The sequence below is a fragment of the Ranitomeya imitator genome, chromosome 5 (genome assembly GCF_032444005.1).
Source record: "Ranitomeya imitator isolate aRanImi1 chromosome 5, aRanImi1.pri, whole genome shotgun sequence".
Taxonomy (NCBI): Eukaryota; Metazoa; Chordata; class Amphibia; order Anura; family Dendrobatidae; genus Ranitomeya; species Ranitomeya imitator.
Genome location: NC_091286.1, coordinates 502,992,981 through 503,263,886, shown reverse-complemented (window position 1 = coordinate 503,263,886; position 270,906 = coordinate 502,992,981). Strand labels below are relative to the sequence as shown.

Here is a 270,906-nt window from a genome sequence, read left to right as displayed (position 1 = left end):
CTAGGCTATCCCCATTTTTTCAAGTGGGTTGAGGTGTAGAGCGCCGGTGATATTGTTTTGTATGTAATATTTGGCCATAGAAAAAAAAGGCCAAACCAAGATGCATCACAGAAATACATATAACAGCCTTAGCACAATGAATCAAATATAGAATAATTAGTAGACAACATTTAACATATGCATTATCAATATAACCATAATTAGATGGTGGTTACTGTATTCCAAACATCAAGGTAAGATATATGATGCTCCAGATATAATGTAGTCCAATATCAAGGGATATTTAATCATTGAATTCTTTGTATGACTGATGATTGATAAATTTATCCGGTAAAGGTAAATGTCCGTGATGGCCACAATGCAATGGAGTCCATTTTCAAAAAGTGATAGTCGATAGTAGCTAATAAAAATCTAAAAATATAAAATCAAGGCGTTAAAACATATAAGAAACATAAGAACAATAAAAGAAAATAAAAAAGATGAAAGTGTGCAGGAGGACCAAAAAGGAGGAACACAAAGGAACATAAAAAAGAGGCAAAGGATAGATGTTCATTTAATCCGTTAGGGGAGACAGTATCAAGTGTCCAAATCCACTTAGTTTCCAACATGGCCAAACGTGAACTAATTTTTCCACCCTGTTCGCTTGGTTTAATCACATCAATCCCAGTTACGGACGCATCACAGTTATGAACATTTTTAAAATGTTTGGGTAAAGTTTTTAAAATAGTGATATCATCAACTTCCCTGGCGGCTTGTATGCCCAGAACGTGTTCGCGGATGCGAACTTTCAAATGCCTTGTTGTCATCCCTACATAAATTAAGGCACAAGGACAGGTGGCATAGTAAATAACTGCCTTAGTTTTGCAAGTTATTGTATTTTTGATGTCATACATCCTAGTCCCTTTTGAGTTTGAAAAGGTCTGAGCTCTTATGACATTGGGACACGCCACACATCCCGTGCATGGTCTATGATAAAATGGTGGGGACCGTGGGGTCGTGGTTGTAGTGACTCTTAACAAGGTAATTATCCAAGTTTCTCACTCTTTTGTACATAATGTTGGGGGCATGTCATGTCGGACGCTGTTCACACTAGGGCGTCCGACAGACAGCGGTAATTCCACATTTGTCCACTATACACTCGGTGGCGCCGGCTAGATTTTATCCAGGTTATCCAGGGTTAATCTGGCTGGTAATCTGGTTGGAGGCTGGGTCATGCCCATGGCCTTTAAATAGTTATTCTGGACTTTGGGCGTCGCCGATTATAGCTTGTGTCTTGTGCCTGGTGATCTCGGTCTGGAGTGGTGGTCTAGGAGTTGAAGTATCATATCTGGTGGTGTATTATCCTTTGTCATATTTCTCCTTCCTATATTTGTGTTTATTTTTGCCCTGTGCACATTATAGTGTTTTCCTGTGTGTCTGCGGCGTGGTGCGTTTTTAGTTTTCCCTGTCTGTACTTTCTGTGTAGGTTGGTGTGTGGTCTTATCACTGGGTGACGGGTAGAGGTTTCAGCATAGGGCTGAAACAGGAGTCAGGGCCAGGCCTGGCAGCCCAGACAAGCACACCATCAGTGTAAATTCTGGGAGAGGGACAGACAGGGTTTTCCCTAGTCTGAGGGATATCGCAGGGGCCCGGGTAATCAGCTTTAGTCTACCCAATACCCCCGTGACATTATAATCGGCCCAAATAAATTTTGGATGCCATGGATCCCATGACTTCCATAACCTACCAGTTGGAGGCGCTGTCCTTACAGGTCACTGAGTTGAAGGGGGCAGTTCAGCACACAAGGTCTTGTAGTATCTAATGTGCAAGCTGAAACTGCAGGTAGAGTCGCAGAGCCAAAGATCCTTTATCTGAGAGGTTTGCTGGGGAACGCAGTAAATTTGTTGTTTTTCGTGAAGCTTGCAAATTATATTTTCATATGCGCCCGGTTTCCTCAGGTAATGAGGCTCAGTGTGTGGGCCTGGTATTGTCATTACTGAACGGAGACCCCCAAGCATGGGCGTTTTCATTACCATCTGATTCAGCTGCATTTTACTCAGTGGAGATTTTTTTTCTGCTCTTGGACCCATATATGATGATCCTGACAGACTGGCTCTAGCAGAGTCTAAAATACGCGCTCTCCGCCAGGGGGAGCGAATGGCGGAGGATTACTGTTCTGAATTTCGCCGCTGGGCGGTGGACACACAATGGAATGACCCTGCGCTGCGGAGTCAATTTGTACATGGGGTTTCGAGAAGGGTTAAACAAGCCCTCCTTATGTATGAGACTCCTGTTTCTCTAGAGTCTGCCATGAGTCTTGTTATTCGCATTGATCGCCGTTTGCGTCAGGGGCGCAAGAGACTCTGCCTATGGGGGAGGGCATAGGTGCACGTGTGGTTGATGCAGGTGAGCCCACGGAGCCTATGCAAATCTCAGGGGTGTCACATCATCTTGCCTCCTCACTCAGGAAGCAGGGAGCCTGTTTTTGCTGTGGTAAAAAAGGCATTATGTAAATGCTTGTCCTCTGTTTTCTAAGAAAAGCGCAACAGCGGAAAACTTCTAAGCTCAGAGGGTGTGGAGGAAGCCAATCTGAGCTTATGCATATCCTCCATGGGGGTCTCTCAATGTATGCTCCCTGCCAGAGTTACGGTCGCTGGCAGAGAGCTGCCAATCACTGTTTTTGTGGATAGTGGGTCGGCCAATAATCTCATTGATGAGGAGTTTGCGCACACGGCCGGGTTCACGGTCGATAAACTGCCTCATCCTATCCGGGTGGTCACCATCAATGCTACTCCACTCCCACAGGGGGAGATTACTGAGTTTGTGGCTGAGGTTAAACTCCACATTGGGGTCCTACATTCTGAGCAGGTTACATGTAGGGTGCTCAGTAATCTTCCTGCACAAATGGTTCTGGGTTTTCCATGGTTGTCCATGCACAACCCGGTGATTGACTGGAAAACTCAGGATATAATTCAGTGGAGCGGATTTTGCCAGGAGAATTGCCTGGCGACATGTGTGTCTGCTGTGACTTCCAGTATTCCTGAGTCACTGCTGGACTTCGCAGATGTGTTCTCTGAGAAGGGTTGCTCTGAATTACCACCACATCGACCCTACGACTGTACTATTAGGTTTAAACCAGGGGCCAAGTTGCCGAAAGCTAGGATGTTTAACATCTCTGGTCCTGAGAGGCAAGCCCTAAAGGACTACATTGCTGAGAGTCTGAGCAAATGGCACATCAAGCCTTTGTCCTCGCCGGTGGCAGCGGGGTTCTTCTTCGTTAAGAAGAAAGATGGCGGACTACGCCCATGTCTGGATTTAGGGAGTTAAACCAGATTACGGTTCGTGATCCATACCCTATGCCACTGATACCTGATTTGTTCAACCAGGTGGCTGGTGCTAAGTGGTTTTCCAAGCTTGACCTCAAGGGGGCATACAACCTCATAAGAGTCTATCAAGGTGATGAGTGGAAGACAACTTTTAATACTCCTGAGGGTCATTTTGAAAATTTGGTGATGCCATTTGGGTTGACAAACGCGCCTGCTGTATTCCAACATTTCATAAATGATGTGTTCTCGCATGTACTGGGGAAATTCGTCATTGTGTACCTAGATGACATTCTCATTTATTCATGCGACTGTGATACTCATTTAGAGCATGTGAGGCAGGTGTTACAGCTACTCAGAGAAAATAAGCTCTATGCAAAACTTGAGAAATGTGTTTTTTCGGTTCAGGAGTTGCCTTTCTTGGGCTATATTGTGTCTGCTTCAGGGTTTAAAATGGACGCCGCTAAGGTGTAAGCAGTGCTGCATCTCAAAGATGTTGCACTTTGTGTCCTTACCTTCGTTGCCTAACGCAAAGACTCTGGCTGAGGTTTTTGTGCAGGAGGTGGTCAGACTTCACGGGGTCCCATCTGACATAGTGTCTGATAGGGGTACTCAGTTTGTGGCAAAGTTTTGGAAAGCTTTTTGCTCACAGCTGGAGATCAAGTTGTCGCATTCTTCGGCGTTTCATCCTCAGTCAAATGGTCAGACCGAGCGTATGAACCAGAATTTGGAGCAGTACTTACGCTGCTTTGTTTCTGACAACCAGGAGGAATGGTCGACGTTCCTTCCTTTGGCTGAGTTTGCAATTAACAATCACCGCCAGGAATCGTCTGGGGAGTCCCCGTTCTTTTGTGTTTACAGGTACCATCCTCAATTTTGTACTCTGCGTCAGGGTGGCTCTGCTGGCGTTCCTGAGGAGGACGAGCTAGGAGCACAACTGTCATCTGTTTGGAGGAGAGTGAAACAGCGCTTGCTGAGCGTGGGTACTAGGTACAAACGAGTGGCTGACAGTAGACGTGTGCCAGGTCCGGACCTGAGTGTGGTTGATTCGGTGTGGTTGTCCACAAAAAACATAAAGCTCAAAATACCATCCCTGAAATTGGGTCCAAAGTTTATTGGTTCATTTAGGGTCGCCGCCATCATTAACCCGGTAGCCTACCGATTGGAGCTTCCTGCGGTATATAAAATACACAACGTGTTTCACAGATCTCTGTTAAACAAGGTGGTGGGTTCCATGGACGCGGCGCCGATGCCACCTCTAGTCTTGGTGGATGGCAATTTGGAGTTTGAAGTCTCCAAGGTGGTTGACTCTCGTATAGTGCGCTGCACATTACAGTACCTGGTACACTGGTGTGGTTATGGGCCAGAGGAGAGGACTTGGGTACCAGCTTTGGACATCAATACGGACCGGCTGGTCAGTATGTTTCACCACCGCCATCCGGACAAGCCGGGTCCTATAAGTCGTGAGGGCCCTGGGGTCCCTCGTAGAAGGTGGGGTACTGTCATGTCGGACGCTGTTCACACTAGGGTGTCCGACAGACAGCGGTAATTCCACATTTGTCCACTATACTCTCAGTTGCGCCGGCTAGATTTTATCCAGGTTATCCAGGGTTAATCTGGCTGGTAATCTGGTTGGAGGCTGGGTCACACCCGTGGCCTTTAAATAGTCATTCTGGACTTTGGGCGTTGCCAATTATAGCTTGTGTCTTGTGCCTGGTGATCTCGGTCTGGAGTGGTGGTCTAGGAGTTGAAGTATCGTATCTGGTGGTGTATTATACTTTGTCATATTTTTCCTTCCTATATTTGTGTTTATTTTTGCCCTGTGCACATTATAGTGTTTTCCTGTGTGTCTGCGGCGTGGTGCGTTTTAGTTTTCCCTGTCTGTACTTTCTGTGTAGGTTGGTGTGTGGTCTTATCACTGGGTGGCGGGTGGAGGTTTCAGCATAGGGCTGAAACAGGAGTCAGGGCCAAGCCTGGCGGCCCAGACAAGCACACCATCAGTGTAAGTTCTGGGAGAGGGACAGACAGGGTTTTCCCTAGTCTGAGGGATATCGCAGGGGCCCGGGTAATCAGCTTTAGTCTACCCAATACCCCCGTGACAGGGCATTGCCAATGTACTGCGATAAAACTGGATCAGCCTGAAGGATTGACCATGATTTGGAGAGATAATGTCTCATCAAATTGGTCTGGCCATGGAACTGAGTAATGTATCTCACTACATTATTTGGCGAGATGGATTTAGAACAATAAAGAGCTTGATGCCTAGATGTGTATTTAGCACAATGATAAGCCCTTTCAATAGAGCGCTGGCTATACACACGTTCTTGAAATCTAGTTTTAAGTTCCATTGCCTGCTTCACAAAGTCACTGTCATCGGAACACAGTCTGCACATGGGGGAGACCATGACCTTAGAATAGGGTAAAGTATTTGGTCTTACTGGTTCATTAGTATCCCCAGTGGCAGTCTCTCTATCCTTATGCCTCATTTTGCCTTTTGCCTCATTTTGCCTTTTGCCTTTTTTTGCAATTTTTATGGACCATTATACCCATATGGGTCTAAATTATTATCTTGTAATTGTGATAAAGGTATTATGTTGCTCATGTGTCAGCGGTTTACACATTACTTGTTAGCTTCATTAATTTAAATCTATGCTTAATGAGGTCCTTGCAGCTGACTGGTTTCATACAACCCTCTCACAAGAGGATGGTTTGAATATCTAAAATTTACTATATGATAGCAGCAGGTATATTTTGTATATATTTCGTGACTGCTGCCAGCCTGCATTTATTTATTCTTATCTGCAAATCTTTGCATCAGGCTACTATTTAGAGGTTTGTTAATTATCAAATATTATGGCATGTAGGGCTCTGGTGTATTGTACACATTATTTGTATGACCCATACTCTTTTGATTGTAATCGGAGTTATGTATTTTTTAAATGTTTTTAATGGTTTTTGTATGTGGTGGTTTTCAATAAAAAGCATTCTTATATAACACTTCATAAAAACATTCTCTTGGTGATCCCCTTCTTTTTTATGCATACACTTTTTCTTTGATTTGCACATGAGAAAAGGGGTTACGTACAGAGTTATAGATATCGTTTACAGTAAACAAATTTACAATGACAGACTGGTACAGAGGGGAGAGGACCCTGTCCTTGCAGACTTACATCCATGACACTTAGCTTGCTGTCACACTTTCCAGGGAGGCACGGGACATCACTTCTGAAGCCACACCAGTGCAAACAGTTGGTCATTTGGATAGCAGATAATGCCTTTAACATGATTGCCAGCACCATCCAGTCTTCCACAGGGTCCACTCTCCCCAGCCAAAAGTCTGAATCACTTAATCTTCACCCTGATCCTCCATCCTCCCACTATGATGAGTCTCAGTCAGGAAACCAGTGATCTCACACTAGGACTCTCTGAGGAGCTGTTTACAACATAATTTCTTGATTGTTGCCATTTACCCTGCATGTTTCAAGAGAGACAGGAGGAGATTCTGTGTAGTGATGCAGAAAACTTAGAGCAGCTATGGTCAGCAGAAGATGATGGTGGGGATTGGCAAATTGTGTCTAAAGAGGTAGATGATAATAAGGCACAGTTGCCGATAAATCAGGTTGTTCAGTCACCAAGTCAGGAGGACCAGGGTGCTGCAGCGGAAGACAAGGTGGTGGATGACAAAGTCACTGACTCAATTAAGGAATCTGGCATGCAGAGCGAGGCCAGCAGTGCTAAGGGGGGGATATTGGTAGCACTGAAACCAGCAGGAAGAGGAAATGGGGTGACCAGAGGGAGAAGACTAGCAACTGTTGTGCAGTGCACCGACGCTTGTGTATTTCTTCATCAAAGAGGAAAGATATATATCTTGGTACTGTGTCAGCCAGTAGATAGAAAAATATTTATGTGATAGAAAAATATTTATGTGATTCTTCAGAATTTCTTTTAGTCTTTGCCTGATGAAGAGACCTGTGTAGTCTCGAAAGCTTGCAATTTGTTACCATCTTTTCAGTTAGCCATTAAAAGGTATCAACCACTGAGGACTCTCAATTCTAAATATTTTTCATCAAAGAGTTAAGTGTTCACTTAACTCTTTTGTCTGTGACTTTTTCAAAGAGAGTTCAGAGACAAAAAATGGTAATTTGCAACCTATGCTATGGCACTTACCACCAGCATGATCAGGCACATAATAATAATCTTTATATAGCGCCAACATATTCCGCAGCGCTTTGCAGTTTAACAGTTTCAAACAAAACAGTCATAAATAACAACATTAACAATACAATAATTAAAGCAAAATAAGACGACCCTGCTTGTGAGAGCTTACAATCTACAATGAGGTGGGGAAGATACAAAGTACAGGTGTGTATTTACAATGATGCATTTACAATGATGGTCTAGCCATCTACAGGGGGTGGGGGATAGATGGAAGTAGTGAATGGGCTACACACACACCCACACAAACATAAAATGACTGATTAGTGAACGTGATAGGCTGCTCTGAACAAATGTGTTTTGAGGGAGGGCCTAAAACTATGCAAATTGTGGATGGTCCTAATATCTTGGGGTAGAGCATTCCAGAGGATTGGCGCAGCACGGGAGAAGTCTTGGAGTCGGGAGTGGGAGGTACGGATTAGTGCAGAGGTTAGTCGAAAGTCGTTTGCAGAGCTCAGCGGTCGGTTAGGCCGATAGATCGAAATGGGGGAGGAGATGTAAGGGGGTGCCGCACTGTGGAGAGCTTTGTGGTTGAGAGCAAGTACTTTGAATTGGATTCTATAATAATGGGCAGCCAGTGTAATGACTGGTGAAGAGCAGACACGTCTGAATACCGATTAGTTGGATGGACAACCCTGGCTGCTGCATTAAGGATACTCGAGAGGGGAATGTTGAGTAAGGGGGAGGCCAATTAATAGAACATTACAGTAATCCAGGCGGAAGTGGATCAAGGCGACAGTGAGAGTTTTTTTGTTTCCATGGTGAGAAAGGGGCGAATTATAGAGATGTTCTTTAGGTGTAAGTGGCACGAGCGGGAAAGAGATTGTATATGGGATGTGAAGGAGAGATCGGCGTCAAACATAACACCCAGACAGCGCGCCTGCTGCCGGGGTGTTATTATGGTACCACCCACGGAGAGGGAAATGTCAGATTTAGGGAGGTTAGTAGATGGTTGGAGCAGAAGAAGTTCAGTTTTGGAGAGGTTGAGTTTCAGATAGAGAGTGGACATGATGTTGGAGACTGCAGACAGTGTTATGATCCGGTGACCTTGGAGCAGCATGAAAACTTTCACTGGAGTAGGTGGTAACTATACTGACCGCAAATCCTGATCTTAACAACGCAACTAGAAGTAGCCGTGGGGTGTACCTAACAAGCCCTAGACACCTCGTCACAGCTGGAGGACTAAATACCCCTAAAGATGGAAATAGGAATACTATCTTGCCTCAGAGCAGAACCCCAAAGGATAGGCAGCCCCCCACAAATATTGGCTGTGAGTAGGAGAGGAAAAACACACAGTCAGAAAACAGGATTTAGCACAAGAGGCCGCTCTAGCTAAAATAGGAAAGGATAGGACAGAGTTCTGTGCGGTCAGTATTAAAACCCTTCCAAAAATATCCACAGCAGATTATACAAAAATTCCTCCATCTAACTAAAGACGTGGAACGTATATCTGCAACTCCAGAGACTACTAAACTCAGAGCAGGAATACAATCAAAAACAAGCACACAGCTTGTGTGCCATAGAAAAAGAAACAGACACTTATCTTTGCTGAATTGGCAGCTAAGCAGGAGAAGCCAGACAGAGATCCAATACTTCACAAGAAACATTGACAACTGGCAAGGATTAATGAGTCCTGCAAACCTAAATACTCCAGTCAGAACTGCAATCAGCAGATTCACCTGTCCAGGACTGCAGCCCAGAGACAACTGCATTATCACCTACAACTACCGGAGGGAGCCCAAAAGCAGAATTCACAACAGTACCCCCCCTTGAGGAGGGGTCACCGAACCCTCACCAGAGCCCCCAGGCCGATCAGAATGAGCCAGATGAAAGGCACAAACCAAATCAGCAGCATGGACATCAGATGCAAAAACCCAAGAATTATCCTCCTGGCCATAGCCCTTCCATTTGACAAGGTACTGAAGCTTCTGCCTCGAAAAACGGGAATCCAAAATCTTCTCAACAACATATTCCAACTCCCCATCAACCAACACAGGGGCCGGAGGATCAACAGAGGGAACAACGGGCTCCACATATTTCCGCAATAAAGATGTATGGAAGACATTATGGATAGCAAAAGAGGCCGGAAGCACCAGACACCGGATTAATAATCTCAGAAATCCTATAAGGACCAATAAACCGAGGCTTAAACTTAGGAGAAGAAACCTTCATAGGAACATGACGGGAAGACAACCAGACCAGATCCCCAACCCGAAGCTGGGAACCAACACACCGACGACGGTTAGCAAAACGTTGAGCCTCCTCCTGAGACAATACCAAATTGTCCACCACATGAGCGCAAATCTGCTGCAACCTGTCAACCACAGAATTCACACCAGGACAGTCAGAAGGCACAACCTGCCCAGAAGAAAAACGAGGATGAAAACCAAAATTACAAAAGAAAGGCGAAACCAAAATAGCCGAACTAGCCCGATTATTAAGGGCAAACTCGGCCAATGGCAAGAAAGCCACCCAATCATCCTGATCAGCAGACACAAAGCATCTCAAGTCTCCAAAGTCTGATTAGTTCGCTCGGTATGACCATTTGTTTGAGGATGAAACGCAGAAGAAAAAGACAAATCAATGCCCAGCCTAGCCTATTGTGTCGGACACAATATTCTCCGGAATACCATGCAAACAGACCACATGCTGAAAAAACAACGGAACCAAATCCGAAGAGGAAGGCAATTTAGGCAAAGGCACCAAATGAACCATCTTAGAGAACCGGTCACAAACAACCCAGATAACCGACATCCTCTGGGAAACCGGAAGATCGGAAATAAAATCCATAGAAATATGCGTCCAGGGCCTCTCAGGGACCGGCAATGGCAAAAGCAACCCACTAGCACGGGAACAACAAGGCTTGGCCGGCGCACAAATCCCACAGGACTGCACAAAAGAACGCACATAACGCGACAAAGAAGGCCACCAAAAGGACCTACCAACCAAGTCTCTGGTACCAAAAATGCCAGGATGACCAGCCAACACGGAACAGTGAACCTCAGAAATCACTCTACTTGTCCATCTGTCAGGAACAAACAGTTTCCCCACAGGACAGCAGTCAGGTTTGTCAGCCTGAAATTCCTGAAGAACCCGTCGTAAATCAGGGGAAATGGCAGAAAGGACCACCCCCTCTTTCAGAATACTGACCGGTTCTAAGACCTCAGGAGAATCAGGCGAAAAACTCCTAGAGAGGGCATCAGCCTTAATGTTCTTAGAACCCGGAAGGTACGAGACCACAAAATCAAAACGGGAAAAAAACAAGGACCATCGAGCCTGTCTAGGATTCAGCCGTTTGGCAGACTCGAGGTAAATCAAATTCTTATGATCGGTCAAGACCACAATACGATGCTTAGCTCCCTCAAGCCAATGTCACCACTCCTCAAACGCCCACTTCATAGCCAACAACTCCCGATTGCCGACATCATAATTGCGTTCAGCAGGCGAAAACTTACGGGAAAAGAAGGCACACGGTTTCATTAAGGAACCAACAGGATCCCTCTGAGACAAAACGGCTCCTGCCCCAATCTCAGAAGCGTCAACCTCAACCTGAAGCGGAAGAGAAACATCCGGTTGGCGCAACACCAGAGCAGAAGTAAAACGACGTTTAAGCTCCTGAAAGGCAGAGACAGCCACAGAGGACCAATTCGCCACATCAGCGCCTTTCTTCGTCAAATCGGTCAAGGGTTTAACCACGCTCCAGTCAGAACTGCCATCAGCAGATACACCTGTCCAGGACTGCAGCCCAGAGACAACTGCATTACCACCTACAACCACCGGAGGGCGCCCAAAAGCAGAATTCACAACATGACAGACAGTCAGTGGCGTTCTGTAGTACAGTTGGGGTAAGGTCAGGGGATGACGTGTATAGTTGTGTGTCATCAGCGTAAAGATGGTACCGAAAGCCAAATCTGCTCATGGTCTGTCCAATTGGGACCGTGTAGAGGGAGAAGAGAAGGGGGCCAAGGACTGAGCCCTGAGGTACCCTGACAGTGAGAGGAAGAGGAGATGAAGTGGAGCCAGAGAACAGAACACTGACAGAGCATTCAGAAAGATAGGAAGAGAACCAGAAGAGAGCAGTGTCCTTAGTGCCTAGTGATTGGAGCCTAGAGAGTAGGAGAGAGTGGTCAACAGTGTCGAAAGTGGCAGAAAAGTCGAACAATGAGCAGAGAGTAATCACTGTTACATTTTGCTGTCAGAAGGTTGTTGGTCACCTTGATGAGTGCAGTTTCTGTTGAATGTATGGGGCGGAAACCGGACTCTGAAGGGTCTAGGAGGGAATGAGTGGCGGGATAACAGGTAAGGTGGGAATAGATCAGGCGCTTCAAGAGTTTAGAAATGAAGGGAAGATTGGAGACTTTTCTGTAGTTATTTGTGCAGGATGGGTCGAGGGCGGGTTTCTTTAGTAATGGAGTAATGATAGTGTTTGAAGGAGGAGGGGAAAATGCCAGAGGAGAGGGAGAGATTAAAGATTGTAGTTAGGTGAGTTGTGACGACTGGAGAGAGAGACTGGAGGAGATGAGAGGGAATCTGGTCGGTAGTGCATGTAGTCGGACAAGAAGAAGAGAGGAGGTTGGAGACTTCTTCTTCTGTGATGGGATCAAATGTGGAGAATGAGCCAGGGGAACTGCAGGGAGGTATGGGAGTCACTGCACTTGGTGGCTGGAAGTGGATTTCCTGACGGATATTATCTATCTCTATAAAGTGGGAGGCCAGGTCATCAGCACAAATGTCTGTGATAGGGGCTTGTGCTTTTGGCTTGAGGAGAGCGTGAAAGGTGTCAAAAAGTTTCTTGGGGTTGTTGGCTGGTGAGGAGATCAGGGTGGTGAAGTAGACCTGTTTGGCGAGATGAAGGGCAGAATTATAGGTTCTTAACATAAATTTGAAGTGTATGAAATCTTCTGATGAGCGAGTTTTCCTCCATAAGCGGTCAGCACACCTAAAGCATAGCTGGAGAAATCGGGTTTGCGATGTGAGCCAGGGCTGTTTTACTATGTGTTTAGAGGTTCTGAGGGTGAGGGGGGCTACTTGGTCAAATGTGCTTCTAAGAGTGTCATTGTAGTGATGTACAGCCAGATCAGGACTGGAAAAAGAGGAGATTGGGGACAATGATGAGTGTAGGGTGTCTGAAAGTGTATGAGAGTTAAAAGCATGTAGATTTCTGAATGTGTGGTAGGCAGGAGTGTGCTGGGATGGCTGAGAAATTGTGAGCTGGAAAAAGACCAGGTCAAGGGTGTTACCGTCTTTGTGTGTTTCAGAGGTTGAGAGCTGTGAGAGGCCTAGAGAAGTGGTTAGTGATAGAATCTGAGATGCAGATGTGGAAGTGGGGCTGTTAACTGGGACATGTCATCTAAGCACCCGACTTGTTGGACCGAACACCTGAGTCTACGATTGGTGCCAGCAGGTGACACCACTGCCTCTTTCCCTGTGAAAGGTGCTTCTTAATCCCCTGTCCATGACACTGGTGCAGATTCCCTGCACCTGGCCTTGCACATTCTAAGACACCATCATCAGGCATTAACATCACAGCTTTCAGCTGTAGTTACTCCATGCCTTGGAATAAAAAAGTTCCCAGCAACCCACCCTCAGGCCCAAACGCTAAACGGACACATTGTCAGGTTGCTTGCCATAAAAATATTGTTGTTTAGTCTTGTAGATATTACATAGGATTTCCACCGACTCATGGCAGCAGCCGCCCCTTGAAACTCAGTCCCCAGCCACCATTATTTCTCCCAGTGTGGCATTCCTCCCTTGTACCAGCACGTGTCCAGGGACATCACCTGTGCCCTTACCAAAGCAGTTGCTTCGATTATCCAGTTATCAACTGACAAGTGAACAAGCACTTGTGGCCAGGGATGCTACATTTCCCTGATGCATATTGGTGAACATTGTGAAGGCTGGGCTGAGTCCCACCCTGGCACAACACATGCTACTGACACCGAGGATTGCTGGCCCTACTTCTATCCGTGTTTCCTTCACCTCTTACACCAGTTCCTGCACCCCCTCCTGCTCCTCCTCATTCTCCATCTCCAATTTGGTTTCTCAGAGCACGTCATCCACATCAGCTGGAAACTGGAAACTCTGCAGCATTGTCTCACTGAAGCAGCAACAGGCTCTGCTGAAGCTAATTTGTCTAGGAGACAAAGGAATATCAGACCAGAAAGATCTGTGACTCTCGCTGATGAACCTCCAACCAGGCATGGCCGAGTGTGATAATGGCTGTAACCTGGTGGCGGCTGTGAAGTTTGGCCAGCTCACACACGTACCATGCTTGGCCCACATGCTAAACTTTATGGTTCAGTGGTTTCTGAAAACCTATCGAGATTTGTCAGAGCTTCTGGTCAAAGTACTCTTCGTCAGCTCCCATTTCCGCCAGTCTGCTACAGCTGCTGTTGCTCTGGCAGTGCTGCAGCAGAGCATGCAAGTGCCAGCTCAACAACTGATGTGCGATGTCACCACGATCTGGAATGCTGGCAAAGCTTTGTGAGCAGCAGAGGCCAATTGTCAAATATCAGCTCCCACACACCTTGCATTTCTCCTTGCTGAGGTGGAAAGGTCTACTAAAATAGTGCTACAGCAGAAGTGCATTGTGGAAAATATGTTGAAAAAATTCCTATCAGACAACACTAGTGGCAGGGGGCAAGCTTCATTGTCCAACCAAGGAGGAGAGGCGAGGGAGACACACACTAGGTACAGCATGGGCAGTGATACACTGTCAAAGGCCTGGACCAATTTCATGACACACTCCCAGCGTACATGCCCTGATGACCGGGTATTTTTTACAAGGAGGAAAAAGTTTTTAAAGATGATCAAGCAATACCTGGCTGACAAAGTCAGCATACTCTTTAATTCCTCTGCAACCTTCAAGTATTGGGTCTCAAAGCTGGAAATCTGGCATGAGCTGTCCCTCTATGCCTTGGATGTGTTGGAAGTGTTGTGCTGCCCTGCCACTAGTGTCTTGTCTGAGCAGGTTTTTAGTGCCACCAGGGGGGGGTGGGGAGGGGGTTATAACAGACAGGTGCTTTCAACTGTCAATAGAAAATGCTGACAGACTCACTCTGATAAAAATGAACAAAGCCTGGATTAGCACCGACTTTTTCACACCACCAGATGAAAGCAGCACATGAATTGTTTTTAATCTTCAATATTTGAATAAGCCTGTCAGTTGTTGCCTACAAGGGTCTATGGATGACTGGGTGACCCTATTTATAATTAATTTTTTGCCTGGAATGCCACTTTGTGCAAAGCCTTTCTGAGTGTAGGGGTACATCAACTACACTTTTCAAAATATTTGAATGAGGTCTGCCAGTTGTTGCTTTTAAGGGTCTATGAATGACTGGATGACTCTACTTATATTTTTTTCCCGTGCTTGCATTTTGCGCAAAGCTAACATAGAAAAGACTCAGAAAAAATACATACTGTGAGATACAGCCTTCCCAAAAAAACCCTGTCTGATGACAAATGCACACTTAGCAGGATACAGCAGGCCTCCACTGATAAAGGTAAGGGGCGGCACAAGTGCAAACTACTTGATAAAAACAGCCACCCCCACACCAGCCAGACATTGCAGGGGTTGGTGGCCTAGTAGAAAAAATGCACATTGATATAACTCACATAGGACGCCAGTAACACAGGTAAGTGTGATGCACAGTGTCTGGCATGCAGCCTATTAATGACGCCCCTTGTATTGACAGGCGGGCTGCCCAGCACCATAGCATGCAGCACACTGTGACAGAAGCCCCAAAAACTCTAGCCAACAAAAAGAGGCCTGGCCACATCTTGCAAAAAAAGATATGATATAGTGCAAAAAATTAATGCATATGATAAACACATACATTATATGAGGTATTGGTTTAATATTTTGGCCAAAAAAAGTAAGCTCGCAACCCAACGTCAAGGATCCTCATAATCTTGTGAGTCCTACCACTAATATAAAAAAACAGCTAACATAGAAAAAACTCAGAAAAAATACATACCGTGAGATACAGCCTTCCCAAAACCCTGTCTGATGACAAATGCACACTTAGTAGGATAAAATGAAAAAGAGAAAACCCGATCAAAAAGTCCAAAGTAGTTAATATAAAATCATGAAAATGTTTATTAAATAATGGTACATCAGATTTATCACATGAAATAGAACACATGCAATGAAAAACATACAGTATATATATATATATATATATATATATATATATATATATATATATATATTATATAAAAATATATAAAGGGCGCACCTAACCGGGATAAAAGATTCTATATTTATTAATTGACACACATGAAGCGCAAAGGACGTGGTAAAAAACAAAAAATGAAAATAAGTGAAATAAATAATTAAAAGATAAATTGTTAAATGCATGCAAAAGTGATAACCACAATTGGGCACCGTTTGAGATGGTAATCTCATCCGGAGAAATATTAGTGTGCAAACAATGTGCAAGCCAAAGTGCATATATAGGAAAATTTTAATAAGGATGTAGACTGGAGTATACAAAAATACCACTAGGTGTCACTTTTAGTAACAGCAAGTATTAGCGCACGGGAAAACAGACTGGTAGTGATAAAGATATAATGCGGTCATGATAGACAAATACTTACTATACTCTTAACCCCTTCACCCCAAAGCCTGTTTTCACCTAAGTGACAGGGCCAATTTTTACAATTCTGACCACTGTCACTTTATGAGGTCATAACTCTGAAACGCTTCAACGGATCTTGGTGATTCTGACATTGTTTTCTCATGACATATTGTACGTCATGAAAGTGGTAAAACTTCTTCGATATGACTTGCATTTATTTGTGAAAAAAACAAAAATTTGTCAGAAATTATGAAATATTAGCAATTTTCAAACTTTTAGTTTTTATGCCCTTAAATTAGAGAGTTATATCCCACAATATAGTTAATAAACAACATTTCCCACATGCCTGCTGTACATCAGCACAACTTTGGAAACATAATTTTTTTTTGTTAGGGAGTTATAAGGGTTAAAAGTTGACCAGCGATTTCTCATTTTTGCAACAAAATTTGCAAAACCATTTTTTTACGGACCACCTCACACTTGAAGTGACTTTGAGGGGTCTATATGACAGAAAATGCCCAAGAGTGACACCATTCTAAAAACTGCACCCCTCAAGGTACTCAAAACCACATTCAAAAAGTTTATTAACCCTTCAGGTGCTTCACAGGAATTTTTTGAATGTTTAAAAAAAATTTAATACTTAACTTTTTTTTCACAAAATTTTTACTTCAGGTCCAATTTGTTTCATTTTACCAAGGGTAACAGGAGAAATTGGACCACAAAAGTCGTTGTACAATTTGTCCTGAGTACGCCGATACCCCATATGTGGGGGTAAACCACTGTTTAGGCACATGGCAGAGCTCGGAAGGGAAGGAGTGCCATTTGACTTTCCAATGCAAGATTTGCTGGAATTGAGATCGGAGCCCATGTCACGATTGGAGAGCCCCTGACGTGTCTAAACAGTGGAAACCCCCACAAGTGACACCATTTTGGAAAGTAGACCCTCTAAGGAACTAATCTAGATGTGTGGTGAGCACTTTGAACCTCCACGTGCTTCACAGAAGTTTATAATGTAGAGCCGTAAAAAAAAAATTCTTATTAATTTTCACAAAAAATGATCTTTTTGCCCCCATTTTTTTCCCCAAGGGTAACAGGATAAATTGGACCCCAAAAGTTGTTGTGCAATTTGTCCTGAGTACGCCGATACTTCATATGTGGGGATAAACCACTGTTTGAGCGCATGGCAGAGCTCGGAAGGGAAGGAGCGCCATTTGACTTTTCAATGCAAAATTGGCTGGAATTGAGATCGGAACCCATGTCGCATTTGGAGAGCCCCTGACGTGCCTTAACAGTGGAAACCCCCCACAAGTGACCCCATTTTGTAAAGAAGACCCCCTAAGGAACTTATCTAGATGTGTGGTGAGCACTTTTAACCCCCAATTGTTTCACTAAAGTTTAGAATGTAGCGGTGTGAAAAATAAAAAATAATTTTTTCTTTCCACAAAATGATGTTTTAGCCCGCAATTTTTTTTTCCGCCAAGGGTAACAGGAGAAATTGGACCACAAAAGTTATTGTCCAATTTGTCCTGAGTACGCTGATACCCCATATGTTGGGGGGAACCACCGTTTGAGTGCATGGCAGAGCTCGGAAGGGAAGGAGCGCCGTTTGAAATGCAGACTTAGATGGATTGGTCTGCAGGTGTCATGTTGCATTTGCAGAGCCCCTGATGTACCTAAACAGTAGAAACCCCCACAAGTGACCCCATATTGGAAACTAGACCCCCCAAGGAACTTATCTAGATGTGTTGTGAGAACTTTGAACCAACAAGTGTTTCACTACAGTTTATAACGCAGAGCCGTGAAAATAAAAAATATATTTTTTTTCCACAAAAATGATATTTTAGCCCCCAAGTTTTTTTTTTCCCAAGAGTAACATATTGGGGGGAACCACTGTTTGGGCGCACAGGAGAACTCGGAAGGGAAGGAGCAGTGTTTTAGTTTTACAAAGCAGAATTGGCTGGAATTGAGATCGGACGCCATGTCGCGTTTGGAGAGCCCCTGATGTGCCGAAACAGTGGAAACCCTCCAATTCTAACTGAAACCCTAATCCAAACACACCCCTAACCCTAATCCCAATGGTAACCCAAGCCCCAACCCCAACCCCAACCCTAACCCTAGCCCTAACCCTAGTCCTAACCCTAGCCCTAACCCTAATGGGAAAATGGAAATAAATACATTTTTTTTTACATTTTATTATTTTTCCCTAACTAAGGTGGTGATGACGGGGGGTTTGATTTACTTTTATAGCGTTTTTTTTGGCGGATTTTTAGGGTTGGCAGCTGTCACACACTAAAAGACGCTTTTTATTGCAAAAAATAGTTTTTGCATCACCACATTTTGAGAGCTATAATTTATCCATATTTTGGCCCACAGAGGCATGTGAGATCTTGTTTTTTGCGGGACGAGTTGACGTTTTTATTGGTAACATTTTCGGGCAGATGACATTTTTTGATCGCTTTTTATTCCGATTTTTATGAGGCGGAATGAACAAAAACCAGCAATTCCTGAAATTCTTTTAGGGGGGGGCGTTTATACCGTTCCACGTGTGGTAAAATTGATAAAGAAGCTTTATTCTTAAGGTCAGTACGATTACAGCGATACCTCATTTATATCATTTTATTATGTTTTGTCGCTTTTACACAATAAAAACTATTTTATATAAAAAAATAATTGTTTTTGCATCGCTTTATTCTGAGAGCTATAACTTTTTTATTTTTCTGCTGATGATGCTGTATGTCAGCTTTTTTTTTGCGGGACAAGATGACGTTTTCAGCGGTACCATGTATATTTATATCCGTCGTTTTGATCGCATGTTATTCCACTTTTTGTTCGCTTGTATGATAATAAAGCAATGTTTTTTGCCTTGTTTTTTTTTTTTTTTGCGGTGTTCACTGAAGGGGTTAACTAGTGGGATAGTTTTATAGAGCGGGTCGTTACGGACGCGGCGATACCAAATATGTGTACTTTTATTGTTTTTTTTTAATTTACATAAATAAATGGATTTACTTGGAATTTTTTTTTTCTTTATTTGGCGATTTTTTTATTTTTTTTTTATACATTCTATTTTTTTTTTTTTTTACTTTCTACCATTGTCCCAGGGTGGGACATCACTGTGTTAGATCAGATCGTTGATCTGGCAGTGTGCATAGCACTCTGTCAGATCAACGATCTGACAGACAAGCTTAGGTGGCTTTCCGGTGCCTGCTCTCAGCAACTCTCAGCAGGCGCCGGCTAGCCATGTCATTTCATGACCCGGAAGGAGTCCGGCGGCCATCTTGGATCCGGGGACTCCTTCCGGGTCACCGGAGCAACGCGATCTCATCGCGTTTCTCCGGTGGGAGAGCGCAGGGAGCCCCCGTCCCTGCGCGATCCCCCTCTATGCCGCTGTCACTACTGACAGCGGCATCAGAGGGGTTAAATGCCCACGATCGGCGATAGCGCCGATCGTGGGCATTGCTGCGGGGTGTCAGCTGTCATATACAGCTGACACCTGCACCCGATCACCGCGGCGCTCAGCGCGAGACCGCGGTGATCGGTGCGCCGTACTAGTACTGCTGCTGGCACAAATGCAGTGCCGGCAGCGCAGTACTAGTACGGCGCATGTCGCGAAGGGGTTAAAGTCCCGGTTTCCTGGATATTATTTATTTCATTTTTATTTTCATTTTATATTTTTATATTAACTACTTTGGACTTTTTGATCGGGTTTTTTCTTTTTGTTTTTGTTCTTGTTTGGCTAATTTTCCCGATTGTCCTTTACTATTAGTCTTGCCCCCTTAAGTTACTACCATACTACACAGCGCTGCTACCAGTATTATTATTATTATTATTACGATCATCATCACTATTACTTTACGCAGCGTATTTGTAGTTTTATTTGGTGGTTTTATATGAAAAAATTCTCTATCTATTTAGGGTGGCACCCTTGTACTGGTATTTTACACTTGGTAGGATGCAGCAGGCCTCCACTTATAAAGGCAAGGGGCGGCACAGGTGCAAACTACTTGATAAAAACAGCCACCCCCACACCAGCCAGCTCGTTGGGTTGCGAGCTTACTTTATTTTGGCCAAAATATTAAACCAATACCTCATATAATGTATGTGTTTATCATATGCATTAATTTTTTGCACTATATCATATCTTTTTTTGCAGGATGTGGCCAGGCCTCTTTTTGTTGGTTAGGTTTTTTGGTTCCTCTGTCACAGTGTGCTGCATGCTATGGTGCTGGGCAGCCTGCCTGTTAATACAAGGGGCGTCATTAATAAGCTGCATACCAGACACTGTGCATCACGCTTACCTGTGTGACTGGCGTCCTATGTGAGTTATATCAATATGCATTTTTTCTACTAGGCAACCAACCCCTGCAATGTCTGGCTGGTGTGGAGGTGGCTGTTTTTATCAAGTAGTTTGCACCTGTGCCGCCCCTAGCCTTTACTAGTGGAGGACTGCTGCATCCTGCTAAGTGTGCATTTGTCATCAGACAGGGTTTTTGGAAGGCTGTACCTCATGGTATGCATTTTGCGCAAAGCCTTTATGAGTGTAGACGTTCCATAACTATACTTTCTTAATTTTTTTTATGAGGCACTCCAGTTGGTGTCTTCAAGGTTGTAAGATGACCTGCTTTATAATTTTTTTCTGTCTTTGCTCTGTGTACAGAGCCTTTATGAATGTAGTAGTACCACAATTACACTTTCTTGTAGACCTTTTATGTGTATGGAAATGCCACAACTACACTTCAAAGGTGTATGAATGACTCTGCTTGTTTTTGGTAGGCTTTGCACTGTCCGCAGACCTTTTATGAGTGAGAGTACCACGACTACACTTTATTCACAATATTTGAAATATTTCAATGAGATACCACAGTTGGTTCCTTCAAGCGTGTGTGGGTGACCCTCCTTGTAATTTTTGGCATGCTTTGCACTTAGAGCAAACCTTCTATGAGTATGGGAGTACCACAACTACCCTGTGTTCACAATATTTGAATGAGATATTAGAGTTGGGGTGTATGGAAGACCCTACTTGTAATTTTTGACAGGCTTTGCACTGTGTGAAGAGATTTTATAAGTCTGGAAGTACCATAACTGTACTTTGTTCACAATATTTGAAAGAGGTATTAGTTAGTGCCTTGAAGGGTATATGGATTACCCTGCTTGTAATTCCTGGCAGGCTTTGTACTGTGTTCAGACCTTTTATAAGTGCAGGAGTACCACAACTATATGTTCACAGTATTTGAATGAGATTCTACAGTTAATGCCTTGAAGGGTGTATGGATGAGCCTGCTTGGAGTTTTTGACAGGCTTTGCACTGTATACAGAGCTTGTCTGAGTGTGGGAGTTCCACAGCTACACTTTGTTCACATTATTTGAATGATATACTAGTTTGTGCCTTCAAGGGTGTATGGATAACCCTGCTTGTAATTGTTGGTATGCTTTCCACTGGCTGCAGACGTGTGGGAGTACCAAAACTACACTTTATTTACAATATTTGCAATATTTGAATGAGATGTTACAGTTGGTGCCTTCAAGGGTGTATGGATAATCCTGCTTGTAATTTTTTGGCATATCACTTAATGCAGACCTTCTATGAGTATGGGAGTACCACAACTACACTGTGTTCACAATATTTGAATGAGATACTACAGTTGGTGCCTTGAAAGGTGTATGGAAGACCCTACTTGCAATTTTTGACAGGCTTTGCATTGTGTGAAAAGCTTTTATTAGTGTGGGAGTACCACAACTACACCTTGTTCACAATATTTGAGTGAGATACTACAGCTTGTGCCTTCAAGGGTGTATGGATGACCCTGCTTCTAATTTTTGGTAGGCTTTGCATTGTCTGCAGAGCTTTTATGAGTGTGGGAGTACCATACTTCACTTTGTTCACAATATTTGAATGAGGTATTACATTTAGGGTCTTGAAGGGTATATGGATGACCCTGCTTGTAATTCTTGGCAAGCTCTGCACTGTGTGCAGACCATTTGAGTGTTGGAGTACCTCAAGTACAGTTTCCAGGACCTCCATGGACAAGCATCATGTCAGCTTCACAATACCCTCTGCCTGAGGACCAGCATATAAGATAAGTTAACCCCACAAGAACTGTCCCTACTGTTTTTCCTGTTCTTTAACCCAACCCACAATTTCACCATTGAACTGTTGTATTCCTTGTTTAACCCTTTACTTCCCTGCGTGAGGTATCCCACTGTTGATTAAAACCCAGTTAACCCCTGCTCTGTTTCATGCCTGTCACTGCAACCTGCTCACATATTGCAATACAATAATCGTCTGTTTTGCAGCCAACTGACTGTGCCCTTAATATGCAAAATCGAAATCGGACTGATAGGTTTTCTTTAATAGCTGGCACTTTATCAATAAGTTTTCTTTGCCAAAGGTATGTCATTATAAATTGAATATTTAGAGGTTTGTTATTTGTACATTGTAATTTACAATTATATTATGTAATGTACAGTATGTATATAAAGCAATAGAGTGCATATAAAGCAGACACGTTTATTAAATAAGCATTATACAATTACTGTATTTACTCTATGAACGCCCACTACTGGTACTGATTTGTTCTGCACACTTAGGCTGCCGTCACACTAGCAGTATTTGGTCAGTATTTTACATCAGTATTTGTAAGCCAAACCCAGGAGTGGGTGATAAATGCAGAAGTTGTGCATATATTTCTATTATACTTTTCCTCTATTTGTTCCACTCCTGGTTTTGGCTTACAAATACTGATGTAAAATACTGACCAAATACTGCTAGTGTGACGGCAGCCTTAGGTTTACAAATACTGATGTAAAATACTGACCAAATACTGCTAGTGTGACGGCAGCCTTAGGCCGGCTTCACACTCAGCGTATGAAAATACGGTCCGTATATTACGGCCGTAATACGCTGAAATGTCCCGAAAATAGTCGTCCGTAGCTCCTCCGTAGGCAGGGTGTGTCAGCGTTTTTTGCGCATGGCATCCTCCGTATGTAATCCGTATGGCATCCGTACTGAGTGGTTTTCTCGCAGGCTTGCAAAACCAACATACCGCTATAGAAATGATCCATGTGTCCCAAAAAGAAAAAAATATATATATATACTGTCTATATATATATATATATATATATATATATATATATATATATATATATATATATATATATATATATGTCATTAGACACATATATGTATATATATTAATATTTATTCCAGCGCTATACAGCTTGAAAGCCGGTAATTCAATTACCGGCTTTTTCTTTCTCCTTCCTAAAACCCGACATGATTTGAGACATGGTTTACATACAGTAAACCATGTCTTCTCTCCATTTTTTTTGCAGATTCCACACTACTAATGTCAGTAGTGTGTATCTGCAAAATTTGGCCGTTCTAGCTCTTAAAATAAAGGGTTAAATGGTGGAAAAAATTGGCGTGGGCTCCCGCGCAATTTTCTCCGCCAGAGTAGTAAAGCCAGTGACTGAGGGCAGATATTAATAGCCTGGAGAGGGTCCATGGTTATTGGCCCCCCCCTGGCTACAAATATCTGCCCCCAGCCACCCCAGAAAAGGCACATCTGGAAGATGCGCCTATTCTGGCACTTGGCCACTCTCTTCCCATTCCCGTGTAGCAGTGGGATATGGGGTAATGAAGGGTTAATGCCACCTTGCTATTGTAAGGTGACATTAAGCCTAATTAATAATGGAGAGGCGTCAATTATGACACCTATCCATTATTAATCCAATTGAATGAAAGGGTTAAATAAAACACAAACACATTATTTAAAATTATTTTAATGAAATAAAAACAATGGTTGTTGGAGTATTTTATTCTACGCCCAATCCAATCACTGAAGACCCTCGTTCTGTGAAAGAAAAAACATAATAAACCAACAATATACTTATCCTCCGCAGATCTGTAACGTCCAACGATGTAAATCCTTCTGAAGGGGTTAAAACATTTTGCAGCAAGGAGCTTTGCTAATGCAGACTGCTCCTCGCTGCAAAACCCCGGGGAATGAGTCTAAATATAGATCAATGAGCTATATTTAGCTTCATTTGCGGTGAGGCGCCCTCTGCTGGCTGTTTATAGATCGTGGGAACTTGCCTAGAAAGCCTGGGAGCTTTCTAGGAAATTTCCCACGATCTATGAACAGCCAGCAGAGGGCGCCTCACCGCAAATGAAGCTAAATATAGCTCATTGATCTATATTTAGACTCATTCCCCGGGGTTTTGCAGCGAGGAGCAGCCTGCATTAGCAAAGCTCCTTGCTGCAAAATGTTTTAACCCCTTCAGAAGGATTTACATCGTTGGACGTTACAGATCTGCGGAGGGTAAGTATATTGTTGGTTTATTATGTTTTTTCTTTCACAGAACGAGGGTCTTCAGTGATTGGATTGGGCGTAGAATAAAATACTCCAACAACCATTGTTTTTATTTCATTAAAATAATTTTAAATAACGTGTTTGTGTTTTATTTAACCCTTTCATTCAATTGGATTAATAATGGATAGGTGTCATAATTGACGCCTCTCCATTATTAATTAGGCTTAATGTCACCTTACAATAGCAAGGTGGCATTAACCCTTCATTACCCCATATCCCACCGCTACACGGGAATGGGAAGAGAGTGGCCAAGTGCCAGAATAGGCGCATCTTCCAGATGTGCCTTTTCTGGGGTGGCTGGGGGCAGATATTTGTAGCCAGGGGGGGGCCAATAACCATGGACCCTCTCCAGGCTATTAATATCTGCCCTCAGTCACTGGCTTTACTACTCTGGCGGAGAAAATTGCGCAGGAGCCCACGCCAATTTTTTCCGCCATTTAACCCTTTATTTTAAGAGCTAGAACGGCCAAATTTTGCAGATACACACTACTGACATTAGTAGTGTGGAATCTGCAAAAAAATGGAGAGAAGACATGGTTTACTGTATGTAAACCATGTCTCAAATCATGTCGGGTTTTAGGAAGGAGAAAGAAAAAGCCGGTAATTGAATTACCGGCTTTCAAGCTGTATAGCGCTGGAATAAATAGTAATATATATACATATATGTGTCTCACTGACATATATATATATATATATACCTATTCTATGTGTACACATTTATTCTACCTATTGGACTGTAAGCTGTCAGTGTGATTTTACTGTACACCGCACTGAATTACCGGCTTTTCTCTCTAACAGCGCTGCGTATTTCTCGCAAGTCACACTGCTTGTCCGTGTGAAATCCGTATTTTTCACGCTTCCATAGACTTTCATTGGCGTATTTCTTGCGCAGTACGGTGACAAACGCAGCATGCTGCGATTTTGTACGGCCGTAGAAAGCCGTATAATACTGATCAGTAAAATACGGCAGATAGGAGCAGGGGCATAGAGAATAATTGTGCCGTATTTTTTGCGAGTTTTACGGACGTAGTTTCTGCGCTCTTACGTCCGTAAAACTCGCAAGTGTGAAGCCGGCCTTAGGTTTACAAATACTGATGTAAAATACTGACCAAATACTGCTAGTGTGACGGCAGCCATAAAATGAGACTGAAAACTAGGTGCAGGCAGAACATGCCAAAGTGTGAATAACCAGGAAATGTATGCCTGTCATGGACGAATGAACACAGCCTGTAGAGATCACACCTTACAAATATAAATATAATGCATTTGTTAATTGTTTAAATGGGAGTTTCATTCAAAACGGACACAGGTATTAGCCAATTTGATAATTAGATTCTCTTGAAAAATTGTTCAGACATATTGGTACAATTACATTAGTACAATCACATTGGTTGGCACTTTTGAGTTAGCTTCTCAGCACTGATGATAAAGCTGTTTGCAAAATATTTATGATTTCCCGCTTGTGTGCTGCATACTACAGAGATCCAATTGCTAAAAGTCTGGGTTTATTGCAATATGGAAAGAAGAATAAGCTCCGGATATGTCCACTAAATGTTTTCCCCAGAAGAAGCACCAGTAAACCGTAGAGCTGCTAAATTGCCTGATTATTAGAAATAATGAATAGTATTTGAGTCGTATTCTATGAAATTTCCAGGTCCTGGCTTATTCGTACATATTGACACTATTTTAAGTGGATCGGCTCAATTTTACTCAATGCAAAATATTCTATAAGCCACAGAAGGCCGATGTGACCTCAGGCGCAATCACGCAGGCTACTGCATAATGCCTTGCTGGTATGAGATCACATGGTATAGCACACCCAATCAGAAGGGACTATAATTACTCGTATAACAGCTAAAACAATGAATGCATGCGTGATTTTAGAGTGATTTTAGGATAGTCAGAGGACATCAGAGCTCAGCAATAGTGATAGGAAAAGAAACCCTAAAACATTGAATAAATACTACTCAAGACAGTAATGTGTTGTACCACTGTAGCAGTGCAGAGGATGAGTGTAGTAGCCTGCAACAAAGTGCTGTAAGGCTACTTTCACAATAGCGTCGGACGTACCGACGCTAGCAGTGAATGCGCCGCACAATGGGGGCAGTGGATGGATTTTTCCAGCGCATCCGCTGCCCCATTGTGAGGTGCGGGGAGGTGGGGGCGGAGTTCCGGCCGTGCATGCGCGTACATGTAACGTTTTTTGCTCTCGGCGGTCCGCCACAACACAGCGCAACCGTCGCACGACGGTTGCGACGTGTGTCAATGCGTCGCAATGCGTCGCTAATGTTAGTCTATAGGGCAAAAACGCATCCAGAAGACAACTTTGCAGGATGCGTTTTTTCCCATAAACAACGCATTGCGATGTATTAAAAAAACGCTAGTGTGAAAGTAGCCTTAGGCAGCGGCTTTCGTGTCTGTGCCGCAATGAGGCAGTGACCCAAGAAAGTTCAACTTAAACAACTTTATTTTCCAACTTACAAACAAATCGAGAACTTTATCCTCAAGTTCGCAGCCGGAATGTCCGAGTCAGTCCATATCCGTCCGTTGCCATTGACGACTGAACCACCAGATAATCCGTTGGTGTGGGTGCAGTAATTGTTTGCTCAAGTCTTCAAAAGAGACTGCGATTTATACTGTTTACTGTAATATTGTGATATTGCAGTATTTAGTATAAATAATCAAATGATCACAGATTAAAGTTACATAGGAGGACTAAAAAATAAGGTAAACAGTAAATAAACAAGTTTAAAAAGAATTAAAAATGAAGAAAAAAATATTAAAGTTGAAATCACCCCCTTTTTCCCTGTGATAAAATAAAAATAATAATGATAATAATTATTATTATAAACATAATAAGTATGTCTGCCTCCATAAAAGCCTGGTCCATTAAAATATTACGGTAAATTATTTAAAACATACGTTGAATGTCGAAAAAAATACAAACCCCCCCCCCCCCCCCCACCAGATTTGGAATCTTTCAGTCCATGGAATTCCCTAAAAATGCAATAAAAAGTGATAAATATGTCATATGTACTTCAGAATGGTATCAAAGAAGACACACAACATATATATATATATTTTTTTACAAATTCCTATTTTTTTAATTACTTTTAAAATATAAAACAAAGATATAAGTTTGGTATCATCCTTCCTGTTCGAATGTATCCGAGAATTCATATTGCCAGGTTAATTTTTACTGCACAATAACTTCCGTGAAAATGAAACCCGAAAAATAATTGCGAAATTGGAGTTTTTTTCACAATTTCCCTTCACTTGGAATTTTTTTCATATTTTCCAGCAAATGATATGGTAAAATAAATAGTAACATAGTAACATAGTTAGTAAAGCCGAAAGAAGACATTTGTCCATCCAGTTCAGCCTATATTCCATCATAATAAATCCCCAGATCTACGTCCTTCTACAGAACCTAATAATTGTATGATACAATATTGTTCTGCTCCAGGAAGACATCCAGGCCTCTCTTGAACCCCTCGACTGAGTTCGCCATCACCACCTCCTCAGGCAAGCAATTCCAGATTCTCACTGCCCTAACAGTAAAGAATCCTCTTCTATGTTGGTGGAAAAACCTTCTCTCCTCCAGACGCAAAGAATGCCCCCTTGTGCCCGTCACCTTCTTTGGTATAAACAGATCCTCAGCGAGATATTTGTATTGTCCCCTTATATACTTATACATGGTTATTAGATCGCCCCTCAGTCGTCTTTTTTCTAGACTAAATAATCCTAATTTCGCTAATCTATCTGGGTATTGTAGTTCTCCCATCCCCTTTATTAATTTTGTTGCCCTCCTTTGTACTCTCTCTAGTTCCATTATATCCTTCCTGAGCACCGGTGCCCAAAACTGGACACAGTACTCCATGTGCGGTCTAACTAGGGATTTGTACAGAGGCAGTATAATGCTCTCATTATGTGTATCCAGACCTCTTTTAATGCACCCCATGATCCTGTTTGCCTTGGCAGCTGCTGCCTGGCACTGGCTGCTCCAGGTAAGTTTATCATTAACTAGGATCCCCAAGTCCTTCTCCCTGTCAGATTTACCCAGTGGTTTCCCGTTCAGTGTGTAATGGTGATATTGATTCCCTCTTCCCATGTGTATAACCTTACATTTATCATTGTTAAACCTCATCTGCCACCTTTCAGCCCAAGTTTCCAACTTATCCAGATCCATCTGTAGCAGAATACTATCTTCTCTTGTATTAACTGCTTTACATAGTTTTGTATCATCTGCAAATATCGATATTTTACTGTGTAAACCTTCTACCAGATCATTAATGAATATGTTGAAGAGAACAGGTCCCAATACTGACCCCTGCGGTACCCCACTGGTCACAGCGACCCAGTTAGAGACTATACCATTTATAACCACCCTCTGCTTTCTATCACTAAGCCAGTTACTAACCCATTTACACACATTTTCCCCCAGACCAAGCATTCTCATTTTGTGTACCAACCTCTTGTGCGGCACGGTATCAAACGCTTTGGAAAAATCGAGATATACCACGTCCAATGACTCACCGTGGTCCAGTCTATAGCTTACCTCTTCATAAAAACTGATTAGATTGGTTTGACAGGAGCGATTTCTCATAAACCCATGCTGATATGGAGTTAAACAGTTATTCTCATTGAGATAATCCAGAATAACATCCCTCAGAAACCCTTCAAATATTTTACCAACAATAGAGGTTAGACTTACTGGCCTATAATTTCCAGGTTCACTTTTAGAGCCCTTTTTGAATATTGGCACCACATTTGCTATGCGCCAGTCCTGCGGAACAGACCCTGTCGCTATAGAGTCACTAAAAATAAGAAATAATGGTTTATCTATTACATTACTTAGTTCTCTTAGTACTCGTGGGTGTATGCCATCCGGACCCGGAGATTTATCTATTTTAATCTTATTTAGCCGGTTTCACACCTCTTCTTGGGTTAGATTGGTGACCCTTAATATAGGGTTTTCATTGTTTCTTGGGATTTCACCTAGCATTTCATTTTCCACCGTGAATACCGTGGAGAAGAAGGTGTTTAATATGTTAGCTTTTTCCTCGTCATCTACAACCATTCTTTCCTCACTATTTTTTAAGGGGCCTACATTTTCAGTTTTTATTCTTTTACTATTGATATAGTTGAAGAACAGTTTGGGATTAGTTTTACTCTCCTTAGCAATGTGCTTCTCTGTTTCCTTTTTGGCAGCTTTAATTAGTTTTTTAGATAAAGTATTTTTCTCCCTATAGTTTTTTAGAGCTTCAATGGTGCCATCCTGCTTTAGTAGTGCAAATGCTTTCTTTTTACTGTTAATTGCCTGTCTTACTTCTTTGTTTAGCCACATTGGGTTTTTCCTATTTCTAGTCCTTTTATTCCCACAAGGTATAAACCGCTTACACTGCCTATTTAGGATGTTCTTAAACATTTCCCATTTATTATCTGTATTCTCATTTCTGAGGATATTGTCCCAGTCTACCAGATTAAGGGCATCTCTAAGCTGTTCAAACTTTGCCTTCCTAAAGTTCAATGTTTTTGTGACTCCCTGACAAGTCCCCCTAGTGAAAGACAGGTGAAACTGCACAATATTGTGGTCGCTATTTCCTAAATGCCCAACCACCTGCAGATTTGTTATTCTGTCAGGTCTATTAGATAGTATTAGGTCTAAAAGTGCTGCTCCTCTGGTTGGATTCTGCACCAATTGTGAAAGATAATTTTTCTTGGTTATTAGCAGAAACCTGTTGCCTTTATGGGTTTCACAGGTTTCTGTTTCCCAGTTAATATCCGGGTAGTTAAAGTCCCCCATAACCAGGACCTCATTATGGGTTGCAGCTTCATCTATCTGCTTTAGAAGTAGACTTTCCATGCTTTCTGTTATATTTGGGGGTTTGTAACAGACCCCAATGAGAATTTTGTTACCATTTTTCCCTCCATGAATTTCAACCCATATGGACTCGACATCCTCATTCCCTTCGCTAATATCCTCCCTTAAAGTGGACTTTAGACAAGACTTTACATAGAGACAAACCCCTCCTCCTCTCCGATTTTTACGATCCTTTCTAAACAGACTGTAACCCTGTAAGTTAACTGCCCAGTCATAGCTTTCATCTAACCATGTCTCGGTTATTCCCACTATGTCAAAGTTACCTGTAGATATTTCTGCTTCTAGTTCTTCCATCTTGTTTGTCAGGCTTCTGGCGTTTGCGAGCATGCAGTTTAGAGGATTTTGTTTTGTTCCAATCTCCTCACTGTGGATTGTTTTAGAAATGTTCTTACCTCCCTTCTGAGTATGTTTTCCTGGGTCGTCTTTGTTCGAGTCTAATGTTTTTCTTCCCGTCCCCTCTTCTTCTAGTTTAACGCCCTCCTGATGAGTGTAGCGAGTCTTCTGGCGAACGTGTGTTTCCCAGGTTTGTTGAGGTGTAGTCCGTCTCTGGCGAGGAGTCCATCATACCAGTAATTCACACCGTGGTCCAGGAATCCAAATCCTTGTTGTCTGCACCATCGTCTTAGCCAGTTGTTTGCATCAAGGATCCTGTTCCATCTCCTGGTGCCATGCCCATCTACTGGAAGGATAGAAGAAAAAACTACCTGTGCATCCAGTTCCTTTACTTTCTTCCCCAACTCTTCAAAGTCCTTGCAGATTGTCGGTAGGTCCTTCCTTGCCGTGTCATTGGTGCCAACATGTATCAGAAGAAATGGGTGGACGTCCTTGGAGCTGAAGAGCTTTGGTATCCTATCGGTCACATCCTTGATCATCGCACCTGGAAGGCAGCATACTTCTCTTGCAGTTATGTCCGGTCTGCAGATGGCTGCTTCTGTGCCTCTCAGTAGTGAGTCTCCCACCACCACCACTCTTCGTTGCTTCTTGGCTGTACTTTTTGCTGTCACTTGTTGCTGTGTGCCCTTTTCTTTTTTGCTTGCTGGTATTGCTTCATTCTTAGGTGTGCCATCTTCATCCTCTACAAAGATTTGATATCGGTTCTTCAGTTGTGTGGTTGGTGATTTCTCCATGGTCTTCTTGCTTCTTTTGGTCACATGCTTCCACTCATCTGCTTTTGGAGGTTCTCTGACACTTTTTGCACCTTCTGTGACCAGTAGAGATGCTTCTGTTCTGTCTAGAAAGTCTTCATTCTCTTTGATGAGTTTCAAAGTTGCTATTCTTTCTTCCAGACCCCGCACCTTTTCTTCTAAAAGGGCCACTAGTCTACACTTCTGACAGGTGAAATTGGATTCTTCTTCTGGTCGATCTGTGAACATGTAGCACATGCTGCAGCTCACCATGTAGGTTGTCACATCTGCCATGTTGCTCCTAGATCCTGCTGACTTGCTGTGTGTTTTCCTTCTTGTGTAATCTACTCAGCCAAGCTCTCTTGCAATAATGTCCTACAGGCGCGCGGTTTGGTGATGCTTTCGAAGCAGCTGGTCCCGGCTGTACCCAACGATCTTCTAGCTTAGGGAGACTTCGCTTCTCCCAGAAGGCACCTGGAATATGCAAATTAGCCTCCTGAAGCTTGAATCCCTGGTTTGGTGATGCTTTCGAAGCAGCTGGTCCCGGCTGTACCCAACGATCTTCTAGCTTAGGGAGACTTCGCTTCTCCCAGAAGGCACCTGGAATATGCAAATTAGCCTCCTGAAGCTTGAATCCCTGGTTTGGTGATGCTTTCGAAGCAGCTGGTCCCGGCTGTACCCAACGATCTTCTAGCTTAGGGAGACTTCGCTTCTCCCAGAAGGCACCTGGAATATGCAAATTAGCCTCCTGAAGCTTGAATCCCTGGTTTGGTGATGCTTTCGAAGCAGCTGGTCCCGGCTGTACCCAACGATCTTCTAGCTTAGGGAGACTTCGCTTCTCCCAGAAGGCACCTGGAATATGCAAATTAGCCTCCTGAAGCTTGAAACCCTGGTTTGGTGATGCTTTCGAAGCAGCTGGTCCCGGCTGTACCCAACGATCTTCTAGCTTAGGGAGACTTCGCTTCTCCCAGAAGGCACCTGGAATATGCAAATTAGCCTCCTGAAGCTTGAATCCCTGGTTTGGTGATGCTTTCGAAGCAGCTGGTCCCGGCTGTACCCAACGATCTTCTAGCTTAGGGAGACTTCGCTTCTCCCAGAAGGCACCTGGAATATGCAAATTAGCCTCCTGAAGCTTGAATCCCTGGTTTGGTGATGCTTTCGAAGCAGCTGGTCCCGGCTGTACCCAACGATCTTCTAGCTTAGGGAGACTTCGCTTCTCCCAGAAGGCACCTGGAATATGCAAATTAGCCTCCTGAAGCTTGAATCCCTGGTTTGGTGATGCTTTCGAAGCAGCTGGTCCCGGCTGTACCCAACGATCTTCTAGCTTAGGGAGACTTCGCTTCTCCCAGAAGGCACCTGGAATATGCAAATTAGCCTCCTGAAGCTTGAATCCCTGGTTTGGTGATGCTTTCGAAGCAGCTGGTCCCGGCTGTACCCAACGATCTTCTAGCTTAGGGAGACTTCGCTTCTCCCAGAAGGCACCTGGAATATGCAAATTAGCCTCCTGAAGCTTGAATCCCTGGTTTGGTGATGCTTTCGAAGCAGCTGGTCCCGGCTGTACCCAACGATCTTCTAGCTTAGGGAGACTTCGCTTCTCCCAGAAGGCACCTGGAATATGCAAATTAGCCTCCTGAAGCTTGAATCCCTGGTTTGGTGATGCTTTCGAAGCAGCTGGTCCCGGCTGTACCCAACGATCTTCTAGCTTAGGGAGACTTCGCTTCTCCCAGAAGGCACCTGGAATATGCAAATTAGCCTCCTGAAGCTTGAATCCCTGGTTTGGTGATGCTTTCGAAGCAGCTGGTCCCGGCTGTACCCAACGATCTTCTAGCTTAGGGAGACTTCGCTTCTCCCAGAAGGCACCTGGAATATGCAAATTAGCCTCCTGAAGCTTGAATCCCTGGTTTGGTGATGCTTTCGAAGCAGCTGGTCCCGGCTGTACCCAACGATCTTCTAGCTTAGGGAGACTTCGCTTCTCCCAGAAGGCACCTGGAATATGCAAATTAGCCTCCTGAAGCTTGAATCCCTGGTTTGGTGATGCTTTCGAAGCAGCTGGTCCCGGCTGTACCCAACGATCTTCTAGCTTAGGGAGACTTCGCTTCTCCCAGAAGGCACCTGGAATATGCAAATTAGCCTCCTGAAGCTTGAATCCCTGGTTTGGTGATGCTTTCGAAGCAGCTGGTCCCGGCTGTACCCAACGATCTTCTAGCTTAGGGAGACTTCGCTTCTCCCAGAAGGCACCTGGAATATGCAAATTAGCCTCCTGAAGCTTGAATCCCTGGTTTGGTGATGCTTTCGAAGCAGCTGGTCCCGGCTGTACCCAACGATCTTCTAGCTTAGGGAGACTTCGCTTCTCCCAGAAGGCACCTGGAATATGCAAATTAGCCTCCTGAAGCTTGAATCCCTGGTTTGGTGATGCTTTCGAAGCAGCTGGTCCCGGCTGTACCCAACGATCTTCTAGCTTAGGGAGACTTCGCTTCTCCCAGAAGGCACCTGGAATATGCAAATTAGCCTCCTGAAGCTTGAATCCCTGGTTTGGTGATGCTTTCGAAGCAGCTGGTCCCGGCTGTACCCAACGATCTTCTAGCTTAGGGAGACTTCGCTTCTCCCAGAAGGCACCTGGAATATGCAAATTAGCCTCCTGAAGCTTGAATCCCTGGTTTGGTGATGCTTTCGAAGCAGCTGGTCCCGGCTGTACCCAACGATCTTCTAGCTTAGGGAGACTTCGCTTCTCCCAGAAGGCACCTGGAATATGCAAATTAGCCTCCTGAAGCTTGAATCCCTGGTTTGGTGATGCTTTCGAAGCAGCTGGTCCCGGCTGTACCCAACGATCTTCTAGCTTAGGGAGACTTCGCTTCTCCCAGAAGGCACCTGGAATATGCAAATTAGCCTCCTGAAGCTTGAATCCCTGGTTTGGTGATGCTTTCGAAGCAGCTGGTCCCGGCTGTACCCAACGATCTTCTAGCTTAGGGAGACTTCGCTTCTCCCAGAAGGCACCTGGAATATGCAAATTAGCCTCCTGAAGCTTGAATCCCTGGTTTGGTGATGCTTTCGAAGCAGCTGGTCCCGGCTGTACCCAACGATCTTCTAGCTTAGGGAGACTTCGCTTCTCCCAGAAGGCACCTGGAATATGCAAATTAGCCTCCTGAAGCTTGAATCCCTGGTTTGGTGATGCTTTCGAAGCAGCTGGTCCCGGCTGTACCCAACGATCTTCTAGCTTAGGGAGACTTCGCTTCTCCCAGAAGGCACCTGGAATATGCAAATTAGCCTCCTGAAGCTTGAATCCCTGGTTTGGTGATGCTTTCGAAGCAGCTGGTCCCGGCTGTACCCAACGATCTTCTAGCTTAGGGAGACTTCGCTTCTCCCAGAAGGCACCTGGAATATGCAAATTAGCCTCCTGAAGCTTGAATCCCTGGTTTGGTGATGCTTTCGAAGCAGCTGGTCCCGGCTGTACCCAACGATCTTCTAGCTTAGGGAGACTTCGCTTCTCCCAGAAGGCACCTGGAATATGCAAATTAGCCTCCTGAAGCTTGAATCCCTGGTTTGGTGATGCTTTCGAAGCAGCTGGTCCCGGCTGTACCCAACGATCTTCTAGCTTAGGGAGACTTCGCTTCTCCCAGAAGGCACCTGGAATATGCAAATTAGCCTCCTGAAGCTTGAATCCCTGGTTTGGTGATGCTTTCGAAGCAGCTGGTCCCGGCTGTACCCAACGATCTTCTAGCTTAGGGAGACTTCGCTTCTCCCAGAAGGCACCTGGAATATGCAAATTAGCCTCCTGAAGCTTGAATCCCTGGTTTGTGTCATTAAAAATCCGACAAAAACAAGTAAAAAAGTTATGGAAGCTCTTGGAAGAAGGTGATGAAATACTAAAGTGCAAAAAACAAAAAAAAAATGTCTGGTCTGGAAAAGTTTTTAAAAAATCCCCAAAGATCCATACATTTAATTGCGACTGTCTACCTCACAAAGTGTGCATGCGGCAATTTAAAAAATTTTTTTTTTTGCATGTCTGTTTTACAAGTCAAATTTTTACATCTATACTCCCAACACCGATATAGCGCATCTTAACCACATGGGTCCACTGCATCCTGATAGTGCATTTGTTTAGAGGCCTAGGCAGGTAAGCACCTCTGCCTTGTTTTGCTGTTTTTTTCTATTTTTTGGAGGATCTCTGAATCCTCTTCTTGTGCTCTTGCTGTTTAGAATTAGGACTCGTAAGCGTGGGGACCCTTGACGCAGGTTACGAGCTTGCGTATTTTAGCCAAAGTATAAACTAATACCTCACAAAAAAAATTTTCTTATTTTTTTTGTGTTTTTTGCATTTTTTTCGGGGTGCAGTTGGGCCCATTTTTGTCTTGTAAACTGTGGTGTCTGTTCACATGGGGTGCATTTGGTTAGCGCTGGGCAGGCCCGCCTGATCTAATAGAAGGGTGTCACTACTAGGCTTGCCTGGATGCTGTGCATCTCCATTGTGTGAACAGCGCCACATACAAGTCTTTTATGTGCAGCAATGTGCCAAGCAGCCACCCCCTCCATTAGTTTGGTAGGTTGAGAGTGGCTGCCTCATCGGTTATGCTGCACCTGTGTTGTCTTCATCTTAACCACATGGGTTCACTGCATCCTGATAGTACATTTGTTTAGAGGCCTAGGCAGGTAAGAAGCTCTGCCTTGTTTTGCTATTTTTTTCTATTTTTTGGAGGATCTCTGAATCTTCTTCTTGTGCTCTTGCTGTTTAAAATAAATAGTGTCATTAAAAATCCAACAAAAACAAGTAAAAAAGTTATGGAAGCTCTTGGAAGAAGGTGATGAAATACTAAAGTGCAAAAAACAAAAAAAAATGTCTGGTCTTAAAAAGTTTTTAAAAAATCCCCAAAGATCCATACATTTAATTGCGACTGTCTACCTCACAAAGTGTGCATGCGGCAATTTAAAAAATTTTTTTTTTTGCATGTCTGTTTTACAAGTCAAATTTTTACATCTATACTCCCAACACCGATATAGCGCACTGATGCTGATGCTGGCTTTTTGGTTGTGTCCCTACTAAGCATTTCTTAGTTATCACTTTCATGAAGATGGTTGAATTATGTTGAAAAAATAGGAAAAAAAATAGACATTTTACTGTGCATGCCTGCTTTTGCACAGTTGTTTTGCTAGCACAATTTGACAACTGTACACACCAAAACTATACCACAGCCTGCTACCATATTTTGCTTTTATGTTTACCTACCAACCTAGCATTTCCTATTACATCCTTTTTGGCAATGGTTGAAAAGATTATCAAAAGTTAATTATACTGTTATCTGTGTACATAGGTAAAGTCCTGTCAATCATTTCTAGCAGCGCTGGGAAGAGCCGGCCAAAGGGACTAGTTTTCTCTCCCTATGGTCTCTACCGGATCTTCAAATTATATTTTTTGTAAAATGCCACAGCTGCAATCGTGCAGGCAGGCTGCGATTCATGATGCCTGTGGTTTCGGCAGACTTGTTCCCTTTAGGTATCTCCCCCGCATTGCAGGTAAAGTGACAGCTGCTCTTTTGAGGATTTCTTGGCATTTACAATCTCTCTGCTCTTGAGCCCAAATAAAAAAAATCATCCTCCAAACATATGGCCCTGCTGTTTTTATAGGTAATGGGGGACAGTTTAATGTCACCATACAAGTGACATTTTCATGATTTTAGAAGCTGTTTACCAGTATGAATGGATTACAGGATTTCTATGGAAACCATTTACTGTGCATGTTAGAGTTACTGCATCATATCCAGCATGTTCTGTGTTAATAACAGGAACATATAATTTATCCGCTATTATCTCCGTCCCCTGACAAACAAAACATTAGCATCTCTGGCAGGTTCAGGTGTTTTGTATTGCTGGAAGGGAAAGAAACAAGTAATAACAAGTATGCCTTATAGTATAGCATGAAGGAGCCTAAGGTAGTAAAATGTCACACTGAACATTTTCAGGTAATACCTTTAGCTAAGAGATTTATAGAGGCAAAGCTACGAGACACATAAATCAGTGAGGAACATAAAAAAATGTATACAAGAGTAGGAAAGTCAGCTCACCCACTGAAATGTCTGAAGTTATTGGAAACGTAGTTCAACGAGGAGCAAATAGGAAGAATCCGGGCCGGTTCAAGGCAAAGTGGGGCCCTGGGCAAAAGTTTAAAGTGGGGCCCCAAATGCTAACATATTCTACCATATTCCACCATCACACAAACATTTCGGTTGCATTTACATGCTTTGAGTTCAGGTCAATAAACGACAATATTGAAGTCGTTCGAGGCTTGATTCCTGGCCTCATTACACCGGCTGAGGAAGAATGATGGATACTGTTGAGCGATACCTTCTGATATACCGAAGTACCGGTATCGGATTGGATCGGCCGATATCCAAAAAATATCGGTTATCGCCGATACCTGATACCAATGCAAGTCAATGGGACACAAATATCGGAACGTAAATAAGCCCTTTCTGTCCTTCTACATCCTGTTCCGGAGGGGGGAAGAGTGTGGGAGGTGCGTGGGCGGACACTGTGCGTGTCTGTGTGTGTGGGCGGGGTCTGTGCGGGCCTGCTGGGGATCTGTGCGTGCCTGCCGGGTCTCTGTGCATGCCTACCGGGGCTCTATGCGGCCTGCCGGGGCTGTATGTGGACTGCCGGGGTTCTATGTGGGCCTGCCGGGGCTGTATGCGGCGTGCCGGGGCTCTGTGCGGAGTGCCGGGTCTCTGTGCGGCGTGCATCCTCATTCTGGTATCTGCTACCCCAATTCTGCGCCCCTATCCTGTCATGTGGTGCTCCCATCCTGCACCTCCATGCTGTCATGTGCTGCTCCCATCCTGCACCCCCATTCTGGTATGTGCTACTCCAATTCTACGTCCCCATCCTGTCATGTGGTGCTCCCATCCTGCGTCCCCATACTGTCATGTGCTCTCATCTTGCGTCCCATCCTGTCATGTGGTGCTCTCATCTTGCGTCCCATCCTGTCATGTGGTGCTCCCATCCTGGGCCCCCAACCTGTCATGTGCTGCTCCCATCCTGCTCCCCCATTCTGGTATGTGCTGCCTCCATCCTGGTATGTGCTACTCCAATTCTATGCCCCCATCCTGTCATGTGGTGCTCTCATCCTGCATCCCCATCCTGTCATGTGCTGCTCCCATCCTGCACCCCCATTCTGTCATGTGCTGCTCCCATCCTGTGCCCCCATTCTGTCATGTGCAGCCCCCATCCTGCACCTTAATCCTATCATGTGCAGCCCCCATCCTGCACCTTCATTCTGTTTTGTGCGCCTTCATCTTGTCATGTGCTACTCTCTTCCTGTGCCCTCATCCTGTCATGTGCTCCCATCCTGCACCCCAATCCTGTCATGTGCTCCCATCCTGTGCCCCAATCCTGTCATGTGGTGCTCCCATCCTGCACCGCCATCCTGTCATGTGGTGCTCCCATCCTCCACCCCCATTCTGTCATGTGCTGTTCCCATCCTGCGCTTCATCCTGTTATATGCTGCTCCCATCCTGCGCCCCCTTCCTGTCATGTGCAGCCCCCATCCTGCGCCCTCATCCTGTTTTGTGCACCTCCATTTTGTCCTGTGCTACTCTCTTCTTGTGCCCTCACCCTGTCATGTGCTCCCATCCTGCGCCCCAATCCTGTCTTGTGCTACCATCCTGTGCCCCAATCCTGTCATGTGGTGCTCCCATCCTGCACCTCCATGCTGTCATGTGCTGCTGCCATCCTGCGTCCCCATTCTGGTATGTGCTGCCCCATCCTGGTATGTGCTACTCCAATTCTATGCCCCCATCCTGTCATGTGGTGCTTTCATCCTGCATCCCCATCCTGTCATGTGCTGCTCCCATCCTGCGCCCCCATTCTGTCATGTGCTGCTTGGGTCATATAATATATCTTATGAGTTATTATATGTAATATAACGTACGGATCACATATAATATAATGTACTGGTCATATATAGCATAATGAACAGGATGTATATAGCAGTGGATGGAGCTGCACACATGAAGGAGCAGGCGTCTTCCTGATGGAGCTGCCGTCCGCATTCACCTGGAATTCTATGTTCACAGGTGAGTTATGTTGTGATGTCAGTGGGCGTGGCTTGCTAGGTGTCATGTGACTCAGATCAGGTGTGTTCCAGGTGAGAGGATACATGGCGGCCGGCAGGAGTGAGGGGCAGCCGTGTGGCTTCAGTGACTACAGCTGTAATTATAGAATCCCTTCAGTAACAGACAGAGTTTATAACAGCCCTGAGGATGGTGAGGGTTATACTGCAGAACTAAGGCTACGTTCACATTTGCGTTCTGCCGGGCTGCGTCGGGCGCAGCCGCGGCGACGCATGCGCCCCTATATTTAACATGGGGGCGCATGGACATGCGTTTGCATGCGTTTTGCGATGCATGCGTCTTTTTTGCCGCAAGCGTTAGGGCGCAGAGGACGCAGCAAGATGCATTTTTTTTGCGTCCAAAATCCGGCAAAAAAAGGACGCATGCGTCGCTAAACTATGCGTTTTGCATGCGTTCTTGTTTGCGTTGTGCGTTGCGTCGCCGACGCAGCCCTGCACAACGCAAATGTGAACGTAGCCTTAGAGAGGCAATGGGGCAATGAGAGCATGTTATAAAGGGGGATGCCAGAGGATGTAATGACAGGAGGAGGGGGGAGTGGAGGGCGCCAGAGGATGCGATAACGGAAGGGGAAAGTGGGGGATGCCGGAGGATGCGATAACGGAAGGGGAAAGTGGGGGATGCTGGAGGATGCGAAAACGGAAGGAGGGAGTGGGGGAAGTCAGAGGATGCGATAACGGAAGGGGGGGAGTGGGGGACACCGGAGGAAGCGATAGCGGGAGTGGGGGACGCCAGAGATCACGGTATGCATTCAGAGCTTTCGCATACTGCAATCTACTGAGCCACAATCCTCATCCCCGGATGCGTAACTCTGTGGGGTCCAGACTGCGCAGGCGCGTCGCTCTTGCGCAGTCTATAAAGACTTTGGACACTCCCTCCACTCTCTTCATAATTTGCTGTCCCCCTCCCCCCACTCTTCATCGTTCACAGTCCCCCTCCCCAACTTACTTAATCATTTGCAGTCTCCCCCTTACTTCATATTTTGCCATCCCCCTCACTTCATCATTTGCTGTCCCCTTCCCTCCTCACTTCATCATTTGCAGTCCCCCTCCATCTCCCCCTCACCCATTTAATCATTTTATAAAGAAAAAAAAAACTATTTCATACTTACCTCACTGATGGTCCCTTGGAGGCGCAGCACTGCTTCTGGTGACCTCGTACATGATGGTGCATACGCGATTATGTCATTGTGTATGCTCTATCACATGACCAGAAGTCTAGAGAAGGTGGAGGGAGCTGGAGCTGTGCAGACTTTCAGGTTAGACGTCCGTGCAACTTCGGGAAGCTCCCAGTGCCGACGTGTGTGCCATGCACAGCACTTTATTGCACGATGGGAGCAGAAGCAAAAGAGGCGGTTCCCGGACTTGGTCCGGACCCCACGTCTGATCTTCTGCTCACCGGGTCCCATTAAGCAGTAAGGGAAGTAATGCCCTGATGGTGACCCTGGTCTATGCACAGGAGAGGTCATTAATAAGAGACTGATGTGTATCCAACAATCAGCATAAGATCATCTAATTCAAGTAAGTAGATCAAATATAGTGCTCATCACCGACCACTAAACAATATTAGGGCCTCTGTTCTCTGCCTTGTACATTGCTTATAGCCAACAACACAGAAATGGGATCGGTTGGGGTCCAGCGATCTGATTCTCAGCGATTGTGATGACGGATAACTTCCAAATTTGAGAATATTCCTTTAAGCTTTTGCCAGAAATTTGCCCATAAAATTTGGTGCATTTAATGCATTAGTGACTCACATAAGCAGCAAATATAGCAATTTATAAGTTTGTTAAAATTGTGAGAAGGTCATTTGTAAAATACAGGAGGAGAGATATGTGTCACTCAGGATGTTAGCCTCAGTAATATGAACCTGGAAAACTGCTCCAGCATACTAAGTGCTGAGAGGGGTTAATCGACCATGTTAAGGGCAAGTTTTTTGTGAACAGCTGAAGAGTGGGTGGGAAGCTGTTCACCATATCTCCATATCTGTTCACCATATATGTGGCCCAGAAGGTAAATATAAAGCCTTTGGATTAATTCAGTGTGTCTGGAGATGAGAGCTCCAGAGCTGTGCTCATTTTAAAGCGAACTGAACCTTATTTTTGTTTCCCTGAGTGGGCTGATCCCTGCAGCCACACAGACTGTACGCTATTTTGTTTTTGCTGTTATGCCAGAAGGGCTGTGTTTGTGTACATAATTATGATCTGGTTTATGCAGTTTGGTTTTAATAAACCAGTTGAAAACTTAAAAGGAAAATATTCCTGATGCTACCTCTTTAAGTAGCCTAGTTAATCTACCACAAAATATAAAAGTTTTTAACTATCCCAGGTGAAATGCAAGTCTGATAAAAATTAAAATAAATTAATGATAACTATTAATAAAATAGAAGAAATATTTAGGTTATTAATAATTTTATATTTCATATGTTATTTAATATCTTGGTCTTTAAAAAATTAAGACAAAATAATTATTCTAAAGTTAAACATTTCTGAAGCTTTCTGAAATAATTATATACTGTATGTGTATAAAATGAAGTGAGGGGAGGAGGAATGCAAATGATGAAGTGAGGGGGATGGCAAATCATGAAATGAGGGGGGATTGCAAATTATGAAGTGAGTGGGGAGGGAGGACTGTAAGTGATGAAGTGAGGAGGAGGGGGACTGCAAATGATGAAGTAAGTGGGGAAGGGGCACTGCAAATGATGAAGCGAGTGGGGGAGGGGCTTCAAATGATGAAGTGGGGGGAACTGCAAAGGACGAAGTGAGGGGGAACTTCAAATGATGAAGTGAGGGGGTGGGGAGACAGGACAACCAACATTGCAATGCAGGGGCTCATGTTGCTTGATTAGTACACAAGCATCGACTGAATTAATGAATAAGGGACATAGATATCAGTGTCTCTTGCTGCATAAGACATCTAGACAAAGGAATACTCTCTCATTTGACACCTCCATACACTGGAAATATTGGCTTAACCGAGTGTTCCTACAAATGATAAAATGAGTGTAGGGAACTGCCAATGATGAATTTGAGGGTGGGGGACAGGGGACTACAAATGGAGAATTGAGGGTGGGGGAGTAAATGATGATGTATTGAGACTGGGGGATGGGGACATTAAATGATGATGAATTGAGGGTGGAGGACAACAAATGAATTGGGGTGGGGCAGCAAATAATGATAAATTGAGTGAGGGGGAGAGTAAATGATGTATTGAATGTGGGGAAGAGCAGTTGATAATGAACTGAGGGAGGGGGTAGGAGAGAGAGAAGATATGACAATGAATTGGGGTGGAAGGGGCATGTAAATATAATGAATCGGGGAGCGGGAGGTATATAGTGGGGTCATTGAGGATGCAGTGACTGGTATTGAATTGAGGAAAGAGTACAGGTGCTAATTAATTTATATATGTATTAATGTGGAAAGTGGCTATTTATAGTTGGTAGGGGCACAGTAGTAGATTACAATTTATATTTGGAATGGTGGGTTGTAGAATAACTATCTAATTATATATTAATAGTGGGTGCATGTCTGGATTCAACTGCGTAGTGAAGAAGAAAGGGAAAAAGTGGGGAATGTGCTCTGGAAGCGATGCTCTAGGTAACTGTGTTATTTTATGCAGAGACGAGTTTAGGCTGGAAAAAGTGATGTCGGTCTGTGCTGGATGAAGAAGAAAAGTGAAGATGAGGGACTTCAACTACAGATGTCATCGGTGAGTCAGTGTGTTACTTGTACACTAGAAAGGTGATAGTGAGGTGCCTGGGTAGATTCCAATATCATAAATTGTAGTAAAAAAACCCAGCACTCTAACTTAGCTTTTAGTCAGTGGTTTAATTGTGTCCACGTTAAACAACAGAAACGTTTCGGTCCTAATATTCGGACCTTCCTCAGTCACAGTAATAAGATATGGTTGACACCAGGCAGACCCCAGGATTGTGAGATCTCAGTAGATTCATGGGGGATGGTGGATACTGACAGTGTCTCAGGGCTTGTATAAGTATCCGGAAGGTGCCCTTAAGGAGAATCTGGAGCCTGTGTGTGTGGTCTGAAGGGACGCGGCCTCCACCGTAAGTCCATGCGACCATCGCAGGATGGGGTGCAAAAATGGAGTCTTTCCAAGAGTGGGCAATGGGCAGGGTCGGACAGGCCCACCAGAGAACCTTAGGATTCTCCGGTGGGCCCAGGCACTGACACCTGCTGGCATACTGGCCAGCAGTTGCCTAGGGCCCCCACTGCTCCAAAGGCCCCCAGCCAGTGGCGTGTCGCTAATAGTGGCACACCCATCAGCTATGGGGCCCCTGAGTCAAGGGTGCCAGCAGAGCAGCAGCTGGAAACAGGAGCCTGTCCCCGCTGCTAAAGAGAAATGAATATTCACGCTTCCCCATGCCTCCATGGGCATGGAGAGGCGTGAACATTCATTTCACTTTAATAGCAGGCACTGTTAGCTGCAGGTTGAGGCTAACACTGCCTGCATTTATAGCTGATGCAGCTACATCAGGCCCCAGAGGTGGGCCCCTGCAGGGCAGCTAACCCTGAGGGCAATCGGCGGGCACGGAGCGATCGCTGCAGCTTGGCAGCGGATCAGAGCCCAGTGTTTCCTGTCTGACACAGCACGACTGGATGACATCATTCAGCATGTGGCTGTTTCAGACAGAAAGCTGCTGGCGACGAAGATACTGCCGGGATGTGCTGCGGGGAACGTTCTGAGAGGTGAGTGGTGCTGTGTGTCTGTCTGCGTGTGTATGTGGTGCAGTGCTTTGTGTGTGTGACAGAGTGGTGCGGTGCTGTGTGTGTGTATTAGAGATGTGTATTGGAGATTGGCAATGATGTGAGTGATGGAGAGAGCAGTGATATTGGTGGTGGGGGAGAAGGCAATGTTTATGGTGGTGTAAAGAATGATGGGGTGGTGGGGGAAGCAATAATGGAGGTGTTGAAATGAGCAATGATGGGGTGCTACGGGAGAAAGCAATGATGGTTGTGGTTGAAAGGACAACGATGGGGTGGTGGGGGTAGGCAATGATGGAGGTGTTTTAATGGGCAATGATGGAGTGGTGGAATGGGCAATGATGGGGTGGTAGGGGAGAAGGCAATCATGGTTGTGGGGGAGGCAATGATGGAGGTGCTGAATTGGGCAATGGTGGGGGAGAAAGCAATGATGGTTGCGGTGGAAAGGACAATGATCGGGTGGAGGGGGAGAACAATGATGGAGGTGGAGGGGGGCTGCATTATCCTTTGAGGGGGCTACATTATATTCTGTGTGGGGCTGCATTATTCTCTCAGGGGACTACATTATATTCTGGGGGGTTACATCATACTATATGAGGGGGGCAGCATTACGCCCTATGGGGAGCTGCATTATACCTTATGAGGGGGTTGCATTATACTCTGAGGGGGCTACATTTTATTCTGTGGAGGGGTTACATTATACTATATGAAAAACACCACAGAAAAACAGGCCCAAGTGCTTACCTGTCTAGGCCTCAAATCAAATGCACTATCATGGTGCAGTGGACCCAAGTAAAGATGACAACTACAGAGGTGCGGTAATACCAACTGAGACAGCCAGCCTATAATCAGGGATTGGCTGCTTGGCACACCAGTGCAAATAAATAATCTTTTGAAATAGTTTGATATGTTCTTATGCACTTTTTTTTTACTTTTACTTTTTGAGGTGCAGTTGGGCCCTGATGGCTTTGTAAGTTGTGGCCTCTGTTCACACGGGACGCTTTAGGCTTCTTTCACACTAGCATCGGAATCTCCCCGTCGCAATGCGTCGGGGAGAGATTCCGACGCTAGCGTTTAACGCTTTGCACAATGGGTGCAGCGGATGCATTTTTCCGGCGCATCCGCTGCCCCATTGTAAGGTGCGGGGAGGTGGGGGCGGAGTTCCGGCCGCGCATGCGCGGTCGGAAAAAGCGGTCCGTCGGGAGAAAAAAACGTTACATGTAGGTTTCTTTTTTCCCGACGGTCCGCCAAAGCACGACGCATCCGTCGCAAGACGGATGCGAAGTGTGCAAATCCGTCGCAAATGCGTCGCCAATAGAAGTCTATGGGGAAAAAACGCATCCTGCAAGCACTTTTGCAGGATGCGTTTTTTCTGCAAAACGACGCATTGTGACGGATTTACAAAAAACGCTAGTGTGAAAGTACCCTTATAGTTAGCACTGGGCAGCCGCCACAGGGCGTAACTAATAGGCTATGATCCAGATGCTGTGCATACTCTGTGTAAACACTGCTGCAGATTATTTGCACTGGTGTGCCAAGCGGCCAATCCCTGAATGTAGGCTGGCTGTCTCATTTGGTATTACTGCACCTGTGTAGTCGCCATCTTTACTTGGGCCCACTGCACCATGATAGTGCATTTGATTTGAGGCCTAGACACGTAAGCACCTTTGACTGTTTTTCTGTGGTGTTTTTTCCAGAATAGTGGAGCATTTTTCCTCCTTTTTTTTCCCTCCTGTTGTGATTATACTGTATGAGGAGGGCTGCATTATACCCTATGAGGGTCCTACATTATATTCTATTGGGGGGGCTGCATTATACCTTATGAGGGGTTGCATTGTATTTTGTAGGGGTGCTGCACTATGCCCTATGAGGGGGGCTGCATTATATTCTATGAGGGTGGCTACATTATATTCTATGAGGGAGGCTACATTATATTCTATGAAGGAGTCTACTGTATATTCTATGAGGGGCTACTTTATTTTCTACGAGGGGGCTACCCCAACCCCTGCTACATAATTAAGATGTGTACTACCTTATATTATACTCTGATATTAGCACGTTTTAACGCACAATTATTGGTCTTGTATTTATTTCTATGTAGCTACTTAGTGGGCCCCAAGAATGATTTTCTCTGGTGGGCCCAAGGTGCTCCAGTTCGACACTGGCAGAGGGACTGTGGAAAGTTCGAGGGGTGGCGGCACAGTTGGGGTAGAGCCTGGGCGCAGTATCAAGGGGGCCCAAAAATGTTGTTATTATGTAGCCCTGAAATTCCTAGTGACAGCCTGGCATAGACCATCAGTTGTTGAGTCCCAGACAATATTTTTAGGAAAATATTAACTCTACTAAAGTATGTCAGATTATTGCAGTGTACTGTATAATGTTTCATTTCCAATGAAGATCGCTGCTCATATACAACCAGATCTATAAGTCAGCTAGAAGTCCAGATGCTGAGTCCCCTGGTTATCAGCTACTTGTGTTAACCCTTCCATGAGGGGAGTGTGAAGTTCACATATAAATTCACTGAATATTATATTAGGAAAGTGCATTATGAGCAATCTGCAAATGTAATAATATTATTGAAATGTTGAACTTTACAAGCCTGACTGTGTGACTCCAACAATAGCAATATCTTCAGTAGCTGCAAGGGTTGATATAACATATGTTTAGGTGACATCTGATATTTTAAACCTTTCATTCATGACTTATGTTTCTAGCCAGTCAAGAAAGCAGAGGGATCCCTCAGGAATACCTGTAGGTGTATTTAACATAATGAACAGCGAAGCATCGGGATCACTACCTGCTGACAGCTGTTTCTCTCCTGACTGACAAATGTGCCATGATCTGCGTGAGGAAGCATCAGGCCTTCTTATCCCAGGCACACCCTGTTATACCTTTACAGGTCACCAACTGTAAAAGTGTCATTATTGCAAAGCTCGGATACTAACTGAGAGCCTCAGATATTGATCAAAACGGTGTTTTCTTATCATCATCCTCATCATCATGACGACCAAGCTAAGGAGCCACAAGATGTTCCATATATTGGTGGCTTTGGTCATATGTCTACAGAACCAGAATTTGGTGCATGGCCAAGAGTGCAGGCTGATAGGAAAATTTGACCTCCATGGATTTGTACAATCTAAGAACCATGAACTTATCATTGGCGGCATGTTTCCCTTCCACTTCCGGACCATCTTGACTAATGACACCGACATGGAAGAACCCAAATCCCCGAAATGTGAAGGGTAAGTCTAAACTGTTATCACTTCTTAGCAGAGGCTGCAAAGAATATATCATAGATATGATATAGAGAAGACGACCAGGTAGTAGCCCTTCTTTATATTCTTATCTAATATATATATATTCATTTAAATGTAGTAATGTTTTACTAGTTATTCACTAAAGTGCAGAAACATTGGAGGGATTCAATAAGGCTAGGTTCACATTGCGTTAGCGCAATCCGTTAGCGTATCCAACGCAATGTCCAAAAAGGGATTGCGTTTGGCAATCCCACTAGCGCAGCTGCCCGATCTGCGCTAGCGAGGAACGGACCCTGAGCGCTGCAAGCAGCGTTCGAGGTCTGTCAGAAACTAACGGCACATCGCAGACGCATGCCAAAAATGGCATACGTTTGCGATGCGTTAGGGATCCGTTAGCACATTGCAGTCAATGGGTGCGCTAATGAATCCGTTACATAGCGTTAATTGCGACAATTGCGCCATGTAACGGAGTCCGTTAGCGGACACCCACTAACGCAATGTGAACCTAGCCTAAATGTGAAATAACTTTAATGAATTGATAATGATTTAGAACTTGAATCTTACATTTTACTCTTTGCTGACTTGTAGAGTTTGTGAGATTTGGTCAGTCAGGGATGCAACTGGTAAATAGCAGCATCTTCAGGGAGGTCATAGCTGACGTTCGCATCTGCTATCTAAGGCTAAGTTCTTACAAGGAGAATTGTGCATTTTTGATGCTGCAGGTTTTCTGGAGCATTTCAGCACCAATTAGCTAATAAAGGTTATTTGCATTTTTTTATTGTGTTCTTTTAAATAGGCGTTTTTCAGCTGTGGGTTTTGTCTCTTTGGCATTTCATGTTTTAACCCCTTCACTCCAGAGCCTGTTTTCACCTTCCTGACCAATGTATCCCACTGATTCTGAGATTGTTTTTCACGACACATTCTTCTTCATGTTAGTGGTAAATTTAGGTAGTTTTTTTGCATTTATTTGTGAAATTATCGGAATTTTGGCAAACATTTTAATTTTTATGCCCTAAAACCAGATATTTCTATCACACAAAATATGTAATAAATAACATTTGCCACGTGTCTACTTTACATCAGCATCATTTTTCAAACATAATCTTTTTTATTAGGAAGTTAGAACAGTTAAAAGTTTATCAGCAACTTAGGGACCACATCACATTTGAAGTGACTTATGAGGAGCCCATGTAACAGGAAATACCCAAATTGACACCATTTCAAAATTGCACCCCTCAAAGTGCTCAAAACCACATTCAACAAGTTAATTTACCCTTCAGATGCTTAACAGGAATTAAAGCAATGTGGAAGGAAAAAAATGAAATTTTTACTTTTTCCCACAAAAATGTAGATCTAACCTCAAATTTTTCATTTTCACAAGGGTAACAGGAGAAAATTCAGTGTATAATGTGTTATGCAATTCCTCCTAAGTAAACAGATACCCCATATGTGGTGGGAAACTACTGTTTGGGCACATGGTTGGGCTCGGAAAGGAAAGAGCACTATTTGATTTTTGAAGTGCAAAATTGGCTGAAATAGATTGCAGATGCCATGTCGCGATTGCAGATGCCATGTCGCGATTGCAGATGCCATGTCGTGATTGCAGATGCCATGTCGCGATTGCAGATGCCATGTCGCGTTTGCAGAACCCATGATGCACCCAAACAGTGGAAAAACCTCACAAATGACCCCATTTTGGAAACTACAAGGAATTTCTCTAGACGTGTGGTGAGTACCTTAAACCCACAGGTGCTTCACAGAATTTTATAACGTTGACCGTGAAAATGAAAAGATACATTTTTCCCTCAAAAATGTTAGTTTTTCCCCAAATGTTTACAAAGGTAAAAGGAGAAAATGGACTGTACAATTTCTTGTGCAATTTCACCTTAGTACAGCAATATTCCATATGTGGTGGAAAACTAACTGTTTAGGCACATGAAAGGGCTCCGATGGGAAGGAGCGCCAACTGAATTCTGGAGCTCAATTTTGGCTGGAATAGATTGCATATGCCATGTCACATTTGAAGAGCCCCTGACATGGCAAAACATCAGAAAACTTCACAAGTGACCCCATTTTGTAAACTACACCTTGCTAGGAATTCATCTATAGGTGTAGTGAGCATTTTTAACCTGCAGGCCATTCACAGAATTGTATAGCTTTAATAAATGGCAATTAACCATCTTTCCCCTAAAATGTTGCTTTCACCCCAAGTTTTTAATTTTCAAAAGAGATAATAGGGGAAAATAAATGGTACAATTTGTTGCGCAATTTATCCTAAGTATGCCAATACCCCATATGTGGTCAAAAACTACTTTTGAGGCACAGTGCAAAGCTCAGAAGAGAAGAAGTGCCATATTGAAGTTCAGAGCCCCTGATGTGCCAGAGCAGCAGGACCTCTCATAATTGATCCCATTTTACAAACTACACCCCCATTTCATACATCTAGGGGTGTAATGAGCATGTGAACACCATGATAATGTGATGCAGATGAAACCCTAATAGGCCCATTCATTGTAATGAGGCAGCAGAGTTACTTTGGACTCCATCTGGCCTCTGTTTAGCTGTGTCCATCTTTTCAGAGTTACATAAAACTGTGGCTGATCACGCTTTTATGCTCTCTGTGCCTCATTATGGGGTACTTTTCATGTGGGGTTCCATCTGAATCACATATTTCAGAGATTTACACAGACCTCCAGATGTTAGCGCTTAGCGCAGAGTGCAGGATGCATGTGATACGAGATTTACTGGGAAGCAGAATGAACAAATCAGCAGCAGGTCGAGAATTGCTTTATTTATTTTTCCGCCATTCCTGGTGCGGTATATGTGATTAGACAAATTTATTATTCGGGTCGGTGCGATTAAAGATATACCACATTTATATACTTCTTTCATATTTGGCTGCTATCACACACTAAAAGGTACTTTTTTGTAAAATAAAGTTTTTGCATTGGCATTTTCTGAGAGCTATAATTTTTCTATAGTTCTGCCAATGGAGTCATGTGAGGGCATGTTTTTTGCAGGATGAGTTGACATTTGTTTTTATTATTGCCATTTTCGGGCACAAGACTTTTTTTTATCGCTTTCTATTCCAATTTTTGGGATACAGAATAAACAAGAACCAGCAATTCAGGAATTGCTTTTTTTCTTTTTCTTTTATGCTGTTCACCATATGGTAAACATGATAAGACAGCTTTATTCTTTTGGTCAGTACGATTACATCAATACCACATTTATATAACTTTTTTTCATGTCTTACTGGTTTTAAAGAACAAAAACTATTTTATAGAAAAAAGAATAGTTTGTGCATCACTGTATTCTGAGAGCTATAACTTTTTTTATTTCTTTGCTTACAGAGCTATGTTGTGGCTTGCTTTTGTAGAACAAGATGATGTTTTCAGTGATACCATATTTATTTACACTTGACTTTTTGGTCATGTTTTATTCCACTTTTTTGGAATTATGATGAAAAAGCATTTTTTTTGCTACGTTTTTTATTTAAAAAAAGTTACGTGTTCACTGAAGGCGTTAACTAATGTGACAGTTTTATAGGGCATTCTGTACATGGTAATACAAAATATCTGTACCGTATATACTCGAGTATAAGCCAACCCGAGTATAAGCCGACCCCCCCTAATTTTGCCACAAAAAACTGGGAAAACTTAATGACTCGAGTATAAGCCTAGGGTGGGAAATGCAGCAGCTACCGGTAAATGTCAAAAATAAAAAGATACCAATAAAAGTAAAATTAATTGAGACATCAGTAGTTTAAGTGTTTTTGAAAATCCATATTGAATCAGGAGCCCCATATAATGCTCCATACAGTTCATGATGGGCCCCATATAATACTCCATACAGAATACGCCTCATATAATGCTCCATACAGTTTATAATGGGCCCCATAAGATCCCCATATAATGCTGCACAAATGCTGATTATGGCCCCATAAGATGCTCCATAGAGATATGTGCCCCATATAACGCTGCACATGGCCCCATAAGATGCACCATAGATATATTTGCCCCCATATAATGCTGCACATGGCCCCATAAGATGCTCCATAGAAATATTTGCCCCATATAATACTGCACATGGCCCAATAAGATGCTCCATAGAGATTTTTGCCCAATATGCTGTTGCTGCGATAAAAAAAGTCACATACTCACCTCTCGTCGCTCAGGCCCCCAGCATTTGCTATACTCACCTTTCCCGTTCCACCGCTGGGCGCCGCTGTATCTTCCCGTCCTCTGCACTGACTGTTCAGGCAGAGGGCGACGCACACTAATCGTGTCATTGCGCTCTCTGACCTAAGCGTCACTGCAGAGGGCAGAGGACGCAGAAGATGGAGCGGCGCAGATGGTGGAATGCGGGACAGGTGAATATGCCCCTGTTATACTCACATGCTCCTGGCGCAGTCCCTGCACGTCCCTGGTTCTCCGAGCGCTGACAGCTTCTTCCTGTATTGAGCGGTCACATGGTACCGCTCATTACAGTAATGAATATGCCGCTCCACCCTTATGGGAGTGGAGTCGGGTCCATATTCATTACTGTAATGAGTGGTACCATGTGACCGCCCAATACAGGAAGAAGCTGTCAGCACCCGGAGAACCAGGGACCTGCAGGGACTGCGCCAGGAGCAGGTGAGTATTATTAGACAGCTGCCGCTCCACCTCCCCTGCCGACCCTTGGGAGTGACTCGAGTATAAGCTGAGAGGGGCAATTTCAGCCTAAAAAATGGGCTGAAATTCTCGGCTTAAACTCGAGTATATACGGTATTTGTTTTATTTAGTTTTTTTTTTTTTACCTAGTTATTGTTTTAATATTTTTTTCATTTTTATTTATTTATTCAATTTTTTTATTTTTAATATTTTTACACATTTTTAATACTTTTTTTTAACTTTTTTTACTTAGTTCATCTATGGAACTTTAACTTTTATCACTTTGATCGCTGTTATAAAGCATTGTATTGCATTATACCTGTCAGTGCTGCCCTGATAAAAGCCTCTTAGACCTTGCTCTCAGCATGGCCATGGCAACGATTGAGCCCTCATGATAACGTCGTGGGGGTGCCGATCTGAAATGACAGGGAGTCCCCTCCCTCTTCCAACTTTCTAAATGCTGCTATCACTAACGATCGCTGCAAATAGGGGTTAAGTGGTGTGGGTGGTGCTCCTAGCAGGGACAGCCGGATCTCGGCTATAGCTTATGCTGAACTCCCAGCGGCAATGGTGCTGGTGCAGCTCCTCCTGTGCCCGCATGAGTGCCATGACGCAAATTTACGTCGTTTTGCGGGAACACCTTCCCAATCATGATGTAAACCTACATTAAATGTAAACTTTGTTTTAAAAACTTCCTTTTTGCTGAATTACTTAGTTTTGATAAAACTTTATTAAGTCATGTGTAAATTGTGCTATCATTGCAGAAAAGAACTAAAGACACTTGTGTTTTTTATCTGCGTTTTTTCCGCTAAGTGGACATGAGATTTATGTAAATCTCATTCATTCTTCAGGAACTGTAATTTGTTGTGTCTTTTGTGCACAAAAATACACATCAGAACAAAACATCAAATACTCGTCTTGGGAACTTAGCCTAATAGATCCATATGGTCCTTCAAGTATTGTTTTTAACTATATAAAGATAGAGGCTATTAATTTCCCTTCTCCTCTAGAAATTAAAGGAGGAAGATAGTATGTACTGTGCGTGCGTGCGTGTGTGAAGACTTGATGACACATTAAATTGATTACTGTGGAATTATTAGTGCCAACTCACAACCGATCTATCATTATCATATTTTAAAGGGCCCTCTTAGCATAAAATATTGTGTTTTTTTTATTTGGCTTTACTGTGTTTAACATAGGGCAGATAATGGTTCAGCTTCTGTGCAGCTCTGTATTCTTGTCCACATTGTGAACTGGTGCTGATGCTGTCTTCACATTGAAAGCATTATTGTGGTCCGTAAAACGGGCCAAAGTAGTGCATGCTACTACAGGTTATAATGGGTCCATGTGCTCTCTGTGTGCGATCCATGGCGCCCATGGGCAGCACATGGAACGATTATAGACTCGCCTAAATGAGCCCTAAATAAATATAAAAGTCCCTGCCAGAGTAGCTAGAGGCTGGGAGACATATGTGATATTTAGAAAACCTAAATAATGTGGACAAAGGTTTATAAATCACAGAAAACCAAAAAGAAAAGAACCCTTAAAAATAACTTTTATTTGCATTAGTTAAAAATAAAGTGAAAAAAATATATAATGCCTATCAGGACAAAAAATGGGTCATAAAAAGTATATATCGCCAGGTCAGTATGTTCAACACAATTAATTAAATACAGGAAATTACCAAAGGGAAGTATCTTACCCTTAGTTACCCATACTGGCAGAGGAGGTTGGCACCCTAACAGTTCGATTTGGCTCCCCCGCTCAGTGTAGGATGTCGCTATTTGACCCTCAGTACACCTCCCTAAAATGCTTCCACCAACACCCAAATAAAGTGCTTAAGTGCTATAACAAATTTTTGTATATACTGTGCTTGGCTGAATAGTAGGATTGGATTAATAAATCTTAAGAACATATATACAGACACCAAATGCTGTTAAATAAGGTGCCCAGTACATATATCTCCCGAATATGCATCTACATAGGTGCTGAATACAGATCAAATATATGTACATACATCATGTCAGATGAATATTAGATCGAGTAAGTGATTTGAATCTTTTTTTTATATATACAGCTCTGGCAAAAATTAAGAGACCACCACATCAAAACCCTGTCATGTACAACCCAATCTCCAGACCTGAACCCCATTGAAAATCTCTGGAATGTAATCAAGAGGATGATGGATAGTCACAAGCCATCAAACAAAGAAGAACTGCTTATTTTTTTGACGCAGAAGCAGTGTGAAAGACTGGAAAGCATGCCAAGACGTATGAAAGCTGTGATTAAAAATCATGGTTATTCCACAAAATATTGATTCCTGAACTCTGAACTGAGTTAAAACATTAGTATTGTTGTTTCTAAATGATTATGAATTTGTTTTCTTTGCATTATTTGAGATCTGAAAGCACTGTTTTGTTTTGTTTTAATTTTGACCATTTCTCCTTTTCAGAAAAAAATGCAAAATTTATTGCTTAGAAATTTGGAGACATGTTGTCAGAAGTTTATAGAATAAATGAACACTTTACATTTTACTCAAAAATATACCCATAAAGAGAAAAATCAGACAAACTGAACATTTAGCAGTGGTCTCTTAATTTTTGCCCGAGCTGTAAATGCAAAGTTGTTATCCATAAACGCAAGCGCTTCAAAGGTCAGTGCTTGTCACAATATCATCAATTAGCAATGCCAGACTTTAACATAAACCATCAGCATGTCCACATTAGAATTAGTACACAGTAAGTACAGGAAAGCAGGCCAATTGTCTATAATAGTAAATTTAGATGATAGACTTATGTTAGAGGACCCCATCCTGACCTAATTCTCCCCTCACATGTAGGATAAGGGGTTCATCAGAGGATAGATTCAGGGTGGACAGCAATGCTGTAATGGAAATCTTGCCATCCAGACCGCATGTGTTATATAGGATTGCAGTGTTACATTATGTTAGGTTTACACTTGATTTTTAATGCATACAAACAAAAGCAACTTTTTAAGTTTTTTTTTTCATTTTTGGTTGTCTATATGTGGTATGTACGAAGGTTTATGAACCAGTTTTCTGGTGTCAAAAATTATGAATTTTTGCAAATTTTATGCTAGTGGAAAAACTGAGGTAAATTAGGGACCAAGGGACATACAAAAATGTCAGAAAAATTTTTCAATAAAAATGCTTTAGGAAAATCACTATTTTCCTGAAGCATCTTCTGCGTCAAAAACTTAGTGGGTACGCTGCCGTCTAAAGGACATCATGTGCACACACACTTACCCTGCTTTCTCCTTTTTGTCTGATGTCATGACCACGCCTGCGTGGTTGTAATGCTGACAGCATGTCCGACACATGAGACATACAACTGGACTAATGAGGAGTAATTTGGAAACGCTCACTGGTAATGAGAGTTGTCGAACCACTGTCATCACTTTTTTCATCAGTGACCAAATTTTGGAACCTCACTATGTTTTTTAATTTGTTTGAAATAAAAGATTGTGAGTTTTATTGAGCTCTTCTGGACTCATTTTTCTCTTGTTGGAAATGTATTATGGCATAGCCCAGCTAAATACTTGAACATGCTAATCTGGTACTATTTAAAGATACCTTTACAGATGTTGCCTTGGGGCTTGATAAGGGGTTTATGTTTCCAATTCTGTCACATTTCGTGTCTATATTATCACTGTACAACTTGATGTGTGTCATCTCAACTGCACTTAGATTGCCATACAGTTCTGTGGTGATGTAAGTTTGGGTTCAGAACTTCACCACAATACAGATTCTAGATTACTGGCATATTCCAGCAGGACATACAATGGATCAGGAGGATATGTTCACACACCTCTATAGGCTCTTACTCGATTGGCAGCCAAATCTGCCTTTTTGGCTTCTATTCTCCTCAGAGATTTTAAATGGGGTCATAAATATCCTATTGAGCTTGTCTTCAGACTCTGAGGAGACCAGCACCTGACTGAGCGCTTCTGCCCTTTGGTTTTACTATTGTCTTTGCACATTTACCCCTTCCTTTACAGTTTTGACAAGTCATTATGACATATCAAAGAAGTGCAGTTTATCGCCACTGCAAATCTGTATTTCTGTGCATCATATTCATACACTATAGGATTACAACATTGACAAACACAGACATAACAGAGCCCCTGTGCAAGAACAATATATAGACCCGCTGCAGTCGAATAGCTCATCCCAATGAACAATTTCACCTTCTTTGAATGTAGTAGAGGTCCCCTTACCTCTTGGTCCCCTGTGCAACTGCACAGGCTGCAGCAATAATATGTCTGCCTCTGGATTGCAGCATATACATTTTACACATTGAGTTTTTTTTAAAGTATTGTAATGCTGTGGTAGCACCTTAGCAGTGAAGAGGCAGTGACCCACAAAGGTCAAGCACAAAAGTCTCTTTAATGTGTTACTTCACACATAAAGGTGCATAGCATTTTATAGTACACGTTCAATACACACAGTTGCTGCATCTCGTCACAGTACCCGTTTCATAGCCACTACACATCATATGGCTTTAGATTGCAGTCCCTAAACAGGCCGGGCTTCCCTTTGTCCAGATTCCCTGGGCGACCACACGCCATATTAAAGTCCCCAAACAGGGCATACATGTTGCAGACACTACACACGCAAGTCCTCCTCTGACTAGTTCCTGTGGGTTACCTGCATTGCTGTATCACAGTCTCTTTACTCAGACAGCCGTACACAGCCCAGGATATCCTCCGGATAGCAGCCGGGCACCATATCCACCTGTTTGCAATCGTTACACATGCCAGTCCTCTTTCGGTCACAGGACATCTGCCTCCAGTACACCTCGGGCACAGGACTGTCCACATCCGAGACCAGTTACCATGGACAACTTGCAACGCTGTGTATGCTGCGGGTACCAGGCTATTCTGCTGCCATAGCTGCTGGCTCCGGTGGCCTGTGCTGCTTCACACAGACAGACAGTACTCTGCAGGCCTCTGCTCTGCACAACAGCACACACCAGACTGACACTGACGTTACACCTGACACACCGATACTCCTTACTGCAGGGACTGCAGGGTTTTTAACAAACAAACCTGTGGCTTTCAGCCACATGGAAAACCCAGACCGGAAATCCATGACTGCCATGCACACCTATGAACTTCATCCATCTCCATGCACAACCTGGGGAGAACACACAGTGACCCTTACCTGTGACACAAGTCACTGCCTCACAGTATATTGCTATGTCTGCAGGGACAACATTATGGGGTAATTTTTGTGAAACATCAAATTTCAATGCACTTCATTTTTATATTATTTTTTGCAAACTCGGCACCCATTATTAACCTTGGTATGCAAACACTGTTAAATATTTTACCATGACATTTACAACCATCTTGTGCAACTGCACAGGCTGCAGCAATAATATGTCTGCCTCTGGATTGCAGCATATACATTTTACACATTGAGTTTTTTTTAAAGTATTGTAATGCTGCGGTAGCACCTTAGCAGTGAAGAGGCAGTGACCCACAAAGGTCAAACACAAAAGTCTCTTTAATGTGTTACTTCACACATAAAGATGCATTTCATTTTATAGTACACATTCAATACACACAGTTGCATCTAATCTCAGTGCCCATTTCATAGCACTACACATCATATGGCTTTAGATTGCAGTCTCTAAACAGGCCAGACTTCCCTTTGTCCAGTTTCCCAGTTTTCCAGCTTTACATGTTGCAGACACTACACATGCCAGTTCTCCTCTCACTAGTTCCGGTGGGTGTCCTGCATCGCTGTATCACAGTCTCTTTACTCACACAGCCGTACACAGCCCAGGATATCCTCCGGATAGCAGCCGGGCACCATATCCACCTGTTTGCAATCGTTACACATGCCTGTTCTCTTTCGTTCACAGGACATCCACCTCCGGTACACCTCTGGGCACAGGACTGTCCACATCCGACTCTTTCGGGCACAGGACTTCCACCTCCAGCACCTCCGGGCACAGGAGTGTCCACATCCGATACCAGTTACCATGGACGACTTGCATCGCTATGTACGTTGCGGGTGCCAGGCTATTCAGCTGCCATAGCTGCTGGCTCCACTGGCCTGTGCTGCTTCACACAGACAGCCAGTGATCTGCAGGCCTCTGCTCTGCACAGCAGCACACACCAGACTGTCACTGGCGTTGCACCTGGCACCTGACTCACCCATACCCCTTACTGCAGGAATTTTAACAAACAAACCTGTGGCTTTCAGCCACATGGAAAACCCAGACCGGAAATCCGTGACTGCCATGCACACCTATGGACTTCATCCATCTCCTTGCACAACCTGGGGGGAACACACAGCGACCCCTACCTGTGACACAAGTCACTGCCTCACATATCCTCCCCCCTGTTCATATCTGTGGTGTTGAACACTTGTTACCACGTATGGACGTGAGACAGGGCATCCGTATGACTCTGTGACATCCCCGCCCAAAACAATGTTTTCAGTCTCTCCTGCCAATACCTCTAGGGGGAGCCTATTGGGATTACACTCTGACCCTAATTTGGTGACTGTCCACATCCGAGACCAGTTACCATGGACAACTTGCATCGCTGTGTATGCTGCGGGTACCAGGCTATTCTGCTGCCATAGCTGCTGGCTCCGGTGGCCTGTGCTGCTTCACACAGACAGACAGTGATCTGCAGGCCTCTGCTCTGCACAACAGCACACACCAGACTGACACTGACGTTACACCTGACACACCCATAATCCTTACTGCAGGGACTGCAGGGTTTTTAACAAACAAACCTGTGGCTTTCAGCCACATGGAAAACCCAGACCGGAAATCCGTGACTGCCATGCACACCTATGAACTTCATCCATCTCCATGCACAACCTGGGGAGAACACACAGTGACCCTTACCTGTGACACAAGTCACTGCCTCACAGTATATTGCTATGTCTGCAGGGACAACATTATGGGGTAATTTTTGTGAAACATCAAATTTCAATGCACTTCATTTTTATATTATTTTTTGCAAACTAGGCACCCATTATTAACCTTGGTATGCAAACACTGTTAAATATTTTACCATGACATTTACAACCATCATTGATAATTTCAGATCTACTCTCAGTAGTGCTATGAACCTGGTATTCTTAATACAGCATAACAGTAGGGTGTGAAAAATTTCAGGAGCCATGAGTAGGTGCCTATTACTGCAATGCAATATAGCCATATTTTGGTAGTTTCATCTTTCTTACCATAGATTGAAGCTTATAATTAATGTTCGATTTGCATGAGAGAAAAGTAAATTGGACCAGATGGTTAAATATGTTAAGTGTTATTGACAGGTAGAGTAACGGCAGCAACAGCTGTGATATTCAGGTGAGATTCTATCCTAATAACCTCAGTGCGGCACCCCAGGGTCCTGGTCGTCGCAGTGGTATTGCTTTCCTCTCAGGGAGAGTGATGCTACGTTTGGAGGCAAAGAAGGATAACTGCATCAAGGTATCACAAACATGCAACACATTCACACTCCAGGCCACCAGGGGGAGCTTCTGCTCCTATTTATAATGTCACTCCCCATATATATATATATAACTGGTAGTCTGTAGGGAAAGTTAGTTAGTTCTAGACCAGAGTCTGAGGAGGACAGGTCAACGGAGCTGTGCATGCCCTCAGAGCTGCAGCTCCTAGAAAGAGACATTGAAAGGCAGAATTGTATTGCAGTGAGTGTGAAGGAAGTCGAAGCAAAGGAGAGGATACCAGAAGGGGACCAGCCCCGCTCAGGCTGCCTCCTTCTGAGTCGCAGAATCCCGGTAGCCGGAACACGAAGGGAGTAAGGACCTCTAAGTCTTATTTCAGAGACCGACAGGACAGCTAATTGCAGGTTACCTGACCCACGGACCGGGTCAGCCACGTGACATCCCCCTGTGAACTGCAGGACCCGGTACCGAGTACCCCACAGCCCTGACTGGGCGCTCCATCAGCTCTATAATCAGAAAGGATAACCCTCAAATAAAAAGGTGGGATAAGGCACTTCCACCATTCTTGTCTATAAAAAGTCTACCATATCCTTCATCCCTGAATGAAGTTCAGGAGAGCCGATTTTGGATGAGCCATATGTTGTGATATCTGTTATAAAGTCACTATTTCATCATTTAATGGGGTTTTCCCACAAATGATATTTATCTTCTAAACAGAGAATAGGTAAAAAAGTCAGATTGCCGGGATTCCCACTAATCACTAAAATGACCCCTGCATGATCACAGTGAGAATTTTGCCTGGTGCAGTAATCAGATGTCCACCATGCTGATACATTGAATGTCTATAGTGCTAATGAAATCAGCTAATGGCAATCAAATGTTTAACAGCTATCATGCGGGAAGTTGATATGTGTCCATTGTGGCACATCCCCTTTAATGTTTAAAGCTCATTACAATATACTCACAAGTACAGGCTCCTACCACAGTGGAAATGATAGGTTTTATAATAAAATGATTGGGATTTATAAAAACAGAAAAACATAGAGAGACATCTACTTCAGACTCATTCAGAGGTCCGTGCAAATTGGCTCAAGCACGGACCGTAATTGAAGGACTGGCTGAAGGTCTCCCAATCCGAGTGTGGCAACTTCATAAATATCTCTGAGGCTGTGACACTCGGGATATCTCATGTTCATAAATCGGTTAAAATTACAAAGTACTTGTAAAAACAAATTTGCATTGACTTACTATTAAAAATCGTCTCCGTTCTCAAGAATGGATGGATTTTTAATTCTATAGTCTATCAGAAGTAGCCAGTTTCCTAGACACATGTCAAATCTGTACTCCCATGCTGCAATAGGAAAGACTGTGTCTGCTTGCGGCATCAGAATAGACAAAGGTCAGACCAGCAGTGTGATGATTCCGCTGGTATGAAAAATCAATCTTCAGGAGAAGATTCGGGAGAAGATTGGAGAAAGGAGATGAGGACCCAACTTTAAGACAGACCAAAAAGTACTGTAGGGTTCACCTACTCACACTCAACTCACATGCTGCAATGGAAAACCACTAATAAGCACTGTCTATTACTGTAGCATAATTCAGCCAATTATACAGTGAATAGCCAGGGAAGGTGCAATATCCCCAAAGGTTCCCAGGATATTAATAACAGCTTACAGCTGTTTGCTTAGCCTTTACTGGTTAGTTTACGGGAACCCCAGGAAAAAATGATGTGCCCCTATAAATTCTATAAATTATAACCAGCAAAGGCTAAACAGAGAACTGTGGACTGATATTAATAGCCTGGAAAGGGGCCAGTGATATTGGCTCCCCTCCCACGCTAATAACATCAGTTCTCAGTGGCCCCAGAAATGGTGCAATAAGATCTTATGAATGCGTAATTTCTGGGGCGGCTAAGGGTTGATGTTGGTATCCTGGGAGGGGGCACAATATCCCTGGCCCCTTTCCAGGCTTTTAATATCAATCCACAGTCTGTTTAGTCTTTACTGGTTAGAATCTATAGGGGGACCCTACATCATTTATTTTCTGAGGTTCCCGTAAACTAACCAGTAAAGGCTAAGCAAACAGCTGTAAGCTGTTAATAATATCCTGGGAATCTTTGGGGATATTGTCCCCTTTCCCAGATAAGTAAAATCATCCCCCAGTTGTGGGCTTTCCATCTGCTGGTTATTAAAATTACGTGGAAGCCCAGTCCAGTTTTATTACTTAAAACATTTTTTTTTAATCTGCATTGTGTCTTTGGGAGTACTGTGAGTAAAAACAAATTTTTCTAATCTGTATCAGTGTCTGTGGGAATACTGTGAGTAAAAACAAACGTCTCTACTCTGCAACCTTGTCTGTGGGAGTAGTGTGCCTATAAACAAATTGTTCTACTCTGCACCTGTGTCTGTAGGAGTGCTGTTTGTAAAAACACATTTTTCTACTCTGCACTTGTGTTTGTGGGAGTACTGTGCATAAAAACTAATTGTTCTTGTGGCACCCCTAGGGGTATTTGCCACAAAAATAGTCACTGACAGTAAATACGAATACTAAAATAGCAAGACTGCACTACCACCTCCGGCCAGAAGGGGGAGCTCCAGAGACTCCCCTTGATCCATTCTGGTCTGAGAGAAGAACTGGCAGATGGGCTAAGGAGCTGAAAGTGAGAGGTCATACAGCTGAATTTCCAACAGTCCTGTGACTGTTTCCAGGCCCAAATCACCGGCCTGAGGAGAAGAGGGACAGAGAAAAAGGACATTGTGAGAACCGGGTAGCATTAATCACTACCCAGAACAGGCGCAAAGATGGATACCGGATCCGTGGCTGTATTCATTATATATAATACAGCAACCGGAAAAACGTGAGGTGATATCAGCTTCACTAGGGCCGGACGCAGCAACAGACACAGAGTTCAGCGGTACTCCCGGAGGGGGTAAGCTGATAAAAGGACTCGGGTTGCCCGTCGAACCAGGACCCGGAGGGGACAGATTGGGCCGGCAGCCAGTTCACATACAGCAGCAGGGCCACACAGAAATTGCGTACAATAAGAGGCGAAGACCCCGGCAGGGTCAAAGTAACTCAGAGTTCCCATACAGACTCCGGTGACAGGACTGGTTGTAAACCCCTTTATGTTAAAGTAAACTGGTTAAACGTTTCAGTGCCTCAGTCTTTCATTTGGACAATAGCCATCTATCCAGGATCAGGATCATCACCGCTGGGAGAACCTGCTGCTGATCAAGTAAGTACCTGCTCCCTCACGATAACCCTTACACTGTGCATTGCCTGAGGCCACAGCACCGGATCAAGCCACCCGTGACATCCCCCTTAAGAGACAGACCCCATTGGTCCGGTGCTTGGTATCCCGGTCTCCTGGGCGTCACATTCTGTTTTGCACCTGTGTCTGTGGGAGTAGTGTGCATAACGACAAATTATTCTGCTCTGCACCCAAGTCTGTGGGAGTACTGTGCGTAAATACAAATTTTTTTGCTTTGCACTCATGTCTATGGGAGTACTGTGCTTTATACCAAATTTTTCTAATATGAACCTGTGTCTGTGGGAGTACTGTGCATTAAAACATTTTTTTAAATCTGCATCTGTGTCTGATGGTACTTTAGTACCTTGGGTACAATGTACATATCTTTTTTAGAGGCGCTACAAACATTGACAACTCCCCCTATTTATCTGTGTCTGTGGGATTATTGTGCTTAAAAACAAATTGTTCTACTCTGCACTCGTGTGTGTAAGAGTACGGTGCATAAAAACCACTAAAAATGAGGAGAGCATCAAATAGGGGGCAAGTTTGTGGCTTGGGTGCTGCTGGAGAGGGCGTGGTCGTTCTGTGCCTGCTGTGTGCTCACTTGAAATACCCTCCTCTGGTGCATGCAGGCAACAGGACCTTCTGTGCCATTTCATAGGGCTGAGTACCGTACACGAGTGGTGAGGCTAGAACATGGTGAGGCAGTGTTAGAGTGGAAGTCTGACCGTGCCTCCAGGTCCTTCACATTATCTTCCACCCGGTCCCCTGCAGAGTTGGAACCGAAGGACCATGGTCATCTGCCTTCCACTTCACCCCCTTGCAAATCAGCCAAGCGGTCTGAGCCCCAGCAGAAAGCCTCTAGCCAAAATGTCATCTGCTATTGCCCATCGTGCTTAGAAAATGACTAAACCAATGCCAGCACAAAGAAACTTCCTGGCATGGCATTTCTTAAGCCAATGTGTTGACGACAAGAAATGCGTGGTTTGCATGCTAAATGTTCTCAACATGCAAAAAACAAACAAAAAACAAAAACACTCAGTAACAGTTCCCTAAAAAAAACAGTACACATAAACAGTGTTGGATACCTCCTCCCCTGCCTCTTCCACCTACACCCGCATGTCCATCTCCACCTGCTCCTCCAGTTGAAATTCCATCTCCTGGTTTTAGGTTGTTATGTTTTTTTTTTTTTTAAATTCTGTTCTTTTAAGTCAGTTCCCTAAAAAACAACAGCCCCCCCAAAACCCTCAAAAACAGTGTTGGCTACCTCCTCCCCTTCTTTTTCCATCTACATCACTACATCCACCTCTACCCCCTCTACCTACTCCACTTTGACCTCCATCTCCTGGTTCTAGATTGTTATTTTTTATATTTTTTTATTCTATGTTATTTTAAGTCATTTTCCTATGTTTTTTTAAATCAGTTTCCTAACCACACCAACAAAAAACAATAAAAACAAACAATAAAACATAAAACAACATAAAAACAGTGTTGAACACCTCCTCCCCTGCCCTTCCACATACACCGCCACGTCCACCTCCACCACCACCACCTCCTCTTTGACTTGGACCTCTACCTGCTGATTCAAGATTATTATTTATTTTATTATTTTTTATTCTGCTAATTTAAGTCATTTTTCTATCTACAAATGTATGCAGGGCAATTGTCCTTCTCTAAACCCCATTTTGCTTCCTTTTACAGCCCCTTAGCCCTTACTATGACCATTTTACAACCATTTCAACCCGTTAATGACCGCCGATACGTCTTTTAACTGACCTGAGATATAAGAGAATAGACTCCCCATACAGGTGACAATCCAGCAGTTGTCAGCTGTATACTATAGCTGACAACTTGCTTCATCAGCCATGAGCAGTGTTTGCACCATCCAAATCTGTTTAACCCCTTAGATGCTGCTGTCAATAGTGACTACTTCATATAAATGGTTAACAGAGTGTGGGGGCTTACTCTTTATCCCAAATGGTGTCCTCAGATCATGATTGTGTGGTCCTGATGTTTGCGATGGCAATTCATGACCGAATAGCAGCTTTAGAGTCTGGCGGCTATAGTAATCTGATCAGAAGTTAAAGGCATTTAGTTGGTAAAAATACACTTTTTCATTTCTATCATGCCACTTTGCATTAATTCCTGAAAATCACCTGAAGGGTTAATAAACGACCTGACAGCAGTTTTCAATATGTCAGGGGGTGCTGTTTTTAAAATGGTATAACTTTTGGGGGTTTCCCAATATATGGGACCCCTAAAGGCACTTCAAATATGGATAGGTCCCTAAAAAATAAAATTTTGTAAATTTCCTTGAAAAAATGAAAAATTGCTGCTACATTTTTAAACCTCCTAAAATGCTAACAAAATAAAAGAACATTTTACAAATGGTGCTGATGTAAAGCATACATAATGCAAATGTTATTTATTAGTGTTTTTCTGCGGTATGACTATCTGGATTAAAGGGATAATCATTCAAAGTTAGAAAATTGCTAATTTTTTAACATTTTTCACATATTTCTAATATTTTTTATAAATAAACACAAAATATATCGACCTAAATTTACCATTATAATAAAGTATAATGTGTGACGATAAAAACAATCTCAAAATGACTGGGATATGTTGAAGTGTTCCAGAATTATTATCACATAAAGTGATGCTGGTCAGATGTGCACACGATGCGGATTTTGCTGCGGATCTGCAGCGTTTCCGCAGCTGCGGATCCGCAGCAGTTTCCCCTGCGTTTACAGTTCAATGTAAACGTATGGTAAAAAAAAAATGCTGTGCACATGCTGCAGAAAAAAACGCGCGGAAACGCAGCGGTTTACAATCCGCAGCATGTCACTTCTTTCCTGCGGATTTGCAACTGCCCTTATAGAAAATCGCAGTTGTAAATCCGCAGTGGAAACCACAGGAAAACCGCGGTAAATCCGCGATAAATCCGCAAAGGTTTTCCACTGTGGATTTATCAATTCTGCTGGAATCCGCTGCGGAAAAATCCGCAGTGGACCCAGACTACGTGTGCACATAGCCTTAAGCACCGAAGTTCAAGTCTCCATTAACATCTATTGGGTTCGGGGTCAAGTTCACATACCAAACTTTGAAATACAGTTTATTCGAACTTAACGAACCCGGACATCCATGAGTCTGCTCATCCCTATCCAAGCTCTGTTAATTAAAATGTTTCTGGGACAACCCATTTACGTTTATCAAACTCATTATAACCCAGAAAAAGTAATTACTAATGTCCACCTTGGAGGTAGGCCTATATATACTGTACTGGACTGTGCAGTGGCGTAACTAGAGTCCTATGGACCCCAGTGCAAGATTTGAACTGGGAGCCCCCAATCCTGGTATGTATATATATCCTCCATTCTGGTATATATGTCCCTTATCCTGGGCCCCAACCTGGTATACATATCTTATTTCCTGGTTTATATGTCCTTATCCTGGGCCATATCCTGGTTTATACAGTGGGGAAAATAAGTATTTGATACACTGCTGATTTTGTAAGTTATCCCACCTAAAAAGAATGGAGAGGTCGTCTGTAATTTTTATCATAGGTAAACTTCAACTGTGAGAGACATAATCTTAAAAAAAATTTCTATTCGGTTCAGTCTGGAGACTGACTAGGCCACTACAGGACCTTGAAATTCCCCTTAGTTGCCATGGCTGTGTGTGTTTTGGGTAATTGTCATGCGGTAAGACCCAGCCACATCTCATCTTCAATAGTGTTACTGAGGGAAGGAAGGTGTGTTAGATGTCGAGTTGCCACCGGTGCACAGGGGGAATCTCGAACCATGTCCGCTGTGGCCTACCATTTTCCTCAAACCACAGTGGAACCTGCTCAGCAGAGACATCAGTCCCAGCGTCTGGCTCAAGCTGATACTGTGCAAATAGTTACTGCTGCCTTTCCAGGCTTTGCTTTTGTAGCCAGCACTGATCAGCAGCGAGCAGGCCTTTCTGGGACTAAGTCCTGTTTTTCCCATACTGAGCATGCCCCCGGCATGACCTCCCATTAGAGGTCGGAGGTCACATGCTCAGGTCCTGTTGCAGCTCCTATTGGACCATCAGGAAGGTCCCGGAGCGCTACTGCTATAAAAGGTTTGCATGGCCGCTCGGCCATGCGCTAGTGTAAACTTGCTAATGTGTGTGTGGATGTATGCCTGTTGATGGATGAAAGCTCCAAATCATTCCCATCCCTAGCGTTGTTGCCTGCTCGCGAATGGTGGAAGCTACCTAGAGCCAGACAGTGCTACTCTGCACATCCAGCACACAATGCAGCGTCTCTCAGCAGCGATCGCCAGTGCGGCGCCATGCGCTTAATGCGCTTTCCTGGCCTTTGTTAGGGTGGTTAGTGGCATCCGCCAGATTAGTGCTGTACGCACTCTTGTGCAATTAATTATTAGTTCAGTTCTATCCCTGATACCACAGTAGCGGTGTCGAGCATACGAGGCCTAGAGGAACTCTTTCCCCGTGTCTTGGGACAGAGTTCTGAGACTCTTTATTTGCGCTCTCTGTGGGGTATTGTGGCCCTGTGATGCAACAGGGTTCGCTTACTTCATACCGGGTGAAGCTAATCCGTGTGTGTATTCTCATTATACCGCCATCTAGTCGGCCATTACCGAGCAGCAGGTGTCCTTTCTGCACGGTGGACCCCGGACTGCGAACGCACCTCATATCCTCTCTAATTATTATTTGGTGCGTTCCGCAGCGACCTCCAGTGCGGCGCCATGCGCTAGTGCGCATTCCTGGCCTTTGTTAGGGTGGATAGTGGCGTCCGCCAGAGCGGTGCTGTACGCACTCTTGTGCGATTAATTATTAATTAGTTCTATCCCTGACACCACAGTAGTGGTGTCGAGCGTACGAGGTCTAGACGAACTCTTTCTCTGTGTCTTGGGACAGAGTTCTAAATAAAGAAAAAAAGAAAAAAAGAGCAGCATCCATACCAAGTGAATCGTATCCAAAAACGGTCTTTATTCAGCCATATAAAAGATTATTTAGAACTCTGTCCCAAGACACAGAGAAAGAGTTCGTCTAGACCTCGTACGCTCGACACCACTACTGTGGTGTCAGGGATAGAACTAATTAATAATTAATCGCACAAGAGTGCGTACAGCACCGCTCTGGCGGACGCCACTATCCACCCTAACAAAGGCCAGGAATGCGCACTAGCGCATGGCGCCGCACTGGAGGTCGCTGCGGAACGCACCAAATAATAATTAGAGAGGATATGAGGTGCGTTCGCAGTCCGGGGTCCACCGTGCAGAAAGGACACCTGCTGCTCGGTAATGGCCGACTAGATGGCGGTATAATGATTCACCTGGTATGGATGCTTGACAAAGGCCATTGTGGCCGAAACGTTGCATCTTTTATATGGCTGAATAAAGACCGTTTTTGGATACGATTCACCTGGTATGGATGCTGCTCTTTTTTTCTTTATTTGTGATTTTGGGCCCGATTGGATCCTGGGACTCTGGAGCGTGCATCCTATATCCGAGTGCTGGTGGTTGACTTTTTCTATGTGGTTGGGACAGAGTTCTGTGACTCTTTACTTGCACTTTCTGTGTGGTATCGCAGCCCTGTGACTCAACAGGGTTCACTTCCTTCATACCGGGTGAAGCTAACCCGTGTGTGTATTCTCATTATACCGCCATCTAGTCCGCCATTACCGAGCATCAGGTGTCCTTTCTGCATGGTGGACCCCGGGCTGCGAACGCACCTCATATCCTCTCTAATTATTATTTGGTGCGTTCCGCCAGTCCTAACAGGGTGTTAGCCAAAATCTTCCAATACATGACCTCATCCATCCCCCCTTCAATACAGTTCAGTCATCCTGTCCGCTTTGCAGAAAAGCACGTCCAAAGTATAATGTTTCCAGCACCATGTTCGATGGTTGGGATGGTGTTCTTAGGGTTGTATTAATCCTTGTTCTTCCTCCAAACACGGCGAGTGGAGTTAATACCAAAAAATTATATTTTGGCCTCATCTGACTACATGACATTCTTCCATGCCTCTTCTGTATCATTAGAACAAGGAGTACAACAGGAGTCTGTAGGTACTATAAAAGGTAATATTTTATTATATGATAATTACAAGCTATTAAAGTGCATGCAAAGTACAAAAGATAAATAGATACAAAAGGTGCATAAGGACGGAAATTGTGGATATCCACCGGTGCGAGCTGCCCAAGTGAGGTATGTACCTTAGTAGAGTACCAAGCTGCCAGAAAGCCACATAATAGTTAGGCTCGTGGGTAAAGCATATCCCACAGCATTGAGTAAATGAAGGATAGTAGCGCTTACCAAAACAGGACAGCACAATTGGGCACAATAGATTAATATGCGTATATAATCTCGACAAAGCAGAAATAAAAAAGTAGTTACAGTTCACAAATGACAGATGTGTGGAGAAGCCACAGCCAATTGCAATACATCATATATGGGCAAAATCACAGTGTGCTCCAAATAATGTTGAACCAATGAATAGGGTTGAGCGTCCGTGACCTTTTTAGAGTCGAGCCGTGTTTCGCGAAACCCGACTATCTTAGAAGTCGAGTCGAGTGGAATCGGCCGATTATCGCGAAAAGTCGGGTATCGCCCGAAACACGAAACCCAATGCAAGTCAATGGGGGAGCATAGTCGGCAGTGAGTGGAGGCCAGGAAAACACCTACACTGCCCATTTTAATGGCAAAAACATCCATTCTTGTTACAGAAGCTTGTCAATCGAAATTTACCTTATAATAATTGGAAGGCATTTGAAATTGGGGGTCATTTGGCTAAAGTTGTGGGGGGTAGGGCTGGTTCAAGTAATTAGTGGGCCCATGAAATCTGGAACACGTCACGGCAGTGGAGCAGGGAGAGGTAAGTATTTAAACTTTGCAAGTGCTGTGATCCTGAGCAAGCAGGGGGGGCCCACTAGTTGGCATTGGCACTGGCACAGGGCCCCTCAAAGTACAGTGGTGTGTTTGCACGGCGGGGGCGCCTCCCACCGGCAGCAACACTTTTGCGTACTATGAGAGGCCCTGTGCCAGTGACGTCGCCAACTAGTATTCCTCCCCCCACCTGATTAAGGAACCTGTACTTTCATCTGCACCTTCCTCTTTGTCCCCGTGTAAGGTGGTATGGTATGCGGGAAGAGGAACCTGACTTTCAGCAGGGTCACAATCTTGCTGTGTAGCGTGAATGGGGAATTTTGCGTTATGGGTCAATGTACCAGCAGACTCATCTATCACTGGCTGGGCAATGGGCAGGATGAGGAGGAAACACAGATATAGGCCCAAAGAATAAAGTTGGCTAAATGCAGTTCAAAATTGGCAACCGTAGTAAAAAGGCGGCACAGCTTTGTTCAGTGGAGGAGAACAGCAAGGAGTGGCAGACACCGATAGTAGGCCCCAACCCAAGTAGTAGGCCAAATGCAGTCTAACATTAACAACTACTTAACGAGAGCCTGAAAATGGAATTTCAGGACAGGAAACCAGGAGAACAGCAAGGAGCGGCAGACACTGTTAGTAGGCCCCAAACCAACTAGTACGCCAAATGCAGTTGTTCCATTTAACCACTATTTAACAAGAGCCTGAAGATAGAAGCTCAGGAAAGGCAACCTGGAGAACACCTTGTAGTGGAACACACCGTCTCTATACCCCAAACCCAATTTGTAGGCCTAATGCAGTGTAGTTTCCAACAACTACTAAACGAGAGCCTGAAGATCGAAGCTCAGAAAAGGCAACCTGGAGAACACCTTGGAGTGGAACACACCGTCTCTACACCCCATACCCAATTTGTAGGCCTAATGCAGTGTAGTTTCCAACAACTACAAAACGAGAGCATTAAGATCGAAGCAATGGCGAGGAAACCTGGGGAACACCTTGGAGTGGAACACACCATCTCTACACCCCATACCCAATTTGTAGGCCTAATGCAGTGTAGTTTCCAACAACTACTAAACGAGAGCATTAAGATTGAAGCAATGGAGAGGAAACCTGGGGAACACCTTGGAGTGGAAGACACCGTCTCTACCCCCCATACCCAATTTGTAGGCCTAATGCAGTGTAGTTTTCACCAACTACTAAACGAGAGTAGGAAGATCGAAGCAATGTGAACGAAACCTGGGGCACACCTTGGGGCGGCAGACACCGTTAGTAGGCCCTACCAAAGTTGCACCCCCAATGCAGTTTTAAAATTCCTAGAGGCTGAAAACAAGACTATTGACTCTCAGCTTTTTTAAAAGGAACACAGCTGAATTGAGTGGCGCAGACAGACACAGGTAGTAGGCCTTAAACCAAAAATGTGGCTCACTGCAGCTTAAAAAAGGTTACAGGGGTACACAGGCAGCATTGCTCTGGGCAGTGGAGGACAATTTCAATAGTGGACCGCAGACAGACTTTGTACGCCTACTATTAAAAAAAGGATGCTTTATGCAATAAAAAATAGGTTCCAGGGGTACTTGGGCAGCAGTGGTCTGGTCAGTGTAGGAGTAGTAGAAAGAACGGGCCGCAGACAGGCTTCGAAGGCCTAACATAAAAAAATATTGGACTGTAGGCACTTTAACATTGGTTCCAGGGGTACACGGGCAGCAGTAGACTGGTCAGTGTAGAAGTAGTAGAAAGAACGGGCCGCAGACAGGCTTCGAAGGCCTAACATAAAAAAATATTGGACTGTAGGCACTTTAACATTGGTTCCAGGGGTACACGGGCAGCAGTAGACTGGTCAGTGTAGGAGTAGTAGAATGAACGGGCGGCAGACAGGCTTCGAAGGCCTAACATAAAAAAATATTGGGCTGTAGGCACTTTATAATTGGTTCCAGGAGTACATGGGCAGCAGTAGACAGGTCAGTGTAGTAGTAGTTGAAAGAACGGGCCGCAGACAGGCTTCGAAGGCCTAACATAATAAAATGGGCTGGCTGTAGGCAATTTAAAATTGGTTCTAGGGGTACACGGGCAGCAGTAGACAGGTCAGTGGAGGCCTAGTGGAAGGAGGGACCGCAGACAGGCTTCAAAGGCCTAACATAATAAAATTGGACAGGCTGTAGGCACTTTATAATTGGTTCCAGGAGTACACGGGCAGCAGTAGACAGGTCAGTGGAGGCCTAGTGGAAGGAGGGACCGCAGACAGGCTTCGAAGGCCTAACATAATAAAATTGGACAGGCTGTAGGCACTTTATAATTGGTTCCAGGGGTACACGGGCAGCAGTGGTCTGGTCAGTGGAGGCCTAGTGGAAGGAGGGACAGCAGACAAGCTTCGAAGGCCTAACATAATAAAATGGGCTGGCTGTAGGCAATTTAAAATTGGTTCTAGGGGTACACGGGCAGCAGTAGACAGGTCAGTGAAGGCCTAGTGGAAGGAGGGACCGCAGACAGGCTTCGAAGGCCTAACATAATAAAATTGGACAGGCTGTAGGCACTTTATAATTGGTTCCAGGAGTACACGGGCAGCAGTAGACAGGTCAGTGTAGTAGTAGTTGAAAGAACGGGCCGCAGACAGGCTTCGAAGGCCTAACATAATAAAATGGGCTGGCTGTAGGCAATTTATGATTGTTTCCAGGGGTACACGGGCAGCAGTAGATAGGTCAGTGGAGGCCTAGTGGAAGGAGGGACCGCAGACAGGCTTCGAAGGCCTAACATAATAAAATGGGCTGGCTGTAGGCAATTTAAAATTGGTTCCAGGGGTACACGGGCAGCAGTGGTCTGGTCAGTGGAGGCCTAGTGGAAGGAGGGACAGCAGACAGGCTTCGAAGGCCTAACATAATAAAATTGGACAGGCTGTAGGCACTTTATAATTGGTTCCAGGAGTACACGGGCAGCAGTAGACAGGTCAGTGTAGTAGTAGTTGAAAGAACGGGCCGCAGACAGGCTTTGAAGGCCTAACATAATAAAATGGGCTGGCTGTAGGCAATTTATGATTGTTTCCAGGGGTACACGGGCAGCAGTGGTCTGGTCAGTGGAGGCCTAGTGGAAGGAGGGACCGCAGACAGGCTTCGAAGGCCTAACATAATAAAATTGGACAGGCTGTAGGCACTTTATAATTGGTTCCAGGGGTACACGGGCAGCAGGAGACAGGTCAGTGGAGGCCTAGTGGAAGGAGGGACCGCAGACAGGCTTCGAAGGCCTAACATAATAAAATGGGCTGGCTGTAGACAATTTAAATTTGGTTCCAGGGGTACACGGGCAGCAGTGGTCTGGTCAGCGGAGGCCGATTGTAATGAGTGTCTGCCAGTTAGTAGTCCAAAACAATAAATAAATGTGAATGTCTCGCATTAAAACAAAACGAAAACACTAAAGGGTGCAATCATTAGGTTCAGGGGTGGGATCCTCTGCGTAGTTTCAGACCTACTAATTTAGCGCAAAGTATTTACTGTGGTAAATAGAGGACACTGCCCCTGACTATGTTAAGTACCATCATACATGTCAACACAATGGTATTGTCAGTGGCAGGAATGGAAGGATGTCAGCGCATAGACTAAACATTGGTGCAAGTGTGAGAGATAACTGTGGAAGTGGTAGAGCAATGTTTGACCTGGGGGTGGGTGAACTCTCTTGTGGCCAGCGGTACAGCCCCAGGGCCCCTCATGTTACAACAGTGTGTCTGACGTTGGGTGCGCACCACCACCGCCAGAGACACTTTATTGTACTATGAGGGACCCAGTGGCAATGCCGTCGACCAAAAGCGGGCACACCCACCTCTTCAGACAAACAGCACTCTCACGGGTGCTTGCGCCAAGTTGCGATACCACGGCCCCGTGTGGGGAGTTTGGCCATTTAGTGAGGTGTAAACATGTCGTATGCTGGACAATCAGCTGCAGCAAATTAGACATTACAAAAGTAATTCACAGTAGTCCACAGGCAAGAGCTTTTCATAGGAAAGCTAGGTGTCTGCCGGGCAAGGTGGGGCTAAAAAATTCGAAATCCAGTTGTGGTTCATTTTAATGAATGTTAGATCATCAACATTTTGGGTAGCCAGACGAGTCCTTTTTTCGGTTAATATTGAACCTGCAGCACTGAATACTCTTTCTGATAGGACACTAGCTGCCGGGCAAGCAAGCTCCTGCAATGCATATTCTGCCAATTCTGGCCAGGTGTCTAATTTGGATGCCCAGTAATCAAATGGGAATGACGGTTGAGGGAGAACATCGATAAGGGATGAAAAATAGTTAGTAACCATACTGGACAAATGTTGTCTCCTGTCACTTTCAATTGATGCAGCAGTACCTGTCCTGTCTGCGGTCATAGCAAAATCACTCCACAACCTGGTCAGAAAACCCCTCTGTCCAACGCCACTTCTGATGTGTGCACCCCTAACACTCCTGGTCTGCTGCCCCCTGGAGCTCGTGTGAGAACGATCATGTGCGCTGTGTGCTGGGAATGCCTGAAGCAAACGGTCAACAAGAGTTGATTGTTTGGTTGCTAATATTGGCTCCAAGTTCTCATGTGGCATAATATTTTGCAATTTGCCTTTATAGCGTGGATCAAGGAGGCAGGCCAACCAGTAATCGTCATCGTTCATCATTTTAGTAATGCGTGTGTCCCTTTTGAGGATGCGTAAGGCATAATCCACCATGTGGGCCAAAGTTCCAGTTGTCAAATCTGCGGTTGTGATTGGTTGAGGGGCAGTTTCAGGCAAATCTACGTCACTTGTGTCCCTCAAAAAACCAGAACCCAGCCTTGCCACGCAACCAATTTCCAGTGCCCCCGGGAAAGCTTCCTCATTAAAAATATACTCATCCCCATCATCCTCCTCGTCCTCCACCTCTTCTTCGCCCGCTACCTCGTCCTGTACACTGCCCTGACCAGACAATGGCTGACTGTCATCAAGGCTTTCCTCTTCCTCTGGTGCAGACGCCTGATCCTTTATGTGCGTCAAACTTTGCATCAGCAGACACATTAGGGGGATGCTCATGCTTATTATGGCGTTTTCTGCACTAACCAGCCGTGTGCATTCCTCAAAACACTGAAGGACTTGACACATGTCTTGTATTTTTGACCACTGCACACCTGACAACTCCATGTCTGCGATCCTACTGCCTGCCCGTGTATGTGTATCCTCCCACAAAAACATAACAGCCCGCCATTGTTGGCACAGGCTCTGAAGCATGTGCAGTGTTGAGTTCCACCTTGTTGCAACGTCTATGATTAGGCGATGCTGGGGAAGGTTCAAAGACCGCTGATAGGTCTGCATACAGCTGGAGTGTACAGGCGAACGTCGGATATGTGAGCAAAGTCCACGCACTTTGAGGAGCAGGTCGGAGAACCCAGGATAAGTTTTCAATAAGCACTGCACCACCAGGTTTAAGGTGTGAGCCAGGCAAGGAATGTGTTTCAGTTGGGAAAGGGAGATGGCAGCCATGAAATTCCTTCCGTTATCACTCACTACCTTGCCTGCCTCAAGATCTACTGTGCCCAGCCACGACTGCGTTTCTTGTTGCAAGAACTCGGACAGAACTTCCGCAGTGTGTCTGTTGTCGCCCAAACACTTCATAGCCAATACAGCCTGCTGACGCTTGCCAGTAGCTGGCCCATAATGGGACAACTGGTGTGCAACAGTGTCAGCTGCCGATGGAGTGGTTGGCCGACTGCGGTCTGTGGAAGAGCTATCGCTTCTGCAGGAGGACGAGGAGGAGGAGGAGGGGGTGCGAACGCATACAGCCAAGTGTTTCCTAGACCGTGGGCTAGGCACAACTGTCCCGAAATTGATGTCCCCTGTGGACCCTGCATCCACCACATTCACCCAGTGTGCCGTGATGGACACGTAACGTCCCTGGCCATGCCTACTGGTCCATGCATCTGTAGTCAGGTGCACCTTTGTACTCACAGATTGCCTGAGTGCATGGACGATGCGCTGTTTAACATGCTGGTGCAGGGCTGGGATGGCTTTTCTGGAAAAAAGTGTCGACTGGGTAGCTCGTAGCGTGGTTCAGCGTTCTCCATCAGGGCTTTGAAAGCTTCGCTTTCAACTAACCGGTAGGGCATCATCTCTAACGAGATTAGTCTAGCTATGTGGGCGTTAAAACCCTGTGTACGCGGATGCGAGGATAAGTACTTCCTTTTTCTAACCAGAGTCTCATGTAGGGTGAGCTGGACTGGACAGCTGGAGATCGTGGAACTTGCGGGTGTGCCGGTGGACATGGCAGACTGAGAGACGGTTGGAGACGGTATTGTTTCCGCCGGTGCCCTAGATGCAATATTTCCTCCTACAAAACTGGTGATTCCCTGACCCTGACTGCTTTTGGCTGGCAAAGAAACCTGCACAGATACTGCCGGTGGTGCGGAAAATGGTGGCCTTACAGTGACGGAAGGGATGTTGCGTTGCTGACTAGCTTCATTGGCCGAGGGTGCTACAACCTTAAGGGACGTTTGGTAGTTAGTCCAGGCTTGCAAATGCATGGTGGTTAAATGTCTATGCATGCAACTTGTATTGAGACTTTTCAGATTCTGACCTCTGCTTAAGCTAGTTGAACATTTTTGACAGATGACTTTGCACTGATCAATTGGATGTTGTTTAAAAAAATGCCAGACTGCACTCTTCCTAGCATCGGATCCCTTTTCAGGGATTGCAGACTGAGCTTTAACCGGATGGCCACGCTGTCCTCCAACAGGTTTTGGCTTTGACACGCGTTTTGGGACAGATACGGGCCCGGCAGATGGAACCTGTTGCGATGTTGATGCCTGCTGCGGCCCCTCCTCCACCTCCGCTTCTGAACTACTGCCGCCTGCACCCTGTTCCCCCAATGGCTGCCAATCGGGGTCAACAACTGGGTCATCTATTACCTCCTCTTCTAGCTCGTGTGCAACTTCGTCTTTGTCACCGTGTCGGTCGGTGGTATAGCGTTCGTGACGGGGCAACATAGTCTCATCAGGGTCTGATTGTGGATCAGTACCCTGAGAGGGCAATGTTGTGGTCTGAGTCAAAGGACCAGCATAGTAGTCTGGCTGTGGCTGTGCATCAGTGCACTCCATGTCAGAATCTACTTGTAATGGGCATGGCCTGTTAAGTGTTTCACTTTCTAAGCCAGGGACGGTATGTGTAAAGAGCTCCATGGAGTAACCCGTTGTGTCGCCTGCTGCATCCTTCTCTCTTGTTGTTGTTTTTGCTGAAGAGGACAAGGAAGCGACTTGTCCCTGACCGTGAACATCCACAAGCGACGCGCTGCTTTTACATTTACCAGTTTCAGAAGAGGAGGCAAAAGAGCTAGAGGCTGAGTCTGCAAGGTAAGCCAAAACTTGCTGTTGCTGCTCCGGCTTTAAAAGCGGTTTTCCTACTCCCAGAAAAGAGAGCGTTCGAGGCCTTGTGTAGCCAGACGACGAACCTGGCTCCACAGCTCCAGACTTAGGTGGAATATTTTTTTTCCCACGACCACCTGATGCTCCACTACCACTACCATCATTATCAGCTGACAATGAACGCCCGCCCACGGCCACGACCTCTTGCACCAGACTTCCTCATTGTTAATAATCTTTATTTTTTATATAGCGCTAACATATTCCACAGCGCTTTACAGGTTGCACACATTATCATCACTGTCCCCATTGGGGCTCACAATCTAAATTCCCTATCAGTATGTCTTTGGAATGTTGGAGGAAACCGGAGTACCAGGAGGAAACCCACGCAAACACGGGGAGAACATACAAACTCTTTGCAGATGTTGTCCTTGGTGGGATTTGAACCCAGGACTCCAGCGCTGCAAGGCTGCTGTGCTAACCACTGCGCCACCGTGCTGCCCCACGGTTAAAAACTTAACCAAAGTAACTTTATTTGTTGCTGTCAAACAACTTACACGGTGAGCTATAACTTCAGTATGATTTCAATATCCCTTTACAGGTTGGTGAGACCACAAGGAAAATCAGGCACAATGTTACACACTCTGTTTTCTGTGGCATCAAATCACAGAGATGCCACACACGCAGGACTGTCACTCAAGCACAAATGTCAATATTAATCTCCCACCTATTTTTTTTTTTTTCAGGGAGACTTTAGAAACAAAATAAAATAAAATGATTTTTTCAGGAAGAATTTAGAAACCAAATAAAATAAAATGATTTTTTCAGGGACAATTTAGAAACCAAATAATAAAAAAAAAGGCTTTCTATGCCCCACTGAGTGAGAGATGGCACACAAAGGAGTCAGGAGTGGCACACAAGCCCAGAGACCAATATTTTTCTCCCACTGATTGATGTACTGATTTTTTCAGGTAGATTTTGGAACCCAAATCAAGCAAAAAAATAAATAGGCTTTCTATGGCCCACAATTTGAGAGAGAGAGAGAGAGAGAGATGGCACACCCAGGAGTCAAGACTGGCACACAAGCAGAAAGGGCAATATTAATCTCCCACTGTTTTTTTTTTTTCAGGGAGACTTTAGAAACAAAATAAAATAAAATGATTTTTTTCAGGAAGAATTTAGAAACTAAATAAAATAAAATTATGTTTTCAGGGACAATTTAGAAACCAAATAATAAAAAAAAGGCTTTCTATGCCCCACTGAGTGAGAGATGGCACACACAGGAGTCAGGAGTGGCACACAAGCCCAGAGGCCAATATTTTTCTCCCACTGATTGATGTACTGATTTTTTCAGGTAGATTTTGGAACCCAAATCAAGCAAAAAAATAAATAGGCTTTCTATGGCCCACAATTTGAGAGAGAGAGAGAGATGGCACACCCAGGAGTCAAGACTGGCACACAAGCAGAAAGGGCAATATTAATCTCCCACTGTTTGGTTTTTTTTTTTTTTTCAGGGAGACTTTAAAAACAAAATAAAATAAAATTATTTTTTCAGGAAGAATTTAGAAACCAAATAAAATAAAATGATTTTTTCAGGGACAATTTAGAAACCAAATAATAATAATAAAAAAAGGCTTTCTATGGCCCACTGAGTGAGAGATGGCACACACAGGAGTCAGGAGTGGCACACAAGCCCAGAGGCCAATATTTTTCTCCCACTGATTGATGTACTGATTTCTTCAGATAGATTTTAGAACCCAAATCAAGCAAAAAAATAAATAGGCTTTCTATGGCCCACAATTTGAGAGAGAGAGAGAGATGGCACACCCAGGAGTCAAGACTGGCACACAAGCAGAAAGGGCAATATTAATCTCCCACTGTTTTTTTTTTTTTCAGGGAGACTTTAGAAACAAAATAAAATAAAATGATTTTTTCAGGAAGAATTTAGAAACTAAATAAAATAAAATGATTTTTTCAGGGACAATTTAGAAACCAAATAAAAAAAAAAAAAAGGCTTTCTATGGCCCACTGAGTGAGAGATGGCACACACAGGAGTCAGGAGTGGCACACAAGCCCAGAGGCCAATATTTTTCTCCCACTGATTGATTTATTGATTTTTTCAGGTAGGATTTAGAACCCAAATCAAGCAAAAAAATAAATAGGCTTTCTATGGCCCACTGAGTGAGAGATGGCACACACAGGAGTCAGGAGTGGCACACAAGCCCAGAGGCCAATATTTTTCTCCCACTGATTGATGCAGTGATTTTTTCAAGTAGATTTTAGAACCCAAATCAAGCAAAAAAATAAATAGGCATTCTATGGCCCACTGAGTGAGAGATGGCAAACACAGGATTCAGGAGTGGCACACAAGCCCAGAGGCCAATATTTTTCTCCCACTGATTGATTTATTGATTTTTTCAGGTCGGATTTAGAACCCAAATCAAGCAAAAAAATAAATTGGCTTTCTATGGCCCACTGAGTGAGAGATGGCACACACAGGAGTCAGGAGTGGCACACAAGCCCTGAGGCCAATATTTTTCTCCCACTGATTGATGTAGTGATTTTTTCAGGTAGATTTTGGAACCCAAATCAAGCAAAAAAATAAATAGGCTTTCTACGGCCCACAATTTGAGAGAGAGAGAGAGAGATGGCACACCCAGGAGTCAAGACTGGCACACAAGCAGAAAGGGCAATATTAATCTCCCACTGTTTTATTTATTTATTTTTTTTCTGGGAGACTTTAGAAACAAAATAAAAAAAAATGATTTTTTCAGGAAGAATTTAGAAACTAAATAAAATTAAATGATTTTTTCAGGGATAATTTAGAAACCAAATAAAAAAAAAAAAGGCTTTCTATGGCCCACTGAGTGAGAGATGGTACACACAGGAGTCAGGAGTGGCACACAAGCCCAGAGGCCAATATTTTTCTCCCACTGATTGATTTATTGATTTTTTCAGGTAGGATTTAGAACCCAAATCAAGCAAAAAAATAAATGGGCTTTCTATGGCCCACTGAGTGAGAGATGGCACACACAGGAGTCAGGAGTGGCACACAAGCCCAGAGGCCAATATTTTTCTCCCACTGATTGATGTAGTGATTTTTTCAGGTAGATTTTGGAACCCAAATCAAGCAAAAAAATAAATAGGCTTTCTATGGCCCACTGAGTGAGAGATGGCACACACAGGAGTCAGGAGTGGCACACAAGCCCAGGGGCCAATATTTTTCTCCCACTGATTAATGTAGTGATTTTTTCAGGTAGATTTTGGAACCCAAATCAAGCTAAAAAATAAATAGGCTTTCTATGGCCCACTGAGTGAGAGATGGCACACACAGGAGTCAGGAGTGGCACACAAGCCCAGAGGCCAATATTTTTCTCCCACTGATTGATGTAGTGATTTTTTCAGGTAGATTTTAGAACCCAAATCAAGCAAAAAAAATAAATAGGCTTTCTATGGCCCACTGAGTGAGAAATGGCACACACAGGAGTCAGGAGTGGCACACAATCCCTGAGGCCAATATTTTTCTCCCACTGATTGATGTAGTGATTTTTTCAGGTAGATATTAGAACCCAAATCAAGCAAAAAAATAAATAGGCTTTCTATGGCCCACTGAGTGAGAGATGGCACACACAGGAGTCAGGAGTGGCACACAATCCCTGAGGCCAATATTTTTCTCCCACTGATTGATGTAGTAATTTTTTCAGGTAGATTTTGGAACCCAAATCAAGCAAAAAAATAAATAGGCTTTCTATGGCCCACAATTTGAGAGAGAGAGAGAGAGATGGCACACCCAGGAGTCAAGACTGGCACACAAGCAGAAAGGGCAATATTAATCTCCCACTGTTTTATTTATTTTTTTTTTTCAGGGAGACTTTAGAAACAAAATAAAATAAAATGATTTTTTCAGGAAGAATTTAGAAACTAAATAAAATAAAATGATTTTTTCAGGGACAATTTAGAAACCAAATAAAAAAAAGGCTTTCTATGGCCCACTGAGTGAGAGATGGCACACACAGGACTCAGGAGTGGCACACAAGCCCAGAGGCCAATATTTTTCTCCCACTGATTGATTTATTGATTTTTTCAGGTAGGATTTAGAACCCAAATCAAGCAAAAAAATAAATAGGCTTTCTATGGCCCACTGAGTGAGAGATGGCACACACAGGAGTCAGGAGTGGCACACAAGCCCAGAGGCCAATATTTTTCTCCCACTGATTGATGTAGTGATTTTTTCAGGTAGATTTTAGAACCCAAATCAAGCAAAAAAATAAATAGGCTTTCTATGGCCCACTGAGTGAGAGATGGCACACACAGGAGTCAGGAGTGGCACACAAGCCCAGAGGCCAATATTTTTCTCCCACTGATTGCTGTAGTGATTTTTTCAGGTAGATTTTAGAACCCAAATCAAGCAAAAAAAATAAATAGGCTTTCTATGGCCCACTGAGTGAGAGATGGCACACACAGGAGTCAGGAGTGGCACACAAGCCCAGAGGCCAATATTTTTCTCCCACTGATTGATGTAGTGATTTTTTCAGGTAGATTTTAGAACCCAAATCAAGCAAAAAAATAAATAGGCTTTCTATGGCCCACTGAGTGAGAGATGGCACACACAGGAGTCAGGAGTGGCACACAAGCCCAGAGGCCAATATTTTTCTCCCACTGATTGATGTAGTGATTTTTTTCAGGTAGATTTTAGAACCCAAATCAAGCAAAAAAATAAATAGGCTTTCTATGGCCCACTGAGTGAGAGATGGCACACACAGGAGTCAGGAGTGGCACACAAGCCCTGAGGCCAATAATTTTCTCACACTGATTGATGTAGTGATTTTTTCAGGTAGATTTTGGAACCCAAATCAAGCAAAAAAATAAATAGGCTTTCTATGGCCCACAATTTGAGAGAGAGAGAGAGATGGCACACCCAGGAGTCAAGACTGGCACGCAAGCAGAAAGGGCAATATTAATCTCCCACTGTTTTATTTTATTTATTTTTTTCAGGGAGACTTTAGAAACAAAATAAAATAAAATGATTTTTTCAGGAAGAATTTAGAAACGAAATAAAATAAAATGATTTTTTCAGGGACAATTTAGAAACCAAATAATAAAAAAAAGGCTTTCTATGGCCCACTGAGTGAGAGATGGCACACACAGGAGTCAGGAGTGGCACACAAGCCCAGAGGCCAATATTTTTCTCCCACTGATTGATTTATTGATTTTTTCAGGTAGGATTTAGAACCCAAATCAAGCAAAAAAATAAATAGGCTTTCTATGGCCCACTGAGTGAGAGATGGCACACACAGGAGTCAGGAGTGGCACACAAGCCCAGAGGCCAATATTTTTCTCCCACTGATTGATGTAGTGATTTTTTCAGGTAGATTTTAGAACACAAATCAAGCAAAAAAATAAATAGGCTTTCTATGGCCCACTGAGTGAGAGATGGCACACACAGGAGTCAGGAGTGGCACACAAGCCCAGAGGCCAATATTTTTCTCCCACTGATTGATGTAGTGATTTTTTCAGGTAGATTTTAGAACCCAAATCAAGCAAAAAAATAAATAGGCTTTCTATGGCCCACTGAGTGAGAGATGGCACACACAGGAGTCAGGAGTGGCACACAAACCCAGAGGCCAATATTTTTCTCCCACTGATTGATGTAGTGATTTTTTCAGGTAGATATTAGAACCCAAATCAAGCAAAAAAATAAATAGGCTTTCTATGGCCCACAATTTGAGAGAGAGAGAGAGAGATGGCACACCCAGGAGTCAAGACTGGCACACAAGCAGAAAGGGCAATATTAATCTCCCACTGTTTTATTTATTTATTTTTTTCAGGGAGACTTTAGAAACAAAATAAAATAAAATGATTTTTTCAGGAAGAATTTAGAAACTAAATAAAATAAAATGATTTTTTCAGGGACAATTTAGAAACCAAATAAAAAAAAAAGGCTTTCTATGGCCCACTGAGTGAGAGATGGCACACACAGGAGTCAGGAGTGGCACACAAGCCCAGAGGCCAATATTTTTCTCCCACTGATTGATGTAGTGATTTTTTCATGTAGATTTTAGAACCCAAATCAAGCAAAAAAATAAATAGGCTTTCTATGGCCCACTGAGTGAGAGATGGCACACACAGGAGTCAGGAGTGGCACACAAGCCCAGAGGCCAATATTTTTCTCCCACTGATTGATGTAGTGATTTTTTCAGGTAGGATTTAGAACCCAAATCAAGCAAAAAAATAAATAGGCTTTCTATGGCCCACTGAGTGAGAGATGGCACACACAGGAGTCAGGAGTGGCACACAAGCCCAGAGGCCAATATTTTTCTCCCACTGATTGATGTAGTGATTTTTTCAGGTAGATTTTAGAACCCAAATCAAGCAAAAAAATAAATAGGCTTTCTATGGCCCACTGAGTGAGAGATGGCACACACAGGAGTCAGGAGTGGCACACAAGCCCAGAGGCCAATATTTTTCTCCTACTGATTGATGTAGTGATTTTTCTCTAGTCACCTTCCACGACGGCATATGGAGGTTGTCTCTTTGCCCTAATGGGGAACAGGAATCACAGAGAGGTTTAAAAGGACCTCCCACCTCCCACCTGCCAGTGTCTTTCCTGTTCCCCATGGGACAGGGAGAGGTCTCCAGGTGCTGTTGTGGCCGGCGACTGCGGTACCTTTGTGCAGGCTCTGCCTGTTATAGCCGGTCAGCTGATGGTCGCGCTCCGCCTCCTCCCCTGCTGCTCCCGTCGTCCTGCTATGCAGGTGCCTCAGGGACCCCCTCCCGGCCTTCCCGCGCCCCCACGAGGGCAAAGCAGGCCTGGGATCCCTCGCCGGGCTCCTCCATGAGCTGCTCGGCGTTCTCCCCCTCCATTGCCGGCTCGGCGTTCCGGATGTGACGTCGGCGGTCGCGCGCGTCACTTCCGGTCCTTCGTTCTCCTGGAGGCCGCTTCTTCCGGGTTCGCCGGCCAGCGTGTCGGACTGATGGCGTCCCCTCACATGGATCCCGGAGGGGGAGGGGGAACTGTTGATTGCTGGAGGCAGGTGCGGACAGCGTTCTTAAACCCTGCTGAACCACCACTGAGGTAAGACTATTTTTCCCAGTATGGATGGTTCCTTGTGCCCTGCATCTGCGGAGCCCAGCGCTACCCCTGCTACAGTAAGTGTTTTGCAGGGATAGGATCCGGGAGGTAGTACCTATAGGGGGTTTAATGTCCTCACTCCCCTCTCCCTTGTCATTTCAGGGAGAGAAGTCTGCCCCTAAAGCCGCTATTAAAAAGAAGTGCCCAGTCTGTTCTACTAAATTCCCTCTTAACTGGGACAAAAGACTCTGCCAGCCATGTACTGACAAGATTGTAAAAGCTGAGCAACCATCTCTGCTGGATGAAATTCGCTCCTTAGTAAAACAGGAGGTGCAATCTTCGTTAGCAGCTTTTACTACTCCTCCACCTCCGCCACCACATTCCCTAGCTAAAAAGAGAAAAATTCAGGTGGTCGAATCGGACTCTGATTCAGACCTCTCCCATACTTCATCTGTGGGCTGGGAAGATCCTGTATCACCTAAAGCTGAGGTCAGGAAATACCTCTTTTCCTCAGATTATATTGAGGATTTAGTATCTGCTGTCCGTAATACTATGGGCCTAGAAGAGGAATATGAACCACAGTCCGTACAGGATCAGATGTTTGGTGGACTCAGATCGGAGAAGAGAGTGGGGTTCCCGGTGCACGCTAACATCGTTAGTATGATTAATCAGGAATGGGAACAGCCTGAGAAACGCCTCACTACCCCTGCAGAAATGAAGCATAGATTTCCTCTAGAGGGTGAAGTAATCAAATTGGACATTCCAAAGGTTGATGTGCAGGTGGCTAGAGTCGCCAAAAGAACAGCACTCCCTTTTGAGGATTCTTCACAATTAAAGGATCCTATGGACAGAAAGATTGAAAGTCTCCTAAAGAAATCTTGGGAAACTTCTACGTCTATCCTTAAGGCCAATGTCGCTTCCACTTGTGTTGCCAGGGCCCTCTCCTGCTGGTTGGAGAAATTAGAGTCTCATATATCTCAGGGTACCCCGAGAGGTGAGTTATTAGATTCACTTCCCATCCTGCATAGAGCCTCTGGGTTTCTGGCTGACGCTTCTCTAGAATCTGTTAGAGTGGCTGCCAGATCTCTCGTACTCTCCAACTCTGCTGGAAGAGCCCTCTGGCTTAAAATATGGAGCGGTGATATCACCTCAAAGGCCAAGTTGTATGCTATACCCTTTAAGGGAGATTATGTTTTCGGTCCGGCCTTAGACGATATTCTTGACAAGGCTACTGACAAGAAAAAGGCACTCCCGGAGCAAAAACAACCGAGAAAACGGTTTTTTCGTGCCCCACAGTCTCAGCCCCCTCAAAGAGGGAAAGGCAAAACCGGCAGGTGGAGTTACGCAAAAGGTAGAGGGAAAAATATTTTTGTCCCCCAGCAGCAGCAGCAACAGTCCCAACAGGACAAGCAATGACTCCGACCCGGTAGGGGGGAGACTCTCGAAATATGTGGGTCAGTGGGAAAATATCACCAGTTCCCACTGGGTCCTCAATGTCATCAAGGAGGGCCTATTAATAGAGTTAATTTCTTCCCCCCCTCAGGGTCTAAAAATTACTACCCTGCCGACTTCAAGAGATCATAGTTTATTGACTTTAGGTCTCAGGGATCTTATGAAATCAAATGTGATCTCCCCAGTTCCACTTTTGGAACAGGGAAAAGGACATTATTCCCGGCTGTTCTTAGTACCCAAACCCTCAGGGGATGTAAGAATAATTATAAACTTAAAGGGTCTAAACCAACATGTGAAATATCGCAAGTTCAAGATGGAGTCTGTAAGATCTGCAATTCCTCTGATAGGACATCACTCCTTTATGGCAACCATCGACCTAAAGGATGCATATTTTCACATCCCTATCCACCCGAGACACAGAAAATACCTCAGGTTTGCGATACAGGGGAGTCATCGTGTGGAGCACTATCAGTTTGGAGTCCTTCCCTTCGGCATTTCCTCAGCACCAAGAGTATTCTCCAAAATCATGGCAGAAGCAGTGTCATTTATCCGGAGTCAAGGTGTCTGCATAGTGCCCTACCTGGACGATCTCCTGATAGTAGCCCCCACCGAGATGACCCTGATGTCCCATGTGTCAACCACTTTGGAGATATTGAAGTCTCTGGGTTGGATTCCAAATATGAAGAAATCACAGCTTCAACCCTCAAAAAACAGAAAGTTCTTGGGTGTGGTTCTGGACTCAGCAAAACAGATGTCCTTTCTCCCAGACGATCACAGGCTACCATTAGTAGCAAAAGTCAGAAGATTCAAGGAGACGAGATTTCCTACTCTTCGGGAGGGAATGTCTCTCTTAGGCTCCATGACAGCCTGCATACAATCAGTGGCTTGGGCTCAAGCTCACTCGAGAATTCTTCAAACCCACATTCTAGACAGATGGGATGGTCGTCCTGGCACTCTAATAAAAAGGATTCACACACCCGGTCGAGTGAAAGCATCCTTAACATGGTGGATGAATTCCACAAACCTCCTGAAAGGTGTAAGTTGGATTCAGCTTCCGCTAGTCACAATCAAGACAGATGCCAGCAGGAGGGGCTGGGGAGCCATAATAAATCATGTTCCTTACCAAGGTCTTTGGAACCAGTCAATCAGCAACAAATCGTCAAATTTCAGAGAACTCAAAGCTGTGGAAGAGGCCCTGTTGGCAGCAAGCCGTCAGATTTCTGGTCAACATGTCCAGATCTATTCAGACAATATGACCACGGTGGCTCATATCAAGCACCAGGGCAGTACAAAAATCCTCAGTCTGAAAAAGATCTCCGCTCGAATTTTTTATTGGGCCGAAAAACACTTGCTGTCCCTGATGGCAATTCACCTAAAAGGGACTGCAAATATTCAAGCAGATTACCTGAGTCGCCAGGACATTCATCCTGGCGAATGGAGCCTGGATCTTCAGACGTTCAATATGCTAGTTCAAAAGTGGGGTCTTCCAGAGGTCGACCTCTTTGCCTCTTACCAGAACGCAAAAGTCAAAACCTTCTTTTCCTTGAACCCAAGAGGCAATCCCAGAGGTCTGGATGCCCTAGTCCAAGATTGGCACTTCCAGCTTGCCTACGCAAATCCCAATCCTGGCAAAGGTTCTAAGGAAGATACGATCAGAAGGGACTCCGACTATCTTGATAGCTCCTTTTTGGCCCAAGAGAAGTTGGTTCAACTTGGTCATCCAACTACAAGTGGATGGACCGGTAATATTACCTCAAAAGAACAATCTCCTCTCTCAGGGTCCTATTCTCCACGCAGACCCTCAGAAATGGAACTTAGCAGCGTGGTTACTGAAGCCCACGTGTTGAAAGCAAAAGGTCTATCGGACCCCATCATAGCTACTCTCCAAAAGTCGAGAAAGCCAGTAACCAACGCCATATACAACAAAATATGGAAAAAGTTTTCGTCTTTTTGTTTACCTAACCTTCCAGACCCTCTCAAGCCTAATATACCTAACATCTTAGATTTTTTACAAAAAGGCTTAGAAATGGGTCTTAGGCCCAGTACTCTCAAAGTCCAGGTCTCGGCACTTAGCTCCTTTTTTGATCAAGATCTAGCAGGTCATCGCTGGATCAAAAGATTCTTAAAATCAGCAACTAGGATGAATCCTAGAAAACAGATAATAGTTCCCCCATGGGATCTTAATGTGGTGCTTCAAGGTCTTACAGGCCCGCCTTTTGAACCTTTGTCCTCCTGCTCTCTTCAAAATCTTGCCTATAAAACTGTGTTTTTGGTAGCCATAACTTCGGCTAGAAGAGTGGGTGAACTACAAGCCTTATCTATAAGAGAGCCGTATCTTCTAGTGAGAGATGACTCAACAGTACTTCGTCTAGATCCTTCTTTTCTTCCGAAGGTAGTCTCTGATTTTCATCGTTCCCAAGAGATTGTTCTACCAACCTTTTGCCATAATCCTGCAAATTCGGAAGAAAGAAGATTCAACACTCTGGACGTCCGACGGATTGTGCTGCAATACTTAGATCAGACCCGTGCTTTCAGAATCGATCATAACCTCTTTGTCCATCCCTCTGGGCAAAATAAGGGTAAAAAAGTAGCTAAAAGTACCATTGCTACATGGATCAAAAAGGCTATAACGGAAGCCTACCTTGCTCAAAACAAAATACCTCCAGTAGGGATCAAGGCCCATTCAACAAGATCTACGTCAGTCTCCTGGGCAGAAAGAGCAGGTGCATCCCCAGAGCAGATCTGCAGGGCAGCAACGTGGTTTTCACTTCATACTTTCTCTAAACATTACAGATTAGATGTATTGTCCAATAAGGACTTAGTCTTCGGCCGTAAAGTTCTGCAGGCCGTTGTCCCTCCCTAGTGCCAAATTAGTTGGTATTCCTCCATATGCCGTCGTGGAAGGTGACTAGAGAAAATAGAATTATTCTTACCGTTAATTCGGTTTCTAGGAACCTTCCACGACGGCACTAATTTCCCACCCGATACATATTCCTGGACTAGTTCTGGGATTCAGAAGGTAAACCGGTGCTATGGTTTCAGTTGTAAGTCACTGGCAGGTGGGAGGTGGGAGGTCCTTTTAAACCTCTCTGTGTTTCCTGTTCCCCATTAGGGCAAAGAGACAACCTCCATATGCCGTCGTGGAAGGTTCCTAGAAACCGAATTAACGGTAAGAATAATTCTATTTTTCAGGTAGATTTTAGAACCCAAATCAAGCAAAAAATTAAATAGGCTTTCTATGGCCCACTGAGTGAGAGATGGCACACACAGGAGTCAGGAGTGGCACACAAGCCCAGAGGCCAATATTTTTCTCCCACTGATTGATGTAGTGATTTTTTCAGGTAGATTTTAGAACCCAAATCAAGCAAAAAAATAAATAGGCTTTCTATGGCCCACTGAGTGAGAGATGGCACACACAGGAGTCAGGAGTGGCACACAAGCCCTGAGGCCAATATTTTTCTCCCACTGATTGATGTAGTGATTTTTTCAGGTAGATTTTGGAACCCAAATCAAGCAAAAAAATAAATAGGCTTTCTATGGCCCACTGAGTGAGAGATGGCACACACAGGAGTCAGGAGTGGCACACAAGCACTGAGGCCAATATTTTTCTCCCACTGATTGATGTAGTGATTTTTTCAGGTAGATTTTAGAACCCAAATCAAGCAAAAAAATAAATAGGCTTTCTATGGCCCACTGAGTGAGAGATGGCACACACAGGGATGGCACTCTAGCAGAAATGCCAATCTTAATCTCCCACAAAAAAAAAAAAACAGGGACTGTCTTACAATTACTATCTCCCTGCAGTAATCTCAGCCAGGTATGGCAGGCAGCAATAAGGAGTGGACTGCTGCACAAATTAAATAAAAAGTGTAGACAAACAAACAAGATAGCTGTGCAGAAAGGAAGGAACAACAGGATTTGTGCTTTGAAAAAAGCAGTTGGTTTGCACAGCGGCGTACACACAGCAATGCAGCTATCAGGGAGCCTTCTAGGGTAGCCCAATGAGCTACAGCGCTGAGAAAAAAAAAATGTAGCTTCCACTTTTCCTGCACACCGAAGGTGGTGTTGGACAGTGGAAATCGCTACAGCACAAGCGGTTTTGTGGTTAATGGACCCTGCCTAACGCTATCCCTGCTTCTGACGAAGCGGCAGCAACCTCTCCCTAAGCTCAGATCAGCAGCAGTAAGATGGCGGTCGGCGGGAATGCCCCTTTATAGCCCCTGTGACGCCGCAGACAGCAAGCCAATCACTGCAATGCCCTTCTCTAAGATGGTGGGGACCAGGACCTATGTCATCACGTTGCCCACACTCTGCGTTCACCTTCATTGGCTGAGAAATGGCGCTTTTCGAGTCATTGAAACGCAACTTTGGCGCGAAAGTCGCGTACCGCATGGCCGACCCCGCACAGGGGTCGGATCGGGTTTCATGAAACCCGACTTTGCCAAAAGTCGGCGACTTTTGAAAATGAACGACCCGTTTCGCTCAACCCTACCAATGAACACATCGTCATCAGCCTAGTGTATCGCAGAGTCCATTCCAGATGTTACAAGGTACCACGAGTCACAGCAACTCGAGAACAGATGTAGTTAGAACTGAAACAATATATGAATAAAGAAGAAAAAACATTAAAAAAGAAAAATATTAAAAAGGATAAAACACAAGATCCATAAAGAACATCCACAGGGGGGCAAGATTAGGATGGGACTGGAGGGCAGGAGAACACACAGGACAACCTCCATAAAAAAACAAACCCCATAAACCTAAAGGACAAAGGTAAAATTACACTGCAAATGGCAAACCACAACTGGCTGGGGAATATCACAGGAATGAGGAGAAGCTTAAGGACTCATTTAGCCCTTTAGGTGTAATTGTGTCTAAACGCACAATCCAACCTGCTTCCCATTGTGCCAAAACTTTTTTATAGTTGCCATCCCTCACCCCCAGATGTATACTCTCAATGCCTCTAACCCGGAAAGTCCCCACGTCACAATCATGGTGTTGTTTAAAGTGACGGGGGATTGTCTTGAGGTCAGAGGCATCGGTCACTGCCTTGGCGGCATAAATGTCCCTAACGTGCTCGCGAACATGTACCCTCAGTTCTCTAGACGTTAATCCAATATAAATCAGGGGGTATCCACATGTGGCATAATAGATAACATTTGAGGTGCTGTTATGATCCGGTGACCTTGGAGTAGCATGAAAACTTTCACTGGAGTAGGTGGTAAGTTGTAACTATACTGACCGCAAATCCTGATCTTAACACCGCAACTAGAAGTAGCCGTGGGGTGTACCTAACAAACCCTAGACACCTCGTCACAGCCGGAGGACTAAATACCCCTATAGATGGAAATAGGAATTCTACCTTGCCTCAGAGCAGAACCCCAAAGGATAGGCAGCCCCCCACAAATATTGGCTGTGAGTAGGAGAGGAAAGACACACACAGGCAGAAAACAGGATTTAGCACAAGAGGCCACTCTAGCTGAAATAGGAAAGGATAGGACAGAGTACTGTGCGGTCAGTATTAAAACCCTTCCAAAAATATCCACAGCAGATTATACAAAAAATTCCTCCATCTATCTAAAGACGTGGAACGTATATCTGCAACTCCAGAGACTCCTACACTCAGAGCAGGAATACAATCAAAAAAACAAGCACACAGCTTGTGTGCCATAGAAAAAGAAATAGACACTTATCTTTGCTGAATTGGCAGCTAAGCAGGATAAGCCAGACAGAGGTCCAACACTTCCCAAGAAACATTGACAACTGGCAAGGACTAATGAGTCCTGCAAACCTAAATACCCCAGTCAGAATTGCAATCAGCAGATACACCTGTCCAGGACTGCAGCCCAGGGACAACTGTATTACCACCTACAACCACCGGAGGGAGCCCAAAAGCAGAATTCACAACAGTACCCCCCCTTGATGAGGGGTCACCGAACCCTCACCAGAGCCCCCAGGCCGATCAGGATGAGCCAGATAAAAGGCACGAACCAAATCAGCGGCATGGACATCAGAGGCAAAAAACTCCTAGAGAGGGCATCAGCCTTAATGTTCTTAGAACCCGGAAGGTACGAGACCACGAAATCAAAACGGGAAAAAAACAAGGACCATCGAGCCTGTCTAGGATTCAGCCGTTTGGCAGACTCGAGGTAAATCAAATTCTTATGATCTGTCAAGACCACAATACGGTGCTTAGCTCCCTCAAACCAATGTCGCCACTCCTCAAACGCCCACTTCATAGCCAACAACTCCCGATTGCCGACATCATAATTGCGTTCAGCAGGCGAAAACTTACGGGAAAAGAAGGCACATGGTTTCATTAAGGAACCAACAGGATCCCTCTGAGACAAAACAGCCCCTGCCCCAATCTCAGAAGCGTCAACCTCAACCTGAAACGGAAGAGAAACATTCGGTTGGCGCAACACTGGAGCAGAAGCAAATCGACGTTTAAGCTCCTGAAAGGCAGAGACAGCCGCAGAGGACCAATTCGCCACATCAGCGCCTTTCTTCGTCAAATCGGTCAAGGGTTTAACCACGCTGGAAAAATTAGCAATGAAACGGCGATAAAAATTTGCAAAACCCAAAAATTTCTGAAGGCTCTTCAAGGATGTGGGCTGAATCCAATCATGAATGGCCTGAACCTTAACCGGATCCATCTCTATAGACGAGGGAGAAAAAATAAAGCCCAAAAAAGAAACCTTCTGCACCCCAAAGAGACACTTAGACCCTTTCACAAACAGGGCATTGTCACGAAGGATCTGAAATACCATCCTGACCTGTTCCACATGAGACTCCCAATCATCGGAAAAAATCAAAATATCGTCCAAATATACAATCAAGAACTTATCAATATAAGTCCGGAAAATATCATGCATGAAGGACTGAGAAACAGATGGAGCATTAGTGAGCCCGAATGGCATCACAAGGTATTCAAAATGGCCTTCGGGCGTGTTAAACGCAGTTTTCCATTCATCACCCTGCTTAATACGAACAAGATTATATGCCCCCCGAAGGTCAATCTTCGTAAACAAACTAGCTCCCTTAATCCTAGCAAACAAATCAGTAAGCAAAGGTAAAGGGTATAGAAACTTGACCGTGATTTTATTCAAGAGGCGGTAATCAATACAGGGTCTCAAGGAACCATCTTTTTTAGCAACAAAAAAGAACCCCACTCCCAACGGTGAAGAAGATGGCCGAATATGCCCTTTCTCCAAAGACTCCTTAATATAGCTCCGCATGGCGGTATGTTCAGGCACAGACAGGTTGAAAAGTCGACCCTTAGGAAACTTACAGCCTGGAATCAAGTCAATAGCACAATCGCAGTCCCTGTGCGGTGGAAGGAAACTGGACTTGGGCTCATCGAATACATCCTGAAAATCAGACAAAAACTCTGGAATTTCAGAAGAGGAAGAAGAGGAGATTGACATCAAAGGAACATCATTATGAACCCCCTGACAACCCCAACTAGTCACAGACATGGACTTCCAATCCAACACAGGATTATGTACCTGCAACCACTGAAAACCCAGCACGATAGCATCATGCAAATTATGCAACACCAGAAATCGACAATCTTCCTGATGGGCTGGCGCCATGCGCATGGTCACCTGTGTCCAAAACTGGGGCTTATTTTTAGCCAAGGGTGTAGCATCAATGCCACTTAAAGGAATAGGGTTCTGCAAAGGCTGCAAGGGAAAACCACAACGCCTGGCAAACTCAAAGTCCATTAAGTTCAAGGCGGCGCCTGAATCCACAAACGCCATGACAGAAAATGATGACAATGAGCAGATCAAGGACACAGATAACAGAAATTTAGGTTGCACAGTACTGATGGTAAATGAACTAGCGATCCTCTTTGTCCACTTAGGGCAGACTGAAATGACATGAGAAGTGTCGCCACAATAATAACACAACCTATTCTGATGTCTGAATCCTTGTCGTTCCATTCTAGACAGAATCCTATCACACTGCATTGGCTCAGGAATCTGCTCTGAGGACAACGCCACAGCGCGCACAGTTCTGCGCTCCCGCAAGCGCCGGTCAATCTGAATGGCCAGAGACATAGAATCACTCAGACCGGAAGGCAAGGGAAACCCCACCATAACATCTTTAACGGATTCAGAAAGACCCTTTCTGAAAATTGCCGCCAAAGCATCATTATTCCATTTAGTCAACACAGACCATTTTCTGAATTTCTGACAATACAATTCTGCCGCCTCTTGACCCTGACACAGGGCTAACAAGGTCTTCTCAGCTTGATCCACAGAATTAGGTTCATCATATAATAATCCTAAAGCCTGAAAAAAGGAGTCTACATTAAGCAAAGCCGGATTCCCAGATTCCAGGGAAAACGCCCAATCCTGCGGGTCGCCACGCAGCAGGGAGATGACGATTTTAACCTGCTGAATGGAATCACCGGAGGATCGAGGTCTCAAAGCAAAAAACAGTTTACAGTTGTTTTTAAAACTCAAAAATTTGGACCTGTCACCAAAAAACAAATCAGGAGTAGGAATCTTCTGTTCTAAAACAGGAGTCTGAACAATATAATCAGAAATACCGTGTACCCTAGCAGCAAGCTGGTCTACACGAGAAGCTAATTCCTGAACATTCATGCTAGCACAAGGCTCCTCAGCCACCCAGAGATAAAGAGGGAAGAGAAGATAAAGCAGACTGAAGAAAAAAAAATGGCTCAACACCTTTCTTCCCTTCTTCTGAGATGCATTTAACTCATTATGGGCCAGTTGTACTGTTATGATCCGGTGACCTTGGAGTAGCATGAAAACTTTCACTGGAGTAGGTGGTAACTATACTGACCGCAAATCCTGATCTTAACACCGCAACTAGAAGTAGCCGTGGGGTGTACCTAACAAACCCTAGACACCTTGTCACAGCCGGAGGACTAAATACCCCTATAGATGGAAATAGGAATTCTACCTTGCCTCAGAGCAGAACCCCAAAGGATAGGCAGCCCCCCACAAATATTGGCTGTGAGTAGGAGAGGAAAGACACTCACAGGCAGAAAACAGGATTTAGCACAAGAGGCCACTCTAGCTAAAATAGGAAAGGATAGGACAGAGTACTGTGCGGTCAGTATTAAAACCCTTCCAAAAATATCCACAGCAGATTATACAAAAAATTCCTCCATCTATCTAAAGACGTGGAACGTATATCTGCAACTCCAGAGACTCCTACACTCAGAACAGGAATACAATCAAAAAAACAAGCACACAGCTTGTGTGCCATAGAAAAAGAAACAGACACTTATCTTTGCTGAATTGGCAGCTAAGCAGGAGAAGCCAGACAGAGGTCCAACACTTCCCAAGAAACATTGACAACTGGCAAGGACTAATGAGTCCTGCAAACCTAAATACCCCAGTCAGAATTGCAATCAGCTTATACACCTGTCCAGGACTGCAGCCCAGGGACAACTGTATTACCACCTACAACCACCGGAGGGAGCCCAAAAGCAGAATTCACAACAAGGTGCCACATGTGATATGCTGTCTGATATTAAACTCCCTAGATCCATTGGATGACTTAAAGACTGAGGTTCACAAAATATTAGCACAGGTCAGGCAGTGACCACACTGAAATGACCCCAACACAGGACCTCAAGTACTGAAAGGATTCATTATTGGTGGAACATAATGGCTGTGAACCAACAGATTACCCAAATTCGGGGATCTTCTTGCTGTCATTGATGGAAAATCACCCAGGACCGTGGCTAAGGAGGGCTCCGTCTTTAATACCGGCCAGTGCCTGGCCAAGATCTCTCTCATAATAAACCACTCGTGATTGTATGTGGTGATGAACCTGACTCTCTCTCCCTGTGCCTTTGTCTGTCCCCTATTTCGAGCTGGGTAAAGGAGATCCCTTTGGGGTGTCCTTCTTGCTCTGTCAAAACCCCACCGGATACACCTGCGGCTGTAGCCGTGGGCCTCAAAACGCAACCCAAGATTGGTGAATTGTGAATAGAATTTCTCATCGGTAGAGCAAATCCGCCTCATCCTTAGGAACTGTCCGACCGGGACGGCCCTGATGGTAGTAGGATTATGTGCAGAGTCAGCATGTAATAATGCATTCACTGCAGTTGACTTCCTGAAGACGTCAGTCTGGACACAACGAGTGTCATCAATCTCCAGCTTGACATCCAGGAAGTCAATACATTTTGAATCAGATTGATACATTAACTTGATGTTAAACAAGTTCTCATTAAGCTGACTCATGAATTTATCGAGCTGCCGCGCTGTCCCTCCCCACAAAAAGAGGACGTCATCTATGTATCTCATCCTCGAGCGTGAGAAAATATTCAAAAAAATTCCCACGCTCGAGTTCATCTGAGGTTATGCCAGCAGGGGGCACAGCACCGCAAGTCTAGGTAGCTACGTTCCCCTGCTTCCCATTCATTCCCCAGTTTTTACTGACAGGGGCGGCTGCATTAGCAGGCTCCTGCTTGTAAAATTATTTAACCCCTTCTGATGGATTTACAGTGTGGGACATGACTGAACGACGGAAGGTATGGGATATTGTTGTTTTTTTATTTTAACTTTGTTTCAGGTGACAAGGGTCTTCCATTGGATTGAGAGTATAATAAACTATTACAACACCCTGTGTCTTTATTTCATTAAAATATTTTTTTCCTAATTTGTGTGTGTAGTATTAACCCTTTATTACTATAGGATTAATAATGTTTAGGTGTCTTATTGACACCTCTCCATTATTAACCTGGCTTAATATCACCTTACAATAGCAAGGTGACATTAACCCTTTATTACCCCATATCCCACCGCTACAGGGGAGTGGTAAGAGAGAGGCCAAGTGCCAGAATAGGCGCATCTTACAGATGTGCCTTTTCTGGGGTGGCTGGGGCAGATGTTTTTAGCCATGGGGGGTCCTATAACCATGGTCCCTCTCTAGGCTATTAATGTCTGCCCTCAGTCACTAGCTTTACCACTCTGGTGGAGAAAATTGCGTGGGAGCCCACGTCAGTTTTTTTCCGCAATTTAACCCTTTATTTTAACAGCTAGAGCCCCCAAATTTTGCACACAGACACTTCTAACATTACTAGTGAGGGATATGTAAAACATAAGGGATATGAAATGGTTTACTGTATGTAAACCGTCTCACATCCTGTCGGGTTTGGGAAGGAGATAGCAAAAGCCGGCATTTGAATTACCGGCTTTTCTGCTATCTAGCGCTGTATGAAATATAAATAAATATATATGTGTCTCACTGACATATATATATATATACCTATACTATGTGTAGACATCAATTTTATCTGTTCTATTCTAACCTGTCAGTGTGATTTTACTGTACACTGCACTGAATTGCTGGCTTTTCTATAGAACACCGATGCGTATTTCTCGCAAGTCACACTGATGGTCCGTGTGTAATCCGATTTTTTTCTCGCACCCATAGACTTTCATTGGTGATTCTCGGCCGAGATACGCTGACAATTGCAGCATGCTGCGATTTCACTCGGATCCTGAATACGGCCGAGAAAACAACACATAATAGGAGCTGCCCCATAGATTAACATTGAGCCGAGTGCTATGTGATTTTTTTATCACATTGCACTCGGCCGTATTACGGTCTAGTGTGACCCCGGCCTAACGGTAATGTTTGAGACTGTTGTCTCAGCTTTCTTCAGGTCATTGACCAGGTCCTCCCATGTAGTTCTGGTATGATTCCTGTCCTTTCTCAGAATCATCCTTACCTCACGAGGCGAGATCCTGCATGATGCCCAGGACCGAGGAAGATTAACAGGTGTCTTGTGTTTCTTCAATTTTCTAATAATTGTGCCAACAGTTGTTACCTTCTCACCAAGCTGCTTGTCTATCGTCCTCTAGCACATCCCAGCCTTGTGCAGGTCTACAATTTTGTCCCTGGTGTCGTTAGACCGATCTTTGGTCTTGACCATGGTGAAGAGGTTAGAGTGTGATTGATTAAGCGTGTGGACAGATATCTTTCATACAGGTAACGAGTTCAAACAGGTGCAATTAATGCAGGTAATGAGTGCAGAGGTAGAGGGCTTTTTAAAGAAAAACTAACAGGTCTGTGAGAGCCAGAATTCTTGCTTATTGGTAGGTGATCAAATGCTTATTTCATGCAATAAAATACATTTTCATTATTTAAAAATCATGCAATGTGATTTTCTGGTTTTTATTTTTAGATTCTATCTCTCACAGTTGATGTGTACCTACAATAAAAATTACAGACCTTTCCATTCTTTGTAGGTGGGAAAACTTGCAAAATCGGCAGTGTATCAAATATGTATTTTTCCCACTATATGTCCACAATCCCAGTATATTCAGTGGCTTGTGAAAGTATTTGCCCCCCTTGGCTTTTTACCTATTTTGTTACATTACAACCTGTGTTTAAAGATTTTTGTAATGTGATTTGTTTTTGATGCATCATCACTAAACAGTCTAAGTTGGTAAAGTAAGGTGAGAAAAATATAGGCATAAATTAAATTTATGGGATCAAACAACTAAAAATTGGCATGTGCACATGTATTCACCCCTTTTGCGACGAAGCCCCTAAAATTTCTAGTGCAAGCAATTACCTTCATAAATCACATTCTTAGTGACATGAAGTTCACATTTATGCACTCTAATGTCACAAGGTCTGTCAGTATATGCACACCTTTTCTGAAAGGCCACAGAGGCTGCAACACCATTAAGCAAGAGGCACCACTAACAAAAAAATACCATGAATACCAAGGAGAGCTCCAACCAACTCCGGAAAAAAGTTGTTTGAGAAGTACAAGTCAGGGGTGGGTTATAAAAAATGTAAAAAAAAATCCCAATCTCTGATGATCCCCTGGAGATTCATCACATCCATTATCATCAAATGGAAAGAACATGGTACCACAACAAACGTGACAAGTGAGGGCTGCCCACCAAAACTCTCAGCCCGGACAGGAGGGCATTAATCAGAGAGGCAGCACAGATATCAAATCTAATCTTGAAGGAGCTGCAGAGTTGCCAAGTAGAGACTGCAGTATCTGTCCATACAACCACAATAAGCCGTACACTCCATAGAGGTGGCCTTTACTGAAGAGTTGACAGAAAATAAGCCTTTACTTACACACAAAAAATTGTATGGCTGATTTTAAGTTAGCAAAAAACAAATATGGGAGACTCCCCAAATGTATGGAGGAAGGTGCTGTGGTCAGATGAGACCAAAATTGAACTTTTTGGTCACCAAGGTAAATGCTTGTCTGGAGCCAAACCAACACAACTAATCACCCTAAGAATATCATGCCCACAGTGAAACGTGGTGGTGACAGCACCATGCTGTGGGGATGTTTTTCGGCAGCAAGAATAGGGAAAATGGTCCAAATCGAGGGGAAGATCAATGGTGTGAAATACAGGGATATTCTTTACCAAAACATGTTTCAGTCTGTCAGTGATTTGATACTGGGATAGAGGATCACCTTCCAACAAGACAATGAACCAAAACATGCCGCTAAAGCATTGCTCGAGCGACTTAAGACGAAAACTGTCAATGTTTTGGAGTGGCCTATTTAAAACCCAGACCTTAATCACATTGAGAATCTGTGGTGACACTTGAAGATTGCTGTTCACCAGAGGAAACCATCTAACTTGAAGGAGCTGGAGCAGTTTTGCCTTGAGGAATGGGCAAAAATCCCAGTGGCAAGATGTGGAAAACTCGGAGACTTTATTATGTATTGACTTTAGGGGGTGATTAGTTATGCACACAGAAGTTTTCAGTTATTTTGTCCTATTTGTTGTTTGCTTCATAATATAAGGAAAACCAAATGTTCACAGTTGTTCTTTACATGAACTGATGCAAAAGAAAACAGTGAAATTCCAGGTTGTGAAGTAGGAAAGCATGAAAAATGCCAAGAGGTTGAATACTTTCAGAAGCCACTGTATGTTCTCCTTCCTGGCCCTATCCTGGTATGCACATCCCTTATCATGGACCGCACCCTGATATTTATACAGTACACCCCATCATGGTATACAGTATATGTCTGCTGATTCTGACATCTGACCTTGGCTCTAAGTGCCAGGAGCAGTCACATAATGGTCCCGGCACTTTAACCCCCTAAATGCTGTGATCAAAAGGAATTGCAGCATTCAGGGAGCTGGCAGAGGGCTGACAGCCCCTATACCTTTGAATCGTTGCTATGGTGACCCGATGTCATCATGACGACATCCTGGTGACCAGAGCTAAGAAAGTTGCTTGATCATCCGCAATGCATGATCAGCAATTTTCTCTGTCAGTACAGAGATGACAATTCCAAAAGCATGGAGATGCAGCTGCTATTGTAATCGTATTGACCCAAAGAATAAAACTGCCTTGTCAATTTTACCCCCACCCACCAAAAAAAAAAATCCTGAATTGCTGGTTTTTGTTCATTCTGCCTCACAAAATTCGGAATAAAAAGCAATCATAAAATGTCATGAGCCCGAAAATGGTACCAATAAAAGCATCAACTTGTCCTGCAAAAAACAAGCTTTCTCATGACTCTGTGTGACAAAATATGGATAAATTATAGCTCTCAAAATGTGGTGATGTAAAAACTATTTTTTGCAATAAAAAACGTCTTTCAGTGTGTGACAGCAGCCAAACATAAAAACCCAATATAAATTTTGTATTGCTCTAGTCACCCCAACCCGAAGAACAAAGTCGCTTAATCACTTTTACCGCATGAGGTATGGAGTAAAAAAGAAACCGATGGTGGAAGATTCCCTATAATGAGGCAGATGGAGGCACGGTGGACGCCGTCTGACCTGTGATCTTGCGGCATCCGTCTTTTTAGGATCGGATAAAAGTGCTGTTGGCCACAGTTTTGTGCAATTCTGAAAAGAACACCGTTGAACAGAGGCTGAACTCTGTTGTCTCATTATAGAGAATGGATCCCTCTGGGGTTTCATCTGAATCACGTCACTCAGAGATTTAGATGCAAATTGTCTCTTCAGAGAGGAAGAGGACTAGAACTCTAGTGCCACCTATTGGAAGTAGCAATCCTAACAGACAATGTCGACCCTTTAACAAGCCTTGTCACATGAATTAGGATATAAGCCAAACCAGAATCTCAATGGGAGTTCCATAATTTTGCTCTCAGTGGGCACCTGGGGATCTCAGCCACCCGTAAAGCCATTGCTAGACCTGTTTTGGTGGTCCTCCATGACCTCTGATGTCGCTGTGTTTGTGTCTGCTTGTGATACCTGTGCCTGTGCTAAGAGCTCCAATAACTGGTCGGCCGGGGAATTGGTGCCATTGCCAATTCCAAATAGACCTTGGACTCATTTGTCAATGGATTTTTTCACTGATCTCCCTCCTTCCAAAGGCAAAACTGTAATCTGGGTAGTGGTTGACAGATTCAGTAAGCAGACACACTTTGTACCTCTGGCTGGATTACCTAAAGCAGAAACACTATTTAAGTTGTTTGTTGAGCACATTGTGCGGTTGCATGGCGTGTCTTTGAGTGTGGTTTCTGATAGAGGGGTCCCATTTGTGTCCAAATTTTGGAGGGCATAATGTAAAAAACTGGGTGGTTGCTTGACCTTCTCCTCTGCCTACCATCCTGAGACCAACAGTCAGACGGAGAGGACCAATCAGTCACTTGAACAGATTTTGCGGTGTCTTGCAATGTCTCAGCAGGATAATTGGTTTTCTTCATTGCCAGTGGCTGAGTTTGCATTTAACAATCAGATTAACCAGTCCACTGGCACCTCTCCGTTCTTTTGTAATTACGGCTTTCACCTCAATTTTGGTGAACTTTCCAGGCAAGATTCAGGATGTCCAGGGGCTTATATGGCAGTTCAACAGTTGGGGGAGCTGTGGAGGAAGGTCCAGAAGAACATTGGGGAGGCCCAGTTCAAACATAAACATTTTGCTGACAAGTGATGGTCTGTAGGACCTATATTCCTGGTAGGAGATAAAGTGTTATTGTCTACCAAGAACATTCGTCTGAAAGTTCCTTCTACTAAGCTAGGGCCCAGGTTTATTGGTCCTTACGAGATCATTGAGGCTGTCAATCCAGTTGCCTTTCGCTTACGCTTACCTCCTTCGCTTCAGATCCCCAATGTGTTCCATAAGTCCCTTCTTAAGTCATTTGTACCTTCCTCTGCTGGGTCTCCATCCCCTCCACCTCCTGTCTCTGTGGATGGCCAGACTGAGTATAAAGTTGAACGGATTGTGAATTCTTGCATAGTCCGCAATTCACTTCAGTTTTTGGTCCATTGGAGGGGTTACGGTCCTGAGGATCGATCTTGGGTCCCGGCATGATCTGTCCATGCTGATTGATTGGTTCGGGTGTTTCATATACGTTATCCTGGGAAACCTGGAGGTCCGGTGGTCCCCCCTTGAGAGGAGGGTACTGTCATGATCCAGACCGGGTTTTGAGTCCTGTCTTCCTTTTTCCCGGTCTGATCATGTCAGAGGTTAACTTTTCTCAGCCTCAGTCTGGTCTGCTATATTTTGCTATTTATCCCCGCTGCGTCCTGCAGATCATGTCAGTTATAGTTTTTGCCTAGTGCTGCTGTAGCTGACTCTGATTGCTCTGATTGATCCTGCTGCATTTGCTGTCTGAACCCATGTCTTTGTTTTCCCCTGTTCCCGTCTTGATTCAGTGTTTCCCTTAAGGGTATGTGCACATGTTGCGGATTCTCTGCGGATCCGCAGCGTTTTTTGAGGTGCAGAAACGCTGCAGATCCACAATTTATTTACAGTACAATGTAAATCAATGAGAAAAAAAAAATGCTGTGCACAGTAGCATGTCACTTCTTTTTTTGTGAATCTGCAGCATTTTTGTACCCATTCCATTATAGAAAACCGCAGGGGTAAAAAACGCAGCAAATCCACAAGAAAACCACAGCAATAATGCACAAAAAACGCTGCGGAACTGCACAAAAAAGGCGACAAATCCGCAGATGCGTTTTCTGCCAGGAGAGGCAGAATCCGCACTAGAAATTCCTAAGTCTAATCCACAACGTGTGCACATAGCCTTAGTGTGCAGACCTCCTGGTTTTGACTTGGCTTGTATCCTGACCTGTTTCTGTCCTTTGTCTTTTGGCTTATCCGCTCCTGACCGTTACGGACCCCCTGGCTTGTCTCTGTCCGCGAGTTTGCTTATTCCTTTGGTACTGCACTACAGTCTAGGATTTGACCAGGTTTGTTTGACTATTTTGCTGCCACCTGTGGTAGCCTCACTGTTCCACTGCAGGTCAGCTCTGCTTAGGTGCAGACCTGCTTCTTTACTGCCATCTAGTGAAGCCTGCACCTACCTGCATTGCAGCAGCATGACACTCAGACTTTCTGTCATGGAAGAACAGTCATAGTTAGCGGTAGCTGTAACTACACTCCCACACTGACTGACAGCTGGCTTACTGGCTTAGCATTGGCGCACTGTACAGCTGGCTGTCAGTCAATGCCGGGGAATGATTACAGCCACTGCTCACTATATACTGAGTATTGACTGAAGCCACACCACCATGATTGAATGCTCAAGACTGATGGGAGGAAAAAAATTCATTTCCATCCAGCAGTAGGGCTTTCAGTGCGGTGGCTGCACAAAGTCATATCTGCAGGTTAATTTTTTTTTTTCAAATGAAAGGTTCCTTTTAATGAAGCTATTTCTATTTAGATTTTACCTGAAATTGCGGTGGGTAGCCACATGAAGATTGGCACCAATGTTTAGGGCTAATCTACTTTCATATCTGTGACAGTTTAACCACATTCCATCACCTCAATGCCTTTTGCCATTCCAAGGAATTGCCATTTTCCATTTATTCAAATGCCCACGATTTTTCACGTATGTAAAACACAGTCTGGGTTTCATTAGTGTTTTGGATCTGATTTTCTACAGTATTTGGTCAGTGTTTCAGCTTTTACCTTCATTGTTTTATCAGTGATTTTTCACATGTGATAAAATAAACTGCACAGCGTCTCCTAATTACAGACAGCATATGGACAGCACACTGACACTACAAGTATCCTTAATTTTCACAGACCCATATTCTTGTAAGGGTAATTTGGATTTGTAACTTCAACTAAAAACTGGCATGTATCCATGATTTGAAAAGCACCATAGACTTTATTAGGAAAGTGCTCTATTTGCGAAAATCACAGATAGAACATGTACGTGATTCACGGATGTCTAAATGAGGTCTTAGGATCTGAAAAGACAGTAATTATTCATCCAGGGATTAACTAAGTTCAATTCCCTTTGCTAGCAAAGGAATTGCTAAGGGCATTCAGTGCTGTCAGTGGTTGCAGCTGCTGAATTAACTCCATACATGCTATGGGCAATAGTGACCGCAGCATGTAAAGAGAATGACAGAAGGAGATCGCTCCCTCTGTTTCTCCATTGGCTATGACAACGCGATCTCGGGGAACCGATGGTTCCACTGGTATACCATAGATGATTATCTAAGATATCATGCAAGTTAAGGGTCACACCCGTCACCATAAAAAAAAGGTCGAATATCTGTCCAGAAAAGTGGGACGATTGTCATGTGATTTTTTTTACAAGTACAATGGGATTTTTATCACCTAGCATCCGAATGACATTCGATTTACATGCGAATGTGTTTCGATTGCAATGCAATTTTACCAATTTTAACATGAGCTTTTATATAGAGAATTACTCTGTCATTTAAAAATATTTAGAATTGAGAGTCCTCAGTGGTTGATATTTTTTAATGGATAACCGAAAACAAAATTGGTAGCAAATTGCAAGCTTTCGAGACTATACTCAGGTCTCTTTGTCAGGCATAGACTAATACAAAATCTGAAGAATAACGTATTATACACAACACAGCACTGAAATAATGCAATAGATAAGATGCGCATAGTTATCAAAGGGAATATTCTACATACATTTCACATTTCAGACTAAAATCATCAGTTCTCAGCTGCCCCAGGAATGGCGCATCAATAAGATGCACCAAATCTGGCACTTAGCCTGGCTCTTCACACTTGCCCTGGTGTGATGGCAAGTGGGGTGCTAGTATTGGAGTTGATGTCACCTTTGAATTGTCAGGTGGCCTCAAGCGCACGGGGTAGTAATGGAGAGGCATCTATAAGACGCCCCCATTACTAATCCCACAGCCAAAATGTGAAAAAAATAACACCAAGAATAAAGTTTTTTATTTGAACAAATGACAAAGACCCATTTATTGACTCTAAATTAACCCAAAACAGTTAGGCTGGAGTCACACTCAGCGTAAGACAATACGGTCCGTATATTACGGCCGTAATACGCTGAAAAGTCCCCAAAATAGTGGTCCGTAGCTCCTCCGTAGGCAGGGTGTGTCAGCGTTTTTTGCGCATGGCATCCTCCTTATGTAATCCGTATGGCATCCGTACTGCGTGTTTTTCTCGCAGGCTTGCAAAACCAACATACGGCTATACAAGGGATCCATGTGTAAAAAAAACAAAAAAACATATATACTGTCTATATATATATATATATATATATATATATATATATATGTCATTGAGACACATATATGTATATATATTATTACTTCATACAGCGCTAGATAGCTTTAAAGCCGGTAATTCAATTACCGCCTTTTGCCATCTCCTTCCTAAAACCCGACATGATATGAGACATGGTTTACATACAGTAAACCATCTCATATCACCTTTTTTTGCATATTCCACACTACTAATGTTAGTAGTGTATATATGCAAAATTTGGCCGTTCTAGCTATTAAATTAAAGGGTTAAATGGCGGAAAAAATTGGCGTGGGCTCCCGCGCAATTTTCTCTGCCAGAGTAGTAAAGCCAGTGACTGAGGGCAGATATTAATAGCCTGGAGAGGGTCCATGGTTATTGGGCCCCCCCCTGGCTAAAAACATCTGCCCCCAGCCACCTCAGAAAAGGCACATCTGGAAGATGCGCCTATTCTGGCACTTGGCCACTCTCTTCCCATTCCCGTGTAGCGGTGGGATATGGGGTAATGAAGGGTTAATGCCACCTTGCTATTGTAAGGTGACATTAAGCCAAATTAATAATGGAGAGGCGTCAATTATGACACCTATCCATTATTAATCCAATAGTAGTAAAGGGTTAAAAAATACACAAACACATTATTAAAAAGAATTTTAATGAAAAAATCACAAAGGTTGTTGTAATATCAATCCACTCACTGAAGACCCTCGATCTGTAAAAAAAACAAAAAAACAACAATATACATACCTTTCGAAGATCTGTAAAGTCTCACGATGTAAATCCATCTGAAGGGGTTAAAATATTTTGCAGCGCTGCTCCTTGCTGCAAAACCCCGGAGAATGAAGGTAAAGTAGGTCAATGACCTATATTTACCTTGATTTGCGGTGAGGCGCCCTCTGCTGGTTGTTCCTAGATCGTGGGAACTTTCCTAGAAAGCTCCCAGGCTCAAGTTCATAAGAGGCGCCCTCTGCTGGTTGTCCTCATATGAACTCGAGCCTGGGAGCTTTCTAGGAAAGTTCCCACGATCTAGGGACAACCAGCAGAGGGCGCCTCACCGCAAATGAATGTAAATATAGGTCATTGACCTACTTTACCTTCATTCCCCGGGGTTTTGCAGCCAGGAACAACGCTGCATTAGCAGAGTTCGTGGCTGCAAAATATTTTGACCCCTTCAGATGGATTTACATCGTTAAACGTTACAGATCTGCGGAAGGTATGGATATTGTTGGTTTATTTTTTTTTTTTTGTTATAGATCGAGGGTCTTCAGTGATTGGATTGAGCGTAGAATAAAATATTACAACAACCTTTGTTTTTATTTCATTAAAATAATTTTTAATAATGTGTTTGTGTTTTTTTTAACCCTTTACTAGTATTGGATTAATAATGGATAGGTGTCATAATTGACGCCTCTCCATTATTAATTTGGCTTAATGTCACCTTACAATAGCAAGGTGGCATTAACCCTTCATTACCCCATATCCCACCGCTACACGGGAATGGGAAGAGAGTGGCCAAGTGCCAGAATAGGAGCATCTTCCAGATGTGCCTTTTCTGGGGTGGCTGGGGGCAGGTGTTTTTAGCCAGGGGGGCCAATAACCGTGGACCCTCTCCAGGCTATTAATATCTGTCCTCAGTCACTGGCTTTACTACTCTGGCGGAGAAAATTGCGCGGGAGCCCACGCCAATTTTTTCCGCCATTTAACCCTTTAATTTAATAGCTAGAACGGCCAAATTTTGCATATACACACTACTAACATTAGTAGTGTGGAATATGCAAAAAAAAGGTGATATGAGATGGTTTACTGTATGTAAACCATGTCTCATATCCTGTCGTGTTTAGCAAGGAGATAGCAAAAGCCGGTAATTGAATTACAGACTTTAAAGCTATCTAGCGCTGTATGAAGTAATAATATATACATATATGTGTCTCACTGACATATATATATATATATAAATATACCTATTCTATGTGTACACATTTATTCTACCTATTCTACTGTAAGCTGTCAGTGTGATTTTACTGTACACTGCACTGAATTGCCGGCTTTTCTCTCTAACACCGCTGCGTATTTCTCGCAAGTCACACTGTTGGTCCGTGTGTAATCCGTATTTTTCTGGCTTCCATAGACTTAAATTGGCGTTTTTTTTTGCGCAATACGGTGACAAACGCAGCATGCTGCGATTTTCTACGGCCGTAGAAAGCCATATAATACTGATCAGTAAAATACGGCAGATAGGAGCAGGGGCATAGAGAATAATTGGGACGTTTGTTAGGCGTGTTTTGCGGACGTATTTTCTGCACTCATACGTCCGTAAAACTCGCTAGTGTGACTCCAGCCTTATACTCACCTCACGCACATTGCACTGAAGCCAATGTCCCATGTAAAAGAATTAAAATAGACAAGGAAATCTCTTGTGACTGGCTCCCAAAGAGGAAGATCAGGGAGTAAAGATGAGATAATCACATGTACACATCATGGAGGGTTGTGTTAGGCACATGGCTGTGTTGCTTGACTCGTCTTCTTCCTGGGCCAAATCTTTAATGTGACCGCCGGGTCACACTTTACTCTCAGCGACTCTGCCTTCAGCCATGCCCCCTTCCAATGCATTTTCTCACACAGTGGGCCACATCTCAAGCTGCGCCATGTCTTCCTCCAGAACATATCTCCTATTCTGGGTAGGCTCTTTTTCACTGGACTCATCCTTCTTCGGGCAGTCACTGGTGGGGGCTGAGCATCTTTTCGCGCTTTCAGGTGCCGTCCATGCCAACAATAGGCAGTGTTTCTTCTCTTCACCGTCGCCATCTTGGAATCCATGCTTCGGGCTACCATCTTGGACCGCATGTATTCCAGCACTCTTCCATCTATGCCATATCTTCCGACTACACCAATTGTAAGATGCCCAAGCAAGGTAGTCCTCTTCAAACTCTAGGAATCCTTCTCGAACAAGGGCAGCAAATAACCCTGGAGAAATATGGTTAATAGAAACCAAGCTTTTACATTGAGAATGGCAGTCTGTACATTATTTCCAAACAGGTTCAAAGGATAAGGCCCAATGGGTTGTCATCTTTCCCACATGTACCGGATACATCTTTAGTTTTGGTTCTCGGGATAGATAGCATATCCCCCTCTCTGGCTTTCCTAGCCCTTTGGGATCTTCCTCACCTCTAGCAGTATATCTAGATTGCAATTCCTTCCGCCCCATGTGGTCTGAGTCCATCTTTTCCTGTAGTTTCACAAGCTGAGTGTGCCCCTAACCCCCAACATCCATCTTGAGGTTGCCCTTGGCCATTAGACAGAATCACACGGAAGGGTATTTGCGGCAATCCACTACCCCGAATATTAGGCTCACGCTGTCCCTAGCAGCCAAGAGTCCTGCTGTGTACTCACTACTGCCATCAGATTAACTGACTGTCCCTTCCTACCTCTGTCACTAACACTCAGTTCCCCCTCCCAACTGGGCTGGCCACTTCAGTTAACGCTGTCCCAGCTAACTTCCGCCCCAGAATGGTATTATATCTTTAGCACATACAAATGCACAAAATACATTTAACCCTTAAGTATCAGGGAGTAACCTTGAAAATATTTGAACGAGTCTGGTACCATTGTAGCCTACTCCTAGCTGCCATGGGGAATTATGCCACCCTCAGCTCTGCTATGCTATGATCGTACTCACAGCAGGTGTAAGTTATGTTTTCAATTCTCTTTCTATCTCCACACTCCAGCCATATAGGTAGAAACTTATTCTCAAACTTGCTATCTTTAATTCATCTGGACTTAACACACTCTCCAACTTGTGGCCTTTTTCTTATCAGCAATACTTCTTAAGGTACCGTCACACTAAGCGACGCTGCAGCGATACCGACAACGATGTCGATCGCTGCAGCGTCGCTGTTTGGTCGCTGGAGAGCTGTCACACAGACAGCTCTCCAGCGACCAACGATCCCGAGGTTCCCGGTAACCAGGGTAAACATCGGGTAACTAAGCGCAGGGCCGCGCTTAGTAACCCGATGTTTACCCTGGTTACCAGCGTAAAAGTAAAAAAAAACAAACACTTCATACTTACCTACCGCTGTCTGTCCCCGACGCTCAGCTTCTCTGCACTCCTCCTGCACTGGCTGTGAGCGTCGGTCAGCCGGAAAGCAGAGCGGTGACGTCACCGCTCTGCTTTCCGGCCGCTGTGCTCACAGCCAGTGCAGGAGGAGTGCAGAGAAGCTGAGCGTCGGGGACAGACAGCGGTAGGTAAGTATGAAGTGTTTTTTTTTTTTTACTTTTACGCTGGTAACCAGGGTAAACATCGGGTTACTAAGCACGGCCCTGCGCTTAGTTACCCGATGTTTACCCTGGTTACCAGTGAAGACATCGCTGGATCGGTGTCACACACGCCGATCCAGCGATGTCAGCGGGAGATCCAGCGACGAAATAAAGTTCTGCACTTTCTTCAGCGACCAACGATCTCCCAGCAGGGGCCTGATCGTTGGTCGCTGTCACACATAACGAATTCCTTAACGATATCGTTGCTACGTCACAAAAAGCAACAATATCGGTAACGATATCGTTAAGTGTGACGGTACCTTTACTCCTTTAGAAGCTGCTCTCCAACTCCTCTATCAGGAAGCAAGTTCATCTGTGCTCATTTAACTCCTCTCACCATGGGCTGACCTCTAATAGTTAAAGGAGTTGATCAGTCTAAAATGAAAAGTCTGCAGTCACTTTGTGTGATTGTAGTCTTTTGAATCCACCCCGGCGCATGCACTGTGCGCTGCAAGGATTTGCTGGTTTCTGAGTTGAGAACTGCCGCACCCACTGGACGGCTGTTCCCTCATTCCATAGACTTTTAAGAAGTGAGGTTGAGCCCACCAGATGGCTCCAGCCCGGGAGTATGCATATCGCATACATCACCACTGTTCACAGCTCAGAAATCAGCGAATCCTTGCAGCGCACAGCAGGTACGCTGGGGGGATTTAAAAGTCTTCAGTCACATGGAGTGATTCCAGAATTTAATTTTAGGCCAGAAAACCATTTTGTCCCTGTCTACAGGTTACCTAACTGTTGCAACACGGAAAATATATAGAACCACAGGTAAAATAGGCCAATGCATCATATTCATACAAATGTTTTTTTATCAGAAAAGGTGCAGACAGCTCTTCCACTCATTTACATCTATATCAGGCCTTTCACAGAGGGGTAGTGATCACGGTTGCAGGATGTACGACTGCTAACAGGCCTGTGTGGGAGGGGGCTTGCCAGAGCCAGCCCTGTTTTTCAAGTGCATCCTCATATGTACCTCCAGTTAAAAACTATTGCAGAGCAGAGACCTATTGATTCCCTGCCCTGCACTTACTCTAGAACAGGGGTGGGGAACCTCAGACCCCAGGGCCATTTACGGTCCTCGATGACCTTTTATCAGGCCCTCGAGCAGATTCTCTTGGGCAAAGAGCTGTATTTTCATTGCCACAAGCTCATTAATTTCTTCTTGCTCTGTTGGCACACACACACAGTGTTCACAACTGAACATTGTAGGGCATGCAATGAAAGATTGTGTCCTGAAACCAGTGCCAGAGTCAGGATGTACTTTGTGGGCGGAGTTTGTACGGCCCCCAAAGGATGGTATAAATATCCAAATGGCCCTTTGCAGAAAAAAGATTCCCCACCCCTGGTCTAGAATCATAGGCATACTCTGAAGCTGTGGGACCTGATAGGCTAACGCTGTACGATAAATGCAGGGAAGGGAGCCAGTCAGGAGAAGGAGGAAGAAAACAGAGCCATTCGGTGTGGGAGTGAGGTTAGAGTAGAATATAGTATAGTACAAGGAGCACTGTGGGGGCAGAACACAGTGGCACAGTGAATTCATTACTTCTAGATAGGTGCCACATACAGCTCAGGCAAAAATTAAGAGACCACCACATCAAATCCCTGTCATGGGCAGCCCAATCTCTAGACCTGAACTCCATTGAAAACCTCTGGAATGTAATCAAGAGGATGATGGATAGTCACAAGCCATCAAACAAAGAACTGCTTACATTTTTGCTCCAGAAGCAGTGTGAAAGACCGGTGGAAACCATGCCAAGACGCATGAAAGCTGTGATTAAAAATCATAGTTATTCCACAAAATATTGATTTTTGAACTCTTCCTGAGTTAAAATATTAGTATTGTTGTTTCTAAATGATTATGAACTTGTTTTCTTTGCATTATTTGAGGTTTTGAAAGCCCTGGTTTTTTTTAATTTTGACCATTTTTCTTTGTCAGAAAAAAATACAAAATTTATTGCTTGGATATTCAGAGACATGTTGTCAGAAGTTTATAAACTAAAAGAACAATTTACATTTTACTCAAAAATATACCTATAAAGAGAAAAATCAGACAAACTGAAAATTTTACAGTGGTCTCTTAATTTTTGCCAGAGCCTTATAGGGGCAATGTTACTACATGAGAGCCACATAGGATTGCATTATAAATGTATAGTGGCTACATAGGGAGACATAGTACTATATAGGAACCATATTTGGAGACATTATTAATGTATGGAGCTACAAAGGGGAATATTTCTATTATATCGGGGCCAGAAAGAAGATCGTTACACCTGTAAGGGGTATGTTAGATTGACAATACTTCTGTATGGGTGTTATGGTGGGGGAAATTCTATTGTACTTGGGTACAAAAGGGACATGAGCATTATTAAAGCATAGAGGAAACAGGGGAACATCCCTTCTATACTGTGGGACAAAAGGGAGGTACTGTCACTGTAGAATAGTAAGGGAAAAGTGGAAATGATTGTTACATTTCGCAGAGTCGAGTCCTTGCTGGCAGAAGTTGGTATAATGAATGAGAAAAGAGAAAATGAGAAAATAAATGACTTCAACAAGAGACATCATTGGTGAGCCTCTTGAGTTACCTGCACTGTATATACTAATACTGTACCTTCCACTATACAGTCATTGTATTGGGCTAATATTAGTGTTAGTACAGTGATTTGTAATAATCAGTATTATTAATTTCCAGTATGTGGTATTATTGGCATATTGGTCTTGGTATAGTGGACTTCAGTAATAGTATGGGGGTAATATTTCCTAGATGGTTATGTTCACACTTTCAGGGTTTGTAGCCATTTTACATTACAGGTTCCACACACCAAATCTGCAACACTTTACAGCACAATACAAGTGAATTGCATTTTTACAAAACCCGATTCACACGTTGCGGAAAGAATAAGTACAAAAATAAAAGCATGCTACAAATATGCAGCTTGCTCATTCTTGTGTTTATTTTCACACTGGATTTTACTACATAAAATAGTCGGAGTAACTCATGGATTTTTGGAAGACTTCGGCTACTTTCACACATCAGGTTTTTGCCGTCAGGCACAATCCGGCGAGTTTTGAAAAAAACTGATCCGTTTTTTCTCATAGAGTTGTATTAGCGCCGGATTGCGCCTGATGGCCACACGTTTCATGTGTTTTTTGCTGGATCCGTCTAAAATTAGGTTTCCGGTGGCCGGAGAAAACGTTCATAGGAGCGTTTTTTCTGTCCGGCAAAAAAACACAAAGTGACGGTTCCAGTGATAAATGGATGAAACTGACATGTGAAATGATGAATCCGGCCTCCAAATCCGGTTTTACATGCACTCTCCATACAACCATGCACAATCTCTCTCTCTCTCTCTCTCTCTTTCTCCCCTCCACCCCGGAACAGGAAGCTATCCCAAAACAAAAACCGGATCCAGCAGAAAAACTGATCCGTCGCATCAGTTTTTCACTATTTGCAATGGATCCGTTTTTTCAAAAGTTTGCCGGATTCTGCCTGAAACAAAAAAACTGATGTGTGAAAGTAGCCTTAGTGAATGTTACTCATGCACATAGGAATATGATAACATCATTAGTAGGATGTCTAGTCTGGGGAAAACAACGCCTCCACGTAGTCACTCGCTAATTTACATATCGCCACTGCAGTTAAAAAATTGGTTGGTTTTGGCATAAGCAGTAATCAATAAGACAATAAAATGGGCTTGTTAGAATGGTATAATGGTAGCAATAAATTCATGGTGGCAGTTTGGAGGCCTGGGGAATCTGTCAGGTTTCCTTTAAACTAAAAATCTCTATTCTGGTGTCATCAACCATGAAACATTATTCTAGATTGTCCAAGTAATCTTTCACCAACTGCAAAAAGTTAGCGATGTTCTTTCTGGAGAACAGTGGCTTTTTCCTTGCTGTCTTGTCATTCATACCAGTGTTTTTCAGTATTATCCTGATTGAGGACTCATGAACATTAACATTAGCTAATGTGAGAGAGGCCTTCAGTTGCTGAGAGATTTCTTTGAGCTTTTCTATGACGACCTCTTAAACTATAATATGCTGGGGAGAGTTTTGATAGTTCTAAATTTCCTCTATTTGTACACAATCTGTCTGACTTTGGTTTGGCAGAGTTCAACCTCTTTAGAGATGCTTTTGTAACATTTTCCAGCCTGATGAGCATTAAAAATTATTCTGAGGCCCACAGAAATCGCATTTTAATGAACAAATTTGAGGATAGTCTCAAAACGTCTACGGGTCATAGCTATGTGTAACACTGGAGTGTTGTATAGAACAATCATCACTCCAATATTGCTGAAGTTTTGGTTTCTTCACTAACCCCATGTGAAGAACAAGGCCCCAAAACTTTTTTATTTCTTCTGCATCTATAGGGGTGCAGTTAGAAAATGAAGTAGATGAGATGTTTTGGGCCAAAAATTGCCGGGCATACAAATTTGTTTCAGCCAGCATGAGGTTTACAAAACCATCAGAGAAAAAGACTTTGAAAAACTCTATTTCTATGAGGCCGGTGGTGTCAAATTGGATTCCAGATTATGCCACAAAATGAGGACTCTGTGACTCATAATATTCATGGGGGTGGTCCATACGGGGTCAGTAACGGTGGGCACTAGTTTATTTTCTGTCCTGGGGCGTCTGCGTGGTGGTTCAGTATAAATTGAGGAAGAAGAGGAGGATCAAAAATAAAGGAAGGTAGCATCCTCTCCCTCACTACCAGTGTCGGAGGCAAGGAAATCGTATGCCTCCTCCACTGAATACCATATTTGGGATGAGCGGGACGACATTTTTTCACACATGTGGTGTATGTGTGTGTACCAAATTTTAGTCATGTGCGCGAGTGTTTGTTGTAAACTTTTCTTGTTTAAAAGAGAAAAAAAAAGAAAGAAAAGGGTCTAGAAATAAAAAGATAAAAATAAAATAAAAAGAATATAAAATATGGTGAAATAAAAATGGACTAAATTTTCGAAACACACGTCATTACAAAAAAAATTGCTGAGTGCCGTCAACTATCTGAAACTAACCCTGACTGTATGAAGTAAAAATTAGTGTAGTAGTTGCCGAATACTGGAGTATATTTTTAGTGTCTCTAATCTAGTCTTATCAACAAATCTAAATTATTCTTTTTTTATTCTTTTTTCACACACAAAAAAACCGAAAAACAGCAATGGAGGTTAATCAGTGATGTGTCGCTGATCAGCACTCAATGGCTGCAGGATGCGATGCATGTACGGATGTGATTCTCTTTTTCTCCGCTATCTGACACTAACCCTCACTACATTCAGTAAACACATACTGTAGTAGATGTGGATTGCTACAGTATATTTTTACTGTTCTTAGTCTAGTCCTATCAATTAATCGAAATGATTTTTTTGCATCTTTTTTTCTGCTTTACTATCTGACACTAACCCTAACTGAATTAAGTAAAAATACTGTAGAAGATGCTGATTACTTCAGTATATTTTTGCTCTCCCTAATCTAGTTCTATCAACTAATATAAATGATTTTTTATTCAATTATTTTTTCACACACAAAAGAAAAAAAATAACAATCGGAGGTCAATCAGTGATTTGTGTCACTGACCAGATGGCTCGATGGCTGTTGGATGCACACACGGATGTGGTGCCAAAAGGGGATTAAAAATAAACAGGAAAAATAAATTCCTGGCCAAAAGCAGGCACAGGTGCCAATCAGTGATGTGCCTCTGACCAGCGGCTCAGCGGCTGCAGGATGCATGTATGGAATGGTGCAAAGGGAGGGGGGAATTGGATAGGGGAAACAAAGTCCTGGAAAACACATAGCACAAGTACTGAAGCACACATTTGGTGCAAAGGGAGGTGGAAAAGATAGAAAAGATAGAAAGGTACAAACAAAGTCCTGGAAAACAGCGGGCACGGATGTTTATCAGTGATTTGTGTCACTGATCAGCGCTCGGCGGCTGCAGGATACATGAACAACACAAAAACTGTCAAAAATAGAGCGATTAAGTACTGATCAGAGCTTGGCAGCAGGCAGCAGAAGGAGTGGGGTGGGGAAGGGGTGAGGTAGAGGGGCAGAGGTTAAAAAATGGGGGGAAAGGTTGGATAGGGGGATTGGGGTGGATTAGGAAGGTTAAGGGATCAGGATGGAACTGATCAGGGTAGAATCAGGAACGCCTTCTTTCTTCAACAACAGCAGCAGCAGTGATGTCATAGGCTTGAAAAAGTATGTGGCATCTCAAGTCCCAGCACAAAGAATGACAGTATGACCGCCCTGCACACATCATAAGCTAGAATGAGGAAGTGAAAAGCGGTCATGTTAGGTCAGATAGCCTCTGTGCACACTGATTGGTGCAATTGGCATCATTGTCTGATCTCACCAATCAGGGCTACCCCTGGTGACACTGCCATCGCCAGGCCTATCATCAGACCTGTTACAGTACCGATCACAGGATAGACTGCAGTTTCATGCAATTTTATTGCCTGAATCACTGAAAATACAGTGATTGGCTCTTCAGAAATGAACAGCCAATCACAGTGATCATAGTTGCGGGAGGGGGCATCAAAACCTGCTGTGACGATGAGCCCAGGTGTACTGTATAAACAGCAGGCACCTTAATGCATTCACGAAGGCTTCGGTCTGGGTGCTGCCTTTTAGCCATGATGTATCAAGTCAAGTGCGTCCAATGTTGGTAAGTACTTACCAACTATGATGTACTGGGTACGTCGAAGGTCAGGAAGGGGTTAAATGAAACAAGTTGCCCACTCACACCTGATTGTCATTCCATTGATAGAAAATTTCACTTTCAAATTGTCTGCCTATCCTAAGGATTCACATACTTTTGCTCACAGATGTGATGTTGTATCTATCTTTTGCATTAGATTTCCTTTTTTATCAACCCATTTCTGACATTTGCAGTAATAATTCATCCACGCGCCATGGGCCTTATTGACCAGGGACGTATCAATACTGCATGGCAATCGTGCGCGCACACAGGCTGTGCACGCGTTATCGCCGCTGCGTGTCAGCTGATTCACCACTCCTGTCACTTTGACCTCTTAAATGCTGCAATCGAATTCGATCGCAGCATTCCGGTAATCGGCACAGGAATGACAGCCCCTCTGTCCTTGGATCGGAGACCCAGTGGCATGATGCTGCTGCATCTCCATGTTATACAAGTGATCAACCTGCAAAAAATGATAGTCCAATAGTGGGATAAAGTAATTAAGTAAAAAACATTTAAATAATTAATTAAAACAAAACAACAACAACAAAAAAAAATCATATATATATATATACCGTATACCGTATATACTCGAGTATAAGCCGACCCGAGTATAAGCCGACCCCCCAAATTTTGCCACAAAAAACTGGGAAAACTTATTGACTCGAGTATAAGCCTAGGGTGGAAAATGGAGCAACTACCGGTTAATGTCAAAAATAAAAATAGATGCTCCATACCGTTCATTATGGCCCCATAGCTGTGCCATATAGTGCTCTGCACCGTTCATTATGGCCCCATAGCTGTGCCATATAGTGCTTTGCACCGTTCATTCTTGCCCCATAGCTGTGCCATATAGTGCTCTGCACCGTTCATTATTGCCCCATAGCTGTGCCATATAGTTCTCTGCACCGTTCATTATTGCCTCATAGCTGTGCCATATAGTGCTCTGCACCGTTCATTATTGCCCCATAGCTGTGCCGTATAGTGCTCTGCACTGTTCATTCTTGCCCCATAGCTGTGCCATATAGTGCTCTGCACCGTTCATATTGCCCCATAGCTGTGCCATATAGTGCTCTGCACCGTTCATATTTCCCCATAGCTGTGCCATATAGTGCTCTGCACCGTTCATATTTCCCCATAGCTGTGCTATATAGTGCTCTGCACCGTTCATTCTTGCCCCATAGCTGTGCCATATAGTGCTCTGCACTGTTCATTATTGCCCCATAGCTGTGCCATATAGTGCTCTGCACCGTTCATTATTGCCCCATAACTGTGCCATATAGTGCTCTGCACCGTTCATTATTGCCCCATAGCTGTACATATAGTGCTCTGCACAGTTCATTCTTGCCCCATAGCTGTGCCATATAGTGCTCTGCACAGTTCATTATTGTCCCATAGCTGTGCCATATAGTGCTCTGCACTGTTCATTTTTGCCCCATAGCTGTGCCATATAGTGCTCTGCACCGTTCATTATTGCCCCATAGCTGTACATATAGTGCTCTGCACCGTTCATTCTTGCCCCATAGCTGTGCCATATAGTGCTCTGCACCGTTCATTCTTGCCCCATAGCTGTGCCATATAGTGCTCTGCACTGTTCATTTTTGCCCCATAGCTGTGCCATATAGTGCTCTGCACCGTTCATTCTTGCCCCATAGCTGTGCCATATAGTGCTCTGCACTGTTCATTTTTGCCCCATAGCTGTGCCATATAGTGCTCTGCACCGTTCATTATTGCCCCATAGCTGTACATATAGTGCTCTGCACCGTTCATTCTTGCCCCATAGCTGTGCCATATAGTGCTCTGTACCGTTCATTATTGCCCCATAGCTGTGCCATATAGTGCTCTGCACCATTCATTGTTGCCCCATAGCTGTGCCATATAGTGCCCTGCACAGTTCATTATTGCCCCATAGCTGTGCCATATAGTGCTCTGCACTGTTCATTTTTGCCCCATAGCTGTGCCATATAGTGCTCTGCACCGTTTATTCTTGCCCCATAGCTGTGCCATATAGTGCTCTGCACCGTTCATTCTTGCCCCATAGCTGTGCCATATAGTGCTCTGCACCGTTCATTATTGCCCCATAGATGCTCCGTATAGTGCTCTGCACCGTTCATTCGTGCCCCATAGATGCTCCGTATAAAGCTGTGCCATATAGTGCTCTGCACCGTTCATTCTTGCCCCATAGCTGTTCCATATAGTGCTCTGCACCGTTCATTCTTGCCCCATAGATGCTCCGTATAAAGCTGTGCCATATAGTGCTCTGCACCATTCATTATTGCCCCATAGCTGTGCCATATAGTGCTCTGCACCGTTCATTCTTGCCCCATAGCTGTGCCGTATAGTGCTCTGCACCGTTCATTTTTGCCCCATAGATGCTCCGTATAAAGCTCTGCCATTGCTGCTGCTGCAATAATAAAAAAATAAAATGCCATACTCACCTCTCTTGCTTGCAGCTCCCGGCGTCTCATCCCGGCGTCTCTCCGCACTGACTGATCAGGCAGAGGGCGGCGCGCACACTATATGCGTCATCGCGCCCTCTGACCTGAACAGTCAGTGCAAGAGGACGCGAAGACAGAGCGGCGCCCGGCGTGTGGAACGCGGACAGGTGAATATAAAATACTCACCTAGTCCCGCCGCTCCTGACGCTGCCCCTGACTGTCACACGGTCTCCGCAGCTCTTCCTGTCAGCGGTCACCAGCACCGCTCAGAGGAATGAATATGTGGCTCCACCCCTATGGGAGTGGAGTCCATATTCATTTCTCTAATGAGCGGTCCCACGTGACTGCTGAACAGGGGAAGAGCTGCGGCACCCGGAGACCGTGGGACAGGCAGGGACAGCGTCTGGAGCGGCGGGACTAGGTGAGTATGCCTCAGCGCCCTCTCCCCCTCACCCGCCGACCCTGCCACAGACCGTGACTCGAGTATAAGCCGAGAGGGGCACTTTCAGCCCAAAAATTTGGGCTGAAAATCTCGGCTTATACTCGAGTATATACGGTATATATATATTGTAATGCAGCTAGGTTAGTGCAGTGTGACAGACAGGCAGTGACCCAGGAAAGTTCAAACAAAAGGCTTTTAATAGTCAGCATACTCACAAAACAGAAATAAACTAGAATCCTCCGGATTGCAGCTGGGAAACAAGATAGTCCGTAAACGGGACTGGTTACCGTGGTCGACTGCACCACCGTGTACGCTGTGGGGTGCCAGGCTTTTTGGCTCCACTTGCCTTTGTGTTGCCTTGCACAGGTGGAACTCTGCTGAGCCTCCTTCTCTGCACGTTTGCAAAACCAACACGGACACACTCAACCCTCTGCCGCAGGGGTTGTTACAAGGAACCTGTGGCCATAGGCCACATGGAAAACACGGCCGGGAAGGAAGCGGACCGCCCCACTACCATCTTGTAGTCCGCTTCAAAAATAAAAGCCCATGGCAGGTTTTCTTAAATCTTCCTTTAGAAAGGATCGTAAAAATCGGAGAGGAGGAGGGGTTTGTCTCTATGTAAAGTCTTGTCTAAAGTCCACTTTAAGGGAGGATATTAGCGAAGGGAATGAGGATGTCGAGTCCATATGGGTTGAAATTCATGGAGGGAAAAATGGTAACAAAATTCTCATTGGGGTCTGTTACAAACCCCCAAATATAACAGAAAGCATGGAAAGTCTACTTCTAAAGCAGATAGATGAAGCTGCAACCCATAATGAGGTCCTGGTTATGGGGGACTTTAACTACCCGGATATTAACTGGGAAACAGAAACCTGTGAAACCCATAAAGGCAACAGGTTTCTGCTAATAACCAAGAAAAATTATCTTTCACAATTGGTGCAGAATCCAACCAGAGGAGCAGCACTTTTAGACCTAATACTATCTAATAGACCTGACAGAATAACAAATCTGCAGGTGGTTGGGCATTTAGGAAATAGCGACCACAATATTGTGCAGTTTCACCTGTCTTTCACTAGGGGGACTTGTCAGGGAGTCACAAAAACATTGAACTTTAGGAAGGCAAAGTTTGAACAGCTTAGAGATGCCCTTAATCTGGTAGACTGGGACAATATCCTCAGAAATGAGAATACAGATAATAAATGGGAAATGTTTAAGAACATCCTAAATAGGCAGTGTAAGCGGTTTATACCTTGTGGGAATAAAAGGACTAGAAATAGGAAAAACCCAATGTGGCTAAACAAAGAAGTAAGACAGGCAATTAACAGTAAAAAGAAAGCATTTGCACTACTAAAGCAGGATGGCACCATTGAAGCTCTAAAAAACTATAGGGAGAAAAATACTTTATCTAAAAAACTAATTAAAGCTGCCAAAAAGGAAACAGAGAAGCACATTGCTAAGGAGAGTAAAACTAATCCCAAACTGTTCTTCAACTATATCAATAGTAAAAGAATAAAAACTGAAAATGTAGGCCCCTTAAAAAATAGTGAGGAAAGAATGGTTGTAGATGACGAGGAAAAAGCTAACATATTAAACACCTTCTTCTCCACGGTATTCACGGTGGAAAATGAAATGCTAGGTGAAATCCCAAGAAACAATGAAAACCCTATATTAAGGGTCACCAATCTAACCCAAGAAGAGGTGCGAAACCGGCTAAATAAGATTAAAATAGATAAATCTCCGGGTCCGGATGGCATACACCCACGAGTACTAAGAGAACTAAGTAATGTAATAGATAAACCATTATTTCTTATTTTTAGTGACTCTATAGCGACAGGGTCTGTTCCGCAGGACTGGCGCATAGCAAATGTGGTGCCAATATTCAAAAAGGGCTCTAAAAGTGAACCTGGAAATTATAGGCCAGTAAGTCTAACCTCTATTGTTGGTAAAATATTTGAAGGGTTTCTGAGGGATGTTATTCTGGATTATCTCAATGAGAATAACTGTTTAACTCCATATCAGCATGGGTTTATGAGAAATCGCTCCTGTCAAACCAATCTAATCAGTTTTTATGAAGAGGTAAGCTATAGGCTAGACCACGGTGAGTCATTGGACGTGGTATATCTCGATTTTTCCAAAGCGTTTGATACCGTGCCGCACAAGAGGTTGGTACACAAAATGAGAATGCTTGGTCTGGGGGAAAATGTGTGTAAATGGGTTAGTAACTGGCTTAGTGATAGAAAGCAGAGGGTGGTTATAAATGGTATAGTCTCTAACTGGGTCGCTGTGACCAGTGGGGTACCGCAGGGGTCAGTATTGGGACCTGTTCTCTTCAACATATTCATTAATGATCTGGTAGAAGGTTTACACAGTAAAATATCGATATTTGCAGATGATACAAAACTATGTAAAGCAGTTAATACAAGAGAAGATAGTATTCTGCTACAGATGGATCTGGATAAGTTGGAAACTTGGGCTGAAAGGTGGCAGATGAGGTTTAACAATGATAAATGTAAGGTTATACACATGGGAAGAGGGAATCAATATCACCATTACACACTGAACGGGAAACCACTGGGTAAATCTGACAGGGAGAAGGACTTGGGGATCCTAGTTAATGATAAACTTACCTGGAGCAGCCAGTGCCAGGCAGCAGCTGCCAAGGCAAACAGGATCATGGGGTGCATTAAAAGAGGTCTGGATACACATGATGAGAGCATTATACTGCCTCTGTACAAATCCCTAGTTAGACCGCACATGGAGTACTGTGTCCAGTTTTGGGCACCGGTGCTCAGGAAGGATATAATGGAACTAGAGAGAGTACAAAGGAGGGCAACAAAATTAATAAAGGGGATGGGAGAACTACAATACCCAGATAGATTAGCGAAATTAGGATTATTTAGTCTAGAAAAAAGACGACTGAGGGGCGATCTAATAACCATGTATAAGTATATAAGGGGACAATACAAATATCTCGCTGAGGATCTGTTTATACCAAGGAAGGTGACGGGCACAAGGGGGCATTCTTTGCGTCTGGAGGAGAGAAGGTTTTTCCACCAACATAGAAGAGGATTCTTTACTGTTAGGGCAGTGAGAATCTGGAATTGCTTGCCTGAGGAGGTGGTGATGGCGAACTCAGTCGAGGGGTTCAAGAGAGGCCTGGATGTCTTCCTGGAGCAGAACAATATTGTATCATACAATTATTAGGTTCTGTAGAAGGACGTAGATCTGGGTATTTATTATGATGGAATATAGGCTGAACTGGATGGACAAATGTCTTTTTTCGGCCTTACTAACTATGTTACTATGTTCCTTGGACAAATAGCATGCCAAAGACCAACACAACACTTGCTGTGATTGCAATGCAAAATAAAAGTTATGCATGTGACTGCAATGCACTCCCGTGGCCTCAATACGCTTCTGTGCGCATCCTAGAGGACACATAACTACATAACTAGTAAGAAACTAAAAAATGATAGTGTTGGCTCCCTTAAAAATAGTCTAGGTGAAATGGTGGATGAGGATGAGGAAAAAGCCAATATGCTAAATTACTTTTTTTCAACAGTATTTGTACAAGAAAATCCCATGACGGACAAAATGATCAGTGATAACAAAAATTCCCCATTAAATGTCACCTGCTTATCCCAGCAGGAAGTACAGCGGCGTCTAAAAATCACTAAAGTTGACAAATCCCAGGGCCCGAATGGGATACACCCCCCGAGTACTGCAGGAATTAAGTACAGTCATTGATAGACCATTATTTTTGATCTTTAAAGACTCCACAATAACAGGTGGCACAAAAAACACCATGGAAAGGTGCAATGGTGGTACAAATTAATTGGAAAGGATATAAGAATAAAAACAATGATTCTTTATTGATACAAAATTAAAAATTGTTAAAAAGGCAGGGGAAAAGCAACCTCCAAAGACCCAGAGGGCACAGCAGTCACAAAAGTTGATAAAGACATGCACCTACTGTATATCAAAAATAAATTTTTAAAACAATGTGGCCATACAGATATAGGGCTAGAGGTATGCTAAATAAGCCACCATCTAGGATGACTATATAGAAACCTTCATGGCAAAAGAATATGATGTTATTTTGTTACTGGAACTGCATAAAAGCAAGGAACATAAAAACATTTTGTTTTTTAAATGACTAGGAAGTCATATTAACCTCAATCAGGTCTGATTTAGGAATGATAATAAGCAGCACAACAACAAAGAAAAAATCATCTATATGAAAATTTCATTTGGCATGTTTACCTGTTTTGTAGTGTGCTGAGAGAAGGTGCAACGGAAAGGAAAGGGAGGGAGCCTGCTGTGACCAGCCCTGCGCCCGACGAGCGCCGTTTCGCATTTAAGCTTCTTCAAACTGGGGCGGACAAGGAGGAGGACAATTTTATATTACAGGAAGATTTATGTAAACTAGAAGCTTGGGCTGATAAATGGCAAATGAGCTTTAATAGGGATAAATGTAAGGTCATGCACTTGGGTAGAAGTAATAAGATGTATAATTACAGTGGGGCAAAAAAGTATTTAGTCAGTCAGCAATAGTGCAAGTTCCACCAGTTAAAAAGATGAAAGGCATCTGTAATTTACATCATAGGTAGACCTCAACTATGGGAGACAAACTGAGAAAAAAAAATCCAGAAAATCACATTGTCTGTTTTTTTATCATTTTTTTTGCATATTATGGTGGAAAATAAGTATTTGGTCAGAAACAAACAATCAAGATTTCTGGCTCTCACAGACCTGTAACTTCCTCTTTAAGAGTCTCCTCTTTCCTCCACTCATTACCTGTAGTAACGGCACCTGTTTAAACTTGTTATCAGTATAAAAAGACACCTGTGGATACCCTCAAACAGTCTGACTCCAAACTCCACTATGGTGAAGACCAAAGAGCTGTCAAAGGACACCAGAAACAAAATTGTAGCCCTGCACCAGGCTGGGAAGACTGAATCTGCAATAGCCAACCAGCTTGGAGTGAAGAAATCAACAGTGGGAGCAATAATTAGAAAATGGAAGACATACAAGACCACTGATAATCTCCCTCGATCTGGGGCTCCACGCAAAATCCCACCCCGTGGGGTCAGAATGATCACAAGAATGGTGAGCAAAAATCCCAGAACCACGCGGGGGGACCTAGTGAATGAACTGCAGAGAGCTGGGACCAATGTAACAAGGCCTACCATAAGTAACACACTACACCACCATGGACTCAGATCCTGCAGTGCCAGACGTGTCCCACTGCTTAAGCCAGTACATGTCCGGGCCCATCTGAAGTTTGCTAGAGAGCATTTGGATGATCCAGAGGAGTTTTGGGAGAATGTCCTATGGTCTGATGAAACCAAACTGGAACTGTTTGGTAGAAACACAACTTGTCGTGTTTGGAGGAAAAAGAATACTGAGTTGCATCCATCAAACACCATACCTACTGTAAAGCATGGTGGTGGAAACCTCATGCTTTGGGGCTGTTTCTCTGCAAAGGGGCCAGGACGACTGATCCGGGTACATGAAAGAATGAATGGGGCCATGTATCGTGAGATTTTGAGTGCAAACCTCCTTCCATCAGCAAGGGCATTGAAGATGAAACGTGGCTGGGTCTTTCAACATGACAATGATCCAAAGCACACCGCCAGGGCAATGAAGGAGTGGCTTCGTAAGAAGCATTTCAAGGTCCTGGAGTGGCCTAGCCAGTTTCCAGATCTCAACCCTATAGAAAACCTTTGGAGGGAGTTGAAAGTCCGTGTTGCCAAGCGAAAAGCCAAAAACATCACTGCTCTAGAGGAGATCTGCATGGAGGAATGGGCCAACATACCAACAGTGTGTGGCAACCTTGTGAAGACTTACAGAAAACGTTTGACCTCTGTCATTGCCAACAAAGGATATATTACAAAGTATTGAGATGAAATTTTGTTTCTGACCAAATACTTATTTTCCACCATAATATGCAAATAAAATGTTAAAAAAATAGACAATGTGATTTTCGGGATTTTTTTTCCTCAGTTTGTCTCCCATAGTTGAGGTCTACCTATGATGTAAATTACAGACGCCTCTCATCTTTTTAAGTGGTGGAACTTGCACTATTGCTGACTGACTAAATACTTTTTTGCCCCACTGTATGTGCTTAATTCTAAATCTCTGGGCAAAACCATCACTGAAAAAGACCTGGGTGTATGGGTGGATGACAAACTCATATTCAGGGGCCAGTGTCAGGCAGCTGCTACAAAGGCAAATAAAATAATGGGATGCATTAAAAGAGGCATAGATGCTCATGAGGAGAATATAATTTTACCTCTATACAAGTCACTAGTTCGACCACACTTAGAATACTGTGCACAGTTCTGGTCTCCAGTGTATAAGAAAGACATAGCTGAACTAGAGCGGGTGCAGAGAAGAGCGACCAAGGTTATTAGAGGACTGGGGGGTCTGCAATACCAAGATAGGTTATTACACTTGGGGCTATTTAGTTTGGAAAAGCGAAGACTAAGGGGTGATCTTATTTTAATGTATAAATATATGAGGGGACAGTACAAGGACCTTTCTGATGATCTTTTTAATCATAGACCTGAGACAGGGACAAGGGGGCATCCTCTACGTCTGGAGGAAAGAAGGTTTAGGCATAATAACAGACGCGGGTTCTTTACTGTAAGAGCAGTGAGACTATGGAACTCTCTGCCGTATGATGCTGTAATGAGTGATTCATTACTTAAATTTAAGAGGGGACTGGATACATTTCTGGAAAAGTATAATGTTACAGGTTATATTTACTAGATTCCTTGATAGGGCGTTGATCCAGGGAACTACTCTGATTGCTGTATGTGGAGTCGGGAAGGAACTTTTTTCCCCAATGTGGAGCTTACTATTTGCCACATGGGTTTTTTTTTGCCTTCCTCTGGATCAACATGTTAGGGCATGTTAGGTTAGGCTATGGGTTGAACTAGATGGACTTAAAAACCTTAAACCTTAAAAACTATGTAACTATGTTACTATGTTACTGTGTTACTTAGCGACCCTCGCAAATAACACTAGTCACTGCCTCACAATACAGTATATTATATATATATATATATATATGATATTGTAGCCATAAGTATTTGTATGAAGAAAAAAAACAATAAAAACTAAACAATACAATAAAAGTACACATTTGGTGTCGCCGCGTCCAGAATGATCCAATTTATAAAACTGTCCCACTAGTTAGCCCCTTTAGTGAACACCATAAAAAATAAATAAAATCAAGGCAAAAACAGTGCTTTATCATCATACCGCTGAACAAAAAAGTGGAATAAAACTCGATCAAAAAGATGGAAGTAAATAAACATGATACCACTGAAAACGTCATCTTGTCCAGCAAAAAACAAACTGCAATACAGCTCCATCAGCGGAAAAATAAAAAAATTATAGCTCTCAGAATAAAGCGATGCAAAAATAATAATTTTTTGGCTAAACAATTTTTATTGTGTAAAAGCGCCAAAATATAAAAACTAAATAAATGTGGTATCACTGTAATCGTACTGACCCGAAGAAAAAACTGCCTTATCAATTTTACCACATGCAGAATGACATAAACCACCCCCAAAAAATTCCTGAACTGCTGGTTTTTGTTCATTCTGCCTCCCAAAAATCAGAATAGAAAGTGATCAAAAAAGTCATGAGTCTGAAAATAGTACCAATAAAAACATCACGTCATCCCACAAAAAACAAGCCGTCACATGACTCTGTAGGCCAAAATCTGGAAATATTATAGCTATCAAAATATGGTGATGCAAAAACTTTTTTTTGCAATAAAAAGTGTCTTTTAGTGTGTGACAGCAGTCAAACATAAAATCCTGATATAAATCTGGTATCAATGTAATTGCACTGACCCCAAAAATAAAGTCGCCTAATCGCTTATACTGCACGAGGAACGGCGTGACAAAATAAATAAAACCAATTCATTATCTGCTATTGATTTTTTCTTTCTGCCTCCCAAAGATCGCAGTCAGGCTCGGTGCACATTTATCCTGTGCTCTGCGCTGAGCATTTGCCCTGGGGTTTCCATGTAAATCTCTGAAATACTTGATTCAGACGGAACCTCTGGCGGAAGATTCCCTATAATGAGGCAGATAGAGACACTGTGGATGCCATCTGACATGTGATCCGGCGGTGTCCATCTTTTAAGGATTGCATAAAAGTGCCATCAGCCACAGTTTTGTGCACTTCTGAAAAGAAGGACACGGCTGCTAGCCGAGATCTCACCGAGGTCACCACAGATTAGCCCAGCTGGGAACGCAGCCTCAGTGAACAGAGGTAACCTCAATGACATCACCACCGCTGTCTGAGACTGCACTCGCAGCACTTCAGTCACCAGTGGTTCTCTGCCTGGACGGTCGCATCTTGGCACCATCCAGGTTGAAAACGGTTTATCCTCCAGACATGAATTACGGCGTGGGACAGAACGACAGACAGGTATGGTGTATTATAAACACAATCCTCAGATCAGAAACCATAGTTTCATTCCATCATGCCCTATACCAAGTGATAAGTGGGGCTACAGTAGCTCAGGATGCTCTCATTTAGCATAACCAGATCTTAGAACAAATGCACTGCAGGGTGCAGCCAGCCCATAAAGCTAGATGTTAGCAACACAGGTGCAAAATACCGAATCAACAGCCACTCTCCACATACCCACTCCTGGAGGGGGTGACTGCCCAGTATACAATTGCACAATAAAGGTCCACATAGGGCGTTGTTCACACAATGGTACTGCATAGTGTCTGGTTCACAGCCTATTAGTCATGCCCCTACTTTTCGATTAGGCGGGCTGGCCAGTACACTCTTAATGCATCCCAGTGCGAACACCCCTCATGCGAGACCGAACGTGTTTGGGCTCGGCTGCACCCCGAAAAATATAGTGCAAAAAATATTCAAAAATATTGAGGTATTGGTTGATATTTTGGCCAAAATATGCAAGCTCGTAACCCGCGCCAAGGGTCCCCACGCTTACGAGTCCTACACTAAACTAAATTACGTTCGGTCTCGCATGAGGGCAGTCACCCCCTCCAGGAGTGGGTATGTGGAGAGTGGCTGTTGATTCGGTATTTTGCACCTGTGTTGCTAACATCTAGCTTTATGGGCTGGCTGCACCCTGCAGTGCCTTTGTTCTAAGATCTGGGAAGGTAAGTGTTGCTGCCTTTTCTCTGCTGTTGAAAATTGAATTTTTTGTAGACCTTGAGTCTCTAGTGGCTTTGCTATTTAGTTCATTTAGCATAACCACACAAAAAGAAAAAAAAGAGCACAAAAGTCCCAGAATAAAATAGTAACAAATTTATTCAAAAAACACATACCGGTATCTAGCACGTGAGAGAAAATAGTACTAATCAAATTGGAGACAAAGCCAGATAGCGATTCTCACAGGTGTAAAGCACAGGGTCCACCTGTAATATAGTGGAAGGGAGGGCAGAAAATAGCAGCAGATAAGGTAAAGTACACGTGCAACCCAACCATGGGTGTCCCTATGTAAATATGCATCTGAATGGATACAAAAACACACACATGGTCTAATGCTCAGTTAGTATAAAGTAACTACCACTAAATGAAGTATGTAACAGTATTCAGCAAAAAAATCTAATGGTTGATAAGAGTCAACACCAGAAAGTCATGTGTAAATAATAAGTAACAGGGTGTATATATGCGCCAGAATCTGCCCTGAGTGGAGAATATGGGTAAGGGCAGATGCTGGCGCATTTAAAACTTATTTGCTCCCTTAAAGTGATATACACCCTTTATATACGTATCAGAGGCTCTACAAACGTGACATGGTGTCCGCCAATTGTTCCAGCAAATTTTGCATTCAAAAAGTCAAATGACACTCTTTCCCTTCCGATCTCTGCCGTGCACCCAAACAGTGGTTTTCTCCATCATATAGGGTATAGGCATGCCAAGGAGAAATTACACAACAAATTTTGTTGTTCATTTTTTTCCTGTTAACCTGTAAAAATAAAAAAATTGGATCTGAAGTAAATTTTTTGTGAAAAAAGTTAAATGTTCATTTTTTTCCACATTCCAAAAATTCCTATGAAGCACAAACTTTGAATTTTCATGCTCTTAAATCACAGAGATATGTCACACAAAATAGTTACTAAATAACATTTCCCACATGTCAAATTTACATCACCACAATTTTTGAACCAACATTTTTTTTTGTTAGTAAATTATAAGGGTTAAAAGTTGACCAGCGATTTCTCATTTTCCAACAAAATTTACAAAACCATTTTTTTAGGGACCACCTCACGTTTGAAGTGAGTTTGGGGGTCAATGTGACAGAAAATACCCAAAAGTGACACTATTCTAAAAACTGCACCCCTCAAGGTGCTCAAAACCACATTCAAGTAGTTTATTAAACCTTCGGGTGCTTCATGAGAACTGAAGCAATGTGGAAGGAAAAAAATGAACATTTTACTTTTTGCACCAAAAAATTTACTTTAGACCCAAACTTTTTTATTTTCACAAGGGTAACAGGAGAAAATGGACCCCAAAATTTGTTATGCAATTTCTCCGAAGTTTGCCGCTAACCTGTATGTGGGGGAAAACCACTGTTTGGACGCATGGCAGGGCTCAGAAGGGAGGGAGTTCCGTTTTACTTTTTGAACATAAAATTGACTGGAATCAATGGCGAGTGCCATGTTGCATTTGGTGACCCCCTGTTGTACCTAAACACTGAAAACCCCCCAATTTTAACTCCAACCCTAACACAGCTCTAACCCTAACACACCCCTAACCACAACCCTAACCCAACCCTAACCCTAACCCTAACCCTAGTCCCAACCCTAACCATAGCCCCAACCTTAACCCTAGTGCAACCCTAATACTAGCTCTAACCCCAACCCTAGGTCTAACCCCAACACTAACCCAAGCCCCAACCCTAACCCTAGCTCTAACCCCAATCCTAACCCTAGCTCCAACCCTAACCCTAACTGCAAAGAAAGAAAAAATAAATTTTTCTAATTTTATTATTTTTACTTAACTAAGGTGGTGCTAAAGGGGGATTTGATTTACTATTTTTTTTATTTTGATGAAAATCAACCAATAGGAAAAATCTTATTGTTGACGGGTATCGGCCAGCGGATCTCCGCGGGCGCACTGCACATGCGCCCACCATTTTCTTCCATGAAGAAGACGCGGAAGGCTGGGGGACTGAGCAAGAGGGTCCGGAGATGGCAGAGTTACCGGGGGGACTCGGGGGATCCAATTTCTCTCTCCTCTGGTATACTAGATCATACCAGAGTAGAGAGAGAAATGAATGGGAAACCAGAATTTTTTTGTGATTGATGTTATTCGGCGAATAACGATGATCACAAGACTGGAGACGGTAAAAACTTACCCGAATCATGTTGTCTGGGGTCTCAGCTAGCCCCAGTAGCGGAGATTTTACGATGGGTTTAAATTGTCACGCTGTGATGGTCTTCAGTAAGGAAGAGGGGCCTCAAACAGTCCCTGGAGCTGGGACCCTAACTATCCCTGTTCTGGGGGTACTCTTAAAGGTAGAGAGCCCCGAGACTCTGACCTTACAATACCACTGTAAAAACCCTAATCTGTCCGCTCCCCCACCCCATAAGGCATGGAAAAGAAATGAATGGTAAACCAGACACAAAGACCAAAACAGGGTTAATAGAAAACCTCTGTAATGCAAAAGCACTAACCAATAATAGGGAGGAGGCTAGGGACAGGGAGGAATAAACTAAATAGGAAAAGGGAACAGGAGAACACCACAAATCCAACTCCAAACTTCAACTATTTAGCTTTAGAGGACAGGAAGATGTATTCCCAATAGCAACATGTTATGAAAGGCAATTCAGTACTACAATGGACATAGCGGTCAGAGTACATACAGTGATCTGACAATAACCCAAAATCATAGAACGAGCTCTGAGACGTGGGAACTCTGCAGACCGCAATCCCTAATCCTCTCCAAACAACACTAGAGGCAGCCGTGGATTGCGCCTAACTCTGCCTATGCAACTCGGCACAGCCTGAGAAACTAACTAGCCTGAAGATAGAAAATAAGCCTACCTTGCCTCAGAGAAATACCCCAAAGGAAAAGGCAGCCCCCCACATATAATGACTGTGAGTTAAGATGAAAAGACAAACGTAGAGATGAAATAGATTCAGCAAAGTGAGGCCCGACTTTCTTAACAGATCGAGGATAGAAAAGGTAACTTTGCGGTCTACACAAAACCCTAAAGAACACCACGCAAAGGGGGCAAAAAAGACCCTCCGTACCGAACTAACGGCACGGAGGTACACCCTTTGCGTCCCAGAGCTTCCAGCAACAAATTAGACAAGCTGGACAGAAAAAATAGCAAACAAATAGCAAAGAAGAACTTAGCTATGCAGAGCAGCAGGCCACAGGAATGATCCAGGGAAAAGCAAGTCCAACACTGGAACATTGACAGGAAGCCAGGATCAAAGCATTAGGTGGAGTTAAGTAGAGAAGCACCTAACGACCTCACCAGATCACCTGAGGGAGGAAACTCAGAAGCCGCAGTACCACTTCCCTCCACCAACAGAAGCTCACAGAGAGAATCAGCCGAAGTACCACTTGTGACCACAGGAGGGAGCTCTGCCACAGAATTCACAACAGTACCCCCCCTTGAGGAGGGGTCACCGAACCCTCACCAGAGCCCCCAGGCCGACCAGGATGAGCCACATGAAAGGCACGAACAAGATCGGGAGCATGGACATCAGAGGCAAAAACCCAGGAATTATCTTCCTGAGCATAACCCTTCCATTTAACCAGATACTGGAGTTTCCGTCTAGAAACACGAGAATCCAAAATCTTCTCCACAATATACTCCAATTCCCCCTCCACCAAAACCGGGGCAGGAGGATCAACAGATGGAACCATAGGTGCCACGTATCTCCGCAACAATGACCTATGGAAAAAGAATCTGGAAGGGTCAGACGAAAAGACACAGGATTAAGAACCTCAGAAATCCTATACGGACCAATGAAACGAGGTTTAAACTTAGGAGAGGAAACCTTCATAGGAATATGACGAGAAGATAACCAAACCAGATCCCCAACACGAAGTTGGGGACCCACACGGCGTCTGCGATTAGGGAAACGTTGAGCCTTCTCCTGGGACAAGATCAAATTGTCCACTACATGAGTCCAAATCTGCTGCAACCTGTCCACCACAGTATCCACACCAGGACAGTCCAAAGACTCAACCTGTCCTGAAGAGAAACGAGGATGGAACCCAGAATTGCAGAAAAATGGCGAAACCAAGGTAGCCGAGCTGGCCCAATTATTAAGGGCGAACTCAGCCAAAGGCAAAAAGGACACCCAGTCATCCTGATCAGCAGAAACAAAGCATCTCAGACATGTTTCCAAGGTCTGATTGGTTCGTTCGGTCTGGCCATTAGTCTGAGGATGGAAAGCCAAGGAAAAAGACAAGTCAATGCCCATCCTACCACAAAAGGCTCGCCAAAACCTTGAAACAAACTGGGAACCTCTGTCAGAAACGATATTCTCTGGAATGCCATGTAAACGAACCACATGCTGGAAGAACAATGGCACCAAATCAGAGGAGGAAGGCAATTTAGACAAGGGTACCAGATGGACCATCTTAGAAAAGCGATCACAGACCACCCAAATGACTGACATCTTTTGAGAAACGGGAAGATCAGAAATAAAATCCATAGAGATATGTGTCCAAGGCCTCTTCGGGACCGGCAAGGGCAAAAGCAACCCACTGGCACGAGAACAGCAGGGCTTAGCCCGAGCACAAATCCCACAGGACTGCACAAAAACACGCACATCCCGCGACAGAGACGGCCACCAAAAGGATCTAGCCACCAACTCTCTGGTACCAAAGATTCCAGGATGACCAGCCAACACCGAACAATGAACCTCAGAGATAACTTTATTGGTACACCTATCAGGGACAAACAGCCTCTCCGCTGGACAACGATCAGGTTTATTAGCCTGAAATTTTTGCAGCACCCGCCGCAAATCAGGGGAGATGGCAGACACAATTACTCCTTCCTTGAGGATACCCGCCGGCTCAGACAAACCCGGAGAGTCGGGCACAAAACTCCTAGACAGAGCATCCGCCTTCACATTTTTAGAGCCCGGAAGGTACGAAATCACAAAGTCAAAACGGGCAAAAAACAGCGACCAACGAGCCTGTCTATGATTCAACCGCTTAGCAGACTCAAGATAAGTCAAGTTCTTATGATCAGTCAATACCACCACGCGATGCTTAGCTCCTTCAAGCCAATGACGCCACTCCTCGAATGCCCACTTCATGGCCAGCAACTCTCGGTTGCCCACATCATAATTTCGCTCAGCAGGCGAATACTTCCTGGAAAAAAAAGCGCATGGTTTCATCACTGAGCAATCAGAACCTCTCTGCGACAAAACAGCCCCTACTCCAATCTCAGAAGCATCAACCTCGACCTGGAACGGAAGAGAAACATCTGGTTGACACAACACAGGGGCAGAAGAAAAACGACGCTTCAACTCTTGAAAAGCTTCCACAGCAGCAGAAGACCAATTGACCAAATCAGCACCCTTCTTGGTCAAATCGGTCAATGGTTTGGCAATACTAGAAAAATTGCAGATGAAGCGACGATAAAAATTAGCAAAGCCCAGGAACTTTTGCAGACTTTTCAGAGATGTCGGCTGAGTCCAATCATGGATGGCTTGGACCTTAACAGGATCCATCTCGATAGTAGAAGGGGAAAAGATGAACCCCAAAAATGAAACCTTCTGCACACCAAAGAGACACTTTGATCCCTTCACAAACAAAGAATTAGCACGCAGGACCTGAAAAATTGTTCTGACCTGCTTCACATGAGACTCCCAATCATCCGAGAAGATCAAAATGTCATCCAAGTACACAATCAGGAATTTATCCAGGTACTCTCGGAAGATGTCATGCATAAAGGACTGAAACACTGATGGAGCATTGGCAAGTCCGAATGGCATCACTAGATACTCAAAATGACCCTCGGGTGTATTAAATGCAGTTTTCCATTCATCTCCTCGCCTGATTCGCACCAGATTATACGCACCACGAAGATCTATCTTGGTGAACCAACTAGCCCCCTTAATCCGAGCAAACAAATCAGATAACAATGGCAAGGGGTACTGAAATTTAACCGTGATCTTATTTAGAAGGCGGTAATCTATACAAGGTCTCAGCGAACCATCCTTCTTGGCTACAAAAAAGAACCCTGCTCCTAATGGTGACGATGACGGGCGAATATGCCCCTTCTCCAGGGATTCCTTCACATAACTGCGCATAGCGGCGTGCTCAGGCACGGATAAATTAAACAGTCGACCTTTTGGGAATTTACTACCAGGAATCAAATTGATAGCACAATCACAATCCCTATGCGGAGGTAGGGCATCGGACTTGGGCTCATCAAATACATCCCGGTAATCAGACAAGAACTCTGGAACCTCAGAAGGGGTGGATGACGAAATTGACAGAAATGGAACATCACCATGTACCCCCTGACAACCCCAGCTGGACACCGACATGGATTTCCAATCTAATACTGGATTATGGGCTTGTAGCCATGGCAACCCCAACACGACCACATCATGCAGATTATGCAACACCAGAAAGCGAATAACCTCCTGATGTGCAGGAGCCATGCACATGGTCAGCTGGGTCCAGTATTGAGGCTTATTCTTGGCCAAAGGCGTGGCATCAATTCCTCTCAATGGAATAGGACACTGCAAGGGCTCTAAGAGAAACCCACAACGCTTAGCATACTCCAAGTCCATCAAATTCAGGGCAGCGCCTGAATCCACAAATGCCATGACAGAATACGATGACAAAGAGCAGATCAAGGTAACGGACAGAAGAAATTTTGACTGTACCGTACCAATGGTGGCAGACCTAGCGAACCGCTTAGTGCGCTTAGGACAATCAGAGATAGCATGAGTGCAATCACCACAGTAGAAACACAGCCCATTCAGACGTCTGTGTTCTTGCCGTTTAACTCTGGTCAAAGTCCTATCGCACTGCATAGGCTCAGGTTTAAGCTCAGGTAATACCGCCAAATGGTGCACAGATTTACGCTCACGCAAGCATCGACCGATCTGAATGGCCAAAGACATAGACTCATTCAAACCAGCAGGCATAGGAAATCCCACCATGACATCCTTAAGGGCTTCAGAGAGACCCTTTCTGAACATAGCTGCCAGCGCAGATTCATTCCATTGAGTGAGCACGGACCACTTTCTAAATTTCTGACAATATACCTCTATCTCATCCTGACCCTGACAAAGAGCCAGCAAATTTTTCTCTGCCTGATCCACTGAATTAGGTTCATCGTACAGCAATCCGAGCGCCAGGAAAAACGCATCGATATTACTCAACGCAGGATCTCCTGGCGCAAGAGAAAATGCCCAGTCCTGAGGGTCGCCGCGCAAAAAAGAAATAACAATCAAAACCTGTTGAACTGGATCACCAGAGGAGCGAGGTTTCAAGGCCAGAAATAATTTACAATTATTTTTGAAACTCAGAAACTTAGTTCTATCTCCAAAAAACAAATCAGGAATAGGAATTCTTGGTTCCAACATAGCTTTCTGATCAATAGTGTCTTGAATCTTTTGTACTCTTTCCGAGAGCTGATCCATAAATGAAGACAGACTTCTAATGTCCATCGCTACACCTGTGTACTGAACCACCCAAATGTCTAGGGGCAAAACACAGTGCAAAGAAAAAAAAATGGTCTCAGAACTTCTTTTCTCCCTCTATTGAGAATCATTAGTACTTTGGGCTTCCTGTACTGTTATGAAAGGCAATTCAGTACTACAATGGACATAGCGGTTAGAGTACATACAGTGATCTGACAATAACCCAAAATCATAGAACGAGCTCTGAGACGTGGGAACTCTGCAGACCGCAATCCCTAATCCTCTCCAAACAACACTAGAGGCAGCCGTGGATTGCGCCTAACTCTGCCTATGCAACTCGGCACAGCCTGAGAAACTAACTAGCCTGAAGATAGAAAATAAGCCTACCTTGCCTCAGAGAAATAACCAAAAGGAAAAGGCAGCCCCCCACATATAATGACTGTGAGTTAAGATGAAAAGACAAACGTAGAGATGAAATAGATTCAGCAAAGTGAGGCCCGACTTTCTTAACAGATCGAGGATAGAAAAGGTAACTTTGCGGTCTACACAAAACCCTAAAGAACACCACGCAAAGGGGGCAAAAAAGACCCTCCGTACCGAACTAACGGCACGGAGGTACACCCTTTGCGTCCCAGAGCTTCCAGCAACAAATTAGACAAGCTGGACAGAAAAAATAGCAAACAAATAGCAAAGAAGAACTTAGCTATGCAGAGCAGTAGGCCACAGGAATGATCCAGGGAAAAGCAAGTCCAACACTGGAACATTGACAGGAAGCCAGGATCAAAGCATTAGGTGGAGTTAAGTAGAGAAGCACCTAACGACCTCACCAGATCACCTGAGGGAGGAAACTCAGAAGCCGCAGTACCACTTCCCTCCACCAACAGAAGCTCACAGAGAGAATCAGCCGAAGTACCACTTGTGACCACAGGAGGGAGCTCTGCCACAGAATTCACAACAGCAACAACAGACTCTTATTCAGCACAGCATCTCCTAAGAGCAAAGAAGCAGAGCTTTCACCGGCAGGTCAGAGAGATCAGAGAGGGTTTGGACAGGTTTTATAGGAAGAGTTAACGACCAGATCAGGAGCAGCTGAAATGGAGCTGCATGTTTCTGACCTGTGTAGAAATAATCTTTAACTTCCTCAGCACCAAAGGAAATCAAATTAATTTAACATGGGATCCAAACACCCAGGCTAAAGGGAAGATCTGCGATTTCCAATATGCAGTGATGTTCTACCCCCAGATCTCTCAGGTAGGTGTGACACACTCGTGACATTAATTCTTTAATCCTCTGCTCTTTCTGGGATTTTTGGTCCAGTGGGCGGTCCCATCAGTGAAATTTTATTTTGTATATGTGTGCTTACAGAGATAGCTGTCTGTCACTGAGAGGACCGCCCACTGGACCGAAAATCCCAGAAAAAGCAGAGGTTTAAAGGATTAAAACAGGTTGTAGTGAATATATTCTTACAAAACCATATATCAATCCATTCAGCTCCCCTTGCTCTATAACATGGGACCTGTATATTGGACTGCATTTTCATGGTGACAATTTCAATATAAGGATGACAAATATAAAACCTACTTTGTTTATCTGCATGACAGCAATATCACTTTATGGCAGTTACAGTATATGGAATTTGACAGACGATGTATATGTGACGCCCAGGAGACCGGGGTACCCAACACCGGACCAATGGGGTCTGTCTCTTGAGGGGGATGTCACGGGTGGCTTGACCCGGTGCTGTGGTCTCAGGCAATGCACAGTGTAAGGGGTATCGTGAGGGAACAGGCACTTACTTGATCAGCAGCAGGTTCTCCCAGCGGTGATGATCCTGATCCTGGATAGATGGCTATTGTCCAAATGAAAGACTGAGGCACTGAAACGTTTAACCAGTTTACTTCAACATAAAGGGATTTACAACCAGTCCTGTCACCGGAGTCTGTATGGGAACTCTGAGTTACTTTGACCCTGCCGGGGTCTTCGCCTCTTATTGTACGCAATTTCTGTGTGGCCCTGCTGCTGTATGTGAACTGGCTGCCGGCCCAATCTGTCCCCTCCGGGTCCTGGTTCGACGGGCAACCCGAGTCCTTTTATCGGCTTACCCCCTCCAGGAGTACCGCTGAACTCTGTGTCTGTTGCTGCGTCCGGCCCTAGTGAAGCTGATATCACCTCACGTTTTTCCGGTTGCTGTATTATATATAATGAATACAGCCACGGATCCGGTATCCGTCTTTGCGCCTGTTCTGGGTAGTGATTAATGCTACCCGATTCTCACAATGTCCTTTTTCTCTGTCCCTTTTCTCCTCAGGCTGGTGATTTGGGCCTGGAAACAGGCTGTTAGAAATTCAGCTGTATGACCTCTCACTTTCAGCTCCTTAGCCCAACTGCCATTTCTTCTCTCAGACCAGAATGGATCAAGGGGAGTCTCTGGAGCTCCCCCTTCTGGTCGGAGGTGGTAGTGCAGTCTTGCTATTTTAGTATTTGTATTTACTGTCAGTAACTATTTTTGTGGCAAATACCCCTGGGGGTGCCACATTCCCCCTTAGTTAAGAACAGTACTCCGGGACTGTGGGACGATAACATTTTGAAATAACAATTAATATGTACAGAGTCTTAAAAATGAAAAGTTACAAAAACCACTCAAGGAAGCAAAAATAGAGTTCTGTAAAAAGTCACTTCAAATAGCGTCCATTAATAAAGTTCTATCCTTGAAGGTACTAGGAAAGGCACTGCACTTTGTGTCCAGGAATTTAGTTCCATTTTTCCAACGGAGTTACCAATATAAAGTCTAAAGAAAGTTCAAAAAGAGCAAAAAGCAAAGTTCAAAAAGCAGTCTTTCCGGAGCTTTGATTTAGTGCCTCTGGGCTGATAAAAAGTTCAAGAATATGCAATAAGTTCATACAGACAAGTCTCTGTAGGTACTGGGCTTAAACGTTGCAGAATGATAACAATGACTATAGTTTTATAATTGGTAATCTGCATACCTGGCCGGTAATTGACCCTGGGTACTACGCTGTGATCTACGTAATAGCGGTATCTCTCCATGTGGTGTACTACTGTCTACTGCGGATGTAGTATCTGCCCTCTCTGCTAAAGATAATTCCACGACTATGGAGTTGGCAAGTCCACCGTGAATGGTTGAATAACTTCTGGTTCTGGCTGGACAACTTCTGGCTCTTTCAATGCTTCCGGACATAATTTAAGATTGTCTCTTGACACTAGTACAGATGTTAAGCCTCCGTTTTTGCTAATGAGACACATTTTAGGATTATCCATTCTTGTTGGTAAAACTGTGTAGGGTACGGCTTCCCACTGATTGTCTAGTTTATTGGTTCGACGATTTCTCTTGAGCACTTGGTCACCCGGTCTTAATGGGGTCGCTAGAGCATTCTGGTTGAAAGTTCGCTCTTGTCTTTCTCTAGTTTGCTGAAGGCTTCTTTCCACACTCTCTTGCACTTGGCGATACTGCTTTTGCCGTATGATATCCCAATTGGAGTCTTGAACTTCTGCGTCTGGTTTCAGAATTCCCATTTCTAGATCGATTGGTAATTGGCCGGGTCTTGCACGCATAAGGTAAGCTGGGGTGCAGTTGGTGGAGCTCACCGGGACATGATTATACAGATCCACCAAGTCAGGCAATTTCTCTGGCCATTGATTCCTTTCTGTCTCAGGTAAAGTCTTTAGTAGGTCTATTACAATATGGTTCATCTTCTCGCATAAGCCGTTTGTTTGTGGATGATAGGCCGTCGTCCGGATCTTTTTGCAACCATACATATTACAGAATTCTCTGAAGATCTCTGATTCAAAGGCTGTACCTTGGTCGGTGAGAACCTGTTCTGGATATCCATGGGGTCTACAAAAGTACGTTTGGAATGCTTTGGCTGCTCTTTTTGCTGTCAGATCTTTTACGGGTACTACTACCAAGAAGCGTGAATAATGGTCCACGATGGTCAAGGCATAGACATAGCTGGACCGGCTTGGTGTCAACTTCATGTGGTCCATGGCTACAAGTTCAAGTGGTTGCTTGGTGATTATGGGCTGCAGTGGTGCTCTTTGGTTCTTTTGATCGTTTCTTCTGAGGTTGCACGGGCCACAATTTCTGCACCACTGTTCGATTGATTTTCTCATCCCGACCCAATAAAATCTTTCTCTTAGAAGTACTTCTAACTTTTTCCAACCGAAGTGACCAGCACCATTATGGTAAGCTTCGAGGACTATCTTCACATCTTGTTTAGGCACGATAATCTGCCAAACCAATTCATGTGTTTTCGGATTGGTGTACCTTCTACAGAGCTTCCCTTGATACAGGAACATTTTGCCTCTCTCTTTCCAGAGTTGATGCGTCTCTTCTGGGGCATCCTCATCGGGATATGCACTTTGCTCAGTCAGCAGTTCCTTCACCAACTTCACAGCCGGATTGCTGTCTTGGGTGTCAGCCCATCTATGGTGTGCTAACGGATTAAAATTCACCTCTTGTTGTTTCTGATAGGTACTTGACTGATGATGTTTTGCCTTGGGATGATGGAAGGCTGGTAGTTCAATTTCTTCAAGCTCCCCCGTTTCTTCTTCTACATCTCTCAAGTGTGGCATCCGGGATAGGGCATCGGCATTTCCATTCTTGCGACCTGCTCGATACTTGATTATGAAGTTGTAATTAGATAACCGGCCTATCCATCGCTGTTCTAACGCACCTAATTTGGCTGTGTCCAGGTGGGTCAACGGATTGTTGTCAGTATAGACAATAAATTCTGCAGCGGCAAGATAGTGTTTGAAACGTTCAGTCACAGCCCAAACTACTGCCAGTAGTTCCAATTTGAAGGAGCTGTAATTTTCTGAATTTCTTTCAGTAGGCCGGAGCTTTCTACTTGCAAAGGCGATGACTTTCTCCCGACCCTCTTGCTTTTGTGACAGCACCGCTCCTAGTCCCACATTACTGGCATAGGTGTAGAGGATGAAAGGTTGATGGTAATCTGGGTATGCCAGAACCTCTTCTCCGGTTAGTGCCTTCTTTAGTTGTTCAAAGGAGTCTTCCCTTTCGTCGTTCCACTGAAAAGGAGGGTTTCGGTTTGAAGGTTTCTTCGTCTGCCCTACCAAGGTGTCTTGCAAGGGTGCTGCCAACTTGGTAAATCCTTTTATAAATCTGCGATAGTAACCCACCAATCCCAGGAATTGTCTCACTTCTTTTGCGCTGGTAGCTCTTGGCCAATCCCTTATGGCGCTTATTTTCTCGGGATCTGGTGCTACTCCCTCCGAACTCACGATGTGTCCCAGGTACTGTACCTTTGGCTTGAGAAGGTGACATTTGGATGGCTTGACTTTCATGCCATACCTGGATAAGGCTTCGAACACTTCTGCCAGGTCTATTAAGTGTTGTTCGTAAGTCTTTGAGTAGACGATCACATCATCTAGGTACAGGAGGACGGTCTCGAAGTTCTTGTGTCCGAGGCAGCATTCCATCAGCCGCTGGAAGGTACCGGATGCGTTGCAGAGTCCAAACGGCATGCGATTAAATTCACATAGACCCATTGGTGTGGTGAATGCCGTCTTTTCCTTATCTCTCTCAGCCACAGGAACTTGCCAATACCCGCTTGTTAAGTCTAAGGTGGAAAAATAATTAGCAGATTTCAAAGCAGTTAAGGACTCTTCTATCCTAGGCAAGGGGTAGGCGTCTTTATGGGTGATGTTATTAATCTTCCAGTAGTCTACGCACATTCTCATGGTTCCGTCCTTTTTTTTGACAATCACTAGAGGGGCCGCCCAGGGGCTACAGCTGTCTCTTATTACCCCAGCCTGTTTCATCTCCCGCAGCATATCTTTTGCACACTGATAGTGAGCGGGCGATATGGGTCTATATCTTTCTTTTATTGGGGGATGGTCACCGGTGGGGATTGTGTGTTCTACCCCTTCTATCCGTCCGAAGTCCAATGGGTGTTTACTGAAGACTTGTTCATATTCCATCACTAGCCTATACACCCCTTGTTTTTGATGGGTAGGTGTTGAATTTATGCCCACGTGTAGCTGTTGGCACCAATCCTCCAATTCTCCATCTGAGCCGTTGACTTCCACCTGACAGGTTGGTTCTAAGGGCTCAATGGTTGTGATGGCATTGTTGTCAACAGTATATAGCTTTGCCACTGTAGCATACCTTGGCAAAGTGACCTCTTCCTCTCCACAGTTCAAAAGTCGTACCGGCACTCGTCCCCGGTGTACCTCGACTACCCCTCGTGCTGTGAGTATAGTGGGCCTGCTGTCGGTGTACACTGGTTCTATTAAGGCTTGATAATCTCGTCCCTTAGTACCAATGGCTGCTCTACACCATACCAGTATTTCTGTTTTTGGTGGGATTACAATAGATGTCGGATCACTTACCCTCACACTGCCGATTTCTCCACCTGCAACTTCTACCTGTTGCCTTAACATCAATACTTTTATTTCCCTCCGGAGAACTCTCTGCTGGCATTATTGGGCAGTTTCAGCAATTTGCTGTAAGACAGAAATGACTTCGGAAAAGCGGTTCTCTAACACATTCATTCCTATCAATACAGTTGGTTCACAGTTCCGCCGATCAACATCAACAACAATTATACCCTGTTTCTTCAATTCTACTTTACCAATCTTTATGGTCATCTCCCTGAAACCTAGTTTCGGTACCAACTTACCATTACTGGCCCATATATCTAGTTCAACATCAGAGGGCCCTTTATCAATATCTGCATCAGCCCAGTACCTCTTATAAAGGATATACGGTATAGATGAAATCTGGGAACCTGTGTCTAGCAAAGCGTTGAGGGGAATTCCGTCCAGCACGATAGGGATAATGGGTCGTCCTCCGATGTACCTGTCGTGCCAGCGTGTTGGGCCTTGAAAGTTCATTCCTGCGAAGCGGCCCACATTCCCAGGGGATTCCCGTTTAAATCACAATCTCGTGCAAAGTGGCCTGGCTGCTGGCAACGGCGGCAAATGGGCTGTCCATCTGGTTGGTAGCGGTCGCGGGGTCGTCCTCTCCATGTCGGGTATTTCCGGGGTCTCATCCATGGAACATCCTCTCTACAGTTTGCCAACTCCATCTTGGGTCCTCTCATCTCCTGCATGATTTTAGCCATTGAAGCAACAACATCAGTTAAAGAGTCAAGCTGTTGTTGAAGAGCCTCATTAGTACTGGGCCCCATGGACTTAGCAATGGCCCCGGACATAGCTGATGTCACTGGCACTCCCTGTTGTTGAGGTGCCTCTGCCATGGGTTGCGCAGGATCCTGATCCCGAGGTGCCTCTGCCAGCTGGAGACGTATAGCGCTCTCCTTTAATTGGGCAAATGTCAATTCAGGGTTCTTAAAAACAAGCATGCTCACATGCCCCCGGTGAGAAGGGGTGTAGGGTCCCTCAATAAATTGATCTCTTAGCAGTTTATCCGCTCCGGTGTTAAAAATGGGTTCAGCCAGTGTAAGTGATTTAAGGGCTTCCTGCAGGTTTAAGGCAAAGTCTCTCACGCCCTCATTAGCTTTTTGTTTGCAATTAAAGAATCGTACTTTAGCTTTGCTGCCGGCAGTGGTTTCAAATGTAGCTTTTAATCCAGCAAATATGCGTTCAACAGTGCCTTTTAGATCAGCTGCCCATGCTGTGACTTCTCGCTTAGCATGGCCACTTAACTGCATCATCAGGAGACTAACACGCTGAACTTCACCCACGGGGAACATGTCAAAATGGGCCAGCATCTTTTCTCTGAAATCGTCAAGGGTATTAGTCTCACCTTCATACATTGGAAGCCACGGGCCACCCGGGGTATATGGCATCAGCACCGGCATGATGGGCGCCGCTCCTTGCACCGCTGCGCTACCGGACTCTCTATCGACACTCTTTCAGCTGCATTAGCGTCGCCGGGTGCTGCGGCGTCTTCGTGCTGCGACATACTGTGCCCCCTTAGTTAATCCGGACCCTTCCGGTCCTCCGCTTCCGTCGGGATAGTGTAGATTCGTTCCGCTGCGCAGCAGGATTGGTTTTCCCCTTGCTCTGACGTCAGAGCGCTCAGCTTGGTGCCGCCCACAATGACACGCCCCCTGCTGCTCCCGCCCGCCACGCGCTCTGTAATGGCGGATTCTGAAGTTTTTCAGTCAGACTGGGGCTCAGGTAATGGCGTAGCTCAATTAACAGTCTCGTGCCTAACGGTTATGAGGTGATGGCGGCCATCTTTACTCCATTATAACCAATGGGGAAAAGTCACTTTCAATAGTTTTTAATGGGAAATGGAATTTTCTTTAATAAAGTCAATTTTCAAGATTTTTCATTCAAGTTTTCACAGTTTTGGGCTCCAATCACGGCACACAATACCCGGTATAAGGGCTGGCCGAATCCTGTTCGTGACGCCAAATGTGACGCCCAGGAGACCGGGGTACCCAACACCGGACCAATGGGGTCTGTCTCTTGAGGGGGATGTCACGGGTGGCTTGACCCGGTGCTGTGGTCTCAGGCAATGCACAGTGTAAGGGGTATCGTGAGGGAACAGGCACTTACTTGATCAGCAGCAGGTTCTCCCAGCGGTGATGATCCTGATCCTGGATAGATGGCTATTGTCCAAATGAAAGACTGAGGCACTGAAACGTTTAACCAGTTTACTTCAACATAAAGGGATTTACAACCAGTCCTGTCACCGGAGTCTGTATGGGAACTCTGAGTTACTTTGACCCTGCCGGGGTCTTCGCCTCTTATTGTACGCAATTTCTGTGTGGCCCTGCTGCTGTATGTGAACTGGCTGCCGGCCCAATCTGTCCCCTCCGGGTCCTGGTTCGACGGGCAACCCGAGTCCTTTTATCGGCTTACCCCCTCCAGGAGTACCGCTGAACTCTGTGTCTGTTGCTGCGTCCGGCCCTAGTGAAGCTGATATCACCTCACGTTTTTCCGGTTGCTGTATTATATATAATGAGTACAGCCACGGATCCGGTATCCGTCTTCGCGCCTGTTCTGGGTAGTGATTAATGCTACCCGGTTCTCACAATGTCCTTTTTCTCTGTCCCTCTTGTCATCAGGCCGGTGATTTGGGCCTGGAAACCGTCATAGGGCTGTTAGAAATTCAGCTGCATGACCTCTCACTTTCAGCTCCTTAGCCCAACTGCCATTTCTTCTCTCAGACCAGAATGGATCAAGGGGAGTCTCTGGAGCTCCCCCTTCTGGCCGGAGGTGGTAGTGCAGTCTTGCTATTTTAGTATTTGTATTTACTGTCAGTAACTATTTTTGTGGCAAATACCCCTGGGGGTGCCACATATACATAAAGGAACATATTGATAGGAATGGCAAGCACGGAAAAAAAGTGAGCACAGTTCTTACTAAAGGATATAACTGCTACTTACTAAGTGACTAAGGCCTGATGAAAAATACTAAAACAAATTCATTCTAATATATGGATGGTAACAGTAAAGTCCAATATGGAGGACTGATCCTTTAGACTTTCAATGTTTTAGTTATGGTTTTCTTGAAGCAGAAGAGCATAATGCATCTATCGCAGTCTGAACCCATTTACTTTGCTTTCTACCATTATTACTAGTTACAGATATGTTTTCATTTTTTTTATACAGGTTCAATTTTCGGGCTTTACGTTGGACCAGAGCCATGATGTTTGCTATTGATGAAATTAATAACCGCACAGACATTCTACCAAACATTACTTTAGGTTACCAAATTTTTGATACATGCTTTACTATCTCCAAATCTGTTGAAGCCACCTTATCATTTCTTACTGGACAGAATGAAACCCACCCAAACTTCCGCTGCAGTGCGGGAGCACCATTAGCAGCTGTGATTGGAGCAGGAGGATCAGCTTTGTCCATTGCCACTGCCAGAATACTTGGGCTCTATTATTTTCCACAGGTAAATTCTTCAAAGACTTTATATGTATATTATATACAATTAAAAAATATAGTTAATTCAGTATGTAAAGTTTCAGTACAGTGAACTGAACACCATATGTGCGTGTCCCAGGATAAAAGAAAGACTTGTCAGCTCCTGACCATGTTAAAGCTTATTGATCAATGTTGGTTGAAAGAATCATCTCCTTCACGTAGGGAATTTGTGAATAAAGTTGTTGTAAAAAAGAATATACATAAAAAGAGGAGAGTTGAGAAAATGTAATGATTTATGGTAGTACCGTGGCTAGATAGATCAGGTCTAGCTTCTGCCATGTTGACAAGGTACAGAGTTTTAGGAAAGAACATGTTATAATGTCTTCATAGCTAATGAGTGAAAGATTAGCTCTCATATTGTGTGTTTATATACATTATAAAACACAACACCTCTAATGTATCCTTACGTGGTTAGCCGAACATTAGATAAACACCTATAGAGCAATGCACCACACACAAATGATATAAAAATAATACTTTATTAATGACAAAAAGACCACAACATGGTCATAAAAAAGCCAAAACAGGCAGAGATGAGACACAACAAACACAGAACAACGATGGACAAAAACCGGGAAGTTACTACAAAAAAATGTATAAGCACTAGTTTGACAGTATAACTCACATTAAGGTAAAGACATGATAAATGTAACGACAAGACATAAGATGGCATTAGTATAATTGTTCATAAGCAACGCTATAGTGATTTGCCCAGAATAGAAGTATAAAGATATAAACAGCTCCGTATAAAAAGTTACAAAACACTGTAAAAAGGACCAGCATGTATTATAATATTGGTAGAATAAGCTAAATATGCCATGTATACCAACATGCATGATGTCCAGGCGCCACCATCACCTAAACGTGTCCACTAAAATACATAAAACAACATGTGTTTACCTAAGAAATGGAGAGAGACCAGGAGTCTACCACACCAGACGCGCGTTTCGCAATGAAATGCTTAGTCCAGGGGTCTCACGTCACCGCTATTTCCGTGCAGTAACAGCACCACAACTGCTCGCTCTAACCACTCTACCTGCGCATGTGCGGTAACGACGCGGCTGTTACTGCGCCTGCGTGGGGAATATAAGCATACACAGATGTTAATTTCACCGCACTCCCAATGCGATAGCATCGGGCCTATTTCTAGTTTCTACTATAAACAGAGGAAACTGGATTTGATCATGTACATGTGTAAAGGTAGCTGAATGAAAATGGATTGGACATGAACATCACATGGACAGAAAAAACAGACGCAAGGATGGCACACGAGTGTAAATTGAATAAAAATCGTCTTAGTTTTCTGAATGAAACTCACTATTCCTCATAGGCAGGTCTGCATTCACACATCTGGGTGAGAGTTGCCATCTGAGAGAAACGGAATAATTTTCTCAGGTGTCATCCTAGCTACATCTTAGCTAGTTTAATCCTAGTTGCGTCTTAGTTGCATCAGCTTTTTCTTCATTCCTTTTTTCACTGAAGCAGATTGATCTTCTTTTTATCCATTGACTCTTACCAATGTATCAGTTAAAAATGGAAAATACTTGGATGGAAAACTGAGGTAAGTCTGCATTTCTAGTTTCAGCCATGTCTGGAGACTTGGACCCGTTTTTAATACTGTTGTGTGTGTATAGATCAATAAACCTTTATGGGTCAGTTTGCTGTCCGAGAAGAATGTTGACAGCACACGGACGTGTCACACAGATGTGACCTAAGATCTAAGACTAGTAGACATAGTGTAGCATGACTCTATCAGATAGGCATTGGTATTATTGGTTGCACACTCTTTACAAGGGTAGCTTCACACCAGCATATTATCAATATTAGTGCTGTCTGTGAAAAAACGGACAGCACAAGGACTGATTTATTCAGTCAGGCAGTGCAGATGAGAGGTTTTTTTTACTGACCAAATGTACAAAAATGTGACAAAAATCATAGCATGCACTATTTTTTTCCATGCGTCAGACGAGACTCACTAATTCAAGTCTGAGTGCACAAAAAAAAAAATCGGATTCCATACGGAGCCACCATTTAGCATTCATTTTTTTCACAGATACATTACAATTCTATAACATAGGAAACTGTAAATGTTCTTGTAATTAACAGCTGCTGTAAAAAAATGGATTGCATGCGCATGACAAGTGAAAAAAAAATTGTGTTTTCTGGATGAAACTGATAATGTTTTTTATGTGCTCGTCTGAACTTAGCCTAAGGCTAAGGTCACATTACCGTATTCTCCACATCTGAGAAAAACGGTCATATTATGCTAATCACCCCCTTATAAGATTAGGGTTTGATGAGTTTGATCACAGTATGATCCGAGGGGGATCCATATTTCTCAGGTATGGAGAATAATAATAATAAAAAAGCTTCTTCATCTTCTTTCTCCATCAACTTGTGAAATTCATCTGAGTATGGTCCGATTTTTTTTCACGGACCCATAGACTTGAGTCAAACATGGTCCGATTATCGGAAGCAAAACATCCATGCTGTGATTTCTTTGCTCAGACATGCGCACAGACTCATTTAATAACATTAGTCCGAATGTGATCTGATGTTTTGTCTGATAGCACTGGAGCTGAGGCCTATACGTGATTAAATGTGCAATATGCTTTGCTGCCTCACAGATTATGGAGCTATAAAACAAGGCTTGCTGAAGATAATTCCTATTTACTAGTGATGAGATAACATGCTCGTGTAACGTGTTATCCGACCATGCTCGGGTGCTATCCAAACATCTTGGGCGTACTCGAATAATATGTTAGAATCCCTTCAGTTACCTTATCTAGATCATTTCTAAAAATGTTGAACAACACTGAGGCCAGGACAAAGCCTTGTTTTACCCCGCTTGAAACACTCTTCCAATTTGATGTGCAACCATTTATTACCACTGTTTGAGTATGATCATTGAACTAGTTATGAATCCATCTAAAGGTACCGTCACACATAACGATATCGTTAACGATATCGTTGCTTTTTGTGACGTAGCAACGATATCGTTAAGGAAATCGTTGTGTGTGACAGCGACCAACGATCAGGCCCCTGCTGGGAGATCGTTGGTCGCTGAGGAAAGTCCAACACTTTATTTCGTCGCTGGATCTCCCGCTGACATCGCTGGATCGGATTGTGTGACGCCGATCCAGCGATGTCTTCACTGGTAACCAGGGTAAACATCGGGTTACTAAGCGCAGGGCCGCGCTTAGTAACCCGATGTTTACCCTGGTTACCAGAGTAAACATTAAAAAAACAAACACTACATACTTACCTTCAGCTGTCTGTCCCTGGCGCTCTGCTTCTCTGCACTCCTCCTGCATCCTGTGTCAGCGCCGGCCAGCCGGAAAGCAGAGCGGTGACGTCACCGCTCTGCTTTCCGGCTGACCGGCGCTGACAGTGCAGAGGAAAGCAGAGCGCCGGAGGACGGACAGCTGAAGGTAAGTATGTAGTGTTTGTTTTTTTAAAGTTTACGCTGGTAACCATGGTAAACATCGGGTTACTAAGCGCGGCTCTGCGCTTAGTAACCCGATGTTTACCCTGGTTACCGGGGACCTCGGGATCGTTGGTCGCTGGAGAGCTGTCTGTGTGACAGCTCTCCAGCGACCAAACAGCGACGCTACAGCGATCGACATCGTTGTTGGTATCGCTGCAGCGTCGCTTAGTGTGACAGTACCTTTACCGTAGCCTTGTCAATCCAATAATCCAATACTTGGTCATTTTTTCAATAAGGATAGTATGAGATACTGCTCACATGCTTTGCTGAAGTCGAGATATACTATATCAAGACCCCAGTTCATCTTGACCAGGAGATTAGGCTGTGTGCCCACGTTGCGCTTTTATGGGTTTCTGCCGTGTTTTTTTCCGCAGAGTAAATGCATAAAAACACTTAAAAACCGCATACCCATGTACTCCTATGGGATTCCGCAGTTGCTGTGCCCATGCTGCGGATTTTCCCGCTGCGGAATCGCATAGCGGTAAAATCCCTAGCATGTTCATTATTTCTGCGGAATCATGTTAATTCCTCAGCCATAGGATTGCATTGAAACGCTCTCTTTACGCATGTGGCTATACCCACCATGCGTAAAGTGACCGCTTCATGTGCGGATGGTACCCGGGTCTGGAGGAGAGGAGACTCTCTTCCAGGCCCTTGGGAACCATATTTCTGTAAAAAAAAGAATCAAAGTAAAAAATATGGATATACTTACCTTCTTATGGCCCTTGGAGTCCACCCGCCACTCAGCGGTGCACGTAGCGGCTTCCGTTCCCAAGGATGCATTGCATGAATCACCTGGGATGACGTTGCGGTCGCGCGACCGTGCCGTCACAAAGATCCTTCGCGCAAAGCATCCCTGGGAAGGAACGTATCGGGAGCACCGCTGAGGAGATCGTGGGCTGTCGGAAGGTGAGAATAACCATATTTTTACTGTACTACACAGGAGCAATCTGAGCTTTGCTCCTATGTAGCAGAGGCGATCGAGTTGTGTCAGCTTCTAGCCTCCCATGGAGGCTATTGAAGCATGGCAAAAGTAAAAAAAAGTTTTAAAATTTTTTAAAAAAGTAAAAAAAATGTAAAAATTTAAATCACCCCCCTTTCTCCCCATTCAAAATAAATAAAAAAAAAATCAAATATACACATATTTAGTATCACTGCATTCAGAATAGCCCGATCTATCAATAAAAAAAAAGATTAACCTGATCGCTAAATGGGATAGCGAGAAAAAAATTTGAAACGCCAGAATTACGTTTTTTTGGTCGCAGCGACATTGCATTTAAATGCAATAATGGGCGATAAAAAGAACGTATCTGTACCAAAATGGTATAGTTAAAAACGTCAGCTCGGCATGCAAAAAATAAGCCCTCACCCAACCCCAGATCACGAAAAAATGGAGACGCTATGGGTATCGGAAAATGGCGCTTTTTTTTTAAGCAAAGTTTGGAATTTTTTTCACCACTTATATTAAAACACTAGCTGAAGAGCCCGGCGTTGCCTGGGCATAGTAAATATCTGTGGTTAGTTATAGCACCTCACTTCTCTTATTTTTCTATCACGCCTCTCATTTTCCTCCTCACATCTCTCATTTTCTCCCTTACACCTCTCATTTTCCCCTCACTCCTCTTATTTTCCCCCTCACTCCTCTCATTAACCCCTAACACTTGTCATTTCGACCTCACATCTGTCATTTTCCGATCACTCCACTATTTTCCCTCACACCTCTCATTTTGCACATACACCTTTTCATTTTCACCTCACACCCCTCATTTTCACCTCACACCTCTCATTTTCCCCTCAGTATATACATGTTTGTCATCTCCCTTATATATAGTATACACCTGTATGTCATCTCCTGTATATAGTTTATACCTGTATGTCATCTCCCCTGTAAATAGTATATACCTGCTGTATGTCATCTCCTCCTGTATATTGTATATACCTATGTGTCATCTCCTCCTGTATATAGTATAAACCTGTATGTCATCTCCTCCTATATATAGTATATACCTGTGTCATCTCCTATATATAGTATATACCTGCTGTATGTAATCTCCTCATCTATATACCTATGTGTCATCTCCTCTTTTATATAGTATATACCTGTATGTCATCTCCTCCTGTATATAGTATATATGTGTGTCATCTCCTCCTGTATATAGTATATACCTGTAAGTCATCTCCTCCTGTATATAGTATATACCTGTGTGTCATCTGCTCCTGTATATAGTATATACCTGTGTGTCATCTCCTCCTGTATATAGTATATACCTGTGTCATCTCCTCCTGTATATAGTATATATCTGTGTGTCATCTCCTCCTGTATATAGTATATACCTGTATCATCTCCTCCTGTATATAGTATATACGTGTGTCATCTCCCCTGTATATAGTATATACCTGTGTGTCATCTCCTCCTGTATATATTATATACCTGTGTGTCATATCCTCCTGTATATAGTATATACCTGTGTCATCTCCTCCTGTATATAGTATATACCTGTGTGTCATCTCCCCTGTATATAGTATATACCTGTGTGTCATCTCCCCTTTATATAGTATATACCAGTGTGTCATCTCCTCCTGTATATAGTATATCTGTGTGTCATCTCCCCTGTATATAGTATATATGTGTGTCATCTCCTCCTGTATGTAGTATATACCTGTATGTCATCTCCTCCTGTATATAGTATATACCTGTGTGTCATCTCCCCTGTATATAGTATATATGTGTGTGTCATCTCCCCTGTATATAGTATATACCTGTGTGTCATCTCCTCCTGTATATAGTATATACCTGTGTGTCATCTCCCCTGTATATAGTATATACCTGTGTGTCATCTCCCCTGTATATAGTATATACCTGTGTGTCATGTCCCCTGTATATAGTATGTACCTGTATGTCATCTCCCCTGTATATAGTATATATGTGTGTGTCATCTCCTCCTGTATGTAGTATATACCTGTATGTCATCTCCTCCTGTATATAGTATATACCTGTGTGTCATCTCCCCTGTATATAGTATATATGTGTGTGTCATCTTCCCTGTATATAGTATATACCTGTGTGTCATCTCCTTCTGTATATAATATATTACTGTGTGTCATCTCCTCTTGTATATAGTATATACCTGTGTGTCATCTCCCCTGTATATAGTATATACCTGTGTCATCTCCCCTGTATATCGTATATTCCTGTGTCATATCCCCTGTATATAGTATGTACCTGTATGTCATCTCCCCTGTATAAAGTATATACCAGTGTGTCATCTCCTCCTGTATCTAGTATATACCTGTATGTCATCTCTTCCTTTATATAGTATATAACTGTGTGTCATCTCCCCTGTATATATTATATATGTGTGTGTCATCTCCTCCTGTATATAGTATATACCTGTGTGTCATCTCCTCCTGTATATAGTATATACCTGTGTGTCATCTCTTCCTGTATATAGTATATACCCGTGTGTCATCTCCCCTGTATATAGTATATATGTGTGTGTCATCTCCTCTTGTATGTAGAATATATCTGTATGCCATTTCCTCCTGTATTAGACCGCGTTCACACATTATTTGGTCAGTATTTTTACCTCAGTATTTCTAAGCTAAATTGGCAGCCTGATAAATCTGCAGCCAACAGGAAGCCCTCCCCCCTGGCAGTATATATTAGCTTACACATACACATAATAGACAGGTCATGTGACTGACAGCTGCCGTATTTCCTATATGGTACATTTGTTGCTCTTGTAGTTTGTCTGCTTATTAATCAGATTTTTATTTTTGAAGGATAATACCAGACTTGTGTGTGTTTTAGGGTGAGTTTCATGTGTCAAGTTGTGTGTGTTAAGTTGCATGTGGCTACATGCATGTAGTGACTTTTGTGAGATAAGTTTTGTGTGGCGACATGCGTGTAGCAACTTTTTGTGTGTCGAGTTGCATGTGACAGGTTAGTGTAGCAAGTTGTCTGCAGCAAGTTTTGCGCATGGCGAGTTTTGCGCGTGGCGAGTTTTATGTGAGGTGCGTTTTGAGTATGTGCAAGTTTTGTGTGATTCAACTTTTGTATGTGTTGCAACTTTTGTGCATGTGGCAATTTTTCCGCGTGTGCAAGTTTTGCGTGTGGCGAGTTTTCCATGAGGTGAGTTTTGCACGTGTGGCGAGTTTTGCGTGAGCCTAGTTTTGAATGTGGCGAGTTTTGCGCATGGCGAGTTTTGAGAGGCGACTTTTGTGTTTCGACTTTTATGTGGCGAGGTTGGTGTATGTGTGGTGAAATGTGTGCTGAGGGCGGTATATGTGTTCAAGCACGTGGTAGTGTGTGGTGCATTTTGTGTGTGTGTTCATATCCTCTTGTGTGGTGAATGTCCCATGTCGGGGCGGCCCCACCTTAGCAACTACGGTATATACTCTTTGGCGCCATCGCTCTCACTCTTTAAGTTCCCCTTGTTCACATCTGGTAGCTGTCAATTTGCTTCCAACACTTTTCCTTTCACTTTTTCCCCATTATGTAGATAGGGGCAAAATTGTTTGGTGAATTGGAATGCGCAGAGTTAAAATTTCGCCTCACAACATAGCCTATGATGCTCTTGGGGTCCAAACGTGTGACTGTGCAAAATTTTGTGGCTGTAGCTGCGACGGAGCAGATGCCAATCCTGAACATACACACATACACACACACATTCAGCTTTATATATTAGATAACCTAGACATGTTTGGTGTCTATGAACTCGCAAAAACTGGAGAATCAAAATGACAGGTCAGTTTTAGCATTTAGTGAACCTAGCAAAAAAGCCAAACAAAAAAACAGTGTGGGATTGCACTTTTTTGCAATTTCACCGCACTTTGATTTTTTTTCCTGTTTTCTAGTATATGACATGCTAAAACCAATGATGTCGTTCAAAAGTAGAACTCATCCCACAAAAAATAAGCCCTCACATGGCCGTATTTACGGAAAAATAAAAAAAAGTTATTGTCCCGGGAAGGAGGGAAGCGAAAAACGAAAATGAAAAAACAAAAATACCCCGGGTGATGAGGGGGTTAATTACTACCCTTGGCTCTCCTACTGCTTGCCCTGCAAACAGCATTATATTTTTCTTTAGATATGCCCCCCTCTTTCCATTTGATATATATTTCTTTTTTCCTTTTTAACAAGTGTTTTAAGTTCTGTGTTCATCCATCCTTGTCTCTTTAAATGCTTCCAATTCTTCCTTCTTTTCATCATTGTTACTGATTGTGCAGTGAGAATTTTATTTAGCAAAATCTCCCATCCTTCTTGGACATTTCTGTCCTTTAGAACATACAGCCATTGGACCTTTCCTACCCTCTTTCTGAGTCCAGTAAAATCTGCCTTTCTGAAGTCCAACCTTAAAGTCTGAGTTCCCCTTGTCTTCCTCCTCTTGTAATCCAAAGTTTGAGGATAGCATGATCGCTACCTCCTAAATTAACAGCCATCTTTACTTCCTCATCCATTTTCTCCTTGTTGGTAAGAATTAGGTCCAAGATTCCAGATCCTCTTGTTCTCTCTTCTACCTTTTGAAAGATAAAGTTGGCAGCAAGGGAAGATAAGAATTTTCTGGATCCATTACTTTTTGCCTTATGTAGCATTGTGCCTGAAAATTCTCAAATGCTTTGATAATAACCAATGCCTAACACACTTTTATTAATCAATATACTGTATATACTCTAGTATAAGCCGACCCAAGAATAAGACAAGACGCCTAATTTTGCCACAAAAAAACGGGAAAACTTATTGACTTGAGTATAAGCCTAGGGTGCGAAATGCAGCAGCTACTGGTAAATGTCAAAAATAAAAATAGTTCCCAATAAAAGTAAAATTAATTGATACATCAGTAGGTTAAGTGTGGCACCCCAGGAGTTTGGGTACCTCAGTAGTGCTGCCTTCCTCTCAGGGAGGGTAGTGCTATGCCTGGAGACAAGTGAGATTCCCTTTGGCAGGTTATCACCCGCACAACGCCATCCAAATCCAGGTCAGTAGGAGGAGCTCAAAACCCTGTTTTAGGGCAGCTTCCCTGGATAAAGATCCTGGTTTGGAGGAGAAGTCAGTTCAGTTTGTACAGACAGTCTGTGAGCGAGGACAGACAGGAAAGGAGCAGAGGAGAGATTCAGGGCTCAAGGAGGCTGAGAATAGGCATCCGATGAGTCAGTGCACAGAGACCAGGTACCGGGAACCCGAGGCTAGAGTGGAACTACAGGACACTCTGCAGAACCGTAGGGCATAATATCATACAGACATTGCCCAAATTACTCCCGTGGCACAGCAGCATCCTGGAGTCACCGTGTAGAGACCCCAGAAAGTACGGCTCAAGTTGCCTGCCATACAGGTACCTGTCCCAGGACAGGAGAAAGAACTGAAAGAATTAGGACCTTGTATGGAACACTTCAGGCAGCAAGGGACTTTAGCAAGCACAGAGTGGAAGGCTCCTAACCTGACTTGCCAATGGGATTCCGCTTGTTTCCGGGCTGCCTGGACTCCTATGTACCTGTTGCCGGTACTCTGGACTGTGGCCTGCCAACTACAGTAAACCAGGTAAAGACTTACAACTTGTATCATTTACTCATTTACTGGCAACCATCATCCCCCACCATACACCTGAGGACCCCTGGGGACCCCGCTTCACCTGTGGGAAGTGTACCATCAGTGCTGCAATAACATCCCCCAGAGTACCCCTGTAACGCAGCGTCGGTCCCACTATTGACCGAACACCGCAGGTGGCGTCACGGCAGACTTATAAACACTTTTCCCTTAAAAGACCGTCCCCTTTAGGGTATGTGTCCACGTTCAGGATTGCATCAGGATTTGGTCAGGATTTTTCATCAGTATTTGTAAGCCAAAACCAGGAGTGGAACAATTAGCGGAAAAGTATAATAGAAACATATGCACCACTTCTGTATTTATCACCCACTCCTGGTTTTGGCTTACAAAAACTGATGGAAAATCCTGACCAAATCCTGATGCAATCCTGAACGTGGACACATACCCTTATTGGGCGCTCAGGGCCATGGACCGGGTCGCAGCCACCGAGGCTTCCCCTTTAATACTGGACCCTGTACCGAGTACCCCACTGCCCTGGTGGGCGACTCATAAGCATTTTTAAATATCCATATTGAATCAGGAGCCCCATATAATGCTCCATAAAGTTCATGATGGGCCGCATAAGATGCTCCATATTAAAATATGCCCAAAATAATGCTGCATAAAAGGTTAATGATGGCTCCATAAGATGCTCCATAGAATATTATGCCCCATATAATGGTGCACAAAGGTTGATGGCCCCATAAGATGCTCCATAGAATATTATGCCCCATATACTGCTGCACAAAGGTTGATGGCCCCCGTAAGATGCTCCATAGCATATTATGCCCCATATAATGCTGCACAAAGGTTGATGGTCCCATAAGATGCTCCATAGAATATTATGCCACATACAATGCTGCATAAAGATTGATGGCCCCATAAAATGCTCCATAGAATATTATGCCCCATATAATGCTGCACAAAGGTTGATGGCCCCATAAGAAGCTCCATAGAGTAATATGCCCCTTATGCTGCTGCTGCAAGAAATTTAAAAAAAAAAAATGACATACTCACCTCTCAACTTTGGGCGCCGAGTGCCGGGGGCCTGAGCAGGTGGGGACACCGTTGCGCTATGGAGGCCAGGTGCGGGAGTCGCCACTGGCTCAGGACACCGTCACTTGCGATATTCACCTGTCCCCGCTGCACCGCTGCTTGTCGATGTGTCTTCTTGGTCTCTGCAGTGACTGTTCAGACAGAGGGCGCGCACTAACCACGTCATCGCGCCCTCTGACCTGAATGTCACAGCCAGAGGACGCAGAAGACACAGCGCGGCGGTGGAACGGGAACAGGTGAATATTGCAAGGCTCACCCTCACCCTTCATACTCACCCCCTCTTGATGCGGTCTCTGTATGTCCCTGCTTCTCCAATGGTCTCCGGCGCGCTGGCAACTTGTTTCTGTGTTCAGCGGTCACATAGTGCCGCTCATTAAAGTCATGAATATGCACTCCACGCCTATGGGAGTGGAGTCGTGTCCATATATTCATTACTTTAATGAGCGGAAACACGTGACTGCTGAACACAGGAAGAGTTGCAGGTGCCGGAGACCATCGGAGAAGCAGAGAAGTGCAGAGACCGTGTCGTGAGCAGGTGAGTATGATGTGACAGCCACCACTCCTGCCGCTCCCGCTCCCCCGCCGATGCCCTGGGACAATGACTCGAGTATTAGCCGAGAGGGGCACTTTTAGCCTGAAAAAATGGGCTGAAAATCTCGGCTTCTACTTGAGTATATACGGTACCTTTTCAATTTCATTCCTATGAGATGTTACATGTATCCCCATTAAAGATTTGTCCCTTATTGTAAGTTTTTCCACTATGCAATGTCATCAGAACTGTTACAACAATAGTCCAATATATATATATATATATATATATATATATATATATATATATATATATATAGTGCATAACCGCTATAGAAAATTAAAGGGATATCCCAATCTCATATATTTATGGTATGAATACAGTATATGCTATAATTGACTAATAGATGTGGAACCCACCAACTAAACATTTGGTAACTTTTAGTGAATTATTGTTATTTATTATTTAGAAATATTTAGCATTCAGAATTTATATTGTAGGGTGAAACTAATTTTCTGAATTTGTAGTGCTTACGGTAGCCTCAAGATATTGTATGAAGTAGTCAGATCAGTTATTTCATGATAAATGAGTACGGCTAATACACAGAGGTTTTTCTTATGACTACATATTTCTTTTCTTAATCTACAGGTGGGATATGCTTCTTCTTGCTCAGTTCTCAGTGACAAGTTTCAGTTTCCATCTTTTCTTCGCACAATCCCTAGTGACCAAGCCCAGTCCAAAGGCTTTGCTGATCTAGTCACATATTTTGGTTGGACATGGGTTGGAACAATTGCTGCAGATGATGACTATGGGAAATATGGCATCAAGGTTTTCAAAGAAGAGGTTGAAAAAAATGGTGTATGCATCGCTTTCTCTGAAACACTGCCAAGGATCTATAACAAAGAAAGTATAGATGGCATTGTAAAAGTAATCCGTGAGTCGAATGCCAATGTTATTGTCATCTTTTCATCAGACATTGACCTTAGTCCATTAATGGAAGCTCTGGCAGCAACTAATATTACTGGTAAAACGTATTTATCCAGTGAAGCCTGGACAACATCTGCACTGATAGCTAAGCCAGAATACTTCTCATTCCTTCGAGGAACCATTGGGTTTGCTATTCGTAGAGCAGAAATTCCAGGTTTTCAGAACTTTCTCCTTGACATTCACCCTGAACATGGAACTGATGATTTGGTCTATGAGTTCTGGGAAGAAGCCTTTAATTGTACCTGGCCAACACAAAGAGCAGCTTTCTATACCAATATAAGCATAGAAGCAATTGTAGCAGGGCGGAGAAGAAACATATCTCCCCATCTCTGCACTGGAAAAGAGCAGTTTAAAGATATAGTGAATACTTATACTGATGTGTCCGAACTGCGCATCACCTACAGCGTTTACAAGTCTATTTACACCATTGCTACTGCTCTCCATGATTTGGATGCATGTGTGCCAGGATCAGGGCCTTTTCCCGATGGTACTTGTGCAAATTTGCGTGATTTTGAACCATGGCAAGTAAGTATTTACCAATGAGACGTGAATGTGCAAAAGAAATATAAACACGATTTAAGGCCTCATTCACACCTTTGTGTTTAAACACATACCGTGTGTCATCAGTGTTTTGGATCAGTGTGTCTTTTTTACCATCAGTGTGTTATCAATGTTTTTCATGAATGGATAAATTGATACATTTCAAAGCTTCTCTTATCCTTTGCCATGCTAAATACAAACAGCACTCTAATGCCATCCAACTACTGAACTATTTTTCAGTGACCCATAGAATTGTGTTGGCCTTTTTTATCCGTGATACTGATAAAAAATGGACATGTCTCCGTGAGTTTTGCATGGACAAACGGTCCGTTGCAAAAGACGGACATGGGAATAGCACCATAGGTTATAATAGGCACGTGTTATATCCATGAAAATAGCTGGATAGAACATGTACGTGCAACAAGGATGTGTGAATGAGGCTTAGTGTGTATTACCTTGACATGAGTATTTTAGGTGTAGCTTAAATAAAGCAATATCTATAAACAGATACAGTATTTATGCTATGTCACACTTACGGTAGATTCTTGAATTTAAAATTATTTTAAGAACTAATTATTCAAGTTTTTGAACACCATGAACTCATTTTATGGTATGTGCACATGACACCTTTTTATGGCAGATCTGCTCTAAACCCCACCTGTTAAAGTGCTTTAAACCTTAGTCAGCGCGGACTCTGAATCACCATATTCCTCATTTTCTGCATGACATATCCTTAGATAGCATTTCAAATGTACAGAAAAGAATAATAATAAATAAAAAATAAGAATTGTAGAATAAATTAAACTACCGTAAATCAACCAACAGTTTTGAAGTGTAGCATTAAAGACAACCCCGTATAGGGCCTTGTTCACATTTTGCTGATAAATTGGGTCTGATTCATCATTTGCATTTTTTTGAAGTCACGTTTCTTTTTTAGTCGTGTGCTTTTCATCAATCTTTTTCCTCCAAATTTTTCAAACTTGTATATGCCGTTCATTAATGTTCGGCAAAATAAAAAAATGCTTGTCATTTTAGTTTATTGTAACTTTTTTGGGCTAAAAAAAGTTGCATGATCTGCTAAAATGTAGCAAAATTTGCATAAAAATTACAGGTATCCTTAAAATCACTTCCATGTTGGGGATGGAATGGAGAACATTTGTGCCAAAGTTTACCACGTTCAAACATTCACAAATGATGAATCACATAAAAATATAAAATTCTCTGCTCACTGGTGAAGTAAAATAAAACAGATTGACACATTAAGTATCAAAACCACTGGCGCCCGACACCGTAAAATCTGGTCTTAGCTGCCTAGTTTGGTGGATAACTACCACCTGTTGTCAAGGGTAATGAGTTAAAATTAAAAAATGTGTCCAAATGGCACTTGGAACCAAGGGAAATACTGTATGTACATGCAATAACCCGCGTGAGATTGTCTGGAGGTAAAAGTCCAGTTGTGCTAAATGCATACAAGTACTTACAATGGAGGATTGGTGGTCTGTATGGAGAGATGGTCACCAGATAGGGAGAAAGGCTACAGTGCAGTCCCTAAATGGCAAATAACTAATGAATAATATGCAAAGGCGAGAGATGTATTACCTGCTCCTGTAGCTGTGTGAGAGAAGCATGGCGTGAGCTGTCCCAATGCATGGGTATCGGCAGAGATGAGAATTTGCGCCATGTAGCCTGCAGCAGGATTGCTAGCGGTACTGCTGATCCACGCGGTGGAGGTAGAGGAGTCCAAAGTACGTAGGCCGCTGCAGGGGCAGTTGTCAAGATCCGAGCGTTGGCGAGAGCACAAGATCTTGTGCCTGCTGCTGAAGCTTCACACTGGAAGCAGGTTATGTTCGTGGTCTCTTTACAATCTGCCAGAAAGATATGCGAAGGTGTGGTGGCGTGTTGATCCCAGATAGGGAAACCTGTAGGGCGGCAGGATGTGGATATAAGAGGCAGGTATCCACGTGTACAACTTCAAAGTGAATGCTGTGCAGTTATCCAATGAACCTAGCGCAGCTCCAGCCGGTGGCAAGCAGAAAGGAGATCACTGCCAGGTTGACCCAAGCGGTTATACACCACTAACGGACCGAGATAGTGACGTCACTCCCATGTGGGTAAAGAGTCAGGCTGATAGGACTATTTTTTACCTTATAACAGATTGGCATTAAATCTGAACCTTGTGGTTACAAATGAGAGAGGGATTAAGCGTGTGTGGCACCCCTAGGGGTATTTGCCACAAAAATAGTTACTGACACTAAATACAGGTACTAAGATAGCAAAACTGCACTACCACCTCCGGCCAGAAGGGGGAGCTCCAGAGACTCCCCTTGATCCATTCTGGTCTGAGAGAAAAACTGGCAGTTGGGCTAAGGAGCTGAAAGTGAGAGGTCATACAGCTGAATTTCTAACAGCCCTATGACGGTTTCCAGGCCCAAATCACCGGCCTGAGGAGAAGAGGGACAGAGAAAAGGGACATTGTGAGAACCGGGTAGCATTAATCACTACCCAGAACAGGCGCAAAGACGGATACCGGATCCGTGGCTGTATTCATTATATATAATACAGCAACCGGAAAAACGTGAGGTGATATCAGCTTCACTAGGGCCGGACGCAGCAACAGACACAGAGTTCAGCGGTACTCCCGAAGGGGGTAAGCCGATAAAAGGACTCGGGTTGCCCGTCGAACCAGGACCCGGAGGGGACAGATTGGGCCGGCAGCCAGTTCACATACAGCAGCAGGGCCACACAGAAATTGCGCACAATAAGAGGCGAAGACCCCGGCAGGGTCAAAGTAACTCAGAGTTCCCATACAGACTCCGGTGACAGGACTGGTTGTAAATCCTTTTATGTTAAAGTAAACTGGTTAAACGTTGCAGTGCCTCACTCTTTCATTTGGACAATAGCCATCTATCCAGGATCGGGATCATCGCCGCTGGGAGAACCTGCTGCTGATCAAGTAAGTGCCTGTCCCCTCACGATACCCCTTACACTGTGCATTGCCTGAGGCCACAGCACCGGGTCAAGCCACCCGTGACACCCCCCTCAAGAGACAGACCCCATTGGTCCGGTGCTGGGTATCCCGGTCTCTCGGGCGTCACAATTGGCGTCACGAACAGGATAGAGCCAGCCCATATACCGGGTATTGTGTGCCGTGATTGGAGCCCAAAACTTTGAAAACTTGGATGAAAAATCGTGAAAATTGTCTTTATTAAAGAAAATTCCATTTCCCATTAAAAACTATTGAAAGTGACTTTTCCCCATTGGTTATAATGGAGTAAAGATGGCCGCCATCCCCTGAGGTAATCACCTCATAACTAGTGTTGAGCATTCCGATACCGCAAGTATCGGGTATCGGCCGATATTTGCGGTATCGGAATTCCGATACCGAATTCCGATACTTCCCGCGTATCGGATACCGGAATCGGAAGTTCCCAGAATTCAAACTGAACGCAGCAGCCAATGAGGAATGATTGGAAGTGTGGGCACATCCTGTTTAGCATGGTGGGCATGTAAGTACTGGCAAGGCTTGGATTGGCTGCTGAAATGATGTCACTCTGCACTATAAAAAACGCTGCCGCCATTTTGCGCTCACTCTGCTGTGATTTCAGTTAGGGACAGGACGCTGTGTTCTAACTGAGGGCCAGTCGAGCTAGCTAATTGCTTTATTTTCCTTTCCAAAGGCTAATTTAGCAAAACGCTGTGTGTTCTTCACTGTTCACCTTGCTCTTGCCTTGCAGCGCTGTTTTAACAGCGTTCTGCAAGGTCTCTGTGTGTGTGTGTGTGTGTGTGCAGCTCACTCTGTAGTCTGTGTGCAGCCATATACCCGGTTGTATTCAGCTCAGGGGGGGTTCACACTGCCTCACACAGTTGTCCTTTTTTGCTCTTAGTGCAGCCTGCTGCACATTTTTTCTCAAATTTCCTATTAGTGTTTTTCCACCAGTCTCCAGCTCTATTGTGGAAAAACACTACATAGGATAACCTAGAGGGGGGTTTTTGGGCCTTGCAGCGCCGTTTACGGCTGTCTGCACGGTCTCCGTGTGAGCCCAGCTCGCCCTGTAGTCTGTGTGCAGCCATAGTCGGTTGGATTCAGCTCAGGGTTCGTTACTGGCTCATACCTTGAGAAAAATTTTACTTTTTTTCAAATAGTGCAGCCTGTTTAAAATTTGAAAAAAAAAAATTCCTATTAGTGTCTTTCCACTCGTATCCAGCTAAATAGTGGAAAAACACTATATAGGATAACCTAGAGGAGGGTTTTTTGGCCTTGCAGCGCCGTTTACGGCTGTCTGCACGGTCTCCGTGTGAGCCCAGCTCGCCCTGTAGTCTGTGTGCAGCCATAGCCGGTTGGATTCAGCTCAGGGTTCGTTACTGTCTCATACCTAGAGAAAAATTTTACTTTTTTTCAAATAGTGCAGCCTGTTTAAAATTTGAAAAACAAAAATTCCTATTAGTGTCTTTCCACTCGTATCCAGCTAAATAGTGGAAAAACACTATATAGGATAACCTAGAGGAGGGTTTTTTGGCCTTGCAGCGCCGTTTACGGCTGTCTGCACGGTCTCTGTGTGAGCGCAGCTCGCCCTGTAGTCTGTGTGCAGCCATAGCCGGTTGGATTCAGCTCAGGGTGCGTTACTGCCTCATACCTTGAAAAACAATTTCCTTTTTTTCAAATAGTGCAGCCAGTTTAAAATTTGAAAAAAAAAATTCCTATTAGTGTCTTTCCACTCGTATCCAGCTAAATAGTGGAAAAACACTATATAGGATAACCTAGAGGAGGTTTTTTTGGCCTTGCAGCGCCGTTTACGGCTGTCTGCACGGTCTCCGTGTGAGCCCAGCTCGCCCTGTAGTCTGTGTGCAGCCATAGCCGGTTTGATTCAGCTCAGGGTTCGTTACTGCCTCATACCTTGAGAAAAATTTTACTTTTTTTCAAATAGTGCAGCCTGTTTAAAATTTGAAAAAAAAAATTCCTATTAGTGTCTTTCCACTCGTATCCAGCTAAATAGTGGAAAAACACTATATAGGATAACCTAGAGGAGGGTTTGTTGGCCTTGCAGCGCCGTTTACGGCTGTCTGCACGGTCTCTGTGTGAGCGCAGCTCGCCCTGTAGTCTGTGTGCAGCCATAGCCGGTTGGATTCAGCTCAGGGTGCGTTACTGCCTCATACCTTGAAAAACAATTTCCTTTTTTTCAAATAGTGCAGCCAGTTTAAAATTTGAAAAAAAAAATTCCTATTAGTGTCTTTCCACTCGTATCCAGCTAAATAGTGGAAAAACACTATATAGGATAACCTAGAGGAGGTTTTTTTGGCCTTGCAGCGCCGTTTACGGCTGTCTACACGGTCTCCGTGTGATTTAAACTAGCTCTGTAGCCCGATCTGCACCAAAAAAAAAGTTAAGTTCACCAAACACAACTTAACACTTGTGTAGGCCACATTTGAAAAATAATAAAGTTTAGTCCACAATTTACAACATTAGTGTTTCTTACACCTGTTAGGAGGAGCATTTCAGGAATAAGCACACTAAGGCCTTAGTACTTTTCTGCTTATCTTTATCTGTCAACCAAGATGAAGAGGGCAGGGAGTAAGGCACGTGGGCGTGGGCGCGGAGCAGGGAGAGGAGCAGGGAGAGGACGTGGTGATTCTGTGCCTGCTGCGGGCGCCGGTGACTCGTCGTCACTCAGTTTCAGCAGGGAACAGTCCTTCATGCGCAGCTTTGTCGGAGAGCGCCGTGCACCGCTGCTACGTGAAGACCAAATTGAAGCCGTTGTCGGGTGGATGGCAGCTAACGTCTCGGCATCGACTTCAGTTAGTGCCACATCCTCTCAGGCACAGAGCACTGGAGAGCAGCCATCTGTCTCTTCACCACCTGCCAAATTGGCCAGGCAGTCAGAGAGCCCAGGACAGGAGCCGTCTCTACTTCTGTTCTCTGAATCTCTTGGCTTGGAAACAGGGGGCCAGCCAAGCAGCATTGGAGAAATGGAAGAAGAGGCAGTGTGCAGTGATGCCCAAAAGCTTTATCTCTCTGACTCTGAAGAGGCAGGTGGGCCAGTGCCTCCGGTGACCACAGCGCAGTACGCATCTGATGATGAAACTCAGGTGCCGCTTTCTGATGCGTACTGTGCTGCCGAGACTACCCAGGAGGAGCAGTTGGTGGCAGAGGGTAGTGGAGATGATGAGGTCCTTGACCCATCGTGGCGTGAGGAACAGGAAGGTGGTGGGAGCAGCTCTGAGGAAGAGCTTCCCCTTACGGGCCAAAGAGGGAGAGGGAGGGGGAAGACTGCGGAGCCTGTAGCCTCCACTTTGGCACCCGTTAGGAGCCTGTCTCTTTCCAAAGCCAAAAAGGGCGCTCCCAAGGCTTGCAGTGCCTGGTCCTTTTTTGACACAGTTGCAGATGACATTTGTTTTGTCAAATGCAAGCTGTGTCATCAGAAAGTAAAAAGAGGTAAAAGTGTCAGCAACCTCAATGCCACAAATATGTGGAAACATGTGCGGAACAGGCACGCGGTGGAGTTACAGAAACACAGTGAAGACGTAGGCCAACCAACAGCGGCAGCTACCACCTCTTCATCTCGTGTTGCCTCTTCCTCCACTGTTGTCCAGAGACCTAGTGTAATTCCACCCACAGCACCACCTTCCCAGTCATCCTCACACTCCCAGTCTACTCTACAGCCATCGGTAGTCCAGGCATGGGAGAAAAGGCGGGCATTCTCGGCCAACCACCCCCGAGCACAGGCTCTGAATGCAGGCATTGCCAAACTGTTGTCCCTGGAAATGCTCTCGTTCAGGCTGGTGGAGACTGACAGCTTCCGTGACTTGATGGCATTGGCAGTCCCACAGTACAAGGTGCCCAGCCGCTTTTACTTCAGCAGGCAGGCTGTCCCTGCCCTGCACAGGCATGTTGAGGCAAACATAAAACATGCGCTACTGAACGCCGTCAGTAGCAAGGTCCACCTCACCACCGATGCGTGGACCAGTCAGCATGGACAGGGGCGATATGTTTCCCTCACTGCCCATTGGGTTAATGTTGTTGAGCCAGGTACAGATCGTGCGAGTGGCACAGGACGTGTCCTGCCCACTCCAAGGATTGCAGGAATCCAGTCTGTACGCATCGACTCCTCCTCTTACACCAGTTCCTCTGATTCCTCTCTGCAGGATCCGTCACAGTCCACCTCCACATGGACCCGTGAACGTTTACCTATGACCGACATGAGCACAGCCGTGGCCAAACGTCAGCAGGCCGTCTTGAAACTAGTTTCATTGGGGCATCGAAGCCACACAGCGCAGGAGCTCTGGAATGCCATCAAGCAGGAGAGCGATGTGTGGTTACTGCCAGCGAATCTCCAGCCAGGCATGGTAGTGTGTGACAATGGCCGAAATCTGGTGGCAGCTTTGGCTCTTGGCAACCTCACTCACATCCCATGTCTGGCACATGTGCTCAATTTGGTTGTGCAGAGTTTTCTGAGGGACTATCCGGATCTTGATGCCCTGCTGCACAAGGTCCGCCTAGAGTGTGCTCACTTGCGGCGTTCCAGCTTGGCCAGATCCCGCATTGCTGCTCTGCAGCGCCGATTCCGCCTTCCGGAACACCGCATCATATGTGACCTACCTACCCGGTGGAATTCCACGTTACATATGTTGGAGCGGTTGTGTGAGCAGCAGCAAGCAGTTATGGAGTACCAGCTGCATCAGGCGCAAAGAAGTCGCAGTCAGCGCCGATCAGACTTCACAACCACAGAGTGGGCCACTATGAAGGACGTCTGCCAGGTTTTGCGTCCTTTTGATTATTCCACGCGGATGGCAAGTGCAGATGATGCACTAGTCAGCATGACTGTCCCCCTTATCTGCCTGCTTCAGCAAACTTTGCAAGGGTTAAGGGATGATGTGGTGGAAGAGGTGGAGGATGAGGAGTCACCTTTTCCATCAGCTTCTGGAGAGTCAGCGCCACGTGGTTCCTCACAAAGGGGTACGCAGGGGCCAATTTGTGAGGAGGATGAGGAGGAGTCAATGGAGGAGGAAGAGCTCCGTCCAGAGGAGGGAGCGACACAATTGTCCAGTGGTCAGTGTGTACAGCGAGGGTGGGGTGATGAAGAGCGGGCAGAGATCATGTCTCAAGCAGGGGACAGCGTTTCTGGGCCAGTTGGCACTCTGCAGCACATGGTGGATTTCATGCTGCAGTGCCTGAGAAACGACCGCCGCATCGACCACATTCTCAACATGCCTGATTATTGGGTGTTCACCCTCCTCGATCCTCGCTACCGGGACAACGTCCAAAACCTCATCCCTGTGTTGACCCGGGAGCGTAAATTGCGGGAGTACCACGACACACTGGTGAATTCCATCATCTTCTCCTGTCCAACTGAGAGGAGTGCTGCTAGTGCTTTACAAAGCAGCTCAGTGCGTCGAGGCAGTGGGGGAGGCTCTGCCCAAAGAGGGAGCAGAAGCAGTGCCTCTGCCCAAGACAAGCCCAGTATGGCACAACTCTGGCACACTTTTGTGTGCCCGCCCCAAATGTCTACACCATCACCGGCGGCTCCAGTCAGCAGGAGGCAACGGTTCCGTCAGATGGTGACAGACTACATGGCTTGCCCTCTTACTGTACTCCCAGACGGCTCTTCCCCGTTCAAGTTTTGGGTCTCTAAGCTGGATACATGGCCAGAGCTAAGCCAGTATGCATTGGAGGTGCTGGCTTGCCCTGCGGCTAGTGTCTTATCGGAACGTGTCTTTAGTGCCGCAGGTGGTGTACTAACAGACCGTCGCATGCGACTATCCTCCGATAACGTTGACCGGCTTACTTTCCTGAAAATGAACCAGGCCTGGATCTCGCAGGAATTTGCCACTCCTCTGCCTGATTAAGTAATTGGGTGTCATCCAGGTCTCCTGCTGTGTTCATCTTTCTACCACCTGAACTGCTATTCCTGGGCTCCAACACCGCCAGTTGCGGCTCAGAAGTGCAGGCTGCACAGTAAAAACATACGACCCAGTGTTATTGGGTTTCAGTAACGTCAGCTGATCCCCAGCTGTGTAGCCGGCAATGTGTCCTGCGACCGCCACGCTGGCACAACAACCTAAATGTAAGGGAACCTGAGCCCCCCCCCCCGTCGTTTGTTACTGAAAGAGCCATCTTGTGCAGCAGTAATGCTGCACAAGGAAAAGGTAGCTCTTTTTTTTTAGCTCTTTGCACACGCAGAACTTAACACTTATAAAATGTGTTCACTGATACCGTTATACCGTCCCGGAGCTGGGACTTTCCTTCGTAATGTGACGCAGCACAGCCGTCATTCCTACCCCCTTGGTGCCATGCGCTGCCTCCTCAGCGTTGTTTTAAGCTGTCACGGAGCCTGCGCTGTTCTGTTATCCCTTGGGCATGCCCTATTTGCGCTGCCTGTCTTCTGACATAATTTGGTGTCAGGCTGGCTGCGCCTGTGCGGCCGCGCTGCCCGAGATCCCGCCTCGCAGTGTCTTCTGATTGAGTCACACTGCGGGCCTGGGATCCATGGGCATGCGCAGTGCATATCTTCCCCTCGGGCTCTCGCTCATTTCCCTCCGCCTTCTTTAGACTGTGCGCCGTCAGCTGATCCCTAGCATGCCACGGCCGTGACACCGCACAGTCTGAAGAAGAGGGAAGGAGGGGAGTGAGAGTCGAGGTTATGCACTGTGCATGCCCATGGTTCCAAGGCCCGCAGTGGGATTACGTTAGACGAGACTGCGAGGTGGGATCTGGAGCAGCGTGGACGCACAGGCACTGACAGCCTGACACCAAATTATGTCAGAAGACAGGCAGCGCTAATTGGGCATGGCCAAGGGCTAACAGAACAGCGCAGGCTCCGTGACAGCTTAAAACAACGCTGAGGAGGCAGCGCACGGCATCAAGGGGATAGGAATGACAGCTGTGCTGTGTCCCATTACGAAGGAAATTCGCACCTCCGGAACGGTTTAACGGTATAAAGGGACACATTTTTAGTGTTTACTTCGGTGTTTGCAAGGAGCATAATTAAAAGAGCAACCTTTTCCTTTTGCATCCTTAGTGCTGCACAAGATGGCTCTTTCAGCTACAAACGTCTTGGGGGGGGGGGTTAAAGGTTTCCTTTCAACTTGCTCCAATCAGGCTTCGGCCTACACTCTGTTCCTCTGCTCCTCCTGCTGTCCCTGGGCTCTAACACCGCCAGTTGGTGCCTGGAAGTGCTGTGTACACAGTCAACAGTCGCTCCTCTGTTATTGGGGTTCAGTAACGTCAGCTGATCCCCAGCTGTGTGTGCGGCAATACCTCCAATCTGCTCCTCCTGCTGTCCCTGGGCTCTAACACCGCCAGTTGGTGCCTGGAAGTGCTGTGTGCACAGTCAACAGTCGCTCCTCTGTTATTGGGGTTCAGTAACGTCAGCTGATCCCCAGCTGTGTGTGCGGCAATACCTCCAATCTGCTCCTCCTGCTGTCCCTGGGCTCTAACACCGCCAGTTGGTGCCTGGAAGTGCTGTGTGCACAGTCAACAGTCGCTCCTCTGTTATTGGGGTTCAGTAACGTCAGCTGATCCCCAGCTGTGTATCCGGCAACGTGTCATGCGACCACCACGCTGGCACAACTAAAATGTAAGGGGACCTGTCCCCCCCCCCCCCAGGCGTTTGTTACTGAAAGAGCCACCATGTGCAGCACTAATACTGCACAAGGGAAAGGTCGCTCTTGAAATTATGCTCCTTGCAAACGCTGAACTACACACTCATGTAATGTGTCCCCTCACACCGTCCAACCGTCCCGGAGGTGGGACTTTCCTTTGTAATGTGACGCAGCACAGCCGTCATTGCTACCCCCTTGGCACCGTGCGCTGCCTCCTTAGCGCTGTTTGATTCCGTCATGGACCCTGCGCTGTTATGTTATCCCTTGGCCATGCACAGTTTGTGCTGCCCGTCCTCTGACATCATTTGTTGTCGTCCTGGCTGCGCCTGTGCGTCCACGCTGCCCGAAATCACACCTCGCAGTGTCGTCTAATGTGATCCCACAGTGGGCCTGGTATCCATGGCCATGCGCAGTGCATATACTAGCCTCTCACTCCCCTTCTTCACGCTTCTTCAGACTAGGCGGCGTCAGCTGATCCCTAATAGCATGCCACGGCCGTGACGCCGCACAGTCTGAAGAAACAGGAAGGAGGTGAGTGAGAGGCGATGATATGCACTGCGCATGCCCATGGATCCCTGGCCCGCAGTGGGACTACATTAGATGACACTGCAAGGTTGGATCTCGGGCAGCTTGGACGCACAGGCACTGCCAGCCTGACACCTACATGATGTCAGAAGACGGGCACCGCTAACTGTGCATGGGCAAGGGATAACATTACAGCGCGGGCTCCGTGACAGAACCAAACAACGTTGAGGAGGTGGCGCCCGGCACCAAGGGGGTTGGAATGACGGCTGTGCTGTGTCACATTACAAAGGAAAGTCCCACTTCCGGGATGGTTTGACGGTGTGAGGGGACACATTATATGAGTGTGTACTTCAGCGTTTGCAAGGAGCATAATTTTCGGAGCCACCATTTTCCATGTGCAGTATTACTGCTGTACAAGATGGCTCTTTCAGCAACAAATGCCTGGGGGGGGGGGTTAAAGGTTCCCTTTCAATTTGCTCCACTGCAGGCTTCGGCCTACACTCTGCTCCTCTTTGATTCCCTGGGTTTCAACACTGTCAGTTGCCACCTGGAAGTGTTGTCTACACAGAAAAAACACTAGGTGATGTGTCAGTGGGGTTCAGCACCGCCAGCTGTTCCCCTGCTGTGTAGTCGGCAACGTGTCCAGCACAAGCCACGCTGGCACAACAGAACAAAAGCTGCCACCAGTGCAGGCTTCGGCCTACACTCTGCTACTCTCCTCCTCCTGCTGACCCTGGGCTCAAACACCGCTAGTTTTTGCCCGGAAGTGCTAGCTGCACAGAGAAAAACACCAGCCAATGTGTTAGTGGGGTTCAGCAACGCCAGCTGTTCCCCTGCTGTGTAGCCGGCAACGTGACCTGCAAACACCACGCAGGCACATGAACTGAAATTAAAGGGAACCTGGCCCCACCCCCCCAGGTGTTTCTATGTATAACAGCCACCTAGTATAGCAGTACTGCTGCATTTGTACAAGGTGGCTGACTTTTTCTCCTTGCCCACGTGGAACTCAACACGTACAAAATGTGTCTCATTGAGACCATTCCACTGTCCCTGAGGTGTGACTTTCCTTTCTAATGATACGCAGCACCCCCCTTGGTAGCGTTTCCCGTCTTTTGTCATCATGGTTACCTGGCTGCGCCTGTGCATCCGCCCTGCTAGAAACAACGCCCCTCGTTGTCATATTTATTTTGTCAGCGAGGGTGTGGTTTATGGGCACGAGCAGTGCATATGTTCGCCTGTCTTAACTCATCTCCTTCCGCCTTCTTCAGACTGTGCGGCCTCCTGGCCGTGGTAGGCGATAAGGGATCAGTTGAGGCCGCCCAGTCTGGAGCAGGTGTAAGGACATGTGTAAGCGGCAAACCTATTTACTGCACAAGGCCACGAATCCCAGCCACGCAGTGTGATTTTTTGAAAACACACTGTGGGTCTGGGATTCATGTCCATCGCTAACCGCAACGGCCGACATGAAATGAGGTCAGAAGACAGGAAGCGCTCACAGCGCATGGCCAAGGGATCACAATAGCGCAGACTCCTGTACAGCAAATAACAACGCTCAGGAATCTGCGCCCAGTACCTAGGTGCAAATTTTGACACCTGTGCTGCGTCTCCTTAAAAAGACAAGTCACGCCTCCACAACTGTTTGACAGTATAATGGGCTAAATAGTGTACGTGTTTTAGTCAGTGTGTGCAAGGAGCAAAACAAATAGAGCAACCTTTTACTTGTGCAGCATTAATGCTGCACAAGGTGTGGCTCTTGTACCTTGCAACACCTGAGGGGGGTTAAAGGTAACCTTTGAAATTGGTTCAACTAGGCTTCGGCCTACACTCTGCTCCTCTCCTGCTGACCCTGGGCTCAAACACCGCTAGTTTTTGCCCGGAACTGCTAGCTGCACAGAGAAAAACACCAGTCAATGTGTTAGTGAGGTTCAGCACCGCCAGCTGTTCCCCTGCTGTGTAGTCGGCATCGTGTCCAGCACAAGCCACGCTGGCACAACTGACCAAAAGCTGCCACCAGTGCAGGCTTCGGCCTACACTCTGCTCCTCTCCTCCTCCTGCTGACCCTGGGCTCAAACACCGCCAGTTTCTGCCCAGAAGTGCTAGCTGCACAGAGAAAAACACCAGCCAATGTGTTAGTGGGGTTCAGCACCGCCAGCTGTTCCCCCGCTGTGTAGCCGGCATCGTGTCCAGCACAAGCCACGCTGGCACAACTGACCAAAAGCTGCCACCAGTGCAGGCTTCGGCCTACACATTGCTCCTCTCCTCCTCCTGCTGACCCTGGGCTCTAACACCGCCAGTTTCTGCCCGGACATGCGAGCTGCACAGAGAAAAACACCAGTCAATGTGTCAGTGGGGTTCAGCACCGCCAGCTGTTCCCCTGCTGTGTAGCTTGCAACGTGACCTGCAAACGCCACGCAGGCACATGAACTGAAATTGAAGGGAGCCTGCCCCCCACCCCCAGGTGTTTCTATGTAAAACAGCCACCTTGTACAGCAGTACTGCTGCATTTGTACAAGGTGGCTGACTTTTTCTCCTTGCCCACGTGGAACTCAACACGTACAAAATGTGTCTCATTGAGACCATTCCACTGTCCCTGAGGTGTGACTTTCCTTTCTAATGATACGCAGCACCACCCTTGTTAGCGCTGCCCGTCTTTTGACATCATTGGTTAGCTGGCTGCGCCTGTGCGTCTGCCCTGCTCGAAACAACGCCCCTCGGTGTCTTATTTTTTTGAACAGCGAGGGTGTGATTGATGGGCATGTGCAGTGCATATGTTTGCCTGTGTTCACTCATCTCCTTCCGCCTTCTTCAGACTGGGTGTCCTCATGGCCGCGGCAGGCGATAAGGGATCAGATGAGGCCGCCCAGTCTGAAGCAGGTGTAAGGACATGTGTGAGCGTCAAACATATTTACTGAACAAGGCCACGAATCCCAGCCACGCAGTGTGATTTTTTGAAAACACACTGTGGGTCTGGGATTCATGTCCATCGCTAACCGTAACGGCCGACATTAAATGAGGTCAGAAGACAGGAAGCGCTCACAGCGCATGGCCAAGGGATCCCAATAGCGCAAACTCCTGTACAGCAAATAACAACGCTCAGGAATCTGCGCACAGCAGCTAGGTGTAAATTTTGACACCTGTGCTGCATCTCCTTAAAAAGACTAGTAGTCACGCCTCCACTACTGTTTGACAGTATAATGGGCTAAACAGTGTACGTGTTTTATTCAGCGTGTGCAAGGAGCAAAATTAAATAGAGCAACCTTTGACTTGTGCATCATTAATGCTGTTCAAGGTGTGGCTCTTGTACCTTGCAACACCTGAGGGGGGGTTAAAGGTAACCTTTGAAATTGGTTCAACTAGGCTTCGGCCTACACTCTGCTCCTCTACTCCTCCTGCTGACCCTGGGCTCAAACACCGCTAGTTTTTGCCCGGAACTGCTAGCTGCACAGAGAAAAACACCAGTCAATGTGTTCGTGGGGTTCAGCACCGCCAGCTATTCCCCTGCTGTGTAGTTGGCATCGTGTCCAGCACAAGCCACGCTGGCACAACCGACCAAAAGCTGCCACCAGTGCAGGCTTCGGCCTACACTCTGCTCCTCTCCTCCTCCTGCTGACCCCGGGCTCAAACACCGCCAGTTTCTGCCCGGACATGCTAGCTGCACAGAGAGAAACACCAGCCAATGTGTTAGTGGGGTTCAGCACCGCCAGCTGTTCCCCTGCTGTGTAGTCGGCATCGTGTCCAGCACAAGCCACGCTGGCACAACTGACCAAAAGCTGCCACCAGTGCAGGCTTCGGCCTACACTTTGCTCCTCTCCTCCTCCTGCTGACCCTGGGCTCAAACAACGCCAGTTTCTGCCCGGACATGCTAGCTGCACAGAGAAAAACACCAGCCAATGTGTTAGTGGGGTTCAGCACCGCCAGCTGTTCCCCTGCTGTGTAGCTGGCAACGTGTCCTGCAAACGCCACGCAGGCACATGAACTGAAATTGAAGGGAGCCTGCCCCCCACCCCCCCAGGTGTTTCTATGTAAAACAGCCACCTTTTACAGCAGTACTGCTGCATTTGTACAAGGTGGCTGACTTTTTCTCCTTGCACACGTGGAACTCAACAAGTACAAAATGTGTCTCATTACAGACCATTACAATGTCCCTGAGGTGTGACTTTCCTTTTTAATGACACGCAGCACCCCCATTGTTAGCGCTGCCCGTCTCCTGACATCATTGGTTGGCTGGCTGTGCCTGTGCGTCCCCCCTGCCCGACACAACGCCCCCCGTTGTCTCATATATTTTGACTGCGAGGGTGTGATTGATGGGCACGAGCAGTGCATATGTTCCCCTGTCTTCACTCCCCTCCTCCGCCTTCTTCTGACTGTGCGGCCTCATGGCCGCGGCATGCGATAAGGGATCAGCTGAGGCCGCCCAGTCTGAAGCAGGTGTAAGGACATGTGTGCGCGGCGAACATATTTACTGCACAAGGCCACAAATCCCAGCACTGCAGTGTGACTTTAGGAAAAGCCACTGTGGGTCTGGGATTTATGGCCATCGTTAACCGCACCGGCCAACATGAAATGAGGTCATGAGACGGCCTGCACTAACAGGGTATTGCCAAGGGATAACACAAGAGCGCAGTTTCCTGTACTGCAAATAACAACGGTAAGGAATCTGCGCACAGCACCTAGGTGTAAATTTGTACACCTGTGCTGCGTCTCCTTAAAAAGACTAGTAGTCACGCCTCCACTACTGTTTTACAGTATAATGGGCTAAATAGTGTACGTGTTTAATTCAGCGTGTGCAAGGAGCAAAATTAAATAGAGCAACCTTTGACTTGTGCATCATTAATGCTGTTCAAGGTGTGGCTCTTGTACCTTGCAACACCTGAGGGGGGGTTAAAGGTAACCTTTGAAATTGGTTCAACTAGGCTTCGGCCTACACTCTGCTCCTCTACTCCTCCTGCTGACCCTGGGCTCAAACACCGCTAGTTTTTGCCCGGAACTGCTAGCTGCACAGAGAAAAACACCAGTCAATGTGTTAGTGGGGTTCAGCAACGCCAGCTGTTCCCCTGCTGTGTAGTCGGCAACGTGTCCAGCACAAGCCACGCTGGCACAACAGAACAAAAGCTGCCACCAGTGCAGGCTTCGGCCTACACTTTGCTCCTCTCCTCCTCTTGCTGACCCTGGGCTCAAACAACGCCAGTTTCTGCCCGGACATGCTAGCTGCACAGAGAAAAACACCAGCCAATGTGTTAGTGGGGTTCAGCACCGCCAGCTGTTCCCCTGCTGTGTAGTCGGCAACGTGTCCAGCACAAGCCACGCTGGCACAACAGAACAAAAGCTGCCACCAGTGCAGGCTTCGGCCTACACTTTGCTCCTCTCCTCCTCTTGCTGACCCTGGGCTCAAACAACGCCAGTTTCTGCCCGGACATGCTAGCTGCACAGAGAAAAACACCAGCCAATGTGTTAGTGGGGTTCAGCACCGCCAGCTGTTCCCCTGCTGTGTAGTCGGCATCGTGTCCAGCACAAGCCACGCTGGCACAACTGACCAAAAGCTGCCACCAGTGCAGGCTTCGGCCTACACTTTGCTCCTCTCCTCCTCCTGCTGACCCTGGGCTCAAACAACGCCAGTTTCTGCCCGGACATGCTAGCTGCACAGAGAAAAACACCAGCCAATGTGTTAGTGGGGTTCAGCACCGCCAGCTGTTCCCCTGCTGTGTAGCTGGCAACGTGTCCTGCAAACGCCACGCAGGCACATGAACTGAAATTGAAGGGAGCCTGCCCCCCACCCCCCCAGGTGTTTCTATGTATAACAGCCACCTTGTACAGCAGTACTGCTGCATTTGTACAAGGTGGCTGACTTTTTGTCCTTGCCCACGTGGAACTCAAAACGTACAAAATGTGTCTCATTGAGACCATTCCACTGTCCCTGAGGTGTGACTTTCCTTTCTAATGATACGCAGCACCCCCCTTGGTAGCGCTTCCCGTCTTCTGACATCATTGGTTGGCTTGTTGCGCCTGTGCGTCCGCCCTGCCTGAAACAATGCTCCTCGTTGTCTTATTTTGACTGCGAGGGTGTGATTGATGGGCACGAGCAGTGCATATCTTCACCTGTCTTAACTCATCTCCTTCCGCCTTCTTCAGACTGTGCAGCCTCATGGCCGCGGCATGCGAGAAGGGATCAGCAGAGGCCGCCCAGTCTGAAGCAGGTGTAAGGACGTGTGTGAGCGGCCAAAATATTTACTGCTCAAGGCCACGAATCACAGCACCGCAGTGTGACTTTATGAAAAGGCACTGTGGGTCTGGGATTTATGGCCATCGTTAACCGCACCGGCCAACATGAAATGAGGTCATAAGACGGGCAGCTCTAACAGGGCATTGCCAAGGGATAACACAAGAGCGCAGACTCCTGTACAGCAAATAACAACGCTCAGGAAGCTGCGCCAAGCACCAAGGCGTTATTTGGGACACCTGTGCTGCGTCTCCTTAAAAAGCCAAGTCACGCATCCACTACAGTTTGACTGTAGAATGGGCTAAATTGTGTACGTCTTTCATTCAGCGTGTGCAAGTAGACAAATTAATAGAGCAACCTTTCACTTGTGCAGCATTAATACTGCACAAGGTTTGTCTCTTGTACTTTGTAACACCTGAGGGGGGGTTAAAGGTTTCCTTTGAAATTGGTTCAAATAGGCTTCGGCCTACACTCTGCTCCTCTCCTCCTCCTCCTGCTTCAACACGGGCTCTAACATCGCTAGTTTTTGACCGCAAGTGCTAGCTGCACAGAGAAAAACACACGCCATTGTGTTAGTGGGGTTCAGCAACGCCAGCTGTTCCCCCACTGTGTAGCCGGCAAAGTGTCCTGCAAACGCAACGCAGACACAAAGCTGCCTCCAGTGCAGGCTTCGGCCTACACTCTGCTCCCCCTGCTTACCCTTAGCTCCAACACCGCTAGTTGGGGCTCTAGGAAGACAATCTTTAATAGGCAACGCATCTGGGTTCCAGCACCGCCAGCTGGTTCTCGGCAGTGTTCTTGTCACAGGTACTCCCTCGTGCCAAGCCTGGTTTCAGCACCGTCAGCTGTTTCCGGGTTGTGTCAAGCTCACTGAGACGCCTATGCTTGCCCCGTCGTGGTGCGGTCGGGTTAGCCAACTCCAGGGTGCCTCCAGTTTAGGAGCTTCCTATGTGGGCTGCGTGAACTGGTAGTCAAGGCTGGTTCTGTAGTGCCAGTAGGCCCAGCTCCCCCTGTAGGACTGTTGGGGTTCGGTAACTGCGGCTGCCTCGCGGCCTAGCTGTTCTCTCCTCTCCTGTGGGCCTTGGGGTCCACCACCTGGTTCCAGCACCGTCAGCTGGTTCCAGGCCGAGCCTTTGGCTTAGGTGCCTCCTCCTGGGTATCCGAGTTCTGCCAACGTCAGGCGGTCCTTGGTAGTGCTTTTAAGCGCGGGCACCTACAGCTTAGTAACCGGGTTCCAGCACCGCCAGCTGGTCCTTGGTCATGCCATTGGCTCTTGCACACTGGGGCAACGCATCTGGGTTCCAGCACCGCCAGCTGGTTCTCGGCAGTGTTCTTGTCACAGGTACTCCCTCGTGCCAAGCCTGGTTTCAGCACCGTCAGCTGTTTCCGGGTTGTGTCAAGCTCACTGAGACGCCTATGCTTGCCCCGTCGTGGTGCGGTCGGGTTAGCCAACTCCAGGGTGCCTCCAGTTTAGGAGCTTCCTATGTGGGCTGCGTGAACTGGTAGTCAAGGCTGGTTCTGTAGTGCCAGTAGGCCCAGCTCCCCCTGTAGGACTGTTGGGGTTCGGTAACTGCGGCTGCCTCGCGGCCTAGCTGTTCTCTCCTCTCCTGTGGGCCTTGGGGTCCACCACCTGGTTCCAGCACCGTCAGCTGGTTCCAGGCCGAGCCTTTGGCTTAGGTGCCTCCTCCTGGGTATCCGAGTTCCGCCAACGTCAGGCGGTCCTTGGTAGTGCTTTTAAGCGCGGGCACCTACAGCTTAGTAACCGGGTTCCAGCACCGCCAGCTGGTCCTCGGTCGTGCCATTGGCTCTTGCACACTGGGGCAACGCATCTGGGTTCCAGCACCGCCAGCTGGTTCTCGGCAGTGTTTTTGTCACAGGTACTCCCTCGTGCCAAGCCTGGTTTCAGCACCGTCAGCTGTTTCCGGGTTGTGTCAAGCTCACTGAGACGCCTATGCTTGCCCCGTCGTGGTGCGGTCGGGTTAGCCAACTCCAGGGTGCCTCCAGTTTAGGAGCTTCCTATGTGGGCTGCGTGAACTGGTAGTCAAGGCTGGTTCTGTAGTGCCAGTAGGCCCAGCTCCCCCTGTAGGACTGTTGGGGTTCGGTAACTGCGGCTGCCTCGCGGCCTAGCTGTTCTCTCCTCTTCTGTGGGCCTTGGGGTCCACCACCTGGTTCCAGCACCGTCAGCTGGTTCCAGGCCGAGCCTTTGGCTTAGGTGCCTCCTCCTGGGTATCCGAGTTCCGCCAACGTCAGGCGGTCCTTGGTAGTGCTTTTAAGCGCGGGCACCTACAGCTTAGTAACCGTGTTCCAGCACCGTCAGCTGGTCCTCGGTCGTGCCATTGGCTCTTGCACACTGGGGCAACGCATCTGGGTTCCAGCACCGCCAGCTGGTTCTCGGCAGTGTTTTTGTCACAGGTACTCCCTCGTGCCAAACCTGGTTTCAGCACCGTCAGCTGTTTCCGGGGTGTGTCAAACTCGCTGAGACGCCTATGTTTGCCCGTCGTGTTGCAGTCGGGTTAGCCAACTCCAGGGTGCCTCCAGTTTAGGAGCTTCCTATGTGGGCTGCGTGAACTGGTAGTCAAGGCTGGTTCTGTAGTGCCAGTAGGCCCAGCTCCCCCTGTAGGACTGTTGGGGTTCGGTAACTGCGGCTGCCTCGCGGCCTAGCTGTTCTCTCCTCTCCTGTGGGCCTTGGGGTCCACCACCTGGTTCCAGCACCGTCAGCTGGTTCCGGGCCGAGCCTTTGGCTTAGGTGCCTCCTCCTGGGTATCCGAGTTCCGCCAACGTCAGGCGGTCCTTGGTAGTGCTTTTAAGCGCGGGCACCTACAGCTTAGTAACCGTGTTCCAGCACCGTCAGCTGGTCCTCGGTCGTGCCATTGGCTCTTGCACACTGGGGCAACGCATCTGGGTTCCAGCACCGCCAGCTGGTTCTCGGCAGTGTTTTTGTCACGGGTACTCCCTCGTGCCAAACCTGGTTTCAGCACCGTCAGCTGTTTCCGGGGTGTGTCAAACTCGCTGAGATGCCTATGTTTGCCCCGTCGTGTTGCAGTCGGGTTAGCCAACTCCAGGGTGCCTCCAGTTTAGGAGCTTCATATGTGGGCTGCGTGAACTGGTAGTCAAGGCTGGTTCTGTAGTGCCAGTAGGCCCAGCTCCCCCTGTAGGACTGTTGGGGTTCGGTAACTGCGGCTGCCTCGCGGCCTAGCTGTTCTCTCCTCTCCTGTGGGCCTTCGGGTCCACCACCTGGTTCCAGCACCGTCAGCTGGTTCTCGGCAGTGTCTTTTGCTCTTGTACCTTCTGCTCCCCATCCTGGTTCCAGTACCGTCAGCTGGTTCCGGGCAGAGCCTTTGGCTTAGGTGCCTCCTTCTGGGTATCCAAGTTCCACCAACGTCAGGTGGTCCTTGGTAGTGCTTTCAGGCACGGGTACCTCCTGCTTAGTAACCGGGTTCCAGTAACGTCAGCTGGTCCTCGGTAGTTCCATTGGCTCTTGGACCTTCGGCTACCCATCCGGGTTCCAGTACCGTCAGCTGGTTCTCGGCAGTGTCTTTTGCTCTTGTACCTTCTGCTCCCCATCCTGGTTCCAGTAACGTCAGCTGGTTCCGGGCAGAGCCTTTGGCTTAGGTGCCTCCTTCTGGGTATCCGAGTTCCGCCAACGCCAGGCGGTCCTTGGTAGTGCTTTTTAGCACGGGTACCTCCTGCTTAGTAACCGGGTTCCAGTAACGTCAGCTGGTCCTCGGTAGTTCCATAGGCTCTTGAACCTTCGGGTAGCCATCCGAGTTCCAGTTCCATCAGCTGGTTCTTGGCATTTTCTCAGCCTTCTTGTACCTTCTGCTACATTTCCAAGTTTAAGACCCTAAAGTCGACGACCCGGAAGACCACCCCGATGACGACGACGACGACCCGGAAGACCACCCCGATGACGACGGCGGAGACGACGACGGCTGAGACGACGACGGCGGAGATGACGACACTGGAGACGACGACCCTGGAGACGACGACATGGAAGACCGAGAAGCAGAAGAACAAGAAGCTGCAGAACAAAGAGCAGAAGAACATTAAGCATAAGACTTAATATCAGAGCAAAAGATATTATCTAAATTATATGCAGAAGAAGACTAAGCAGTGTATGGGGGTGAGTCCGTTCCTCCTCGTGGTGCCCCTGGATAAAGCCTGATGCTGCAGGCCAAACTGAACGCGGACAAATGTAACTTTTGTGACTGGCAGAACGGAAGGTGTAATCTTCCAACTTTTATAGATAACAACTACGGGAATGCCTGTCACAAATGAGAATATGATGAAGAAGTAGAATAGGAAGAATAATAACAGTGGAATAAAAAGAATATGTAGAATAGGAAGAATAATAATAGTTGAATAAAATGAATATGATGAATGTAATTAAAAAAAAATAGGTAGAAGATGAAGAAGAAGATGAATAAGGTGAAGAAGAAGTTGATGTCAAAGATGCTGATGATGATGAAGATGAAAGTGTGGGAAAAGTAAAAAAAAAAAAGAAAAAAAAGAAGGGGAAGGGCGTGGAATAGTGAAACATCAATATCTGACAAAATAAAAAAAAATTTACATACTCAATATCTTTTTCACTCCGAACGTCTTAAAAAAAAACAAAAACATGCTATTCTATTTGATTGAGCTAAACCTCATTGCCTTTAATGTCTCCGCCACCTCCCACAATACATCCTACATTATTCTTAGTTGTTTTCCTTGATGTAGAATGAACCTACAAGGAAAGAAAGGGTTTATTTTAATTCCGATATTTTGGTCCCATTGAATTGCATTGGGATCGGGTATCGGTATCGGCGATATCCGATATTTTTTGAATATCGGCCGATCCCAACCGATACCGATACTTTCCGATATCGGAAGGTATCGCTCAACACTACTCATAACCGTTAGGCGCGAGACTGTTAATTGAGCTACGCCATTACCTGAGCCCCAGTCTAACTGAAAAACTTCAGAATCCGCCATTACAGAGCGCGCGGCGGGCGGGAGCAGCAGGGGGCGTGTCATTGTGGGCGGCACCAAGCTGAGCGCTCTGACGTCAGAGCAAGGGGAAAACCAATCCTGCTGCACAGCAGAACGAATCTACACTATCCCAACGGAAGCGGAGGACCGGAAGGGTCCGGATTAACTAAGGGGGCACAGCATGTCGCAGCACGGAGACGCCGCAGCACCCGGCGGCGCTAATGCAGCTGAAAGACAGAGTGTCGATAGAGCGTCTGGTAGCGCAGCGGTGCAAGGAGTGGCGCCCATCATGCCGGTGCTGATGCCATATACCCCAGGTGGCCCGTGGCTTCCAATGTATGAAGATGAGCCTAATACCCTTTACGATTTCAGAGAAAAGATGCTGGCCCATTTTAACATGTTCCCCGTGGGTGAAGTTCAGCGTGTTAGTCTCCTGATGATGCAGTTAAGTGGCCATGCTAAGCGAGAAGTCACAGCATGGGCAGCTGATCTAAAAGGCACTGTTGAACGCATATTTGCTGGATTAAAAGCTACATTTGAAACCACTGCCAGCAGCAAAGCTAAAATACGATTCTTTAATTGCAAACAAAAAGTTAATGAGGGCGTGAGAGACTTTGCCTTAAACCTGCAGGAAGCCCTTAAATCACTTACACTGGCTGAACCCATTTTTAACACCGGAGCGGATAAACTGCTAAGAGATCAATTTATGGAGGGACTCTACACCCCTTCTCACCGGGGGCATGTGAGCATGCTTGTTTTTAAGAACCCTGAATTGACATTTGCTCAATTAAAGGAGAGCGCTATACGTCTCCAGCTGGCAGAGGCACCTCGGGATCAGGATCCTGCGCAACCCATGGCAGAGGCACCTCAACAACAGGGAGTGCCAGTGACATCAGCTATGTCCGGGGCCATTGCTAAGCCCCTGGGGCCCAGTACTAATGAGGCTCTTCAACAAAAGCTTGACTCTTTAACTGATGTTTTTGCTTCAATGGCTAAAACCATGCAGGAGATGAGAGGACCCAAGATAGAGTTCGCAAACCATAGAGAGGATGTTCCATGGATGAGACCCCGGAGATACCCGACATGGAGAGGACGACCCCGCGACCGCTACCAACCGGATGGACAGCCCATTTGCCGCCGTTGCCAGCAGCCAGGCCACTTTGCACGAGATTGTGATTTAAACGGGAATCCCCTGTGAATGCGGGCCGCTTCGCAGGAATGAACTTTCAAGGCCCAACACCCTGGCACGACAGGTACATCGGAGGACGACCCATTATCCCTTTCGTGCTGGACGGAATTCCCCCCAACGCTTTGCTGGACACAGGTTCCCAGATTTCATCTATACCGTATATCCTTTATAAGAGGTACTGGGCTGATGCAGATATTGATAAAGGGCCCTCTGATGTTGAACTAGATATATGGGCCAGTAATGGTAAGTTGGTACCGAAACTAGGATTCAGGGAGATGACCATAAAGATTGGTAAAGTAGAATTGAAGAAACAGGGTATAATTGTTGTTGATGTTGACCGGCGGAACTGTGAACCAACTGTATTGATAGGAATGAATGTGTTTAGAGAACTGCTTTTCCGAAGTTATTTCTGTCTTACAGCAAATTGCTGAAAGTGCCCAATCCTGCCAGCAGAGAGTTCTCCAAAGGGAAATAAAAGTATTGATGTTAAGGCAACAGGTAGAAGTTGCAGGTGGAGAAATCGGCAGTGTGAGGGTAAGTGATCCAACATCTATTGTAATTCCACCAAAAACAGAAATGCTGGTATGGTGTAGAGCAGCCATTGGTACTAAGGGACGAGATTATCAAGCCTTAATAGAACCAGTGTACACCGACAGCAGGCCCACTATACTCACAGCACGAGGGATAGTCGAGGTACACCGGGGACGAGTGCCGGTACGACTTTTGAACTGTGGAGAGGAAGAGGTCACTTTGCCAAGGTATGCTACAATGGCAAAGCTATATACTGTTGACAACAATGCCATCACAACCATTGAGCCCTTAGAACCAACCTGTCAGGTGGAAGGCAATGGCTCAGATGGAGAAATGGAGGATTGGTGCCAACAGCTACACGTGGGCATAAATTCATAGATTCCTGATCAGAGTGATCCCATTCACGGTGGACTTGCCAACTCCATAGTCGTGGAATTATCTTTAGCAGAGCGGGCAGATACTACATCCGCAGTAGACAGTAGTACACCACATGGAGAGATACCGCTGTTACGTAGATCACAGCGTAGTACCCAGGGTCAATTACCGGCCAGGTATGCAGATTACCAACTATAAAACTATAGTCATTGTTATCATTCTGCAACGTTTAAGCCCAGTACCTACAGAGACTTGTCTGTATGAACTTCTTGCATATTCTTGAACTTTTTATCAGCCCGGAGGCACTAAATCAAAGCTCCGGAAAGACTGCTTTTTGAACTTTGCTTTTTGCTCTTTTTGAACTTTCTTTAGACGTTATATTGATAACTCCATTGGAAAAATGGAACTAAATTCTTGGACAGAAAGTGCAGTGCCTTTCCTAGTACCTTCAAGGATAGAACTGTATTAACCCCTCTGTGACCTTAGACGTACTATCCCGTCGAGGTGCCCTGGGCTTATCTGACCCTGGACGGGATAGTACGTCATAGCCGATCGGCCGCGCTCACGGGGGGAGCGCGGCCGATCGCGGCCGGGTGTCAGCTGCTTATCGCAGCTGACATCCGGCACTATGTGCCAGGAGCGGTCACGGACCGCCCCCGGCACATTAACCCCTGGCACACCGCGATCAAAGATGATCGCGATGTGCCGGCGGTGCAGGGAAGCACCGCGCAGGGAGGGGGCTCCCTGCGGGCTTCCCTGAGACCCCCGGAGCAACGCGATGTGATCGCGTTGCTGCGAGGGTCTCACCTCCCTCCCTGCTCCCTCCAGCCCCGGATCCAAGATGGCCGCGGATCCGGGTCCTGCAGGGAGGGAGGTGGCTTCACAGAGCCTGCTCAGAGCAGGCACTGTGAAGCATGCAGCACTGTAAGTCAGATCAGTGATCTGACAGAGTGCTGTGCAAACTGTCAGATCACTGATCTGTGATGTCCCCCCCTGGGACAAAGTAAAAAAGTAAAAAAAAAAAATTTCCAAATGTGTAAAAAAAATAAAAAAAAATATTCCAAAATAATGAAGAAAAAAAAAAAAATATTATTCCCATAAATACATTTCTTCATCTAAATAAAAAAAAACCCAATAAAAGTACACATATTTAGTATCGCCGCGTCCGTAACGACCCGACCTATAAAACTGTCCCACTAGTTAACCCCTTCAGTAAACACCGTAAGAAAAAAAAAAAAAAACGAGGCAAAAAACAACGCTTTATTATCATACCGCCGAACAAAAAGTGGAATAACACGCGATCAAAAGGACAGATATAAATAACCATGGTACCGCTGAAAGCGTCATATTGTCCCGCAAAAAAAGAGCCGCCATACAGCATCATCAGCAAAAAAGTAAAAAAGTTATAGTCCTGAGAATAAAGCGATGCAAAAATAATTATTTTTTCTGTAAAATAGTTTTTATCGTATAAAAGCGCCAAACCATAAAAAAATGATATAAATGAGGTGTCACTGTAATTGTACTGACCCGAAGAATAAAACTGATTTATCAATTTTACCAAACGCGGAACGGTATAAACGCCTCCCCCAATAGAAATTCATGAATAGCTGGCTTTTGGTCATTCTTCCTCACAAAAATCGGAATAAAAAGCGATCAAAAAATGTCACGTGCCCAAAAATGTTTTCAATAAAAACGTCAACTCGTCCCGCAAAAAACAAGACCTCACATGACTCTGTGGACCAAAATATGGAAAAATTATAGCTCTCAAAATGTGGTATTGCAAAAAATATTTTTTGCAATAAAAAGGGTCTTTCAGTGTGTGACGGCTGCCAATCATAAAAATCCGCTAAAAAACTCGCTATAAAAGTAAATCAAACCCCCCTTCATCACCCCCTTAGTTAGGGAAAAATAAAAAAAAATGTATTTATTTCCATTTTCCCATTAGGGCTAGGGTTAGGGCTAGGGTTAGGGCTAGGGCTAGGGTTAGGGCTAGGGCTAGGGCTAGGGTTAGGGCTAGGGTTAGGGCTAGGGCTAGGGTTAGGGTTAGGGCTAGGGTTAGGGCTAGGGTTAGGGCTAGGGCTAGGGTTAGGGCTAGGGTTAGGGCTAGGGTTAGGGTTAGGGCTAGGGTTAGGGCTAGGGCTAGGGTTAGGGCTAGGGTTAGGGTTAGGGCTAGGGTTAGGGCTAGGGTTAGGGCTAGGGCTAGGGTTAGGGTTAGGGTTGGGGCTACAGTTAGGGTTGGGGCTAAAGTTAGGGTTAGGGTTTAGATTACATTTACAGTTGGGAATAGGGTTGGGATTAGGGTTAGGGGTGTGTCAGGGTAAGAGGTGTGGTTAGGGTTACCGTTGGAATTAGGGTTAGGGGTGTGTTTAGATTAGGGTTTCAGTTATAATTGGGGGGTTTCCACTGTTTCGGCACATCAGGGGCTCTCCAAACACGACATGGCGTCCGATCTCAATTCCAGCCAATTCTGCGTTGAAAAAGTGAAACAGTGCTCCTTCCCTTCCGAGCTCTCCTGTGTGCCCAAACAGGGGTTTACCCCAACATATGGGGTATCAGCGTACTCAGGACAAATTGGACAACAACTTTTGTGGACCAATTTCTCCTGTTACCCTTGGGAAAATACAAAACTGGGGGCTAAAAAATAATTTTTGTGGGAAAACAAAAAGATTTTTTATTTTCACGGCTCTGCGTTATAAACTGTAGTGAAACACTTGGGGGTTCAAAGTTCTCACAACACATCTAGATAAGTTCATTGAGGGGTCTAGTTTCCAATATGGGGTCACTTGTGGGGGGTTTCTACTGTTTAGGTACATTAGGGGCTCTGCAAACGCAATGTGACGCCTGCAGACCAATCCATCTAAGTCTGCATTCCAAATGATGCTCCTTCCCTTCCGAGCCCTCCCATGCGCCCAAACGGTGGTTCCCCCCCACATATCGGGTATCAGCGTACTCAGGACAAATTGGACAACAACATTTAGGGTCCAATTTCTCCTGCTAACCTTGGAAAAATACAAAACTGGGGGCTAAAATATAATTTTTGTGGAAAAAAAAATATTTTTTATTTGCATGGCTCTGCGTTATAAACTGTAGTGAAATACTTGGGGGTTCAAAGCTCTCACAACACATCAAGATGAGTTTCTTAGGGGGTCTACTTTCCAAAATGGTGTCACTTGTGGGGGGTTTCTACTGTTTAGGTACATTAGGGGCTCTGCAAACGCAATGTGACGCCTGCAGACCATTCCATCTAAGTCTGCATTCCAAATGGCGCTCCTTCCCTTCCGAGCCCTCCCATGCGCCCAAACGGTGGTTCCCCCCCACATATGGGGTATCAGCGTACTCAGGACAAATTGGACAACAACTTTTGGGGTCCAATTTCTCCTGTTACCCTAGGGAAAATACAAAACTGGGGGCTAAAAAATAATTTTTGTGGGAAAAAAATTTTGTTTTATTTTTATGGCTCTGCATTATAAACTTCTGTGAAGCCCTTGGTGGGTCAAAGTGCTCACCACACATCCAGATAAGTTCCTTAGGGGGTCTACTTTCCAAAATGGTGTCACTTGTGGGGGGTTTCAATGTTTAGGCACATCAGTGGCTCTCCAAACGCAACATGGCGTCCCATCTCAATTCCTGTCAATTTTGCATTGAAAAGTCAAACGGCGCTCCTTCCCTTCCGAGCTCTCCCATGCGCCCAAACAGTGGTTTACTGCCACATATGGGGTATCAGCGTACTCAGGACAAATTGGACAACAACTTTTGAGGTCCAATTTCTTCTCTTACCCTTGAAAAAATAAAAAATTGGGGGCAAAAATATAATTTTTGTGAAAAAATATGATTTTTTATTTTTACGGTTCTGCATTATAAACTTCTGTGAAGCACTTGGTGGGTCAAAGTGCTCACCACACCTCTAGATAAGTTCCTTAGGGGGTCTACTTTCCAAAATGGTGTCACTTGTGGGGGGTTTCAATGTTTAGGCACATCAGTGGCTCTCCAAACGCAACATGGCGTCCCATCTCAATTTCTGTCAATTTAGCATTGAAAAGTCAAACTGCGCTCCTTCCCTTCCGAGCTCTCCCATGCGCCCAAACAGTGGTTTACTGCCACATATGGGGTATCAGCGTACTCAGGACAAATTGGACAACAACTTTTGAGGTCCAATTTCTTCTCTTACCCTTGGAAAAATAAAAAATTGGGGGCAAAAATATAATTTTTGTGAAAAAATATGATTTTTTATTTTTACGGTTCTGCATTATAAACTTCTGTGAAGCACTTGGTGGGTCAAAGTGCTCACCACACATCCAGATAAGTTCCTTAGGGGGTCTACTTTCCAAAATGGTGTCACTTGTGGGGGGTTTCAATGTTTAGGCACATCAGTGGCTCTCCAAACGCAACATGGCGTCCCATCTCAATTCCTGTCAATTTTGCATTGAAAAGTCAAATAGCGCTCCTTCCCTTCCGAGCTCTCCCATGCGCCCAAACAGTGGTTTACTGCCACATATGGGGTATCAGCGTACTCAGGACAAATTGGACAGCAACTTTTTGGGTCCAATTTCTCCTGTTACCATTGGTAAAATAAAACAAATTGGAGCTGAAGTAAATTTTTTGTGTAAAAAAGTTAAATGTTCATTTTTATTTAAACATTCCAAAAATTCCTATTAAACACCTGAAGGGTTAATAAACTTCTTGAATGTGGTTTTGAGCACCTTGAGGGGTGCAGTTTTTAGAATGGTGTCACACTTGGGCATTTTCTATCATATAGACCCCTCAAAATGACTTCAAATGAGACGTGGTCCCTAAAAAAAAATGGTGTTGTAAAAATGAGAAATTGCTGGTCAACTTTTAACCCTTATAACTCCCTAACAAAAAAAAAATTGGTTCCAAAATTATGCTGATGTAAAGGAGACATGTTGGAAATGTTACTTATTAAGTATTTTGTGTGACATATCTCTGTGATTTAATTGCATAAAAATTCAAAGTTTGAAAATTGCGAAATTTTCAAAATTTTCGCCAAATTTCCGTTTTTTTCACAAATAAACGCAGGTACTATCAAAGAAATTTTACCACTATCATGAATTACAATATGTCACGAGAAAACAATGTCAGAATCACCAGCATCCGTTGAAGCGTTTCGGAGTTATAACCTCATAAAGGGACAGTGGTCAGAATTGTAAAAATTGGCCTGGTCATTGACGTGCAAACCACCCTTGGGGGTAAAGGGGTTAATGGACGCTATTTGAAGTAACTTTTTACAGAACTCTATTTTTGTTTCCTTGAGTGGTTTTTGTAATTTTTCATTTTTAAGACTCTGTACATATTAATTGTTATTTCAAAATGTTATCGTCCCACAGTCCCGGAGTACTGTTCTTAACTAAGGGGGAATGTGGCACCCCTAGGGGTATTTGCCACAAAAATAGTTACTGACACTAAATACAGGTACTAAGATAGCAAAACTGCACTACCACCTCCGGCCTGAAGGGGGAGCTCCAGAGACTCCCCTTGATCCATTCTGGTCTGAGAGAAAAACTGGCAGTTGGGCTAAGGAGCTGAAAGTGAGAGGTCATACAGCTGAATTTCTAACAGCCCTATGACAGTTTCCAGGCCCAAATCACTGGCCTGAGGAGAAGAGGGACAGAGAAAAGGGACATTGTGAGAACCGGGTAGCATTAATCACTACCCAGAACAGGAGCAAAGACGGATACCGGATCCGTGGCTGTATTCATTATATATAATACAGCAACCAGAAAAACGTGAGGTGATATCAGCTTCACTAGGGCCGGACGCAGCAACAGACACAGAGTTCAGCGGTACTCCCGGAGGGGGTAAGCCGATAAAAGAACTCGGATTGCCCGTCGAACCAGGACCCGGAGGGGACAGATTGGGCCGGCAGCCAGTTCACATACAGCAGCAGGGCCACACAGAAATTGCGCACAATAAGAGGCGAAGACCCCGGCAGGGTCAAAGTAACTCAGAGTTCCCATACAGACTCCGGTGACAGGACTGGTTGTAAATCCTTTTATGTTAAAGTAAACTGGTTAAACGTTGCAGTGCCTCAGTCTTTCATTTGGACAATAGCCATCTATCCAGGATTGGGATCATCGCCGCTGGGAGAACCTGCTGCTGATCAAGTAAGTGCCTGTCCCCTCACGATACCCCTTTGTTGTGAATTCTGTGGCTGAATTCACTCCTGTGGTCACAAGTGGTACTGCAGCTTCTGAGCTTCCTCCCTCAGGTGTTCTGGTGAGCTCGTTGGCTGCTTTGTTATTTAACTCCACCTGATTCTGTCTTCCTTGCTCCTTGTCAATGTTCCAGTGTTGGATCTGAGCTTCTGGATCATCCTGTGGCCTGCTGCTCTGCTTAGATAAGTGCTTTTTGCTTTTGTTGCTCTTTTTCTGTCCAGCTTGTCATTTCGTTTTGCTGGAAGCTCTGAGACGCAAAGGGTGTACCGCCGTGCCGTTAGTTCAGCACGGTGGGTCTTTTTGCCCCCTTTGCGTGTTTTTTTGCTTTAGGGTTTTTTGTAGACTGCAAAGTTCTCTTTGCTATCCTCGCTCTATCTAGAATATCGGGCCTCACTTTGCTGAATCTATTTCATCCCTACGTTTGTCTTTTCATCTTGCTAACAGTCATTATATGTGGGGGGCTGCCTTTTCCTTTGGGGTATTTCTCTGAGGCAAGTCAGGCTTGTTTTTCTATCTTCAGGCTAGTCAGCTCCTCAGGCTGTGCCGAGTTGCATAGGTAGTGTCAGGCGCAATCCACAGCTGCCTCTAGTTGTGTTTAGGATAGGTTCAGGTATTGCGGTCTACAGAGATTCCACGTCTCAGAGCTCGTTCTATTGTTTTTGGGTTATTGTCAGATCACTGTATGTGCTCTGATTGCTGGCACACTGTGTCACTGGATTGCCTACATAACAGTACAAGGAGCCTACCTAATGATTCTCAATAGAGGGAAAAAAGAAGTTCTGACATCATTTTTTTTTTTTTTCTCAGCTCTGTGTTCAGTCTTTTTTTCCCCCTAGACATTTGGGTGTTTCAGGACACAGGTGTGGACATGGATATTCAGGGTCTGTGCTCTTCAATGGATAATCTCGTTACACATGTACAAAGGATTCAAGATACTATTGATCAGAAATCTATGTTAGAACCAAGAATTCCTATTCCTGATTTGTTTTTTGGTGATAGAACTAAGTTTCTTAATTTCAAAAATAATTGTAAGCTATTTCTGGCCTTGAAACCTCATTCTTCTGGTAATCCTATTCAACAGGTTTTGATTATTATTTCTTTTTTGCGCGGCGACCCTCAGGACTGGGCATTTTCTCTTGCGCCAGGAGACCCTGCATTGAGTAATGTCAATGCGTTTTTCCTGGCGCTCGGATTACTTTACGATGAGCCTAATTCAGTGGATCAGGCTGAGAAAGATTTGCTGGCTTTGTGCCAGGGTCAGGATGATATAGAAGTATATTGTCAGAAATTTAGGAAGTGGTCAGTACTCACTCTGTGGAATGAATCTGCGCTGGCAGCTTTGTTCAGAAAGGGTCTCTCTGAGGCTCTTAAGGATGTCATGGTGGGTTTTCCTATGCCTGCTGGTTTGAATGAGTCTATGTCTTTGGCCATTCAGATCGGTCGACGCTTGCGCGAGCGTAAATCTGTGCACCATTTGGCGGTATTGTCTAAGATTAAATCTGAGCCTATGCAGTGCGATAGGACTATGACCAGAGTTAAACGGCAAGAACACAGACGTCTGAATGGTCTGTGTTTCTACTGTGGTGATTCCACTCATGCTATTTCTGATTGTCCTAAGCGCACTAAGCGGTTCGATAGGTCTGCCGTCATTGGTACTGTACAATCCAAATTCCTTCTGTCCATTACCTTGATATGCTCTTTGTCATCGTATTCTGTCATGGCGTTTGTGGATTCAGGCGCTGCCCTGAATCTGATGGATTTGGACTATGCTAAACGTTGTGGGTTTTTCTTGGAGCCTTTGCGGTGTCCTATTCCGTTGAGAGGAATTGATGCTACACCTTTGGCCAAGAATAAACCTCAGTACTGGACCCAGCTGACCATGTGCATGGCTCCTGCACATCAGGAAGTTATTCGCTTTCTGGTGCTACATAATCTGCATGATGTGGTCGTGTTGGGGTTGCCATGGCTGCAAACCCATAATCCAGTATTGGATTGGAACTCTATGTCGGTATCCAGCTGGGGTTGTCAGGGGGTACATGGTGATGTTCCATTTTTGTCTATTTCGTCATCTACTCCTTCTGAGGTCCCAGAGTTCTTGTCTGATTATCAGGATGTATTTGAAGAGCCCAAGTCCGATGCCCTACCTCCGCATAGGGATTGTGATTGTGCTATCAATTTGATTCCTGGTAGTAAATTCCCTAAAGGTCGATTATTTAATTTATCCGTGCCTGAACACGCCGCTATGCGCAGTTATGTGAAGGAATCCCTGGAGAAGGGACATATTCGCCCATCGTCATTACCACTGGGAGCAGGGTTCTTTTTTGTAGCCAAGAAGGATGGTTCGCTGAGACCGTGTATTGATTACCGCCTTCTTAATAAGATCACTGTGAAATTTCAGTATCCCTTGCCATTGTTATCTGACTTGTTTGCTCGGATTAAGGGGGCTAGTTGGTTCACTAAGATAGATCTTCGTGGTGCGTATAATCTGGTGAGAATCAGGCAAGGAGATGAATGGAAAACTGCATTTAATACGCCCGAGGGTCATTTTGAGTATCTAGTGATGCCGTTTGGACTTGCCAATGCTCCATCTGTGTTTCAGTCTTTCATGCATGACATCTTCCGTGAGTATCTGGATAAATTCCTGATTGTTAACTTGGATGACATTTTGATCTTCTCAAATGATTGGGACTCTCATGTGAAGCAGGTCAGAATGGTTTTCCAGGTCCTGCGTGCTAATTCTTTGTTTGTGAAGGGATCTAAGTGTCTCTTCGGTGTGCAGAAAGTTTCATTTTTGGGGTTCATCTTTTCCCCTTCTACTATCGAGATGGATCCGGTTAAGGTCCAAGCCATCCAGGATTGGACTCAGCCGACATCTCTGAAAAGTCTGCAAAAATTCCTGGGCTTTGCTAATTTTTATCGTCGCTTCATCTGTAATTTTTCTAGCATTGCCAAACCATTGACCGATTTGACCAAGAAGGGTGCTGATTTGGTTAATTGGTCTTCTGCTGCTGTGGAAGCTTTTCAGGAGTTGAAGCTTCGTTTTTGTTCTGCCCCTGTGTTGTGTCAACCAGATGTTTCTCTTCCGTTCCAGGTCGAGGTTGATGCTTCTGAGATTGGAGCAGGGGCGGTTTTGTCACAGAGAGGTTCTGGTTGCTCAGTGTTGAAACCATGTGCTTTCTTTTCCAGGAAGTTTTCGGCTGCTGAGCGTAATTATGATGTGGGCAACCGAGAGTTGCTGGCCATGAAGTGGGCATTCGAGGAATGGCGTCATTGGCTTGAAGGAGCTAAGCATCGCGTGGTGGTATTGACTGATCATAAGAACCTTACTTATCTCGAGTCTGCCAAGCGCTTGAATCCTAGACAGGCCCGTTGGTCGTTATTTTTTGCCCGCTTCGATTTTGTGATTTCGTACCTTCCGGGCTCTAAAAATGTGAAGGCGGATGCTCTGTCTAGGAGTTTTGTGCCCGACTCTCCGGGTTCATCTGAGCCGGCGAGTATCCTCAAGGAAGGAGTCATTGTGTCTGGCATCTCCCCTGATTTGCGGCGACTGTTGAAAAAATTTCAGGCGAATAAACCTGTTCGTTGTCCGGCGGAGAAACTGTTCGTCCCTGATAAGTGGACTAGTAAAGTTATCTCTGAACTTCATTGTTCGGTGTTGGCTGGTCATCCTGGAATCTTTGGTACCAGAGAGTTAGTGGCTAGATCCTTCTGGTGGCCATCTCTGTCACGGGATGTACGTACTTTTGTGCAGTCCTGTGGGATTTGTGCTAGGGCTAAGCCCTGCTGTTCACGTGCCAGTGGGTTGCTTTTGCCCTTGCCGGTCCCAAAGAGGCCTTGGACACATATTTCGATGGATTTCATTTCTGACCTTCCCGTTTCTCAAGAGATGTCAGTCATTTGGGTGGTCTGTGATCGCTTTTCTAAAATGGTCCATCTGGTGCCCTTGGTTAAATTGCCTTCCTCCTCTGATTTGGTGCCTTTGTTCTTCCAGCATGTGGTTCGTTTGCATGGCATTCCTGAGAATATTGTTTCTGACAGAGGGTCCCAGTTTGTTTCAAGGTTTTGGCGAGCCTTTTGTGGTAGGATGGGCATTGACCTATCTTTTTCCTCGGCTTTCCATCCTCAGACTAATGGCCAGACCGAACGAACCAATCAGACCTTGGAAACATATCTGAGATGTTTTGTTTCTGCAGACCAGGATGATTGGGTGTCCTTTTTGCCGTTGGCTGAGTTCGCCCTTAATAATCGGGCCAGCTCGGCTACCTTGGTCTCTCCATTTTTCTGCAATTCTGGGTTCCATCCTCGTTTCTCTTCAGGACAGGTTGAGTCTTCGGACTGTCCTGGTGTGGATTCTGTGGTGGACAGGTTGCAGCGGATCTGGACTCAGGTAGTGGACAATTTGACCTTGTCCCAGGAGAAGGCTCAACTTTTCGCTAATTGCAGATGCCGTGTGGGTCCCCGACTTCGTGTTGGGGATCTGGTAACATAGTAACATAGTAACATAGTTAGTAAGGCCGAAAAAAGACATTTGTCCATCCAGTTCAGCCTATATTCCATCATAATAAATCCCCAGATCTACGTCCTTCTACAGAACCTAATTGTATGATACAATATTGTTCTGCTCCAGGAAGACATCCAGGCCTCTCTTGAACCCCTCGACTGAGTTCGCCATCACCACCTCCTCAGGCAAGCAATTCCAGATTCCCACTGCCCTAACAGTAAAGAATCCTCTTCTATGTTGGTGGAAAAACCTTCTTTCCTCCAGACGCAAAGAATGCCCCCTTGTGCCCGTCACCTTCCTTGGTATAAACAGATCCTCAGCGAGATATTTGTATTGTCCCCTTATATACTTATACATGGTTATTAGATCGCCCCTCAGTCGTCTTTTTTCTAGACTAAATAATCCTAATTTCGCTAATCTATCTGGGTATTGTAGTTCTTCCATCCCCTTTATTAATTTTGTTGCCCTCCTTTGTACTCTCTCTAGTTCAATTATATCCTTCCTGAGCACCGGTGCCCAAAACTGGACACAGTACTCCATGTGTGGTCTAACTAGGGATTTGTACAGAGGCAGTATAATGCTCTCATCATGTGTATCCAGACCTCTTTTAATGCACCCCATGATCCTGTTTGCCTTGGCAGCTGCTGCCTGGCACTGGCTGCTCCAGGTAAGTTTATCATTAACTAGGATCCCCAAGTCCTTCTCCCTGTCAGATTTACCCAGTGGTTTCCCATTCAGTGTGTAATGGTGATATTGATTCCTTCTTCCCATGTGTATAACCTTACATTTATCATTGTTAAACCTCATCTGCCACCTTTCAGCCCAAGTTTCCAACTTATCCAGATCCATCTGTAGCAGAATGCTATCTTCTCTTGTATTAACTGCTTTACATAGTTTTGTATCATCTGCAAATATCGATATTTTACTGTGTAAACCTTCTACCAGATCATTAATGAATATGTTGAAGAGAACAGGTCCCAATACTGACCCCTGCTGTACCCCACTGGTCACAGCGACCCAGTTAGAGACTATACCATTTATAACCACCCTCTGCTTTCTATCACTAAGCCAGTTACTAACCCATTTACACACATTTTCCCCCAGACCAAGCATTCTCATTTTGTGTACCAACCTCTTTTGCGGCACGGTATCAAACGCTTTGGAAAAATCGAGATATACCACGTCCAATGACTCACCGTGGTCCAGCCTATAGCTTACCTCTTCATAAAAACTGATTAGATTGGTTTGACAGGAGCGATTTCTCATAAACCCATGCTGATATGGAGTTAAACAGTTATTCTCATTGAGATAGTCCAGAATAACATCCCTCAGAAACCCTTCAAATATTTTACCAACAATAGAGGTTAGACTTACTGGCCTATAATTTCCAGGTTCACTTTTAGAGCCCTTTTTGAATATTGGCACCACATTTGCTATGCGCCAATCCTTCGGAACAGACCCTGTCGCTATAGAGTCCCTAAAAATAAGAAATAATGGTTTATCTATTACATTACTTAGTTCTCTTAGTACTCGTGGGTGTATGCCATCCGGACCCGGAGATTTATCTATTTTAATCTTATTTAGCCGGTTTCGCACCTCTTCTTGGGTTAGATTGGTGACCCTTAATATAGGGTTTTCATTGTTTCTTGGGATTTCACCTAGCATTTCATTTTCCACCGTGAATACCGTGGAGAAGAAGGTGTTTAATACGTTAGCTTTTTCCTCGTCATCTACAACCATTCTTTCCTCACTATTTTTTAAGGGGCCTACATTTTCAGTTTTTATTCTTTTACTATTGATATAGTTGAAGAACAGTTTGGGATTAGTTTTACTCTCCTTAGCAATGTGCTTCTCTGTTTCCTTTTTGGCAGCTTTAATTAGTTTTTTAGATAAAGTATTTTTCTCCCTATAGTTTTTTAGAGCTGCAATGGTGCCATCCTGCTTTAGTAGTGCAAATGCTTTCTTTTTACTGTTAATTGCCTGTCTTACTTCTTTGTTTAGCCACATTGGGTTTTTCCTTTTTCTAGTCCTTTTATTCCCACAAGGTATAAACCGCTTACACTGCCTATTTAGGATGTTCTTAAACATTTCCCATTTATTATCTGTATTCTTATTTCTGAGGATATTGTCCCAGTCTACCAGATTAAGGGCATCTCTAAGCTGGTCAAACTTTGCCTTCCTAAAGTTCAGTGTTTTTGTGACTCCCTGACAAGTCCCCCTAGTGAAAGACAGGTGAAACTGTACAATATTCTGGTCGCTATTTCCTAGATGCCCGACCACCTGCAGATTTGTTATTCTGTCAGGTCTATTAGATAGTATTAGGTCTAAAAGTGCTGCTCCTCTGGTTGGATTCTGCACCAATTGTGAAAGATAATTTTTCTTGGTTATTAGCAGAAACCTGTTGCCTTTATGGGTTTCACAGGTTTCTGTTTCCCAGTTAATATCCGGGTAGTTAAAGTCCCCCATAACCAGGACCTCATTATGGGTTGCAGCTTCATCTATCTGCTTTAGAAGTAGACTTTCCATGGTTTCTGTTATATTTGGGGGTTTGTAACAGACCCCAATGAGAATTTTGTTACCATTTTTCCCTCCATGAATTTCGACCCATATGGACTCGACATCCTCATTACCTTCGCTAATATCCTCCCTTAAAGTGGACTTTAGATAAGACTTTACATAGAGACAAACCCCTCCTCCTCTCCGATTTTTACGATCCTTTCTAAACAGACTGTAACCCTGTAAGTTAACTGCCCAGTCATAGCTTTCATCTAACCATGTCTCGGTTATTCCCACTATGTCAAAGTTACCTGTAGATATTTCTGCTTCTAGTTCTTCCATCTTGTTTGTCAGGCTTCTGGCGTTTGCGAGCATGCAGTTTAGAGGATTTTGTTTTGTTCCAATCTCCTCGCTGTGGATTGTTTTAGAAATGTTCTTACCTCCCTTCTGAGTATGTTTTCCTGGATCTTCTCTGTTCAAGTCTAATGTTTTTCTTCCCGTCCCCTCTTCTTCTAGTTTAACGCCCTCCTGATGAGTGTAGCGAGTCTTCTGGCGAATGTGTGTTTCCCAGGTTTGTTGAGGTGTAGTCCGTCTCTGGCGAGGAGTCCATCGTACAAGTAATTCACACCGTGGTCCAGGAATCCGAATCCTTGTTGTCTGCACCATCGTCTTAGCCAGTTGTTTGCATCAAGGATCCTGTTCCATCTCCTGGTGCCATGCCCGTCTACTGGAAGGATAGAAGAAAAAACTACCTGTGCATCCAGTTCCTTTACTTTCTTCCCCAACTCTTCAAAGTCTTTGCAGATTGTCGGTAGGTCCTTCCTTGCCGTGTCATTGGTGCCAATATGTATCAGAAGAAATGGGTGGACGTCCTTGGAGCTGAAGAGCTTTGGTATCCTATCGGTCACATCCTTCATCATCGCACCTGGAAGGCAGCATACTTCTCTTGCAGTTATGTCCGGTCTGCAGATGGCTGCTTCTGTGCCTCTCAGTAGTGAGTCTCCCACCACCACCACCGCTCTTCGCTGCTTCTTGGCTGTACTTTTTGCTGTCACTTGTTGCTGTGTGCCCTTTTCTTTTTTTTTTTTTTTTCTGGTTATCTTCTCGTCATATTCCTATGAAGGTTTCCTCTCCTAAATTTAAACCTCGTTTTATTGGTCCGTATAGGATTTCTGAGATTCTCAATCCTGTGTCTTTTCGTCTGACCCTCCCAGACTCCTTTTCCATACATAATGTATTCCATAGGTCGTTGTTGCGGAGATACGTGGCACCTATGGTTCCATCTGTTGAGCCTCCTGCCCCGGTTTTGGTGGAGGGGGAATTGGAGTATATTGTGGAGAAAATTTTGGATTCTCGTGTTTCTAGACGGAAACTCCAGTATCTGGTTAAATGGAAGGGTTATGCTCAGGAAGATAATTCCTGGGTTTTTGCCTCTGATGTCCATGCTCCAGATCTTGTTCGTGCCTTTCATGTGGCTCATCCTGGTCGGCCTGGGGGCTCTGGTGAGGGTTCGGTGACCCCTCCTCAAGGGGGGGGTACTGTTGTGAATTCTGTGGCTGAATTCACTCCTGTGGTCACAAGTGGTACTGCAGCTTCTGAGCTTCCTCCCTCAGGTGTTCTGGTGAGCTCGTTGGCTGCTTTGTTATTTAACTCCACCTGATTCTGTCTTCCTTGCTCCTTGTCAATGTTCCAGTGTTGGATCTGAGCTTCTGGATCTTCCTGTGGCCTGCTGCTCTGCTTAGATAAGTGCTTTTTGCTTTTGTTGCTCTTTTTCTGTCCAGCTTGTCATTTCGTTTTGCTGGAAGCTCTGAGACGCAAAGGGTGTACCGCCGTGCCGTTAGTTCGGCACGGTGGGTCTTTTTGCCCCCTTTGCGTGGTTTTTTGCTTTAGGGTTTTTTGTAGACTGCAAAGTTCTCTTTGCTATCCTCGCTCTATCTAGAATATCGGGCCTCACTTTGCTGAATCTATTTCATCCCTACGTTTGTCTTTTCATCTTGCTAACAGTCATTATATGTGGGGGGCTGCCTTTTCCTTTGGGGTATTTCTCTGAGGCAAGTCAGGCTTGTTTTTCTATCTTCAGGCTAGTCAGCTCCTCAGGCTGTGCCGAGTTGCATAGGTAGTGTCAGGCGCAATCCACAGCTGCCTCTAGTTGTGTTTAGGATAGGTTCAGGTATTGTGGTCTACAGAGATTCCACGTCTCAGAGCTCGTTCTATTGTTTTTGGGTTATTGTCAGATCACTGTATGTGCTCTGATTGCTGGCACACTGTGTCACTGGATTGCCTACATAACACCCCTTACACTGTGCATTGCCTGAGGCCACAGCACCGGGTCAAGCCACCCGTGACACCCCCCTCAAGAGACAGACACCATTGGTCCGGTGCTGGGTATCCCGGTCTCTCGGGCGTCACACGTGTATCTCACTATAAGGCCGGGATCACACACAGCGAGATACGGCCGAGACTTGCAGGTTAAAACCAAGCTCCGGCACCGGCACTCCAGAGCGGAGCGTGCGGCCGCACAGCAATACATGGAGCTGCACGCTCCGCTCCGGAGTGCCGGTGCCAGAGATTGTTTTTAACCTGCGAGACTCGGCTGTATCTCGCTGTGTCTGATCCCAGCCTAATATAAATGCTCTTAAAGGAAGACCAGTCAAATAGTGAAACATTTAAATTTTTTAGGCTTCTGCACTTCTTTTCTCCTTTGTTGATGTTAGCCTTTTTCGTTGGTCTCAGCGAACATGTGATTACATACTGAGTGGGACAACCAAAGAACAAAGAGACTTGCACCAAAGCAGGGATTACCTTTTAACAATTTAACAAATTTTATTATTGCACACAAAGCCCACAACAAACACATTTAAAAACATTTAAAATAACATTATTGCCCCTTAGTGTGGTTACAACCAAACAGGGACACGATATGGCCCAATATCACCAAATAATCAATTTAGTATGCTGGATTAACATTACCCAACAACACAGTGCATCAAAAAACAGAGGGACTGCCTAGATCAGTGGCAAAGCTTCAAAAACCAATAAATGCATCAAAAATAGAACATAGAAGCAAATAGCCATAAAATAACAAGATTTTATTGAGACAAATATAAAAACAATTCAGTAAGAATAGAATATGAAATGTAAAAAGTGGGGATAAGACTATACAAAAAAGTGAATGAATAAGCATGGTAGGGGCGCCACTACCACCTACAGGTAATGATTCAGTATGCTTTTTTGTAATGCTTAATTTAATTTCAGAATCGGGCTGCTTCATATCAGGTCTGCTGCACTATTCAGGACACTATTTATTTATTTACTTATTCATTCACTGGGCCACTTGGTCTTATTTATATAGCAGACCTCCTTTAGTTAGGCAAGGTTCGCATCACAGGAATTTTCTGAAAGGCCCCTTTATTGTGGATTTTTCACCTATGGATACACATTCATTAGTAAACATCTGATACAACTGTCATTTGCATACTGTCATTTTACTTTTTTTTTTTTTGGGGGGGGTTAAATAACGTTCTGAGAAGCCTTTTTTGGGCTCTCTTAAACCTTTTTTCTTCTTAAATATAAGACACATTTGCTGAATTATAATATCTATTTTAAATCACGAATGTCTGGCAATATTATAATTCATTACCTTTCTAGGTGGTTCTTTTTTGTATAGTCTTATCCCCACTTTTTACATTTCATATTCTATTCTTAATGAATTTTTTTTATATTTGCCTCAATAAAATCTTGTTATTTTATGGCTATTTGCTTCTATGTTCTATTTTTGATGCATTACCCAACAACAGTTGCAGCGTGGTTATATAATTAATGATTGGCACCAAATACCAAGAGGAGTGCTATGACCGATGGATTTGTTAGAGAGGATGTTTTAACATGCAAATACTAGGCTAAATACCCATTAAACATCCCCTGAAAAACTCCTCCTGAAGCCACTATAGGGCCAGTCATGCACCTTCAATGATACATTACCACTCATACTGCAAACATAGGATGATTCACAGGACCCCGTACATCATAAACAATCATCCAGGTGGAGGACCATAGAAATGCCCTGTCAGCCCAACGCGTATCATCACCAACGTGACTTCATCAGGGACAGAAAAGAAGTGTAGTGGGTTTCAGTGAAGCTTACCGATTTATGTACTCAGCATAATTGCTGAAGCGCAACAGCTGCTAGGTCCACCGTGCGAAGCACACGTGCATTCAGGATGACGTACATAAGAGACCCGGAAGTATAGCTGTAATAGGTCGCGACAGTCATGCGCATGCGCCAGTGTTGCCAAAGCTACCATACACCATGAGGTACCATACTGCGCAGGACGGTCATAAACTACCTCCTCAGGATGTGTGCGCTCAATGTGCCGACGCCTTAAGTCACATGGCGAAAAGGTCCTTAAACCCTGTACCACGGTACATGGTCATATGATCGTAAATATCACCTAATACACAGGTCCTTTCAGTCATATCCGTGCACTCGCGGTCACATGACCGCAGGTATACAGAGAAGGCCTGCGCAAATGATACAGGGGGCTTTGTGTGAAATAATAAATTTTGTTAAATTGTTAAAAGGTGATCCCAGCTTTTGTGCAAGTCTCTTTGTTCTTTGGTTGTTTCACTTGTTGATATAGACTAGCTGCAGGTTGATCCCTTCAATATTGTATATATCTGATGGTGCCCTCCTTGTGTGCCTTATACATATTGAGTGGGACTACTAGTCTGGGGGAAACAAACGCCCCATCGACTGGTCAAAGGGAGATTGGTATATTAAAAACAGACTTTAGCAATACTTTTTCTAACAATCTGTTAATGTGTCAAGTATTATAAATAGTGTTGAGTGATACCTTCCGATATTCGGAAATATCGGTATCGGATTGGATCGGCCAAAATATCGGATATCACCGATACCCGATACCAAAGCAAGTCAATGGGACAAAAATATCGGAATTAAAATAAACCCTTTCTTTCCTTGTAGGTTAATTCTACATGAAGGAAAACAGCTAAGAATAATGTAGGATGTATTAGGGGAGGTGGAGGAGACATTAAAAGCATAGGGGTTTAGCCCAATCAAATGGAATAGCAGGAATTAAAAAAAAATTTAAGACGTTTGGAGTTACAAAGATATTGACTATGTTAAGATTTTTTATATTTTGTCAGATATTTATGATTCACTATTTCCATGCTCTTCACCTTCTTTTTTACTTCTCCCACACTTTCTTCTTCATCATCCTCAGCAGCAGCATCTTTTTCATCAACTTCTTCTTCACCTTATTCATCTTTTTCTTCTTCACCTTCTTCCTATTATTCTTTTTTTTTACATTCTTCATATTCTTTTTATTCAAATATTCTTCTTCTTCATATTCTACTTCTTCATCTTCTTCATATTCTTCTTCATCATATTCTTATTTGTGACAGGCATTCCTGTAGTTGTTATCTATAAAAGTTTGAAAATTACACCTTCCGTTCTGCCTGTCACAAAAGAGTTACAGCAGGATTTGTCCGCGTTCATTTTGGCCTGCAGCAGCAGGCTTTTTCCAGGGGCACCAAGAGGAGGAACGGACTCACCCCCATACACTGCTTAGTCTTCTTCTGCTTATAATTTAGATAATATCTTTTGCTCTGATTTTTAGTCTTATGCTTAATGTTCTTCTGCTCTTTGTTCTGCAGCTTCTTGTTCTTCTGTTTCTCGGTCTTCAGGGTCGTCGTCTCCAGGGTCGTCTCCGGGGTCGTCGTCTTCTTCGGGGTGGTCTTCAGGGTCGTCGTCTCCGTGGTCATCGTCTTCTTTGGGGTGGTCTTTAGGGTCTTGAACTTGGAAATGTAGCAGAAAGTACAAGAAGACCGAGGAACTGCCGAGAACCAGCTGATGGTACTGGAACCCGGATGGCTACCCGAAGGTCCAAGAGCCAATGGATCTACCAAGGAACAGCTGATGTTACTGGAACCCATTACTAAGCAGGAGGTACCCGTGCCAGAAAGCACTACCAAGGAACACCTGACGTTGGTGGAACTCGGATACCCAGAAGGAGGCACCTAAGCCAAAGGCTCTGCACGGAACCAGCTGACGGTACTGGAACCAGGATGGGGAGCAGAAGGTACAAGAGCCAAAGACACTGCCGAGAACCAGCTGACGGTACTGGAACTCGGATGGACAGCCGAAGGTACAAGAGCCAATGGAACTACCGAGGAGCAGCTGATGGTACTGGAACCCGGTTACTAAGCAGGAGGTACCCATACCAGAAAGCACTACCAAGGACCACCTGATGTTGGTGGAACTCAGATACCCAGAAGAAGGCACCTAAGCCAACGGCTCTGCACGGAACCAGCTGATGGTACTGGAACCAGGGGGACCTATTCAAGATTGTCTTCCTAAGAACCAGCTAATGGTGCTGGAACTCAGATAGGCAGCAGAAGGTCCACAGGGAAAAAAAATTGCTAGGCCACGAGCTGGTCGTAGTTACTGAAAACCCACAGTCCTACAGGGGAAGCTTGTCCTATTGGCACTACGGAACCAGCCTTGATTGCCAGTTCCCACAGCCCACATAGGAAGCACCTAAACTGCAGGCACCATAGAGTCGGCTAACCCGACCACAACATGACAGGACAACGTATTGGAGGCAAAGTGACCTTGACACTACCCGGACACAGCTGGCGTGCTGGAACCAGTCTGGGCAGGAGGGAGTACCCATGCCAAAGACACTTCTGAACAACAACTGGAGGTGTTGGAGCCCAGGGATTACATGACAAACAGAGTGTAGGCTGAGGCCTAATTGGAGCAAGTTGAAAAGGAACCTTTAACCCCCCCAGGCATTTGCAACTAGAAGAGCCACCTTGTGCAGCAGTAATGCTGCACAAGGAAAAGGTGGCTCTTTTAATTATGCTCCTTACACCCGCTGAACAAAACACTTATAAAATATGGCCCCTCATACCGTGAAACCGTCCCGGAGGTGGGACTTTCCTTCTTAATGAGGCGCAGCACAGCCGTCATTCATACCCCCTTGGTGCCGGGCGCAGCCTCCTCAGCGCTGTTTGTTTCTGTCCTGGAGCCTGCGCTGTTATATTATCCCTTGGCCATGCGCAGTTAGCGCTGTCAGTCTTCTGACATCATTTGGTGCTAGGCTGACTGCGCCTGTGCGGTTGTGCTGCCCGAGATCCCGCCTCGCAGTGTCTTCTGATTTATTCACACTGCGAGGCTGGGATTCATGGGCATGCGCAGTGCATATCTTCGCCTCTCACTCATCTCCTTCCGCCTTCTTCAGACTGTGCGGCGTCAGCTGATCCCTAATCACATGCCACAGCCGTCACGCCCCACAGTCTGAAGAAGGCAGAAAGAGATGAGTGAGAGGAGAAGATATTCACTGCGCATGCCCATGAATCCCAGCCCAGCAGTGTGCATAAATCAGAAGACATTACGGGGCGGGTTCTCGGGCAGCGCGACCACAGAGGCGCAGTCAGCCTGACATCAAATAATGTCAGAAGACGGGCAGCGCTAAGGCTACGTTCACATTAGCGTTTCCCGACGCTGCGTCGGGAAACGCAGCGGCGACGCACGCGTCATGCGCCCCTATGTTTAACATGGGGGACGCATGCGTTTTTCGCGTTGCGTTTTCCGACACGTACGTCGTTTTTGACGCTAGCGTCGGACGCAAGAAAATGCAACAAGTTGCATTTTTCTTGCGTCCGATTTTCGTCAAAAAACGACGCACGCGTCGCAAAACGCAGCGTTTTTGCGTGCGTTTGCACGCGTTTTTGCGTGTGTCGTGCATTGCGTCGCCGACGCAGCGGCGCGCAACGCTAATGTGAACGTAGCCTAACTGCGCATGGCTAAGGGATAACCTAACAGCGCAGGCTCCGGGACAGAAAAAACCACGGTCAGGAGGCGGTGCAAGGTGCCAAGGGGGTATGAATGAAGGCTGTGCTGTGTCTCATTTAAAAGGAAAGTCCCACCTCCGGGACAGTTTGAAGGTATGAGGGGACACATTTTCTAAGTGTTTAGTTCAACGTGTGCAAGGAGAATAACTAAAAGAGCCACCTTGTCCAAATGCAGCATTAGTGCTGCACAAGGTGGCTCTTTCAGTTACAAACGCCTGGGGGGGGGGGAAAGGTTCCCTTTAATTTCTGTTGTAGTGTCAGCGTGGAGGTAGCAGAACACATTGCCGGATACACAGCAGGGGAGCAGCTGACGTTACTGAACCCCAATAACACGACAGCAAGTGTTGACTGTGCAAACGGGACTTCCGGGCAGCAACTGGCGGTGTTGGAGCCCAGGGTCAAACAGGGTGTAGGCCCAGGCCTAAATGTAGTAAGTTTCAAATCTGTAGTAGTGTGAATGTGGAGGGAGCAGGAGAAATTGCCGCACACACAGCTGGGGATCAGCTGATGTTACTGAACCCCAAAACACTGGAGCAGGTGTTGACTGTGTGGACAGCACTCCCGGGCAGCAACTGGCGGTGTTGGAGCCCAGGGTCAATGCTAGAAGCAGAGTGTAGGCCGAGGCCTAATTGGAGCTAGTTTAATATCTGATGTAGCCTTAGTGTGGAGGGAGCAGGAGAACTTGCCGCACACACAGCAGGGGAACAGCTGGCGTTACTGAACCCCAATAACAGAGGATCAACTGTTGACTGTGTGGACAGCACTTCCGGGCAGCAACTGGCGGTGTTGGAGCCCAGGGTCAATGCAAGAAACTGGCAGGAGAACTTGCCGCACACACAGCAAGGGAACAGCTGGCGTTACTGAACCCCAATAACAGAGGAGCAACTGTTGACTGTGTGGACAGCACTTCTGAGCAGCAACTGGTGGTGTTGGAGCCCAGGGTCAATGCCAGAAACTGGCAGGAGAACTTGCCGCACACACAGCAAGGGAACAGCTGGCGTTACTGAACCCCATTAACAGAGGAGCAACTGTTGACTGTGCGGACAGCAATTCGGGGAAGCAACTGGCGGTGTTGGAGCCCAGGGAATCCAGGAGAAGCAGAGTGTAGTCCGAGGCCTAATTGGAGACATTTTAAAGGTAACCTTTAACCCCCCCAGGCATTAGTAACTGAAAGAGCCACCTTGTGCAGCAGTAATGCTACACAAGGAAAAGGTGGCTCTTTTAGTTATGCTCCTTGCACACGCTGAACTAAACACTTAGAAAATGTGTCATCTCATACCGTGAAAGTCCAGGAGGTGGGACTTTCCTTCCAAATCAGATGGGGCACAGCCGTCATTCATACCCCCTTGTTGCCGGGCGCCGTCTCCTCAGCGTTGTTTGAATCTGTCCCGGAGCCTGTGCTGTTATGTTAAACCTTGGGCATGGGCAGCTAGCGCTGCCCGTCTTCTGACATTATTTGTTGTCAGGCTGACTGCACCTGTGCGGGCACGCTACCCGAGATCCCGCCTTGCAGTGTCTTCTGATTTATTCACACTGCGGGGCTGGGATTCATGGGCATGCACAGTGCATATCTTTGCCTCTCACTCATCTCCTTCCGCCTTCTTCAGACTGTGCGGCCTCACGGCCGTGGCATGTGATTAGGGATCAGCTGACGGCGCACAGTCTAAAGAAGGCAGAAGGAGATGAGTGACAGGCAAAGATATGCACTGCGCATGGCCATGAACCCCAGCCTCGCAGTATGAGTAAATCAGAAGACACGGCAGGGTGGGAACTTGGGCAGCCCGACCGCACAGGAACAGTCAGCCTGACATCAAATGATGTGAGAAGACGGGCAGCGCTAACTGCGCATGCCCAAGGTTTAACATAATAGCGCAGGCTCCGGTACAGATACAAACAACGCTGAGGGTGTGGCGCCCAACGCCAAGGGGGTATGAATGCCGGCTGTGCTGCGTCTTATTATGAAGGAAAGTCCCACCTCCGGGATGGTTTCATGGTATGAGGGGACACATATTTTATAAGTGTTAAGTTCAGCATGTGCAAGGAGCATAACTAAAAGAGCCACCTTTTCCTTGTGCAGCATTTGTGCTGCACAAGTGGCTCTTTCAGTTACAAACGTGTGGGGGGACAGGTTACCTTTAATTTCTGTAGTAGTGTGAGTGTGGAGGTAACAGGAGCAATTGCCAGATACACAGCAGGGGATCAGCTGACGTTACTGAAAAGCAATAACACTGGGTCATATGCTGACTGTGCAGACGGCACTTCTGAGCAGCAACTGGCGGTGTTGGAGCCCAGGGTTTACAGTTCAGGTGGTAGAAACATGAACACAACAGGAGACCTGGATACTGTTGCCAACCAAGTATTTAATCTGGAAGAGGAGTGGCAAATTCCTGCGAGATCCAGGCCTTGTTCATTTTCAAAAAAGTAAGCCAGTCAACGTTATCGGAGGATAGTCGCATGCAACAGTCTGTTAGTACACCACCTGCGGCACTAAAGATGCGTTCCGATAATACACTAGCAGCAGGGCAAGCCAGCACCTCCAATGCATACTGGCTAAGCTCTGGCCATGTATCCAGCTTAGAGACCCAAAACTTGAAGGGGGAAGAGCCCTGTGGGAGTACACTGAGAGTCTGTCACCATCTGACGGAAACATTGCCCCTGCTGACTGGAGCCAACTGCGTTGGTGTAGACATTTGTGGCGGGCACACAAAAGTTTGCCACAGTTGGGCCATACTGGTCTTGCCTTGTGCTGAGGCACTGCTTCTGCTCCCTGATTGTGCAGAGCTTCCTCCACTGCCTCTACGCACTGAGCTGCTTTGTAAAGCACTAGCAGCACTGCTCTCAGTTGGACTGGAGAAGATGATGGAATGCACCAGTGTGTCTTGGTACTCCCGCATTTTATGCTCCTGGTTCAACGGTGTTATGAGGCTTTGTAATTTGTCCCGGTAGCGAGGATCTAGGAGGGTGTACACCCAATAATCAGCTGTGTTGAGAATGTGGGCGATGCGGCGGTCGTTTCTCAGGCACTGCAGCATGAAATCAACCATGTGCTGCAGACTGCCAACTGGCCAAGAAACGCTGTCCCCTGCTTGAGGCGTGATCCCTGCCTGCTCTGCATCACCCCACCCTCGCTCTACATACTGACTACTAGAGCATTGTGTAACTCCCTCCTCTGGACAGATGTCTCCCTCCTCCATTGACTCCTCCTCATCCCCCTCACAAAGTGTCCCCTGCCTAGGCCTTTGTGAGGAACCATGTCATGCAGACTGTCCAGAAGCAGATGGCATTTGTGACTCCTCATCCTCCACCTCTTCCACAACCTCATCCCTTAGCGCTTGCAGTGTTCTTTCAAGCAGGCAGATAAGGGGGACAGTCATGCTGACTAGTGCATCATCTGCACTCGCCATCCACGTGGAATCATTAAAGGCACGTAAAACCTGGCAGATGTCCTTCATAGTGGCCCACTCAGTGGTTGTGAAGTCTGAACGGCGTGCGGTGCGACTTCTTTGCGCCTGATGCAGCTGGTACTCCATTACTGCTGGCTGCTGCTCACACAACCACTCCAACATATGTAACGTTGAATTCCACCTGGTGCATAGGTCACATATAATGCAATGTTCCGGAAGGCGGAATCGGCACTGCAGAGCTGCAAGGCGCGATCTTGCCATGCTGGAACGCCGCAAGTGAGCACACTGTAGGCGGATCTTGTGCAGCAGTGCATCAAGATCCGGATAGTCCCTGGGGGCAGATGTTTTTAGCCGGGGGGGGGGGGGGGTCAATAACCGTGGACCCTCTCCAGGCTATTAATATCTGCCCTCAGTCACTGGCTTTACTACTCTGGTGGAGAAAATTGCGCGGGAGCCCACGCCAATTTTTTCCGCGATTTAACCCTTAAATTTAATAGCTAGAGCGCCAAAATTTTGCACTTACACACTACTAACATTAGTAGTGTGTAATATGCAAAAAAAGGGGGATATGACATGGTTTACTGTAAGAAAACCATGTCTCATATCATGTCTGGTTTAGGCAGGAGAAATGAAAAGCCGGCAATTGAATTACCCGCTTTTCTGCTATATCGCGCTGAAGTAAATATATATAAAAAAAAATAAAAATCCCATTGGCTTGCATTGGGTTTCGTGTTTCGGCCGATCTCCGACCCTGACTTTTCAATAAGATCGGCCGATTTCACTCGACCCGACTTTTGAGAAAATCGGGTTTCGCGAAACCCGACTCAACCTCAAAAAATGAAAAGTCGCTCAACCCTAGTGTTTACTGTAGTGGTTACTTAATTGATTATTTTGATATATCAGACTTTTATGGATATGGTGATACTTCATATGTTTATCTGTTGAATATGCTTACCGTATATACTCGAGTATAAGCCGACCCGAGTATAAGCTGAGGCACCTACTTTTGCCATGGAAACCTGGGTAATTGACTCGAGTATAAGCCGGGTATGGATTATTCCCTCATCCCTGTCCTGCTATGCGTGGCTCCCCCTGTCCTGTCATGTGGCTCCCCCTGTCCTGTCATGTGGCTCCCCCGTGCTGTCCTGATATGTGGCTCCCCCTGTCCTGGTATGTGGCTCCCACTGTCCGGTTCCCTGAAAAATCCTCACAGGAAAGTTGCCCACAAGAAAAATGCCCACACGGAAAATTGCCCACATGGGAAATTGCCTACACAGAAAATTGCCAATTGCAGCATCACAAAGTTTCAGATCTATGATATTTCAGGTTCAAGGTGAGGATGTTCACATGAGATGTGATCAACTTGTGATTTACAGCTGACCTATCGCAAAAATGCAAAAATGATGAAAATTTGTAGTTTATAGCAGTCTGTCATTATCAGCAATAGATAGATATAGTCTGCCCTCATCTCTCACTGATTCTGCCTTAGGTTAGTTTCTACTGATGAGCGAATATACTCGTTACTTGAGATTTCTCGAGCATGCTCGGGGGTCCTCCAAGTATTTTTTAGTGCTCGGAGATTTAGTTTTTCTTGCCGCAGCTGAATGATTTACATCTGATAGCCAGCATAAGTACATGTGGGGGTTGCCTGGTTGCTAGGCGACCCCCACAATGTACTAATGCTGGCTATCAGATGTAAATCATTCAGCTGCGGCAAGAAAAACTAAATCTCCGAGCACTAAAAAATACTCGGAGGACCCCCGAGCATGCTCGAGAAATCTCGAGTAACGAGTATATTCGCTCATCACTATTAGTTTCACATTTGGGGTAGAATCCGCAGTGTTTATGCCGCGACCTGAAAGGCACAATAAACCGTATGCAAACGCATGCAAACGCAGCGTTTTTTAGATGCATAATGTAATGCATGCGTTAAAAAAACGCAATGTTTACATGCTTTTTCATGTGTTTTGCATGCGTTTGCATTTTCTGTGCGCATGGTGGAAAATTTAACAGGAGAAAAATCTCGATAAACAGACACTGCCAATGGGACTACTGTGGGGTGTATTATGGGATATCTTTATATAGACCCTTGGACTGCTGAAATATTCAGATTTATCTACTGTATCCTGTGTCATGATGGATCTTCGCATGGAGAGCTTTTATTTCAACCTGGATTTAAGTATCAAGTTGTCTCTTGCCTATGCGTTTGCTTGGGAGCAAAAAAGAAATCGAGAAAGACAGAGAAGGACACGGCATCAACGTTTTTGGAGACACCCCATTATTGAACTCCGGGAGAGACGTGGAGCCTACCACACGCTATATGGCGAGCTTAATGCCAACCCGGACAAATTCCCGGAATATACCAGAATGTCTCAAGAGACTTTTCAGGATTTGCTTGGTCGTGTCCAAGGAGCCATCTGGAGACAGGACACACAGCTCTGTAGAGAGATTCCTGCAGAGGAACGTCTCCTGGTCACACTAAGGTACGTAATAATTCTAAGCAAATGCCTGTCATAATTATAATTGTTCTGCTATGTATTATTTGTATTTTCCTTTATGTGTTTAGCAAAACCCCACCCTAAATAGAATTGTTCATAATTTTTATTTTTTTTTCTTTCAGATTCCAGGCTACCGGAGAGAGCTTATCATCACTCCACTTTCATTACCGGCTTGGAATTTCCACCTTGTCTGGAATAGTTGCGGACACCTGCTGAGCTTTGTGGATTGTTCTCCGGGATGAATTTACACTGTGTGCAGAATTATTAGGCAAGTTGTATTTTGATCACATGATACTTTTTATACATCTTGTCCAACTTCAAGCTGTTCAGGCTTGACAGCCAACTATCAATTAAGTAAATCAGATGATATGCATCTCTGTAATGAGGAGGGGTGTTGTCTAATTACATCTAAACGCTATATAAGGTGTGCTTAATTATTAGTCAACTTCCTTTCCTTTGGCAAAATGGGTCAGAAGACAGATTTGATGGGCTCTGAAAAGTCCAAAATTGTGAGATGTCTTGCAGAGGAATGCAGCAGTCTTAAAATTGCCAAACTTTTGAAGCATGATCACCGAACAATCAAGCGTTTCGTGGCAAATAGCCAACAGGGTCGCAAGAAGTGTGTTGGGCAAAAAAGGCATAAAATAACTGCCCACGAATTGAGGAAAATCAAGCATGAAACTGCCAAGATGCCATTTGCCACCAGTTTTGCCATATTTCAGAGCTGCAACATTACTGGAGTAACAAAAAGCACAAGGTGTGCGATACTCAGGGACATGGCCAAGGTAAGGAAGGCTGAAAAACGACCACCTCTGAACAAGAAACATAAGATAAAATGTCAAGACTGGGCCAAGAAATATCTTAAGACTGACTTTTCAAAGGTTTTATAGACTGATGAAATGAGAGTGACTCTGAATGGGCCAGATGGATGGGCCAGAGGCTGGATCAGTAAAGGGCTGAGAGCTCCACTCCCCACTCAGACACCAGCAAAGAGGTGAGGTACTAGCATGGGCTGGTATCATCAAAGATGAACTTGTGGGACCTTTTTAGGTTGAGGATGGAGTGAAGCTCAACTCCCATACCTACTGCCAGTTTCTGGAAGACAACTTCTTCAAGCAGTGGTACAGGAAGAAGTCGGTATTGTCATGCTCACGCCCTGACTGGTGGGCGTAAGCTCGGGGGGTTTGTGGCCCCACTGTGCCACAAACCAGACTACCTAGAAGGGGCGTGACCCTGCCTGGGTTTTCACAAGAGCCTCTGATGGTGAGGTCAGGCTTGTGCAGCAGGCAGCTGCCAGATGCTACGCTAAGGAGGTGTCTGGCTGTGACTGCTGATCCCACTTGGAGAACAGGGACACTAGGACAGGTGCGGGCATCAGGCAGGACTGGCAGAAGAGCACGGCTGAAACTCAGACGAGTAGGCTGGCATGGCAGAGACACAGGGCTGGCAGAGACACGGCAGAGAACACAGGGCTGGTAGGCATGGCAGAGAACACAGGGCTGGCAGGTATGGCAGAGAACACAGGGCAGGCAGGCACAGCAGAGAACACAGGGCTGGCAGGCACAGCAGAGAACACAGGGCTGGCAGACACAGCAGAGAACACAGGACTGGCAGGCACAGCAGAGAACACAGGACTGGTTGGTGTGGTGTATGAAGGAACAGGTAGGGACCTTTTCACACAGGAGGGGCAGGTATGGATATGTAGTATGAAGAAACAGGTAGGGACCCGTTCACACTTGAGGTGCAGGTAAGAAAGCAAGTAGAAAGGAATGAAGTATGAAGGAAAAGGTTGGGACCTGTTCACACAGGAGATGCAGGTACAGAAACAAGCCAGAAGGAAAGGAGAATGAAGGAACAGGTTGGGACCTGTTCACACAGGAAGAGAAGTGCAAGGCTGCAGATAGGAGCAGAAGAGCAGCAAGAGATAGCGTAGCAAGAAAAGCTCAGCAAAGCAGAACCGCAAGGAATGCGGAGAGGAGCTGCAGCAAGAGATTACTGCAGCAGCAGAAGCTAAGCAGATCGGAGCCACAAGGAATGTGGAGAGGAGCTGCAGCAAGAGGTTTCTGCAGCAGCAAAGCAGAGCAGAACTGCAAGGAATGCGGAGAAGAGCTGCAGCAAGAGATTAGTGCAGCAGCAGAAGCTAAGCAGAGTAGAACGGCGCAGAACTGCAGGAGTGCGGAGCAGAGGAAAAGCCACAAAGTTTCAGAGCAGGCAGAGCCGCAAGAGTGCGGAGCATAAGCAGACTGAGAACACAAGGAAAGACACAACAGGGAAGGAAGCCACAGACAAGGAGACCGAGATAAGACTAAGTTCAGACAAGGAAATGGAGAAGACAAGAAACAAGAACAAAGACACAAGGACCAGGATATTCTGCCTCCTGGAGGGCGGAAAACAAGATCAATGCAAGGCAAGGAGAAAAGACTCTAGAGAGGGAGAAACACAGAGCAAGGCCTGGCAAACTCAGAAGCTAAGCACAAACTGAGTTAACACATTGCACAGGCCCAGTCCACTGGGTGGAGCTGCACTACATACTGGAGGCCTCTTGGTAATTGGTCAGGAACAGATTAGACAGGTGCACCTGATTCCTATAAAGAACCAGAGAGTTAAGGCGCCTCCCCACTATACACACAGCCAGGAAGCATGCAGAGGGCAGAGGAATAGAATATGGAGCTGGCAAGAACTAGAAACCGCATCATGACCTGGAGCAGTGGATAAGATAGTGTGAGAGATGAGAGGCCATGCTGTGATGCCAGCAGAGTTGTTACAGATATCCTTCAAGAAAAACATGATTTTCATGCAGGACAATGACAATGCTCCATCACATGCCTCCAACTACTCCACAGCGTGGCTGGCCAGTAAAGGTCTCAAAGAAGAAAAAATAATGACATGGCCCCCTTGTTCACCTGATCTGAACCCCATAGAGAACCTGTGGTCCCTTATAAAATGTGAGATCTACAGGGAAGGAAAACAGTACACCTTTCAGAACAGTGTCTGGGAGGCTGTGGTGGCTGCTGCACGCAATGTTGATCGTAAACAGATAAAGCAACTGACAGAATCTATGGATGGAAGGCTGTTGAGTGTCATCATAAAGAAAGGTGGCTATATTGGTCACTAATTTTTTGGGGTTTTGTTTTTGCATGTCAGAAATGTTTATTTCTAAATTTTGTGCAGTTATATTGGTTTACCTGGTGAAAATAAACAAGTGAGATGGAAATATACTCTGTTTTTATTAAGTTGCCTAATAATTCTGCACAGTAATAGTTACCTGCACAAACAGATATCCCCCTAAGATAGCCAAATCTAAAAATACCCACTTCAACTTCCAAAAATATTAAGCTTTGATATTCATGAGTCTTTTGGGTTGATTGAGAACATAGTTATTGATCAATAATAAAAATAATCCTCTAAAATACAACTTGACTAATAATTCTGCACACATGGTATACCCCTACCCACTGCGGACATGTGTATGGAAATTGCAGACAAATTCCCCAACTGTTTGGGAGCGGTGGATTGAAAGCACATACGGGTTATCAAAGCCGCCAGATCTGGATCGGAGTACTTTAACTGCAAGAAATATTTTTCTGTAGTGCTCATGGCAATAGCAGATCCGGACGGTTGCTCTATCGCCTTGGACATTGGAGCTTTTGGCCGTGGCAATGACTCCCAGACTTTCAAGAATTCGGATATGGGCCGACGTTTGTATGGCAAAAAATTTTAATTTTCCCCTGCCACGACCTCTACCCAACACTCAAGGCCCACCGATGCCCTTTGTTATGGTTGGGGATGAGGCCTTTTAGATGTGTGAAAACCTATTGAAGCCATATTCCAGTCAGGACTTGAACCACACTAAAACGATTTATAACTACAGACTGACCAGGGCCCGAAGAACAGTTGAGTGTACCTTTGGTATCCTTGTTTCAAAATGGTGCATTCTTGGGACAGCCATTAATCTAAAAATGGAGACAGCCGATGAGGTTGTCAAAGCCTGTGTGGTTTTCCACAATTACATAATGGCTAAAGAGCGACCCAACATTGAACTGGATGAACCAGTTGGAAACCCATTGCCAGATTACCAACATCACCCTCTGCGGTCAACTGTTGAAGTTGCCCACATACGGGACCAATTTGCTGCCTATTTTGTTTCTGACATCGGATGTGTGGCATGGCAAAATGATATTGTGTAAAATTTGCTGTTGGTTTTGGGTCTGTACCAGTTATTTTTTAAATGTTACTAATATTTTTTGTTAAAAAACAACGTGTTTTGATACCTGTACTGAGACTCCTATGTCTTTCCTCTAAAAACCACTTATGTTGTTAGTGGTAAGGTAGTTGACGTCATTACATCCTGAATCTGTTCTGCAGTATCTATTGGACGCAGATTGAAGAGTCGATGGAGGGTTAATACAAAGCAGATCTATATTCACCAGTTCATGTGTGAGAAATAATGACTTCATGATGTACAAAACCCAACCTCATGAATTCACTATTTCTGACACCTGTCCAGGTGAGTATAGATATGCCTTGTATGACCTGCATTGTCTCTTCAGTTTGTGTGAAATAGATGACGTAGACTGAAGAGAAAATGGAGGTTATACAAGGCAGTTCTCTACTCAGGTGTCATAAATAATGAGTTCAAGACACAGAGTTTTGTTCATCATGAACTCACTATTTATGACACATAACCTGTTGAGTATAGATCTGCTTTGTATTACCGCCATTGTCTCTTCAGTCTGCGTCACATAGATTAAGCAGACTGAAGAGATTATGGAGAAAATACAAGTAATATTAGTTTTGACAACTCATAGCTCCATACCAAACACACAACCTGCAGTGTTCTACTTAATAACTCCAGGAGCTATGAGGTGGCAAAAAAACAAAGTGTACGGCGCAGTGTGTTTATTCGGTGCATGGTGTGTGTTGCCGGTGGTGAAATACACAAATAACCACACAGTATTGGGGCAAAAAACATTTACATTTATTAAAAATAAGAACTGTGCTGGCTTGGGGCAGAGTGACGGAACTGGGGGGTGTGTAGCTGTGAGGCCTGGCTGGTTGAAGACGACGCAGGGGTTGCAGGAGAAGGGGCAATTATGCTAGTGAGGTCAGGGAGTTCAGCAATGGTGCTACAGGCATGGGAAGTCAGAGACACACTGGGCCGCGCCTGGTTATGTGCGCCATTCTTTCTGTGTCTCAGTGATTGATAGGCTGCTGTACACACAAAGCAGCCCTGCCCTGCCTCAGGTTTTGTTTAATTATGCACCTGTGCCTCAGCCTGTATCACTCTTCATCTGTGGCTCTGGATGGGCAGTGTGGAGGTTGGATCCGAAATGTCTGTCTGGACCTGGTCAACCTTTATCCTCGCTTGCCTACTCTTGGCGCCATGGGGGTGACTTAGTAATGCTCCAGGTACAGCATGCTTTTAATGTGGTCTTGCTTTTAGTTCATTTAGGAGGCCTTTATGGCACAGCGAATATAAAAGACGTAGTGTAGGACTGCCCCCAATATGAGATTGCCGTGAAGAGGCGGGGTGGCTCAAAGAATTGATCAATTGTTTGCTAAATGTCTCATTTTGAAAATACAGTTAGAAATTAATATGTGCATTTGCACTTTATGTATTGCGCCTTAACCTTAGGCTGCGCTGGCTTCTCCCCCCTTTTTTTGCTCTATATCTGTGTTTCCTCCTCATCCTGCCCATTGCCCAGCCAGTGCTAGATGACTCTGCTGGTACATTGACCCACACTGCTACATTCCCCTTGCACGCTACACAGCCAGATTCTGACCCTGCTGAAAGTGAGGTTCCCCTTCCCGCATACTATACCATCTTACACGGGGACAAAGATGAAGGTGCAGATGAAAGTGCAGGTTCCTTCATCAGGTAGGGGGGGCATACTTGTTGGCGACGTCACTGGCACAGGGCCCCTCATAGTACCCAAAAAGTGTCGCTGCCGGTGGGAGGCACCCCCGCCGTGCAAACACACCGCCGTACTTTGAGGGGCCCTGTGCCAGTGCCAATGCAAACGAGTGGGCCTCCCCTGCTTGCTCAGGATCACAGCACTTGCAAAGTTGAAATACTTACCTCTCCCTGCTCCACTGCCGTGACGTGGTCCACGTTTCCTGGGCCCACTAAATACTTGACCAAGCCATACCCCCCACAACTTTAGCCAAATGACCCCCAATGTCCAATGCCTAACTATTATTATAAGTTAAATTAAGATTGACAAGCTTCAGTACCAAGAATGGATGTTTTTTGCCATTAAAATGGGTACTGTAGGTGTTTTCCTGGTCTCCACTCACTGCCGACTATGCTCCCCCATTGACTTGCATTGGGTTTCGTGTTTCGGTCGATCCCCGACTTTTCACGATAATCGGCCGATTTCACTCGACTCGACTTTTGAGATAGTCGGGTTTTGCGAAACCCGACTCGACCCTAAAAAACTAAAAGTCACTCAAGTGATGAGTGTCTGTACTCGTTGCTCGGGTTTTAACGAGCATGCTTGGGTGGTCTCCGAGTATTTGTTAGTGTTCGGAGATTTAGTTTTTCTTGCAGCAGCTGCATGATTTGCGACTACTAGACAGCTTGATTACATGTGGGGATTCCCTAGCAACCAGGAAACCCCCACATCTACTCAGGCTGGCTAGTAGCTGTAAATCATGCAGTTGTGTCAACAAAAACTAAATCTCTGAACGCTAACAAATACTCAGAGATCACCCGAGCATGCTCGGGAAAACCTGAGCAACGAGTATTTCGCTCATCACTACACCTCACCACTTGCATGCTTGACCCACTCCCATTCCACCTCATCCCTAACTTCACCACAGTCATCCCAGCTCTAACACACCTCTTCAACCTCTCACTTACAAATGGTGTCTTTCCCTCATGCTTCAAACATGCCTCGATCACACCCATCCTCAAAAAGCCCTCCCCCGACCCATCCTCTGTGTCTAGCTATCGCCCGATACCTCTTCTCCCCTATGCCTCAAAACTACTGGAACAGCATGTCCATCTTGAACTGTCCACCCACCTCTAATCCTGCTCCCTCTTTGACCGGTTACAATCTGGCTTCCGACCGCATCACTCAACTGAAACTGTCCTAACTAAAGTCACCAACGACCTACTAACTGCCAAGAGCTAGCGACACTAATCTGTCCTCCTTCTCCTGGACCTGTCTTTTGCCTTCGACACTGTGGACTATTCCCTTCTGCTACAGATTCTCTCATCTCTTGGCATCACAGACTTGGCCCTATCCTGGATTTTGTCATATCTAACAGATGGGACATTCAGTGTCTCCCTCTCCCACACCACTTCCGCACCTTGCCCCCTATCTGTTGGTTTTCCCTAAGGCTCAGTCCTAGGATCTCTAGTCTTCTCCATCTACACCTTTGGCCTGGAACAGCTCATAGAATCCCACGGTTTGCAGTATCATCTCTATGCCGATGACACTCAGATCTACCTATCTGAACCTCACCTCACCTCCTTACTGACCAAAATCCCACAACGTCTCCTATTTCTGCCTTCTTTTCTGCTCACTTCCTAACACTGAACATGGACAAAACAAAATTCATCCTCTTTCCCCCTTCTCAGTCCACCCCTCCGCCAAACCTATCCATCAATGTCAATGGTTGCTCACTTTTCCCAGTCCCACAAGCTCGGTGCCTGGGGGTGATCCTCGATTCTGCCCTCTCTTTGAAGCTGCATATCCAAGCCCTTGCCTCCTCCTGCTGTCTCAAACTCAAAAATATTTCCTGGATCCACGCATTCCTTGACCACAAAACTACAAAAACACTAGTGCACGCACTTATCATCTCTGTTGTGAATTCTGTGGCTGAGTTCACTTCTGTGGTCACAAGTGGTATTGCAGTCTCTGGGCTTCCTCCCTCAGGTGTTTTGGTGAGCTCGTTGGCTGCCTTGCTATTTAGCTCCACCTGAGTCTGTCTTCCTTGCTCCTTGTCAATGTTCCAGTGTTGGATCTGAGCTACTGCATCTTTCCTTGGGCCTGCTGCTCTGCTAGATAAGTGCTTCTAGTTTGTTTTCTGTTTTTTCTGTCCAGCTTGCTATTAACTTTTGCTGGAAGCTCTGAGAAGCAAAGGGGTGCACCGCCGTGCTGTTAGTTCGGCACGGTGGGTCTTTTTGCCCCTTTGCGTGGTTTTCGTTTTAGGGTTTTTTGTAGACTGCATAGTTCTCTTTGCTATCCTCGCTCTGTCTAGAATATCGGGCCTCACTTTGCTGAATCTATTTCATTCCTACGTTTGTCTTTTCATCTTGCTAACAGTCATTATATGTGGGGGGCTGCCTATTCCTTTGGGGTATTTCTCTGAGGTAAGTCAGGCTTGTATTTCTATCTTCAGGCTAGTCAGCTCCTCAGGCAGTGCCGAGTTGCATAGGTAGTGATAGGCGCAATCCACTGCTGCTTATAGTTGTGTGAGGATAGATCAGGTACTGCAGTCTACAGAGATTCCACGTCTCAGAGCTCGTCCTATTGTTTTTGGTTATTGCCAGATCTCTGTATGTGCGCTGATTACTGCACGCTGTGTTGCCTGATTGCCAGCCATAACAGTACAAGGAGCCACACCAATGATTCCCAATAGAGGGAAAAAAGAAATCCTGACATCATTTTTTTTTCTTAGCTCTGTCTTCAGTCTTTTTTTTCCCCTAGACATTAGAGTGCTTCAGGACACAGCTGTGGACATGGATATTCAGGCTCTGTGCTCCTCAATGGATAATCTCGTTGTAAATGTACAAAAGATTCAAGATACTATTGATCAGAAATCGATGCTAGAACCAAGAATTCCGATTCCTGATTTGTTTTTTGGTGACAGAACTAAGTTCCTGAGCTTCAGAAATAATTGTAAGCTATTTTTGGCCTTGAAACCTCATTCTTCTGGTAATCCTATTCAACAGGTTTTGATTATTATTTCTTTTTTGCGCGGCGACCCACAGGACTGGGCGTTTTCTCTTGCACCAGGAGATTCTGCATTGAGTAATGTTGATGCATTTTTCCAGGCGCTGGGATTGCTTTACGATGAGCCTAATTCAGTGGATCAGGCTGAGAAAAATCTGCTGGCTTTATGCCAGGGTCAGGATGATGTAGAAGTATATTGTCAGAAATTTAGGAAGTGGTCAGTACTCACTCTGTGGAATGAATCTGCACTAGCGGCTTTGTTCAGAAAGGGTCTCTCTGAAGCTCTTAAGGATGTAATGGTGGGATTTCCTATGCCTGCTGGTTTGAATGAGTCTATGTCCTTGGCCATTCAGATCGGTCGTCGCTTGCGCGAGCGTAAATCTGTGCACCATCTGGCGGTATTGTCTGAGAGTAAACCTGAGCCTATGCAGTGCGACAGGACTATGACTAAAGTAGAACGGCAAGAACACAGACGTCTGAACAGACTGTGTTTCTATTGTGGTGATTCTACTCATGCTATTTCTAATTGTCCTAAACGCACTAGGCGGTTCGATAGCTCTGCCGTTATTGGTACTGTACAGTCCAAATTCCATTTGTCCATTACCTTAATGTGCTCTTTGTCATCGTATTCTGTCATGGCGTTTGTGGATTCAGGCGCTGCCCTGAATCTGATGGATTTGGATTATGCTAAACGTTGTGGATTTTTCTTGGAGCCTTTGCGGTGTCCTATTCTGTTGAGAGGAATTGATGCTACACGTTTGGCCAAGAATAAGCCTCAGTACTGGGCCCAGCTGACCATGTGCATGGCTCCTGCACATCAGGAAGTTATTCGCTTTCTGGTACTGCATAATTTGCATGATGTGGTCGTGTTGGGGTTGCCATGGCTACAAACCCATAATCCAGTATTGGATTGGAACTCTATGTCGGTAACCAGCTGGGGTTGTCAGGGAGTACATGGTGATGTTCCATTTTTGTCTATTTCGTCATCCATTCCTTCTGACATCCCAGAGTTCTTGTCGGACTTTCAGGATGTATTTGAAGAGTCCAAGTCTGATGCCCTACCTCCGCATAGGAATTGTGATTGTGCTATCGATTTGATTCCTGGTAGTAAATTCCCTAAGGGTCGTTTATTTAATTTGTCCGTACCTGAACACACCGCTATGCGCAGTTATGTGAAGGAGTCCCTGGAGAAGGGACATATTCGCCCATCGTCATCACCATTGGGAGCAGGGTTCTTTTTTTGTAGCCAAGAAGGATGGTTCGCTAAGACCGTGTATTGATTACCGCCTTCTTAATAAGATCACTGTTAAGTTTCAGTATCCCTTGCCATTGATTTCTGACTTGTTTGCTCGGATTAAGGGGGCTAGTTGGTTTGCTAAGATTGATCTTCGTGGTGCGTATAATCTGGTGAGAATCAGGCAGGGAGATGAATGGAAAACGGCATTTAATACGCCCGAGGGTCATTTTGAGTATCTGGTGATGCCGTTCGGACTTGCCAATGCTCCATCTGTTTTTCAGTCTTTTATGCATGACATTTTCCGTGAGTATCTGGATAAATTCTTGATTGTTTACTTGGATGACATTTTGATCTTCTCAGATGATTGGGAGTCTCATGTGAAGCAAGTCAGAATGGTTTTCCAGGTACTGCGTGCTAATTCCTTGTTCGTGAAGGGATCAAAGTGTCTCTTCGGTGTGCAGAAAGTTTCATTTTTGGGGTTCATCTTTTCCCCTTCTACTATCGAGATGGATCCGGTTAAGGTTCAGGCCATCCAGGATTTGACTCAGCCGACATCTCTAAAAAGTCTGCAGAAATTCCTGGGCTTTGCTAATTTTTATCGTCGCTTCATCTGTAATTTTTCTAGCATTGCCAGACCATTGACCGATTTGACCAAGAAGGGTGCTGATTTGGTTAATTGGTCTTCTGCTGCCGTGGAAGCTTTTCAGGAGTTGAAGCGTCGTTTTTGCTGTGCCCCTGTGTTGTGTCAACCTGATGTTTCTCTTCCGTTCCAGGTCGAGGTTGATGCTTCTGAGATTGGTGCAGGGGCGGTTTTGTCACAGAGAGGTTCTGGTTGCTCAGTGTTCAAACCATGTGCTTTCTTTTCCAGGAAATTTTCTGCTGCTGAGCGTAATTATGATGTGGGCAACCGAGAGTTGCTGGCCATGAAGTGGGCATTCGAGGAGTGGCGTCATTGGCTTGAGGGTGCTAAGCATCGCGTGGTGGTTTTGACTGATCATAAGAACCTTACTTATCTTGAGTCTGCCAAGCGCTTGAATCCTAGACAGGCCCGTTGGTCGTTATTTTTTGCTCGTTTTGATTTTGTGATTTCATACCTTCCGGGCTCTAAAAATGTGAAGGCGGATGCTCTGTCTAGGAGTTTTGTGCCCGACTCTCCGGGGTTGTCTGAGCCGGCGAGTATCCTCAAGGAAGGAGCCATTGTGTCTGCCATCTCCCCTGATTTGCGGAGAGTGTTGCAGAAATTTCAGGCTAATAAACCTGATCGTTGTCCGGCCGAGAAACTGTTCGTCCCTGATAGGTGGACTAGTAAAGTTATCTCTGAACTTCATTGTTCGGTGCTGGCCGGTCATCCAGGAATCTTTGGTACCAGGGAGTTGGTTGCTAGATCCTTCTGGTGGCCATCTCTGTCACGGGATGTGCGTGCTTTTGTGCAGTCCTGTGGAATTTGTACTAGGGCTAAGCCCTGCTGTTCACGTGCCAGTGGGTTGCTTTTGCCCTTGCCGGTCCCGAAGAGGCCTTGGACACATATTTTGATGGATTTCATTTCTGACCTTCCCGTTTCTCAAAAATGTCGGTCATTTGGGTGGTCTGTGATCGCTTTTCTAAAATGGTCCATCTGGTGCCCTTGGTTAAATTGCCTTCCTCCTCTGATTTGGTGCCTTTGTTCTTCCAGCATGTGGTTCGTTTACATGGCATTCCTGAGAATATTGTTTCTGACAGAGGTTCCCAGTTTGTCTCGAGGTTCTGGCGAGCCTTTTGTGGTAGGATGGGCATTGACCTATCTTTCTCCTCGGCCTTCCATCCTCAGACTAATGGCCAGACCGAACGAACCAATCAGACCTTGGAAACATATCTGAGATGTTTTGTTTCCGCTGACCAGGATGATTGGGTGTCATTTTTGCCGTTGGCTGAGTTCGCCCTTAATAATCGGGCCAGCTCGGCTACCTTGGTCTCTCCATTTTTCTGCAATTCTGGGTTCCATCCTCGTTTCTCTTCAGGACAGGTTGAGTCTTCGGACTGTCCTGGTGTGGATTCTGTGGTGGACAGGTTGCAGCAGATCTGGACTCAGGTAGTGGACAATTTGACCTTGTCCCAGGAGAAGGCTCAGCTTTTCGCTAATCGTAGACGCCGTGTGGGACCCCGACTTCGTGTTGGGGATCTGGTTTGGTTATCTTCTCGTCATATTCCTATGAAGGTTTCCTCTCCTAAATTTAAACCTCGTTTTATTGGTCCGTATAGGATTTCTGAGATTCTCAATCCGGTGTCTTTTCGTCTGACCCTCCCAGACTCCTTTTCCATACATAATGTATTCCATAGGTCGTTGTTGAGGAGATACGTGGCACCTCTGGTTCCATCTGTGGAGCCTCCTGCCCCTGTTTTGGTGGAGGGGGAATTGGAGTATATTGTGGAGAAGATTTTGGATTCTCGTGTCTCTAGACGGAAACTCCAGTATCTGGTCAAATGGAAGGGTTATGCTCAGGAAGATAATTCCTGGGTTTTTGCCTCTGATGTCCATGCCCCAGATCTTGTTCGTGCCTTTCATGTGGCTCATCCTGGTCGGCCTGGGGGTTCTGGTGAGGGTTCGGTGACCCCTCCTCAAGGGGGGGGTACTGTTGTGAATTCTGTGGCTGAGTTCACTTCTGTGGTCACAAGTGGTATTGCAGTCTCTGGGCTTCCTCCCTCAGGTGTTTTGGTGAGCTCGTTGGCTGCCTTGCTATTTAGCTCCACCTGAGTCTGTCTTCCTTGCTCCTTGTCAATGTTCCAGTGTTGGATCTGAGCTACTGCATCTTTCCTTGGGCCTGCTGCTCTGCTAGATAAGTGCTTCTAGTTTGTTTTCTGTTTTTTCTGTCCAGCTTGCTATTAACTTTTGCTGGAAGCTCTGAGAAGCAAAGGGGTGCACCGCCGTGCTGTTAGTTCGGCACGGTGGGTCTTTTTGCCCCTTTGCGTGGTTTTCGTTTTAGGGTTTTTTGTAGACTGCATAGTTCTCTTTGCTATCCTCGCTCTGTCTAGAATATCGGGCCTCACTTTGCTGAATCTATTTCATTCCTACGTTTGTCTTTTCATCTTGCTAACAGTCATTATATGTGGGGGGCTGCCTATTCCTTTGGGGTATTTCTCTGAGGTAAGTCAGGCTTGTATTTCTATCTTCAGGCTAGTCAGCTCCTCAGGCAGTGCCGAGTTGCATAGGTAGTGATAGGCGCAATCCACTGCTGCTTATAGTTGTGTGAGGATAGATCAGGTACTGCAGTCTACAGAGATTCCACGTCTCAGAGCTCGTCCTATTGTTTTTGGTTATTGCCAGATCTCTGTATGTGCGCTGATTACTGCACGCTGTGTTGCCTGATTGCCAGCCATAACACATCTCCCACCTCGACTACTGCAACTTCCTACTCTCTGGTCTCCCCTCTAGCACTCGGGCACCACTCCAATCCATCCTACACTCTGCTGCCTGACTAAACCACCTGTCTCCCCGCTATTCCCCAGCCTCTCCCCTATGACAAGTCCTTAACTGGCTTCTTATTGTCCAGAGGCTTGAGTTCAAAACCTTAACTATGACTTACGAAGCCATCCACAACCTGTCTCCTCCATTCATCTGCAACATGGTCTCCCAGTACTTGCCTACATGCAACCTTCGATCCTCTCAAGATCTCCTCCTCTACTCCCCTATCATCTCTTTTTCCCACAACCGCATACAAGACTTCTCCTGTGCTTCTCCCATACTCTGGATCTCTCTACCCCAATACATCGGACTCTCGCCTACCACAGAAACCATCAAAAAGAATCTGAAGACCCACCTCTTCCGACAAGCCTACAGCCTGAAGTGATCCTCAGTCTGCTGAACCACCACACAACTAGCTCTACCTTCTCCTAGTGTATCCTCACCCATCCCCTGTAGTCTGTGAGCCCTCGCAGGCAGGGTCCTCTCTCCTTCTGTACTTGTGTGTGCCTTGATTTTGCTCATGTTTATTGTACTTGTCTATATTTGCCTTTTTTCACATGTAAAGCGCCAAGGAAAAAATGGCGTTATAAAAATGTCTAATAATAATAATAATAATGACTGTCTGCTCGAATCAGTGATACTGGATCCACTATTACTGTACATGGGGGGAATAGGAAGATACTATTAAATGTTAAGTGGTCACTTATAAAGAATTATTGTTTATAGGGCACCAGTAGTGCAGCTACCTGGTGGTAGAGGCTGCTGAGCCGGCTGTCAGTTATTGGCAGGTCACGGTTACAGCTGCCACTCTCTGTACACAGAGCGGTGACTGAAACCTCTGCCCCTATGACTGGAAGAGCAAGGCTGCCAGGAGCAATAAAGTTAATTACCTCCTGCAGAGGGGCTCTCAGTGTGGGCGCCGCACGGTGTCAGAACGCTATTAACTTTTATACTGTGTTTTAGGGGAGCAGTGGGGACATGATTCTATGTATTAGGGAACCCGGTGTCATGGTTAGGACAAGATTAATGTCCTGTGCTCTCAGGGATAATGTTCTTAGCCTCTCTTTAAAGATTTATACTCGCTCCTAACCTGGTGTTTTTGTCAGCTATAGGTTTTTCTGCAGTTTGTATGCTTGACCTCTGACGTGTGTGCTTGCTTGCTTAGTGTCTTGCTGTCACGTGCTTTATTCGTTTTCCTGGATTTCTGACCCCTGGCTTGGCTTCTGATTATTCCCTGACTCTCCCTGTTAGTATCTTGTAATCTCCTGGCTACGACCTCGGCTTGTTTCACTATTCTTTTATGTTTGTTCCTTCTCTGTTTCCCGGCATCTGGCTCCGCCCCATGACCGCCTCCCACTCTGTCACATGATCTTAGGTCCATTTGCTTTATCTGATCACTATATCTCATGTGAAAGGTCGCATTGGTGATCATGTTAGTTACCTGGTTTCTGTTCCATCTCCGTTGCTGCTGGGTGCAGTTTCCCCTGCAGCATTACTACCCGGGTATCATGACACTCGGTATGTATGGGAGCTGTGGGCCTATCATAATGTGTATAAGGGAGCTGTGGTCCCACCATACTTTGTATAGGGGAACTGTGAAGGGATTATAATGTGCATAGGGGAGCTGTCGGCCCATTATTCTCTATATAGAGGAGTTCTAGGGGGCATTATAATTTTTATAGTGGAGCTCTGTCAGCATTTTACTGTGTATAGGGGAGCTGTGATCTCATCGTGCTGTGTATAGGGGAGCAGTGGGAACATCATATAGTGTATTGAGGAGCTGTGGGATCATCATACTGTGTAGAGGGGAGCTGTGGGATCATAATACTGCGTATAGGGTAGCTGTGGGCCCATCATACTGTGCACAGGGGAGCTGTAAGCCTATTATACTGTGTAGAGGGGCGCTGTGGGCTCATCATACTGTGTATAGGGGAGCAGTGCGGACATCATACGGTGTATAGGGAAGTTGTGGGATCATTATACTGCACATAGGGAAGCTGCAGGGGCATTTTACTGTGTATAGAGAAGCTGCGGGCCCACCATACTGTGTGTAGTGCAGCTGTACAAGCTCGTGTGAACAGGTGCCAACCAAAAAATGTATATCTTGAAAAATTATAAGATTGCAAGAAGAAATACTAAGAATGATTGCTCTAGAACATTGAAACTGTATTACAGCCACAGAAGATGGAAAAAAAGAAAAAATGCTATATAATGTATATATGAAATATTAATCTGCAAAAATTATAGTAAAAAAGAAGGTACTTAGAGTATAGATTGGCCAATATATGTGAGCCCAACTGCTAACGTCAAGGTGTCCTTCAAAGTTTTGTCCCTTTCCTGAAATGTCACCTCTCCTGGGCAAAAAAAACAGGAACGAAGTGGAGGAAGCTGCTCCACCGCCGTGACACAGGACTGTCGGCTTCCTCCACTTTGCCACCAACGCCTGCCCCTTGCCTGCACATGCGACAGAGACAAACGCTACTCCTAACCAAACTTGCAGCATACTACATCTCACAGGGAGGTCACTTCCGCAACCATAGTCCAGAACACGTCTGTGTCCCCGCATGTATAAGTGATACAGCACTATATCTTTATGTTCCCCCCGGTACATTACAGAGAGCACAAGACGGACACAGCCTGAAGTTTATTGCCTATTGTACTCGCATGACAGCCACAAGTCTCATTTCAGCCGGAAATACGGCTACAGTGCATTGGCATACGTTCTCTAGCATCCCAGCTGGGTTATGCAACTACACTACCTTATCTGACTCACCAAACGTACAGGGTCCTTTCTTTATATGCAACAGAGTTCTAACAGGCGATTTTGTGAGCAAGGCCACGGGTTGGCCGAAACGTCAATTCGCCAAGTACCTCTTTTCACTTACTCAAGTTTAATAAACTTTTGATTAATGCATTTGGAAACCATACGAGTGCAGTGATTATTTTGACTTTATGACTTGTGGGATCGAGTATCCCGTTCACTGGCACCGTGAACTTTATTGATTGTGTGCTAGCTTTCATATCCTCTATTGAAAAATTATAAGATTGCACCATGAAATACTAAGAATGATTGCTCTAGAACATTGAAACTGCATTACGGCCACAGAAGATGGAAAAAAAGAAAAAATGCTATATAATGTATATATGAAATATTAATCTGCAAAAATTATAGTAAAAAAGAAGGTACTTAGAGCATAGATCGGCCAATATATGTGAGCCCAACTGCTAACGTCAAGGTGTCCTTCAAAGTTTTGTCCCTTTCCTGAAATATCACCTCTCCTGGGCAAAAAAAACAGGAATGAACAAGCTAACTACTTAAAATCACCTGTGGCTGATGGTAGGCGTTCACATGTCCAAAAAGGGATTGATACAAATAGAGAAAAAGGACCATTTGCAGTTGGGCTCACATATATTGGCCAATCTATGCGCTAAGTACGGTACCTAATTTTTTACTGTAATTCTTTATAGCAATTTTGCAGATTAATATTTCATATATACGTTATATAGCGTTTTTTTCCTTTTTCACCATCTTCTTTAGCAGTAACGCAATTTCAATGTTCTAGGGCAATCATTATTAGTATTTCATGTGCAACCTAATATTTTTTCAAGAATTGTACACTGACCGACACTGGCTGTGTGTATTTTCTTATCTCTGATTTGAATTTTATTTTCATTTGTACCAATAATGGCAGATTGCATCTCAACCCAAATTAGCACTCCCTGGAAGTGGCTACCACAACAGTAGCTTGACTGGGGTACAGACCTTTCTGTCTTCAACACATACACCTATGGTTGTATGCAGCGAATACTAGACATGCATATTATATTTCTTACTATTTATGTGCAGCTGGTGATTAGAGAGCAGTGTCTATCTGTTAGCAGAGGAGCAGGCGGCTTCTCATTTATCGTTACACCATATATCACAGCATTGCCCATCAAAGACTGTATCCGACCATATGATAGGATATTTTCCAACATCAACCAGCTGTATACCTTGGTTGCAAACTCTAACCCATACGTACGTACATAGTGTTTCATCCTCACTTATTTCATATCCCATACATTTCAGGAACTGTTTTTTAGAAAATGGTTTTGGTAAAGAGCTCTTAAAATTCGCAGTTATTAGTGAGAGATACCTACATTTTCAATTAAACTTAAGAATAAGCTGTCATATGAATGCACTGTTACTGGTGGTCATTATACAGTCATGGACAAAAATTTTGAGAATGAGACAAATATTAATTTTTCCAAAGTCTACTGCTTCATTTTTTCTAATGGCAATTTGCATATACTCCTGAATGTCAGAGTGATCAGCTTAACAGCAATTACTGTACTTTCCAAAGTCAATATTTGCCAAGAAAATGAACTTTAACCCCCAAAACACATTTCAACATCATTGCAGTCCTGCCTTAAAAGGAGCAGCTAACATCGTTTTAGTGATTGATCCATTAAAACAGGTGTGGGTGTTGATGAGGACAGGGCTGGCGATCAATCAGTCATGATTAAGTAAGAATGACATCACTGGACACTTTAAAAGGAGGCTGGTGCTTGGTATCATTGTTTCTCTTCAGTTAACCATGGTTATCTCTAAAGAAACACGTGCAGCCATCATTGCACTGCACAAAAATGGCCTAACAGGGAAGAGTATCGCAGCTACAAAGATTGCACCTCAGTCAACAATCTATCGCATCATCAAGAACTTCAAGGAGAGAGCTTCCATTGTTGTCAAAATGGCTCCAGGGCGCCCAAGAAAGACCAGCAAGCACCAGGACCGTATCTTAAAACTGTTTCAGCTGCGGGATCGGACTACCAGCAGTGCCGAGATTGCTCAGGAATGGCAGCAGGCTGGTGTGAGTGCTTCTGCATGCACTGTGAGGCGGAGACTCTGAGCAAGGCCTGGTTTCAAGGAGGGCAGCAAGGAAGCCACTTCTCTCCAGGGAAAACATCAGGGACCGACTGATATTCTGCAAAAGGTACAGGGAGTGGACTGCTGAGGACTGGGGCAAAGTCATTTTCTCTGATGAATCCCCTTTTCGATTGTTTGGGACATCTGGAAAACAGCTTATTCGGAGAAGAAGAGGTGAGCGCTACCACCAGTCTTGTCTCATGCCAACTGTAAAGCATCCTGAAACCATTCATGTGTGGGGTTGCTTCTCAGCCAAGGGCATCGGCTCATTCACAGTCTTGCCTAAAAACACAGCCATGAATAAAGAATGGTACCAGAATGTCCTCCAAGAGCAACTTCTCCCAACCGTCCAAGAGCAGTTTGGCGCCCAACAATGCCTTTTCCAGCATGATGGAGCACCTTGCCATAAAGCAAAGGTGATAACTAAATGGCTCATGGAACAAAACATAGAGATTTTGGGTCCATGGCCTGGAAACTCCCCAGATCTTAATCCCATTGAGAACTTGTGGTCAATCATCAAGAGATGGGTGGACAAACAAAAACCAACAAATTCTGGCAAAATGCAAGCATTGATTATGCAAGAATGGAATGCTATCAGTCAGGATTTGGTCCAGAAGTTGATTGAGAGCATGCCAGGGAGAATTGCAGAGGTCTTGAAGAAGAAGGGTCAACACTGCAAATATTGACTTGCTGCATTAACTCATTCTAACTGTCAATATAACCTATTGGTACTCATAATATGATTGTAATTATATTTCTGTATGTGATATAAACCTCAGACAACCACTAATAAAAACCAGAGGGCAGCACATCATGTGAAAATATAATTTTGGTGTCATTCTCAAAACTTTTGGCCATGACTGTATGTATCTATATAATACATATAAAAAAAGAGCAGTTATTTGTGTTTCCTTTTTAGTGGGTCCATGGAGTTATTTACAATTATAGCTTTTAAGTACTCTCTTTATAATATCTTTCTCTTTACATATACTCATCACTTTTCCGTTAGTAGTAAGTGGGTTTAAAAAATTATTACTGTACAGCACAGCTACTGTACATAATGGTGATTTCTAGAATCAAAAACTGTGAATTGGCAGAGTTTTAGAACTTACTACAAAACATGCAGCATATTAGTTTTTGAGGCATGACAGAAGTCATTATACAGGTATTCAGACTGTGGTCTCCCCCTTTATTATAGTTTACTTTCCACATTCCCCATTACAGGATTTTTAGTGACTGTTAGTTTGGTAACTAAAGGTAACGTCACACTGAACGATATCGCTAGCGATCCGTGACGTTGCAGCGTCCTGGCTAGCGATATCGTTCAGTTTGACAGGCAGCAGCGATCAGGATCCTGCTGTGATGTCGTTGGTCGCTGCAGAAAGTCCAGCACTTTATTTCGTCGCTGGACTCCCTGCAGACATCGCTGAATCGGCGTGTGTGACGCCGATTCAGCGATGTCTTCACTGGTAACCAGGGTAAACATCGGGTTACTAAGCGCAGGGCCGCGCCTAGTAACCCGATGTTTACCCTGGTTACCATCGTAAAAGTAAAAAAACAAACAGTACATACTTACCTTCCGCTGTCTGTCCCCGGCGCTGTGCTTCTCTGCACTGGCTGTGAGCGCCGGCCAGCCTGAAAGCTCAGCGGTGACGTCACCGCTCTGCTTTCCGGCCGCTGTGCTCACAGTCAGTGCAGGAAAGCACAGCGCCGGGGACAGACAGCGGAAGGTAAGTATGTAGTGTTTGTTTTTTTACTTTTACGATGGTAACCAGGGTAAACATCGGGTTACTAAGCGTGGCCCTGCGCTTAGTAACCCGATGTTTACCCTGGTTACCGGCATCGTTGGTCGCTGGAAAGCTGTCTGTGTGACAGCTCTCCAGCGACCAAACAGCGACGCTGCAGCGATCGACATCGTTGTCGGTATCGCTGCAGCGTCGCTGAGTGTGAAGGTACCTTAAAGCAAAATATGAATCAGAATTTGGAAGAGTTCCATTGTGTAAATGAATCTATCATTGCTCTGAAATTTCGTTACACGGTATTTACATAGCTTGGCTTCGATAGGCATGGTTGATGGTGGTCAAGTCCATTTAAAGGTGTCAAATGGCCTCTTTTGGTGATGGTTTAGGAGTCAGGTGGAAGTTGCAGTTAAGGTGGACTCATTTTAATTAAAAGAGTAGGTAAAACGTCATGGTGGTGAACAGGCTTGGCTTTGGTGGCCAGCCTGAAAGATGTTGTAACGGTAATGTCAACAAAGGGCGGGCACGGTGGTTAAGCACAGGAGTGAGGCTAATAAAATCATTGGTGCCCTAAAAGTATGTTCTTTGAAAGTTAACCTCTACTCCAAAGGCTTTAGGCCTTAAAACACATTAGATAACGTCTACCAAATGTGATGATTTTCAGGTGGGACCTGCTGACCATCTGATATGTAAATGGAGATCTCCTGGCTGTCATCAACTGATGTTGGGAGGGAAAAGGATTGGGCATTTGGAATGATATAACACCAGAACCTTTTGTTTTCAGAAGAGACCAGCTGCTATGCCGAAATGTTTGGCAACTGTATTCTCATCTTTTTCCATTAAAACAAATGAACGCTTATCACAGACGATCGTCCGTCAGCTATGTTTATGGTCAGCTTTACTTTGCCAGAAAATGCCTTTCTAGATATGCCACATACAGTACAGACCAAAAGTTTGGACACATCTTCTCATTTAAAGATTTTTCTGTATTTTCATGACTATGTAAATTGTACATTCACACTGAAGGCATCAAAACTATGAATTAACACATGTGGAATTATATACTTAACAAAAAAGTGTGAAACAACTGAAATTATGTCTTATATTCTAGGTTCTTCAAAGTAGCCACCTTTTGCTTTTATGACTGCTTTGCACACTCTTGGCATTCTCTTGATGAGCTTCAAGAGGTAGTCAGCGGCAATGGTTTTCACTTCACAGGTGTGCTGTGTCAGGTTTAATAAGTGGGATTTCTTGCCTTATAAATGGGGTTGGGACCATCAGTTGTGTTGTGCAGAAGTCTGGTGGATACACAGCTTATAGTCCTACTGAATAGACTGTTAGAATTTGTATTATGGCAAGAACAAAGCAGCTAAGTAAAGAAAAACGAGTGGCCATCATTTCTTTAAGAAATGAAGGTCAGTCAGTCGGAAACATTGGGAAAACTTTGAAAGTGTCCCCAAGTGCAGTGGCAAGAACCATCAAGCGCTACAAAGAAATTGGCTCACATGAGGACCGCCCCAGGAAAGGAAGACCAAGAGTCACCTCTGCTACTGAGGATAAGTTTATCCGAGTCACCAGCCTCAGAAATCGCAGGTTAACAGCAGCTCAGATTAGAGACCAGGCCAATGCCACACAGAGTTTTAGCAGCAGACACATCTCTACAACAACTGTTAAGAGGAGACTTTGTGCAGCAGGCCTTTATAGTAAAATAGCTGCTAGGAAACCACTGCTAAGGAGAGGCAACAAGCAGAAGAGACTTGTTTGGGCTAAAGAACACGGGGAATGGACATTAGACCAGTGGAAATCTGTGCTTTGGTCTGATGAGTCCAAATTTGAGATCTTTGGTTCCAACCACCGTGTCTTTGTGTGACCCAGAAAAGGTGAACAGATGGACTCTACATGCCTTGCTCCCACTGTGAAGCATGGAGGAGGAGGTGTGATGGTGTGGGGGTGCTTTGCTGGGGACATTGTTGGGGATTTATTCAAATTGAAGACATACTGAACCAGCATGGCTACCACAGCATCTTGCACAGGCATGCTATTCCATTCGGTTTGCGTTTAGTTGGACCATCATTTATTTTTCAACAGGACAATGACCCCAAACACACCTCCAGGTTGTGTAAGGGCTATTTGACCATAAAGGAGAGTGATGAGGTGCTACGCCAGATGACCTGGCCTCCATAGTCACCAGACCTGAACCCAATCGAGATGGGCCAACAAGTGCTAAGCATCTCTGGGAACTCCTTCAAGATTGCTGCAAGACCATTTCCGATGACTACCTCTTGAAGCTCATCAATTGAATGCCAAGAGTGTGCAAAGCAGTCATCAAAGCAAAAAGTGGCTACTTTGAAGAACCTAGAATATAAGACATCATTTCAGTTGTTTCACACATTTTTGTTAAGTATATAATTCCACATGTGTTAATTCATAGTTTTGATGCCTTCAGCGTGAATGTACAATTTTCATAGTCATGAAAATACAGAAAAATCTTTAAATGAGAAGGTGTGTCCAAGCTTTTGGTCTGTACTGTATATCTGCAAAAACCCCTGTAATTAATGACCCTATAACATTTTGAAAGGTGGAAAAAACATATTGACATGCACAATGAATATGTTCTATTGTTTATGTGTTAATAAGATTTCTTTATATTTTCCAACAGCTTATGTACTATTTGAGGAATGCAAAATTTACAGTTTTCACTAATGAATCCATCAAGTTTGATGCTTCAGGAGATGTAGATGGATATTATGACATCTTAAACTGGCAGTTGCATACAAATAACAGTGTATCTTTTACAAAAATTGGATTTTATAAATTAAAAGGAGAAAATTTTGAACTTAAAATAGACAACAGCTCAATATTCTGGAACACCCAATATGGAGTGGTAGGTACCAAATGTAGAACATTATATATAGTTTTTACAAAACCATTGAAGTATAAAGTGTAATTATAAAAAATGGTGCTTATACAGTCATGAGAAAAAGTATGTTTGGCAGTTGGTGTAAAGTGTTTTGCTGATATGCTGTGTTTGTCTCATGGTTTGTTCAGAAGCAAGTTTACAAACTTTAGCTGCTATTCTCCTTTCTGAAAGAAGGTGCTTTCTACTTACAACTAGAGATGAACAGATTTGGTGAGATTGATATTTGCCAAATTGCATGAATTTTACTGTGAAATTGGATTCACAGCAAAAACTATTCTCTGTGAATTAAATGTTCTCTTTTATTCTATGGGGTCTCTCCAGACCCCAGAGCATAGATCAAAATTACCTTAACTTGTAAAAAATAAATGGAAAAACCTAATACTCACCTCATCACTTATCTGTCCCGACACTCTCACTGACACCGCTGCATGCTGTCTGAAAATCCAGTCCTTAGGGCATCTTTTTTCTGCATAAGCATGCTGATGTCTTAACTCTAGAACAAGATTTCTGACCTCGACCAGGCCTCGGAGGTCAATGTGAGATATGACGCCACAACGTTACGAAGCCTCATGATCTCTGAACGCTGGTGTCTTTAATCTAGTATCTAGTACTGGGCACAGGAGTTAGCTGCAGCAGCCAGCTCCTGCCTCCTGTGACTCGCTGCTCCATTGCTGCAGCTCCCCCACCTACCCACCACAGCCAAATTAGGGACATCTGGACTATAAGACGCAACCCCATTTTCCTTCACATTTTTGGAGTAAAAAATACGTCTTATAGTCCAAAAAATACGGTAAATCTCCATTCTATCCATATACTCTTATGTATATGACCTAAAAATCTCTAATCATAATCCAACAAGAAATAGATGTCCATCCACATGGTGTGAAATTCCACGAAGACTTAATTTCCAAGGAGATATAATTAATGCATCTAGGATGTCTAAAAAATGAAAAAAGAAATGAGAAAGGGATTCAAGAAGGAAAATCCAGAAGAACCAAATAACATTATACGATTAATTTCATAATCTTTATTAAGACCATGTGGTTAGCTGGCTTCTGGAAATAAAGAGTTTTCATGAGATACAAAAAGATTTCATTATGGAATTAGTTTTCATGTAAAACTATTTCTTATTTCAAGATACATTTTACAAACAGAGAAGGTGTTACAATTATTAATTATGGAGGTATACTTTTTCATTTTATATAGGAATTTATTGACTCTTGGTGATATATGCTATTTATAATTCTTTTGATTTTTTTATTTACTTTTTTATGAGATATGTATTATTTTGTATGGTTTCTTTCTTTAATGATTATGATGTAATTTCCTCCCGGGATCAATAAAGTGTACCGTATCGTATCGTATGATGTCACTTCCTTGGATTTTTTGTATATATCTATATCTATATATATATATATATATATATATATATATATACACACATATATATCTATATATCTATATATATATAGTATTAATATTCATATTAATATATATATAATATTCATTGTATATGGTTCCCCACAATTGACAAAATTCTGGGATGGGCTGAAACGTTTTGTGTGGATCATGTGTAGTTTGATTAAATGAATTAACCACCAACATGTATGTAAGTCCTGGGGTCACTTTCTGCTTTGCTTCGGTTTTCCCCACAATCCCCATTACAAAAACGGAGTGCTGGCTATTTGTGAGCCCCAAGTATTACACAGTCCATGGGCATGCATGAAAGTTCTCAGAGGCAGAACCCCCTGAATAGCCATCCAGACCCTGTGTTTGTGCCTGCTGATTAACCTGTTAGAAGCCACCTTTTTTAACAAAGACTCGGGAGTCTATTCCGGGAGCCGTGGAATAGACTCGCTTGAGTACTTGCCTTGGACCAGTTTATGGATGGTGTTGTGAATTCTGTGGCAGAGCTCCCTCCTGTGGTCACAAGTGGTACTTCGGCTGATTCTCTCTGGGAGCTTCCGTTTGTGGAGGAAACTGGTACTGCTGCTTCTGAGTTTCCTCCCTCAGGTGATCTGGTGAGGTCGTTAGGTGCTTCTCTACTTAACCCCACCTAATGCTTTGATTCATGGTTCCTGTCAATGTTCCAGTGTTGGACTTGTGTTTCTCTGGATCATTCCTGTGGCCTGCTGCTCTGCATAGCTAAGTGCTTCTTTGCTATTTGTTGCTATTTTTTCTGTCCAGCTTGTCTATTTGTTTTGCTTGAAGCTCTGGGACGCAAAGGGTGTATCTCCGTGCCGTTAGTTCGGTACGGAGGGTCTTTTTGCCCCTTTGCGTGGTTTTCTTTAGGGTTTTGTGTAGACCGAAAAGTTATCTTTCCTATCCTCGTTCTGTCTAGAATATCGGGCCTCACTTTGCTGAATCTATTTCATCCCTACGTTTGTCTTTTCATCTTACTCACAGTCATTATATGTGGGGGGCTGCCTTTTCCTTTGGGGTATTTCTCTGAGGCAAGGTAGGCTTATTTTTTCTATCTTCAGGCTAGTTAGTTTCTCAGGCTGTGCCGAGTTGCATAGGTAGCGTTAGGCGCAATCCACGGCTGCCTCTAGTTGTGTTTGGAGAGGATCAGGGATTGCGGTCTGCAGAGTTCCCACGTCTCAGAGCTCGTTCTATTATTTTGGGTTATTGTCAGATCACTGTATGTTCTCTGACCTCCATGTTCATTGTGATACTGAATTGCCTTTCATAACAGTACAGGAAGCCAAAAGTACTAATGATTCTCAATAGAGGGAAAAAAGAAGTTCTGAGACCATTTTTTTTTCTTGGCTTTGTGTTTTGTCTTTTTTTTCCCCTAGACATTTGGGTGGTTCAGTACACAGGTGTAGCGATGGACATTAGAAGTCTGTCTTCATTTGTGGATCAGCTCTCGGCAAGAGTACAAAAGATTCAAGACACTATTGATCAGAAATCTATGTTAGAACCAAGAATTCCTATTCCTGATTTGTTTTTTGGAGATAGAACTAAGTTTCTGAGTTTCAAAAATAATTGTAAGTTATTTCTGGCCTTGAAACCTCGTTCCTCTGGTGATCCAGTTCAACAGGTTTTGATTATTATTTCTTTTTTGCGCGGCGACCCTCAGGACTGGGCATTTTCTCTTGCGCCAGGAGATCCTGCATTGAGTAATATCAATGCGTTTTTCCTGGCACTCGGATTGCTGTACGATGAGCCTAATTCAGTGGATCAGGCAGAAAAGAATTTGCTGGCTCTTTGTCAGGGTCAGGATGAGATAGAGGTATATTGCCAGAAATTTAGAAAATGGTCAGTGCTCACTCAATGGAATGAATCTGCGCTGGCAGCTATGTTCAGAAAGGGTCTCTCTGAAGCCCTTAAGGATGTCATGGTGGGATTTCCTATGCCTGCTGGTTTGAATGAGTCTATGTCTTTGGCTATTCAGATCGGTCGACGCTTGCGTGAGCGTAAATCTGTGCACCATTTGGCGGTATTACCTGAGCTTAAACCTGAGCCTATGCAGTGCGATAGGACTTTGACCAGAGTTGAACGGCAAGAACACAGACGTTTGAAGGGGCTGTGTTTCTACTGTGGTGATTCCACTCATGCCATCTCTGATTGTCCTAAGCGCACTAAGCGGTTCGCTAGGTCTGCCACCATTGGTACGGTACAGTCAAAATTTCTTCTGTCCGTTACCTTGATCTGCTCTTTGTCATCATATTCTGTCATGGCGTTTGTGGATTCAGGCGCTGCTCTGAATTTGATGGACTTGGAATATGCTAAGCGTTGTGGGTTTTTCTTGGAGCCCTTGCAGTGTCCTATTCCATTGAGAGGTATTGATGCTACGCCTTTGGCCAAGAATAAGCCTCAATACTGGACCCAGCTGACCATGTGCATGGCTCCTGCACATCAGGAGGATATTCACTTTCTGGTGTTACATAATCTGCATGATGTGGTCATGTTGGGGTTGCCATGGCTACAAGCCCATAATCCAGTATTGGATTGGAAATCCATGTCGGTGTCCAGCTGGGGTTGTCAGGGGGTACATGGTGATGTTCCATTTTTGTCAATTTCGTCATCCACCCCTTCTGAGGTTCCAGAGTTCTTGTCTGATTACCGGGATGTATTTGATTAGCCCAAGTCCGATGCCCTACCTCCGCATAGGGATTGTGATTGTGCTATCAATTTGATTCCTGGTGGTAAATTCCCAAAAGGTCGACTGTTTAATTTATCCGTGCCTGAGCACACCGCTATGCGCAGTTATGTGAAGGAATCCCTGGAGAAGGGGCATATTCGCCCGTCATCGTCGCCATTAGGAGCAGGGTTCTTTTTTGTAGCCAAGAAGGATGGTTCGCTGAGACCTTGTATAGATTATCGCCTTCTTAATAAGATCACTGTTAAATTTCAGTACCCCTTGCCTTTGTTATCTGATTTGTCTGCTCGGATTAAGGGGGCTAGTTGGTTCACCAAGATTGATCTTCGTGGTGCGTATAATCTGGTGAGAATCAGGCGAGGCGATGAATGGAAAACTGCATTTAATACGCCCGAGGGTCATTTTGAGTATCTAGTGATGCCATTCGGACTTGCCAATGCTCCATCAGTGTTTCAGTCATTTATGCATGACATCTTCCGAGAGTACCTGGATAAATTCCTGATTGTGTATTTGGATGACATTTTGATCTTCTCGGATGATTGGGAGTCTCATGTGAAACAGGTGAGAACGGTTTTTCAGGTCCTGCGTGCTAACTCTTTGTTTGTGAAGGGATCAAAGTGTCTCTTTGGTGTGCAGAAGGTTTCATTTTTGGGGTTCATCTTTTCCCCTTCTACTGTCGAGATGGATCCTGTTAAGGTCCAAGCCATCCATGATTGGACTCAGCCGACATCTCTGAAAAGTCTGCAAAAGTTCCTGGGCTTTGCTAATTTTTATCGTCGCTTCATCTGCAATTTTTCTAGTATTGCCAAACCATTGACCGATTTGACCAAGAAGGGTGCTGATTTGGTCAATTGGTCTTCTGCTGCTGTGGAAGCTTTTCAAGAGTTGAAGCGTCGTTTTTCTTCTGCTCCTGTGTTGTGTCAACCTGATGTTTCTCTTCCGTTCCAGGTCGAGGTTGATGCTTCTGAGATTGGAGCAGGGGCTGTTTTGTCGCAGAGAGGTTCTGATTGTTCAGTGATGAAACCATGCGCTTTTTTTTCCAGGAAGTTTTCGCCTGCTGAGAGGAATTATGATGTGGGCAACCGAGAGTTGCTGGCCATGAAGTGGGCATTCGAGGAATGGCGTCATTGGCTTGAAGGAGCTAAGCATCGCGTGGTGGTATTGACTGATCATAAGAACCTGACTTATCTCGAGTCTGCTAAGCGTTTGAATCCTAGACAGGCTCGTTGGTCGCTGTTTTTCGCCCATTTTGACTTTGTGATTTCGTACCTTCCGGGCTCTAAAAATGTGAAGGCGGATGCTCTGTCTAGGAGTTTTGTGCCCGACTCTCCGGGTTTATCTGAGCCGGCGGGTATCCTCAAGGAAGGAGTAATTGTGTCTGCCATCTCCCCTGATTTGCGGCGGGTGCTGCAAAAATTTCAGGCTAATAAACCTGATCGTTGTCCAGCGGAGAAACTGTTTGTCCCGGATAGGTGGACAAATAAAGTGATCTCTGAGGTTCATTGTTCGGTGTTGGCTGGTCATCCTGGAATCTTTGGTACCAGAGAGTTAGTAGCTAGATCCTTTTGGTGGCCGTCTCTGTCGCGGGATGTGCGTTCTTTTGTGCAGTCCTGTGGGATTTGTGCTCGGGCTAAGCCCTGCTGTTCTCGTGCCAGTGGGTTGCTTTTGCCCTTGCCGGTCCCGAAGAGACCTTGGAAACATATCTCTATGGATTTTATTTCAGATCTTCCCGTCTCTCAAAAGATGTCAGTCATTTGTGTGGTCTGTGATCGCTTTTCTAAGATGGTCCATCTGGTACCCTTGTCCAAGTTGCCTTCCTCCTCTGATTTGGTGCCATTGTTCTTCCAGCATGTGGTTCGTTTGCATGGCATTCCAGAGAATATCGTTTCTGACAGAGGTTCCCAGTTTGTTTCGAGGTTTTGGCGAGCCTTTTGTGGTAGGATGGGCATTGACTTTTCTTTTTCCTCGGCTTTTCATCCTCAGACTAATGGCCAGACCGAACGAACCAATCAGACCTTGGAAACCTATCTGAGATGCTTTGTTTCTGCTGATCAGGATGACTGGGTGTCCTTTTTGCCTTTGGCTGAGTTCGCCCTTAATAATCGGGCCAGCTCGGCTACCTTGGTTTCGCTGTTTTTCTGCAATTCTGGGTTCCATCCTTGTTTCTCTTCAGGACAGGTTGAGTCTTCGGACTGTCCTGGTGTGGATACAGTGGTGGACAGGTTGCAGCAGATTTGGACTCATGTAGTGGACAATTTGACCTTGTCCCAGGAGAAGGCTCAACGTTTCGCTAATCGCAGGCGCCGTGTGGGTCCCCGACTTCGTGTTGGGGATCTGGTTTGGTTATCTTCTCGTCATATTCCTATGAAGGTTTCCTCTCCGAAGTTTAAACCTCGTTTCATTGGTCCTTATAGGATTTCTGAGGTTATTAATCCTGTGTCTTTTCGTCTGACCCTCCCAGATTCTTTTTTCATACATAACGTCTTCCATAGGTCATTGTTGCGGAGATACGTGGCACCTATGGTTCCATCTGTTGACCCTCCTGCCCTGGTTTTGGTGGAGGGGGAATTGGAGTATATTGTGGAGAAGATTTTGGATTCTCGTGTTTCAAGACGGAAACTCCAGTATCTGGTTAAATGGAAGGGTTATGCTCAGGAGGATAATTCCTGGGTTTTTGCCTCTGATGTCCATGCTCCCGATCTTGTTCGTGCCTTTCATGTGGCTCATCCTGGTCGGCCTGGGGGCTCTGGTGAGGGTTCGGTGACCCCTCCTCAAGGGGGGGGTACTGTTGTGAATTCTGTGGCAGAGCTCCCTCCTGTGGTCACAAGTGGTACTTCGGCTGATTCTCTCTGGGAGCTTCCGTTTGTGGAGGAAACTGGTACTGCTGCTTCTGAGTTTCCCTCAGGTGATCTGGTGAGGTCGTTAGGTGCTTCTCTACTTTACCCCACCTAATGCTTTGATTCATGCTTCCTGTCAATGTTCCAGTGTTGGACTTGTGTTTCTCTGGATCATTCCTGTGGCCTGCTGCTCTGCATAGCTAAGTGCTTCTTTGCTATTTGTTGCTATTTTTTCTGTCCAGCTTGTCTATTTGTTTTGCTTGAAGCTCTGGGACGCAAAGGGTGTACCTCCGTGCCGTTAGTTCGGTACGGAGGGTCTTTTTGCCCCTTTGCGTGGTTTTCTTTAGGGTTTTGTGTAGACCGAAAAGTTATCTTTCCTATCCTCGTTCTGTCTAGAATATCGGGCCTCACTTTGCTGAATCTATTTCATCCCTACGTTTGTCTTTTCATCTTACTCACAGTCATTATATGTGGGGGGCTGCCTTTTCCTTTGGGGTATTTCTCTGAGGCAAGGTAGGCTTATTTTTTCTATCTTCAGGCTAGTTAGTTTCTCAGGCTGTGCCGAGTTGCATAGGTAGCGTTAGGCGCAATCCACGGCTGCCTCTAGTTGTGTTTGGAGAGGATCAGGGATTGCGGTCTGCAGAGTTCCCACGTCTCAGAGCTCGTTCTATTATTTTGGGTTATTGTCAGATCACTGTATGTGCTCTGACCTCCATGTCCATTGTGATACTGAATTGCCTTTCATAACAGGATGGTCTTTGGTTTCTTTCCAGAAGTTGGGCTTGAATTTCTCCAGTTGGTGTTCCTTGACAAACATGAGCAACCCTGATAGTACCAGGAGATGTTTCAGTTGAAAGAATATAAACAAAAGAGATTGGGTGCTGACTTCATAAAATGAACATCATTTTATTGATACAGTTATACATGATGTGACATATCAAACATAAATATAGAGGTAGATAAGTACCCCGGGAATGGAAGTTTAGGGTAAGAGATTATTCCACAATTTACATAGATACATAGTATTAGAAACCCATATAAACAATAGCTCTCTCTGTGCAAATGTTAAAGTTTGGCCACTCTAGTGGGCAGAACCATGTCATACAGTAAATATAAAGTGCTTATGCTGAGAGGTATTGCTATTATTGTAAACCAAATATGTGAAGGGGAGGCATTGAATAGGCATGCATACCTGTGCCTGAGTAAGTATAATCAAGTACACTTACCCATGGTGTATGGTGCTGGTGTACAGAACAAGAGATTCCCAGGAACCAACCCCAGACTCACGTTTCGCATAAGCTTTTTCAATGGGGAAGTTGTAAGAACACTAGCTGTCCCACTTACCCCATCTGTTCAGCATGGATAGGCTGAAGATGGACAGTCGTCCTCCTGGTGAGGACAAGGAAATTTTGCCTGTTGGGAGTCTGGCAAACATGGCTGACTTTATGTCCTGTTGCCTTCCCTGTAACCCTTGCGTTATACGCATTTTGTCGAACAATGATTACTGGTTGTTCACCCTTCTCCACATTACAAGGAGAAGTTTCCATATCTCGTTCCTGTGGCAGATAGGGCTAGTAAAATAGTGCAATACCAGAAAGCTCTAGTAGAACAATTAGTGCAAAAATTTCCATCTGACAACTCTATTGCCAGAGGTCATAGATCCTTGGGCAACCATGGAGAAAAGAGGAGGGAGTCGCATACCAGGTCCAACAGAGGCAGGCGAACACTATCAAAGGTTACGACCGTTTCATTAGACCCTCCCAGCCCCCGGACCATTATGCCCGAGGTAGTCTGACAATAAGGGAAACGTTTTTGAGTATGGTGAAGGAGTACTTAGACAATCATACCAGTGTCCTCTGTGATTCCTCAATGCTGTACATGTATTAGGTATCCAAGCTGGACAGGTGACATGAACTGTCCCTCTACGGTTTGGAGGTGTGTGCCTGCAAAGAAGTTAGCATTTTGTCGGAGGGGTTTTCAGTGCCACCTTGGACATAATAACTGATAAGCTCATCCTCCTGCTAACTGAAAATGCTGATAGGCCAACAGGAGTATTTTATTAAACATAGAATGTTCAGAAAAAAATTTAACATTTTGGTCAATAAGACTTTCATCAGTCCTCTGGATAATGGGACATTGCATGCGGCAGTGCTGAGAGGAAATCTGCGACATTGTTCGCTTAGACATGAATTTTAAGACTTTACAGGACAAGACGTTTTAGGTATGTTTTACCACACTCATCTACATTTAGATTGCAACACCAAAAAGGAAAAGTTGTGAAATTATGAAAATCACAGGATAGATAGACATGGAAACAAAATACTCGTGCACAAATACATGCACTTACAGTATACACTTTGGCATGTTATTAATGAGGCTAGTAATGGTTGTCTGAGGAATGCTCTACCACTGTAAACACACTTGGGCTCACTAGCAGCTCCCTTTTTAATTGCTGACTAATGACCAAACTCCGGCTATCATTGCGTCCAAAACAACAGTGGGACATTTCGCTACCTCCATACCAGACTCCATTACTCCATACCAGCCTCTGGTTCCTATTTTGAGATAACGTAGGTAATGCCATGAAGAAGACTTCACACTGGTCACAGCGTGGGGAGGTATGATGTACAGTAGCTGGACCTCTATTGTTTTCATTCCAGTTACACTTACAGCTGGGGCCTCACAATGATTTTTTGGTGGAACTAGTGTTACATTCATTTTTCCAACCTATCATAGGAACTGTTTTTTAGCATAACAATGCCAGGCTGCACATTGCTCATGCTACTGTGAGCAGCCTGCGTGACCTAAACGTGTTACTATATCTTACAGAGTTTCTGGACTTGTCTCCCATAGCACAAATCTGTGACATCATTGGTTAGCAATTGCAAAGCGAGCTGTCAGCATTAGTGATGAGCGAATATTCTCATTACTCGAGATTTCCCGAGCATGCTCGGGTGACCTCCGAGTATTTTTTAGTGCTCGGATATTTTGTTTTTATTGCCGCAGCTGAAGGATTTACATCTGTTAGCCAGCATCAGTACATGTGGGGATTCCCTTGCAACCAGGCAACCCCCACATGTACATATGCTGGTTAACAGATGTAAATCATTCAGCTGCGGCAATAAAAACTAAATCTCCGAGCACTAAAAAATAATCGGAGGACACCCGAGCATGCTCCGAAAATCTCAAGTAACGAGTATATTCGCTCATCACTAGTCAGCATCTTAATGATTTGATTATTCAAGTGCATTCAATATGGCACAAAATTCCTTAGGCAACCATTAGTAATCTCATTGATGGCATTCAAGGTGTGCATGTGCGACGTGTATTTCTGCATGTGGCATTCAAACTCACAATTGAAAAAAATCAAGATCTTTTGAAAAGTGTATTTAATTTTTTTTCCTTATTTGCATATGTAGCAATCCTTTGACTTCCATAACTCCACAATTTTTCTTTTCTTGGTGTTGTAAATTTAACATTGAGGAGTGTTTGTACTGAATTGATACATAAAATCACAGAATTCAAAGAGGGTGTACATTTTCACTTTTCTCATGACTGCATATCAAATAAGTCACTATTGTGAACGGTCTACAAACATTTTCAAAGTTATCAATAGTTGGCTAAACTCTTATAATGAATCAATAAATAACAGACTTTAATGGAGCAACACTAAACTTTTTTACAGCATTTGGGGAAACATATTTAGTTAATGCCTTTTTTACAGCAGCTGGGGAGTAGGCTTTATCTACAGTACATAATAAGTAAAAAGATGTGTATTCAAATACCAATAAAACTAAATTATAAAATGGCACAACTTTTAATATTTCCTCCTAACATGCTGAATATTTTCACATTCACTCCAGTCTCCAGTATCGGTTTGCAGTATTAGTTGTGTTCCAGGCACAAGAAAAGGCATAAGACAGGGAGAACCAGTTTGCTGCTTTGATTGTATTTCATGTGCAGATGGAGAAATTACCAACGAAACAGGTAAAATATTTTCTGAAATGTTATGTATTTTACTGTTAGGCTACTTTCACACTAGCGTCGTTACGATGTACCGACGCATGCTGTGAAGTAAAAGCACAACGGGGGCAGCGGATGCAGTTTTTCAACGCATCGGCTGCCCCATTGTAAGGTCCGGGGAGGAGGGGGCGGAGTTCTGGTCGCGCATGCGCGGTCGGAAAAGGCGGACATGACGCACAAAAAAAGTTACAAGTAGCATTTTTTTGTGCCGACGGCCCGCCAAAACCCGACGCATCCGTCGCACGATGGATGCGACGTGTGGCAATCCGTCGCAATGCGTCGCTAATGAAAGTCTATGGAGAAAAAATGCATCCTGCGGGCAACTTTGCAGGATGCGTTTTTTCTCCAAAACTACATATTGCGACGGAGGCCAAACGACGCTAGTGTGAAAGTAGCCTTAGAATTAAAAGGGTTGTCTTATTAGAGGCAAATAGGTGGTATTTCTTTTTGAAGAAGTTTCGCTGTACCAGGCAAAAGGAAAAAAAAAACAAAGCCGGCACATGAGTAAATTTAAAATTGATTCTTCTTTATTGATTCCGCCGTTAAAAAGTTACTTGCGTTGCTTCATCATGGATACATCTTACGCATTTCCGGCAGGAATCCTTAGTCATAGGGATCTAAGACACCATAAAGATCATAGACCTCATCTCTATGATCTTATGTGTTTCCTGCGGTAACCTCGCCCTTATATTATAGAGATGGGGTCTATGATCTTTATGGGGTCTTAGATCTATAACTTTTTAATGTAGGAAGATCTATAATTTTTTAATGTTGGAATCAATAAAGAAAAATCAATTTTAAATTTACTCGGTTTGGCTTTTTTTAACTTTTGTTTGATATTCACTGCGGGTAAGTAGCGAAGCGGCACCCTTCTATATTAGCTTTGGAGCAGAAAAATAAATGTGGTGAGTCCAGTAGCAATATGCTTTTTCACTATTGATTGTTTCACTGTATTACACAGTGGCCATTCAAAGTAAAGTTTGTGCCCATAAGAACTGGACCTGCTTTTACATATAAAGCCACTTGATTTGGTTCCCACATTGGCAACTTAGCAAGGCCCCACATGATGCTGATATATTCACTTAAAGGTCACATGGACATAACTAGTGATGAGCGAACGTGCTCGCCACTACTCGGTACTCGCCTGAGTATCACTATGCTCGGTGAACTCGGCGAGCACTGAGTATTTCCGGGATTATTCGGCGGGAGCTCGGGTCTCCACCCTGCAATTCTGGCACTCTTTAGAGCGCCAATGACAGTGCAGGAATTGTCAGCCATGCACTGTAATGCCGCAGCCATCTTTGTTGTGGTATTACAGTGATTGGCTGGCTGCACAGCGTCATCAGGTCTATAAGAGACCTGGCGCCTCCCTGCTCGCCACATTCTGCTTCGGACTTAGCGAGTGTAGGGAGAGCTGCTGCTGAGATAGGGTCAGAATCGTCCTGTTAATAGTTAGTGTAGGTCTGCGACTGTTGATTCCACAACTCCTGAGAAACCAGCAGTCCTTTTTAGGGCTAATTCGGGTGTCCTGAGATTCAGGCTTGGACTGGCCCACCGGAGAACCGGAGGATTCTCCGGTGGGCCCAGGCACTGACACCGTCAAACAAACAAGGCAGCACACTGTAGTGCCAAAACATGCAAACATAAAATATGAAAGTTAGACTGCATTACTGCACTAGAAATATGAAAAAATGAGAGCGTTTAGCGCATAAATTGGCCAATTTACGTGTTCCTGGTAGCCACTTTACGGCATCTCTCGTATACCAGGTCCTACGCTTTCCTTGCTGAGAACAAACGTCTTCATCTGAATGGGTACCTGTGAAACCTCTTCTTAGACTAAATTTCTCTCTCTGTTTGTTTGACTGTGTACAAGTTGGTGACTCTAGGTTCATCAGCTGTTCACACTTGATCTATGTTTGGATGTGACAGTCAGTTTTTTTAAATTTGTATTTACTATCCTTCTGACCAAGCACTCCGCATCTGTTATGATCTGGTGGCCTAGGAGCAGCATGTGATGTACTCTGGAGAAGGTGGTACCTGTACTGACTGCAAACCCTGAACTTAGCAGCGCAACTAGAAATAGCCGTGGGATGTACCTAACACTCCCTAGACACCTCGACACAGCCTAAGGACTAACTTCCCCTAAAGATAGAAACGGGAAAACTATCTTGCCTCAGAGAAAATCCCCAAAGGATAGACAGCCCCACACAAATATTGACTGTGAGAGGAGAGGGAAATAACAAACGCAGACTGAAATCAGGATTAGCAAAGGAGGCCTTACTAGCTAAAAAGAAAGAATAGGACAGAGAACTATTCGGTCAGTATTAAAACACTAGAAAATATCCACCACAGAAAATACAAAACTCCACATCTGACTAAAGACATGGAGGGTATATCTGCATCTCCAGAGATACCGCTTGGCTGCAAAAAATCCTTACACAGACAAGCTAGACAAGACAAAACATGAAAATGCACTGAACTATAAGGCCCACAGCATGTGGACAGCAAAAACAAAGTCAGGACTTATCTTTGTTGAAAAGCACAGCAAACAGGAGAGACCAGTAAGGGATGTGAATCCTCCAAAAACAATGGACAACTGGCACTGACTAAAGGATCAAGCAGGACTAAATAGCTGAGTGTTGTGAATTCTGTGGCAGAGCTCCCTCCTGTGGTCACAAGTGGTACTTCGGCTGATTCTCTCTGTGAGCTTCCGTTGGTGGAGGAAAGTGCTACTGCGGCTTCTGAGTTTCCTTCCTCAGGTGGTGTGGTGAAGTCGTTAGGTGCTGCTCTATTTCACTCCACCTAGTGCTTTGATCCTGGCCTCCAGTCAATGTTCTAGTATTGGACCTGTTTCCTCCTGGATCGTTCCTGTGGCCTGCTGCTCTGCATAGCTAAGTTCTGCTTTGCTATTTTGTTTGCTGTTTTTTCTGTCCAGCTTGTCTATTTGTTTTTTCCTGCTTGCTGGAAGCTCTGGGACGCAGAGGGTGTACCTCCATGCCGTTAGTTCGGTACGGAGGGTCTTTTTGCCCCCTTTGCGTGGTTTTTGTAGGGTTTTGTGTTGACCGCAAAGTTACCTTTCCTATCCTCGCTCTGTTCAGAAAGCGGGCCTCACTTTGCTAAATCTATTTCATCTCTATGTTTGTCTTTTCATCTTAACTCACAGTCATTATATGTGGGGGCTGCCTTTTCCTTTGGGGTATTTCTCTGAGGCAAGGTAGGCTTATTTTCTATCTTCAGGCTAGCTAGTTTCTCAGGCTGTGCCGAGTTGCATAGGGAGCGTTAGGCGCAATCCACGGCTGCCTCTAGTGTGGTTGGAGAGGATTAGGGATTGCGGTCTGCAGAGTTCCCACGTCTCAGAGCTCGTTCTATGTTTTTGGGTTATTGTCAGGTCACTGTATGTGCTCTGACCTCTATGTCCATTGTGGTACTGAATTACCTTATCATAACAGTACTGGAGGCCCAAAGTACTAATGATTCTCAATAGAGGGAAAAAAGAAGTTCTGAGACCATTTTTTTTTCTCTGCACTGTGTTTTGCCTTTTTTTTCCCCTAGACATTTGGGTGGTTCAGGACACAGGTGTAGCGATGGACATTAAAGGTCTGTCTTCATGTGTGGATCAGCTCACGACAAGAGTACAAAATATTCAAGACTTTGTGGTTCAGAATTCTATGTTAGAGCCGAGAATTCCTATTCCTGATTTGTTTTTTGGAGATAGAACTAAATTTCTGAGTTTCAAAAATAATTGTAAACTATTTCTAGCTTTGAAACCTCGCTCCTCTGGTGACCCAGTTCAACAAGTTAGGATCATTATTTCTTTTTTACGTGGCGACCCTCAGGATTGGGCATTTTCTCTTGCGTCAGGAGATCCTGCATTAAGTAACATCGATGCGTTTTTCCTGGCTCTCAGATTGCTGTACGATGAACCTAATTCAGTGGATCAGGCAGAGAAAAATTTGCTGGCTCTGTGTCAGGGTCAGGATGAGATAGAGGTATATTGTCAGAAATTTAGAAAGTGGTCCGTACTCACTCAATGGAATGAAGGTGCGCTCGCAGCTATTTTCAGAAAAGGTCTCTCTGAAGCCCTTAAGGATGTCATGGTGGGATTTCCTATGCCTGCTGGTCTGAATGAGTTTATGTCTTTGGCCATTCAGATCGGTCGACGCTTGCATGAGCGTAAATCTGTGCACCATTTGGCGGTATTACCTGAGCTTAAACCTGAGCCTATGCAGTGCGATAGGACTTTGACCAGAGTTGAACGGCAAGAACACAGACGTCTGAATGGGCTGTGTTTCTACTGTGGTGATTCCACTCATGCTATCTCTGATTGTCCTAAGCGCACTAAGCGGTTCGCTAGGTCTGCCACCATTGGTACGGTACAGTCAAAATTTCTTCTGTCTGTTACCTTGATCTGCTCTTTGTCATCCTATTCTGTCATGGCATTTGTGGATTCAGGCGCTGCCCTGAATTTGATGGACTTGGAGTATGCTAGGCGTTGTGGGTTTTTCTTGGAGCCCCTGCAGTGTCCTATTCCATTGAGAGGAATTGATGCTACGCCTTTGGCCAAGAATAAGCCTCAGTACTGGACCCAGCTGACCAGGTGCATGGCTCCTGCACATCAGGAGGTTATTCGCTTTCTGGTGTTGCATGATCTGCATGATGTGGTCGTGTTGGGGTTGCCATGGCTGCAAGTCCATAATCCAGTATTGGATTGGAAGTCCATGTCTGTGTCCAGCTGGGGTTGTCAGGGGGTACATGGTGATGTCCCATTTCTGACTATTTCGTCATCCACCCCTTCTGAGGTTCCAGAGTTCTTGTCTGATTACCGGGATGTATTTGATGAGCCCAAGTCCGATACCCTACCTCCGCATAGGGATTGTGATTGTGCTATCGATTTGATTCCTGGTAGTAAATTCCCAAAAGGTCGACTGTTTAATTTATCTGTGCCTGAGCACGCCGCTATGCGGAGTTATGTGAAGGAGTTCTTGGAGAAGGGGCATATTCGCCCGTCATCGTCGCCATTAGGAGCAGGGTTCTTTTTTGTAGCCAAGAAGGATGGTTCGCTGAGACCTTGTATAGATTACCGCCTTCTAAATAAGATCACGGTTAAATTTCAGTACCCCTTGCCGTTGTTATCTGATTTGTTTGCTCGGATTAAGGGGGCTAGTTGGTTCACCAAGATAGATCTTCGTGGTGCTTATAATCTTGTGCGTATAAAGCGAGGCGATGAATGGAAAACTGCATTTAATACGCCCGAGGGCCATTTTGAGTATCTAGTAATGCCATTCGGACTTGCCAATGCTCCATCAGTGTTTCAGTCCTTTATGCATGACATCTTCCGAGAGTACCTGGATAAATTCCTGATTGTGTACTTGGATGACATTTTGATCTTCTCGGATGATTGGGAGTTTCATGTGAAGCAGGTCAGAACGGTGTTTCAGGTCCTGCGTGCTAATTCTTTGTTTGTGAAGGGGTCAAAGTGTCTCTTTGGTGTTCAGAAGGTTTCATTATTGGGGTTCATCTTTTCCCCTTCTAATATTGAGATGGACCCTGTTAAGGTCCAAGCCATCCATGATTGGACTCAGCCGACATCTCTGAAAAGTCTGCAAAAGTTCCTGGGCTTTGCTAATTTTTATCATCGCTTCATCTGCAATTTTTCTAGTATTGCTAAACCATTGACCGATTTGACCAAGAAGGGTGCTGATGTGGTCAATTGGTCTTCTGCTGCTGTGGAAGCTTTTCAAGAGTTGAAGAGTCGTTTTTCTTCTGCCCCTGTGTTGTGTCAACCAGATGTTTCGCTTCCATTCCAGGTCGAGGTTGATGCTTCTGAGATTGGAGCAGGGGCTGTTTTGTCGCAGAGAAGTTCTGATTGCTCGGTGATGAAACCATGCGCCTTCTTTTCCAGGAAGTTTTCGCCTGCTGTGCGAAATTATGATGTGGGCAATCGAGAGTTGCTGGCCATGAAGTGGGCATTCGAGGAGTGGCGTCATTGGCTTGAAGGAGCTAAGCATCGCGTGGTGGTCTTGACTGATCATAAGAACTTGACTTATCTCGAGTCTGCCAAGCTGTTGAATCCTAGACAGGCTCGTTGGTCGCTGTTTTTTGCCCGTTTTGACTTTGTGATTTCGTACCTTCCGGGCTCTAAAAATGTGAAGGTGGATGCTCTGTCTAGGAGTTTTGTGCCCGACTCTCCGGATTTATCTTAGCCGGCGGGTATCCTCAAAGAGGGAGTTATTGTGTCTGCCATCTCCCCTGATTTGCGGCGGGTGCTGCAAAAATTTCAGGCTAATAAACCTGATCGTTGCCCAGCGGAGAAACTGTTTGTCCCTGATAGGTGGACGAATAAAGTTCTCTGAGGTTCATTGTTCGGTGTTGGCTGGTCATCCTGGAATCTTTGGTACCAGAGAGTTAGTGGCTAGATCCTTTTGGTGGCCATCTCTGTCGCGGGATGTGCGTTCTTTTGTGCAGTCCTGTGGGATTTGTGCTCGGGCTAAGCCCTATGTTCTCGTGCCAGTGGGTTGCTTTTGCCCTTGCCGGTCCCGAAGAGGCCTTGGACACATATCTCTATGGATTTTATTTCAGATCTTCCCGTCTCTCAAAAGATGTCAGTCATTTGTGTGGTCTGTGATCGCTTCTCTAAGATGGTCCATTTGGTACCCTTGTCTAAATTACCTTCCTCCTCTGATTTGGTGCCATTGTTCTTCCAGCATGTGGTTCGTTTACATGGCATTCCAGAGAATATCGTTTCTGACAGAGGTTCCCAGTTTGTTTCGAGGTTTTGGCGAGCCTTTTGTGGTAGGATGGGCATTGACTAGTCTTTTTCCTCGGCTTTCCATCTTCAGACTAATGGCCAGACCGAACGAACCAATCAGACCTTGGAAACATATCTGAGATGCTTTGTTTCTGCTGATCAGGATGACTGGGTGTCCTTTTTGCCTTTGGCTGAGTTCGCCCTTAATAATCGGGCCAGCTCGGCTACCTTGGTTTCGCCGTTTTTCTGCAACTCTGGGTTCCATCCTCGTTTCTCTTCAGGGCAGGTTGAGTCTTCGGACTGTCCTGGTGTGGATACTGTGGTGGACAGGTTGCAGCAGATTTGGACTCATGTAGTGGACAATTTGACCTTGTCCCAGGAGAAGGCTCAACGTTTCGGTAATCGCAGACGCTGTGTGGGTCCCCGACTTCGTGTTGGGGATTTGGTTTGGTTATCTTCTCGTCATATTCCTATGAAGGTTTCCTCTCCTAAGTTTAAACCTCGTTTCATTGGTCCGTATAGGATTTCTGAGGTTCTTAATCCTGTGTCTTTTCGTCTGACCCTTCCAGATTCTTTTTCCATACATAACGTATTCCATAGGTCATTGTTGCGGAGATACGTGGCACCTATGGTTCCATCTGTTGATCCTCCTGCCCCGGTTTTGGTGGAGGGGGAGTTGGAGTATATTGTGGAGAAGATTTTGGATTCTCGTGTTTCAAGACGGAAACTCCAGTATCTGGTTAAAGGGTGGAAGGGTTATGCTCAGGAAGAGAATTCCTGGGTCTTTGCCTCTGATGTCCATGCTCCCGATCTTGTTCGTGCCTTTCATATGGCTCATCCTGGTCGTCCTGGGGGCTCTGGTGAGGGATCGGTGACCCCTCCTCAAGGGGGGGGGTACTGTTGTGAATTCTGTAGCAGAGCTCCCTCCTGTGGTCACAAGTGGTACTTCGGCTGATTCTCTCTGTGAGCTTCCGTTGGTGGAGGTAAGTGGTACTGCGGCTTCTGAGTTTACTTCCTCAGGTGGTGTGGTGAAGTCGTTAGGTGCTGCTCTATTTAACTCCACCTAGTGCTTTGATCCTGGCCTCCAGTCAATGTTCTAGTATTGGACCTGTTTCCTCCTGGATCGTTCCTGTGGCCTGCTGCTCTGCATAGCTAAGTTCTGCTTTGCTATTTTGTTTGCTGTTTTTTCTGTCCAGCTTGTCTATTTGTTTTTTTCCTGCTTGCTGGAAGCTCTGGGACGCAGAGGGTGTACCTCCGTGCCGTTAGTTCGGTACGGAGGGTCTTTTTGCCCCCTTTGCGTGGTTTTTGTAGGGTTTTGTGTTGACCGCAAAGTTACCTTTCCTATCCTCGCTCTGTTCAGAAAGTCGGGCCTCACTTTGCTAAATCTATTTCATCTCTAAGTTTGTCTTTTCATCTTAACTCACAGTCATTATATGTGGGGGCTGCCTTTTCCTTTGGGGTATTTCTTTGAGGCAAGGTAGGCTTATTTTCTATCTTCAGGCTAGCTAGTTTCTCAGGCTGTGCCGAGTTGCATAGGGAGTGTTAGGCGCAATCCACGGCTGCCTCTAGTGTGGTTGGAGAGGATTAGGGATTGCGATCAGCAGAGTTCCCATGTCTCAGAGCTCGTTCTATGTTTTTGGGTTATTGTCAGGTCACTGTATGTGCTCTGACCTCTATGTCCATTGTGGTACTGAATTACCTTATCATAACAGCTGAGTCCAAATTGCAAAAAGTGAACACACCTGATAAATGCTGCGATCCAAAGACAGCAGCACTACCACTCATAACCACCGGAGGGAGCCCAAGAGCAGAATTCACAACAGCCTCTTAGCCACAGACAGGTGTTTTAATCGCAGCAGGTCCATTACCCCACTACAGAGAGAGAGAGTCCTGCTTCCTGTCTGAGGCAGCCCAGCTGGATGATGTTATCATTCAGCATGCTGCTGTCTCAGTCAGAAAGCTTCCTGGAATCCAGCGAGGAAGAAGCTGCTGGAATGAGCTGCTGCTGCAGGGAGATGAGCTGTGCTGCGTGCCTGGTGTGTGCCTGCCTGCCTGCCTGTGTGTGTGTGTGTGAGTGAGTGAGTGAGAGAGAGAGTGTGTTTGTGTGAGAGAGAGAGTGTGTGTGTGTGTGTGTGTGAGAGTGTGCGTGTGTGATGAACTGCGGTGAGCTGTGTGTGTGTGGTGAAGGACAATGATATTGGTGGGGGGAGACAATGATGGAGGTGATGAGCAATGATGGTGGTTGGGGGAGACGATGGAGGTGATGGGCAATGATGGTGGGGGAAGACAATGATGGAGGTGATGGGCATGATGGTGGTGGTGGGGAGGCAATGATGGAGGTGAGGGAAGGCAATTATGGAAGTGATGGGCAGTGATGGTGGAAGAGACAATGATGGAGGTGATGGGCAATCATGGTGAGGAAGGGAATGATGGAGGTGATGGTCAATGAGGGTGAGGGGAGGCAATGATGGTGGGGTAGGCAATGATGGAGGTGAGGGGAGGCAATGATGGAAGTGATGGGCAGTTATGGTGGGGGAGACAATGATGGAGGTGATGGGCAATCATGGTGAGGGAGGGAATGATGGAGGTGATGGGCAATGAGGATGAGGGGAGGCAATGATGGAGGTGATAGGTAATGATGGTGGGGAGGCAATGATGGAGGTCATAGGCAATGATGGTGGGGAGTCAATGATGGAGGTGATGGGCAATGATGGTGGTGGGGGAGGCAATGATGGAGGTGATGGGCAATGGTGGTGGGGAAGGCAATGATGGAGGTGATGGGCAATGGTGGTGGGGGGAGGCAATGATGGAGGTGATGGGCAATGATGGTGGTGGGGGAGAGGCAATGATGGAGGTGATGGGCAATAGTGGCGGTGGGAGGCAGTGATGGAGGTGATGAAATGGTCAATGATGGTGGTGGGGGAGGCAAGGATGGTGGTGGGGAGGCAAGGATAGTGGTGGGGGAGGCAATGATGGTGGTGGGGGAGGCAATGATGGAGGTGATGAAATGGACAATGATGGTGGGGGAGGAGGCAATGATGCAGGTGGTGGAATGGGCAGTGATGGAGGTGGTGGGGGAGAATGATAGGGGTGGTGGGGGAGAAGGCAATGATGGAGGTGGTGATGAGGACAATGATGGGGGTGGAGAAGGGCTGTATTATACTTTATGAGGGGCTACATTATATTCCGTGGGGGGACTGCATTATTCTCAGGACTACATTATATTATGGGGGGCTACATCATACTATGTGAGGGGGCTACAGTATACTCTATGGGGGGCTGCATTATATTCTGTGGTGGGGCTGCATTCTCTCAGTTGACTACATTATATTCTGTGGTGGCTGCATTATACTATATGAGGGGGCTGCATTATACCCTATGAGGGTGCTACATTATATTCTATGGTGGGGACTGCGTTATACCTGAGGGGGTTGCATTATATTTTGTGGGGTGCTGCATTATATTCTATTAGAGGGGACTGCGTTATATTTTATGAGAGGGCTAAATTATATTCTGCGAGGGGGCTACCCCAACCCTTGCTACATAATTAAGACGTGTACAACCTTGTATTATACCCTGATATTAGCGCTTTTTACCGCACAATTGGTGGTCTTGTATCTATTTCTATGTAGCTACATAGTGGGCCCCAAGACTGATTTTCTCTGGTGGGCCCAAGGTGCTCCAGTCCTACGCTGCTGAGATTGCAGCGCTAGGTAGGCAGGGGAGTCTATGTGCGCATATCCACATCAGTGCAAGGCCTGCAGGCACTGTATGTGGGTACATAGCTCTCATGGCATACCTCCAAAATCTCCATTACTGTCTGCTGCTGCTTATTTAATATATATCTAGCTGCAGTCTTCTGTGGCTTTTTTTCCCTTCACCTGATACCTGCTCCTTTTCTTCTAAAGCAATCCATAGCCCCCGTATTTTAACATTTATTTGCTTGTTCACGGTGCCTACTACAGCCAGGTTATTGAAATCTAAGAAGGTGCAAATCTACCTTTTTTTTGTCCCAGACACCAGATGTCAGTACCCCAAAAAATATATATATTTTTTTTCTTTTGTGTCAGGCTGCCGTCACACTAGCAGTATTTGGTCAGTATTTTACATCAGTATTTGTAGGCCAAAACCAGGAGTGGGTGATAAATGCTGAAGTGGTGCATATGTTTCTGTTATACTTTTCCTCTGTTTGTTCCACTCCTGGTTTTGGCTTTCAAATACTGACGTAAAATAGTGACCAAATACTGCTAGTGTGATGGCAGCCTAATAGCCAACTTGTTGACACAATTTAGTTGTGTCCAAAAAAGATCAAGGCCACATTTACATCAGTCTGTTATCTGAGGCTGACTGCTGGTGTATCGGTGGTGGAAAAATCGTAGCTTCGCAGGCATAAGTTCCATAGTTCTGTCTGCTAGCCTTGTTCCACTCTTTTTTTTTTAATTTAAAAAAATTCTCCAACCCCCCCCAAAAATTTATACAGTCTGTTATGTCAGGCTGAGGCCTGTTGCATCTCTGGTGGAAAAATCATAGCTTCGCAGGCATACGTTTCATAGTCCTGTCTGCTAGCGTTGTTGTCAGAGGCGTAGCTAGAGCTTTTGCCGCCCGGGGCTGATCCCGAGTTTGGCGCCCCCCCCCCATCCCCTCCCCCCAGCTCAATACACACAAAGGTTACCAAAAATGGTTTTCCTGTTTTGTAGAACTTAAACTGGGCCTAATGGTGTCACCCCCACATGCCACACCTGTGACTTAATACCACCACACCATGACCAGGCCACATAGTGACCGAATAATACTACATACAAGGGACAAATACCACCGCACCATTTCCAGACCACATATTACCACCACATAGTGACTGAATACTACAATACTGATCAGTAATAAAAAAAAAACCACAATACTATCACCATAAGTGCCAGTATTCACAGGAGATCTGTACTTAGTATGCAGTGTCTGTGTAGAGGTAATACAGAGATCACTGGTGACATTATACACAGGACCTCTATATAGTATACAGTGTATAGTGTCAGTGTATAGGTAACACTGACTCACCAGTGACGTCTCTAGGTGAAGTCCTTCATCTTTCATCCAGCACAGACCGCCATCATTCCTTCCAGCCAGGACTCGTTTCTGCAGGAAATAACACAGTTATCTCGAGCTCCGCTTGCAGAACACATTACTTAATTTTTCACAACTTCTACATTACACCACATGAAGAAAAAAAGGTGATATAGTGTCACTCTGCACAGTAACAGGACCGCCCCCCCATTTAAAACAGTATACTCAAAAAATAAAATAAATACATCACTGCAGTAATAATATCCCTTAATTATCCCCTATGGTAATAATATTCCCCACCCTGGCCCCGTTTATCTCATTCCTGGCTCCAGCCATATGTTGTCGTATCCTGCCCTCATGAGTATCCATTCTACCCCATATGATCTCCCCATCCTGCCCCACCAGCCTCCATCGTATCCGTCCTGCCCCATGATCCAATCCTGCCCCGTGTCTCCAATCATGCCCCGTATCTACATTCTGCCCATGCCTCAAGTCCTGCCCCCAGTGTGTCCAGCATATTACCCCCATGTTGTCCAGCAATCTGCCCCAGTGTGTCCAGCATATTACCCCCATGTTGTCCAGCAATCTGCCCCAGTGTGTCCAGCATATTACCCCCAGTGTGTCCAGCAATCTGCCCCAGTATGTCCAGCATATTACCCCCAGTGTGTCCAGCAATCTGCCCTCAGTGTGTCCAGCAATCTGCCCCAGTGTCCAGCCTTTCCCCAGTGTGTCCAGCAGTCTGCCCCAGTGTGTCCAGCATTGCCCCAGTGTGTCCAGTATATTACCCCCAGTGTGTCCAGCAATCTGCCCCAGTGTCCAGCATTGCCCCAGTGTGTCCAGAAGTCTGCCCCAGGGTCTCCAGCATTGCCTCAATGTGTCCAGAAATCTGCCCCAGGGTCTCCAGTATTGCCCCAGTGTGTCCAGCAATCTGCCCCAGGGTCTCCAGTATTGCCCCAGTGTGTCCAGCAATCTGCCCCATGGTCTCCTGTATTGCCCCAGTGTGTCCAGCATTCTGCCCCATGGTCTCCAGTATTGCCCCGGTGTGTCCAGCAATCTGCCCCATGGTCTCCAGTATTGCCCCAGTATGTCCAGAAATCTGCCCCAGGGTCTCCAGTATTGCCCCAGTGTGTCCAGCAATCTGCCCCAGGGTCTCCAGTATTGCCCCAGTGTGTCCAGCAATCTGCCCCAAGGTCTCCTGTATTGCCCCAGTGTGTCCAGCATTCTGCCCCATGGTCTCCAGTATTGCCCCGGTGTGTCCAGCAATCTGCCCCATGGTCTCCAGTATTGCCCCAGTATGTCCAGAAGTCTGCCCCAGGGTCTCCAGCATTGCCTCAATGTGTCCTGAAATCTGCCCCATGGTCTCCAGTATTCAGTGTGTCCAGCATTCTGCCCCATAGTCTCCTGTACTGCCCCAGTGTGTCCAGCATTCTGCCCCATGGTCTCCAGTATTGCCCCAGTGTGTCCAGCAATCTGCCCCATGGTCTCCTGTATTGCCCCAGTGTGTCCAGCATTCTGCCCCATGGTCTCCAGTATTGCCCCGGTGTGTCCAGCAATCTGCCCCATGGTCTCCAGTATTGCCCCAGTATGTCCAGCATTCTGCCCCATGGTCTCCAGTATTGCCCCAGTGTGTCCAGCATTCTGCCCCATGGTCTCCAGTATTGCCCCAGTGTGTCCAGCATTCTGCCCCATGGTCTCCAGTATTGCCCCAGTGTGTCCAGCAATCTGCCCCATGGTCTCCTGTATTGCCCCAGTGTGTCCAGCAATCTGCCCCATGGTCTCCTGTATTGCCCCAGTGTGTCCAGCAATCTGCCCCATAGTCTCCTGTATTGCCCCAGTGTGTCCAGCAATCTGCCCCATGGTCTCCTGTATTGCCCCAGTGTGTCCAGCATTCTGCCCCATGGTCTCCAGTACTGCCCCAGTGTGTCCAGCAATCTGCCCCATGGTCTCCAGTATTGCCCCAGTGTGTCCAGCATTGCCCCAGCCCCAGACAGTCAGACATAAAGAAAAAAAAAAAAAAAGTAAAATCCTCACCTCTCCCGTTCCCAGCGCAGGTCCGGTGCAGTCAGCGTCTCTCCGGCTCTGCGACGCTCAGGACAGAGAGGCAGAGCGGCGCGCACAGTAGTGACGTCATTGCGCCCTCTGCTCTGAGACGTCGCAGAGTCAGAGGACGCTGCAGCTGCCGGCGCCGCAGGAACCAGGAGAGGTGAGTATAGAGCGGGGGGCGGGGGCGGGACCCGGGACCCGGGGGTGGGGGGAGCTGGCCCTGGTCGTGGCGGCGGACGGCGCCGCCCGAAGATTTAAAGGGGCGTCTTTTTTTTTTTTTTTTTTTTTTTCATCTTCTTCTCCTGCAGCGCCGGCCGCCCCCAGCATTGTGCCGCCCGGGGCGGACCGCCCCCCCCGCACCCCCCTTCCTACGCCACTGGTTGTTGTACTCATTTTTAATTTTTTGCCAAATTTCACATACAAGAGAAGAAAAAATGAGACAGTCTGTTATCTGTGGCTCCAGCCTGGTGTATCGCTGGTGGAAAAATCTTAGTTTCACAGGCATACGTATCATAGATCTGTGTGCTAGCCTTGGTCTCCTTTTTTTTTTTCCAAAAGTCACCCAAAAAAAATAAAAATGTATACAGTCTGTTATGTCAGCTGAGGCCTGGTGTATCTGTGTTTGAAAAATTGTAGCTTCGCAGGCATAAGTTCCATAGTTCTGTCTGCTAGCCTTGATCCACTCGTTTTTAAAAAAAAATCTCTAAAAAGCAAAGCAAAAAAAAAATGTATGCAGTCCTTTATGTCAGGCTGAGGACTGTTGCATCTGTGTTGGAAAAATCGTAGCTTTGAAGGCATACTGATCAGATATAATTTTGCTCCAAATAAATACATTTGTGTTCAGCTTTTGAAATAGTTCAATAGTCCACTTAAAATGGGCAAGGCGAAAGACAGCCTTCAGTTGTCTACAGGTCCTTCTCAAAAAATTAGCATATAGTGTTAAATTTAATTATTTACCATAATGTAATGATTACAATTAAACTTTCATATATTATAGATTCATTATCCACCAACTGAAATTTGTCAGGTCTTTTATTGTTTTAATACTGATGATTTTGGCATACAACTCCTGATAACCCAAAAAACCTGTCTCAATAAATTAGCATATCAAGAAAAGGTTCTCTAAACGACCTATTACCCTAATCTTCTGAATCAACTAATTAACTCTAAACACATGCAAAAGATACCTGAGGCTTTTATAAACTCCCTGCCTGGTTCATTACTCAAAACCCCCATCATGGGTAAGACTAGCGACCTGACAGATGTCAAGAAGGCCATCATTGACACCCTCAAGCAAGAGGGTAAAGGTACCGTCACACTAGACGATATCGCTAGCGATCCGTGACGTTGCAGCGTCCTCGCTAGCGATATCGTCCAGTGTGACAGGCAGCAGCGATCAGGCCCCTGCTGTGCTGTCGCTGGTCGGGGAAGAAAGTCCAGAACTTTATTTGGTCGCTGGACTCCCCGCAGACATCGCTGAATCGGCGTGTGTGACACCGATTCAGCGATGTCTTCACTGGTAACCAGGGTAAACATCGGGTAACTAAGTGCAGGGCCGCGCTTAGTAACCCGATGTTTACCCTGGTTACCATCCTAAAAGTAAAAAAAACAAACAGTACATACTTACCTACAGCCGTCTGTCCTCCAGCGCTGTGCTCTGCTCTCCTCCTGCTCTGGCTGTGAGCGTCGGTCAGCCGGAAAGCAGAGCGGTGACGTCACCGCTCTGCTTTCCGGCCGCTGTGCTCACACAGACAGTACAGGAGGAGTGCAGAGCACAGCGCTGGAGGACAGACGGCTGTAGGTAAGTATGTAGTGTTTGTTTTTTTTACTTTTAGGATGGTAACCAGGGTAAACATCGGGTTACTAAGCGCGGCCCTGCGCTTAGTTACCCGATGTTTACCCTGGTTACCGGCATCTTTGGTCGCTGGAGAGCGGTCTGTGTGACAGCTCTCCAGCGACCAAACAGTGACGCTGCAGCGATCCAGATCGTTGTCGGTATCGCTGCAGCGTTGCTAAGTGTGACGGTACCTTAAGACCCAGAAAGAAATTTCTCAACAAATAGGCTGTTCCCAGAGTGCTGTATCAAGGCACCTCAATGGTAAGTCTGTTGGAAGGAAACAATGTGGCAGAAAACGCTGTACAACGAGAAGAGGAGACCGGACCCTGAGGAAGATTGTGGAGAAGGACCGATTCCAGACCTTGGGGAACCTGAGGAAGCAGTGGACTGAGTCTGGTGTGGAAACATCCAGAGCCACCGTGCACAGGCGTGTGCAGGAAATGGGCTACAGGTGCCGCATTCCCCAGGTAAAGCCACTTTTGAACCATAAACAGCGGCAGAGGCGCCTGACCTGGGCTACAGAGAAGCAGCACTGGACTGTTGCTAAGTGGTCCCAAGTACTTTTTTCTGATGAAAGCAAATTTTGCATGTCATTCGGAAATCAAGGTGCCAGAGTCTGGAGGAAGACTGGGGAGAAGGAAATGCCAAAATGCCTGAAGTCCAGTGTCAAGTACCCACAGTCAGTGATGGTGTGGGGTGCCATGTCAGCTGCTGGTGTTGGTCCACTGTGTTTCATCAAGGGCAGGGTCAATGCAGCTAGCTATCAGGAGATTTTGGAGCACTTCATGCTTCCATCGGCTGAAATACTTTATGGAGATGAAGATTTCATTTTTCAGCACGACCTGGCACCTGCTCACAGTGCCAAAACCACTGGTAAATGGTTTACTGACCATGGTATTACTGTGCTCAATTGGCCTGCCAACTCTCCTGACCTGAACCCCATAGAGAATCTGTGGGATATTGTGAAGAGAAAGTTGAGAGACGCAAGACCCAACACTCTGGATGAGCTTAAGGCCGCTATTGAAGCATCCTGGGCCTCCATAACATCTCAGCAGTGTCACAGGTTGATTGCCTCCATGCCACGCCGCATTGAAGCAGTCATTTCTGCCAAAGGATTCCCGACCAAGTATTGAGTGCATAACTGAACATTATTATTTGATGGTTTTTTTGTTTGTTATTAAAAAACACTTTTATTTGATTGGATGGGTGAAATATGCTAATTTATTGAGACAGGTTTTTTGGGTTATCAGGAGTTGTATGCCAAAATCATCAGTATTAAAACAATAAAAGACCTGACAAATTTCAGTTGGTGGATAATGAATCTATAATATATGAAAGTTTAATTGTAATCATTACATTATGGTAAATAATGAAATTTAACACTATATGCTAATTTTTTTAGAAGGACCTGTATACCCCAGTCATCGCCCCAGAGGCCACATTACTAAATTCTAACATCTCTTTTCTGCTTGCTGAAGAAAAAAAGCCACTTAGGCGAAACGTACGTTGGAGTCGGAGTCCTTGAGGGTCACAGATCATCTTTACACTGGTACTAGTATTTCTCCAGAGTTTTATGCACTTGTTTGGCCTAGGCTAGACCACTTACTATGTATGCATATGCTCTTTATTGAGGTACATGGCCTATGTTATGCCATCTATTTTTGCACTTTGGAAGGTTATGTCCTTTTCTAGTATCTCTTATACTATGTGGATCTGGTCTCCTCATTCAATATATTCTTTATAATTTTGTTTAGTATTGTAGTTTGTTTTTCCTTTGTGTATTTTTTATTTTTATTATTTTTTTCAATAAAATTATACTTTTTTAGTAATTTTGTTATCTTTGCTTTATGTTCACTTTGATATTGGTTCTATATTTGATGGTGGACATTAATTCACTAGGGTGAATTTTGTTGTGTAAATGGCCAGAACCTGGTTGCGCCTCTGAGGCAAGGTGAGCTCACACACATACCTTGCATGGCCCATGTGCTTAACCTCGTGGTTCCACATTTTCTGAAAAGCTACCTGGAGCTTCCATATCTGCTGGTGAAAGTATGCCCATTTTAGAAAGTCAGCTACAGCTTCAGCCGCCCTTGCCGTGCTTCAGCAGCATTTGCAGCTTCCAGCTCACCGACTGGTGTGTGCTTTCCCCACATGTTGGAACTCTACACTGCATATGTTGGAAAGGATTTGTGAGCAGAAGAGGGCAGTTGTTGACTACTAACATCAACAAGGCCATCTATATTCAGTTCAGACTCCACACATAAGACCTCAGGAGTTGACATGGATGTCAGACATATGAATCATCCTACAAAACTTTGCGGACTGCACCAAGATGGTGAGCGGTGATGATGCCATAATTAGCATCACCGTCCCGCCGTCTCAGCATTCTGAAAACCTCTCTGCTCACAATTAAAGAGGAAGCATTACAGGCAGAGCACGAGGACATGGACCAAGGAACCATACAGGGGGATTACACTCAGCCCAGCCTCATGTCTTCCCAACGTGGATTGGTAGGCAATGAAGAGGAGGTGGAGGAAGAACAGGAGCTACTTTCATGCTCTATAGACGGTACTACAAGCACAGCTGTCATACTGTCTGTTCAGCGGGGATGGCCTGAGGACAGGAAGGAGAAGGAGGACAGCATAGTCAGTCGTCCTGTTGGTGAGGACACGGATGTCTTGCCTGTTAGCAGTCTGGTACGCATGGCTGACTTCATATGACCCTCACGTGACCCTCGCATTATAAACATTTTTGGTGACACTCATTACTGGTTGGTGACACTTCTAGACCCACTCTACAAGGAGAACTTTCAATCTCTTCTACCAGAGGCAGAGAGGTGTACTAAAATGTTGCAGTACCAGAGGGCACTTGTAGCAGAATTACTTAGAAAATTCCCATGTGAGAACGCTGGCAACAGACATCAGAGTTTGTTGTACAACCAAGGAGTCCAAGCGAGAGTGACAGAAGTACAATCTAGCTAAGGCAGGGGAACAATGGAAAAGTTCTGGGACAGTTTTCTCAGACCCTCCCATCGTGCTGGCACAGAGGCAAGGGGTGCTGTCACAAGAAGCGCAATGTTTGGGAAGATGCTGAGGGAGTATCTTGCAGATCGTACAAATGTCCTCCGTAATTCCTCTGTGCCTTTTAATTATTGGGTATCCAAGTTGGACACGTGGCATGAACTGGCTATTTATGCCTTGGAGGTCCTGGCCTACCCTGCTGCCAGCGTTCTGTCAGAGCGGGTTTTTAGTGCTGCTCATGGAATTATAACAGATAAGCGCATCCGCCTGTCAACTGAAAATGCTGACAGGTTGACTCTTCTAAGAATGAACAAAGGCTGGATTGGGCAAGATTTCTGTACACCTCCAAGTGAAAACAGCGAAACATAACCTGTAATTTATTGTCTTTTTTGTGGAGGTGTATTGTCATGCACCTCTCCCCAACCACACATGGCTATCCACTTCCTGATTTCGTTTGGTGTTATGCTCCTTATCCTCATCCTCATCATCCACAACCAGTACAACACCAGGGTGACTGTATTCCTTGATGCAAAAGTCACTCAATTTTTGTACAAGGGTGTTTTTTAGATGCCTGTTACTAATTAGAAACCAAAATAAACTCCCCCAGGGGGAACTGTCATCAAAATAAGATGTCCATATATTTTTCCCATTTATTCTTATATATTCCAGTTTTAATATCTCTGCACCGTCCTTTTATGACCCAATGTATACCTCTACAATATGAAAATATTGAAATACTATTCTATTATATATTATTTTATATCCCTGTCTCTGAGCTGTTGCTACGCACAAACATATCTCGGACACAATCTGGCATCATATATATGAACCTTTGTTTGCCCCTCCCTTTTGTTATTTACTTTCATCGGTGGATTCACATCCTTTTTTTAATTTTATTTCAACATGATTTATCTTTGTCTCCTCATTCTCCACCACTAGATCACCAGGCTTAACGTCTTCTGTGCCGCTACAGGCAGTCCAATTTTTTGCAAGGGTGTCTATGATGCCCATAGTATATTTTTAAAAAATGTATCCCCCTTGGGGAAATGTTTGTCAGCCCATGCACTTCGTGTATGGTCATTACAAGCCTAGTAGACCTGCTCCTTATCATTGGGCCTAGTTTTTAATGAAGCCTTCCTCCACCTCTCATCATTTTCCACCACAAAGGTTCACGTGTTCCGTGCTGCTACAGACAGTCAATTTTTTGGCAAGGGTGTCTGTGATCCCCATTAAATATTTTTTTAAATTTACCCACATGGGGAAATGTTTGTCAGCCCATACACTTAGTGTATGGGCATTGCAAGTCTAGAAGACACACTCCTTTGTTATGGGACAGTTTTTTATGAGGCCCTCCTCCATGTTTCTTCCAAAGGGGATTGGGGTGCATGCAAATTTTGGTCAAGGCGGAACTTGCATAAGAAAACAGTATGGCAGGACCAACTGAAGAATGTGAAGTGACTTTTCCTGTGGCCATCCAGTACCTGGGTTCAAAGGCTTATTGGGGTGCATATAACTTGATAGCAAGGCAGGGCTTGAATACATAAGAAAACAATATGGCAGGACCAACTGAAGAATGTGAAGTGGCTTTTCCTGTGGCCATCCAGAACCTGGATTCAAAGGCTTATTAGGGTGCATATGACTTGATAGCAGGGCAGGCCTTGCATTCAATGCAACATTTTTTCAGGAAGCCCTCCTGTACCTCTCATGAAAGGGGTATTGGGGTGCGTTGTAATTGTTGGCAGCCCAGCCACTCACTTCATAGGCAATAACAGCATAGGAGACCCATTGTTTAATAATGGCCCTTTAAGAATATTAATGCCACCTGATGCCCCTCTAAAAATAGGCTTTGAGTAGTGTTGAGCATTCCGATACCGCAAGTATCGGGTATCGGCCGATACTTGCGGTATCGGAATTCCGATACCGAGATCCGATATTTTTGTGATATCGGGTATCGGTATCGGAAGTGTAAAATAAAGAATTAAAATAAAAAATATTGTTATATTCACCTCTCCGGCGGCCCCTGGACATCAGCGGGAGGATCCGGCGTCCGGCACGGCTTCTTTCTTCAAAATGCGCGCCTTCAGGACCTGTGGAATGACGTCCCGGCTTCTGATTGGTCGCGTGCCGCCCATGTGACCGCCACGCGACCAATCAGAAGCCGCGACGTCATTCCTCAGCTAAAGTCCTAGAATGAGCGCCTTCTAGGACCTGAGGAATGACGTCGCGGCTTCTGATTGGTCGCGTGGCGGTCACATGGGCGGCACGCGACCAATCAGAAGCCGGGACGTCATTCCACAGGTCCTGAAGGCGCGCATTTTGAAGAAAGAAGCCGTGCCGGACGCCGGATCCTCCCGCTGATGTCCAGGGGCCGCCGGAGAGGTGAATATAACAATATTTTTTATTTTAATTCTTTATTTTACACTTTAATATGGATCCCAGGGCCTGAAGGAGAGTTTCCTCTCCTTCAGACCCTGGGATCCATGAGGATACATTCCGATACTTGATGTCCCATTGACTTGTATTGGTATCGGATATCGGTATCGGCGATATCCGATATTTTTCGGGTATCGGCCGATACTATCCGATACCGATACTTTCAAGTATCGGACGGTATCGCTCAACACTAGCTTTGAGACTTTAAGACTGAGTCCGTCTTTCATAAATGAAGCAAGACGTGTCTCCTTATGTGTCACACACAACATGGTCAGCTAGGGTTGTTAAATGTTACAATGACAAGTTGAAAAACGCATCAAAAATGCTGCATGTGAACATAACCCAAGTGGTGGAGGAACATTTTGGTCTGGGGTTAATTATTTTGCCTTATATACGAGTCATTACCCTGGAAAGGATGTACATTAACATATTTCCCAGCAAAATCCATTTTGGTTTAGTTTTTGTATGTTTTTTGGTGCACCTGTAAAAATGGCGTGAAACTCTGACAGCATTGCTTACAGCTGTGACCTTGGAGTCAGAAATGCTTCAAGGGGTGATCCCCATGATGTCCCTGTGTCATTTGAGCAGTGTTTACATGATTTTCAGATGTTTTTAGACCTTAATAGAACCCCGGGGGGGGGGGGGGGGGGGAGGGTGTCGCGGTAAAATACTCGGGTTTCCCACAGACTTACATTGGGCTCGTTGCTCGGGTTGAGTGCCCAACTATTCCATTTTAGCGCTCCCTCATCACTAGACATAACCTTTTTAGAAAAAAACTTTAGGCTAAACCTACAACCATGCCTTTTGAAGAGGTAGTACAAGACACAAGGACGAGAAGACTACCAAAGAAAAAACAACAATGTTATGCACTACCTGTATTCCTCCAGACCCTAGTTTAGGCATCACACATTAAATTTGTTTTATATAAACTTTTTCACATAATGTAAGTACTTTATTACCAACAAATTGCACCCATATCTTATTGTCATTTACTATTTTATAAATCAATTGCTCTAAACATACTGTATAGGTTTATGGATAGTGGAGAATTGTGCTGTAGCCACAACATTCTAAATAATAATAATTTTATTTGTATAGCACCAGCATATTCCGCAGCATTTTACGATTAAACGGGGACATCTACAGATAATAAAGACATTATCAGGTAACATATAGATCAACAATACCAGAAGGAGTGAGGGCCCACTCGCAAGCTTACAATCTACAAGGAAACGGGGGCACACAATAGGTAATATGCTTGTCATGTATGGTTCAACCATTATTATAATAAATAGCACATTTCAAATAAGCTGATTCAGCCATTATCGGTATAAGTGCAGTTACAAAGAGCTATTGGATGCCTGGAGGATGAGGAAACAGATGAATAGGAGGAAACAGATTCTGGGAAAATTTAGAAAGGGGGAACAGGGAAGAGTTTGATTAATGAAGGGACTTGATAGGCCTGACTAAAGAGATGTGTTTTAAAGCCCACTTAAAAATGTGGGGCTAGGTATTAATCTAATAGTCTGGGTTAGTACATTCCAGAAAACGGGTGCAGCATGAGAGAAGTTTTGAAGCCAAAAGTGGGAGGTTCAGATTATGGCGGATGTTACTCAGCAAGTAGAGCACAGGTAGGGTGATATGCAGAAAGGAGGGTGGAGATGTATGGTGGGGCTTAACTGTGGAGAGCTTTGAAGGTGAGATAGATACATTTATATTGAACTCTGTTGTGGATTGGTAACCTGTTCAATGACTGGCACAAGGTGGAGACATCAGTGTAGCAGCTGGACAGAAATATGACCCTCACTGCCACAATCAGGATAGATAGAAGAGAAGAAAGTTCAGTAAGATGGAGACTAATTAGTAGATAGTTGAAGAAGTCAAGAGGAGAATGAAGAAGACCAACAGTAAGACTTTTTGCAGATTCAAATGTGAGAAAAGGTCATATTGTTGAGATGTCTTTAAGGTGCAAATGACATGAGCAAGTGAGTGATTGCATATAGGGAATAAAAGATAGTTCTGTGTCAAATATCCCCCATAAACAGCGAGTGTGGTGCTTGGGAGTTATGACTGAAACGTGCAAGGAAATTGCAATATCTGATATAGGCAAGTTAGAAGAGGAAGTAAATGCAAAAAGTTCAGTTTTGGAGAGATTTAGTTTTCAATAGAGGGAGAGCATGGTGTTATAGACATCCGTCCCTGTCTAACACTACGGAGAGCCTTAGCTCGCCCTACTCCCCAGGGTACTTCTGAAGGTGAAGATGATGGAGACTCCACCCTTGCCTTATCTCCTGAGTTAGCCCTCTGTCTGTTCTCTTCCCCCACCCAGGGAAGAGGGGCGCTACTGTGCACCGTAGTACACAAACCCGACAAACAAGGCTAGACGAACAAGGGTTAACAAAAAACTCCAGGCATACAAAATATTTACTCATATAACAGAGGAATGCACTGGGGCATGGAGGTAGGGGACTAAACCAAAATAGAGAAAGCTAGGGAATTACTACATATACAAACCAAGCAACAGTCACTGATAACTTGTCTAACTCTCCTTCTCATATGAACAAGCTCTGACAAGGATTTGTAACCGAGCCCAGATTATAAAGGGGAAAGGAGTGGATAACCAAGCTCAGCTGTGAGCACAGAGGTTTTCAACATGACCGATTAACCCCTGTTCTGCCAGAAGGAATAAACTTTAAAATGAAGAAGTGCTTCTTGCCAGCGCCGGAGTAGGAGTAATGAAACTCTGTGGTCTTCTGGCTCCACACAGTCGCTGTAACCCCATGACAGACATTCTCTGCTATTTTGTATTAAGGTGGGGGTGATATCAGAAAATGTGTATAATTGGATGTCATTAGCATATAGATAGTACTGGAAAATAAAATCTGTTGATGGTTGGTCTAATGGGGGCAGTGTATTTAGGAAAGAGGAGTGTGCCTAGTACTGAACCTTAAGTAACGCTGACAATAAGGGAAACTGGAGAACTTATGCAATGAATGTTAATAAGATTAGGTTAGCACAGTTTCTATGTGCAGCAGGAAGATAGCTTTAGGTTTACCAGTGGAAGGAGGGACAGGGTTAGAAAAGATGTGCCAACTACAAATTTAAGGAGTATAAAGAGAATGAGCAGGCGATTCAGTTATTTGTGCAAGTGTTGTGCATTGTATAGCAGTAGTGGATGGTTTGGAATGTTTCAGAAATGCAGAGCACGAAAGCTTTCATATTGCGCACACCTGTTACTTGTCATAGGTGAGTTTGAATGAGCATCACATACTTGAAACAAAGTTGTTTACCCATATTTTTGAAAAGGTGCCAACAATTCTGTCTTGCCCAGTTTTGGGGTTTTGTGGGAAATTATGTCCAATTTTCCTTCTTTTCTCTGTTTTTTTTGTGTTGTTCCAAAACACACAAAGGAAAAAAGTTGGAAAAACAAAACGTGTAATTGCCATACTTCATTGGGAGAATTTATTTTCTGGAACACTTTCAAGGGTGCCAACGCTCTTGAGCTTGACTATAGATGAAATAAAGAGACATGGGAATTACATTTTGCATCAAATTGAACAAGAAGCTTGTTGGTTAGAATCTTACACACCTTACCTGTCTCCTGCCCTGTGGATACACTTGGTATATATTCTATGAGATTGATCAGAATTCTTCCCTTTTACTTCTTGCTGCTGACAAGCTAGTTCTTCTAGCAGGTGCTACCAAAAACAAGTAGCAAAAATACAAATCATACAAATATATATTCGACAACACCTGTTGTCTCTACTCTAATCAATGGATAAAATGTGCCAGAAAAAAGTTGTTTTACCGTAAAGTTGTCACAGTATTTATATGTTAAACTATAAATGACAGGCTTTTTGGTATATTTGTCAGATACTGTATGAGAGTAAAGAAAAAGGATATGATCCAGGTATGTTTTAGAATGTAATTATTTTACTCTTTGCTCTGGCTGTTTTTCAGATGCAAGAGAATGTATATCATGTTCATCGGACTTCTGGTCTAATGCCTACAAGAATGAGTGTGTGCTAAAAGAAGTGGAATTTCTTGCTTCTGATGAAGCTTTGGGGATAACGCTGATATTTCTTGCTGTTTTCGGTGCCTCTTTAGTTATCGCCTTTACCATTATTTACATTATGTACAGAGAAACTGCCCTGGTCAAGGCAAATAACCGCAGCTTGAGTTTTCTTATTCAAGTTTCACTGGTCTGTACTTTCATGACTTCAATTCTTTTTGTTGGGAAACCAGAGGAATGGTCATGTATGGCGAGACAAACTACACTGGCATTAGGGTTTTCTTTGTGTCTTTCCTGCATACTTGGTAAAACAATTGTTTTGATGCTAGCAAAGAGAGCTGCCAAATCAAAAATGGCTGAAAAAACGAAACCGATAGACTTCAAGCCTTTGTATCAGAAAATTGTTGCCATCACTGGCTTAACAGTTGAAGTCGGGATATGTACAGCTTACCTAATTTTGACGCCTCCTTGGGTTTACAAAAACATGGAGTCCCAAAATATCAAGATAATTCTTGAGTGCAATGAAGGTTCCATTGAATTCTTGTGCTCCATGTTCGGGTTTGATGTCCTCCTGGCTATACTATGCTTTATAACTGCTTTTGTATCTCGAAAACTTCCAGACAATTTCAATGAGGCTAAATTTATCACATTTGGCATGCTGGTCTTCTTCATTGTTTGGATATCCTTCGTTCCAGCTTATTTGAGCACAAGAGGAAAATTCAAAGTAGCTGTTGAAATATTTGCCATTTTAGCATCAAGCTTTGGTTTACTTGGTTGTATTTATGTCCCTAAAGGATATATTATTCTAATAAAACCAGAGAGAAACACTGAAGAAATTGTTGGTGGTAAAGCTACGACTAATGACAAAAGTGCGCCAGCAACATCAGCCTCTATTACTAGTGAGATGAATATTTCAACAGTATCCACCGTTGTGCTCGATGATTAATGTTTTTGTAGCTTAACCAAAGGCCATGTCTTGGTGTTAAGAGTACATAAATATTACATTAATACATAAAGATTTTTATTTTTTGCTAAAACTGTGATTGGATTCAAAACTTGAGTATATTTTCACTCTCGTTTCGATACAATTTCGGTCCTAGCTTAAGGAAAAAACAGGATGGTGGCAACCATACCGCAAACGTGCTTTATGAATCTGAATTAACCCTAACGGGGATGTGCAGTTTTCATTTTATAAATGTTTCAATAATACAGCATAAATATATACAGTACAGAGTAAAAGTTTGGACACACCATCTCATTTAAAGATTTTTCTGTATTTTCATGACTATGAAAAGTGTAAATTCGCACTGAAGGCATCAAAACTATGAATTAACACATGTGGAAATATATACGTAACAAAAAAGTGTGAAACAACTGAAAATATGTCTTATATTCTAGGTTCTTCAAAGTAGCCACCATTTGCATTGATGACTGCTTTGCACACTCTTGGCATTCTCTTGATGAGCTTCAAGAGGTAGTCACCGGAAATGGTCTTCCAACAATCTTGAAGGAGTTCCTAGAGATGCTTAGCACTTGTTGGCCCTTTTGCCTTCACTCTGCGGTCCAGCTCACCCCAAACCATCTTGATT

At 44.8% G+C, this 270,906-nt stretch overlaps 1 protein-coding gene across 1 annotated transcript; it reads left to right on the top strand.

The window, feature by feature from the left end:
- Positions 1-47,180: 47,180 nt before the first annotated feature.
- Positions 47,181-270,537, top strand: LOC138638279 (vomeronasal type-2 receptor 1-like). The gene is made up of 6 exons (XM_069727455.1): positions 47,181-47,552; positions 145,198-145,489; positions 157,825-158,688; positions 232,941-233,165; positions 244,007-244,130; positions 269,266-270,537. The coding sequence occupies exons 1-6, from the start codon at positions 47,311-47,313 to the stop codon at positions 270,261-270,263; spliced, it is 2,745 nt and encodes a 914-aa protein (XP_069583556.1). The 5' UTR covers positions 47,181-47,310; the 3' UTR covers positions 270,264-270,537.
- Positions 270,538-270,906: the final 369 nt, after the last annotated feature.

Bases quoted from the DNA above. Each gene is read 5' to 3' on its own strand.
- LOC138638279 (XM_069727455.1), top strand. From the start codon at position 47,311: ATGACGACCAAGCTAAGGAGCCACAAGATGTTCCATATATTGGTGGCT. The intron at 47,553-145,197 runs GTAAGTCTAAAC...TTTTTTATACAG, and splicing joins AAATCCCCGAAATGTGAAGG to GTTCAATTTTCGGGCTTTAC. The intron at 233,166-244,006 runs GTAGGTACCAAA...CATTCACTCCAG, and splicing joins GGAACACCCAATATGGAGTG to TCTCCAGTATCGGTTTGCAG.